Source organism: Camelus dromedarius, chromosome 16 (genome assembly GCF_036321535.1).
Source record: "Camelus dromedarius isolate mCamDro1 chromosome 16, mCamDro1.pat, whole genome shotgun sequence".
Lineage (NCBI taxonomy): Eukaryota > Metazoa > Chordata > Mammalia > Artiodactyla > Camelidae > Camelus > Camelus dromedarius.
Window position 1 is genome coordinate 55476202 of NC_087451.1, and position 224357 is coordinate 55700558.

The 224357-nt window shown below is 48.8% G+C and overlaps 10 protein-coding genes and 2 long non-coding RNA genes across 22 annotated transcripts; 7 read left to right on the plus strand and 5 right to left on the minus strand.

The window, feature by feature from the left end:
* Nucleotides 1-15251: 15251 nt before the first annotated feature.
* On the minus strand, nt 15252-16950 carry NEUROD2 (neuronal differentiation 2). The gene has a single exon (XM_031469753.2). It carries the CDS (start codon nt 16788-16790, stop codon nt 15642-15644), a length of 1149 nt encoding a protein of 382 aa, XP_031325613.1. The 5' UTR covers nt 16791-16950; the 3' UTR covers nt 15252-15641.
* An 18187-nt stretch (nt 16951-35137) lies between these two features.
* On the plus strand, nt 35138-44077 carry PPP1R1B (protein phosphatase 1 regulatory inhibitor subunit 1B). 2 transcript variants are annotated; one of them, XM_031468199.2, is made up of 7 exons: nt 35138-35688; nt 37273-37333; nt 37630-37649; nt 38079-38154; nt 41555-41758; nt 43068-43187; nt 43276-44077. In XM_031468199.2, exons 1-7 carry the CDS (start codon nt 35608-35610, stop codon nt 43323-43325), a joined length of 612 nt encoding a protein of 203 aa, XP_031324059.1. In that variant the 5' UTR covers nt 35138-35607; the 3' UTR covers nt 43326-44077. The 2 variants fall into 2 exon arrangements, with proteins under 2 accessions (XP_031324059.1, XP_010990130.1); XM_010991828.3 differs by having other exon boundaries at nt 35139-35688; nt 37627-37649.
* Nucleotides 44078-44527: 450 nt separating this feature from the next.
* Nucleotides 44528-65673, plus strand: STARD3 (StAR related lipid transfer domain containing 3). Of its 2 annotated transcripts, none has more exons than XM_010991823.3 (15): nt 44528-44675; nt 55581-55850; nt 58693-58770; nt 59149-59226; nt 59350-59403; nt 59803-59920; nt 60112-60210; nt 60440-60495; nt 60871-60963; nt 61641-61703; nt 61851-61946; nt 62323-62402; nt 62497-62601; nt 63718-63811; nt 64233-65673. In XM_010991823.3, the coding sequence occupies exons 2-15, from the start codon at nt 55629-55631 to the stop codon at nt 64335-64337; spliced, it is 1341 nt and encodes a 446-aa protein (XP_010990125.1). In that variant the 5' UTR covers nt 44528-44675; nt 55581-55628; the 3' UTR covers nt 64338-65673. The 2 variants fall into 2 exon arrangements, with proteins under 2 accessions (XP_010990125.1, XP_010990126.1); XM_010991824.3 differs by lacking the exon at nt 44528-44675 and adding an exon at nt 55256-55389.
* Nucleotides 57252-69147, minus strand: LOC135323266 (uncharacterized). 2 transcript variants are annotated; one of them, XR_010384666.1, is made up of 3 exons: nt 69084-69147; nt 66251-66373; nt 57252-57483 (listed from the first exon to the last, which is right to left on the minus strand). It is a non-coding gene; the product is annotated as an uncharacterized LOC135323266 (long non-coding RNA). The 2 variants fall into 2 exon arrangements; XR_010384667.1 differs by lacking the exon at nt 69084-69147 and adding an exon at nt 68298-68647.
* TCAP (titin-cap) lies at nt 66622-68102 on the plus strand. The gene is made up of 2 exons (XM_010991827.3): nt 66622-66991; nt 67245-68102. Exons 1-2 carry the CDS (start codon nt 66882-66884, stop codon nt 67633-67635), a joined length of 501 nt encoding a protein of 166 aa, XP_010990129.3. The 5' UTR covers nt 66622-66881; the 3' UTR covers nt 67636-68102.
* Nucleotides 69148-69233: 86 nt separating the features above from the next.
* On the plus strand, nt 69234-71516 carry PNMT (phenylethanolamine N-methyltransferase). Its single transcript, XM_010991822.3, has 4 exons — nt 69234-69296; nt 69771-70115; nt 70668-70875; nt 70988-71516. The coding sequence occupies exons 2-4, from the start codon at nt 69914-69916 to the stop codon at nt 71427-71429; spliced, it is 852 nt and encodes a 283-aa protein (XP_010990124.1). The 5' UTR covers nt 69234-69296; nt 69771-69913; the 3' UTR covers nt 71430-71516.
* Nucleotides 71517-72136: 620 nt separating this feature from the next.
* On the minus strand, nt 72137-85801 carry PGAP3 (post-GPI attachment to proteins phospholipase 3). Its single transcript, XM_010991821.3, has 8 exons — nt 85560-85801; nt 84214-84311; nt 83322-83474; nt 75713-75775; nt 75013-75074; nt 74493-74629; nt 74014-74218; nt 72137-73844 (listed from the first exon to the last, which is right to left on the minus strand). The coding sequence occupies exons 1-8, from the start codon at nt 85738-85740 to the stop codon at nt 73781-73783; spliced, it is 963 nt and encodes a 320-aa protein (XP_010990123.1). The 5' UTR covers nt 85741-85801; the 3' UTR covers nt 72137-73780.
* An 8230-nt stretch (nt 85802-94031) lies between these two features.
* ERBB2 (erb-b2 receptor tyrosine kinase 2) lies at nt 94032-117457 on the plus strand. The gene is made up of 27 exons (XM_031468198.2): nt 94032-94353; nt 100522-100673; nt 101576-101789; nt 102532-102666; nt 103225-103293; nt 103474-103589; nt 103715-103856; nt 104659-104778; nt 105063-105189; nt 107376-107449; nt 107535-107625; nt 107865-108064; nt 108430-108562; nt 108645-108735; nt 109457-109617; nt 111123-111170; nt 112469-112607; nt 112690-112812; nt 113082-113180; nt 113747-113932; nt 114067-114222; nt 114330-114405; nt 114729-114875; nt 115276-115373; nt 115576-115764; nt 116056-116308; nt 116449-117457. The coding sequence occupies exons 1-27, from the start codon at nt 94281-94283 to the stop codon at nt 116802-116804; spliced, it is 3768 nt and encodes a 1255-aa protein (XP_031324058.1). The 5' UTR covers nt 94032-94280; the 3' UTR covers nt 116805-117457.
* Nucleotides 117458-117971: 514 nt separating this feature from the next.
* On the minus strand, nt 117972-119367 carry MIEN1 (migration and invasion enhancer 1). The gene is made up of 4 exons (XM_010991820.3): nt 119237-119367; nt 119036-119133; nt 118513-118589; nt 117972-118425 (listed from the first exon to the last, which is right to left on the minus strand). Exons 1-4 carry the CDS (start codon nt 119323-119325, stop codon nt 118342-118344), a joined length of 348 nt encoding a protein of 115 aa, XP_010990122.2. The 5' UTR covers nt 119326-119367; the 3' UTR covers nt 117972-118341.
* A 4907-nt stretch (nt 119368-124274) lies between these two features.
* GRB7 (growth factor receptor bound protein 7) lies at nt 124275-132864 on the plus strand. Of its 4 annotated transcripts, none has more exons than XM_064496039.1 (15): nt 124275-124449; nt 128411-128614; nt 128717-128870; nt 129055-129211; nt 129339-129460; nt 129555-129632; nt 129966-130103; nt 130442-130552; nt 130758-130856; nt 131148-131228; nt 131336-131452; nt 131626-131686; nt 131819-131906; nt 132011-132104; nt 132333-132864. In XM_064496039.1, exons 2-15 carry the CDS (start codon nt 128463-128465, stop codon nt 132477-132479), a joined length of 1599 nt encoding a protein of 532 aa, XP_064352109.1. In that variant the 5' UTR covers nt 124275-124449; nt 128411-128462; the 3' UTR covers nt 132480-132864. The 4 variants fall into 4 exon arrangements, with proteins under 4 accessions (XP_064352109.1, XP_010990118.2, XP_064352111.1 ...); XM_010991816.3 differs by lacking the exon at nt 124275-124449 and adding an exon at nt 124625-124717; XM_064496040.1 differs by lacking the exon at nt 124275-124449 and adding an exon at nt 126105-126606.
* A 4508-nt stretch (nt 132865-137372) lies between these two features.
* LOC135323267 (uncharacterized) lies at nt 137373-155820 on the plus strand. Its single transcript, XR_010384668.1, has 3 exons — nt 137373-137413; nt 140764-140874; nt 155770-155820. It is a non-coding gene; the product is annotated as an uncharacterized LOC135323267 (long non-coding RNA).
* Nucleotides 141533-220971, minus strand: IKZF3 (IKAROS family zinc finger 3). Of its 5 annotated transcripts, XM_064496042.1 has the most exons (9): nt 220739-220957; nt 200143-200196; nt 198176-198359; nt 197951-198052; nt 169156-169416; nt 168066-168233; nt 165808-165924; nt 157651-157767; nt 141533-147952 (listed from the first exon to the last, which is right to left on the minus strand). In XM_064496042.1, exons 5-9 carry the CDS (start codon nt 169406-169408, stop codon nt 147249-147251), a joined length of 1359 nt encoding a protein of 452 aa, XP_064352112.1. In that variant the 5' UTR covers nt 169409-169416; nt 197951-198052; nt 198176-198359; nt 200143-200196; nt 220739-220957; the 3' UTR covers nt 141533-147248. The 5 variants fall into 5 exon arrangements, with proteins under 5 accessions (XP_064352112.1, XP_010990115.1, XP_031324053.1 ...); XM_010991813.3 differs by lacking the exon at nt 198176-198359 and having other exon boundaries at nt 220739-220971; XM_031468193.2 differs by lacking the exons at nt 165808-165924; nt 168066-168233; nt 169156-169416; nt 198176-198359 and having other exon boundaries at nt 220739-220953.
* Between the last annotated feature and the right edge of the window lie 3386 nt (nt 220972-224357).

Here is a 224357-nt window from a genome sequence, read left to right on the forward strand (position 1 = left end):
TGCGGGATATAAAAGAGCATTGCCAAGGATGACTCCAGAGTTTTGGACTTAGGAAACCAGAACCACAGTTGAGGAACTAGAGTCCTGGAAAAGGAGAAGGGCTAGCCAGAGGGCACCAGTCACCAAGAACAGCACCAGGACTCTGAAAGGAGGCCATATTTTTAAATTAGGTTCTGAGAGCCTGGCCTTTTAATTTGGATTGTAACTCTACCATATTGCAGAACCTCTTGCAGCATCAGTTTCCTCAGCCTGTCTTTAGGGAGCTGCAAAGACTGAGTGGGACAGACCTGACTCATTTAAAGTGCTAGGAGAGCATTTGTTCCTTTTCTTTCCCCTTCCTTCCTGACCTTCCACCTGATACACCTCTAAGCCAGCAGCCCAGGAGAGAATGAGGAGGTGGGATATTGCAGACCTCAGGCCCCAGAGGGAGTGCTGGGCTGGGGTCTGGGCGTTGCTCCCAGCTGTCTGAGCCCTGCAGTGGGGAGAGTAGTGGGAAAGCATACTCATCCTACTCATCCCCCATGAACCTGAACCATGGGCAGGGTGGGTCCTGTGCCTCCACCTTCTCTGGGGGCAGAAAGGCTGATGCTGGTACATTTGAGATTGGCAGAGGATAATCTCTGAGCCAGTTCTTCCCAAGCCAGTGGGAGATTCTAGGAAGCCTTTAATTACTGCCTCAGAGTGGATGCTAGGTTAATGTGATGATTCGATAGGTGTATTTTTCAATTACATTTAACAAAAAGATTTATAGTCAAGTAAAATATAATTAGGAGGCTGCCAGCAGACAGGCCTCCTGAGAGGAAGAAAGAGAGATGAAACAGACCCCTAAAGGGGCAGGTTGGAGCCCAGGCTACAGGACCTGCTTGCCCTTCCCACTCCCCCCCCCCACCCCATCTCAAAGATGTCAAAGCACTCATCAATTCAACCATTCAAACACAGTGGCTAACTACCTACTCCATGCTGCACCCAGAAGTTGCCAAGGGAACAGAACAAATACTACACTCCTGTCCTCAGAGAGCATACAGACCAATAGGAGAGGCAGACAAAACCCATATCAACGTTAAGTAGAGTGCTGCAAAGGAAATAACAGAATGCAGAACCAGAGAATAACCAGGGGGCCACTTTGGATAAGGGCATCAGAAAAGGTTTCCCCCGGCAGTGAAGGAACAAACTGAGATTTGAAGGGTGAAAAGGAGCCAGCCATGAAAAGAGAGGGAGTGAGGCAAGAGGATTGGTTGGACCAAGAAACAGCTCAACCCCTAGGGTAGGAAGGTGATCTTTCCAGTGTTTGCAGAGTGGAAAGGAATGCCAATGAGCCTGGAGAATGGAGACGGAGTGGAAGAGGCAGAAAATGACACTGGGGAGGGAAACAGAAACCAGACCAAGCTGGTAAGGAGTTTGGATTTTATCCTATATGCTAAGGAAGTCACTGCAGAGTTTTAAAACAGGGAATGAAAGGCCTGGCTTATACATTTAAAAGATTACCCCAGCTGCTGTGAGAGAATGGATTGCAGTGGGGTAAGTTGGGAGGCCAGAGGAGAGACTCAGATGAGAGATGATGTGACCTGGCTTAGGGGAGGGGCATTGAAAAAGGAGAGAAGAGTCTGGACTTGGGTACATCATTGGTTCTTGGTGAGAGTCTATATGGAGAGTAAGAGGTAGGGAGAACTTGAGGATGACTTACAGGTTTCTGGCTTGAGCAACTAACTGGGTGCTGCCATTTATTGATGGGGAAGCCAGGAGAAGAAACAAGTGGAAAAATATGTGGACAAAGACTTGGAATGGAGACCCTCTAGAGGCTTCCCTGGCCCTGAAGGACAGAGATCTGTGTGCCCCACCTCAGGGAATTCCCTCTTACCACCTGACTCTGTAGCTTCCCAGCTCACCTGTCAGCTTTTTTGCACATCTAACTTCATTCCTCCTTCTGCACTTGGGAGTGCATGCCTCTCAAGTTTGGAGAGAGAATACTATCATTCTCAACTCCTTTTTAACTGCCTAAATTCCTCAAATTCTACCACTAAATTCATACTATACTTGTATGCATTGAGCACTCACTATGGGTCAGACTCTGTGGTGGAAGCTTTATCTACATTATTTCATCCAATCTAGTTAACTATTCTGTCCATTGTATTAATATAACAATACTAATAGTGACCACTTAATGACAACTCTCTGGAGCTAAGCCCTTTACATAAATTGTCATATATAAATCTCACTGAGAAATAACCTTCCCAGGGTCACACAGCCAGTTAGTATTGAGATTGGAAAGAGAAATCTAGGATTGTCTCCAGTTATCTGGTTGTCTAACCCCTCACAAAGGCAAACTCTTGGGGGTTGGGGGATGAGGACTGCATGAGTGATGGAAGGGAGCCATTTGGATGTCTTTCCCCTTCCCCTCACTCATTCTGTCCCAAATGAAGCACAGAAGCAGCATTATCCTCCCAGACTTACCTGGGTGCAGAGGGCAGGCACCTGTGATGGTAACCCCAGGGCCTGCACTCTACAAGGGAAATATGCCCATTTGTTGGGAAAGGAAGAGTTGTAGGAGCTACAAGACCCTTTAAGTGGTGGCCTTGTATCACTGGAGGGAAGTGCCCACCCACATGATAAAGGGTCCTATTCTGTGATTCTTGCCTCGTCCGCTTTCTGAGAATGACTTAGGTGTTTGTGTATGTGTGTGTACATTTGTGAAGGAACTGGTATGGTGATTTGCACACTTGCACAAGCCAGGATAAGCCTGCTTCTCATGCATTTTCCTCAGAATATATGTGTGTGTGAGGTAGTTATCTGGTTGTCTGCACCCCTACAAAGGCAAATAACTTGCACATTTCTTCATACCTGTGCCTGTGGGTGGAGTTCATGCAGATGGAAAGGGCCTGGTCCCAGAGTTGAGTTCTAAGCTCAGTTTCTCACCTCTTCTTGTCTGCCTTCAGCTCTCTGCACCCCCCTTCCCCCATGCTGGGCAGAATGCCCTCAGCCTGTGCCGGCTGGCACACATGCCACATGGTGCCTGGCGCATATCTGGGCAAAGATGACGCCCCCAGGCCCGGCTGGGATACTAAGCCACCCGCTGCCTCCCCCACCTCCAGAACGGAGCGTCCCCATCCCATCCCCTTTCTCAGCCAGGGACACGGGGAGCAGGCGGGGACACAGCACAGACAGTAACAAACACACAGATGCACTCGGAGACGCCCACAGGCGTGTGCCCCAGAGAGGCACAGACACAGGCGTTCACAAAAGGCTTGGGTACACTGACATACTCATACACGCACATTCGGACACGCCCAAAGAAATTTGTGGGCAGTCACCACTTGCACAGATCCTGGCAGTAGACCTGCTAGTTTCCTGACCCTCGGGTTAGTAAGGCAAACCCACGGTGTGTCTCTGTCCGTGGTGCTGAAGTCAGGCAGACCTCCTTACAGAAGGACCAAACGGGAAGATATGGAGGGAGTCCTGGGATAGGTGGTGATCAAGAAAAGAAGGAATGGAGGATAGAGCAGATAAGGGAGGGAGAAATCCACAGATGAGAGACAGAGGAAGAGACAGGGACAGGGACAGATTAAAAGATACCAGGAGTATCAAAGAATGCCTGAACACTGGGACTAGGAGAGGGAAGTGATGACAAAAGGTGAACTCAGCCCCCATTCCTGCCCAAGTGCAGGATCAGGCTCAAGGATTTATCTATCTTTGCCTTTCAAAGCCAAGAATGGGAAGAGTTTGGTAAGGGTAAAATGGCAGGTGAAGGACCCTGGATGTGTGGTTTCTGTTGACCTCCAGTTGTCCTTTTCCAGGTGTATTTTTGACCTTACAGAGAACCTTAAAATAGTAGAGGAAGGAAACAAATGCCAGGTAAGCCCTATAATGACCCTGCAAATAACTCCCCACCTGATTTCTTATCCTAATTTGTGTTGGGCAAGTGGACAACAATGTTGATCTGGATTTGTTCTGGGGATTGCAAGGATTTAGTGACTGCTTAATGTTTATCCACAAGATTGGATTATGGGCTCCTATCTCCCTCTCTTGAGATAAAAGCTTCCCTCTGGTGGGATTGCCTAGGAGGGATGGATCTCCCACCAGCAGCCTCTTAGTTGTGAAATTTATGGAACATGAGTAATGCCCACTGCCCTGACTGGGAGGGGAGGGTTTCAAGGACCAAAAGGCTTATCAGATAACTAGGCAAGGTGGGAGAACGGGGGAGATGAGAGAGAAAAAAAGAAGAAAGGGAAAGAGAAAGAGAAAGAGTTGTGAAGATGGACAGAAGGATGAAAGAAGGAAGAGGAGAGAGCCTGGAGAAAAAGGAAGGAAGAGGGTGGAGATGCAGATGGCAGGAGTGAGAGAGGGCATGAATGACCCTGACAGATTCTGGTGTCCAGGGAAAGGGCAGGTGGAGCAAATTGCTTCCCTCAAGCTCCTTGGGGGCCCAGATTAGACTGGAAGTCCAGCCTGGTCCTGCAGCTGTTCACAATGGCATCCTTCACCCAGAGCTTCAGGCAGAAAGATCCCATGGGACAGGACTATGGATGTGAAGAGCAGCTGCCCCAGCAAAGAGGATTGGTGGAGTCAGATGCAATCAAATCTGTGTGTGTGTGTGTGTGTGTGTGTGTGGTTTCGTGGGTGGAATGGGAAGAGTGTGTGTCTCCTTGGTGGTGTTTCCACCTATGTGCATGTGGGCAGTGGCAGGAAGAGAAAGCCACATGTGTGGGTGTTCACTGGAGACTGATGGTGAGGAGCAGGCAGAGGAAGAAGAGAGGCAGAAGAAGAGTAAGCAGAAAAGAAGGGATATTGGATGTCCTAAAAATTTTTGCACCTCCTAATTATTCTCTTATTCTTATCAAAAGAGTAGAAGCCAAGCCTAAGATACAAGCTGGGCATATGCGCCCCAGTGTCCTTATCTGTAGTATAGTTGTAATGAGAGTACCAATCTCACAATGTGGTTGAGATGATTATCAGCTCATACATAATGGTTAAGTCAGTTACTGATACACAATAAGTTCCAAATATCTGTTAGTTTCCAGGTTGTTGTTATTGTTGTTTTATCTTGGTCTTGCACTAGGATCAGTTGAGAAATCTTTCCTGTTTAACTAGACTTTTTTTTTTGCTATAGTTTCAGGTCCAACCTTTGGGCACCATGGAGGACTATGATGTCCCAGCCTTTCAAGTTTACTCCTAAGGAGAAGGAGCTAGGAAGTTTTCTGGGATACAGAGGGGGAACCCCCTGGTCTAGGGAACAGGATGCCCATGAGGGGCTATTAAGGATGTTTTCCTGGATTCCTGAAAAAGCTGGACCCTGGACCTAAATCCGTGCCTCTCTGACCAGACTGCAGCCTCACACTCCACCCTGTTCAGTGCTGGTGCCCCAGGCTTGCTCAGGCCTGTATGATGTGGACACGTGGGTCATTTCTTCCTGACTGCTCTCCCAATCCCAATCCCTTCCCCTTTTTTCTTCTTACCCCTCTGTTTCTTTCTTGTCCCCTTCTTTCTTCTCAGAAATCTAGTTGGGGGAAAAGGAATTCCCTCACTACTTAGAGGGGTGGGATTTCCCCACCTTGTACAGGCCAAATGGATGGTCTCATTCTGGAGGTCAAGGAAGCATGTGGAAGCTGGCACAAGGAGGGGTTAGGGGTGGCAGGGCAGCCCCCATGTCCTCCCATTCCCCCCAGCTCCTGTCTCATCACTGTCACCATTCAATCATAGCAGATGGGCTGCAGCTGTGAGCGCCAGCCCGGCACACAGGCTGGTCCGTGCCACTTGGGAGAGAAGGAAGAGAAAGGGAGGAGGGGAAGGAGGAGGGATGAAGGGAGGAGGGAAAGAGGAAAGGGAAGAAGAGGAGGAAGAAAAGGAAGAGAGTGGAGGAGGGAGAGATGGCTTGAAGAGAAAGACTTTGTACCTTTTATGCCTCTCCCTTCCCAGCAGGAGAGCAGAGGCCAGGGCTGGGCTCACAAGCTGGGCAGTGCCAGGCGAGATGGGCATATGCCCTTGATTACTACCAGGACCGCAGGCCAAGCCTCCGCAGCCGCCACGGCCTCATAAATCAGTTTTTAAGTAGCAACCACATGGACATTTCCCAGCTGAGAGGCCTGGCCTCTGTCGGCCCAGCTAGGGCAGCCCTAGTGGAGGGGCAGGTGCCAGGCCAAGGCAAGGAAAAGAGAGACGTGGTCATCAAGGCCTGATGGGATATGGGGTTGGAGCTCGTTCAGGCAAAACCTGGGGACAGCAGCTCCCACCAATAAAGAGTAGGTAAGAAGATGATACGAGGCTGACAGTGGGTCCAGAGACCCCCGTTGGGGCTTCTAGACCCTCTCCGAGGTTCCCCTGGGAGAGCTGCTTACAATGAGGAGGATGGAACAGCCACAAGAACTTCGTCCCTCCAGGTCCCCCTCCCACTAAGAACAGAATCTGTGTGAATATGAGGGCAGTGCGTGGGTCTGTGCATTTGAGTATCTGAATGTGCTTACGGCTCTTGGTAGGTGAGAAGTTATGTCCCCAGTATCTAACCCAGGCCCACCACAGACCAAGAATCCATAAAACTACTTGACTGAATAAGTGATTGAATATGAAGAGGGCCAGTTATGTGTGTTTATAGGAATGGGTGCATTTATATCTGAGTGTTTATGATCTCTGAGTCTGTGTGTATATGTATGTGTATATGTGTGTAGGGGTGTCTGTGGGTGCTTTGGGGAGATCTATTCTTACAGATACCCCTCCACATCTTCCTTTTCAGGATCTCCACCCTCCCCTGGGCCCTGATTCCCCACTTCTAAGGAACCGCCAGTAGGACAGCAGCTTGCGAATTCCACAACCCCAGCCCGATTTCTTGCTTGGCGCCCCCTCTGCCTCCTCCGCAGGCCAGCGTTGGTAGTTGAGGGTAGGGACTTGGCTTAGAGGTGGGTGTTGGGAGTCTCGCCCCTGGAACCGCGGGCAGAGCTGGCGAGTTGGGGGCGCCCAGCCTTCTTGCGCCCGGTGTCTCCTCCCTGGGTGAACAGATGTCTCGGAATTTTAGATGTGCTCTCCGCCCCTCCTCGCAGTAACCAGCCCCCAACCCCCCAAGCTGGCACCGGCTGTGGCGTGGCGCCCTCCCCCTCCGCCACCTCCAGCAGCAGAACCGGCTGATGGATCAGGGAGCGAGCCGGAGACCTGGGTCAAGGGGCGGCGGAGGCCCGCGGGGTCTCGGCAGCGGGCTAGGCCGAGTCCCAGAGGCTCCTGGCGCGGAGGGAACGGGGTCAGCGCTGCTCCGGCCTCTTGCCTTCCCTTCTGCCGCATCTCTTTAGCTCTCTCTTCTGTCTCTGTCCGCGATCACCAGTCTCTGTGCCCTATCCTACAGCCCAGCCGCGTCTATGCAAACCCTCCACGCAGAACCTCTTACTTCGCGACAGAAACTCCTCCTGGCAACTTCGGCGGAATTCTTCCCTCCAGAGACCCCTTTCCCTGCATTCCGTGAGCCACCCCACCCCCAACTGGCCGCCTGCCTGCCCTCAGTAAAAACCCGGAGTTAATCCAGAGAACGTGGAGGGAGGGCAGGAAGGGAGCTGGACTCGAGATTAGGGAGGCCGAGGAGACCGGTCCGGCCGGGCTAAGAGACACCCAAATTTTCTAATCACTGCTAATTAATGAACAATCCAATTCCGTGGACCCACAACTCGAGGAAGGGGGCGGGACCCGCGGAGGGCAGGAGGGGTCCTTGGCAGGACTTGACAGCCCGGTGGTGCCAGGCGCCCTCCCCCACCCCACCCCCACCCGCCAGCATTCCGAGGTAACAGGCATTTGTTACCCAGCTCGTGCCAGAAGCGATTGGCAGGTTCGAGTAGGCACAGTCATTCCGCACACAGATGTCCCTGCGTTCACTCTTCTGATATGAATTCTGTCAGCTCCAAATCTGAGGGAGATGAGCAGACAGCCACACAGACAGTTACAGACAGACACAGACAGCACAATTGTCTAGAGGACACAGAACTCCACCGGTTTTTATTTTTCTTCCCTGAAAAAAAAAATAGATGAAAGAAAAATAAGAAAGGTTCCCACTAATTTGGGAGGACATATCTGAACCCCTGAAAGTGGCCCTCACTCCTTCCATCCTCCCATGATTGCCTGCCCAGACTTTTTCAGTCTCACCCCAGGACTCTACAACACTGTCCCGAACATTAAATCTTTGCAGCTAGAGTTGTTGCAACCAGAGCCTCCCTGACCCAGTATTCCTGAATCCCTGCAAGTTCTAGAATATCACCAAGGTGTAAGTTCCAGTCTTCTAGAATCTCTGAAATTCAAAATTCCAGAACTCCTGCTCCTGGGTAAATTGTGCCCAGTGCCCAGTCCTTGGATTGCCTTCATTAGAGAGGGGAAAGCGGGTGGTGCACTCTGGAGCCCTGGAATGGAGGGCCCCACGTGCCTTGGCAAACAGCCAAAACTGCAGCCTGCCCTTTGAACTAGTTATATGGAAAAGTCAGGCCCCCTGACTCCAGCCCCTTCCTGGTGCTCTTTCCCAGCTCCCATCCTGACCCTCCACACCTGACCTGGCTATCCCATCTCTGCCCGCCCCGCGGCTGTGGGAGCGAGCTGGCTGGTTACTGGGCATCTGTGAGCAGGATGGGCATGAAGAGCTGCTGGGGTTTGGTTCTCCCTGGGCAACCGGTGCTGGTGGCAGAAGAAGAGGCAGGCAAAGGGGGCAAAGAAACTCGATAATGTCGGAAGAGAGGGGCACAGAGGGGTTTGGGTTGTGGTTTGTTGGGTTGTGTTTTTTAATCTTTCTTTCTTTTTCCTTTTTTAAAGAAAAAGCCCCCATCCTGTGTCATCATTTTTATGGGATCTGCAATTCTGGCAAAAATCTGTCTTTAATTTAGCTGTCCATATAAAAATCCTCACTGTATAATAATGAACAGATGCCATGGAATTTAAGCTGGAGCTTCGGCTCCTCCCCGCTTTCCCCCCGCGCCTGGCACCGGGCACCGGGCACCGGCTGAGTGGCACAGACTGGCACCAACGCGCGAGCGAAGGGTGGGCAGGGGGCGACCTGGGCTCGGCGCCAGGGCGCTGGGGTGGTGAAGGGGTGTCCAGGCGCCGGGCTTGGCCAGCCGGGAGCTTTTTTTCGTGGCGGCACCAAGGGAGACGTGTCTAAGGAATTTTTCTGTCTTTTTCTACAAAATGATCAGTAGTTAAGGATTTTGTTTTGATTTTGTTTACGGGCTGTGTGGTTCTTCTCAGATTAAAAAAACCCCACCCTCCCCCCAAAATAAACCCGAATGTTTTCGATGTTTTAATTGAATTGTTTTTAACCCACCCCCGGCGCTGCGCCCCGGCCTCTGCCTCAGAGCCTAGCCGAGCGCTAGTTCGCTGCAAGCGGGATCCGTTCCGCGTTTGGCCGTCCCGCAGCCTCTGCGGTATCCTGGGCGCCGAGGCCCCCGGGGAGCTCCCAGGCAGCTCCCGCGGGGCAGGAGTACCCAGTTGCCCTCCAACAATGAGGCTGGTTGTAGCATCTGATTAGGGAGCGGGAGAGATGAAGACAAGAGAGAAAGCCCCACTTGCCCCACACCAATTCTCTCACTTTTCCCAAGGGGAAAGAAAGAACTTTGTGAGTCCGGTGTTCCCTGACGCCTCCGCCTACGGTCGTCGAGAAAGCAGGCATCGGCTCAGAACTGAGGGGTTGTTTCTGAGCCCCCCCTACCCCCACCTCTCGCCTTTAATGCAACTCTGGCGAGAACAGATGTCCCAAGCCGGGCGGACTGCCCAGACCCCGCCCAGCTGTGCCCTTGGCGAAGACTTGGCTGAGGGTAAGAACTGGCACGCGGGTCCCCGAAGGGGCTTGGGGGCTCCCTCAGCCCGGGTGGGAGCTGACCTCGCAGCCTTGGCCTCCTGGCTAGCGCAGCCTCGGGCGAGAAGTGGAAGCGCCCCGGAAAGACCCGTTCCTAATTCAATTAATTCCGAAAAGAGGAATGAGACACAGACAGAGGTGGAGAGAAGCCGAAAGAAAGGTTCGAATAACCGACCACCAGATACACACTCGACTTGGGAACCCTGCAGCCTTAGTCAAGTCCTGGAAGACCGCGCTGGGTTCCTGCGCTGGAGAGGGCAAGCGAGTTGGCAGCGCCAGAGCCATACCAGGGCTCATATCTGGGCAGGGTCTCTACCTAACTCCCTCGGCACAGCCAGCAACTGGGGGTTCCCTCACCTTTTCCTGCTCTGAGCACCCCAGCTTCCACTCCCCACACTAGGGGGCTGAGGCCCTCAGCCCCTGGCATCTCTCCCCAGAAATCCATTGCCCTTCTGCCTGGGAGCCTAGCCTTGATCTGGGCCTTCTCCTGCTGGCACTTTCAGGAGGGCGGCATGCTCCTATCCTAGTGCTTTAGGGTGGAGAAAATTCCAGAGAGCAAAACAGCCTTCCCGAGGTGTCTGTGCCCTTTCTTACCACTTCTTAACCAGGAAAACTGTCTAGAATTTTAGAAGATGCTGAACAGAAAGGCAGAAATTACTTCAGGATTTGGAAAAGGAGTAGAGTTTCAAGATTTCTCACAACCCAGGTCTTCACCTTCTCTCCAGGCCTGTGGCCAGTGCCTGAGCATCTAGCCCTAAAGAAAAGAAAAGTGACACTGTCTGAGGCTGTGAGCTGGGAAGCCTGTTGTGAAAGCCAAGACTTTTGCCACCTCTCACATCTTGCAAAAAGAAGCTTTCTCCTTTGAGCACGTAGGGGCAGTTCAGGTGTGGAATCCTGGGCTGACTTCTGGATTCACATTGAGGGCTCGGAAATGAAGGTGGAAGTCAAGGCTGATCAGGCCTGGCATGCACCATCTCTTTCTTTGCACCTTCCTTGAGAATTAAACTGTGGAATTTAGAAATATCTCTCAGTCTGAGTGTTCTCTTAAGTCAACAGATTCCTCCAAGGAGCAGGCAACTCGGGGTTAAAGATTCTAGGGAAGAGGAGGAAGAAAATGTCACTCAAGAGGGAATTAAATCTCTGACCTCTCCTCAAGATTCTTGTATCTACTGGTTTCTGGACTTTCCTATAAAAGGGGAAAAGATGTAAACATAAGCCAGCGGAGTTTACAGAATGTCAGGGTTTCCCTGTCGCTAACTCCAATGGGTCTCGGTTTCTCTGGATTGTACTCAGCGATTTTCTGGGCTGTCCCTCTGGGTGATGAAATCAGAGCTGGGGGTCCACTGGAGGTTCACTGGGGATCAGGGGCTAACTGTCCAGATCCTGGTTGGAATAGAGTTAAATGAGACAAGAGGAGTAGAAGTGCTTTTCCTCCCTTTCCCCCCTTATCTACAAATGACCTGGACTCAGAGACATCTCTATTTCCCAGTCATTTCCAAACTCTGGTCTTTGAAAGGCTAGGGGCAGGAAAATCATGGAGAGAATGCCCTCCTGACTGATCTCGGCTCCGCCTTTGGTTCTGCAGCCCAGGAGTTGAGCTGAAATGGCTGGTTCATGCTTGGAGATCCCACTGCTCAGGCTAGGGCAAGGAGGGCGTTCTCTCTGTGACTTCTCCCTCTGCCCTCTCCTTCCCACCGCTCTGGCCCCTTTTTGCCCCCTACAAACACACCTCCTTCTGTTCCTGGAGCTTCTCTGTGTGTGTACGCGCAAGCGGGAAAGCCAGCAAGAGAGAATAAACTGCAAGGGGGAGTTTGGGGCCGTGTGTCCACGCACATCTTCTTCTCCTGCTCATCTCACCATCTCGCCAGGGAAGTTGAGTGTTGGGTAGGAGGCTGATGGGAGGACAGAGCGCAGCCAGAGTGCAGAGAGTGTGGGGGAAGGGTCAGGAACTGGAAAAGGAAAGGCTTATGAGGATTCGAGATTCACCAGAAGCAGAGGCGCTGGGGATACCCGCCCCAAAAGGGGCCCGGGCACCCCGACCGCCCAAAGTGACCACAGACACCTTGGCCAAGAGTCACCAGCATCCTTGGAAATGGGCTAGAATCCACCTTCAAAAGCGTAATCAAGCAGGGTGGAGCAGCCTGAAGAGCAAAGCACAGGGGTCTGTGGTCTGGCCAGGGGAGCCACATGGAGGGGTCTTTTGCTTCCAGCCCCAAGCTACTTGGATGCTGCCCAGTCCAGGACTTCAGAACGGGTTCTGGGAAGCCAGCTGAGTGGGACAGAAGCCCAATTAACTTTGCTCTTAGGGCATGATAAGACTCAGGCCTCAGGATGTGTACCAAGTTCTTTTCCTCTCCAGTTTTCCCTGTCAGGCCGTACCCCATGCCATGAGCAGACCAGATTCCCTCAGATTTGGGTCTGAGGCGAGCATCTTACTCTATACTCCACGCAAGAATTGAGGGAGATTGAAGGTGGGTCAACTTCTTTCTCTCAAGAATAGGGGTGATTTAGAGGTCTATAAGATTCCCTTAGGCCATCGCCAGGAGCAAATCCTTGGAATGAAGGGTGCAGTTCTTAATCTCACACTAGGGAAGCGATCTTATGAGAATTCCAGAGAAGGCAATGAAATCTTGAAAGGACTCCAGTGAAATTCTCCAAAAACTGCGGAAGAATTCCGCCCAAAATTTCAACAGGCTGGGCGTTGGGAAGGGTCTCACACTGCGCGTCTCTCCCCAGGGCCAGGCAAGCTCAGCCTCTCTCTGGGGCTGGAAAGCACAAGGCTAGGCGAGAGTCAGCACCCGGGAGCGGACAGCTCCCGGCCCGGTCCCAGCTCCGCCCTCAGCCAGCCTGGGGTGGAGGAGGGAAAGCAATGTCTCTACTGGAGTAGTCATTTAGGCGAGCCGCTGAGCTCAAGGGCAGAGAGTATAATTCAATCCACCCCCCATTCGTATTTAGGGAGTCCTTCAACTACCTTTCCCTTTCCCCCTTCTGTCAGGGTGCTCTCATTTTGGGATCTTAGATCCAACTTTTCAAAATCTCAGCATGCCTGACCTTAAGCCCCAAACTCAACACTACAACCCCCATTTCAGCCCTAAAATGAGCAGAAGTGTTTTCGGGAAAAAAAAATAGTTTAAGTACGCAGCATCAGAAACAGCCCAGTCCTGGTACTTCTCAGTGTGTTCAGGCTTTGGGATGGGGAGGGGCTTTTTGGGACTTAGACGCCTCTCCAAATACTCCAGGGGTCTAGTGGGTACTGCTGTCTTGGGGGGAGGGGTTCTTTCAGGGAAGTCAGCTCAGAGCTCCCTCTGCCCCCGAGGGCTGGAGAAAGAACTGTGAGGTTACCTTGCCTGAGAGAGGATCCTCCGCTGTGCCCTTTCTCTGTCTGCCTATGTTGAGGGCTTCCCTCTTTCGGGAGCTGCACCAGGCAGGAAGGGGCTTGTCTTGATGTGGACCACAGGGCTTCTCGATGCCCTGTCAGGGGAAGCTCATGGCTAGGCTAAACTCCACTCTACCTGGTGGGCTCCTAGACTCAGTTCCCACCCCACAGAGCTCTGGAGTTTTCCTCCAACTTCATCAACACCCCTACAAATTTTAACATTCCTGAGGCTAAAACTGGCTGATTCCCCTGAAACACACATTTAAGACTGAAAAGACTTCTTCCGCTAATATTTCATCCTCATAACCTGATAGTTTTTTAAATTTAAAAACAGCCCTATCTGGCTCAAGTGATTGTCTCTTCACCTCTGCACGCTTGTTTTTTTGCAACAGTGGGCAGAGGGTCGTAAAATGACCGACTACTCCCAACTCAGTCATTTTTCAGTGATGAAAAGATATTTTGTTTTTAAAGGAGGTGCATGTGCGTGTTTGGGAACTGAAGGAGTGTAGGGAGATTAGTGCAATGCTTTGTGCTTGGGGTGTGTGTAAGTCTGTGTAAGGTCTGGGAGAGGCAGCGGGTGTAGCTGTTTCGGTGCCCAGTGGGTGAGTGTGAGGGGGTCTGCAGTGAGGGAATCCCACCCAGGAATGTCCAGGGGGTACCTCTACCTGGCCACTGTACAGTCACTGGACTCTGTTTCTTTATCACCTGGAGCCCCAGCTCAATCCCCGGAATGAAAGGAGGCCACCGTGAGAAACCGGGTTCGGCTTTGCATCTCATTTACATAAATATTTATTAATCGTCATTAAACTGAACAGAAACACGCAATGCACTTCGGGTGTCCGACGGGAGTTTCATCTTCGCTACAAGAGGAAGGTAAAATTGCGTGTGAGCGTGTGGGTGAGTGCGTGTGTGTGTCGCCTGTGGGTTTGCATTTTTGCATCGTGTGTTTGGATGCCTCATCTCCTGCCTCCGGTGGGGAGAGGTTCTCCTTTTGCCCCTTTTTGGGGAAACCTCCAGAAGGAGCCCTCAGCCCTCTCCCTGCCCAACTGCCAACCAGAGCCAAGAGTACGCCTCAGACAAAACCCCCTCTCCAGCCTCCAGCCACCAGCCACGGGATATCGCCGGCGCCTGGCGCCCACCGAGGCACAGTCGGGCAGGGGCGGGGCTTTCCCTAGGACTCGGTCTCCACCCTAGTCCCGGGAAGGGATAGGTGCCTGCGGGGAGCTGGGGCCGGCGGGCTCTTCTCCCTCTGCCCCCGGACGCCCGCGCCGGGCCTGCGTGTGCGTGCGGTGTGGTGTGCGTGTGTGTCTTTCATGCAAACCCTCCCTCCCCAAACCGACCCCCCCCAACAATTTGCCATTCCATACAAATTTGGAAACAGGTTTTTTAAAAACAGTATGACGCACAACGGGGACGGGGCGGGGGAGGGCAGTGGCACTGGGGCCCCAAATCTCCGAGTCTCTGATTGTAAGAACCTGGGGAGGGGAGGGGGCAGCGTCGGCCCCCACTTCACCAAAGTGCACAGATCCGCGCTTGGGCGGCGCGGCCCGCGGGCCGGGAGGGGCATCCCGGGGCCGGGCCGGGCCGCTAGGCTCAGTCAGAACCTCCTTGCATAGATATTTGTGTCTTTTTTTATTATTGGTAGTAGTATTTTTTGCCTTTTATTGCTTCTAAAAGTTCTTACTGCGTTTTCTCTCCGATCCGGACTCTGCGTTTGGCCTCCGTCGCCTCTTAGCCTTTTTTTTTTTTTTGTATGTTTGTTTGTTTGTTTGTTTAAAAAAGGGGAAAGGGAAAAATGGATTCTAGTTACAAATTGTCTTGGCCTCTCTCTTTCCTCTCAATCCACATTCCCTCCCGCCAAAATTAAAATCACAGAATGCTGAGACTAAGGGTGGGGATAAGGGCTTCCAGGTCCAGGCTCAGGCGCCCTGACTTCTGCCCTCTACAAGAAAGAGGGGGCACCCTGCTCCTTTCTGCCTCGGCAGCTCGGTGTTTAATAATAATAATAATAATAATAATAATAATAATAATAATAATAATAATAATAATAATAATAATAATAATAACGGGAAACAGTATCCCACAGCTCAGCTGCCCCCTTACCAACACCTTTGGGCCTGCAGGGGGAAAGGGGAGGAGGAAACCTAAGTGCAGGAATTGGGAATTAGGGCGGAGGGGTCTCCAGGGAGTTCCCGAAGAGGAGTCCCTGTTAAAGTACTCCCTGGGAAAGAGGAGGAGGGAACCTCTTGGGGAGAGAGAAGGCGAGTCCCCTGGGGAAAGCGAGGCCCCTGGGACGGGCCACCCACAGGTAAGAGGACCTCGCTGCCCAGAAGAGCAGCAGGACCGGCGGCCCGCTCCCCGCGCCCCGCGCCGGGGTAGGTGGGGATGCCCCTGCGCTCGGGGGTGCTGGGGACAGGGGTGAGGGCAAAGGCAAAAGAAAAAGAAAGGGGCGGGCTCAAGGTCTCAGTTATGGAAAAACGCATTGAGCTCCTCGTACATGGGGCCCCGGTCGTGGTGAAGGTGCATATCGTAAGACAAGAGATTCTCCGAGTGGACGCCCCCGCGCACAGCCGACGAGCCGAAGACCAGCCCATGGCCCGTGGGCCGCGAGCCGGGCAGCGCCGAGTAGTGCATAGAGTAATGGTAGCTCTTCTCGTGGTCGGGCGACGAGTCCTGCTTGAGCGAGAAGTTGCCATTGAGACAGAGCGGGGGGCTCAGCGGGCCCTCGTACTCGGAGCTGTTGTAGTCCGGGCTCGCGCCGCCGCCGCCCGCCGCCGCATACAGCGTCTCGTAGGCGGCGCAGTAGCCGTGGGTCCGCAGGGCGTGCGCTGCGCCGCCGCCCAGGCCGCCCGCCGCCTGGCACTGTGCGCCCGCCAGGCGCGAGCACGGGTACGGGTAGGGGTGCATGGCAAACGGGCCGCCCGAGCCGTGGAAGCGGCCCGTGCCGTCGGCGCCCTGCTCCGTGAGGAAGTTGCGCGAGTTGAGCTGCAGGCAGCCGGCCACCAGGTTGGTGGTGGGCTGCGACAGGCCCTTGCACAGCGTCTGCACGTAGGACACCAGGTCGGGCCGCTTGCCCGAGCGCAGGATCTCTGAGAGCGCCCAGATGTAGTTCTTGGCGAGGCGCAGCGTCTCGATCTTGGACAGCTTCTGTGTCTTGGAGTAGCAGGGCACCACCTTCCGCAGGTTGTCCAGCGCCGCGTTTAGGTCGTGCATGCGGTTGCGCTCCCGCGCGTTCGCCTTCTGCCGCCGCAGCTTGGAGCGCTCCAGGCGCGCCTTGGTCATCTTGCGTTTCTTGGGCCCGCGCTTCTTGGGCCGCTCGCCCTCTGCCTCGTCCAGCCCTTCCTCCTCCTCCTCTTCCTCCTCCTCCTCGCCCCCCAGCTCGCCTTCCTCCTTGACCTCGGCCAGCGCGGCCTCCGGCACCTCGTCTGCACGGAGAGGGACCGGCTTGGCGGCCCGGGCGGGCCCGGGAGCCCCCGGCCCTGGCGGAGGCGGAGGTGGAGGTGGCGCGTCGCCCTTGTCGCTCCTCGGCTCGTCGTCGTCGCCGTCGCCCCAGCTGGCGAACTTGGGCACGTCCGAGAGGAGACCGGGCTCGCTGAACAGGCGGGTCAGCATGGTGCCTGAGGGCGCCCGGCAGGCGGGAAGGGGAGAGAGAGAGCACAGAATGAGGGGCGCGCTGGGGTCATGCCGCCCTCCTCAACCCGCCTCCACCCCCGAGTCCAGTGCGGGTTCCTGCCCAGGGGGCCCCGGATGCCCACCTCCTCTGCCTGCCCCACCCTGAGCCGGCCCAACCCTGCCCCAGCCGCTCGCCCAGGATCTCGGCCCAGGCTCTCTCCCCAACGCTGGGGCCCGGCTCCACCCCTCGCCTGAACGAGGGGCCGCTCCCTACGCCGGGCCTTCTACAGGTCTGGGCAGGGACCGAGCAGGGGCTTTAGAGAACAGAGATCTCTTCGCCTGGGGAGGCGGTGCACTCGCCCTGAAAGCCTCTTCTCTCTCGGCGGTGGAGGAAGGCTGGGCGGCCGCCGGTGGGGACAGCTGCCCCACTCCGCGGCTCCGGCGGCCCGGGCCCCTCTGCCCGGCTCCCCCACCCTCCGGTGGCTCTCACCCCCACGCTCCCTAATCCAATTTGCAACTTGGCCGCCCGCCGCCCTCGGCTCGGCCCCCACCCCCGCAGCCCCAGTTCCAGAGGCGGGAGGATCGGGAGGATAGTCTCCTCCAGCCGGGCGTCCCCAGCTCCCCGAGCCGGCTCGGGGCGGCGAGGACTGAGAAACCCGGGCGTGGGGAGGAGACTGAGAGAAGCGAGCCCCGTCCGTCTCCCCTGCGGTCAGGGACCCCCTTCCCCCCTTTAAACTGCTTCCCTCCCACACGGCTCTTCAGATCTCGTTGTATTTCGGGATTGATGGAAAAAAATCCAAATTTGCTTGTTTGCTTCTTTTTTTTCAGTCGTGGGGAAAGGTCGAAGGTTCCTCCGGGACAACCATGGGGGGTTCCCATCTCAGCCTCTTCACGCCCCCCCCCCATGACCCTGCTTCCCCTCCTCCCCAAGCCCATCGCAGGCAGAGACGCCTCCCTCCGCAGCCCCCGGAGCTGCAGCCCCTCGGGGAGAGGAAACCCAGGACGCCTCCGATGCACACCCCATGAGGGGCATCGTCTGGGGAAGGGGGGATTTAGGGACCCTCCTATCGGCCGAAGAAGCCGCACCCTCCCCCCCAACCGGCGGGTCAGATCTAGCTCCCTTTCGGACAACTTACCTCGGAGAGGAGTCAAGGGGAGAGGGGAGGGGAGGGGGGGAGGGGGGCAAGAGAGAGAGGGGGGAGAAGAGGAATCTTCTCGCTTATTTCATTGTTCCCCCATCTTCAGGGAGCGGGGGCAGCGGCTCCTCAAGGCGGCAGGCGCCGGCGTCTTCAGAGCGCCATGCGAACCGCGGAGCGAGTGTGGCATCTCTACCAGGCGGGGTACCAGCCTCTATGCCAGGCCATATGGGCTTGGCACGTCACGGGCAGCAGCTATCACATGAGAGACGGTGATTGGCATGCGTCTGCATTGGGGGAGAGCCGGCTCCCCCGGGACCCGCCGCCATCTGTCACTCTCTACTCCAAAAAAAAAAAAAAAAATTAAATAAATAAAGGAAATAAATAAATATCTCTGCCGCCCTCCCCTCCCCGCCCAACGCAGGGAAAGCAGGGATTGAGAGGGAGGTGGGAGGAGTTGCCCCCCTTGGATATAGAGTCCCCCACATGGGAACAATGGGGTGGCAAGGCTGGAAACTGGGGGTTTGTGGTGTCCCCAGTTCTATGCTCCCTCCAGGGTCCTGCTCTGTCCATTTCCTCCCTTTCAGGCCCCCGAAGGTGGGTCAGGGACCAGACCCTCGGGTCTGGAGAAGGGAACCTCTATGCTTGCCCCAACCCCACCCCCACAAGGATCCCATCAGCCACAAAGGGACAGCTGAGGCCCCCTCCCAGGGTGGGCGTGGGGGCGTCCGTGGCCCAAGCCCCATAGGTAGATGTTGGCACCATGCCATCCCTCATCCCTGTCTGCCCCTCCTCCACCCACCCGCACGCACACACAACATATGTGGCTGAACGAAATTCAAACCAAGGGAAAGACAGAGAAAAGGAAAGACTTGCCTGGGTGTCTGTGCCTCTGCATGGGCGTGTGTGTGTGTCTGTGGGGACATGTGTGTCTATCTGTGGAGTCAGCGGATGGGAGAGATTTCCTTGGGTGTTTCAGGGTATACGTATATTGGGATGAGGATGGAAAGGCTCACCTTGGGGTGAGCCTGTGCACCCACCGTCTAGGGTGGGGGAGAGGGCTCAGTCAGGATTCCTAACCCAGAAAACTCTCCCTCCTCTCCCCACTTCCCTGTCCAACATACCCTCCCCTGCTAGACAAGTGACCATCCCACCAGTGGCTTTCTCTCCTGCCTCTGACTTGCTTATTTGAGGGAGGAGGGGACTGAGCTGGGAATTACCTCAAGTTCCAGAAGGAGACTCAAGCCTTCTCCTCCCCCTGCAAAAAATAGTGAAAATACTGAAGCCAACTCCAGCAGTCTTGAGAGTGACCAAGGGGAGGTGAGTCAGACAGGTGTCTTGATAAGGAAGGTAGGAAATTGCTATTTTGTCTTACAGCTCACCTTTCAATCCTCACACTGGGCCAGACACAGATGCAAATGGCCTGGGCTGAGGGAGGTAGCTTTAGATACACACACACACACACACACCTGTTCCTCACTCTGTGGTGCAGAAAATGGATACACACCCCTACTCAGATAGATTCATGTGTGTAAGCAGGTAATCACAACCAGGTGTAGAGAGACCGTTGCCCACACCGTGATTCAGGCGTTTGTCTGTTTCAGACCCACATTTCCTGTCCCTCCCCACCCTCCAGCTTCCATATGCTTGGACAACTTCAATTATACCTTAACCACACACACTCTGATGTCAACCATGTGCTCAGGGCTGTGGTGGTGCAAAGATGTGGGTTTCACCCTCAGTCTTGATAGATAGTTTTCTCCCTCTAGGAGCTTCCAGAAGGGGTTTTGAACTGGTAAGACACTGACCTGATGCTTGATGGGATGAATTAGGTTAGAGAGAGACACACATGATGGCTACGGAGGGCTTGGAGAAGAGGGGCTGGCACTGTGTGGGGCTGACCAGGAACCAAAAGGCACTTCAAATACTCCTTCTACAGAGGCCCATAAAGGGGAACTGACTTGTCCAGGAACACACAGTGGAAAGCAGAACTGGGTCTAGAATCCAGGGACTTAACCCCCAGCCCAGTGCTCCTTCTACAATCCCACAATCTGCCTCAGGGTCCCCAAGGATGAGAAGCCAATGGTAAGTTTTCCTCCGCTCATACATCCTGGTTCTGGGAAGGTAGACTCCCACCTCTGGAAGATGTCTGGGGCCCTCTGGGCATGGCAGAGAGGGTCTCTCTGGTGGGGCAAAGATTCAGGAATGCTGGCCAGGGCCCTGTCCATGTCTGGGCACAGCCCTAGAAGCTTCACTGTTCCTTTACGGAGTGTGGGGTGTTTTGAATCCTGACACATGGCCTTTCTAGAGCCCCCCGTCATATGGTATTCTGATTACACACACATGCTTTGGGCTCTAATTACTGGCCAACACTGCTTGCCAGCCTTTAAGAATGCTGAATACCTTGAACAAGTTACATAATAGCTCTCAGTCTTGATTTCCCCATCTGTAAAATGGGGACAATTATGCTATACCTCATAGAGCTGGTGTCAGTACTAAATGGCTAAGATATGAACAGAATTCAGCACAGGGTTAGTCATAGAGTTCGCCTGTAATGAATGTCACTCTCATTTTCATTAAAGCATTTTGTAAACTGTAAGATGCTTTGCAATATTAATTCCTGGTACATACCCCCCACCCCCAAGACACACACACATTCAGAAAGCTATGTCTATAAGGGAACTGAGTTTTTGTTGAATTAATGGGCTAATGAATGGGTGAGCAAGTAAATTAATGCTTCCTTGTGATTGAAACCTACCCCTCTGCCCTCTCCTTTGGACACTGAGGGGTGGGTTAAGCCTCACAGGCCTCTTCCAGCTCTGCTTTCTGCTCCAGACACGAGGCAGACCTCCGCAGCATAGCGGAGCCCTTTGGAGGTCCTTCCATCCCTTTCCTATCTCCTATCAGGAATGACCTCAGCCTGCTGAAGGAGGCCTGAGGGGCAGGGGGGCATCCCTAAGGGTATGAGGAACTTCATCCCTCTCAGTCTGTTTGCTGCCCCTGTCTCTTCTTCCTTCAGAAAAATGGAACAAGTTTTTCTCACTCGACACATTTCAACTTTATTTTAGAAGATACAATAAAAAAAAAAAAAAAACCAGGGGAAAATTGGAACAGAGGGAGGTGTGGGATGGGCCCGCCTTAGACATGGGCTTGAAAGAGGTATAACACACAAGTGTCCACATACACAAGAACAAGCATGAACATACAGGGACATCCCTGCTCCTCTCTGTGCACCCGGAGAGGCAGAGATGCAGTGATGGAGAGACAGAGCGAGCCAGAAACGAAAGGAAGGAGACGGAAGGAGAAGGACACCCAGAGATGCCATCTGTTCCTCCCCCTGGCATTGGGGGAAGGGAGTTGGTGAGGGGCCTGGTCCCCTCCGGGTCTCTGACAGGGAAGGGGAAGGGTGGGCACCTCAGCCAGGCCTGGAAGACTCCCATTCCTGCTGCCCACTCCCATCCAGGGAGCTGGGAGCCGAGGGTCTGAGGTTCCCATGGAGACATAGCCCCATCCCAGGGGAGGCCACAGTCTGGGCACCTAAAATGGCTGCCTCAGAGGGGTGGCAGCCATTTTGTGCAGGCATCGGTCCTGAGGGGGTCGGGGGTGAGGGGGGCTGAGAGTGTAGAGTAGAGGGTGGGGGGATAGGTCATTCCTGAGCAGTCAAGGGAACTGCTCAGAGGGTAGAAGAAGGCTCTATAAAACTGCTCTCATTACACCCCCTGCTCCACCAAAAAAAACCCAACCAAACAAACAAACCAAAAAAACCCCCATACACACATAAATCTGTAAACCTCCACCCCATTCTGACACCCAGAAGGACACCTAGCCGTTGCCTCCACCATCACCACCACCATGCCCCAAGTAAGATTGGTGGGGGCAAGTGTGCTGGAGAAGGAGGCTTGATTTCCCACCAAAGTGTCAAAGCAAGCGCGGGGAGCATGAACATACAGGGACATCCCTGCATTAGAACCCAGGTGTCCATTCCCTGGTCGCAGCCATCTAACTCCATCTCTGGGGGCCTCCCTGGCTGAGGCGGGCAGACAGGTGAAGAATGAGGGCAGGAACAGGGCAGGGCTCTTCTCACCCCCACCTCTGACTTGAGGGGAGGGACAGGAATCTGGGGATCCTCCGAGGGGCCCGTACTCCTGGCATAGGCCATGCTGTGGGGAAGGAGGGAGGGGAGGGGGCAGGCTGGCACTGCCCAGACGGCGACTCTTCCATCCGTTCAGATGCTCAAAGCTTCCTCCTGAAGCACGAGAGCACCTGCCATCCCTTCCCCAGCCCCCTGCCCACCTCAAGTCCAAAAGGACGTTGGGGGAGGGGGACCTGCCGCTTCCTCCTGGCTCTGGGATGGGTACCTGCCCCGCTGCCCCCTCCCCCCGCCCGCCGCAGTGTTCTGGGGAACCGGCGGGCACGCCAGATGGCGTGGCTGAGAATGCGGCGACGTTGCCGGGAGGTGAGGGCTGGCACGAGTGATATGCGGCTGCGTGCCTTGTGGTGCCACCGGGGAGGGGGAGGGGGAGGACCAGTGAGGTGTAGCCCCCCTCCCCTGGGCTGACCTCCTGTCCTGACCTCCAGCTCACTCCCAGGATTCTCTTCGACTTCCTCTGCCTGAGGCCTGGGCTCCGGCTCTGGGTCTAGGCCCCACCCAAAGACAGGTGGGCCAGGCTTGAGCTGAGAGTCCTGGGTCAGACCCCTGCTGCACCCCCCACCCACCCCGAACCTGGGACAAAGGGCGACGGAGGAGACCCACTAGTCCTCCAGCAAAGCCAGCCCTGTCATGATTGTTCCCTTGCTCCCAAAGTAGAGTGACCTTTGCCCCATAACCTTTGACTTCTGGCTTCTGAGTCCTGTTTTTCTGAAAAGAACTCCTTCCCTGATGGGCTCTGGACCCTGAGTCTCTTTTTCATCCAACTCATTTTCATTCCTCACCAAGAGGATTCCTGTTGGACACCTCTTCCTGGGAGCCTTCCCTGACCTCCCCAGGCAGGGCAGCTTTAATACTTATCACTTTCTGTTAGGAAGATCCATTTACCCATCTGGGTCCCTGACCTGACCATGGTGGATACTTACCTTATATCTCAGTAGTCTGGTGCGTCACATAGGCTGTACACAGTTGGTGCTCAATAAATGCTCCTTGCATTAATGCCTGGCTGGCTTAGAGTGTTCAGGATACTAGAGCCTTTCTGCCAAGACTCTCCTAAAGCAGTAAGGTCCAAGGTCTGGGGCTAAGCCCAGAACCCCCCAGACCAAAAGGCCCCTCCTCTTGCCTTTTGCACAAATTTCACTCTGAGGAGGGGGACTTGGGACAGGGTTGGGGTGTCACAGATTCCCCTCAAAGTGGCCTTCAGATAGAGGGCTTAGGGCATGGAGGCTGAGCCTGGGAGTGCTTGACCCCCATTCCCTGGGCACCAAGCTCTGATTCTGAGGCCCCAAGAGGCCCCGCAGTGCCTCCCCTTCAGGGTGGTTCCTGTCCAGCTCTAGACCCCCTTCTTGGGCCTCATACCTCTCAGCAGACTCGGGGGGTGCCGCTTCCTCTCCTTACCCCATACCTTCCCTGAGTGGGGTAAAGTCTGCTCCCTGAGGGGAGGGGAGATGAGGTCCAGGGACACAGATGAGTCCCACTTCCACTGCCATTTCTTCTTTGCTGATGCTACTCGCCAAGCCACCCTCCAATATCTCAGCCCTTCTGCCTTATGGACCTGGCCCAGGCCCTCCTCCTCTGGGAAGCACTGACTTCCCACAGGACCCTTGCTCCTCTGGCTTCCCGCCTAGGACCTAGGCTGTTCATCCTGCCCATTCTATCTGAGGGCAAATCTGAATGTGGTATTCCCCTTCTCTGGCACCCTCAGTGGCTCCTCATCACCTCTAGGATCAGGTCATGCTCCTCATGGACCTCGATCTGCCTGCTGCCCAGCTCTCCCTTCACACTTGTCCCTGCCTTGAACTCTGCCCCTCAGCCACTCTAAACTGCTTAAGCTTTCACAAGCCTCATGCTTATGAGTCTTTGCTCAGGCTGTCCCCTCTGCCTGGAGCACCCTCTCCATGTTCCTCAACTTTAAGTTGAAGCCTCACCTCCTCCAGGAAGTCTCTCTGGGTTAGATGTCCCTTTCCAGATGTTCCTAATGCCTCCTGCACACTTCTACCAAGATACAGACCATGATCTTTACCTCATGGGTCTCTCCCACCTGGAAGGCAGGAACTGGGCCCAGAAACTGGCACCCAGAACAGCCTCAGTAAGTGAAAATAAGTGGCACCAAAAGCCTGTCCTGCCACTGCCCAGAAACCAGAGGCTGCAGTCAAGGCAGGAAACCCACCTGCAGGAAGCTCCTCCTCCAAACCCTCCCTCTTTTCCCCTCAGCTTCCCCACAAATCCCAGCACTGCCAAGAAACATCAGCCTTCCCCTCTGTAAAATGGGCATGATAATTACAATAAGACACCTGCTAAGCACCAGATGAGCTAACAGGTGTGAAAGTGCTGTCTCAGCAACAGCCCCATCCAGGTAAGACTGATTTCACCCCAAGCCCCCGATCAACCTTAGTTTCTTTTTTTAAAAAAAATCTTTGTTACTGAATCTCTGTTTATCATCGCATGTTTGTTCCGTATTTCTTGTCAGTTTTCCAAGTGAGCAGTTGGGGTGTCCCGCCCCTGCCCCTCCACAGGTCCGCAGACGAAGGAAGTCTGATGAAGAGGGAGCTCGGGGTGGCCAAAAGGGCACCAGACGTAGCAGGGTCTCAACCTTTGTCAAATCACATAACCCTCTGCTTCCTCATCTGTAAAATGGGAATAGTGCCACCTGTCCACCTGCTCGTGTCTCTCAGGGCTGTTGGGAGGACCCAAAGAACAGCAGTTATGAAGTGCACTTGGGGTGGTTGAGTCCTGACTGACGGTGGATCATGGGCACCTGCTGGGGCAGTGCAGGACAGTGGGGAAAGCACAGGGTTGTGTCCCAGGCGCCCTTTCCTTCAGGTGGGCTGTTTTGAACTTGCCTGTGACTTGGGCATGTCCAGATTTCATCCCCTAGAAATCAGAACCAGGGATCTGGCCTGGGGACTTCTGGGAACCTGATACCAGACCATTCTCTGATGCCTCCCTTGAGCCTGACATGGGTGCGTGGGGCATCTAGGGCTGGCAGTGGGCACAAATGACCCACAGCTGCAATGGTGCTGGTGCTTAGAGGAGGACAGCCTCAAATAGCCACGTATGGGGGGTATACATGGTGGGCACAGCCAGGGCAGGAGGTCACAATTTAACCAGAGACCTCTTGGCTCAGCCCCTGGGATATTGGAGCCTAGGACAGTGTGAAAGAGACTTAGCCATAACCTCCCTGCTTTACCACCCTGAGGAGTCAGGGTGGGGGCACAGGAGGGGAGGGAACAGTCTAGAGGTAGGAGCCTCATGGCCCAATGCCCCACCTTACAGATCAGGAAACCACAGCACAGAGAGGCAAAGTAACCTGCCTGGTGTCACACAATAAGTGAGTGACAGCTGGGACTAGAAACTAGGACCTCAATTACTGCCTTGGGGTCCTGCTGTCCCTGGGGCCTCAGAGCTCTCTGTAATAATGTAATACATAATCCATGATAATGTAATAATACAGCGGTAGTGTTATCTGTGCCAGGCCCTGGCTTCACACACACTTACTTCATTCTCACCATGACCTCAGATGTGGGATTACTATTATCTCCACTTAAAGACGAGGATGCTAAGGCACAGAGAGGTTGAGATTAAGGTTGCCATGCTAAGGTCACACAGCTAGTAAGTAGCAGAGCTCAGATTTGAACCAAGCTCTCTCTGACTCAGAGTCTAAGCTCTTATTCATTATTATGACTTGTGTTCCTTTCTCTGAAGCCCCTGTGATCTCCACACTGTGAGACCAGCAGACTCTACAATAGAGAGGGAAAGAAGGATTCACTGGGAAGATCTGGTGCCAAGAATTTACCTATTGTCCAGGACCCCACATCACGGAAGCCAGTGCACCCACCTGGGTCTCTGCCCTACTCATGGGTAGGTGGGGGCTCCCTCTACAGGGAGGGCAAGGGGCAGTCACATTAAACATGGGGTTTCTCCACCCTGTATCCCTCTTCCCTCAGCTCTTTCTGGAGGTGACCTCCTCGCCCTTACAGGCTCAATAAGTTGCTCCCTTCACCAGGAAGTCCTCCCTGATGCCCAGTGAGAGAATGTTGCTCTTTCCTATGGCCCTTGACTCCACGTTGGGCACTTGGGGATGGACGGACCAGCTGGAATCCCAGCTTCACCACTTGATTACTAGCCGCCTGCCACGCCCTTCTGTTTTTCCGTCTGTAAAATGGGAATAAGGAGCGCTACCTCGCAGAATCTTTGTGAGGATTAGAAGCGAAGCAGTGTTCTATTAGGAAGCACCTGGCACCCAGCGGGCCCAGCCCACCCACTGGCTCCATCTCCTTGTCCTCCTCACCCTGGCTTTCTCCCGGTTCTCTCCTCACCACCCCGCCCCTTGCCTGGCAGAGGGCCTGGCGCGCCCCAGCCGCCCAAACCCCGCTCGCTGCCCGCCTTCCAGCCCGCCAGGCTCCCTCGGCACGTGCCCTGCGCCCCATGGGGCTGCTCCAGCTCCTGGGAGGCCTCGACGCGCGCCCTCTGGCCCGAAGCCCGGCTGGGGCCCCTGGTCGCCTCCTGGAAGCGGGGTCCATCGGGAGGCTGGGACGTGGGGTTGGCGGGAGCGGGGGCGGGAGCCTGGATGGACGGGCGGCGGCGGGAAGAGGGCGCTGCCCCTTTAAGGTGCCACCGCCGCGTGGCAGGGAAACAGCTTGTGCCAGCCCCATTCCGCCCGGCTCCGCTCGCAACAAGAAACACAATGCATAACAATCAGGCGCGCGCTTGGAGCCGTGCCACGCGGCGGGGGCGGGGCGGGGCCGCGGGTGGGGCGGGGGCGCCGGGGTCGCGACCCCCGACCGGCGTCCGGCGGCAGCAGGCGGACCCCGGCCAGGCGCTGCCCCGAGCGGCCGCTCTGCGCCCCATGAGGTGGCCTTGCGCCCCAGGGCCCCCGCCTCGCCCCGCTCGCCTCCCCCTCCCTCCCCGCCTTCGCGCTCCCTACAAAGTTCATTCCCACTAACTCTTTTCCAGGCCACTTCCCTCTCACATCTGACAATCCGGGGCCCCTCATTCTCCCAGTAATCACTCCACTGCACTAATTGCACATGCAAATATGCAAATGCGTATTAATTAATTACTATACTAATTAGTTCTGTGGTATTTGCGAGTAATAAATCATTGGATGGGAGCGAGGAAGCTGGAGACCTGGCCCATTTTCATTCTGCATAAAATTTTAATGGTCTCTCTGGCTGATCCGGGACGGCAGCGCGCGGAGAGGCTCTTAAAGGGCCAGTGGCGGTGGGAAGGGGCAGGGACGCAGAGCGCCCGGTGACCCCGGCCCCAGACGGGCTTGGAGGTGCAGCCCCAAGCCCTGCAGAGGCGGTCTCCAGCACTAGGTTGGTTTTTCCTCTCCCCTCCTGGGCTAAGTGTCCCACTGGGTGGCTTCTAAGGAGAGAATCCGGGCGCGGAGGAGGCGGCTGAGCTCGGTTTCTTTAAGAAAGGAAAGAGGGCAGGGAGCTGTGAAAGGCCAATGCCAAGGCCTTTGGGGCCCCAGGGAGCCAGAAATGAAGTCTCCATTTCCGGGATGGCTGAGTAAACTGAGGCACGGGACAGACCAGGCTTAGATCTCACTCCAGCCTGTCCCAAGGGGAAGGAAGCCACCAGCATACCCTGGATACCTCCTGTCATATCTCTGGTAGGGGCCACCAAGGCTAGGGTTACCTCCAGCTTTCCCTTTCCACATGATCAAACTGCTGCCCCGCCCCCGTGGGCACCAGCTGGCACCCTGGCAGAGCAGTCCTGGGCTGAGTGGACCCCTGGGACCCTGCTTTTTTTCTAGGAGGTAGTCAGAACCTGAGCACAGGGAAGGGGCTGGCTGCTTTGCAGGACCATTGATTGACCTCCTGATTGAGCCCAAGCTGGGTTCTAGAGGGATGTCAGAGGTGGGAAGAGTGAGGAAGGGGAGCCTGTGGAGCTGTCCTGAGCCGAGATCCCCAATACCAGCGTCTCCAGGCTGGTTCAGCTCACCCTCCAACCTTCTTCCATCAACAAGCCCCCAATGGGGCAAGGCCTAAATGGGGCCAGAGCTCTAGTGGGGTCAATAATAATAACAGTAACTTACAATACTGTTAATTCAGGGGAACATTTATTTAGCTGAGACCTGTTCTGAGCGCTATAGATGTCTCACAACCACCCAGGGACATAGGTGCTGTTACAGGCCCTTTTATGGATGGAGGAACACGGGCACTAGAAGGTTAAGCAACCTGCCTGAGGTCGCTCAGCTGCGAGGAGTGGAGTGGCATTTGAACCAAGACAGTCCAGCTCTCGCATCTGGGTGCTTATCACCACACTCTGCCACCTCTCTCTCCACCACGATGTCCTCAGCACCTGCTGAGAGCCAGGCCCTGTGCTCAGGATAAGAACTTCACAGGCAGTGTCTCATTCAACTCTCATGACAACCCTGGAGGCAGGTTCCAGGATTCTCCCCTATTCCAGAGCTGGGGAACCCAAGTCTCAGAGAGGTTGACCAAGTTGCTTCTGGCAAACAGGGAGGATGCAGCAAAGCCAGATTCACCCCCAGCCTGTGTGACAGCAGAGTCCAGCAGGTCTCTGGGGGTGGGGCAAAAAAAGGGTCATGACAGCTCCTGCTGACTAGAACAAGAAAAGAAATGGAAGGGATTTCAGTTAGACAGACTGTGGGGAGAACTTGCTTCTTGAGAAGTGGGGGCTCCAGGAGCTGGAGTAGGGTGGAATCTTCTTTCCTAAGAAGCAGGCTGGGGAAAGGCCACAGCTGCCTGAGTCAGGGGGAGGTGCTGGGTAGAGGAATGGGAGGGAACAGAAGGGCCCAGAATGAGACACCCCAGTCAGAACCACATCATTCAGAAATCCTGGTTGGGTTTTTTCTTTTTTTCTTTTTCATGGAGATACTGGGAATTGAACCCAGGACCTCATGTATGCTAAGCATGTGCTCTACCAATGAGATATTTCCCTCCCCCTATGGTTGGTTTTTCCTTAATTTTGTCCCTTGAACACCTACCTGACCCCTCCCCTGGAAATCTCCCAAGTATCCCCATCCCAAGATTTGCTACTTGTGGGGGGCTAGCAGATCCAGCCTCTGCTCTTTCCAGCAGGGGGATGAGAAGATAATATTGTCACTAACTGTAAGCACCTACTGTGTGCCTCAGCTTGTTTAATTTTTATAATTCTGTAATTATTATCCCTATTTTATAAATGGAGACATTGAGGAAGGAAAGAGAAGTTGAGGTACTTGCCCAAGGTCACACAGCTAGTAGTGGGGAGGGCAGGATTTGAACTCCTGACCTGATGTGCTTCACCACCCTGCTCCCCCTTTCCTGCTGAGCTCTTTGTGTCTACAGGGGCATGGCCAGATGAACCCTGTCGCCCAGCAGCCCAGCAGATTCAGGGAACACAGTAACAGCAGGCATTTCACCCTGGGTGCCTTTGGAACTTGCAGATGCAGAGAAAACATTCCTCATGTCTGCCATTCACAAGAACCCCCACCCCGTGTGGATTTTCATGGTGCCTTTTATAGGCTAGTGGAAGTTGGGCAAAGTGAATGTTCTGGAGGCCCAAATCCCTCCTCTCATTATCCTGGGGATGAGTGTGTGTGGGCATCGCCCCAGAGCTGGGATGCTATCCCAGCATTCCTTGCCCCCTCTCAGCCCCCGCCTTGAGAGAATAGCAGGGTCAGCGAGTGTGTTAGCATCTGTCGGGGGACCACCCTGATACAGGAATTGAGATTCCAATGCTCTCAGGGATGAGTCCAGGGTCTCCTTAACTCCCAGTTGCTCAGGGGAGCTTCTCTAGGGAATCTGGACACCTTAGCTCCCTGGAACTAAGAAAACCTTTGTCACTTGCCTTCTGAGCCTGGGAGTCCTGGGTTGGGGGTTGTAGGACATTAAGAGGGATGGGCTTTGGGCTGCAGCCCCCTAGGAGTGAAAAACCACCCTCACCTCTCCACTCCACTGAAGCCCAGGGAAGCTGGATTTCATCAGGGTTTCCCCAACACATGCCCAGTTCCTGGGAGAATGGGGGCAAGTTGGAAAGTTGGGGAAAGGAGGCAGGAGGGGCAGGCTGGCGGCACTGAGCTTCTCCATGCAGCCCTCGGGGCCGGGTGCCTGGGCGGGGGGGGGGGGGGGTGTGCAGAGCAGCTGCTGGCGATTTATTAAGCAGTCACGGAAAAATTGGTTTATAAATTAACAGCTGTTTTAACTTTAGGGCCTCTTCTTCAGGGAATGGAAGCAGCCGACTGGACCGGGATTGGAGTGTGTGTGAGGCTGGTGGAGGGGGTGGGAGGCGGCAGGCTCCGGCAGCTGGCGTTCTTCGGGGGCAGCCTCAGCTGGCACCTCGGGGGGCACCAGGCAGTGGCCAGAGCAGGGGGTCTCCAGGTGCCCGGGGCTGAGGCTGCCCCCGCTGTGGGCTGTCAGCTTGCTCACTCTTCTCAATATCCCACCTGGGGGCGCCAGAGGGCACATATATTGCTGTACTCATGTCTGCCACCAGAGGGCAGCCTCAACACATTGATTTCTGCTTTCCACCCAGATGGGTCCAAAAGGGCTGCGGGAGAGAGAAACCAGGTCCAATGCTGAGCAAGAGAGAAACCTGGACCAGTGCATGCGAGTGATCTTCTACTCCCCCACCTTGATTGGATTAAAGGTAGAAGTGGGGGTGGATATAGCTCAGTGGTAGAGCACATGCTTAGCATCCTGAGTTCAAGCTCCATATTAAAGGCTTTAAAAATAAATAAAAGCAGCAGTAAGAGTGAGAGCTCTGGAGTCAGACAGTCTGCCTTTGGACACAGGCTCTGGGCAAAATTTCCGAGCCTCATTTGTCCCATCTGTAAAATGGAATGATACCAATAAGGATTAAATGAGATAATACATATAAAATGCCTAACCCAGTGCCCAGCACAGAGCAAATGCTCCATATATGTCACACGTTGTCAGTTTCTGTGATTTCTTTGTTTATCTATTCATTCATTCTTCAATCCATCCCCTCTGCAGCATGTAGTGCCTACTGTATTCTGGGCACTATGTCAGGCAAGTGATGATGCAAAGACAGATGGTGGGCAGAATATGTCTCAAAATAGTGTGCTAAGAGTTATGACACACCCAGTGAGAGAGGCGGGGAGACTGACTTGGATGGGGCAAAAGAGAACATTTGAGGGTGATGAAATGTTCTATACCTGTCTTGATAGTGGTCACATGTTGTATAACATTTTCAAAAACTCATAGTAATGTATATTTTAAATGGGTACATTTTATTGCATATAAACTCTAACTCAATAAAGTTGATTTAAAAAAAAAAAAGCACCCAATGTGAATTTATTGAATGGGCGAAGGGACAAGTGACGGATGAATGAATGAAAGAATGAATGTCTCAGATGATTGCCCACCTGCTTTGGTGTCACCATTGTCCCTGCTAAGGGTGCCCTTGCCGTCTCCTCTCGATGTCCACGGGTTTTATGAGAGGCGGGCCTTGGAGTTCCCAACTGTACCCCCTTCTCGCCACCCCCCTTCTCTCTGCCATCAGCAAAAGCAGGGAAAGATGCCCCAGTGTTCCCAGCTAGCGCTCCCTGGTTTCTCTAAGGTTGCTTCGCGGGGCTTCAGGCGGCCTCCCTTCCAGATGCCACATGCCAACGCAGCCAGCTCGACTCAGCTCCGCGGTGCCAAGGTCAGGGATGTGATGCCCAGCTACAGACCCGCAGTGCCAGCAGCCGAGGAGCCCAAACCCCGGCCGACTCCGCCACCTGCGGGCCATTTTCGGAACTGCACCCTTAGTGCTCTACAGAAGCTGGAACCTTTGCTGAATACTGACCAGCAAGCAGCGTTGTACACGGCTGGGGAATTTTTTACTTTTATCTTTTTGAATCCTCACAGATACCACGTGAAGTGGGCTTTGAAACACAAGAAGTGAGGCATGGACAGGCTAAGAAATTTGTCTAAGGTCACACAGTTAGCTTCACATGTTGTATTCCTACCCAGGTCTGTCCAACTCCATGGTCTATGTTCTGTCCACCAGACTGTATCTTGCTTGGGGGAAGGGAGGGGATATTTGGGATTGTCCATTCTCCCTACCTCCCGGAAAGTCTTCACACTTCCAGACGAGGTGAATATAGTACCTCCTGTATGCTGGGCGCCGTGGCAGGCCGCAGGCAATTATGTGAGGAGAAATTGTCTGCTCAAAACAGTGTGCTCAGTCAGACCTAGTATACATTAATTGATGCCCTACAATAAACTTTTTTTGTCAGTCCAAGCAGAAAGACCCATAGTTCAATTGGAGTTAAGTCAAACAAGGTCTTGAATTTGTTCCTTGGACCCAACTGCCTGTGCTTCTAACTCAAGAATAATAACCGAGGAGTGGCATATTATTTTTACATCTCATTTGCATATGATTAATTCCAAGTCAAAGAGAATGGAGGTCACCTTGGCCCCTTGCTTTTCAGCCCCTCTGGGATGCGTCTGACCCTGGCGGCCTCCCCCAGCCCCTGCGGGGCTCCCCCATCCTCACCAGCCCCTCTCCACTCCTTGCCCTCGCCCACACCTCCCCTAGCTACCAGAAGACCCATTCCCTTCCTCCTCTGTCACCCACGCAGCCCCCGCCACCTGGCCGCCCACCTGAAAAACTTTTCCCCAAGTTCTTGAGAAGTCGCGTAGGATCCAGGAGAGAAAAATCAAAGTAATAAAACCTCATTTAATTCCTAACGGAGGGCAGAGCTGTGAGCTGCAATTATCTTAATGCTGAGCTATTTTTACTCTCTCTCCATCTCTGTCTCCTGCCTCTCTCCTTCATGAGGCTTTTTCTCTTTCTCCCTTTGTCTCTCCATCTCTCACATGTGTTTTCTCTTTCTTTTCGATTTTTCCTACCTCCCCCTCCTTTCTCTCTCTCACCTCCTGTCTCTGTCATCCTTCCTTCCCTTCCTCCTCCTTCCTGTCTGTCCCTTGTGTCTGTACCTGTCAGCCAGATTTCCACGTCCTTCTTGGCCACAGGGTTTAGCAGCCAGAGCTGTCGGTAACTGGACAAAGGCTGGGGAAAGAGGGCAAAGACCCTTCCAATCCCCCCAAAGACCCCATCTTCTACACCTACCCAAGAGGGGACAGTCTCCTTTCTCAACTGCCCCAGCCTAGGTCAAGGGAACTTTTGCAGATCCAGGGCCTCCCAGAACTCCAATTCTTTTGGCAGAACCTCCATAAACAAGCCCTCCTTGGTCAAATGAGCCTCAGCCACTATGGTCCCCAAGGCTTTCTCAACTCGGATGGACTCTGAGTTTCCTCTGGTAATGATGCCTTCCTGTCTGAGTCCTCTCAGCACTGATCCAGCTGTTCTCCGTCCCCTTCATCCCACCCAGGATCTTCCCACCCCCCAGCACTGGAGGCCACAGGCCCCTCAGCTTCACCTCGGCCCAGTGGCTACTCAGGTTACTCCTTGGGCCATGCCTTTCCTGTGCCCCTTCTGATTCCCTGAACCTCCTCATTCACCTTCCCAAAGCACCAAGCACCGCCACACTGATCCTTACCACCCCCTAAGGCAACCCATCTGAAGGAGGGGCCTGGGCAAAGCCAGGGGCCGCCAGAGAAGCCCACACCCCTAGGTCAGCAACCTGGCATCTGGCTGTTTCCCGACAAGCATAAAAGTCAACAAACACAGCGGGACTTGAGCCAGGCCTGGGGGTGGGGGGTGGTGCTGAGCGGCCAGGGCTGCCAATGCCCATGGGCAGAGCTCTGCCCTCCTGCCACCCTCTCCCCCTCCCCCAGAGTGGGTACTGACTCTGGGGCACTGCATGTGACCCTGACCCCATTTTCACAAGACTCCTCTGGCCTCCTGCTCCCTTCTCCCTCTGCCAAGGACCCAGCACAGTGGGACTGGGAGTGGAAAAGTTGCTGGGTGGGGGAGGGGGACTCCTGACTGTTCCAGGCCTGAGCGTGACCAGGAGAGAGGAGAGCCAACACAAACAGAGCCCCAGGAAAACACACACATATGTACACGTCTACACACACACCCTCTCAGCACTACAGAGAGCCATTCAGACCCTCAACCCCTGGCCCACAGAGGGAAACACTGTCTCCTGCAAAGGTACCCAGGGCCTGGACAGATAAACAGGGACACGCCAACCCTTGAGGCCATCACCTTCCCTTCCCCCCTCCAGAGACACACACAAACACCTCCGCAGAGAGAGAGACTCACACCTCAGAAAGGAGCACACACACCTCTCCCCCCAGCTCTGTTCCTGCACCCAACTCACACACGTGATGGCACGTGTACCAGAACATGCTGCCTCCCCACACCCCTGACTCTGTCCCCCTGGGTTGGCTCTGTCTCTCTCCCTCATGTTAGATCTGTGGAGAAAAGGCAGGAAACATGTGAATCCAGGGTACATCATGGCAGGGACACGTTCCCTGCCCCCACAGGAATTTTCCCAGGATCACAACCTCATCCCTCTCTACTGTACAGGCTAGAGCTGTAGATACAGTACTTCTCCCCCCTCCCCCACCCCGCAAGCTGGCACACGCCTGCCCATCACCTTGACAGCCTCTGACATCCTCCCCCACCCCACCCCCTCCTCCGCGCGCACAGAGTCTTCCCACACCCTGCCACTCACACCCGCATCCTTGACACTCTGACACACTTACTCACGTAGACTCACACACTCTCTCACTACACCGACCCCCACCCCAACACGCATTCCCTAGCTATAGGGCTACAGGCACCAGCACTCACACACACTCTGCTATGATGACTGACACGTGTCCTCCCACGCACAACCGGCTCTTTCACACTCACTCGCTTTCTAGGACACCCCCATTCACAGCGTGACACGCTGGTGGTATTCTCTCCACGACCTCACAGGCCTCCCTGTGAAACTCCATGTATCCAGGCCAGGAAAGGGTTAAAGTCAGAGTCCCCGCTGCCCCTCTCCCCTCGGCTTCCCCCCATTATCCTCCCTGCTGGACTCCATCAATAATGCAGCTTCAAGTTCTGGGGAGACGGCAGGGGGCCCCCAGCCCGCTCCCTCGGTCCTTTCTCACACTCCCCACCCTCCTCCCAGACCGGGAGAACACGCTTCTCGGTGCTCATTGGCCACTTTTTCCTGAGCCCTCCCACCAAGCAGCCGGGCGCCAGTCCCAGGCCGAGGGGACGGGCTGGGGACCCCAAGGCTGGGGCCGGAGGGTGACACCCGGAGAGAAGGAACGAGGCAGAGACAGACAGAGACACGCGGAGAGGGAGCGAGGGAGCTAGAGGAAGGGCGGAGAGACCGAGAGCCAGAGACACAGAGAGAGCGAGGGAGAGAGAGACCCAGCCCCGCGAGCCAGGGAGCCCGGGGTGCAGGCGCGAGGGGACCGAGGCTCCGGCGAGCCCCAGAGCCGGGACGCCCGGAGCCCCGAGGGCAGGCCAGCCGGCGGCCGCCCCCCGCCCCCGCCCCTCGCCGGCGCAGTATTTTTATCTGTGCGTGAACAGCCCTCCTCCTCCTCCTCCCAGCCTCACTCAGCCCGCTGTCGCCGCGGCGCCCCGAGCAGCGCGGGGAGCCGAGACGGGACCGCAGCCCCGGACCCCGCGGCGCGCGCCCCACCCCACTGACCACCCGCCAGCCATGGACCCCAAGGACCGCAAGAAGATCCAGTTCTCGGTGCCCGCGACCCCCGGCCAGCTCGACCCCCGCCAGGTGGAGATGGTAAGGGGGCCGCGCTCCACCTCCGGCCGCGCCCCACCCACCCAACACCCAAGCTCCTCTGTGCTCTGGGGTCGAAACTATCCTTGGGGACAGGGGCAAAGGAGTCCCCGGGCCCGCCTCGGAAGTGGCCAGGGCGCGCGAGGCAGCGCGTGAAGTTGGCTGGAGACTCGTGCAACTTTTTCCCGGGGCCTTCGTCCTGATCCTGGGGAGGGAAAACTGTCCTCTGGACCCTGCACAGTGCCCTTCTTTCCTAAGCCACCACGTGGACCACTGGTGTGGCTCAGATGTGAGAAACGTGGTCCACTGACCCATTACACCGAGCACGCCTCTGCCTGGCAGCCCCACACTCTAGCCCTCTCCCTAGTCCCACCCTGCGTGCCTGACCTGGGGTCGCCAGAACCTTGTTCTGACCTCTAGAACCTCCTGTCAGGCGCTGGACAGAGCCACAACGTGGGGTTGGAGGGTGACCAGTCATCACAGGAGCTAGAACTCCTCACACAGACAACTAAGTTCTCCGGACCGCTTTTCTGTGAGCTGGAGGCTTCCAAAGGCTGGGGGTGGGGGTGTTAGAGGGCTGTGATGGAGGGAAAGAAGAGAGTTCTGTACCCCATTCACTTGTTGCTGAGATGTGCTGGCACCGAACAGGACAGTGAGAGTGGGGCCAAGTCATTTTGGGGGGATAGGGTGTCATGGGGGGCGCACTAGTTCCCGGGCCCTAGCAGCTTTTGGTCTGGAGGGCAGCATTGGGAGCTTGGAGGAGGGAGGTGGCAGTTTCAGTTTAATTCACCTGGTTCTTTTTGTGCATTTCCCTGGAGCTCGGAGGGGACCTAATTAACTGACAGTTGGTCTGATTGCCAAGCTGGGGGAAGGAGGCTGGTTACTGGGAGTGCTCACTGCCCCCACCCCCATTTCAGCTTGGCTCAGGTACCAAGGAGGGCAACTTTTTGTTTTTTATGAAGACTGGGCGAAGAGTTCTGTAGCTTGAGAGAGGGGCCCAGACCCAGGCCCCCAGAGACCACCCTCAGGCCCCTGTGGGTCTGGGGCTCAGGCCCATACTTGAGCCTCATTGTGAGGTTGGAGGTGCCTGTGGTGCCATGCTCAGCCTCTCTCTGCAGCTGGATCCAGTTTCTTTAGAGTCCTTGAGCTGACCTTAGGTGGGCAGGGCCACGAGGGTGCCATGGCCCACAGGGCATCTTCTACAGCCAGCTTTAAGTCCTGAGGTCTGATGTCTTCAAAGGCCTTGATGGGGAAGATAGGAAGGAAGGTACATGTTCTGGAGTAGCCATGGAGTGGAATAGGCTTCGACTGGGAGCCAGTGATGAGTTTTTCTTGTCCTTTCTCTGCCTTGGTATGCTGTGTTGCTTTGAGGTCTTTGCTGAACCTCTCTGAGCCTTGGGTTTTCACCATGGTAAAATGAGGGGGTTGGGTGAGCTATGGAGTTCCTTTCAGCTCTGACAGTCTTTGATCCAAAAGTTCCCTGGGGACTCCAAAGCACTGTTTGTTCCCTGCTGGGGGTGGGCTGCAGGTGCTCATCCTGCCACCCGCCCCCCCCCCCATCTCCCATCTCTTTCTCCATCTCCTTAGATCCGGCGCAGAAGACCAACCCCTGCCATGCTGTTCCGGCTCTCAGAGCACTCCTCGCCAGGTGGGCCCCTTCCCTGCCCCTCAGTCCTGGCCCCACCCTAACTCTGATGCCTTCTTGAGGCCCCTGTCAAAGTCTCAGAGTAGGAGACCGAGCAGAAGATGGAGGTGGTGGTTGGGGGAAGGTCCAGGAACCCAGCTCTCCTGGGTTCATTTATTGACCAGGCACCTCCCAACACGAGGAAGAAAAGGGCACAGTGGCTGAACCTTTGGGGAAAGTAATTTGGATTCTTTCTCTCTTCTCTCTCTCCCTCTTATCTCTTCTTCCCGGCTTGGTGCATTGGTGGCCTCCCTCAGAAGAGGAGGCCTCCCCCCACCAGGTGAGTTTCCAGGGGCAGCTGGAAGGAGGCATGCCAGGGCCCTTTGTGGTGGGGGTGGATGGGATCACTTCCCAATTAACACAGGGTGCCACCCAGGAGGACATTAGCATATCAACCGGCACCTGGGTGAGAGTGCCTGGTGCCAGAGTGCCTCCAGCAGATCCTCCTCTGCCCTTGTCTTTCCTCTGCTCAGACTCAGGCTGGGCCTCCAGAACCCAAAGTCCTGCCCTGAGCCAGGCCACAGCTACAGAGACCCTCCCAAAGCCACCAGGTAGCCTCAGCAGGTGCAGCACCTGAGGGGCAGCTGTGCATGGACCCAACAGCAGAGGCTAGACCAGTGGGCCCAGGTTGCCATGGCGGGATGGAACAGAGGGAGGGTAAAGGGAAGAGGCCTCTGGGCGCCCATTTAACCTGGCACTTCCCCGGCAGAGAGCCTCAGGAGAAGGGCACCACCTCAAGTCGAAGAGACCCAACCCCTGTGCCTACACACCCCCTTCACTGAAAGGTACTCTCCCCCCACCCATCAGTCTGGCTGTTCCCTTGACCCCTGGAACTGGGCTGACATTGGGGGTGGGGGTGAAATGCCAAGCTTTTGTCAGTGGAGAGCGATTGTCTTGTGTATCCACCCCAATCCCTATTTAGAGACAAGTTCTTTCTTTTTTCTTGTAAAAATGATCCGAGAGGCTGAAAAGGGTGGCGCGTGGGTCTTAAAATCCGGTTGAGGGGTTGAAAGAAAAGAGGTAGCTGGCCCCACATAACAAGCAGGCATCAACTTAAAGAGATTCAGCTCTGAGCCTCCTTTGCAAGCGTGCGCCAGGCCACCTCCCGCTCCCCGTCCCCAAAGGGCACCTCCTTTGGGCAGCACCCCTTGCTCTCCTCTCCCATCCCTAGACATTTGCACAGGTCTGCACACTGATGCTGCTGTTCCTGCTTTTCTTCTCTAAAGGCAAGTCATTTCTATAGCACTCATTTATCGAACACCTAGTGTATATACCAGGCACCCCCTGGTGAGCACCGGACAAAATAAGAGTAAGATTTGGCCACTGCCCTCTCGGGGCCCTTCACCTCAAAGGGTTAGGGAGAGTTACAGAGGCGAGGACGTTTAAGCTTGGATTTGAAGAATGAATAGGAATTCACACCAGGCACGGAGGGGCATTCCCGGAAGAAGGAGGAAGATGTGCAAAGAGGAGCAGATGTGAAATCACCAGGGGTCTTCGGGGCCAGCCAGGAGACTTGGCTTCCAGCTGTGGAGCTGAGGGAGACACACCTGGAGGAGAAGCTGGGGCAGGTGGGAGTGTGGGGAGAGTCTCTTCCTAACTAAGCCTTAGGATGCTTTCCCATCCCCACTTCACCTCCCGCCCCCCCCCCCCCCAGGCTCTTCCTGACTGGCCAGCCCTCTCCTCCCACGGAGGGAGGGAGGGAGTCCAGAAGGGTGTGATGAGAGCTCCCTCAGGCATGGGTTTAATGAGTTCCCAGCAGCTGGCCAAGGTCTACAGGTGTACCTGCCAGCCTGCCCGCCATGGTTGGGATCAGAGAGGCCGGGAGGAGAGGAGAGAAGGGCAGGGGCCCTTTCTCTTCCCCTAGGACGGGAAGATGTAGGGATAGCAAGCAGGCAGTGGGTTCAGCATTTGGAAGGACTTCCTACCTGTAGGGATGTGGAGAAGGCCAGCCCCCGAAACAGTCATGAGGGAGGTGGCATCTTCTCAGGAGAGAATGTAAGAAATCTCTCTCCTCTACCCAGGGCTGGGTAGGGGGCAAATGGCTGTGACAGGGAAGGAGCCCCCCCTTGGCCTCTTGATTGTGCGTAAGGCCCAGAGGGCTGGGGTGAAGAAGACCGGGCCAGGGTGCTTCCCAGGTGTCCTGCAATGGCCATGACTGTGCCCCATCCACACTGCCCCTTTGGGCTGTGATTTAAAAGGGTCTAAGTAGGGAGAGGCCAGGCAGGGGAAAGGGGCCAGGAGAGGGGTTGGGAGACTGCTGTGGTGGGGACCTTTGAACTTAAAAAGGGAGACTTGGAGTGGGAGGTATAGCTCAAGTGGTAGGGCACATGCCTAGCGTGCACGAGGCCCTGGGTTCAATCCCCAGTACCTCCATTAAAAAAAATTAAATAGATAAACCTAATTACCTCCACCCACTGCCAAAAAAAACTAAAAAGAAAAGGGAGACTTGGGGGAGTTCAGGGTCCCAGAGATGGAGCCAGAGCAAGGAGGCAGCTGGGAGGGTAAGGAGAGGTGGGGTAGACCCCAGAGAGCCCCAGGAGGCTGGAGGCAGGAGAGGAGGCACGAGGCGCGGGAGGCTCACGGGGCGCCGGCACAGGGCTGCGCACACCTATTGTCGCTGTGGCTCACGATCTGAAGAACTGAACTTTCCTCCCCCGTCTGGCTGCTCCTCGAGCTGCCACCTCCTCTCCTCCCTTCCCCCTTCCTCCAACCCTCAGCAGACCCTTCTGTACCTGGAGGGCACTATTTTGCAGGCGTCAGTCCCTTTCTGGGTAAGGGAAAGTACTTGGTGGGGTTGGGGATTTGTAGGGGGAGAAGCCCAAGGCCCCCAAGGGACGGTGGACACTGACTCTTGACTTGAGGGGGGCTCTCCAAGGCTGAGCTCTCACACTTGGCTCAAGGTGAAGTTTTGCCGAGTCCCCAAGGAGAGGGCAGGGCGATTTATTGCGCTTTTATTGCCTGGATAGTCTGCCCAGAGCCAGCAAGAGGCACTGGGCGGGAAGCTCGGGGCAAGGCGGGGCAGTGGGTATGCACAATGCACCCTCTGTGCCCATCCCCGAGTTGGCAGGAGTGCAGTGCCCTGCTCCCTGCACCGGAGGTTTCCAGCCTGGATCTACCCCCTGGGCTTTCTGACGGAAGGGGCCGCCTGCGGACCAAGAAGTAGCTGCAGCAACCACAGCCCCTGGCTGTCAGCATCTGGCCTGTGGGCCTTGAATTTAGTGGCCTATATGCACTAAAATCCCACCAGCTCCTGGCCCCCTGCTGCCTCTGCCCCAGCTACTCCTCACGGGGTCCTCTTACCCCCTGCCATTCTCCCAGAGTCCCCCAGCCCTGGCCCCTTTCTCCTAAGCCCCCGTTCCTTTCCATCTTTTGGAAACTTCTCTCCAGCTGCCCACACTGTTCCCTTCCTAGGCCCTATCCCAGCAGGCCTTGGTGGTGTTGGGGGGGTGGGTGGTGTTTGCTGCTTTCTAGGTCACCGCAAAGGGAGCTGAAGCTTGGGGATGTGGGTCAAGATTGTGGGGGCCGCGTCTGAGCCACCACATCCCTAGGCATGGATGTCGCTGGCGGCAGACTCATGTCCTCAGTCTCAGACTTCTCCTACCTCCTAGGCAGAGGTGTGTGGAGGGGCATCTATGATGGGGCCAGGAAGTGGGGACCAAATCCAGCACGAGGTGGTGGGCAGGATCGGGGTGAGCAGTGAGCCCAAAGCATGCTGAGCACTTCCCTAGAAACGGAAAGGGACAAATCTCCCAGGGCCTAGCCCACAGGCCCTGTGCCTTCTCCCAGGGCTGTAGCTGGTGGGCACTGTCTCTAGTGCCGGGTCTTTGGAGAATCCAGCTCCCCAGCCAGAGAATGTTAAGCTGTTGCTGGGCCCGCCTGGTCTTGTCCAGCTTGGCACCCTGTGGTGTGGGGAGCTGCCTGTGCCAGCCTCTGGAGGACCAGCATCTTTGGACAGCTTAAAAGCCAAACAGGATCAAGAGACTACACCCCACTGCTTCTACTCTGGTCTGGCCCCCAGCAGACTGACCCGCCACCTTTAGTTTTTGAACTAGACCCCTGAGGGGGTTAGCTCTGCCCCAGGCCCACTGGAAGGAGGCCAGGGGGCTGGGCCACATGCTTCTCCCGCCCCACGGGCTGCTTCTTGGGCTTGGCTGACCCTTGCCTTCCCGGGTCCCCCCGTGCCAGCCGTGCAGCGCATTGCCGAGTCTCACCTGCAGTCCATCAGCAACCTGAACGAGAACCAGGCCTCAGAGGAGGAGGATGAGCTGGGGGAGCTGAGGGAACTGGGCTATCCAAGAGAGGAGGAGGAGGAGGAGGAGGAGGATGACGAAGAAGAGGAGGAGGAGGAGGACAGCCAGGCTGAAGTCCTGAAGGGCAGCAGGGGGTCTGGTAAGCTGAAGGGGCTGTGAAGCCTGGGTTCCCCCACCATGGGTTAGGTGGGGGTCCTCCTTGAGTGTCCTGGGGCACCCCCTCCCAGTTCACAGTTTCTCACATGTGTAAACGGCAGTCACACCACAAGGGCCTCCCCATCCTCTCACCCCACAGGATGCCTCGCACTCAGCCTTATCTGACACCTGGGCTGCTCCCATCCTTGCCTCAGTCCTTCTCCCAATCAGGTTTCCCCCAATAATTCCTCTCTTTCCTAAGAATTAAGGCAAGGCCACATGAGGTTTGAGGCTAGACCTAAGAAAGGACTTACCACCCATGGTGGTGAGGGGGTGCAAGGAGATGAGGAAGAGAGGACTAGGAGTGTCCAGTGCCCCCATCACCTGTATTTCTGAACACAGGGAGGCAGAGAGCTGGTTGGTAAGTCCTCTCCAGGAACATGTGGCTCTCTCTCGCCGGTTATTTCCTAGGCTGGAGGTGAGAGGGTGCCCTCTAGTGTCTAGATGGAAAATCTAGGATTCAAGAGCCAACCTTGTCCTCTGCGCCTCCAGCCCCAGCTGCCTGGAAAAAGAGGGGCCAGGGAGGGGCCTAACACCTACCCGAAAGGCCTCAGGGCTAGTGGCCCCAGATCCAAAAATCTCCACAGAGGGTCCCAAGGCCCAGAGAATTCCTAAGCAGGAGGATCTCAGCCCCTCCCATGGCTGTGTTTTTCCACACCTGGCCACAGTCCCTCCCAGTGTGCATTGAACTTTTTGGTCCCATTACTTATGGGGATGAAAATAGGCAACCACCCCTGCTTGAAGTGTCCATCCCTTGCATTCAAACAGAATGGCGTGGGCCTCCTCTCTGCACTGGCAGTGGGGGCATCAGCCACGGGGGCAAAAGCTCCAGCTGGAAGAGTTGAGTCAACTCCCCCTGAGACTCCCAGCACAAGTGAAGAGAAGGTGAAAGGAGACTGTTCCCTCAGGAAAAGCAGCAGGGCAGTGGATCATATGACGCAATGACCAAGGAGTAATATAGATCGCCACCACCCCGGCTGCCAGCACTGGGCTGCAGGGTGTTAACTATTATCTTATTTAAGGCAGTCAACACAATTTCCTTCTTACCATCCCTTTCAGAGAGGTAACAAGGGACTTATATAGGTCATATGGTTAGTCATTGGAAGAGCTGTCTTAGTCCAGTGCTCTCTCCACTACACCATGATGCCCTCAGAAAGCTTAACATCAACCATCTGACAGACTCAGCTCATGTTCCAGAATGGCCAGATGGATGCTCAGAGGCTGTGTTTTAATCCTTTCTCTCCTGTCCCCAGCTGGGCAGAAGACAACTTGTGGTCAAGGTCTGGAGGGTCCCTGGGAGCACCCACCCCCTCTGGATGAGCCCCAGAGAGATGGAAGCTCTGAGGACCAAGTGGAAGACTCAGCATTAAATGGTGAGGTTTGGGCGTGGGGGGGAGGGGAGGCAGGGCTGGGATCTTGGTGGACGTGGCCAGGCCCTAAGTCCCTCTGTTTGCCTTGCAGAGCCTGAGGAGGAGCCACAGCGCCCTGCCCACCCTGAGCCTGGCACATAGGCACCCAGCCTCGCATCTCTTGGAAGGAAGTGGAGGGGACATTGCTGTTCCCCAGAAACCCACTCTGTCTCCACCCTATTTTTTACCCTTCCCCTCACGCGCTAGGGCTGTGGCTACTGACTTCTAGAAGACTAAGGCTGGTCTGTGTTTGCTTGTTTGCCCACCTTTGGCTAATGCCCAGAGTCCCCGGGAACTTGCTACCTGATGCCTACCCCTGCCAGTCATTTCCCCATTCACCAAGTGGGGGATGGGATGTGAGAGAGCTTGCATTGGAAAGCCCAGTCAATGGGGACGAAGGTTCATTCTTCACAGTTCTACTCCCCAGACCCTCTCCCCTGGGCACAGGAAACCACAGGGCAGGACCCTAAGATCTGGGGAAAGGGTGTACTGAAAACCTGTAACTGCCCTTAGATCCTCCATCCCCTGGGGAATTCCAAGTCACCACCCTTCTCACTGGCTTCTACCAGGGTCCAGCATTCAGGCATCCTTTTCACAGCCTCAACATTTTGGAAGTCTTCCCCTGTTACCTGCTCCCCAGCCTGGGTGCCTGGAAGATGGACTGGCAGAGGCTGCTTTGTTGCGTTTTGTTTGTGCTTTCATGCCAGGAATGCCGCCTATTACTAAGTCTTTATGGGGGGTGCACGGTGGGGGAGCCAGGTTCTCCTTGTCCTCCAGCTGCTCAGCCCCCTTCCCCTCTTTCCTGACTCCAGGCCTGAACCATTCCCGTGCTGTAATAAATCTTTGTAAATAACTGTGCTGAGACTTCTCTTTCAGGGTAAAGGAGAGGGAGGAGGAGGTAACGGGATTCCCCAAGTGTCCAGTCTATGGATCTAGGAGTCTTAACTGCAGACAAGCTCCGAGCCTTCTTAGGAAGGACTGCACAAGTTCTAGATCCTGCTAGGGTTGGCTGAAAGGGGTGGGGAGGGGAAGGGAGGGAGAAGAGGAGTCCTTCAAGAGTAATTGAAGGGACGGTCCCCCAGTCCCACAGGCCTCGCCTCAGGAAGGCCCCCTTTTTTCCCCCACAGTGCCGGGCCTACGTGGCCCAGTGAGGATGATGCCTGGGCTTCTCTCCAACTCCCTCACCATTAGGGAGATACATTCCAAGCCTAGCTTCAGCTACAGCCCCAACTTCCGGTCATTGGGGGTGAGGCCCAAGGGCTTGGGGGCGGGGCCGAGGCGAAGGGGCGTGGCTGCAAGCCTACGCACGTCCCGGTTCGTTCTCAGGGGCGGACTCAGTGGCGGAAGTGGCGCCTCCGGAAGATCCCCTTCCGCTCGGAGGCGCTGCGGTGGCCGCGGACCAGACTGTTGCTGGGGCAAGGTGGAGCCAGGGCCGTAGCTGATATGGAGCAGGTGGGTCCGCGAGAGGTCACTGGGGCCGGGCGGTGGTACGAGAGCTACGTCTTGCCAGCGGATCCCGCCGCACCCGCCGGTGTCCGTTCTTGGTTCCGTCCGACCCTTCCCACACCCGCCGCGTCCCAGGTTCCGCCCCCTTCCTCTGCTCGGGTTTCTACCCAGCGCGGGACTCCGGGGTCTCCGACGCTGACCCTCCGCGGCCCCGCCCATTCGAGAGAGCCTGGAAGGACGTCTCGGGTCGTCTCCCAAAATGTTTCTCTTGGCTCTTAGGGGGGAAGCAAGGGGGTGGTATCTGGGTTTTAAAGGGCTGGAGTTGGGTCTGGGGAGGGGTCAGGGTTTGAGAATGAGGAGGGAAAATATCTACAAGTTCCTGTTGTTCTGCGTCTATCATCCGGTTTTCCTCAACTTCCTTTGGAAACGGCAGTGAATGACTTCCTAACTGACATCAAAAGGGCCCTTTAAGTGTCTTTCATGAGTTATTAGAGGTGCAGAAGACCAGTGACCTCCTTCCTAATTGATGTAATTGACACGTGCCCTCCTTCCCCTTTTTTGACTTCCTCCGCGTCAGCATCCTCTTATTTTCTCCTACTCCTGACTGTGCAAGTACCGTGTCACATACTCCTCTCCTGCCCAGCTCCTCACTCTGTACGCTGAATCTGGATGGTCTCATCTCTGTCATGGCTTTAGATTTACACCACCTAAACACCCGAAACGCGCCCAGATCTACATCTTTAGCGCAGCCCCTCCTACTACCGGTTGGACAGCTCCACTTCAGCTGGAGCTCTCCTCCATCTAAACTTAAAATGCTTTTCCCCTCTGCAGATTCAGTCTTTCTCTGCTACCCCACCCCAGTCAGAAACCTGACAGTTATCTTCTACTTCCTCTTCTTCCTCAATTCCCATATTTAAGAGGTGACCTAGTCCAACTAATTTCCTGAACATGCTTCATGCTGGTCCCGTGCTTCCATCTCTTCTGTTACCACCCTTGATGTGTTTCTCACCAGGATGACTGCAACGGCTTCCCAATCATGGCAACTTCCAATCATGGCTGTCTGCGACCCAGTCTCCAAACTGTAACTCTTGTGATCCTTTAGAAATATGTCTCATAGTTTCATAATGTCACTTTCTTGCTTAAACCCCTTTGATGGTTTCCCATCACCTATGGGAAAGGCTGAATCTTTAGCAAAATTTACAGAGCTCTTTATGATCTGACCTCTTCCCTACCAATCTCCTGTGTGTATTCTGAGGTCCTACAATATGGCCCAGCAGGATGCGGTTGCCCACACCTTGCTGTTTTGTGTCCCCCTGCCTTTGCACACACCAGCCCCACTGCTGGGAAAGCCCCTTCTCTCATCTGCTGGGCTACCTTCTACTTGTCCTTCAGTGCTCTGCTCAGGCAGCGTCCCATCTCTATATCACCTTTCCCCCACCTTCCCAAGGCTAAATATTATCCCATCTGAGTCCCTGCAGCATCCTGTCCATAATAGCATAGTGATTAAGAATACAGACTTTTGAATCAGACTTTCTGGGTTCTGATACTGTTTTGTGACTTTGATGAAGTCAGTGCCTCAGTTTCCTCATTGGTCAAGTGGAGATAGTAATGTGCTTACCTGACAGAGTTATTGTGAGGATTAAATAAAATAATGTATGTATAGGGCTTAAAACAGTGAGCACATCAGTGCTCCATAAGTAAATGTTAGCTATTACCTTTTATAGAAGAATACTATAGAACAGTGGTTATGACTTGTAATGTTACAAGCTGCTTGAGGACAGTTGATGCAGCTTACTTCTCATTCTGTCCCAGAGCCCCAAACCCTGGCTCTTTGCCAATAAATAAAATGCTGGGGCAGAGGGCATTGGGGACAGAATCTGGATTTGTTGAGTGAGGACTCAGAAAGGTGAAAGACCCAGAAACGATATCAGTCTGCTCAGGAAATGAATCTGGAAATGGATAAATGATACACGGCAAACATTAATTCTAGACCTCTGGGAACCCAAGGGAGAGAAAGGCCAAGGATGGCTTCCCAGAGGAGCTGACTGTTCGTGAGGGGCCTTAGAGTAAGAGAATGAGTTTACCAGAGGTGGGTAGAGATCGTGGTGGGCTGAGAGAATGTAGAGCTCTTGCAGGGAGGGGGCTGAAGTGGGCAGGAGGGCAGAGGCAGTCCCCTCTGCTCAGGTTGGTGATTTCTTTCCTCCTCTGGCCATGAGGAAGTGTCCCCTTGGATTAGGAGCCTGCAGGGCCCATGCCCTGGGGAGCCTAGAGGCCTGGTACCCGGTGTTTGGGGGCAAGCCCCTGGGGTAGGATCAGCACACATACCTGCGGGCTGGGCATGTGCTTTAAGCCAGAGTCTGGGCCTTTGTTCATGCCTGGAATGCCCATCTTCCTCGCAACCAGCTCAAAGATGTGAATTCTTCAAGGCCTGGGTCATAAGGCTTCCCCTCACTGTGGCTTTCCTGACCTCACCCACTCCAGCCTGGATCAGATGCTCCCTTCTCTGTGAGCCCACGATCCTTTGTTCTGTCCTCCCTGAAAGTGCTGATTACAGCGTGGCACTGCGCGCTGTTTATCTGTCAGCCTCCCCCACCCGACCCGGAACCCCTGAATATCCATCCCCTGGACCAGCACAGTGTCTGGCACACCATAGGCTCTCAGCTCACATGCTGCGTTAAAACTGAGCTCTCCTCATGCCTAAACTTGTTTAGGGGAGGGGGTGCAGTTGAGACCAAAAATCCTGTACATTTGTTCCATTGAATGGTAGAGAGTGTTGGCTCCATTTTACAAACGAGGACACTGAGGCTTGGGAGGTAAACTCAAGTGTACTCTGCAGGAACTGAAAGAATTGTCTCCTGACTCCGGGTCCACAGTTGTGTCCTAGAAACTTAGGATCCCAGCCCCCAAAGGGGCAGCTGCCATATCAGTGGAACAAGGAACAAGGAAGGCATCCCATTCGGCCAGTTGTGTGTCCCTCTGAACTTCTTCTGCCTGGGAAGAGGCTGTTCCTAGCTTTTGTCTGGTCAGGGCTGGTGGTGGGAGGAGTCTTGCTGAACCGCCCCACCCCTGAGGGCCCTTCCCTTGAGTAGGCTGATAGGACTGAGATCTCCCTGGAAGATGACTGGCCTTTCAAGACTGACCTTGAGAAGTGACCTCATTCACCCAGTTTTACCCAACAGCACTAAGAGTTGGATGGGCCCTGACTCATCAGCCCTTGCGTAGGCCAGGGGTCATAGAATCACATAGCTGGGGGTAGCTCCAACATTTAACAGGGCCTGGCATGTGGAGAGGGCAGGAGGGCTGAGCGGATCTCAGTTTGTTATGATTTTCCAGTAAGCTGTACTGTCAGAACCTCTTGGCTGGGGAGGGGAGTGTATACTATTGAATGTAGTTTCTGTTTTGACTTGACTCTGCTCTCTCCACTTCCCCAGAAGGAAGGGAGAAACAGCTCAGTTTGGGCTTTGAGATCTTATTTGTCACTGCTGCTGTGTCCTCTCTCTAAATTCCCACTTTTCCAGGGATGTCCCAAGCCCTCCGAGTGGGGCAGAGTAGGGGCCAGTAAGCCAGCTATGCCAAGGCTGATGGTGTGGGCCACTGAGCCCTGAATTACAGGAGAGCCTACTTTGTGCCATCCCAGATCAGCTCCCTGTGGCCAGAGCCCGTCCTTCTGCCCAGCAGTGCTGATGGGACCCTCCACTGGGGCAGAGTGCCAGGGCCCTGCCTTGAAGGCTGTACCATGGCCCCTAGTAGTAGCAAATGCTACTCTTAATTAAACACAGGCACGTTGCAAGCGTTATTTCTAATCCTTTCAATGGTTCTGTGAAGTGGACACTCTACTGCCCCCATTTTACAGATGAGGAGACTGAGGTTCAGAGAGACTCAGTGATTTAGTCAAGGGCACACAGCCTAATAAAGAATGGCCTTGAGCTTTTGATTCCAGGTCTGCTGACCAGCCCCCAGACCCACACCCTTTCCCTTGTTCCAGGTGGACACTACAAATCCACAGGCCAGTGAACCTACTGGATGTGGTCCATGCATGGCCACACACTGACTTGGGCCTCAAGGGCTCGAGGAGAGATGACTTTAAGAGTCAAGTATGGGAAGGGAAGTGCTGAGCCGGATCTGGGCTTGGGGAAGCCTGAGGGTGAGGGTGAGGGTGAGGTTTGCCCAGGACTTTTGAATTGATCTTTGAAGAGTCAGGGTTCCTCTCAATGAGAGGCAGTCATTCCAAAATGAGGAAACAGAGGGCCTGGAGACCCAGAAGGGGGACCAGCCAGCCATGGTGTGTCCTGGGAGCGGCCAGTGAGCTGGAGAGTATTGGGGGAGGGGTAGCAACCACATAGCAGGAGAGGAGTGTGGGGACCCTCACTCTCTGAGGGATTTAACTCACCCCTAGTCCTCCCCCAGTGAGTCGGGGCTCAGGGAAGAGGAGGGGAGCAGCCACCCTGCCTGCAGGTGCCCAGGAAACCAGTCCTTCTTGCCGACTGCGGGAGGAGCTGCCTGGGCTCTGGGCAGCGCAAGCCACCAATAGATGGTAGAGTCCAGCTCCAGGAAAGGCTGCCTGAACAGGTAGGGCCACTCCTTCAGGGCTGTGTGTGCGTGTACACCTGTGCACGTGATGCTGCAGGAAAGGGTGGAAATAGTCGTTCAACACATTTCCTGAATATTTACTGTGAACCTGGTACCATTCTGGGTACTGGGCATGCAGCAGTGAGCAGAGCATGGTGAGTCCCTATTCCAGTGGGAGAAGGCAGGCAGTAAACACAGACCAGTAAACATATAATATGTCTAGGGTGATAAGAGCTGTGAAGAAGAATTAAGTGGGGTAAGAGGATGGAGGGTGGGGCTAAATAGGGAATTCAGGGAAGGCCTTACCAAAGGGACCAGAGTGACTAGAATGGAGGGAGGAAACATTGCAGAAACATAGGGGAGGAACTCGGGACAGGACAGCAGGTTCAAAGGTCCTGGGGTGGGAGCATGCTGGATGTGTCCAGGGAACAGTGAGGGACCAGTGTGGCTGTAGCAGAGCTTTCCAGGTGAAGAGGAGGCTTGTAGGCCAGGGTGGGACTTTGGCCTTTACACTGGGTGAGCTGGAACCATTGGAGGTTTGGGGCATTGGGGAGATGTGGTCTGCTTTTTACCAGGATCCTTCTGGCTGCTGCACTGAGAATAGACTTGGGACAAGGACAAGGAAGAGTTCAGGAAGCAGGAGCCAGTGAGAGATGATGGCTCAGGCAGGGTGAGGGTAGTGGTGAGCAGCGGCAGATACTGGCTGGATTTCGAAGGATTTGTTGGTGGTTTGGATGTGGAGAGGAGGACACTGGGCTCTCCACAGGCCCTGGCTGGGTAGCTGTTAAGCTCTTTGAGGTCTTTTGACACTGCACGCCTCGGCCAGCACAGGCACTGGAGGCCCCTACATTTGGCTTTTCCAGGTCCCAGCCCAGCGCTGAGGGAAGCTCACGTGGCCCTGGGACCAGCTCTGCCCCATCCTGGCTGTGGGGGGTTGCGGGCGCTGTGGGCAGGCCTCTCCGAGCTTCAGTCTCCATCCCAGCCTCATCTCCACAGCTCCTGGTAGGGGGAGGACGTGTGCAGAGGGGCCAGTGTGGGCCACTGCCAGCCGGGATTTGTTTCTTCTGGCCTGTCTGGATGGTCTGCAGGCCTGTTTGGTCTGCTGTCCTCCCTCCCTGAGCCAGATTCCACCTAGGCTGGCCAGCAGCAGGACATGGGCCAAGACCAACCTCTTCCCTACCCAGAGCCTCTGCCTCCTGCCCGTCTGTGGATTCTCCATTAACCTGGGCATTAACAGGGGTGCCAGAACAACCCCAGCCCTGGCCTGAGGCCAGCTCACAGTTGGACAGAGCTCAAGACTGTGTTTCCTCCAAAGAAGAGGCAGGAATGTCATGTTAGCTGATCCTTACACAGAAGTCACTCTGTGCCAGGGACTGTTCCAGGCCATCATGTTTAATAAGTCACTTACTCCTTATAATACCTGTAGGAGGTAGGTGCTGTTGTTACCCCCATTTTACAGAGGAGAAAACCGAGGAACAGAGAGGTTCAGTGACTAGTAAGGTAGGAATCCAGGATTTGAACCTTCTCCTGGCTTGGCGTCCAGTTCTTTCTTGGCTTCACTGATTCCTGCTGATTTTTACTGAGTTAGGGACCCCTCAGGGAAGCCCCCATGGCCAGTGTGGGGCTCGAGCCAGCATTTCCCAAGGAATGTAGCATGGGGGGCGTGTTTAGAGCCTGTGTCCACTGTCTCCTTGGCCTCGGGAGAGGGTTTGGAGTTGCTGCACTGCTCAGAAGTGAGGATCATTTCTGGATATAGATGAGACTTGTTCCCTCCATCTCAGGGTCACAGAGCACAGCTTGTGGGATAAGCTCTAGCTGGAACTTGTACAGGTTGGCCCAGCCTTCCGTCAGAAGTTGGGCGGAGGAAGGGGTGAGAGGACCCCAGAGGTGGCGGTGGTTATTGAGCACTTCCTCTGTGGTGCCAGGCATTATGCGCTCCCCATGCTTCACTGTCTCCTCTGATGCCTAGACAGCCCAGGCTCCATACAGGTATCCCCAGTTTCCAGATGCAGCCTCAGAGGTTTGCCAAGCGAGTAAGGAGCATTGTTCACATTGCAAATTTGCCTTGGCCAGGAAACGCCAGCCTGGAGCTGCAGAGGGGTGGCTGGAGCTTCCAGCCTGAGCTGTGACTGCTGCCTGGGAAGCACCCTGTCTGTGCCCCTGCCACCTAAGAACTGTGGAAATTGGGCCCTGGGTGGAGGTGGGCGTGGCTGGGAGGGGAGATGGGAGCTTGGAACTGCAGGGGGCGCCGGGCACCAGAGGGAAGGGGTAGGATCAGAGATCAGTCCTGTCCTCCCCCGAAAGCCTGTGCACGGAGCTGGGACGGCACCCCACCTCCCGCCCCACCCCTACCCTGGGAACACATTTGTGCAGAGCTGGAGAAACGTGGCCCTTAGTGCACACAGATGGACTGGAGGCTTGGAGGGCTTGCGGATGAATTGTGGAGCTCAGCTTTGAACTCAGGCCTTTGGGGGTGATACTATTACACGCCACCGTAGGGTATAACCCACTGACACCGACATAAACGCCGGCCCTAGAAGGTAGTAATTATCGCTGCCTTTTTTATTGTGGTAAAATGCACATGGCATAACATTTACCTTCGGAGCCGTTTTTCAGTGGGCAGCCTATGGCGTTAAATATATTATTGTTCCCTTTATTTAATGCAACTGAAGAAACCGAGCTAGCATATCCTGGGGCAAGTAAGAGAAGGCCTGGGACGGGGTGAGGGGCCTCCACCTTTGTCCTGGGAGCTTTCCTTGGGCCCAGAGACCTGCTTTGCCTGCTCCTCTAGGATGAGAAAACTTCCAGTTTCCTCCCTCCTTCCCTCCCTCTCTCCCCAAGCCTCAGCAGCTCAGCTTCTACATGCACATCAAGTGTCAAGTCTGCAGCCAGCCCAGGCGGACTCCTTCCCGCTGCACGTGCTGTCCCACTCCTGACACCTCTGAAGGCGCTGGTGGGGGGCGGTGACAGCAGGCAGTGGGCTTGGCAAGCGGGGTTGCTTCTCCCGGGGGCTAGTTCCTGCCTCCCCTCGTCAGAAGGGCGGACGCGGCTGGTGGAGGCCAGGCGTGGCTGCTCTGTTGGCCGCCGCCACCTTCCATCCTCCAGGGCCAGGGGCCCGAGAACAGGTGCTCTGGGGACTGTCGAGGGCAGTTCCAGGCCGAGGCAATTTTCACCTCACAGACTGGCAGGTGGTCTGATGGGGCTCAAGAGCCTTTTGAAGTCATCTGAGCCAGCGATTTTCAGACCACGCCAAGGAGGTGCCTCAGGGGTGACCCTGGCAGGAGTTTGAGGAAAGACTGATTGGGGGGGCTCTCTGAGGTCACTTCCTGTGGCAGGACCCACAACAGTCCTGTTTTTATCTGTTATATATTGAGGTTCCAAGTAAAGTTTTTTGCTTGTTTAAGTTTTTCTTGCTTAAAAAGCCACAGACCTTTTTCCCAGATGGAGAAACGGAGATTCGGTAAGAAAGACTTGCCCAGAGTCACTTGGGATTAGTGGTTGCCCCAAAACTCGGGCTCAGGTCTCAAATTCTGACCGGTGCTCTTTCTACTTCACAAGCTCTTGCTTGTCCGGACTCTCTTGTAGGGGAGGGTGATACAGAACCCCTCTATTTCTGACTCTTGGCCGGTTGCCCCCACCTTCAGAGCCCTGGGGCTCAACTCCCACACCCCCCACCCCGGTATCTGCAGCTGTTCCTGGCTCCCCCCCAACACCTCTGCTCTCAGCCCCCATCTGTGTCTCTTGCTTCCACAGGAATGTCTGGATGTATGAGTGTCAGTGCTGTTGCCACTCTTGAGTGTGTCTCACACCCAAGCTGCTGCCACCCAAGTCCTGTCCCCAGAGGGGGAGGGAGAAAGCCAGGGGGAAAGACAGATAGACCCGGGAGCCGACTGGGAGTGGGGAAGCCACAGCGCCCCACAGTGAGATAAAGAAGAGGGAGAGAGAGAGAGGGTGAAGGCAGGTAGAAAAGAGAAGGCGAAAGAGAAACAGAGGAGACTGGATAAGTGGAGAGTCTGATCTGATGTGGGTGGAGAGAGAGGCTCACAGCTGGGAGAGGGATGGGAGTGAAAGACCCAGAGGGGGTGAAATAAAGACAGCATGGGAGAGGGGTACAGAGACACTTCCAAAGGAAGGTAGAGAGGTAGTCTGTGAGGGACACAGGAAAGAGGAGGAGAGAGGGAGGTAGGGCTGGCAGGAGACAAGAGGGCAATTAGAGACAAGGAAATGTCACCTGCCCTGGAGCTGTGGCCCTGTCACAGTGAGGGATGCATGGGGCGTGCAGTCTGGCACCAGATCCGGCTGATGGATATTGGGAGGTCCCATTGCCAGTGGCCTGTCACATCCCCTCTTCTGACTGCCTTCTTCCAGAGCTGGGCCCAGTTTGCCTTCAGTACCCTCCAGATGAACCTGTCACAGGGACCTCAAGAGTGTGGTAGTCGGGGGTGGCCTTGGGCTGGTGCCTCTGCTGAGAACAGTCAGCTCCTATCCATTGGGTTTGCCCAGAGGCAGAGGGATGGGCGAGCTGGCTTGCTCAGAAGCTCCTGCTGGCCACAGACTGGGGGCTTGTTTTGGACTTAGTAGATGGATGGGATCATGGAAAGTAGCAGACTTAGCAAAGGTATGGACAGGACGGCGAATTGGGAGGGGAGATTGTTCACATCTTGCCTTCCCAGGATCACGGATAGAGATCTAGGGGTCTCCTCCTGGCCCCTGGTGCTGGCGCGGGAGAGGGCTCAGGGAGACTCTTAATTGAGTCCCAGAAGCTCAGGACCCACCAGGCTGAGTCAGCTCCTTTCTGGCTCCAGACTAAACCTTTCCTTCCCCCGCCCAGGGGACACGGTGCTGCTGCCAGCAAATTGGTGGAACAGAGGCCTAATGAAACAGAGACCTTAGGCCTGGGGGCTGCATGGCAGGGAGGGAGTGCTCTGGGGGCCCCCTTTGCCTCTAGGGGTCATGAGGATTTCAGCCTCGTGGATGTATAAGCAGTTACGGGATGGGTAAGTCCACTCACCTCTCAGAGCCTTGGCTGTCTCATCTGAAGAATAGGTGTGGGCGTGAAAGGCACTGTGGGCAGTGTTCCGTGTACTCTGGAGCCCAGGGTGAGCCTTGGGTAGTGGCTGGTCTGTCCTCGTTCTCTCTTTAGGTTTTCCCCTGGTCCTTTCTGCTGCGTAGTTTGGAGCTGAGGGCCAAGAGACCCTCTGGGTCATCCATTTATTCAGCAATTATTCAGCACCCATTAGGCGCCTGCATTAACCAAGTCGGGGAAAGGCCTGCCTGGTGGAGTTTGCAGAACTATCAGTAAGATGGTTTCAGATGGTGAGAGTTCCCTGAAGAAGGTAAAGCCCTGTACTGTAACCGGGACTGGGGACAGGAGGGTGGGAGGCTCCGAGGAGAGGGCTTTGGAGCTGCCACCTGAAAGGACTGGGAAGAGCACTCCACACAGCGGGTAGACCTGGGTCTCAGGCCCCCAAGGCAGAACTGGGCTGCCATATGTAGGGACCTAAAAGGCCAGGGTGGCTGTCCAGTCAGTTGGGGCCTGGCCTTGTGAGAAGGGCCAGGCCCTGTGAGAGGAGCGCTAAGAGGAGCCGGGCAGAGCCACATCCTTCCGGGCCATGCGGAGGGTGCTGACCCTCAGCCCAGTGGGGAGCCTTTGAAAGGTTGTAAGCTGGAAAGGCAGGATCCGCTGTATGTTCAGAAGAGCTTTCCCTGGCTGTCAGTGTGAAAAAGTGGTTGTTGCAGGGTGACAGAGGCAGCCCGGAGATGCGTGCCTCAGGAGCAAGTCGGGCGGCTGGGGGAGAGATGGTGCTGGTTGGGGCTGAGGTGGGGGTGGCAGGGGCGTAGCTAGAGAGAAGGGACCAAGATGTCTCCCTCCATCCTGCCTTCCCCGTCCTAGCTTGGAGCTCTCAGAGACACTGCTCTAGGAAGTCCCTCCCAGTTGCCATGGATCAGGGGGTGGGAGGGTAGGGCTGGCTGCTGGGAGGGAATGTGGCTTTGTGCTGGAAAACAAAGAACAGAGCTTGGGGCCCGTCTTCTCCTGGGGGTGGGGGCAGGCCCAGAGGCTGTTGACAGGACCACAGGCTGAGCCACAGGGCAGGGCTTGGCAGGAGCAAACAGTGCCCCCAGGCATCGGGGATTCCAGAGCCCTCCTACGGTGAAACATGGGGCCACAGGGAAATTGGGCAGAGGGGGCCCTGGGCCATGGGGCTAGGACCGGGAGGGGGCATCTATGTTGGGAGTAAGTGACATCCCTGGGGGCTGTGTGTGAAGGGAAGAGGGAGGTTAAAGGGACCTCCAGGGCCCTGAGGTTTGTGACCTGACCCAGCCACCCTGCCTTCCCTGCAGCCCTGCCGCTGAGGCCCAGACCTCCCGCCCTGAGGAGGACCGGCCAGGATGAGCAAGCCGTCTGGGGAACTGGCCCACAACCTGGAGCACAGCCTGCCGGCCGTGGCCTCCCTAGGCTCGTCACTGTCACAGAGCCAGAGCCTCTCCTCGCACTTCCTCCTGCCACCGCCAGAGAAGCGCCGGGCCATCTCTGACGTCCGGCGTACCTTCTGTCTCTTTGTCACCTTCGACCTGCTCTTCATCTCCCTGCTCTGGATCATTGAGCTGAACGTGAGTAGGGCGGAGGCTGGGGGCGCAGGCCGTGTTGAGGGAGTTGCCTGGGCCTCAGTGACTCCATTTGCTGTATGGGGGTAGCCTGGGGAGGGGGTTGATTTCCAGGTAAAATGAAGATGAGAAAGTAAGGCAGCAGTTCTCATTTTCCAGAGAAAGAATATGGGGCTCAGAGGGGTTGAATCATTTATCTGAAGTCTCTCAGTAAGTATGTAAAGGAGTCAGGGTTTGAACCCAGACCCTCCCGCTCCAGAGGTCACACTCTGACCTCTGTGCCAATACTGCCCTCTCGTGGACACTCTTGAGAAAGGAGGAGAGGGCCCAGAGGGCCTTGGGTGAGCTATTGAATAACTTTTGTCTTCTTTCTGCCCTCTCTGTCTTCATTCATTCATTCATCAGCAAACGTTTTTTGAACCCCTGCTGTGTCCCAGGCACTGTGCTAAAAGCACAGGGTAGAATGGGGAGCAGCGAGTAAAAACTCCCAGTTCCTAGTGGCGCCAAGCTCTCCATCCCCATTTTGGGCACTCCTCCAGTTTGCCCTCTTGGGTTTGGTGAGATGCCACCTAGCAGTCTGGAGACAGAGCTGCCTGTCAGGGCAGGTCTTGTGCAGTGCTTGGCCAGCTGGCCATGGGGTCTCATCTCTGGGCGCTGACAGGGCACAGCAGGACCTGACACAGAGGCAGGAGCCATGGGAACAGGGCATCCCAGGCTTGGTCCGGTCCCGGCTTCTCCTCTATAGTAATTGAGTCCCACCTCAGCAAGGGACTCAGCCTGTCTGAGCTTTCCCATCGTTCCCCTTTATGCAAAGTGGGGCAGAGTTCTGGATGGCAGGTGCCCTTCCTCCAGGTCTCAAGCTCAGGTGTCAGGAAAACAATGACTCTGTTGCTGAAAATGAGTTTGGAGAAGGGGCCAGTTTAGGGTTGCAGAGGATAAGTTGGATTGTGGGCATGTCGAGCTGGAGGGGAGGGCAGGGCTCTGTGGGTGACTGTCCTTTGTGCACAGAGATGAACTGGCACCTTCAGTGAGTGGAGCCACAATCACGGAGGACCTTAGGGACCATTTAACTGATGAAAGAACTGAGGCCCAACAAGGTTTGGGGCCATTTGAAGAGCTTCCGAGGTCTTAGGCTTTCTTTCTTTTGAAGGTTCCATCCAGCATCAGAAAGCAGGCACTAAAATTCATCCCCATCCTTCATTCGATATATATTTTCTTGCCGGAAAAGAGCTGAAAATTTTTGATAATTTTACTTTTGAAATTCTCTGACTGTATTGGCTGTAATAGCTCAGCTGTCATCATGTAGACTTGCGAATTCTTGCAAACTGAGAAAAATCTAACCTCCAAATTGTTTTCAAACATGATGAAGTTTCAGAATGCCAGATAACAGTATTAGCAGAATTAGCATAATGTTTAACTTGGTAGATTAACTAAAATTTTATTAATTTCCAATTTTGTCACTTTATTTTTGTATTTAGGAGCATATATATTTTTAGTTTTCTAACAGACTGTGCGTTGCCCAGTGGATACAAGACCCTCGCAAGGTCTTGCAGCCAGAGCTTGGCAAAGGAGGGTCTGGCGCTGTCCTGAGTCCTGACACAATCGGTGCAAGCGGGTACCCAGGCAGAGAAAGAGTTCTCTGAAAAGAGAAAAAGATGGAGAACAGAGCTTTGTTAGGGGTGGGAGAGGCTGTGGAGCCCAAAAGGGCAGTCTGAGGAATAAGAGGAGGGCCAAGCTGGGGTGGGGTGGGGTGTCAGGCCAAGGGCAGGGGGGCGTTGGACTCCAGGGGACTCAGAGTGGTCCTAAGGTAGAAGCATGTGGTGATGTGTCAGAGGCTCGAGTGTCAGTGAGGAGATGTCCAGACTGCTGGCTCCTGCCCTGAGCATCAGAATCACCCGGGAGCTTTATAACGATTCCAGATGCTCAGCTCACCTTGAGATTCAGACCCAGTGGTCTGAACAGCTGTGTCTTTAACAAGTTCCCCCCACCGCCCCCTCCCCAATTTGGATCATCTGCCAGGGATTAGAAGCCCCAGTCTAGGAGGTTATGAAGGGTCTTCCCCTCAGGACTCCTGGGCTCCATTCCCCTTGTGTCCCTGATTCTCCGGGGGCTGGTGCCCCCACCTGCAGAGGCATAGGCCTGCCAGCCCACTCCTACTGAGGCATCAAGCTGCAGTCTAGTTCTCGGTGTCCATCCAGACCCTCACTCCCCAGCCAGGGACTCGGGGATCCCATTGAAAATATGTGGTTGGCTGGGGCAGAGGCAAGGACCAGTCTGCTCACTCTCCACTCCCTCGTCTCTAGCAGCGTGATGGATTTTGCCCATTAAGCACAAACCTAATCAATTGATTTGCCACCTGGGGCTCCGTCTGACTGCCCACTGCCCACCCCCGGCCCCATCACCCCAGATGGATGGTTGGCTGGGAAGATGGAGCACCGCAGTGGTGGGAGGGAGATAAAATTATGTGAGAGGCAAGCTCCCAGCCCCCTGTCTGCCAGCCCTACCTACCTGCATGGGGCGTCTTGCCTCCCCTGCACAGCCCCAAGGCCCTCCAGGCTTATCCCTTTCTGGGCACTGGGCATGAGTGTCAGAGTCTCTACTCAGCCCTGCCTGTCTGGGCTGCCTGGATCCTTAGAGGAACATTATGAGTGCTGGGGGTCTCAGGCCTCTGGCTGCCCACCCCCCTCTCCCCCACCATGCCTCCGGAGCCTCCTTGGGTGGTAGCTTAGCATTTACAGCCTCTCCTCCAGGTTCCACCCTGCCGCTGCCTCCTCCTCTCCAGCAGGATGAGGGGCAGACCCGGGGACTTGGTTCTGCTTGTAGAGCTATTCCTATCTCCCTCCTCCAGACCAACACAGGCATCCAGAAGAACCTGGAGCAGGAGATCATCCACTACAGCTTTAAAACTTCCTTCTTTGACATCTTTGTGAGTAGCCTTGGGGAGTCTGGGGGCAGAGAGGGCAGGGGGATGTGGCTCTTCAGCTGTCTTCTCTTCTTCCTGCAACACACATCCTACTCTGATCAGGGAGACTTGGCTTCCATCTCATTGTTTAAGCAGGTTCCTAAATGAGGCCCCAGCTTCAGAGAACCCGAAGTGGGAGGGGAGGACAAGACCCCTGTCCAATAAGGTCACTTCCAAGTCCTCCACAAAGAAAACACTGACTCGGCCATTCTCTCCTGGGGCATGCACACCATGCGGAGGGATCCTGGTGGGGCAGGACTGGAGGGGAGGCCAGCCTCCAGCAGAGGTAGGACGATTGGCTTGTCTGTGATGGCTCCCCCTCCCACTCCACCCCCTCGCCAGGTCCTGGCTTTCTTCCGCTTTTCCGGACTGCTCCTGGGCTATGCTGTGCTGCGGCTCCGGCACTGGTGGGTGATTGCGGTAAGATGCCACTTTCCTGGCAGTTCTCGGGCCCTGGCAGGGCTGGTGCAAGAGATGAGATGGAGGAGGACTCACTACCCAGCCTCTGTGTTTGCTCTCTCCTTTCTTCCCTCCCCTGGGCAGGTCACGACGCTGGTGTCCAGTGCATTCCTCATTGTCAAGGTCATCCTCTCTGAGGTCAGTGGCTCAGGGTCTGGCTGGTCTGGTGGGCATCTGGCCTGAGGGATGGGCTTCTGCCCAGGAGAGAGTACTTCTCTGATTTTGGGTGTCTGTCCCTATTGTCAGGGTCGGGGTGAGAGGGAATCCTGACCTTAGATATTTCTAAGGACTCATCTTCACTGGTGTTCCCCACTTGCCCACTGCAACCCCAAGAGCAGAAAGTTCCTCCTTCAGTCTAATCTCAGTTTATCCTGCTGCAGAATTCATTAATCTGTCCATCTCAGAGGCATGTGCCACAGAGGGTCCCTAAGCAGCTGGTACCAGGAGTTGGGTGTATGCCAGAGTTCGTAGCCCCAGGGTGGGACTTTGGGTTTGGGGTGACCCCCTGCCTTGGAGCTCAGCCCCCTTCCTCCACAGCTGCTCAGCAAAGGGGCATTTGGCTACTTGCTTCCCATCGTCTCCTTTGTCCTTGCCTGGTTGGAGACCTGGTTCCTTGACTTCAAAGTCCTACCCCAGGAAGCCGAGGAGGAGCGATGTGAGTGCTGGGGGGTGAGGGGATACAGTAAGGGTCAAGAGAGGAGAGTTTCAGGCATGAGAGCGAGTTCTGAGCTGTCTTGCCAACTCTGCCTCCAAGAGCCTTAGGGTGAACCTGGGCCGGGGACCCCGGCTGCTAAGGCACAACTGTGCTTGTTTGGGGACACTGGCTGCCTGTGTCTGCTCCCCCAGGGTATCTTGCTGCCCAGGCTGCAGTTGCCCGAGGACCCCTGCTCTTCTCTGGTGCTCTGTCCGAGGGCCAGTTCTATTCACCCCCAGAATCCTTTGCAGGTGAGGGCTGGTGGGTGGGGGAACTGCCTTCAAGGAGGGGCTTTATGAGGAGTCGGTTGGCTGGGTCTGTTCTTTCTATTCCTTCTATCAGCTCCCTGGGGAGAGCGAGCAGCCCTCTCCCACACACACTTTTATCCCCCCACATCACTGCTCTTGTATCCGCACCCCACTGCCTCCCCGCACTCTCTCCCCACCTCTTCCCATTGTCATCTGTGCTGGTTTTCTGCAGGGTCTGATAACGAATCAGATGAAGAAGTTGTTGGGAAGAAAAGCTTCTCTGCCCAGGTATTTGGCTGTCTGTCTCCACCCCGGGTGGGCATCCCAGAGAGGGGCCAGTGCTGGGCTCTGCCCAGGTGGTCAGGGGCTTCCCAGCAGAGGGTAGACGTTAGGCAGCCTGAAGGCCAGTCTGTCCATCTGAGTGTCTGCCCTGCTGTCGGTCAGGCCCACTGGTCTGCTTCCTGCCTGGGGCCCAGGTAGGGGTGGCGGGAGCAGCTACAGTCCCAGGAACCCTGTAGGGCCCAGCAGACCAGCCGAGACCCCACATCTGGCTGCGTCAGGCTTCCTTAAGAGATGTGTGGAGTGTCTAGAGCAAGACTGGGCCATGACCAGCTAGGGTGCAGATCCCAGGCTGAGCCTTTCCTGCCTCCCATCCCTGGCCAGGAGCGGGAGTACATCCACCAGGGGAAGGAGGCCATGGCAGTGGTGGACCAGATCTTGGCCCAGGAGGAGAACTGGAAGTTTGAGAAGAATAATGTAAGCGACCTCTTCCTGCCTGCCCTGCCCACATGTGCTGAGAGTTGTCTTGTGGGGAGTTTTCGCTCCCTTTTCTGAGGCCTGAGAAACAAGCCCAAGAACTGCGTGGGTTGGAACCATATTCCTGCCCCAGGAGAGGAGGCTGGATCCTGGGGTCGGCCACTTGGCTGGACTGGATTGGATGTTTCCACTGCCCCTCCTCCTGCTTCCACTCTCCGCCCCCCCCCCACCTCCCTGTTGCTCTGCTCCCTGGGTTCCAGCTTCAAAGGGGAAGCCAGGCTTCTGCCCTGTGTCCGGTGTTTTGTTTCATGATCAAAACAATATTATCTAAAAGGATGGCAGAGAGCTTGGAAAATAGAGGGAAGACATCCTCGTTGCTGTCTCTGGCCAGTCCCTCTGGCAGCCCTTGTCGGCCTGGAGACGCGGTCCTTCGTGGCTGCAGCCACAGCTGTGCTTTTGCCTTTTAACTTGATATCAAAAGCCTTTCTCTCCTCATTGCAGGACATTTGTCAGAACCACTGTTTTTCAATGGCTGCTCACATATCCCCAAACTACTGGAGTTTTCTCCCCTGAGCCATTAGAATCCTGTCCTACCTGTCACCCATTCCTGTCCCCCAGGCCCCCGCCCCGCTCTGCCCTCCACTCACCTCCCTGCCACCCTTGTGACCCTGACACAGGAATATGGGGACACTGTGTACACCATCGAGGTTCCCTTTCATGGCAAGACCTTCATCCTGAAGGTGAGTGAGGGAAGCGGTGTCCAGGAACCTCCTGCTCTGTCTGGGACTCTAGGCGGGGGCCGGGGGTGGGGCACCCTCCAGCAGGTTTCTCCCATCTGGAGGGAAGGGCTGGTGTGCCTGAGTACATCTGGCACCACCCTGCCCCAGACCTTCCTGCCCTGCCCCGCGGAGCTGGTGTACCAGGAGGTGATCCTGCAGCCCGAGAGGATGGTGCTGTGGAACAAGACGGTGACCGCCTGCCAGGTGAGCCGAGCCAGGGGGCCTGACCTGGCCACCCCTCAGGGCAGAGGCAGAGCAACGTGCTGGATCAGGGTACAGTCATAATCCAGCGTGATCACTTACCCCCAGGGGACCTGGTCACCTCATTGGACTGCTCGGTGCCTCAGCTTCCCCATCTGTGGAATGGGGATAGTGGTAATAGTGCCTCCTGGAGAGGGTCGGGAAACTGGAAAGAGGGAATGCTCAGAGCGCCTGGCCCAGTACCCATGAATGGGAACGGCTCTTAGTTCAGGGGACTGAGCAGAAAGCAGGCTGGCCTGGAGGTTTCCTGAGGAGCTGGGACCCTTCTCTGGGGTTTTCCTGGGGTGGCTGCACCTCACGTCCGCCCTGGCGCCCACAGATCCTGCAGCGAGTAGAAGACAACACCCTCATCTCCTACGATGTGTCTTCAGGGGCTGCAGGCGGTGTGGTCTCCCCCAGGTGAGTGCCCACCAAGTGCCCTCCTCCCTCGGGCAGGCCGGCTGTCCTTGGACCTTGGTCTTGGCACCCCCTGATCTAACCCTCCCTCCCCTAGGGACTTCGTGAACGTCCGACGCATCGAGCGGCGCAGAGACCGATACCTGTCATCGGGCATCGCCACCACCCACTGTGCCAAGCCCCCGACACATAAATACGTCAGGTGAGCCCCGCCTTGCCTGGGGTCCTCTGAGCTGGCCCCTCCCCTGGTGGCTGTGGGGACAGAGCAAGGTCAGTGTGTACAGCTGGGCATTTTGTCCTGCCAAGGCCACCTCCCTGTCCTCTGTCTCACTGGGCTTTGCCCCTCCAGCCCCTAATCCTGCTTATCTGCTGGAGTCTGCGGAATAGCAGCTAGAGCCTCCACCAGGCTGGAGGGCAGCTCTAGGGAAGACTGTGGATGGTGGTAAATAGGGACCAGCCCGGGGAAGGGGGCTGGGAGCCAGGACCTGAGCAGGAGGGTGTGCTTTCGGAGCTTCACCTTCTGGCCCTTTCACCCCCTTCTCCCTGTGCCGTGGCCTTGCCTTTTCCCAGAGTGCTCACTCAGAAGTCCCTCTCAGTGAGAAGAGGCGTCAGTTTTCCTGCTGGTTATTCCAGCAGTTTCCAGTTCCCCTGCTGTCTAATCCTACGCTGCCGGGGGCCTCCTCCCGGATACCCCACTCTTTCCCTTCGGTCCTGGGGTTCCACAGAGAGCAGTGTTCTTTGAGTGTGGGCCTAGGGGCTCTGGTCTCCCCATGAGCACAGACTTGCTGGGTGATGGACAAGTTCATTTCCTTTCTGAGTACCAACTTCCTTATCTACGGAGTCAGGGGCAAATTAAATGGAGATGGGATGTGAACCATACAGCGCAGGCCTTGATGCCTCCTGAGAAGGCGCCCCCTCCTGGAGCCCAGCAGCACTGCACTGCTCCCAGAGCTGGGCGAGAGTGATAAGCGCTCGCGCAGCCCACCCCTTCACAGCTAGAACAGACGTAGATTCCCTGGACAAAGTAGACGAGGGCTGGGAAGGTAGTAAGCTCCCTGCCACTGGGGGCTGTGTAAACATCAGCAGGCTGTTGTAGGAGGGTTTGAGCAGCACATGGCAGGTGGAGGTGGAGGCTGTATCCTGTGGCCTCTGGGACACCTGTCCTGGGCCTTGCCCAGTCAGGGGAGGGGTTGCTAGACCAGTAACTCCCTTATCTCTTACACCGTAGCCTAAGATGGGCCAAGAATGGGGTAGGGTGATGGGGGTCAAGGGTTCTGCCTGGTTCCAAGATCCCCTCCATTGGTGCCTCTTTCCTCAGGGGCGAGAATGGTCCTGGGGGCTTCATCGTGCTCAAGCCGGCCAATAATCCTCGAGTCTGCACCTTCATCTGGATCCTTAATACAGATCTCAAGGTGGGGGTGCTAGGCCTGCGAGGCAGGCTTGGTGGAGTGGAAGGGACTCTGCTGTGTGACCTTGGGCACTCCCTCCCCTACTCTGTTTCCTTTCTCACTCTAAAATTGGGGTCAGGGTCCAAATGGTCTTCTCACCCTGCTTGCTGGTGGGCCTGTGCCTCCCCTTTCTTACCTCTGACTCCCAGGCCCCAAGGAAGGACATCTGGCCGCCAGCCTAGCCCCTCCCAGGTCTGTTTGTGTGGCTCATGCCAAGATCCGGCACGGCATGTTCTCCCTGCCAGGGGTGGGGAGAGGGCGGCCAGGCTGCATTCCAGAGCTGCACCTGGGTTCTGGCCCAGAGCACCCCTTGCTGGTGCCGGTTGTCAAAGAGGAGCCCCTGTGGAGGGCAAGCCTCCCTGGAACTGTTTCTTGCCTCCCCCAGGGCCGCCTGCCTCGGTACCTCATCCACCAGAGCCTCGCAGCCACCATGTTTGAATTTGCCTTTCACCTGCGGCAGCGCATTGGCGAGCTAGGCGCCCGGGCGTAAGCACGCCCCATCACCACCCTGCAGGCCAGGGGCCTGTCGCTACAGCCTCCAGAGCCAGAGAGGGGGCCAGTTGGGCCTCCTGCTGCCCACAGAGGACCCGGCCTCAAACAGTGGGGAGGAAGAAGCTTCCTCCACAGCAGGCAGCACCTTGGCCCCAAGGTGCCGCCCTTGACCACACGTCACTGTGCCTGGCAGCCATGGCTGTGAGCACGTGGAGGGCTCAAGCATCTGGACTCTGCCACTGAGGCGAGTGGGGTCTGTCCTGCCAACATTTGCATGGTGTCCCTGCTTCCTGGAGGAGGAGATCCACTGTCCCCTACCTGGCCAGGGGCAGGGTCTGGAATGGAAGCCTCAGACTTTGTTGGGGAGGACCAGGGCCCTGGGTAGGACGGAGGTCTGGTCAGCCTTGTCACCAGCATGAAGGTGCAGGAGCCCCTTCATCTGCCTGCTCTCTCATCACAGTTTTTTAGGATTATTTAAAGGGTCTGGGACCTTTTTCCACTTGTACTTGCAGGAGTGCGGGTGGCAGGTTGGGGTGCTGGGTGCTGGCAGCAAACCTGCCTCTCCCAGGTTCTTTCCAGGTTGCCTCCCCACCAGGGCCTCCTTGGGGACCTTTGTAATTTGAGCCAATTACAAACATGAACTCCAAAAAAGACAAAGCAGCTCCTCCAGCCTGGCCTCTTGAGGGAAGTCAAGGGCAGCACCTTGGAGCTCGGGGAGGAGCCACTGCTGCAACCAACACATCACACACCCTCTCACCCTCCCAGAGCCGAGGAGGATGGAGTCACTGGGGACCCAGTTCCTGGAACCCCCCTTCTCACAACTTTCCTGAATGGTTCAGCTGGGCAGATGACTGGTCAGAGAAAAGTTCCCCGCCTCCCTGCCAGGTCTCCTGTGAGGGAAGGTCAGGTCAAGGTCTCCAGCCCAGGATGGGGAGGGGGAGTAGGGAGAGCCCCGGCAGTACCCACAGCAGGCCTTGGCTGCTCCTGGTGTCCCAAGGTCAGGGCGGGGACAGGGGTGTGGAGGGGATGGGGCAGGAGGTGGGGCCTGGACTTCTGGGTCACTGACTCTGGAATCCCAGCCCCTGAGCTCCACTCACCTGCCCTCCTGTCCCACCACACTGGGGCCACCAGGATACTTGCCCTCTCTGCTTGCCTGCAGGCCTCCAGAGGAGGTAACTTGCTTAGAGCCATGGGGTGGGGGTGGGGGTGCTGTGTTGTGGGGAGAGCCCCTCTCGGTCCTGGTTAGGCGTATGACCCTGGGCAAATCTACCTCTCTGAACCTCCATCTCCTACTTTGTAAAAGCTGTTGTAAGATTAAAAGGTATCAAGAATCAGGTGTAGTGCCTCAGTGATCCCAGGCATGCAGCTCTGCCCCAGGTGGGGCCCATGGGCCTCACCACTAGGTTCTCATCGCAGCTCCCAGCCCTGCCTCTCACCCTGGTGCCCTGTACTCTGTCCACTCAGTGTCGCCCTCATTCCCCATCCCCAAGGGCCCACCACCCTGTGTGCCAGCTTCTTGCAGCACAAGTTGCTGCTCCTGGTGCTGGGCTGCCCAGGAGCCTTCCTACTGGCCCACTCTCCGGGGGTGAGAGCCAGGCCCCTCCCACGTGGCACCTTGGAGCTGGCAGGACCCAGAGTTCTTCTGATAAGGCCATTGTGACCAGAAAGTGGGGGAAATGAGGCCCAGAGAGGGACAGAAGCTGATCCATAGTCACACTGCCTATTTGTGGCTGATATGGGGCTAGAGCCAGATCTGACTGCCACTCACTGGAGCCCCAGGATTCTCATCTCACCCCACTTGAGGTGTTGGTAGAGCTGGGGGCCACCTCCCACACCTGCTCCCTCGGCCCCGACTGGCCCGACTTGGGAGACTACTTCTTTGGCCACGGGCCATGCAAAAAGAAAACATACCTGGCAAAGGTTCGTGTCCAGAATCGCAGGTATAGAATTAGCTTCCAGTACCCCTGCTGGTGTAGTGGCAGTTGGGGACCAGGCCATCGGGTGCAGACGCCTGAGGACTTGGCAGCACTGTTCCTGCATTGAGGGGCACTGTCAGGGGATGTGCCCTCGAGCCCAGGCAGAGGAGAGCAGTAGGGATGGGAGTCAACGGCCTGGTACAGAGCCCAGAGGGGGCCTTGGTTTCTGCTGTTTCCTGCTCTGTTTACAGACAGACCGCTGTCCTCCCTGGGTGAGGAGGAGGGGGTGGGGCAGAGGGCAAGTGCCAAGGTGGCACGAGGCTGGGCATGTGCCTGGCTCCAGATAGTGTCTGAGGAGTGACAGACACCTGGAGGTGTCACTCTGAGGACCCCTGCTCCCACCAGACTATCTTGATCTCTTCAGGAGCTGACCTCTGACCTGGGGGCAGCCAGAGTCCAGGTACCCCAAGCCCCGCCCTGGGCCCAGAGTCCTCCATCAGTGAGTCTTGGCTCTGTTTATAGCATCTGACGCCAGAGGGGCTGAAAATAGCCCCTGGAGGAGGGGGAGGAGGGGGCTATTTAAAGGACCTGGGAGGATCAGAGTCCAGAGAGAGTGAGCAGTGATCATGGCCACTTCAGAGCTGAGCTGCCAGGTGTCCGAGGAGGACTGTGAGCACCGAGAGGCCTTCTGGGCTGAGTGGAAGGATCTGACACTGTCCACACGGCCTGAGGAGGGGTGAGTCCTGGCCTGCCAGCGTCCTTCCTCCTCTCCCCTAGAGCACCCTCCCTGAGCCTTACTAGGCCAGAGCACAAAGCCCAGGAGAAGCTGGGGGGAGGGAGCAAGGAGGGGGCCCACTGGGGAGAGTGAAGTCAAGTCGCCCTTCCTGCACCCCAGGTCCTGGCAGCCCCAGGAAGCCCCGTCACCCAGGCCCCGACCTGAGGGCAGCAGCTCCCAGGAGTTCAGAGTCCCCTTGCCCTCTCCTTCCCAGTTGCTCCCTGCATGAGGAGGATGCCCTGCGGCGTGAAACCTACCACCAGCAGGGGCAGTGCCAGGCGCTGGTGCAGCGTTCCCCCTGGCTTGTGATGCGGATGGGCATCCTCGGCCGCGGGCTGCAGGAGTACCAGCTGCCCTACCAGCGGGTGCTGCCGCTGCCCATCTTCACCCCCGCCAAGGTGGGTGCCAAGGAGGAGCGCGAGGAGACCCCCATCCAGCTGCAGGACCTGCTGGCACTGGAAACAGCCCTGGGTGGCCAGTGTATGGACCGCCAGGATGTGAACGAGATCACCAAGCAGCTGCCCCCCGTGGTGCCTGTCAGCAAGCCCGGTGCCCTTCGTCGCTCCCTGTCTCGCTCCATGTCCCAGGAAGCACAGAGAGGCTGAGAGGGACGGTGACTTGGGCCCCACTGTGCCTGCCCTGGGCTGGGCCCTTCCTGGCTAGGACCATGGAGGGGAGCTGCTGGCCATGGATGCTTTGTAGTTTGCCCAGAGTTGGGGGCTAGGGGAGGAGGGAGCCAGAGGCCAGGATGCCTGGGTCTCCTATGTTCCCAAAGGGAGGGGAGCAAAGGCGGTGGGCACTAAGGGTGGAGAGCTGGGGGCCAGCACAGCCGAGTACCCCTAGCCCCAGGAGGAAGGACAAAAGATGCTAGTGAAGGCAAGAGGTCCTTGAGAGGAGTGACCCCAGTCGAGGCTTCAGCTGCAAAGAAGGATGAGGGAAAATGTCAGGGGATCTGGAATGGTCCAGGAAGGAGGCTTGGAGAAGACTGGAGGGAGGGGGACGTGAAGAGGGCAGAGGCTGGGTGGAGCCCCCAACACCCTCTTGTTAGTGCTGCAATAAATGCTCAATCATGTGCCAGAGTTTTGTCTCTTTCCTTCTGGTTATGGGGCCCAGCCATTGGTGTCCCCCCAAGCTCACTTCTGGGAACAGGCCCTGCATCTGAGCTAAATATGGCAGAGCTAGTGGGTCACCCCATGCTTGGGGGTGGGGGGTGTTGCAGGGACAGAGCTGTAAACAGGGTGCTGTCTGTTCAGCCCCCCTTCCTTACCCGGACGCTGCTGTGCAGTCCTGGCTTCCATGTCCAGTCCTCTGGCACTGAGCAGTGCCCAGGAGGCCAGTTGGCATCCAGGGTTTGTTTAAATGACCTCATGGAGAATATGGAGGGGGCTGGCACCAGAACTGTCCTTAGCTGTGACTCAGAGTGTGGATAGGGTCAGTGACCCCAAAGCTGACCTCTCAGTTCTGAATCCAGACAGAATCAATCCTTGGCTGGAGTCAGGTGTTCCACCCTCCCTGCCCTGGGAGCCCAAGGAGGGTTGTTGGGAGTGGGGTGTGTGTATTGGGGGTCAGGTTCCTGCCTGTGACCCCTGCAGCTGTTGTGCTGACTCATATCCCAACCTGGCTGCCTAGCCCAACAAGAAGACACTCTCCCCTTGGGACAAGGTAGGGGGGTGAGGTGTGGCACAGAGGCCTGGGGCCCAACTTGGCAGGGGCTGGTAGCCTACCCAGGGCAGGGGGCTCTGGACTTAGCCAGTGGGGTCCCACTCCAGGAAGACCATGAAGATGGCCTCGCAGAATCCACTTCCCATTCGGGGAAATAGGAGGGGAGACCTTGGCATCTTGACAGCCTGGTACCTGGAACGCCAAGCAGTCTGCAGGCCTGCCCTGGCCCTACTCCCCCAGAGGGGGCTGGAGTGTGGGCTGGGATTTGAGAGGGGTCAGAGACTGCAGACCGGCAATATGCCTAATCCTTTGGCGCCCGAAGGCTCGGACTGCGCCCCCTGGTGTCCCCTGGCAGCCTGGAGAACGCGCCGCGCGCCCTCAACGTCCTCACCTGGGTCCTTCGCCCCCGACGTGGCGGGAACGTCCCGAACCTTCCGTCCTCTGCAGACCCCAGATACACAGCTCGGAGCCTGCAGGGCCCGAAGGAGAGGCCCGGTTTTCCGCCCGCTAAATGCATTAGCCCCGCTCGCCTCCCTATCGTTGCTGCCATCGGACGGGCGGGGCTGGAGCTCCGCTCTGGGGCCCCGGGGCGACCGTGGTTGAGGTCAGAACGGACTGTCCTTTCTGGAGTCGGGGCCGGGGAAAGGGGGGAGGGCGGGGGGAGAATGCTGGAGGACAGGGACGAAAGAGAGGCTGGGAGGCGGAGCAGAGAAGAGGATTTGGGGTGACCTTATTAAGGAATGGAGGAAGACAGGGTGTCCCGCATATGGGGAGCCTGGCGGGGGTGCTGGGCCCTTGGTGGGCCACGCTGGGAGCTGGGAACTGGGGAAAGGGCTAACTCGAATCGTCGCAAAAGAGAAGGGATGGGATGCCCGGCAAAGGGGGTGAATGGCTGCGGGAGCTGGAGAAGAGCGACGGGAGGAGCTGGGACTGGAGGACGCAGGGGTCTAAGCAGTCTAGGGGTAGGAAGCTGAGCGGCAGGGCAGGTGAGGCAAAGGGTGGAGTGCAGCCGGAGCAACCGTGGAGCAGGGGCGGGGACTGATGTTCCCTCTCTGTGTCTGCTGCTCCGACACTAAAGGAGATGGATGAGGTGAAGGAGATACAGCGCGCGTGGCCCCGGGCGGCTCATCACTCAGCAGCCGCCCCCGCAGCGGAGGGGTCGGGGCGGGAGTCCGGCCATAGATAAAGGCGAGCGGGGGACAGGGCGGCCGCAGCAGCAGGATGAGCGGGGCAGACCGGAGTCACGCTGCAGGAACGGCCCCCGACCAGGACCCCGGCCGGGCGGCGGTCGCCTCGGCCTACCAGCGCTTCGAGCCCCGCGCCTACCTCCGCAACAACTACGCGCCCCCTCGGGGCGACCTGAGCAGCCCGGACGGCGTCGGGCCTTGGAAGCTGCGCTGCTTGGCACAGACTTTCGCCACCGGTAAGCGTGGGGAAACTGAGGGCAAGAAGTCATGGGGAGCTAAAGGGGCCTGGCTCGAGAGAGAGCCAGATGGGGATAGGTAGTTAAGAGGTGAAAACAGAAGAGGAAGAGAAGCAATATCGATCACTGTGAGAGGCAGAGGAGTGTGGATGGAGATGGGCGGAGCACTCGAAATTGAGAGGTGAGATGGAGAATGCAGACTGCGGGGAAAGGGAAAGGGGAGAGAGGCACCTGCCAGGCACCTGTGATTTCTCACTTAATCCTCGCTGGTAGGTACAGTTTTATAGATGTGGAACCTGAGTCTCAGAGATATTAAGTTCTTTTCCCAAGGTAAGCCACTCAATGTTGGAGCCAGGACTCAGACCCTGGTTAGTCTAACTCCGGAGCTAATGCCTTTTTCCAGATAGAGACACACTTCCAGAGAGAAGGAATGGGAGCGGTGGGGAGAAGCAGGTAAGGGAGGCAGCAACAGAGGCTGGGGTCCACGGGCCTAGCACCTAGCAAGCCCAGCACCCCTGCCTTCCGATGCACCTATTCCTCTGCCCCATGCAGGTGAGGTGTCTGGGCGCACCCTCATTGACATTGGTTCAGGCCCCACCATATACCAGCTGCTCAGTGCCTGTGCCCACTTTGAGGACATCACCATGACAGATTTCTTGGAGGTGAATCGCCAAGAGCTGGGGCTCTGGCTGCGAGAAGAGCCGGGGGCCTTCAATTGGAGCGTGTACAGCCAGCATGTATGCCTCGTTGAGGGCAAGGGGTAAGGGCTAGGGGATGAGGGTGGGGCAGAAGGTCTCCCATGGAGGCAGCAGAGAACTGAGCATGGGCAGTCCAGAGCCCCAGTCCCAATCCTGCCTTCTGCTCCTCAACAGTGAATCCTACCAGGAGAAGGAGCGCCAGCTGCGAGCCAGGGTGAAGCGGATCCTGCCCATTGATGTGCACCAGCACCAGCCCCTGGGCACTGGGAGCCTGGCGCCCCTGCCTGCCGATGCCCTGGTCTCTGCTTTCTGCCTGGAGGCTGTGAGTCCAGACCTTGCCAGCTTCCAGAGGGCCCTGGACCACATCACCACACTGCTGAGGCCTGAGGGGCACCTCCTCCTCATCGGGGCCCTGGAGGAGTCGTGGTACCTGGCTGGCGAGGCCAGGCTAGCAGTGGTGCCGGTGTGTGAGGAGGATGTGAGGGAGGCCTTGATGCGTAGCGGCTATGAGGTGCGTGATCTACGCACCTACATCATGCCTGCCCACCTTCGGACGGGTGTAGATGATGTCAAGGGCATCTTCTTCGCCTGGGCCCAGAAGAAGGTGGGGCTGTGAGGCCCCAGTGCATCCAGTGCTGTCAGCCCTCACCCACCCAGATTCCCTATTATCCGAGGTGGCAACTAATAAAAAATTAAGTCCCTTGCTGGTTGGTGTAAGTGGAGTCTGTGGCTCTCCTGGGACACAGCAAGGGCCCAGAGCTCTCTCCTGTGTTGTGGGGGTAGGAGGGCATCAACCCTGGCCTTTTTTACCCCCAGAAGCTTCCATGAAGGCAGGCTCTATACCACTCATTCTTCCCAGACTAAGGAAGGCCAGGGTCAGAGGGAGCTCATTCAGCATCTGCCATGTACCAACAACTGCCAGGTCCATTAGATCGTCACACAGGCAGTAGGTCCTGCCATCTTGTTTGCAGAAGCTCAGGAAGGTTAAGAATGAATAAATAGTAGTGGAGCCTAGTGGAGCCCAAGAGCGGGGGAGAGGGGGATGGTTAGGAGACACAAGTGGAACTTTTTTTGGGGGGTGGGGTTACATCTAGGCACAAAGGCCCAGGGAAGTGAGAGAGGAGGACACCAGCTTCCCCCTCATCCTCCACCAAAGGCTGGACCTGAGCTCCATCCAACTCTGCTACTGCTCTGAACATGGTCCCTACCATCCCCATTCCCACCAGCCTGGGTAGAGACCTCATCTGCCTGCTGCCTCCAGCCAGCCCCATCTCCTTCCCTCCAGCCCACCCTGCTCACACAAATGGGCCAGACAAGGGTAGGTGAGGTTGAGAATTGATTTATTAAGAATTTCCATTGCTACCCTCCTACCTTAAAATAGTTCTTAGTATCAAAAGAGGTTAACACAAGCCAGCTAAGTCCCTGAGGTTGAAGTCCTAACACAGCACCCTTACCCCCAGGGAGGGGCAAGAGGGCAGGGAAAGAGCAAGAATCCAGACTCCCTGCTCCAATCACAGAGACTGCCTTTGGATGGAAAGTTTCTGGAGCTCCACATTCTATCCTTGTGAAGCAGGAATGTGCTATGGCTGCCGGCAACTGGCAGGGGTCACCTTTACCAAGGTGTGGGTACAGCATGGCCCCTGCCTGCCTCCAGGAAGATGGGAAACCCAACCAGGCCACAGGCCTTCTCCCCTCCTCCCTCAGATTGCCCCCCTCTCTCCCCCAGGGTCCGGCAGTGTCAAAGGGGCTTAGCAGGCAGGGCACTGGGGTAGGGGTGGCCACCATGTCTAGGCAAGGAGGATCCCCATTTTCCTTCCTCCCTCTGCCTCCCAAGGGGCTGATTCAGGAGGTTGTGCAGGAGCCCTGTGAGGTTTGTAAAGAAAGGAACACATATATACATGCAGCCTGGACACCCTCACTCCCAGCCGCATCTTGGGGACATCCTGGCTCTCAACTTGACCCAGGGCTTTGTGCAGAGTTGGTGCACAATAAATGGTTGTCGACAGTGATTTGATCCCCTCATCCTGCTCAACCTCCCCCCACTGTGTGGCACTCACACTCACCTGCACTCACACTCAAGTCTATGCATACTCCACTCATCCACACTAACCTGCCTACCCCTCAACACACACACTTTAAAACCACTCTCACACACACACCACTTTCCACACTGCACAAGGCCAATGCTCTCACACACTGCCTGCCCCCCAGCATCCCACACACCCCAGGCCCACGTCCACCATCCTGTCACCTACACACATGGTCTCCCTTACACACTCACATGCAGGCTTCCAACCACGACAGCAGCACAGGGGCCAGAGGGATCCTGGTCCTGGGCTCTCTGGGGTCCTAGCCCCAAAGGGAGAGCGTGGTGAGGCCTCCTAGGGGTCTGACAGGAGTAACAGTCTGGGTGAGACTGCTCCCCAATCCCAACAGCTTGGTCCCTCTAGATCCCATGGGGAGAATGAGACCTGCCTTGATACTTGGGCAGCCAAAGAGCAAGCATCTAGTGCCACCTAGTGGTGCCCTGGAGGAGGGCACAGAGTAACAGAAGGGGACCTCACTGAATCTCCAAAGGCCTTTGGTGCCTGGTCTCCCAGTGAGACAGAGAGTTCCGGGAACTGCCCAGGCAGTGAGGGGGAAGCTGACAGGGAGGAAAGGCACCTCTCCTCTCGGTGGAGCTAAGAACACAGTTCCACCCTAGTTCAGCTCCAGGGACCACAGGGGTTGCCCATTTTCTAGCCCCAGATGTGATGAGGCCACATCTGAACCAACGCCAGGATCTGTGAGGGCCATGATGCAGTGAGCAAGGGATGGGCAGGTTACATGATTCTGGGCCCACACCCTTCATGTCCAAGTTCAAAATGCTAAAAGGAAAAAATAAATCGTCTCAAGGAATGGGAGGAGAAGGGAAGCCAGCAGCGGAGGGACAGAATCCCCAGGTGGGCAGACCCACTTCCAGGGCCTTCAGTCCAGCTTGAACTTGGCCTCTGATTCCTTCAGCAGGTAGAGGCTGTCATCTTCCAGAAAGCTGTGGGCCGAGGGAGGAGCCCACTGAGGCACAGCTCTGAGAGCGTTCCCTGGGGGTGGGGTGGGGCGGGGCAGGCAAGCTGGCAGTGGGTGACCTGTGCACAGAGGTCTCTAAGAAGCAGGCAAGGAAGGGCACAGAGGAGGTGAGCACGGGGCCAAGGAGCACCCACCTGAAGAAGAGGACGTGAACGGGGATGGTGCTGAAGTGCCAGATGGCGTGGGCATCCAGGACCCAGAAGAGAGGCGGGAAGTCCAGCAGCTCGAGCAGGGACAGCCCCTGCAGCAGCAGGACCACCACCATGCACTTGCGTGCATGAGGCAGCTGCCGCTGGTTCCACAGGCACCAGGCCAGCCACCACACCGCGTTCACCAGGCCTGGGTGCGGGTAGGGGTGGGGAGAGGCTCACTCTCTGGACCACCTTCTCTCCTCCCAAAATCTCCCCTGGCCCCATGCTCTTTGACCCCAGGACCATCCTCAGGCTCTCCTCCCAACCTCCCCTCTCCCACCCCAAATTCTTTCCCTTTCCCTCACCCCAAGTGTCCCTCTAGAAGCTTCTTCTCTGGAAACAGCACCAACTCCCACCTCCACCCAAAACCAGCAGCTCTGCAGATGGTCCAACCCCACCCCAGAGCCCCCGTCCCGCCTCACCGATAGCCACATTGGCCGCCAGGTTGTAGCCATAGTCAAAGTGGATGAGGCTCAGGTAGGAGACGTGCGCGGTCAGCATGAGCAGCAGGAGGGCCCGGAAGGCACTGGCCACGGCGGGGCACTGCAGCCCCACAGTCCTGTCCACCACCCAGCGTTGCTCAGATGTAGGGTGGCCTGTGCCCACGGCAGCATTCCCGAAAGCATCCCCTCACCCCCAACAGCTGTACAAGGGAGGCACTGCCCCTCTCCCCCATCATAACAGGCCAGCCAGGCAGGCCTCCAATCCCCAGGGGGCCTGCGACCAAGTGCTACAGCTCCTTGGCAAGAGCCAGGGCCCCTAGTCCTGGCCGCAGGGTCCCTGTTCAGAACCATCTGGAGGTTGTGTGTGTATGTGTTGAGGGATCATGAAGAAAGCCCTGGGATAGCCCCCACCCCCACCCAGGGGAGAGCTGGGTGACCCCTTTCTGCCCCAAGGGCCTGGTTCCTGATTTTTGCCTCATAGCAGCCAAGGTGGGCTCACCTGACACAGCACAGATAGACTGAATGCAGGATGACAGTGGAGGCACAGAAGTAGTCCATTTTCTGAAGACAAGGAGAGCTGGATGAGGGGCCAGTGTGAGGGGAGTAGGAGGTGGATGAGGCTTCACAGAGGGCAGGGCCCAGGGAGGACCCACCAGGGATGGGGGCAGAGACACAGCTGGAGTCTAACACAGGAGTCCAAGGCCTGTGGCCGGTGGGGACATGTCTCATTTTTTTCTATCAGTTGCTGTTTCACACCTGAATTGAACACACTGAGCCTGGTATTCACATTATACAATTTTTTAAAAATGTGCTCAGCAGCAAGGCTTTCCGGGTATTAGTATATGGTGCCTGCCAGACTGCAGAACATTAAGAGCACACTGCAGAATTCAGGGTGCAGTCCGGAGTTCAGCAGCTGTAGGCTCAAGCCTGGACTGCACCTTTTGCTGGCTGCGTGATCCTGGGCAAGTGAATTCACCTGCCCAAGGCTCGGCTGCCCCATCAGTTAAGAAGAGCCAATAATCACACCTGCTTCACAAGGTCAAGGGAGGCTCAAGTGCACTAAGAGGTTTAAAATGCCCAGCACAGAGCGAGCACCCCGTGACCCGAGTCAGTACAAGAAGTAAGGGCCGGCTCTGCCCCATCTCTCTCGGCTCCTCTGCGACTGTCCACAGTAGGAGATGGAGTAGGGGGGCGCTCACCTCTGTGAGGTCGGTGTCCCTGGTGTGGAAGACTGTGGACCAGAACCAGGCATTGAGGGAGACCTGAGGAGGGAGGCGGCTGGTGAGCTCAGCGCCCCAAGGTGGGGAGGGTCCCCACACTCCCCCACACCCTCCCCACTGGCGGGCTCACATTCATTCCACTACCCAGCTGGGAAACATGCCTCCCCTGGGCCCTGGAGCCCACTGCCTGAGCAAATACTTGCCCCTCCACCCGCGCCCAGCTCGCTTCCCACTACCCTGAACCCCCAAGGCCATGGGGGCCTCGGCCTCTGCAAGTTCCACAGGTTCCGGCCTGGCCTGGGAGCCAGTTCCAGCAGAGCCAAGTTCCCTGGTTACTCAATGGCTAAGACAACAGCCCCCGGGGAGCCTCACCTCCTCCCCCAACTGGCAGGTGACGACAGCCCCAGCCCGGGCCAGGGGAGCCAGTGACCTCAGCCTCTGGGGGCGAGAATGAGGTGGGTGGGGTGGAGGGGCTTGAGCCAGCTTGGGGTGTGTCCGCAAGCAAGCGAGGGAGGGAGATCCAGCAGATCCCACTGGGGCCAAGTCTCTGAGGAGAAGCCTGGCCAACTGAGCCCAGCTTCCTCCTGGCTGGGCCGGCTCAACCTGCCAAGCCAGTGGCTGCCACTTCAAGCTCTGGGAGGAACAGAGGAGCAGGGCTGGAGGGGCTGTGGCGGGCAAGGGCCCAAGGGAATGTTTGAGGCCTTTTTTCTGGAAATTCACTGCAAGGAGAGAGTACAAATCATCTTGCAAATGAGCCCCAGCACTTTTTTCCCGTAGACTGCTATATCCATGGCAGAGGCCCGAGTTACTGAAAGAGGGGTGGGATGGGGTGGAGATACACACTCTGGGCTGGGTGGAAGGGCTGGGAAACCAGTGACAAAGTGTCAAAGGAAGAAAGAGCCAAGGTCTGGCCTGGAATGCCCTGGAGGTAGGGAGGGATGCACTAGGGTGGGACAGGCCCTAGTAGTAAGGGCCAGGAGCCGCTCACTCGGGTCCAGTATACCAGGAAAACTGGCCAGGCAGGGGACAGGGGGAGCAGTGTAAAAAGCTGCTCTCCTTCCGGTGTGTGGCAGGAAGGTCAGATGGTAGGATGAGTTCCCTAAAGCAGGCTCAAAGGGGCTGGTGAGGAAACGGGAAGAGTGGCGGGTTGAGGCCAGCAGGGCTCTACTGCAAAGCCAGACAGCCCTGGAAGTCTCTGGAGGCTCACGTAGCCTGGTGTCTGCCTGTCTGGCCTGTGTCCTGGCCTGAGTCTCGCTGCTTATGCTCCTCGTGACCTGGGCAAAAGCCCTGCCCTTCTGGGCCCGAGTTTCCCCCTGGGACAAATCAGGGGCTGGTAAAAATGATCTTTCCTGCCCTGATGTCAAGCAATTTGTCTAGGTCAGGCTGCTTCCTCCTTTGAGGAAGCCATCTCGTCCCATCCCTGGTGCTACCCCTTCCCCAGACAGTAATGGACATGTGGTTTGGAGGCTGGAAAACTGGACAGAACGGAGCAGAATCTGTGATGCTCAGGATCAGTGTGGGGAGAGAAGCAGGGGCTGGAGACAGGGCCCAGGTGATCACATGGGCCAGGTCTCCTGGGCAGGCCAGGAACAGGGACATCCTTGGAGAGGAGAGTGGCTCTGGAGCAAATGTGAAAGGCAGATGAGAGGAAGGCAGCAGGGCATGGCAGCCAGCCAGGCCTCCTTGTCACCCATGGCAGGCAAGGGGAGGTGACAAGAGGACTGAGCTAAGTGGTGGCTGGAGGCGGGGCATGCGGGGGGGGGGTGCACAGGGCCAGGGCTTAGCTCTGTGGGACAGGGGTGGGGGCTCTCGGTCCCTGTCCAACTGCCTCCCTGGGGTGCCTTCCACTTACACAGACCCACCTGAAGCCTGGACTCTGCACCCTTGAAAAGTTCCCTCTCCCCTGGGGACTGTCCCATTATGGGGGGGACTCCTCTTCTGACCCTTTCCTCAGACTTGGGAGATAGTGTCATTAAGAATGCAGGCCCTAGGGCCAGCCTGCCAGGGTTCAAACCCTGGCTCTGCATTTTCTGTGTGTCCTTGGGCAAGTTATTTAGCCTTGCTGTGCCTCAGTTTTCTCATCTGTAAAATGGGAATAATAATAGTGTTGATAAGGTTTTAGTGAGCAATACAAGTACAGTGTATAGCACAATGCCCAGGATGGGGTTAAACATTAGGCATTTCTTCTCCCCACCCTTTTGACCAGCATGAGACCCTTACACCACTTCACAGACCAGAAGCCAAGCCTGCCTCCCATTCTCCCTGCTGGCCAGGGACATATGCGCAGAGAAAGGGTGGTCTCCCACAGCTGCCCAGACCCATCCCACAGTTCCAGGCTGGCGGCAGGATGTCCGGAGCCTCAGTAATGAGATGGACTCTGGGTTCAAGTTCTGCCTCAGCCCCTAAATAGTCGTGTGATCTTGGGCAAGTAACAACTTCTCTGAGCCTCATCTACCTCACCTACAAAACGGGGTTAACAGCAGCACCCACTGCAGAAGAGAGTTGTGAGGACGATGGCTGTCAAATGCCAGGCACAGGAAGTGGTTAATGTGACTGCGGCCTGGCACACAGTAGGGGGCCCATAAAGGCCAGTTTCTTTCATCATGTCCAGGGACTGACCCCCACCACTTCCCTTCACCTGACCACCCCCTCTCTATTCCTCAAGGGTCACAATGTCGCAGGGCAAACCTTGGGGTCCCAGAGTCTCTTGATCCCAAAATGCAGAGCCTTGGCTGTAGGAAGAGCTCCCTCCTCCCTGCCCCTGAGCCACTCTCCCACCAGGATGCCCTGCAGAGATACGACTTCTCTTCACTCAGAGTTTGTAACCAAGACTCCAGCGAAGGGACAGAGGGACATGGATGTGGAAGGAAAGGAAAGCCCAAGTGTACAGTGGCTCCCGGACTCCACAGCCAAGCCTGAGTAGAATGGGGGGGCCAAGGGGTAAATGGCCAATCAGACGGGCCAAGAGGGTGATGGGCGCCAAGAACTTGGTGTAAACACTGAGGAAAGGGGGAGGCCAGAGGCAGGGTGCCAACGAGAGTGGAAATGGAAGGGGACAAGGAAGGCTGGGCGGAGGAAGGGCAGGAGGCTGTTTCAGTCTGTTGGAAAATAAGAAAACTGAGACAAAAATATCACAGCCGTGAAACTGGTTGGATGCCAAGTGAGCCAGATCTGTCAGGAATTCGACCCCAGTGCTAAGCCCCAGTGCTCGGGGCTGTCATTGACACCGCCGCGGTGGGGACAAATGGGTCTTTAAATAGCTCGGTGTCTCAGAGGTGGGGGAGGCAGAATGTTAAATATGATGCCTGCTGCCATCCTGGGCCCCCCCAGAGGCCACGGTGTCTCACCCCTGCCTCAGGCAAGGCAAGCCTGCCCTGGTTCACTCCTGAGAGAGAAGAGGGGAAGAAGTGGATGGAGATGGGAGGAGAGCTTTCTCCAGCAACAAAAAGGATTCCTTGACTTCTTGCCATTGCTTGTTCCACTGACTCTTGCCTAACCTTAGGGAAGTTCTTCTTGAAGTCTAGCCATCATTCTGCTGTAGCCTTAATCTATCTCTTCTCATAGTTTCCTCAGCAGAGGTAGGGTACAGTTAGTCCCCACCTCCATAAATCATCCTGTAGAGACAGTTGGGGCCTTCCTGGCACCCTCACCCTCACCCTGAAGACCTTTCCTTACTGGATAAAGAGGCAGAGAACTGGTTGGCCTCTGAGCTTTGGCAGAGAGCAGGGGCCCCCAGTTCCCTGAGGTCTGGTGGACAGAGTTTTGGTGGGCTCCTCCAAAGCCTGGCTGCCACCCAGCCCAAGTTCAGGTCTAAATATCAAGGCAGGGCTTGACTTCTTGTGCCAAAGCTTTATGAGCTCTGCTAATTCCTGGAGAAAAAGACTGAGACCCACCCCTCCTCCCCAAGACCTAACCTAGAGCAGATTAGGGGGGCATCTCACCTGACCCCAACAGAAATCAGGAGCCCCACTAACTCCAGAAAACCTAGCCCAGGACTAAGTCTGCTGCCACACCCTCCACAGCTCAGGATCCTTCCCGCTTGCAAACACACACAGGACAAAAGAGCAAGAGTAAAATCCAAACTGGATCATCAAAGGGAGTGTGGGCACTGAGACTCTGTCCCTCAAGGGCCTACTGGGGGCATGAGGGGTCCCATGTCCCAGGACACCACATCCTGTAGCAGGTACCCTAAGACACAGGCCCCATGATCTGTCCTCCCCGCACCTAGTATCTCCTGCTCTGTTCCTAAGGGTCCTTGGTCACCCTGGACTGCAAGGTACACCTGGAAGATGTGATCCTCACCAAGAAGGAAGCTGAGTGGCAGATGCCAGTGAGATGAAAGACCCAAGAATCAGGGAGATCAAGACGAGAGTTGGGAAGTGACCAGTGGGCGCTGGCACGTGTCACGAAGACAAAGGCTGGGAGCCTTCGAAGTCCCCTCAGACCAGCGCCTCTACCCAAGGAGGCTCTGAGTTTTGTTCAGAGGGTTCAGGCAGGGCTGTCCTGTGCTCTCTGACAGGGGCAGGGGTGAAGGGGTAGTGCAGGCAGGGGTCCAGCAAGCAGTGTCCCTGGAAGAATGCCAAGGGAAAGGGAACAGGTGTGCTCTCCTCAGTTTCCCTGCCCTTCCTGCCTTCTTGGCCAGGACCAAACGCCCTTCTCTGCGAAGTCTGAACAGGAAGTAACGGCTCCATCCCACTCATGCCCGTGACAGGGTGTGCTGATGCTAGGCCCAGCCCACAAAGAGTCCCTGCCCCTCAGCCTGGCACCCAGAGCCCTCTCTGGGCCATCTTACCTCCCCCTACTCCCCTTCACACAGCCATGCTGTGGCCAGGCCGACCTTCCCAAGGATGCCTGTCCATGTTCCCCACTGTCTAACTTCTGTCCCTTTGCTTGGGCTGTGCCCCCAGCCTGGAATGCTGGAATGCAACCTTGTCTCCCCCGACCTGTACACGTCTAAGCCTTACCAGGCCTGCACATCCCAGATGAAGCCTCTCCTCCACCCTGGGCTTCCCTGAAAATGTCTCCCCTCGCAGGATGTGGTCTCCCCACCTCAGCTTCCAAGGCTCTCTCCCTGAGTCCTCCTCGCCTCTGCCTCCATCCTGCCTCCCAGACTGGCTGGACCTACACCACCCATTTGGCTTAGCTCCTGGGCGCAGGGGCTCCAGCTTCCACAAGTGCTACCTGCTGTCTCTACCCACAGTAAATTCTCAGTCATCATCTATCGCGGTACATGGAGACAGCCCAGAAAGGGCCTAGGTGCTCAGGCCCCAGAGCCAGACAGCCCTGGAGGCCAACCTGTCTCCACTATCCACTACCTTATTAGCTGTTCACTGGGGGCAAGTTTTCCCGCTCTGAGCCTTCCGCAGAGCTCACAGTAGTATTATGAGGATTCAGTGAAAAAACATATGTACAGAACTTAAGACAATGCCCATCACGTGATCAGTGTTCCATAACTGATAAAAATTATTTTTTACTATTTGTTGAGTGTAAAGTATTAAGGAGGATCCACATTCCCCAGAGGCTTAACAGCTTCTTTCCTGCCCTTCTTCTGATCCCCACCTCTCAAGTCTGAGGTTTGGCAGGGACTTCTCTGCACCCCGACACTATCAGTTTCCCCAAGGTCCTCAGAGACCCCAGGGTTGCCAGATCTAGGCCTTGGGTCTTATTTGATTGAAGCAGAATTCAGGAGAATGGCCTACTCTCTCCTTCCTGTCCTTGTCCCAGGGCCCCCAACCACATGGTAGCCTTGTTTTCCACCCACCCTCTGGCCACTGCTTCTGGCTCATCCCCTTCTATTCAGCCACTGAGTTTGGGGGATCCTCAGGGCTCCATCCTAGACCTCTCCTCACCAAGTTCCCCCTTGGTGATCGCAGCCACACTCACAGCTTCTATCACTGTCTCATAAGCAGAAGCAGCACGGGGGGGGGGGGGGCATCCTTGACTCTCTCTTCTCATCTTAGGTTATCAGCACAGCCAAGATGGTAAGAGTGTAGACTCTGGAGCCAGATGTCTGGATTCAAACCCTGGCTCCTAGGGCAGGTTACTTAACCTCTCCAGTCCTTGGTTTCCTCATCTGTAAACTGAGGATAATAATACTACCTACCTCATAAGCTCATTGTGGGATTAACAAGGTTAATATTTATAAAAATGCTTAGAATGGTGCCTGGCAAGAGCTATGTACGTGTCTGTTAAAAAAAATACATTAAAAAAAGTTAATGTCACCTCCAAAGCATAGCTCAAATACATTCCTCTTTAATACCCCCTTCCCTAGACCAGTGCCTCCTCTCTAGTCTAGCTACTGTGCCCTATGTTAAAACTACCAACTAGCCCCTTCATCCACGCCTGCCCGTCCAATCTGTTCCCTACAAAGCAGCCAGAATGGCAAGTCTATTCATGAAGCCCATTCTCTCCAACCCTCCTTGCTTCCTGATGCTTTGAGAGTCGGGATCTAAAGTGTTCATGTGCCCCCCCAGGCTACCCACTGCCCACCTGCCCACCTACCTCACCCCCCCACCCCACTTCCAGGCTTCCTGCATGGTAGGCCTCCTGGTCTTTCAGGTCCTCATATAACCTGCACTCCTGCCAGTGAGCATTCTGAGTCTTCTGTGTACACAACTCCCAATTTCCCCGGATTCACCTAGTTAACAGTCGCTCATCATTCTGATTTGAGTTCACATACACCTTCCTCATGGAAGCCTTCCCAGGGCCGCCCTGTACTAGTCTAGACCCCATCACACAGCCTCCAGCACCTATCCATCCTCCACTGCACTGGTTCTTAGTTGAAGTTTTACATTCAATTGTGTGCTTATGTGATTAGTATCAGAGGCCAGGAATCCGTCTGTTTTGATATACTTTTGGATCTCTAGCACCCGACAGAGTGCCTGACGCATAGTAGGTGCCCAATACAGGAACGAACGGCTGCTTTGATGGCAGGAAGGTGAGTGAGTGGGCTTATGGTGGTAGCTCTGATCTAGAGACATCCATTGCAACCTTACTCTCACACCCTCCCCAAGGTTTCTGCAGTTCATAACTGTACCACATTCCATGCTTCTCACACAATTCCAGGCCCTGGATGCTGGCTCTTCTGACCAGTCACTCTGCAAAGCTCAGAGCCCTCTCTGGATACTCAGGTGGAACATATTTTGGCTTCTCCAGGGATGGTCTAAGACCAGGCTGAGCTCTAGACGGAGTGCTATGGCTGCCCCCAGGCCTCAGCTGGTGTTGATAGTGCTTCAAACCCTCCAGGGGGTTCCTTGGAAAGACCTGTAGTCCCAGCATGCTCCCTACCACCCATCTCCCTTCTGAGTTTGTAAATTGCCCGACTGGGTGTTTTAGTGGCTTCCTGCTTCAGGACAAGAACAGTATTTCTTTTCTCTCTTCCTCCCTCTCAAACAGCCTGACTTAGGACTTTGCTAGAAAGGGAAGGTCTGATTTGGCACCTTCCCTGTTTCTCCCCAGGCTTGACCACCCCATAGCTGCAACTTTAGCCCTGCAAAACAGAAGGGAAGCTAGGTGGGTGGGAATGGGGATCTAAGAGTTCCTCCTTCCTAGATGAGGGTGCAGAGCAGGAATCCTGCAGGTTACCTACCCAAGCGAAGGCCACGCAGGTGGGGTACATAGGGGAGGAGGCTGGCACGGAGGCACGGTAGCGACAGAGCATCACCAGGCTAGCCAGGCCATTGAGGAAAGACGCCACAGCAGAAGCTGGCTCTTGGAAGCACAGGAACCGGGAGAAGGGCCACTGAAAAAGGAGCACATGGAGGAGGCCTGAGGGGCAAGCACCCCTAGCTGATCCAACCCACCTCTTCTTGACCTGCTGCATCAACAGGTCCCCAGCTGGTTCCTCAGCTTTGGACCTCAGTCAAAGTCTCAGGTGTAGTCCCTCTTCAGGTCAATGAGCTCCCCTCAGTCCCTGGCAGAGGGTCATCCTTCTATCCTGGCCAGCACTCACAGCACTGGGAGGACCAGGTGCCCAGTGTAGATGGCTCAGCATGGCCTAATGGAAAGAGCACAGACCTGCCATCTAGAAGACACAAGTCCTAATCCTCCCTCTACCACTGAGCCTCAGCTTACTCTGTGACAAACTGGAAAGAATAATCCAATAATCATATTGGATCAAAAGGCATCAGCAAGCTGTGCCTCACTGGGCAATCTGAGGGGTTATTATTCTTTTAATCCAGACTCTTACTGAAGAAACAACAGAGAGTATGCTATGGGGGGCAGGAAATTTGTCCTTGTAGCAAGGTGGGCATCTCAACCACCCTAAGAAACCCAGTACCACTCCCTGAGGAGACCCCAAAGCCTCCCAGATCTTGTTACCCCAAATCCAAAAGCAGGATACAGTGGTCCCATCTGATTACATGACAACCAGCATATTTTGAGAAGAACAGGTACCTGCCCTAAACACACACTCATCACCCTACACCTCAGCCTGCTTGGACAGTGTGGTCCAAAAAACCTACCTTGACCCTCCAACTTACCTTGCCGTGGAACTGAGGCACTTCGTGACCTTCCTGGAGGTAGAGGCCAACAGTAACCCACATACACTCATACTTACAGTCGTCCCGACAGGTCCAGCCTGAAACAGATAAATATGGCCTGGTAAACTCCCCAGCATGGGGATGCATGGAGAGAGCTGGAATGGGGCCCAAGCTCCAACACAGGCCAAAAAGGCTTGCAGGTTGGAAGAGAACCAGAAGAAATCTGAAAATGCTGGCTTCCTGTTTGAGTGGATGAGAGATGGTGTGACATATTCAAAAGGGAAAGGTGTATGTGTGTGTGTGTGTGTGTACGTGTTTTGGGGAGCTGGGGCAGGCAGTGAGCAAACAGAGATGTTCCTTCCCTTCTCCTTTCACCCAAGATGGGGATTTTGGCATCTGGTGGACTCATCTGTGGACACCTGGATTTATGTTTGCCCTTCTTGAGCACAAGATTTGCGCTCACTGATCGTGAGAAACTCTTGCTGTCTTATCCTCCTCCTATGAAAATGAAGCCCAGGTTTTTCAGTGTGACTTTTGAGGCCCCATATTGCCTTTTAAACTTTATTTCCCACTATTCCTTTCCATGCACTCTGCTCCCTGAGTAAGCCAAACTGCTGGATATGCTCACATCTGTCCAGGGCCTCCACCCTCTGTTCCCTCTGTCTGGAATGTAAAGGGATAATAAAGGGAACACACTTATAGTCAAACAGGCCAGAACTCAAAACTCCACTTTACCACTTATTGTCTGTGTGACTTTGGGCAGGGCACTTAACCTCTCTGAGTCTTCCCATCTGTAAAATCAGGTTAAGAGAATCTACCCCAAAGTGTTGTTGTGAAAATTAATTGACTATTTTGACACCCATCACACAGTAAGTGCCCACTATGGCCACAGGTCTAAATTTAATGTATCATCCAGAAGCCCAGTGTTCGAAGATAGTTGCTGTCCCCACCTCTATAATATAGCCAGAAACGATTCCTTCCTCCCTTAATGCTTCTATTGCTTAAGCTAAGAGTCTCTTAGGCTCAAACCATCCCCTGCCTTCCACTTGAGAAGGCTAATGTCCCCATGGGGACTGTGAGTCTCTAAGGGCAGGACTCTGGTCTGATTTCAGTGTCATTCCAGGGCTTTGTACCCAGGAAGTAGTAAATGCCCATTTGACTGAATAAATAAAAAATAAATGAAGGCTCCTGGCTGACGAGCCTCTCATCACCCAGGGGCTCCACTCACTTGCCCTCATAATGGACCTGGAGGAAGAAACTAAGGTACAGATAGCAGAGGGGCATTGGGGAGAGCAATGGGCGGGGCCAAGGCCAGTGGGAGGGGCCTGCCGCGGGGTGGAGCTTACCTGCTAGACTCATGTAGATTGGCTGGTGGGAGCGGAAGTGCTTCAGTGCGTTCCCGGAGCAGTTCCGCTCGTCACACCCGAGCACGCAGTCGCGGTACACGGGCTCGCGGTCGCCCTGGGAGCCGCTTGCTAACGCGGCTGCACCAGCTAGCAGCACCAGCCGCGCTGTCCGCCCGGCCATCCCTTCACCCCGGTCCTCCGCCGGCGGAGGAGCGTAGGAGCCTTCACTTCCGGAGTAACCGGAAATGCCTTGTGCTCTTTCGTCTACTCCCCGCTGACGTCCTCCCGAGTTTAAATAAAAGTTCCCGGATTTCTGTGGGCGCCGGCCCCGCCCCTCGCCTTACTATTGTCTCCGCGTAACAGGCGACAGGGTTAGGGAGAGGGGGACGCCAGGTGGGTTAAGAAGCAAAATAAAGTGGTCTTTTATGAACAGCCGTCTTCTTTCTTCCTCGGGGTCTATTTGAGATAGGGCTCTTTTTCTGTCCCCAGCCCTGTCGGATTTCCACTTCCTAATGTATTTAGAACTGTCCCTTTCTCTCCATCTTCACTGGCACCATCCCCCTGGTTAAAGACATAATCATTTGTCGCCGAGGCAGCCGCAGTAGGCTATTAACACACCCTGCATCTACTTATACCACCTCCATTCCGCGCTCTATTTCCAAAAATTCTAATTTGACCATGTCATTTTCGTTCTTAAAATTCTTTACTGGCTCCTACTTGCCTCAGGATAAAATCATAACTCCACAAGCATGAGCTGGCCCCTGCCCATTGGTCTCCCTCACTCCTCTGCCTCAGACCCACCTCAAGGAGCTATGTCTCTCAAGCCCCCCGGCTTTGCCTCGTCTGTTTCACTCTTACTCTCACTCCTGCTGATTCTCCTAGTCTCAACTTAAACACTACTTCTGAGGGTGATACAACATACAGTAGTCTATTTTCCCAGGGAGGGTGGGGACGTCCGCTGTCTTGTTTACCATTCTATTACCAGCACTAGCACAGAATTACAGAATTTGGCTCACGGTAGGCGCTAGGAACAAGTTGGTTTTGGGGGGGTCTTTTCTTTTTGTTTGTTTAAGTGAATGAACAACGTAATTCCGCGTTAAGAATTTGGGTGCCAAACCAGAGCTGTCAGATCACCAGCGTAATTCAGACCACGCTGAGATAGCAGAGGTGTAGTATTTTAAGGAAAATTAAGAGGAAGACCGTTGGGAATAGGAGGATACCAGCTTTAGTATCACCCCTCCTCCCCACACTACCACCAGCGCGCGGGCTCGCGCACACACACACACACACCCATCTCATTGAAACATTGACACCTCGTAGCTAGATGCATAATTTGTGTGTGTGTGGGTTAATGACTGCCTTTCCTCTGCCCTAGTCTCTTCATTCCTGGTCAACTTTTCCTTTTTATCTCGAGAAGTGGAATGAGCTGGAAGTTAAATTGGATCCTATTCATTCACTTGTTCAGCAAACATTTCCTGAGCCCTTAGCCTTAGCACCAAGCTAGGCAAGGCACGGCTCCAGGGAGCACCATTCATATTGTATTTTCTGTGAATGGCGCTCAGGGGAGCCCCATTCACATTGTATTTTCTGTGAATGGTGACTTTTCTAATTAAATATAACATGAATAGTGTCCCCTGGAGTTGAGCACCCAGTTGATAATTGATTGGGAAGCTGAAATGAACAAAACAACAACTCAGCCCTCCAGGAGCTGACCGGAAACAATTGAGTGCTAATATGAACTTTGCACCTGATAGATCAGTCCTTTTATAATACATTATTTTATTTTGTCCTTACTATAATGCTGGGATTAATCTTTTTATGAGGATCCCCATTTAAAGAGGAAATTTATGATTAAAGAAGATGAAATACTGAAAAAGCAGGGCTTCTCCTTTTGAGAGAACTCTGAGGTAGAGATAGGGCTCTTTTAAAACTTTTAAGGTTCCAATTTTGGAAGCCTCATCCTATATTATATCAAACAACTAAAATGAGGCAGCACCCATATTAAGTAAAATCTATAACTGTATATAGCTGAATTGATTTGCTGTAAATAGTTGACATATTGTTACATTTTGTGCACATTTAATAAAATTTTTTTTGTTGTTTTGTTATATTTTGGAGCTAACATTGAAAATTTGTCCAGGTCTCAGACATTTCATAGGTCCTTGAAAACTCATGGCTACACACCTGATGGAGAACACAGTCCTAGATTAAAGGTAGAGAGGGCAGTGGAGACATATGTCATGTTGTCCTAGCAGGAGATGAGGTGTGGTTTCTCTGGGACATCTCTTGAGGGTTTTTCCTGCCAGAACAGCCCTACACAATTACCAGGCTTCTCTGAGTGCCCACTTTTCAGCCCAGAGATTTCCCCCCTTCTTCCCCACGGAGCCCCCTCAGCTTAATCTGCTTCCTAACTTGCATTTGGCTTCCTACGTGAGTCATAGCCTGCAAAGCCTTTGATTCATTCCTTCAATTCAGTCTTATTGAGCCCTACTGGGTGTCAGTCACTGCACTAGGGAAAAAAAGAGATGAATCAGAAATTGTTCCCAGTCCAGGGAAGAGAAAGACAAAGCAAATAGTACAGTGTGCTGAGGGCTCATGAGCAAATTGATCATATTCTTAGAACAAAAACTGAGGGATATTCTACAATGCAGTTTTCTTATTCATCAACTATTTTTTGCAGTTACCATATGCAGGTGTCGGGGGACAGAATGATGAATAAGGTACTGTCCTCAAGATCAGAGGAGGGAGACAGGAAATAAATGAGTATCAAACAAAGGACGAAAATAATTTTACTGTTAACGTAAGGTCACATTAGTATGACCACTATGTAGGATAAATTAGCACCATCAGACTGTAAAATATACATACCCTTTAATCCAGTAATTTGCATAGATCCTCTAACCAGGAATTTCTCTTCTAGGTATATTAGTATTAGTTTTGTGATTTTATTAGGTGTTTTGTTTTTGTTTTTGTTTTTGTTTTTTTTTGGTGGAGGAGGGGGACAGGTAATTAGATTTATCTATTTATTTAATTTATTTTTTAAATAGAGTTCCTGGAGATTGAACCCAGAAACTCATGTATGCTAAGCATGCACTCTACTACTGAGTGCATGCTTCTACCTTCCCCCCTCTCCTAAGTATACCTACACAATCTTGAGGTATACCTACACAAGTGCAAAAATGGGATGAGTACAAAGCTATTCATGGCAGCACTGGTGATTATTTTCAATAACAAAAAAAAAAAAGGAAACAACTAAACATCCAGCAATAGGGAATGAATTGCATGAATTGAGGGAGATCCTTATAATTACAATAGAATGCTGAACAGAAGTTAGTAAGAATAGGGCAGATTTATAATGTACTGATGTGGAAAAACCTGCATGGTATTTTTGGTAAGTATAAAAATCAAGATATAGAACAGTATACGTGTGTGTCTGTACGCTTCACCTCATGTGAGAAAAAATAAGAGCATATAATTATATTTGTTTTTTTTTTTTTAGAAAATATATCCAAAAGATATATAAGAAAGTAGAAATAGTTGTTGCCTCTAGGGAGAAGTGGAACTGTGTGACAGGAAAGCAAGGAACAATTTTTATTCTTGTACTTTTAGAACTTTTTGCTGTCTGTATATGCCATCAGTTAAAAACAAAGGGAAAATGCAGAAAGGACAATTTCATGTAGTCACAAGGGTTGAGTTATATCTAGGGAGGGAGGGCAGGGGAATGGGGAGGGAGCGGGAGGCTACTTTGGACTGGATGGTTAGAGGTCTTTTGGAGAAAGTGACATTTGGGCTGAAACCCGCATGACTAGAAGGAACCAGCCCTGCTAACACCTGGGGGCAGATTGTTCTAAGCTGAGGGAACAGTCAGCGCAAAGGCCCTAAGGCAGGGACAAGCTTGACATCTTTGAAGACAGAAAAGAAGCCTGTATGGCTGGAAGGCTGTGAGATTGAAGTGAAGGCCAGAGACCAGGTTCTATCTGGTCTCAGGTCATGGTGAAGTGTTTAGGCAACGGGAAGCGACTGGCAGGTGTTTCAGCACAGGAGGGAATGAAATGATTTGATTTATGTTTAAAAAACTGGTTATTGTGGGGGGAAAATGTGGGGTTGAAAGGGGGCAAGAGCAGCAGAGGGAAGATGAAAGGCTAGTGCTTTGGCCTAGAAAAGAACTGACAGAGGCTTACATTAGCTGGTGCTAGAGGTGGGGAAAGCTGAGATGTATTGGAAGAGGAATTGCTGGATCTTAAAGATGATTGGATGGAAAGAGAGGCATCAGCAATGTTGGTCCAGTGAATGAAATCATCTGAAACTGGAATTGTCCCTCCAGATCAGGACTTCATGATTGCCACAGTTTTATGCTTCTGGAAGCTTCCTAGTCTCTTCTTCTCCAACCAAAAGCCATAGGCAAGAGTTTTCTAGTCATCTGTATCTACAGCAGCAAGTGAGGTGAGCTTGGGGTCCTGAACGTTTGAATGGACAGGAAGACCCAGTGCTTGTGAAACAAAGAATCTGCTAAAGAGATGACTCAGCGGGGCTTTCAAGGGACAAGTGTAGGGGTTGAAGGGTTGCCACCCCCACACCAAATCCTAAAATACCGTGACCAGGAACCATTCGGTCCAAATCTCTTATATCTCAGATGGCAAAGTGAAGCCTTATTCAAGGCCACACAGCCCAGATACTGCCCAAGGGAAGACCCCCTACATGGTAAGCAATCAGTACAAACACAGGGACAGCACAGGACATGGGATCACAGACAGCTGTGTGTGCACAGGCCAAGATGGAAGTCACAGGTACTTCATGCACATGATTAAAGCCAGGTGAGGCCAAGAGCACAAGAGTGTTTTTTGTCTTGGCAAAGTAGCGTAGGGAGGGGGGAAGGCAAACTCCCCAGGCTTTGGGCCTGCAATCCTGAGATGGGGGTGAGGGACTGAGGGAGGCCAGCAGTGTGCCCAGGGTCTGCTGTGTCAGTTTGGGCTCTGCTCCTTTGCTACCCTGGGGACCCAACAGCGGCTAACCCTGGGCCCAGAGAGTGGCCTCCCAGGGGTTAGGTTGCAAGCATTCTGAAAAGGCCACCTTAACAAAGGACAGTTTTTCTTATCAGAAGCTTCAAGATTATTACTCTCCTGTGGCCCCAGAGAGGCCTTGTGCCTACTCTCAGGGGAATCCTTCCAACTAATTCACACAGGCACTTTCCCAGCAAACCATGCCCTTGTGGGGTAAGCCCCAGTTTGTGGCCTGAACCTCGAACTGTGGACTGTCTCCTCCCTTTTTCTGTTTGTTTTCAGTCCTCTGACCCCAGACTGGCTGGCGAGGTAGGCAGAGAGGAGGAGACTCTGGTGCCAACACACACACAGAGCCTCCTGTCCGTCCCCCCCCCCCCCCCCCCGTCTCAGGGGCTGGTCAATGATTGACTGGCATTTCACAGGCCGCTGGTTCCAGACCCCTGTTGACCCTTTGAGGTCAACCTCCCTAAGCCAGAGCCCCTTCCTACCTCTTCAGTGCCAGTGGTCGCCTCCACTGCTCGCAGACCCAGTACCTGCCACCTAAAGATATCTGCAGGCAGATTTCATGCACCGCCCTCTGCCCTTTGGTTCGCTGCCCTCTGTCCTGCAGACACCCCCTCCTCTGCAGCTGTCTCTCTCTCCCCAGGCCCCTCACTGGACTCTTCTGGCAAACTCTCAGGTCAGCCCAGTCCCCTGGCCCCCTCCCTTCTCCCCCTGAGGCTCCCCTCTGCCTTTGTCCCTCAGACATCCCCTTTCCTTGGCTGTCCTGCCAGGCCATGCTGGAGGGGCAGTTGAAGGGAGAAGCGAAACGGCAGCGGCAGTGCTTACCCTGCCCCCCTTCCTCTCCTCTTGTCAAACACCAGACAAGGTTTTTTCCCCTTCCTTCCTGGCTCTGAATGGGCTCATTCTTTTTGGGAAACTCAGCCCCTCTGGAGCCTCCTCCCGGGGCGTGAGTTCTGACCCCCGCTCCTCCCCCATTCCCACTCCAGCCACCCCTCCTGCTGGCTCCGCTCTCTCTCAGCAGCCCACTAGGGCTCAGCATTGTTTCCTCCTGGGATCTGGGATACGGAGAGGGTGGGCTTGTCTGGTGGGGCAGAAGTAGGGGGTAGGGTGGGGAGGCAAGATCTTTATGGAGGAAGGGACCAGTATTCACTCAGATTTCTTGGAGGACCCCACCTCTGACTCCTCTACAGGAGCACTCAGGGAAGTGGGTTCATATACATTTGATTCGGGGTTCTGGAGCAGAAATGGATAAAACTGAAGCCTCCTGTCTCAGTTTCTGTTACCTTGGGATCTCTTCTGCAAAAAAGTGAAAGATAATATCCCCTCCTCTGGCACCTGAGGGCTCAGTGAGATGAGGGTGGCTCTAGGACAGAGAGTGGCACAGAGTAGGGGGTCCAGTAAAGGATGGCACCACAGCAACTTTCATGGCAGGATGAACCCTCCTAACACAATGGCAGGGAGCGTGGGGCCTGGGGGAGAAGGGACATCTCTAACCCTGACTCTAACACCCTGATGGTCTCTTGAAACTGCAATCTTGGGCGCCCAGTGCAAGCCCTCCAGTATGTGACCAGCAAGTGACTCTTGGAGCTGGAGCAGCATCTCCTCTCCTGGAAGGGCTGAGAGGCTGCGGGTCTGAGAAGCACTTTGACTAGGTCCTGGGCTGGGTGACAGGGTGAGGGTGAGAGGCTGGTTTTGCTGGCTATTCAGCTTTTCCCTCATTGGCCCTGAGAATGTCTTGAGCAAACTGGTTAATGTGTTTGTGAGCTTCACCCTGGAGAAAATAGGGATATTGATGTTCATCCCGAAGGGCTCTGTGCCCCATACACAGCAGAATTTCTTGACTATTTGTGACCATAATCCAAAGAATAAATCCATTGTACCTCATCATCCAGGGCACATATGCTGTTACCTACCTTACCTGTACTACATATGATACAGTGAATCTTTTCTATTCCATTCTATATCTTAAAAACAAAACAAAACAAAACTTGTCTTGATCATTAAAATTGGCTTCACAACCAAGCTTCTAGTGAATCCTGACCTGCAGTTTGAACATCGCTGGTTAGAGCTGGAGGGGGACTTCCCATGGTGTTAAGGAGATGTAAGCTTCAGGCCCCTCATTTGCAAGTATGTGTCTAATTTTGTATTCATACATTTGTTTTCCTTTTCTTAACGAGTTACCCCAAATTTCGTAAGCTTCAGACCCCACAAAACCTGGATCTGCCCAAGTATAACTAAACCTGTGACCGTTTATTGAGCAATTACCATGTGCTAAGTACTATTACTTACTATGAGCTTCAAGAGTATTATCTCCTTTAACCCCTAGCACGGTATGCCAGATGCTGTTTACAAGTGAGCAAACTAAGATCTAGAGTGGCTCGGTCACTTGCCCAAGCTCACACAGCTAACATGTGATGGAGTTGAGATTTGAACTGAGGTCATTCTGATCCCAGGGTGCCCTGTTCTCAAGTCCCCTCCTGTGAAAGTGCCGGCCTAGACCCAAGCTAGGAATAAGGAAGCAGTTTAAGAAATGCTAATGTCCTTCCTTCTCCAGTCCCCAGTAGGTGCCTCTGATCCCCTCTTGACCAGCACAGGCATCCTCTAGGCTGAGCATTCCAAACAGAGTTGCCGGATTTAGCAAATAAAAATAAAAATGCCCAGTTAAATTTGAATTTCAGATAAACAACAAATAACTTAAGTATATTTTGTGCAATTATTTCGTTAACATTTCCAACAAAAACACACCTTCTTTCCAACCCCCCTCCCCACCGCCAGCCGGGCCTTAGGAACAGGGTCAGGGGCTCCAGGTGGAATGCAAAGTGGGGAGGTGGAATTGAGCAGGCTAATAAAAGACAAGGGACAGAGAAGGATCCTTGGAGGAATTGGGTGCTGAGTGTCTGGTAAAGAAACAAGGATGTTCTTTGAAGGATTGAGATGAAGGTTTCTCCAACTTGACTCTCTCCCCAGACTTGTGGACCCCCTTAAAACCATGCTTTTCAGACTGGAAAAGATACCTAAAAGATTCAAGAAGGTATGCTAGGGAGTCCTTGAAGCCGCAGGTTAAACACAACACATTCCCTTTCTTGACTAGCAATTTTACTTGAGGATGTGGTAGGAAAACCATTATTTGATATTAAAACAAATAGGCATGTGATGGAGTAAGATGCAAACGGCAAGGAATGTTCAAGATAAAACCTGCGACTTAAAAGAAAGTTAAGGATGTTGTAAGCTAGTTTGCTCCAGATTCCCGAGGGAGGGGGCGCGATCAGCCTCCTCTGTTTTGTCGGGTTCTCCATGGAAACGGCTGAGAACTGCTGCGGGCAACCCCGGCGTCCGGGGCGCTGGGAACAACGCACCCCAGGCCTGCGCGGAGAGAGGGAGAAAGTGAAGCTGGGAGTTGCCACTCCCAGGGACTTGCTGGAATGCGGTTGGAGGGGGTGGGGGGGGCGAGCTGTGAGCGCGCTTGCTCCCAATCACGGGAGGAGGAGGAGGAGGCTGGAGGAGGAGGGCTGCCTTGAGGAAGTACACGAATGAAGTTGTGGAGCTGAGATTCCCCTCCATCGTGCCCACAGAGCCGAGAAGAGCCCGCGAGGCAGCCGGCCGCCCCTCCGCGGGGTGCCCTTTCCGGTGCAAGCGCCCGGCCCCCTCCCCTCGCCCGCCCGGCGCCCTGCCCGCCTGGTCCAGCCGGAGCCATGGGGCCGGAGCCGCAGTGAGCACCATGGAGCTGGCGGCCTGGTGCCGCTGGGGGCTCCTCCTCGCCCTCCTGCCCTCCGGAGCCGCGGGCACTCAAGGTGGGTCTGGGCTGGGGAGGGCAGGGAGCGGCGACGGGACCCTGCCGCCTGGGACCCTCGCCGAAATCCCCGGGCAGGCGGAGGCACCAACCGAGATTCCCGACCCGAAGTTTCGGGCAGTCCAGGAGCTCAGAGCCGCCGGCCCTCGGCACGGAAGGACTAGAGAAGGTGGGGCAGGGGGGCGATTACACCCGGAGCCGCTCTAGATGTCCCATTCAAGGGACCGGCGTTTGCAGACTCCGCGACGGCTCCGGAACTTGTCAAAAAGTTCTCTGAAATTGTTCAGAAAGTTTCCCTCAAAGGGTGAATTGCACGGTGTGTGGGTGTGTGTGTGTTCGTTCTCCCCTTTCTTGAGCCCCTCAAGGTCCTCTCTCAAAGCCTTTCCAGTTGGCAGCCTCCGCCTCCAGACTGGACTGGGCTGGATTCCTGGGGGTCCCTTCTGCCCGGCCCCCTCCCCGCCCCCTTTCGGTCGAGTTAGTTACTCCAGCTTCAGCAGCGTCGGGGTGTGGAGGGGGGAGGTGGGGAAAGCAACCTGTCCAGCCGGAGCCGGGGAGCAGAGGCTGGGCGGTCGGACTTCAGAGTTGCCTCACGCTGGAGTCTGGGATGGGGGAAGGGGGAGACGTTTGTTTTGAACAAGTTTCTTTAGGGGCCGACTTCGGGGACTGTGCGCTTTGTGACATTTGGAGGGCATGGGCCTCGGAGGGGTGGTGGTGGGTTTCCTGGTCTGGGGACATAAAGTGGGAGAGCTCTGAGGGAGGGATTCCTGGGCAGGTGGAGGGAGGAGGGAGAATAAGGAATAGGACCAGATGCGGGTAGGTCCTGCCTTTTCCTGCGTTCTGGGTGTGGGGAAGGGTGCTGGGGGCGGTGGCAGTGTGTGTCTTGCCCCATCTGTCCATAACGAATAAAGCTCACTTTCGCTGGAGATACACTCTGGCCAGGTGCTGTGCATGTTTTGCCTGTGTTCCCTCCTTTAAGCTTCAGAACAATCCTCTAAGAGAAGTTCTGCTAACTAGTGTTCCCCTTTTCCAGAAATATGAAGACCTGGGCTTAAAGAGGTTAAGTAGCAGCAAGTGTGATAAATCCCAGATTGGACCTCAGGCAGTGGGAACCCCAACCACACCTTTGAAATAACGATATCCATCTACTTCGAACACTGGAGAACCCTGCTCCCTGCATCACCCAGTTGTGGGCAAGACCGAATGAGAATGGGTTCTGTAGTGGGTGGTCTCCATGGGTCAGAGAGTCCAGAGAAGGAGGGGGTGTCAGTCTGTCCGTGTGTTGCACGAGGGTCCCTCTGTCAGAGCTTTGCTGTATTATCTGAGTGGCGTCTATGTGAGGGTGTTCTTGAGTTGTGTGGTCTGTGTGTTTGTGTGTCTGAGCTTTGTGTGGCCAAACAGCCATCTCCCTGCTGAACTCTGCCCTCTCAAGGAACTCCCTTAAGATCTGCTGTAAACAGCAGGAGGTGGCCCCATGCCTTCTCTCTGAGAAAGGAGCCTCCCCTTCCCTTCCCTGTTTCCCAAGCGGGCGTCTTCACCCTTGACCTTCTGCTGAGAAGAGAGAGGCCCAGCTGGGCTGTCAGCCTGAGCTGCTGCCCTCCTCACCTGAGCCTGGGAGTTGAGCAGGTGGAGAGTGGCCAGCTTGCTGCAGTGCTGGGATCTGAGGGGTCGGTTCTCCCGCCCCCATGACTGATGACTGGGGGCCCCTCGTGTATCCCTCACCCCTGGGCCAGCACCTCCGGGTACAGAGAGAAATGTTGGGTGTGTTGTGCAGGGGATTGGCTAAAATGGCAGGGCCCCACCCAGCTGCCTCTAACACTCCCTGTATATGTCCGCGCTGAGGGCTGGGGCAGGAATGTGGGGGAAAAGGAGATGGAGAAAGCTCAGAGGGTTGGGATTTCCTTTTCTTAGAGGTCAAGGTTTTGTAAAGTGCAGCAAACACATCTTTGCAGAGCTCAGTTTAATTCCCAAATAATTCTCCCAACAACCTCCTTTTTTTTTTTTTTTTGCTATACTTAGGAAAAGTAACCTCATTTTAATGTTCATAACAAAAATAATTGAAAAGAGGATCAACTGCAAAAAGAGAAAATATATTGTATTACAAAGTCAAATACAAAGCACTCTTCATTTTCTCTTGGTTTGGAATTACCCAGGCTCCGACTGTATGAACTTCTCTTGCTTTAACTTTTTAAAAAAAGTACCACGTACTTTCTGTATGCTATGTTCTTACCCATTACAGTTTCATTTCATCTCTGCAACAATCCTATAGGTGCACAAATGAGAAAACTGAAGTTCAAAGAAATGGAGTGTTTTATCCAAGGCTTCACAGTGACCCAATAATGTCCAGGGCATTTTTTGGTTCCAATGAGGAGACGTTAAGAATTGGTCAGTCTTATCCATTTGACAGGAATGCGTTAAGCAGAGCCTCAGGGACAGTCAGGTGGCTAGACTTGGGTAGAGGTGCTATTCTGTTATTCAAGTGAGTGACCTCCCTTATCTAGGCTTTAGAAAATGAGAGTGAGCTGGCTCCCTCTCCAGGTTCCCTCTTGGCTTTGGAGCCCTCTCCTTCCTTGTCCAGGCCATGTCTGCCTTCCTCTTGAGCCCTCTAGTGTGGCAGGGGACTGAGGGCAGGAGCGGGGCAGAGGCCAGGGGAACCTACAGGGCTGTGGGTGAGGGAGACAGTTGGAGTAGTGTGGGGCTGGGGCTGGGGGACTGGGGAAGGACCAGGATACTTGTGTCTGTCCCTGGGTGCTGGGATGATCTAGAAAGTGATCACCCTCCCTTCCTTGTGAGAAGCCCTTCTGGGGTGACACTCTCATCTCCTGCCAGGCCTCCTCTCCTCCCCTGCCCTGGAAAGAAAGCCTAGGGAGGGCAAGGGGTGTGTGCTCTGTTAAGGACTAGGAGCATTATTATAGCCAATGTTTGTGTTGCCCCAGCTCTGTTTACAAAGCCTTGTCACGTTTACAGACTGTTTCTGGATTCATTATCTCATTTAACTCTCATTTAATTTCTCTGCAGAGAATAAGAGTTGTTATTGTGTTATTATCCCCTCCTTACAGCCAAGTTCAGGTTGGTAAATATTCTAGGAGTGTCTACTAAGTCACAGGCACTCTTGGGCATAGAGGTGAATCTGATTTGGCCTTTACTCTTGAGGTCCAGGGATTTAGTCAAGGTCACAGTAAGCGACCCATTTAGGGTTCTGGACTAATGATCTGAGCCCGGTTCCCAGTCTGAAATATGGGGTGTGTGTGGTGAGTGAGTCCTGGTGTCACTAGAATGGGCTCTGGCCCTGTGGGTCTGGGGGAGATGAGCTTTGGGGAGCAGGTAGTGTTCATGGAAATCAAAGGAAGTGTTGGCTTTCATGCTGGTGGGCAAGAGAAGCCGCTGGGGCTGAAGTTCAAAAAAATGGGGGAAGCTGCTGGGAAAGAGAGAATCTACCTGAGAGCACCCCGGAGCTGGGACCAAGCCCTGCCCACTGATGTCCAGCCAGAGGGACATGGGGACCGAGACCAGCCTCTGAGCAGAGGACTGGATGCTGTGACTTCAACTGGTCCCTTTTGGTTTGGAGACTCTTGATTGGACTTCATTTATTTTTAATCCATTCATTCATCCTGAAAACATGTATGAGGGGCTCTCTGTGTGCCCTGCCTGGACTCTGGGCTGGTTCTGCCTCATATCGACTTTGCCCCGGAGATCTGGAGGTTTGGGCTCCTGAGAGGCAGGTGTTCTGGAGACAGCTCTTCTGTGTGGAATAGGATCTCCTTCCCTCCAAGAAAATCAACTGGGACAGAGTGGATATGGGGACCACGGTGAGGACTGGGGAGGGGAGATGAGTGAGGAGATGGAGGATGGGAGGGAGGTCTGGAGGGCCCTGGTGAAGGGGAGGGAGGTGGAGGTAGGGGAGGTGTCCAGACTCTTTCTTGGCTTCATGTCAGGTTGGGGGTTATTAGCATGAAAGCCTCCAGCTCCCTGGAGTAAGTTCTCAGAGCCCCAACTTTTATCATCTGTTGCAAACACTTAGTCTTAATCAGATTCGAATCAGACTCAAAACAGCCACAAACTTACTCTTGGGGCGGGGCTACTACTCTTTCTGCTCCTCCCGCCCAGCCCAACTCAGCCACTCTGCCCGCCCCCCCCCCCCCAGCCTGTAATGTAATCAGTGGCATCAACAGACCTGGTGTGTATTTACCTTTGCACAGGGTGTGGGGTGGGGTGTGTGTGCAGTCAGGCCTAGTGGAAGGAATGTGGGAGCTAATGTTGGGCAGACTCAAGTTCAAATCCTGCCTCTCTTGCTCACAAGCTTTCTGATCTTGGGAGAATAACCCCTGTCAGCCTCAGTTTCCTTTTTTTGCAAAATTGGGGTTAGAGTCCCAGCCTCTGGAGTACTAGGCTCCACCCAGAGGTCCTGCCTGGCACACAGTAGGCGCTCAGTTGATGTGGTTGCCCCCAGTGTTGCCGTTGTTGTTTTCCCATTGCCTGGCTACCGCAGCTGGTGTCCCTTAGAGGCGGCAGAGGGCTGCGGGGGGTGGAGACCGGCTCCAGCCCCAGCTCTGCTGGTCTCCGTCCCGGGCCTGGGCCAGGGCCTTGGGGTCTGGGCCTGGAGACAGCTGTGCCTACAAAGCAGCTGAAGCAGCCGAGGCCGGGGGAGGTCCTGGCAGCGGGCGTTATTTTGGGCCTGGCCTGCCACCCCCAGCTCTTGTTTCTCTTGGGAATCTGGGGAGGGGGGAGGGCTTGAGTTCTATTTCTGGGCCCTCCCCTTCCTCCATTTTTGCTTCCTTTCCTATCTGGCCAGGGGGTAGGAACAGAGACCACTCTGGGAGTTCCTGGGAGGCTGCCAGCTCATGGCCATTGGCTCAGGCCAGAACCCTGGTGGCTTGTCCCACCAGCCTTTCCCCCGGCTTCTGGAGGCAGGGGGTCTCACTTATTACCCCCTAGGATCTGATGTTAGGCTCCAAGTTGCTGGGAGACAAGGACCCCTAGTCTCAGACCTCGAAGTCAGCCACTGTGCTGTCCCCCTGAACCTGCACGTAGTCTAGGAGGTAGAGTGGGGACCAGCAGGAGTCCCGGGCAGCTCAGGCACCTGTGGACCTCGTCTCTGGGGGTGCCCTCCTCCCACCTCCCCCGGCACACCCTCCTAGGCAAGACGCACCAGGTGATTCATCTTCTCACCGGAGCAGAAAAACGGGTTCAACTGGGCACTTTAATCTCCCCCCTGCTGGCAGGCATGTTGCCAGCTGCTGCCCAGAGTGCCCCCTTACCAAGGGTAGTTTGCCCCCCTTACAGTATCTCTGGGCTTCGTGGTCTCAGAGACACCCGGCCAGGGTAGCGGTGGGCCAGGGGGCAGTTCATCTTGATGCCCCTTGGCTGATGGCTGGCACTGGGCAGGTACACAGGACTGACATAGTGCCCTTGTGGCAGGAGTTTCTGCCAGCTGGTTCTGGAGTCTTGCCCTGAGGAGGTGGCAAGGATGAGGTACCAGCGTAGGAGTAGGCACCGCTCTGGCCCAGCACCTGCAGCCCGGGTCCGGATGCCCAGAGTTGTGGTCTAATGCTTCTTTTCTCTGCCTGGGGGAATTCCAGAGTCCCTGCAGTGACCAGGCCCCTGGGGGTCCCCATGCCCCAGCTATGACTCCAGCTGACCCTCTCCCCACTTTCTGGGTGGCATTGAGGGGGTAGGTATCCCTTGCCAGGAAGTAGGCATGTGGGTGGCATTGGAATGGGGTAGGGAGAATGCCCTGAGTTTGTTTGCCTGGGAGACGGGCAGGGGGTATCCAGAGGATTCATGATTCATCCTCGCCTCTCTTGGGGGATTTTTACCCGTTGGCCCTGAGTCGTGCCTTTGGGACAAAGGAAAGCTTTCTTTGCCAGTCAGCACCCTGGATCGGGCAGGCAAGCTCCCTAGGACTGGCACAGTGGAGGCCCCCTCAGGATAAGCAGGCTGGGCCAGGTCAGGGGAGGCTCTCCCCAATTTCCTTCCTCTTTCCAAACCTGCAGATTTTTTTTTTTGCTGTTACACATTCTGCAGGTACAAGGGACATGGGAGGAGGGGTCCTTGCATTGTGCTTTCTTGCTGTCTGAGATGGCGTGACTCTGGGGGAGTGAGTGGCAGAAGTGGCCAGGTTGGAGAAGCTCACTGGGCAGTGCCCTCTGACCCATCTTCTCTCTCTGGACAGTGTGCACCGGCACGGACATGAAGCTGCGGCTCCCAGCCAGTCCCGAGACCCACCTGGACATGCTCCGCTACCTCTACCAGGGCTGTCAGGTGGTACAGGGTAACCTGGAGCTCACCTACCTGCCCGCTAACGCCAGCCTCTCCTTCCTGCAGGTGAGGCCCATAGTCAACCCAGCCAGGCCCTGCTTCCTGCTGGACTGAGCCCTCTGCTTGCAGATGGGTAGTAGAAGAGGGCTCTCCTCCCTGTACTTCCTCTTTTGCTGTGGCTCCTCAGCTGGGAAGTCCTTTCTTATGCCTAACCCCTATCCGTTCTACTGCAAGACCAGTTGACTCCCTCTCCATAATGTGGGTGGCCATGGACATCCCTGGGTGGAATGCATCTGTTTCTCTCCTCAGTTTTTTGCTCTCTTGCCAGCATGATCACCTGCCCTTGTCCAACTGCCCCAGCCTGTTCCTCTGCTTCCTGGAGTAATACAAGGACTGGTGAATTCTAGGTTCAGTTCTGCCACTGACAAGCCATGCGAATGTGGTCCAGGCATCACTGGAACTCACTTTCCCTATCTGCATATTGGGAACAATAGGCATGCTTGGACTCCCCCCTGGGGAGCTCATTTTGAAGGTCAAATAGATCAAATGGGAAATGTATGTGAAAGGTTCAGGAGCAGGAGGGAGAATGGAAAGCAGCCTCTGGGTTGTGTCCATGGCGCCCTGGAGTGGGGCCACATGTGCAGTGCTTAATCTGCGAAATCACAGACATCATCTCCTCCAGAACTTTCCTTTTCCAGATGAAGAATCTGAGGTGCAGAGATGGTGGGGCACTTGCTCAATTTACAGAGTGCTCGCCTGACCATTTTCTTTCTTGATCCAACTAGGATCTAGTCCGGGGAGGTGGGGGTCTCCATTTTATGCCTGAGGGATCAGGACTGCTCAGTGGATGGGGGCCTTGCCCAAGATCCTCAAGCACAGGGTAACCTTGAGGCGGCCTTGGCGGGGGTGATAGTGGTGTTACAGGGTCCAGGCCTGCCTCAGCCCTCCCCTACCCTGTCCCCTCCCAGGATATCCAGGAGGTGCAGGGCTACGTCCTCATCGCTCACAACCAGGTGAGTCGGGTCCCACTGCAGAGGCTGCGAATCGTGCGAGGCACCCAGCTCTTTGAGGACAACTACGCCCTGGCTGTGCTGGACAATGCAGACCTTCTGGAAAGTGCCACCCCTGCTGTAGGGGCCACCCCAGGAGGGCTACAGGAACTGCAGCTGCGAAGCCTCACAGGTGGTCATCATTATCACTGAAACTTTCTGCTGCTTATTGAGAGCTGACCAGGGCTGCTGCTGGCCATGGGGAGTCTTTGTGTGAATCAAAAGTGGGGTCCCTTTTCTGGATGGGTGCAGTTGGAGCTAGGGAAGTCACCCTTGTGAAGACTCAAAAAAGATTTCTTTTCTCAGGAAGTGACAGCTTGTGCCAGCCCACATAGTTTGATAATTAGGCCGGGTTCTTGCCCACTTCATGGTTGAGTACACATGTACAGTGAACAACCTGTGCCACTGTACACAGCAGCCCTGGAGCTGACAGTGTCCCAAACTCTGTGTGCTAGGTACTTTGCATGCGTGATCCCATTTCAGTTGTGCTGTAATCTTGCAAGGGAAGCATCAATATTATTCTCATTTTACAGATGAGAAAAACGGAGGTTTACAGAGGATGTGACTTGCTTAAGGTTACGCAGTTAGTATTGGCGAGGCCGGGTTTCACATTCATTTAGCCGCTAAGCAATGTGCACAGAGTAGAGGTGGGAGGAGAGGAGAGAGTGACAGGGACAACACACTCCTTCCTGGATCTCTACTTGTGCACGTGTGTTGAAGGTGGTATTGGCGGGGCTAAAAGATGCTGAAGGCGTCTTCTCTGCTCTCAGAGGAACGTAGGGCTTGGTTAAGAGGGCTGCTTCCCTTGTAGAAGGCGGGCGGGCCCCAAGATGAAAGTTAGGGAAAGAAGCCCCTGATTGTTGCTCGTCCCACAGAGATCCTGAAGGGAGGGGTCCTGATCCAGCGAAACCCCCAGCTTTGCTACCAGGACACGATTTTGTGGAAGGACATCTTCCACAAGAACAACCAGCCGGCCCTCATGCTGATAGACACCAACCGCTCGCGGGACTGTAAGCCACGCCCCCCGCCCCCCCTCCCCCGGCAGCTGCCTCTTTCTCATGCAGCCCACCCACTCCAAGTCCTGGCTTGCTCCCCGCCCCACTCTGCCGCCCTCCGCCGCCGTTTCCTCTTTCTCTGTGTCTCTCCATCTTTGTGGTTTTCTGTCCTATCTCATTCTAGATTGTGCCTCTGTTTTTGATTTTTTTTAATTTTATCTTCTTGGTGGTGGTGGTGGTGGGGAGGTAATTAGGTTTACTTCTTTATTTTTAGAGGAGGTACTGGGGATTGAATCCAGGACTTCATGCATGCTAAGCATGCGCTCTACCACTTGGGCTATACCATCCTCCTATTTGTTTATTTTAAGGCAGGTACTGGAGATCGAACCCAGGACCTTGTGCATGCTAGGCACGCACTCTACCACTGAGCTATATACCCTCTCCAGCACCACCCTCGCCGTGCCTCTGATTTTTGGAGTCCTCTTTTCCCGTCCGAGTCTCTCCCTCTTCCTCGCTGTGCATTCTGTCTCCTGGCCTTTGTTGCTCTCACTGTCTTTCTGTTTCTTTCCCCAGGCCCACCCTGTTCTCCAGCTTGTAAAGCTTCCCACTGCTGGGGAGAAAGTTCCGAGGACTGTCAGAGCTGTGAGTCATGGGGGGGCCAGGGGCTGGGTGGAATAAAGATGACATGGGAAGGGGGTGCCAGACTTCGGCATCTTCCCAGGGACAGGTGATCTCCCCAGAAGGTGATGCTGGTGAGAGTCTGGGGCCTGGGTTCCCGCCCAGCCCTCATCCCACCCCCTCATCCCACCCTTTTCCTGACAGTGACAGGAACCGTCTGTGCCAGTGGCTGTGCCCGCTGTAAGGGTCCGCAGCCCACTGACTGCTGCCATGAGCAGTGTGCTGCCGGCTGCACGGGCCCCAAGCACTCTGACTGCCTGGTACGTGCCCCCTGAGCCCCAGCCCTCGGGGTGCAAAGGGTGGGGCATCCCACCTGGTGCTATCCTGTGGACCCTGGCACATCAGGGCAAAACAGCCCAGTGCCCACCAGCTGCCTGTCCCCTAGGCCTGCCTCCACTTCAACCACAGCGGCATCTGTGAGCTGCATTGCCCGGCTCTGGTCACCTACAACACGGACACCTTCGAGTCCATGCCCAACCCCGAGGGCCGTTATACCTTTGGTGCCAGCTGTGTGACCGCCTGTCCTTGTGAGTGCCAGGGAGAAACGTAGTTTGAGCAGTTTTGCTGGGGAGCTTGGTTTATGTCAATGGGAACATGCTGTGAGTACTGTCTGCCCCTGGCCTTGGAGAGCTGGTGATGACAGTTCGTGATGCGCTGACTTGTTCCTTCAACAGCTGTGGCGCACGTGGCAAAAGAGTGGCAGCTAAGAGCCAGGCTCAGGAGCCAGATTGCCTGGGTTTGAGACCCAGCTCTGCTACTTACTAGTCATGTGACCTACTTTCTGTGTCTTGGTGTCCTCATCTGTTAAATGGAAGCTAAAATAATCCCATCATCATAAGGTGCTTATAAAGTTTGAATGAATTAATATTTGTAAAGCTCTTACAGCTGTGCTCAGAAGATATTAAGCACCCCTAAATGTTCATTTTTATTCTATGGTGTAGATAGATCAGAGTTTTATTTACCAGCTCCCTTCTTTACTGATGGGCATTTAGAGACTGGCCTCAGACCTGGGGACCTCTTTTCTCCTCTCACTGGAGACAGGAGTGGGCTCTTGGGTCCTGGTCGTACCCTCCCCACGATGGGTGAGAGTACAGAGTGTAGAGCCAGGCCATTTGGGCTCAGATCCTGGCTCCTCCACTTACTAGCACAATGACTGAGTAATTTAAAGAAAACTCTGCTCTAGGCTGTTGTGAGGAGGAGGTGGGTATCCAGGGCTCAGGTATGTTGTAAGGGCACCCCAGTACTGGTCAATATCATACTTATTGTGCTAGCTGGGCATAGTGACACAGCTCAAGGTGGGGCATGAACACATGATCCTGATCTCCTCAGACAACTACCTGTCTACGGACGTGGGATCCTGCACTCTGGTTTGTCCCCTGAACAACCAAGAGGTGACAGCCGAGGATGGAACCCAGCGATGTGAGAAGTGCAGCAAGCCCTGTGCCCGAGGTACCCACTGGCCACCCCTTGAGCCAGGCTGCAGTTCCTGTTGCCCTACCTAGCCCACTGTCCCACCCTTCCTCAGACCCTCCCGGGACCCAGTCTTTTTCTCCCACTGACTCTACCCTGGCCCTCCCTCCCTAGACCAGTCCCACAAGTTCCCCTGTGTCTCCTGCCAATGTGGGGAGGGAGGATGTGGCTCCAGGATGGGACTGTGGACAGGACCCAGGAGTTCGAATTCCTGGTGCTCCTTGTGGAGGCTGAGATGGGCCCCCTCCCCCCCCTCCCCACAGTGTGCTATGGTCTGGGCATGGAACACCTGCGGGAGGTGAGGGCAGTCACCAGTGCCAATATCCAGGAGTTTACCGGCTGCAAGAAGATCTTTGGGAGCCTGGCATTTCTGCCAGAGAGCTTTGAAGGGTAAGGATACTGGTAGTTAAGGGTGGGCACACAGCCTGAGGCAGCATCAGGGCAGTCACTGAACTCTGAGCACCCCGAAGTGGGGATGGCGGGAGACAGAGGTGGAAAGGTGGGAGGCCAGGAGTGCAAAGGAAGCAAGTGGAAGACCAGAGGAAGCAGAGACTTTTGGGGGGGATTCTCATAAATACCATGTTATCCATGAACATGCACTTGTATGGGGGTCAAGCTATCCGGATAAAGTAAAATTCTTAGTGAGTTCATAGTAGTTTTATTCATAATTTCCCCAAATTGGAAATCATGCAAATGTATGTCAAGAGATAAATAATATATAAAAAAAGATAAACAAGTTCCTACTGTATAGCACAAGGAACTATATTCAATACCTTGTGATAACCTATAATGGAAAAGAATCTGAAAAAGAATATATATATGTATGACTGAATCACTTTGCTATATACCAGAAACTAACACAACATTGTAGATCAACTCTGCTGTAATTAAGAAAAGTTTCCATCAGAGAGATTTAAAAAAAGCTGAATGAATAAATACAGTTGACCCGTGGACATCACAGATTTGAACTGTGCAGGTCCAATTAAATGCAGAGTTTTTTCAATAAGTATGTACTGCAGTATTGGACAATTTGGGATTGGTTGAATCCGGAACCGTGGATACAGAGGGCTGACTGTGAATTTATACTTGGATTTTCGGCTGTGTGGTGGGGTCGGCACCCTTAACCCAGGTGTTGTTCAAGGGTCAACTGTAAAAGGTGGTGTGTCCATACAATGAAATTCTCAGCAATAAAAGGAACAGACTACTGATATACAGAAAAACACGAATGTGTCTCAGAAACATTCTGTTGAGTGAAATAAGCCAAACAAGAGAGAGTCCACACTGTAAGATTCCCTTTGCTGTAGAACAGGCAAAACCACTCTGTGGTGAGAGAAATCAGAACAGTGTTTGCGCCAGCCTGGAAAAGGACACAATGAAAATGATAGAAATGATGGAAAGTGATAGAAATGTTCTGTATATCAGTTGGGGTGGTGGATGTGTGAGTGAATGCATTTGACAAAACTCATCAAACTGTACACCAAAAATCTGTGCAATTTGTTGTATGTGAATTATACTTCAATAAAATGTATTTAAAAAAGGAGGGGGTGGGGGAGTGTAGCTTAGCAGTAGAGTTTGTGCTTGGCATGCATGAGGTCCTGGGTTCAATCCCCCATGCCTCTGAGAAGGGAAAAAATAATAATAATAAAATAAATATTTTAAAAGGAGAAAATTCCCTTCAACACTTCCTCCAACTCTACTCCCCTTTCCAGAGGAGACCACTGGAAAGTTTGTGTGTGTCCTAGACCATTAATCCATACGTAGATACACACGCACAGAGAAACATAGTTTTAGTTATTTGATGGGGAGGGGTTGATTTAAAATGGGAGCATGTTGTGAGTACCGTCTGCCTTGGCTTTGGAGAGCTGGTCATGACAGTTCATTCATGTCCACTGCTTTGTTCTTTCAACAGCTATAGAGCAGGTGGTAGTGAAGAGTAGCAGCTAAGAGCCTAGGTTGCCTCGGCTCAAGACCCAGCTTTACCACTTGCTAGTCATGTGGCCTTCTTGCTGTGCCTCAGTTTCCTCGTTGGTTAAATGGGGGCAAAAATAGTCCCACTCTCTTAAGGTGGTTATAAAGTTTGAATGAGTTAATATTTGTAAAGCTTTTACAGCTGTGCCCAGCAGATGCTACGTGCTCTTAAATGTTAGTTTTTGTCTACTGTCTGGATAGGTCAGGGTTATATTTAACAGCTCTCCTGTTTACTGATGGGTATTTAGGTCTTTAATTTTTCAAAATTTAAATTTTAAATTTTAAAATTTAAATATTTAAAAAATTTTTAGGTTTTTTAAATTTTGGCTCTAACAGTTCTGCCTTCTACATGCCTTTGGGAACAGGGACCAGTGTCTCTCTAGGCCACATTCCTAGAAGTAGGGTTTCTAGATCAAAGGATATAAATACTGTTTTGACAGATCCTGCCAAACTAGGGCCTGGGCTTTGAAGCTCAGGATGGGAGCAGCCGGGCTTGATGGGCAAAGGGTTTAAGTGGAAGGGAGGTTGGGGAGGGTGGCAGGGCCAGCTCGGGAGTCATGCCACCCACTTCTTGTCCCTATTGACTCCTCTCCTAATCCTCCTTCTAGGGACCCAGCCTCCAACACTGGCCCCCTCCAGCCTGAGCAGCTCAGAGTGTTTGAGTCTCTGGAGGAGATCACAGGTGGGCTCTGCCTCTGAATCCTGCTCTGATGGGGCTGAGGGTCCTCGTCCTGTCCCCACACCCCTAGCCTCATCTGTGCCTGCAGGTTACCTGTACATCTCAGCATGGCCAGACAGCCTGCCTGACCTCAGTGTCTTCCAGAACCTGCGAGTAATCCGGGGACGAATTCTGCATGAGTGAGCACCGGGGGAGGGGGGCCTGATGGGGGAGGAGCTGTCCCAGGAGGCCTGGGAAAAGCTTTGGGTGTGGGGGTTTGGAGGGGGAAGCTTCCTGTTCCCCAGGGACTCCAGCAGCAACTTTTCCATGGGAGTTTATAGTGTGTGCGGGGGACAGGAGGAAGGCGAGGGCAGCCTTCGTTGACTGGGGAGGGTCAGCAGTGCACCGCCCCTGCATTTGAGCACTCCTCCTCCCACAGGGGTGCCTACTCGCTGACCCTGCAAGGGCTGGGCATCAGCTGGCTGGGGCTGCGCTCACTGCGGGAACTGGGCAGTGGGCTGGCCCTCATCCACCGCAACGCCCACCTCTGCTTCGTACACACGGTGCCCTGGGACCAGCTCTTCCGGAACCCCCACCAGGCCCTGCTCCACAGTGCTAACCGGCCAGAGGATGAGTGCGGTAAGACAGGGAGCCCAGCACCGCACGCTCCCTGTCTGCCCGCACACGGGATGCCCATGGGCCCCTGGCAGCAGCAGTCTGGGACTTCCTCATGCATGTGTCTGCCTTTCCCTGGTGCACCATTCTTGACACAGTTCTGGCTGGCCCGACCTCTTGGCATGGCTTCTAGCTGGGTCCTGCCTTGGCATCCCTCCCTTCCCTTTCCTCTCTGTTCCTGGACCGCCAGAATGCTCCTCTCCCAGCTTTGCTCAGCACCTATCCCCACCTTTCCAGCCCAGAGTGATTCCCACAGATGCTTTCCCTGGCTCACTTGGACCTGGAGCCTCCCTTAAGAGTCCCCTCTGACCCCTTCCTCCTCACTGCAGTGGGCAAGGGCCTGACCTGCCACTCGCTGTGTGCCCATGGGCATTGCTGGGGTCCGGGACCCACCCAGTGTGTCAACTGCAGCCAGTTCCTTCGGGGTCAGGAGTGCGTGGAGGAATGCCGAGTACTGCAGGGGTACGTGGGGCGGAGGAGGGGGCGGCTGGAGCAAGGCACAGGGGCTCCTTCCAGACCCCTTCACCAGCCGTCTTCCCCTCAGGGTCCCCCGGGAGTACGTGAAGGACAGGCACTGTCTGCCGTGCCACCCCGAGTGTCAGCCCCAGAACGGCTCGGTGACCTGCTCTGGCTCGGTGAGGTGCTGGTGGGCCCAGAGCTGAGTGAAGGGAAATAGGGTGGGGCTGGGGGTGCTGCTAGGGGGACCTGACCAAGTCTGGTAAAATATATCCCCGAGGAGGGCTCCAAGCTCAGAGTTGAACAGTAGGAGGGTGGAAGGAGGCTGGGGTGCTGGGGAATCGTGGACCCTGAGGCCCTCCAGACCATGAGAAGGGCCCAGGGAAGCCTGCGCTCTTGGCTGTGGCTATGCCTGGGTGGTTAGACCTGGGGGCTCAGGCATCAGATCACCTGGATTCAACTCCAACCTTGGCCCCACTTCCAACCTTGGTTTGCTCATTCGTAAAATGAATAATATACTAGTACCTACCACACTGGGATGCAGTAAGAATTAACTTAAAATAGGGTTTGGCACAGTGCCTAAGCACAGGAAAAACATTTTTAAAAATAGTTACTATTATTACTTGCTGTTATACCTTAGGTAATAACCCGTCCCCCACCCTCACCCTCCCCTACCCTCCCTTACCCTCCCCCCTCCCCCGTCACCAGGCCAGGGATCAGGCTTTGGGGAGCTGGGCGCGGAACAGGGGCAGCAGACTCAGCGGGTCTGGGGCTGTCCCAGGAGCAAGGTGACAAATGCTACTGGGCGGCTGGGAAGCACAAAGGGGACCCAAGGGCCTGATCCTGCTGCCCTGGGGGGGTCGGTGCCAGCCCCCCACAAGCCCTTCCTCCCCTCCTCAGGAGGCTGACCAGTGTGTGGCTTGCACCCACTACAAGGATCCTCCATTCTGCGTGGCTCGCTGCCCCAGTGGTGTGAAGCCTGACCTCTCGTTCATGCCCATCTGGAAGTTCCCAGATGAGGAGGGCACGTGCCAGCCGTGCCCCATCAACTGCACCCACTCGTGAGTCTGAGGGGCTTTTCCACAGAAAGAAGGGCTTCATTCCAGGAGCCTCTCTGGGGCTTCTATTGTAAAAGTGGGACAACTCTGCTTTTACTTAACCTGAGACCCTTACTTTTTTATATCTTTTTTTTTTTTCTGATCACAAAAGTGACACATGTTAAAATTTTTTAAATTAAACTGTGAAAGATAAATGAATAGTGTTAGCAATTCTATCCCACTGTTAATAATTTGCAATATTTTTCCTCCAGCTTTTTTATTGGTGCACATGCTAATGTATATATATTATTATTATAACAAATACAATCTGTTTATGTATTATTATTCTCCAGTTCTCATCTGTGCACATTCTAGTATGTATTTCTTTTTTTACCAAAATGGGATCATAGACCACACATATTGTTTGCAAATTGCTTTTCCTCACTCAACATTGCAATTTTTCTTGCAGTGTTTTTCTACCCATTTTTTTCACTTAGTTATCTTTAATTACACGTGGAACACATGCATACATTCTTGTGACACACATTTTCAGCAGTATCAAAGTATAAACATCATAAAGCAGATGTGCCCTTTCATCCACTTCCCCACCCACCCAGGCCCTCCCTTCCCTGCAGAGAACCACCAGCTCACTCCGGTGTGTGCATCCTTCCAGACTTTTCTCTACACATTTACATCAGTGTATTTTACATTTATGTTAGGTTGAGTCCTATAACATTGCTGTTTTTGCAAGTCAAAAATGACCGAGAAATGACAATTTCATCAAGCTCATCTATTTTTGAACAATTTCGTCTAACTCATATATAATCAGTTTTGGGTTTTGTGTGTGTGTGTATCTTTTAATGTAAATGGGATTGTCCTCTACATTTTGTTCTACACTTTGATCCCCTGCTCTCCCCCCACCCGTTAAGTATCTTGGCAGTCCTTTCTTGTGAGTACACATGGATCTCACCTCTTTTTTTTTTTAAACTACTCAGTCTACAACATGGATGTAGTATTACTCAACCACGTCCCTGTTTGAGGGATATTGATTGAGCTTGTTTCCTTTATTTTTTTAGATTTATTTATTGCAGTCTGTTGCACTTGAGCTCCATGTATAAGTAAGCATCTTGTACATGTCCCGTAGTGTGTAGGTACTGGCATTTTTAGAGTCTGTCCTGAGAGATGGAACTGCTGGGTCACAGTATTGCCGAACTGTCCTCTGCAGAGGTTGTGCCCAATTACTACCCTGGCATCCTTTACAGAGGGAATGGCCAAACTTTTTGGATTTGATGCTCCTTTGGGTGCCCCCCACTTCCTACTCACCACAGGGAGATGTGGGGGAGCAGGGGATGCAGGTTTGCAGACTGGAGAAGGACTCCCCTGTGGGGTGAGAGACCTTGAGCCCAGTTTCTGCCTTTGTCAAATAGGGATAATAAACCCAGCCACACCCACCTCCGGGAATACTGTGTGGCTGGAGTGAGTGCAGGAGGTGGTTCCCAGCCTTGTTGACGAAACTCTCTCCCCTGCAGCTGTGTGGACCTGGATGACAAGGGCTGCCCCGCTGAGCAGAGAGCCAGGTCAGCCTGGTCCCCAGGACTCATCCCACATTGCCCTGGGTGGTCACCACTGCAGAGAGGGGGTCTCCTGACATGATACATGTCCCTCCCCAGCCCATTCTTCCCGTACTGATCCTCTTTTCAATTAGCTTCAACCAGTGGGTGGAGGACCTGCTCGGGATGCTTGGGGGGCAGGGAACAGGAAAAGATGGCGAAGACACCCAGCACCTCCCCAGCTACCCCCTCGAGTAGCCATGTGTCTCGTCAGGAACACAGGCAGTGTTAATCCAAGGCACATTGAAAAGAGAGCTCGCAGCTGTGGCACTAAGGATGGGATGATGAATTCTTAACTGGGGGCAGGGGGAGGCTTCAAGGAGGAGGTGGCATGTGAGCCAGGTCTTGAAAGAGGGTCACTTGTATTAGGAGGAAAGCAACTGGGCAGCATGGCGAGAGAGGGGTCAGGAAAGTCTAGGATGTGTTTGATGAAGGTTCTGCTGTGGTGGGCTGCTGAGTAAGCAGAGAGGGAGTAAGGGGTAAAGTCTGAGTCAGGTCAGGGCACAGGATCTCCTCACCATTAGGCCACAGGCCCTATGACGTCCATCACTGCCATCATTGGACTTGATTTCTGGGCAGCAGGGTGTTTTGGGAAGGACTTTGGGGAGAAAAAGAGATTGGAGTAGGTCCTCGGTAAGCATTTGTCCATGAAACAAACACTCACTAGAGGTCTGTGATGTGCTAGCCCTTGGTTAAGCAAGGGAGGGGGACAAGGAAGACAAGGACGTAGGGCTAGCACCAAGGAGCTCCATCTATCCCAGGAAGAGTTGAGTCTTGAAAGATCTCATGCAGAAATAGTGGTCCAGGCAGAAGAAATAGGCTGGGAAGTGCATACATCATGACCTATAGTGAAAAGTTTGGCTAGGCTATCAGAATCACTGGGTGCAGGTGCCTGGGCCCCACCCTGTACCACAATCAGAATCTCTGAGGGTGGGGCTCCAGACTTTTGCATATTAACAAGCTCCCTAGTGATTTTTGTGAGGAAGTTTGAAAATCAAGGGCTAGAGCCATGGGCAAGAGCGGAGACAACTTGGAGATGTGGGTGGAGACTGTTTTGAATACAGCAAGGAGTTTGGACTTTATTCTGGAGGTAGCAAGTAGCCAACGGATGTCTTAGAGTAGGTAAAACAGGATGGGAGCCTGTGGGTCATCCTTCCAACTTCCCTTTCCAAATACCAGTGACCTTCATGCCCCTCCATGGGACCCCCTTCGTCCCTCCTGCCCCAGACTGGTCCCCAATCCCTGACCCTGGCTCATGCCCCTAGCCCTGTGACGTCCATCATTGCCGCTGTGGTGGGCATTCTGCTGGCCGTAGTCATGGGGCTGGTCTTCGGCATCCTAATTAAGCGAAGGCGGCAGAAGATCCGGAAGTACACGATGCGGAGGCTGCTGCAGGAAACCGAGGTGAGGCGGTCTGAGGGCTTTTCTGTCGCCCTGGGGTCTGCGGCGCAGTCGGCGCCACTGACGCACCACCCCCTCACCCCAGCTGGTGGAGCCCCTGACCCCAAGCGGAGCGATGCCCAATCAAGCTCAGATGCGGATCTTGAAAGAGACGGAGCTGAGGAAGGTGAAGGTGCTTGGATCCGGAGCTTTCGGCACAGTCTACAAGGTCAGGGGTGGGGCCAAAGTCCCGGGGTGGGCGGTCCCGGAGGATGCATCAAGGTGTGGCCGAGGGTTTTGCTGGGGAAGACAGCAGCTACAGAGGCTGGAATAAGGGGAACTGGAGTGGCGAGTGGGCTGAAATAGAGCGGTTGTTGCTAAATAATGGGGTTGGCCTAAGGATGGGGAGGGGTATTGGGAGCACAAGCAACGACCCCCTGGACGACTGCAAGTTGGATCTGGCCGGCCCTCTGCCTACTCACATCTTCCTCTCTGCAGGGCATCTGGATCCCTGATGGGGAAAATGTGAAAATCCCAGTGGCCATCAAAGTGTTGAGGGAAAACACATCCCCCAAAGCCAACAAAGAAATCTTGGATGTAAGCTCTTCCACCCTATCCAGCTGGGAGTACAGGGGGCACCTCCTGGCTACAGGTCTGGGCTCTTGTCTCTGGGGGTTTTGGGAGACACTTTGGGTTTTTGTTTGTTTTTGTATTTTGGTGGGGGGAGTAGTTAGGTTTACTTATTTATTTATTTATTAGAGGAGGTACTGGGGATTGAACCCAGGACCTTGTGTATGGTAGGCATGTGCTCTACCACTTGAGCTACACCCTCCCCTGGAGATACTTTGTGATTTCCCAAACCTCTACTCTTTTTGTTTGTTTATTTTGGAGGTGGAGGTAATTGGGTTTATTTATTTATTTTTAAAGGAGATACTGGGGATTGAACTCAGGATCTCGTGCAAGCTAAGCACACACTACCACTGAGCTATACCCTCCCCCACCAAACCTCTACTCTTAACTTCCCTGGGCCATGGTTCTGGTTTGTGATGAATGGGTTGGATCGGGTGAGGGTCCCCAGGCATGCCTCAGTCCTTGTGAGGGGTATATGATGGTTGGAGGTTAGTGGTTTCCCATACCCTCTCGGTGTGTACCCTTGCTCCCAGGAAGCATATGTGATGGCTGGAGTAGGCTCCCCATATGTGTCCCGCCTCCTGGGCATTTGCCTGACATCCACGGTGCAGCTGGTGACACAGCTCATGCCCTACGGCTGCCTCCTGGACCACGTCCGAGAACACCGCGGGCGCCTGGGCTCCCAGGACCTGTTGAACTGGTGTGTGCAGATTGCCAAGGTATGCACTTGAGTGACCTGCACTCTGCAAGTGCCCTTGGGAGCAAGCCTCTGTCTCCATTTAGGGCTAGGATGGGGAGGTTTCCTGGGAGAGTTTTGGCAGAGCGAGGTCCACGCAGATGCCTCTGATCCCAGGGGATGAGCTACTTGGAGGATGTGCGGCTTGTGCACAGGGACCTGGCTGCCCGCAATGTGCTGGTCAAGAGTCCCAACCACGTCAAGATTACAGACTTTGGGCTGGCTCGGCTACTGGACATTGATGAGACGGAGTACCACGCAGATGGGGGCAAGGTTAGAGGAGGGGGCAGAGTGAAGCAGGGTGGAGTGGGGTCTGGCTTCTGGGAGAACTCAGAATGCCCATCTCCCTGGTTTGAGGACTTCTTTCTCTGCTCTCCCAGGTGCCCATCAAGTGGATGGCATTGGAGTCCATTCTCCGCCGGCGGTTCACCCACCAGAGTGATGTGTGGAGCTATGGTGTGTGACAGGGTGGGTTGGGAGGGTGGACAAGGAGCCATGGCCCTGGGGGGATGTGGGTGGAAGGATGAGAGCTGGGATGGGGTGAGTTAATGAAGACGCTGTATCATGAATGTGGGAGGGAAGGAAGGGGCTGCCAGTGCTTCAATCTGCCTAGGTCTATATGCTTCCCAGGGATGGGGGAAGACTGGTATCCTGCCCCTTGGCACTGCATCTCTCCCGTCCTTCCCTCATGGTGCCAGGCTCTTGGGCAAAGCCTCTGGGGCTCAGTACACTAAAGCTCCCTCTGGCCCCCCTGCCTCTTAACCCCATCTCTGCCTCAGGTGTGACTGTGTGGGAGCTGATGACTTTTGGGGCCAAACCTTATGATGGAATCCCAGCCCGGGAGATCCCTGACCTGCTGGAGAAGGGGGAACGGCTGCCCCAGCCCCCCATCTGCACCATTGATGTCTACATGATCATGGTCAAATGTGCGTGGCTAAGCCATGTGGGCTGCTTGGAGGAGGAGTGGGAGGGTCAAGGCACCTACAAAGGGCATGGGAGGGGGCCAAGAGCAGGATGTACTTGGACCCCAGGGCTCTGATATGGTTAACGGAGCCTCAAAAGCATCTCACTTCCCTTTTACAGTACCAGTCCAGAGGCGCTATCAAGGACCAGCTAGAAAGAGACTTATGTGCAAAATAAAAAGGGGAAACTAGTAGAGATTCTCAAAGGTTCTGGCTCAGGACCTGGTCTGGTACCTCTCCTCTACCACCTAAGGGCTTTGGACTCTAGTAACTGGGGTGGTCTAGACCGGGGTAGGGGTGGAGGGGTGAGGGTGCACACAGGCTGGAGCCAGAACTGAGATGCTGAGCTCCCTCCCGCCCCCAGGTTGGATGATTGACTCTGAATGTCGGCCGAGGTTCCGGGAATTGGTGGCCGAATTCTCCCGCATGGCCAGGGACCCCCAGCGTTTTGTGGTCATCCAGGTACTGGGCCTTTCCACCCCATCCCTGCCAGTGCTAAGAGCACTTTCCCGCGGAGGGAGGAAAGGGAGACGATTCCTGGATCCCAGGCCTCAGAGCCCGGCCGTTGCTGGACTTGGCACACCTCTTGCCCTCCTTGAGCCTCCCTTAGGAGGCTGCACGCTGGGCTGGAGAGAGGCTGCCATACTGTCTCCCTCCTCCCCAGAATGAGGACTTGGGCCCTGCCAGCCCTTTGGACAGCACCTTCTACCGCTCACTGCTGGAGGATGACGACATGGGGGATCTGGTGGATGCTGAGGAGTACCTAGTACCCCAGCAGGGCTTCTTCTGCCCAGACCCTGCCCTGGGCGCTGGGGGCACAGCCCACCGCAGGCACCGCAGCACATCCACCAGGGTCAGTGCCCCCGTCACACTGTGGTGGGTGTGTTTTGTTACCTCCCCCAACCCCAGTGGACTAGGGTCCCTCTCTCTGATGTCCCCCCAACCATCACCTCTCATGGAGGAGACCCCATTATATCTAAAAAGGATTCCTACAGCTTCCCAAGTGTGACCCTATTCTCTCCACGGTGACTATGTCATACCCCAGAGGTGACTTCTGTTTATCTCCTGTGACCCTGTCAGTTCCCATGGGGTCTCCATCCCAGATCATGAGTGATTCCCATTATGACCTTCTCTCTGTCCTCAGAGTGGCGGTGGTGAGCTGATGCTGGGGCTGGAGCCCTCTGAGGAGGAGCCCCCCAAGTCTCCACTGGCACCTTCAGAAGGGGCTGGCTCTGATGTATTTGACGGCGACTTGGGAATGGGGGCAGCCAAGGGGCTACAGACCCTCCCCCAGCATGACTCCAGCCCTCTACAGCGGTACAGTGAGGACCCCACAGGACCCCTGCCTCCTGAGACCGATGGCTACGTTGCCCCTCTGACCTGCAGCCCCCAACCCGGTATGGAGTCCAGGCCCGAGATGAGAGGCTGGGAGGTGGGAGTTGGAGGTACTCGGTCCAGGGTCCACTGTGGGGGCAGCGGTAATAGTCAGGACACGTGGTTTCCTTCCCCAACAAGCTTCCTTTTCTTGTCCTTTCAGAATACGTGAACCAGCCAGAGGTTCGACCACAGCCACCCTCACCCCTAGAGGGTCCTCTGCCTCCTTCTCGACCTGCTGGTGCCACTCTGGAAAGGCCCAAGACTCTTTCCCCAGGGAAGAATGGCGTTGTCAAAGACGTTTTTGCCTTTGGGGCTGCTGTGGAGAACCCTGAGTACTTGGCACCCCAAGGCAGGGCTGCCCCTCAGTCTCGCCCTTCTCCAGCCTTCAGCCCAGCCTTTGACAACCTCTATTACTGGGACCAGGACCCATCAGAGCGGGGCGCTCCACCCAGCACCTTTGAAGGGACCCCTACAGCAGAGAACCCCGAGTACCTGGGTCTGGACGCTCCAGTATGAGCCAAAAGGCCAGGTCTGCTGAGGCTCTGCTGAACCCTCAGGGTGTGTGGAAGGCCTGACTTCTGGCCCGTGTCGGGGACAAGGCAGGGAGAGGGCCCTTGGACCACATCCAGGGGAGCCTGCCATGCCAGGAGTCTTCCTTCCTACTCCAATTCCTGGGTGGCTGAGAGTGGTTCAGCCTGGTTGGAAGAGGGGGCAGCACTGGGAGTCTTGATTAACTTTGGAGCCCTGCCTGCCCCAGCAAACTCTAGGGCCCACTGGATGCCACAGCCACAGTCTCCTTCTCTGAGGGAGCAGCTCAGCCTGATTGTCGTCTTCCAGATCCTTGGCACTGAAGGACTTAGGGGAGCTGGGCCCAGGAGGGGACGAGGCCCCACGGTGGGTGTCTAGGAGCCAGAGCAACCCATTTGGAGACTGTCCTGAGACTGCTGCCCCTGGGAAGAAGGGAGCAGCAGCAGCGCCCAGATCCAGCCCTTGTACAGAGTGCTTTTTTGGTTTTGTTTTTACTTATGTTTTTTTGTTTGTTTTTTTAAGATGAAATAAGGACTCGGTGGAGAGTGGGTACTGTGGAAGGGGGGGATCCCTGGGGTTGAGGGAGGCATGTCCCTTCTCCGTACCCACTTTCTCCATTTGCAAATATATTTTAGAAAACAGCTGGGTACCAGCCTATATCTGGGGGTGGCTCTAAGCCGTCCCATTACCGCTTACCTCCTAACTTACATTTAATTAATTCATCTTTCCTGGAGGGATTGGCTAAGAATCTTCAGGAAGCTTGAATAAGGAGCCTGCTTCCAGTTTCCTGGCTTTTGGGTTGGGGGGAAACTCAAGAGTTGGGATTCTGATCTGAGAGCCCTCTGATGACCAGATCATTCTTCCTTAGGAAAAATGAACTTCTAAGGCCACCCATGAAAAGGGGGGTAATTTCTTCCCTGTGGGTAGAGGGAGTTGGGGAATGATAGAGGAAAGACGAGGCAGCACCTACTGTGTGACTCATTTTCCTTGCCTTGGCTATGAGAGAAGAGATCATTGAATTAGGGGCAGCTATCCAGAAAAAGCCCACCCAGCCAGCACAGTCACAGTGGTATAAAGGCTAGGCTGGCCTCTGTACCCCTCTCCCCTCGCCCCACAGTGCCAGACTGGACAAAAAACACACAAGAGCAGGCACAGTGTTTGTAGTGCCACTTTATTGCCAATAGCTGACATTGCCTGGGGCCAGTGGAAAATAAATTAGAATTATGGTAACATCTGACAGGTATGGCTAAGCTGGAGAGGGGAGCAGACTTTTGTGGGCACTGATCCTGGGAAAGGGGTATAAGGTGGCTGTGGAAATGTCCATGGAGAGGGTCTCTCTTCCACCCCCAAGACCACAGAAGCATCTATTCCTTCCTAGTACCCAAAGGGGTGAAGTGGAGGCCAGGGCCTCTTAGCTACCAGGAGCTAAGTGAGGTGAAACAGGCAGTGGGGAGCCCTCAGCAGGACCAAAGAGGCACCAAGGCTTGGATCCCATAAGAGAGCAGAAACCCAGAATCACGTGTAGTCACAGGATGACGCAGGGAGGGCGGCTATTGGTGATCTTTTCTAGGGGTTCTCCGTTACTGGCTCTTCGGATGGCCTCAATGAGCTGAAGGGCAGAGACGGGGAAAGGGGTGATGCATTCGTTGTAGGGACAGAGTGAACCAGGGGTCTTCCCAGCATTGCAAGTACTCACATCTTTCTCATAAGGAAAGCCTCCATTCTCCAGCTTAGAGAACACCAGCTGTCCATTGATCTCGATCTCAAAGGCCCCTGGTATTAAATAAACCGATGAGTGAACTGTGTACTGAGAACAGGCAAAAGTTAGGGGAGGCCCTTCAAAGAGGGGCCCTCCCCACTCCTTAGTCCTAACAGTTAGCCTCCCTGTCCCTCACGGGCCCCAACAGAGACTCCAAGCCATTTCCCAACCCTGGGTCAAGCCAAAGGAACCTAAGGAAGGCGTCACCTGTGTGTCCTTCCTTTGAACAGCCTCATAACTCAAAAAGGCTCCCTCCCCTCCAACCCTACACTTCAGTCTCACCTGTTTTTCCCGACAGGCTTCATCTGTGAACCCCCTTAACTATGGAAGGGGACTCAAGTTGGCTGGACATTTTACTGCATGCCAGACTGCTGGACACTATATAAAGCAGCCAATGCCAGAGTTAGAAAGTGGTAGAGTTGGGATTTATAACACTGACTCAGGTGTTCTGCGGCCTCACCTGTGCCCCCCAGGCGCGACTCGATCTCAATGCCAGGATACTGCTCCTTCACGGCACTGGCCAGCTCCAGGTAGGTCGCCTCGAAGCCACAGGGTTCACTAGGGAGAAGATACCTGGAGTCCGCCTGGGTTTCCGCGAAGGTGCCTCCGGTAGACCCACCCTCGTCCAGCCCGGATCCCCCCACTGGCCGGAGCCGCTCACCAGTACTCAACAACGATGCGGACCCCACTGCCCGGTTCGATCTCCCCAGGAGGGGGCGCTAAGGACGTCGGTCCGGTCTCCCCACTCATTGCTGTCGGCTCCCCACAGCCGCTGCTTCCGGGTGTGACGTGTCACGCCGCGGGCACGTGACGGGGCGGGGCAGCGCGTTACGTCCGGGCGTTCCTGCAGAGGGCGGCTGCTGCTGCGTTTTTACCGTACCTCCAGCTGGAGGGCTCGGGTTGGGCGGATGGGTCCAGAGCACTATCCCTGGCCTGGGATATCTCAGAGCGCCGGACTCGCTCCGCACCCGGTGTTGGCTGGAGTTCACGGTCATATTTAATCTAGTGAAATGTCTTAGACTGCAAAGCGCTTTTCCAGTTTACAGAAGGGAGAGAGAGTGAGGCAAGCAGACCCAGGGCCTGGGGTTGGCTGATGGTATGGAATAGTTGCCATTTCTCACTAACATGCTGATGGCATTTTATTTTATTTATGTTTTATTTCTTTAATGGAGGCAGTGGGGATTGAACCTAGGACCTCATGCATGCTAAGCGTGGGCTCTACCACTGAGCTATACCCACCTGTCTGATGACGTTTTAAACCACTCCATAGCTATACATGCAGGTGCTTCTGACCCTTAAACTCTAAAATGTAGACACAGAGCTGCCATTCCTCTGCATTAAGGAATCTTAGTCTTTGAGACTCCTCTTCCTCAAGCTCTGTGCTGCCATCAGGTGCACCCAGTTGCTGCACCTCATCCTAGCCTCGCTACAGAACCGGCTTCTTTATTCCCATTTTGCAACTCTGGAAATGGAGGCTGTCTCCCTGCCTTTTCTCTCTCTAGAGTCCCACCATAGTATCCTAATAGGTTACCCACTCTAGCATCCCTTTAAACCATTCTGTTTTAAACAAGTCAGTGATTTATAGAGTTGTGCAACCATCACTACAATCCAGTTACAGAACATTTCCATCAACTTAAAAAAGTCCCACCCGTGTCTTTGCAGTCACTCCAGCTCCCAGCTCCAGCCCTAAGCAACCACTGATCTGCTCTCTGTCTATAAATTTGCCTTTGCTGGATATTTCGCATATATGGAATGATATATGATGTGGTCTTTTGCTTCTGGCTCCTTTCACTCCGTTTAAAGTTTTTGAGATTCATCCTTGCTGTCGCGTGTACCAGTAGTTTGTTCCTTTTTGTTGTTGAGAAATATCCCATTGTATGGATGCATTGTTTTGCTTATCTATTCAATACTAGTTGATGAACATTTGAGTTTCTCATTTGGGGCTTTTTAAATAATGCTGCTATGAATGTTCATGTAAGTGTCTTTGTATGTACGTGTGTTTTCATTTCTCTTGGATAGATTCCTACGAGTGGCATTGCTAGGTCGTATGGTAAGTTTACGCTTAACTTTTTGAGAAACTGCCAAAGTGTTTTTCAAAGTGACTGTACCATTTTGCACTCCTACCAACAATACATGATGGTTTGTTTCCCCATTTCCTTGTCAAAACCTGCTATGTGTCTTTTTCATTATAACCACCCTGATGGGTGTGAGGTGGTATATAATTGTGGCTTTAATTTGCATTTCTCTAACGACTAATGATGTTGAACACCTTTTCATGTGCTTATGAGCCATTCATATATCTTATTTGGAAAAACATCTATTCAAATCTTTTGCTCATTTTTAATTGGATTATTTGTCTCTTCAGTATTGATTTGTAAGAGTTCTTTATATACAGTTGGCCCTTAAACAACACAGGTTTGAACTCCACAGGTCCACTTACATGTGAATTTTTAAAAATAAATATATAATACAGTACTACATGATCCAAGGTTGGTTGAATCTGACGACGTGAAACCATGGATATAGGGGGGAGGGGCTGAATGTAAAGTTATACTGGGGGTTTTCAACCACTTGGGGGTTGGCACCCCTAACTCCTGCATTGTCAAGGGTCAATTGTGTTCTGGATACAAATTCCCTAATTAGATATATATTTGCAAATATTTTCCTCCAGTCTTTCACAAGTTTGTTTTGTTTTGAGTGGGGGTGGGGTAGGTAATTAGGTTTATTTATTTATTTATACTTTTTACTTGATTATTATGATTATTTTTAACGGAGGTACTGGGGATTGAGCCCAGGACCTTGTGCATGCTAAGTATGCATTCTACCGCTGAGCTACACCCTTCCCCCAAAAAGTTTTTTTTTTTTTTAATTTTCTTAATGATGTCATCTGAAGCACAAAATTTTTTAATTTTGGTGAAGTATAATTCACCAGTTTTTTCTTTTGTCATTTGTGCTTTTGTTGTTATATCTGAAATCTCTGCCTAACCCAAGGTTATGAAAGATTTTCTCCCGAAGTTTCTTCCAGAAGTTTTATAGTTTTAGCTCTTACATTTAGGTCTCTGATCTATTTTGAGTTAATTGTACATTGTGGGAGGTAAGGATCTAAATTCATCTTTTGGCATGTGGATATTAAGTTGTCCCAGAACCATTTATCAAAAAGACTGTCATTTCCCCTGTTGAATTGTGTTGGCACCCATGTCAAAAATCAATTGACCAGAAATGTAAGGGTTTATACTTGGATTCTTAATTCTGTTCCACTGATCTATAAATCTATTCATTTTTTTATTTGAAAAAATTTTAGGGTCTTTTTCATGTCTCCATTTTCAAATTTAATCATTTCTTTATTTTAGATAAGACTTCTTTCATCACAATCGCTGACACCCTTTACTGTTGGTTGAGGCTAACGTGTTCTCCATGAGTTCCAAGCTTGAGTATTTTTTTTTTTCTTAAAAAATTTTTTTTTCACTTTTCTCTAGAGGATTTTATTTTTTTCCGTATGAGGTTTTTATTCTTTTTTGTTGTTGTTGTTGTTGTTTCTTTTTTAAGAAACTCAGATACAATTTATACACAGTAATACACATTCTCTTGAGTGTATCTTTTACAATTTTTTTCTTTATATTTTCTGGGTGACTTTTTTTTTTAAGTTTTTTTTTTGGAGGGTGGGGAATTAGGTTTATCTATCTACCTACCTATTTATTTATTTATTGGAGGCAGTACTGGGGATTGAACCCAGGTCCTTGTGCTTGCTAAGCATGCGCTGTACCACTTAAGCTATACCCTTCCCCGAGTATATCTTTCTGTGAGTCCTGACACACACCGTTGTACAGACACCACCATGACCAGGATACACAACAACTTCATTGCCTCCTCACAAGCTCCTCTGCTGTCAGCCTCTCTCCCACCTCTCCAACCCCAGATCTGCTTTCTGTCCTTATAATTCTGCCCCCTCCAGAAAGTCATATAAATGGAATCCTATAGCCCTCAGCCCTCTGGCTTCCCTCTCCAACCTATCCTTCAACATCCAGAGTGATCTTTCCAAAATATAAATCTGTCTGCTCCTCTGTGCCTTTACTTAAGCCTAGATGGACCCCGCAGGGTCTGGCCTCTGCCCCTAGTTTCTGCTGGTCTGGACAGACAGGATGGATGGCTTTTAAACCCGGTTTACAGAAAACCACCTGAGGGCTTGTCAATACCACACATTCCTGGGTCTTGGCCCCAGAGACCAAGATTCAGTACTTGAAGGGCCCAGGGATCTGTTTTTCAGACAAGCCTGGGGAAATCTGGAGGCCTGCTCATAAGCCACACTTTTAGAAACGCAACTGGCAACTGAGTACAAAGCCTTTCCCCACACCTTCCACACCTGCTCAGCGGCACCTGTGTGGCCTCCTTTCCTTCCTTCTCCACCCCAACTCTGCCTCTGCATGCTCTGTCCCCTTTTGCCAAGGGCTTTGGCCCTTGTTCCATCGTCATGAAATGTGTCCCCTCCCATTCCCACCCACCAATCCCAATCTCTTCCCTTCCACAGACAATGTCCCCTCTGCTCAATTGTCATTTCCATGGAGAAGTCTCCCCTAACTCCCTGGGTAAGTCATTCTCCCAGCATAGTTGTTACCTGTCATTTCTCATTATTTGTGTGATTCTTTGATTAACATCAGCCTTCCTGATTGGGCAGCATGAAGATAAGGGTGGAGTCTGTTTTGTGGGTCCCTGTATCCCCAATGTCAAGCATGGGGTTGGGATATAGTAGGTACTTAACAAACATTAGTTGAGTGAATGAAGGAATGATTGAGTGAATTGTCGACCATGTTTTGTACAAGCTGTTCTGTGGCCCAGGTGACCTTGCCCCCTCTCCCACTTCTCTGCTTAGTCCACTCATACTGGTTTTTCCAAGGAAAACCCAGTTTGGAGAAAGTTGATCCTGAAGCCACTCCTCCATGGTCCCCCAGGGCAGACCTCTTATCACCCCTATGAATTGTTTGTTTACTCAACTGTCACCCACTTGGACTGGGAGGTGGCTGCTGCCTTTGATCTCAGCCTTCCAGGCCCTCTCTCCACTCTTGTGTTTGCCTAGTGCTGAAGGAGAGTGCTAAGGGGAGTCCCCTGGCACCTGGCCAGAGCTTTCCCCAAATCTCTTCTCGCACCATGAGACCTTGCCTAACCCCTTCTATTTCAGAAGGAGAAGCTGAGACCCTGGACTTTGCTTAGAAGGGAGGATATATGCTGGTATCCTCTGGGGGGCCAGGGTGCATCCTGGGTGGCCAACCCATGGCTGGAGGTCACGGGGCAGGCCATGTTGCTGGCCACCCCTCTGGCTGGCTTCCCTCTTTCGAAGAGTGTCCTTTGCCCCGGTTGGTAGGACCCAGAGCCGCAGACAGGCCCCCTAAATTGGCCAATGAACAGACCAGGTTTAGGGAGGGCAATGGGGAAGAGTGGACGGGGCTGTTTCCAGGCCCAGGCCCCTGACCTTCCAGTCCCCAGCACCTCCCTCCCAGGTTGTGAGGACTCTAGATCTTTGCTCTTGAGGTTGTTCAGTTCGACTGTCTTTCCCCTGGCACCTACTGCCAGGCTAAGAAGGACAAAAACAATCCTAGGCAGCGCAGTGTCAGGGAGTCCCCGCCCCTCCTCCTGTGCTTCCTCCTCCCAGGCCCCTCCCCCAGGCCCCGCCCCCACCTGCCCAAGATAATTTGTTTCCTTGGGCCAGGAACCTGGACAACAGGGCTCAGCCTCCCCCTACTTCTACGACCAAAGTCGGGAGACCCTCCCACCTGTAGAGAAGAGGGAGAGGATTTGAAGTCAAGTCCACGAATCTGAGGTCCCTAGACAGAACCAGACTTTGGACCCTGTGTCCTACTACTTCTGCTGGGGCTCCTCCAGGTAAGGGGACTGAGATCGGTCCCAGGCGACAACCTGCTCCCACCCCCAGCCGCACCAGGGCCCCAGGCTGCGCCCGTCTCAGGGCCAGGAGCTGGCTGGCTGGCTGCCCAGGTAGGCGGACGGGCAGCTGCCTGGCTCCCCCTCCCCTTCCCCCTTCAGTGATGTCAGGCCAAGGGCGGGGACAGAAGGGGGACAGGTAGTTAAGGGCTTGGCGTCTTCCTCCCTAAACCGGTGGCCCCAGCCAGGTGTACCAACGCCTAGGGTCCAGGTAAGGACCAAAGCAGGCACTTTATCTTGGGGGTGGGTACCGGCAGATCTGTCAATATGGAATGATTCGGCCTCACTTTTTCTTCTCCTCCAGTCTCCCATCCCATCCCTTCTTCACCATCTGCCCTCAGTCTCCCTAATTCTCATTTCCTGTCCTCACAATTCCTTCTGTCCCTCTCTGCACCCACCCCAGCCCCCACCCTGCCCCAACACACACAGACACACACACACACACACAAACACACCAGCCCAAGCAAGATCTCAGATTCTCTTCTGGAGACGCAGCTTTCCCGCTGAAACTAGCCCCTCCCCACATTCCCAGAAAGAGAGCTGGGAGGGGAGTCCTAACATCGAGGGGGCTGCCCCAAGTCTCTTCCTTGCTCAGTCTGACTGGACCCCAGCATGAGTTTCCCGAAGTCTCTTAAAGACAGACGGCTCCGCGAGGGCAGTGAGGTACCCCCAAATTTGGAGGGCAGTAGGAGAGGGATTCTCGAGATTGCTAGAGCTCCGTCTCCTACTCAGGAATCCAGGGTCCTGCCCTCGGATGGGAAGGTGGGGATGAGGCAGGCCCCGGGGTCCCTCCTGGCTTCAGAAAGAAGTGGTCTTGGTAGGTTGGAGGGCTTGACGGTGAAGGGTCTGCAGCGCAGTGGGGCCTGGGGAGTGTGTGTGCTGGAGGGCAGAGTGCTTTGTCTGTCTGAATAGGCAGGGGAAAGACCAGGTCTGGGTCTCCTTGGCACGTTGAGGATGGAGAATGCACCTGCCCGCCATTGTCAGGCCTTCCTACCCCACTGCCCCTCAGTGCCCCGCCTTGGTCTGCCGATCATGGACTCTGCTCTCCCCTCTTCCCCCAATATCCTGCTGGGGGGGGGGGGGCCTGTGAAGGCAAGCAGCCTGTAATAATTAACTCCACAGACACTCTAGCATTCTTCCGAAATTAAACTTTAAAAGAGCTGCCCCCCTTACTCCCATTGGGCGTTTTTACCCTAGTGAGGGTGTGGGCGGGGCCTCAGGGTCCTGGGCCCTCCCCCCAACTCAGGGTCACCTAGGGGTTTCCCGCCTCCTCACCTGGGCCCTCACCCCAAGAGCTCCCCCCAGGTAAAGCCTTCCCCACTACAGTCAATCCCGATGGGGGCGGGGCGTGGGATCCTGGGCCAGGCGGGGGCCTTCCCGCCACCTCCAGGCCTCTGCTCTTCCAGCCCCTCCCCCGCCCCTGGGAGGCACCGAAGGTGGCCTTGTTTTCTACGCTGGGCCCTGCCTCCCGCCCAGGCTGGCCAGGTGGGGCCCGATTCAGGAAGTAAACAAGGAGGCAGGAGGCCGGGAGGGCGGGAAGGAGGGGTGGGGCAGGAGCCGCCCGGGCCGGAGAGGCTACTGGGGAAGACGCAGCTAGGAGTCAGACTGATTTGAGGGGTCGCTTTCTTCAATATAACCTTCCCAGGGCCCCAGTTTGAAAGATTCAGGTCTCCTGGGGTGGAAGTGGGGGAGCTGCCCAGGCCCTACAGCTAGGACCGAGTAGGACCCTCATTTCTTTTGTCCTGACTGCCCCACTCCTGGCTTGCCCTTAGAAGGGTCTGGAGAACCAAGTGAAGGGATGTGAAGTCTAAACCTCTCTTGAGTCAGCCCTCCCACCCACAGAGGCCAGACTCCAATCCGATTTAAATCTCCCCTTCCTCTTCCAAACCTCTGATTCCTCCTCTCTCTGGGATGGGGGAGGACCCAGACCACCCCACTATTGGCTTCCAGATTCCTGGAGGGGGTAGCCCCTGCAACCCCTCCCCTAATTCTCCCTGGAATGAAGTCACGGGGCGGTTTGCCAGGGGTTAGACAGCGGCTGGGAGTGGGGCCTTGTGTTTGGGTGTTGATGCGCTGGTGACTGACTATTGATGTTCGATGGTAGGTGTGTCTTCCCCTTCCTGGCGGGACCCTGAGCCCCCTCCCTGGTTCTGCCACCTGGCCTTTCTCTGTCTGATCTATGTCTTGACTTTCCACTCCTGCTCCTGAGTACACCTCTGGCCAGGACACCCAGGAGGGTGACTTAGGAGGACCGTCATCCCCCCGGGGTGATGTGGATGAATCCCTTGGACCAGCTGAGCCCTGGGTGTTAAGGCTGGAAGGAAAGTCTAGAGGGCCCCAGACAGGAGAGGGAACACTGCATGTTTCTTGGGTTATTTTGCATGAGCAAGTGAGGGGCATCCCTGAAAGGTCAGCTCCACTCCAGATGGGCTTCTGAATCCAGGCCGGGCCTTTCTTCTCTCCTTCCTGGGTGAGGGGCCTCCTGGGCTGGGTGGTGACTACCAGACTGGGCCCCATTGCAGGTCCCACCTGGACTGCTGGAGTGGGAGGTAGGCCAAGGGGGCGGGGAGGAGGAGATGATGTCAGAGGAGCCTCCAGCCCACATCCTCCTCGCCCATCCTGGTCCCAGCCCTCCCCTATTCCTCCCAGGCCTAGGTTGGGGGCAGGAGTAGAGGTGGGGTGGGTAGAAGCAGGGTTGTTTGTGTTTCTCCTAAGCCAGGAAGTTGTGCTGATGAGTCAAGGTTGAATGGAGAGCCCCAGGCAGTGCTGTCCCGCCCCACCCTGACTCACCTGTCCCCCAAATCTCCTAAAGCCCTCACTTAAGGGTCGGGGACCTGCCTCATCCTGGGGTGAGGGGGTCAATCCCAGGTGCCTGAGGCAACTGAACTGCACTGGCCCAGTGTCTGGAGAGCCAGCAGGAGGCTGAACAGAGTTCTCCTAGGGCCTCCCAGATTTCAGCTCAGCAAAAAGGGTCTTGGTTTCTGTGGAGGAGGGGTACGCAGGGCCTCTGTCTTTGCCCCATCTCTTTTATCCTTACTCGTCCTGGATGCCTGTGTACCACCTATGTGTGATAAGACATGGGCCAGCCCTGGCCTTGCCTGGGATGTCCGCGTGTCTTCAGACCAGTGGGTGGATAAGACAGGTGCACAGTCATTGGCACAGGGGCCCCAGCCCAGTGCCGAGAGGGAGCCCTTCAGACTGACTGTGGAAAATCCAGGAAGGCTTCTTAGAGGAAGTAGCTCTGGCATGGAGGCCTCAAGAAAGCTGGGCGGATGAAGGGCCTGGGGGAGGCACACAAGTTTTAGGGGCTGCCAGGGAAAAGGCCCCCAGGCTAGCCCTCTCCCTCCCACCGCAGCTGAGCCTGCCTCCTGCCCTCCTGTTTCCTGTCCTTCCCCACCTCCTTCTCCCCTTCTGGGCGTCACTCAGCACTTGGGCAGGCGTTGCCACAACAGGCGCTGGCAACCAGGTCTGGCAATGAAACGCTGGAAAAACCCGGGGCAGAGCCCAGGAGTGAGTCCCCCAAGCTCGGAAATGGAGGGGTGACACTAAGTCCCAAGCCCCAGACCTGCTGGGGGTTGTGGAGTCTGTTGCTGCTGCCTGGCTTGGGACCCTCATAGCCCTTCTCCTCGGCAACTTGAGGCTCAGGAAGAGGCTAAGGCTAAGATTGGATCTGGAGTCCACACACCGGGTCCCACTCCCTGGCTCACCTCTGATGGGATGAGAATGCTTCTTTCTCAGGGGCTCAGGGCCCCCTTTTGTAAAAAGCGCTCATGCTACCCTTCCCCAGAGGCCCCAGGGAACTCCAGGTAGAGGGGGAGCAATGAGGTGCTGTGTAAACTCTGAGGGGCATCTTGATAGCAAGATGAAGTCAGGAGGTCCTGGTCTTCTTGGCCCCTCTCCCCAGGACAAGGGCACAGGAGCAGCTGTGTGCCCCACCGTCTTCTCCCTCAGATGTCATGGAGCTGGGTCTGTCTCCACCTCATCTCAGCAGCTCCCCGGAAGACCTGTACCTGGCCCCTGGGACCCCTCCTGGGACTCCCCCGCCTCCCGATGTCCCCCTGTCTGGGGAGGTGAAAAGGTCCCAGCCTCTGCCCATTCCGACCGGCAGGTAAAATGGGGTGATGGCTGAGGAAGGCTGCGGGGATCTGTCAGCACTGGGTGACACACAGAGTCTTTTAGTCAACTCCTCCCCTCTCCCCTTCACCCCCAGGAAACTTCTTCGTGAGGAGGAGCTGCGGTCAACCTCCCTACCCTCCATCCCCAACCCCTTTCCTGAGCTCTGCAGTCCTCCTTCACAGACCCCCATTCTTGGGGGGCCCTCCTGTGCAAGGGGGCTGCTCCCTAGAGACACCAGCTGTCCTCACGTGAGTTGTCCTGGGAAAGGGAAGGCAGGGAGCATGAGGTGCTATGGGATGGGGTGGACACTGTGCCACTTTGGAGGAGGTGGGGGGTTTGGACCTCAGGGGTCCCTGAGGGTAGAGCACGTGGGGAAGGGGAAAGAACCACCCTTTGCCCTTCCTCGAGTCATCTGCCGCTCCTGGGGTGCAGGTCATAAAGGTGTACAGCGAAGATGGGGCATGCCGGTCAGTGGAGGTGGCGGCGGGAGCCACAGCTCGCTACGTGTGTGACATGCTGGTGCAGCGATCTCACTCCCTGAGTGATGAGAACTGGGGGCTGGTGGAGTGCCACCCCCATCTAGCACTGGGTGAGCTGGGGTGCAGGGGCGCTGCCTGGACCAGGAGGCAATGCTTCACACCTTGGGCTAGGCAGGTGGCTCATCCCGGAGGCCTGGCTGGTCTCCATTGACCCCTGTTTCTTGCCCTTGATCCCAGAGCGGGGCTTGGAGGACCATGAGTCGGTGGTGGAGGTGCAGGCTGCCTGGCCCATTGGAGGAGACAGCCGCTTCGTCTTCCGGAAAAACTTCGCCAAGTACGAGCTATTCAAGAGCACCCCGGTGAGTATGTGCTATTGGGGGGAGCTGGGCGCTGGGACACCTGATCCCCTTCCTGGATCCTCAGCCCCTGACTCCTGACTCCTTTTCCCTTCAGCACTCCCTGTTCCCAGAAAAGATGGTCTCCAGCTGTCTGGATACACACACGGGCATATCCCACGAGGACCTCATCCAGGTGAGGGGACATCCCATTTCATGGTATATCAGTGGTTCCCCAGGATTGCTCATTGCTTCTTGGCCCTTAAGCCTGTGCCTTTCATCTGTGGGCTGGAACACCCAGCACAGCTCTAAGTGACTATGGACAAGTCACTTTTCCTGCCTGAGCATCAGTTTCTTCGTCTGTTAAATGGAGACAATAAATGCATGTGGAGCCCCTCCTGCCGTAAAGGCAGGCCCTGGGAAGGCCTGTGTGTGTGTGTGTGTGTGTGTGTGTGTGTCTGTGTGTCTGTGTGTCTGTGTATTTCAGGGGCACCTGCAGGCCTCTCACCCTGTTCCCCTCTGGCCTCAGAACTTCCTGAATGCAGGCAGCTTCCCAGAGATCCAGGGCTTCCTGCAGCTGCGGGGATCAGGACGCAAGCTTTGGAAACGTTTCTTCTGCTTCCTCCGCCGATCTGGCCTGTATTACTCCACAAAGGGCACCTCCAAGGTGAGGTCTTGAGGGTGACGGCCCCAGCCCCTCAGATACCCCACCCCTGGTCCTTCTAGGAGCTGCCCCTTCCCTGTTACAACTCTTGGTCCTTTCACGCCCTAGGCCCTGAGCCCCTCAGCTGCTCCTCTTTCCCTCCCAACTTACCAGCCCCCAGAGGTAGCAGTGGGAGAGGCAGGTGAACTGAGTTCAAGTCCTGGCTCTACTTGTATTTGCTATGTGACCTGGGGTACTTCTCTGCCCTCTCTGGGACTGAACTCTCCTCAGCTGGCTTAGTGGGGTGGTCATAAGGGGGCAGGGTCTGTCTGTACTAAGTCCTGCTCACTCATGCTGTGCAGGACCCGCGGCACCTGCAGTATGTAGCAGATGTGAACGAATCCAACGTGTATGTGGTGACTCAGGGCCGCAAGCTCTATGGGATGCCCACGGACTTCGGCTTCTGCATCAAGGTGAAGACCCTGGCCTGGCCTGGCCTGGCCTGGGAGAGAGCGGGAGCCACTCAGTCCCCAGGATCCTTCCTGGGGCTTCTGAGCTCCCTCTGGGACCCCCAGACTCCTCTTCCTGCACCCTGCCCAGCCCCACGGAGGCGGGAGATGGGAGACAATATCTGGTCTTAAGGCAGATATGGGACCAGCCAGTTTCCTCTCCTCACAGCCAAATAAGCTTCGAAATGGCCACAAGGGGCTTCGCGTCTTCTGCAGTGAGGATGAGCAGAGCCGCACCTGCTGGTTGGCTGCCTTCCGCCTCTTCAAGGTGAGGTCCTGGCACTGACATGGGAGAGCGGGCCGCGCCCTTGGGATGCCTGGCATGAGGGAGGAGTTGTAGCTCTGCCCTCAGGAAGTCTCCAGAATGAGGGGGCATCACAGCCTTGCTCTCTCGGAATCCTGGGTCCAAGGCTGGAGTCACAGCTTTGGCTTCAGGAAGTCCCTTATCTAGGGGCAGAGATGTAGCCTTGCTCTTGGGGTGTTCTGGTCGGGAATGGGGGTGGGGGTGTCACAGCCCAGCCCCCAGTACCTGTTTGACCTCCAGCTCTCTTTCTCTCAGTACGGGGTGCAGCTGTATAAGAATTATCAGCAGGCACAGTGCCGCCACCTGCGCCCACCCTGCGTGGGCTCCCCGCCCTTGGTGAGTGTGCACAGGGGTGTTAGCTGGGGGCAGGCACCCAGGCCCCGAGCCAGGGATACTTGGGTCCTGTTCTGACCCCTCCCCTCCCCATCCTATCCCGCCTGCAGAGGAGCGTCTCAGACAACACCCTGGTGGCCATGGACTTCTCTGGCCATGCCGGGCGTGTCATCGAGAACCCCCGGGAGGCTCTGAGCGCAGCCCTGGAGGAGGCCCAGGCCTGGAGGGTGAGGGGTCTGCGTTCATCTGCATGTTTGTCCTGTGGGGTTTCCATGGCATGGGAAGAAGAAAGACAGGGGTGAGGGGAGTCCCCTGGCTGCAGAAAGAGGGTCAGTATTCTTGAGGGACTGGTATTACCCCAGCCACGCCCTGACCTCTCGTGTCCCCCACTGCTCTGCAGAAGAAGACGAACCACCGTCTCAGCCTGCCCACCCCAAGCTCAGGCACGAGCCTCAGTGCAGGTGGGTGAGAGTCCTGCACTGGGTCCCCAGGGGTGGGGGCTGCCGTGGCTTCCCTGAGCACTCCTGGCAGGGGTGGTTAGTATGAGGGTCGCCAGCCCCGTGTGACCGCCCATCTGCCTCCCCTCACCCCAGCCATCCACCGCACCCAACCCTGGTTTCATGGACGCATTTCCCGAGAGGAGAGCCAGCGGCTCATCAGGCAGCAGGGCCTGGTAGACGGGTAAGGGGCAGGGCTGGGCAGGGCAACAGAGCCAGGGATAAGAGAGACCTGGGTCAAGGTGGCAGCTGTGTGTCCTTAAGTGATGTGGCCCTGTCTCCTGGCAGCCTCTTCCTGGTCCGAGAGAGTCAGCGGAACCCACAAGGCTTTGTCCTCTCTTTGTGCCACATGCAGAAAGTCAAACATTACCTCATCCTGCCGGTGAGTAGTCCCAGGTTCCTGCCATGGAGACCCAGGGCTCCCAGCAACCCATCCTCATGAGGCCCCCTCAAGAAGCATCCCCTCGCCCCTGGCCCCTGGTGTGTCTGGGGTCTCCCGCTCTTTCCTTTCTCCCGCACAAGCAATGGGGACCTCAGCCCTGGCCCTGGAAGGAGCCCCTCGCGCCTCGTGCCCCTCCCTGACCTTCCACCCGCTATGGCCACATCCCAGAGCGAGGAGGAGGGTCGCCTTTACTTCAGCATGGACGAGGGCCAGACCCGCTTCACCGACCTGCTGCAGCTCGTGGAGTTCCACCAGCTGAACCGCGGCATCCTGCCGTGCCTGCTGCGCCACTGCTGCACCCGCGTGGCCCTCTGACCAGCACACAGCGGCCCGCGCCTCAGCCCCCTCCAGGCGGCCCGCCGCCCCCTCGGCTCGCAGTCTGGACTCCGACGGCGCTGAAGGTGGGGACACGATCATCGTGAAGGACCGGGGGCTCCCCCACTCCGGTTTTCTCCCCTGCTCCTTTGCCTGCCTCAGGCAGAAAGTGCTCCCCGCCCAGGCCACCCTTAACTTCTGAAGGGAAGGCCCTTGGGTGGCCCCCTCCCCTTCACGGAGCTCCTGGGCACTGCTCTGGGGCGGGGCATTATGGGAGAAATGGGGGCAGCCCAGGTGGTCTTTACGCCCCACACTTCGTACAGACTGCAAGGCCAGTTGACCTTCTCTGTTTTATACTAGTGACAATAAAGATTATTTTTTGGTACACTTGTGAGTTCTGTCTGGCAAGACCTGGCTGGCTGGGGTAGAAACGGGGAGGCCTCAAGAATGTGTCAGAGTGATTGAGGGTACACACCAGTCAGCCTGGATGTTTCTTGAGGTGCCGTAGGTCATCTGAGAGTCTCCAGTGCCCAGCATGGAACTGGGTGTCCAAGAATTGCTTGTTGAATGAGTGAATGGACAAGGGATTGTCATCCAGGTGAGATTTTCTGTCAGGACTTCAAGTTATGGGGATCCCTCTAACAGGGCCTGGGAGTTGGAGATGGGTCAGACAGCATCCGTAGCCTCAGCAAGTCCTGGGCTGCCTGGTGGGATAATGAGACAAACACAGTTATGTGTCCTCCAGCACCAGCAAGTCACACAATGGCTTTGTTACCTTACCTCCCGCAGGTCCCTGTGCAGCACCCCTGCCTCAACCCCTCTCCCTCCTCCCCAACCCCAGATCTGCCTTCTGTCCTTACCGTTATTTCTACCCCCTCCAGAAAGCCATTGTGGAATCCCACAGCATTCAGCCCTCTGAGCCTGGCTTTTCTTCCCAGTCTGGCCTTCAACATCCAGAGGGATCTTTCCAAAATATCAATCTGCCTGCTCTCCCAGGCCTTCACTTAAGTGCAGATAGACCCTGCTGGTTCTGGCCTCTGCCCACCGCCCATACCAGTCTGTTTTTATCTAGGAGTTTTATGGTTTTAGCTCTTAGATGATGGGGGAGCTTTATAAGAAAGGTATTGGATTAGCAACTCCTGAACCTGCTGCTCAGCCTTCAAATCACAAAGAGATAGGCTCTCCCTCCAGACACATGAATCCCACGAGGCATTGTTTTTGTCATGAATTGAAACCCCCTGGACTCAAGTATTTGTTTGTTGGAAATATCAGGAACAGAGGAACATGGGATACAATACACATGGGGATACAATTACCAAAATCCAGAGTGGGAAACTATAGAACAGATAACCCAGTTTCTTCAACAACAACAAAAATTCCAAGAAAAAAGAGGGCGATTCTCTCGATTTCAAGACATTTAGACATGTATCAGCCAGATATAACACGTTGACCTATTTGATTTAAATCCAAACTAATGAACTATAAAAAAAATTCATGAGTTAGGCATAGAACACAAACTTGTGGTTGCCAGGGGGAGAGGGGGATGGGAAGGGACAAACTGGGAGTTCAAAATTGGTAGATTCTGACAGATATATATAGAATAGATAAACAAGATTATATTGTATAGCACAGAGAAATATATACAAGATCTTGTGGTAGCTCACGGTGAAAAAGAATGTGACAATGAATATATGTATGTTCATGTACAACTGAAAAATTGTGCTCTACGCTGGAAATTGACATGACATTGTAAACTGACTATAACTCAATAAAATAGAATTTAAAAAAAATTCATGAGCAATGAGGGAAATCTGAACTCTGATGAGATATTCAATAATATGACGGAATTAAGGTCAATTTAAATTTTAAGGGGTGATAGTAGTGTGGTTATGGCTTTTTAAAAAAGTCTTTACTTTTTAGGGGAGGCTATAGTTCAGTGGTAGAGTGTGTGTGTAGCATGCACAAGGTCCTGGGTTCAATCCTCAGGACCTTTGTTAATAAATTAAAAAAAAAAAAAAAACCTTAACCTAATTAACTCCCCCTCATAAAAAGTTTAAAAAATTAAATAAAAATTTAAAAAATTATCTCCCCTCCCCCCAAACCCCCCCCAAACAAATTTAAAAAGTCTTTACTTTTAAGAGATTCATTCTGAAGTATTTATGGGTAAAATGATGTCTCAGCTTTGCTTTTAAAATAACCCCCCCCCAAAAAAATAAAATAAAATAACCCAGAGGTGAGGGGGAGTGTGAGTATAGTCATGGGTTGACCGTGACTTGATGTTTGAAGCTGGGTAATGGGTTCATGAGGATTGATTACATTACTCTCCAATTTTGTATAAGCTTGAAAATTCTATAATAAAAATTTAAAAAATGTAATGGAGACTGTCTCCCCAAATCTTTGAGATTGGTTGGACATGAGGTGGTGGGATCTGGTTTTGTGGGCAAGGAAATGGGTGAGTCAGTGGGGAGACTGGCCCCAATCAGTGGGAGAGCCAGGATTTCAACCCAGGTCTGTGCTGTTTGGCGACCCCTGCCTGGCTGACTTCCAGGCAGAATTCCTAAGTGGCCTGTAGGGGGTCGTCCCCTGGAGAGCCCACCCCTTCTCTGCAGCCCTGGTCTCTGGCTGGGGGTAAAGTGGGGAGGTAGTGGCCCTGAGGTGACCTTGAGAAGGACCAGCCACCATAGCCAGCCCTTGGGCCAGGTTTGGTAGCCCTGGCAGCCACTCGGGTCCGAGGCACCCCCAGCCTTGGCTAATCCCAGGCTGGAGAGCCAGGTCTGTCAGACAGAGGTGGGCAGAAAGGCCTCCTCCATCCTCAGCCTGAAACTTACTGGGAATTTTCCCTGAAGGATTTACTGCAGCCCAGGCGTGAGAGAGGTGCAGATTTTGTTTCTTTTTAGCAGGACCTGGGGAGGCAGGGACAGGGTAGCCGGCTGCCTGCTACCTGCCACCACCTGCCACAGTTCTCAGAACCATCCCATCAATGGCTGTTCCTTGGGCCCAAGCTGGCTGGTGCTGGCTGTGTGGCTGGCCACGGATGCCCAGGGCCACTTCCGAAGCATGGATCCTGGGGGTCCAGGCTGGGTTGAGAGTACAGGGGTCAGAATGAGTCACCTCTTAAGCATATCCAGGGATTTAGGCTGCCCAAACACACACCCACACACCCACACACCCACACACACTCAAACCCAGGATACAGTGTCCCCTCACTGCCTGAGGTACCGGGCAGGGGACCAAGCTTTTCTGTCAGTTAGCTAACTGGAGTATGTGAGACAGATACCATTCCCATTTTATAAGTGGCAAATTGAGGTTCAAAGAGTTCCCCACTGAGGTCTGACATGGAGTTAGGAACACAGGTCAGACTCAGCCCATCTTCCAGGTGGTGAAAACAGCCCTTTCCCGCTCTGTCCTGTCCTTTGTTCTCTGTCCTCACCCTTCTCAGTGCTGGACACTATGAGGGACCTGGGGGCCTTTAGAGGTAGCAGCTGGCTCAGCCCTGAGCAGAGTAGCAGAGTACTGGAAATCGGCAGCTAGACTTCCTCAGCTTTGAGGATGCAACGTGACCCACAGAGGCCAGACAGCAGAAGGGACTGCCAAGGATAGCTACTGCTGGCTAGTGGGGGCTTGTGGTTATGAGGAAATCTGGACTGGTGGGAGGGAGGCAGGGGCATTGTGGAGGAGGTAGAGGCTGGTGTCTCAGATAATGTCTTTTCAATATTAAGTTCTTGGGTTTGATTACAAAAAAATAATGTGCATATTAAAGAACATTTCAGAAATCAGAAAAAGAAAGACTTTGGGGGAAAAAAGGGAAATTCCTCATAATCTCCCCTTGCTGAGGAGAACCCAGGCATCAAGAGAGGATGATACAGGGCCCACATGCAGGGGCCAGGCCCTCAGTGGCCTGCAGCACACCAGGGACACCAGTTCCTGGGGCTAGGGTGGCCCTGTGAGTCTGGTGCTGGGGTACAGAGCTGTTCTTGGCAGCACCATGGGCCTGTATGAGGGTATGGCCACAGGGTTGGCCTCCCTGCCTGCTCAGGTATGGAGGGCAGGGAGGGCTGGTGCCAACTTTCTGGACTCTGGGAACGGGTGGGTATGATTCTAGGGGAGCCCACCTCTCCTAGGATGCCCTGGGAGGGGCATCAAGACAGAAAAAGCTCTGGCCAGTTCATGCTCTCGCTGCTCCCTAGACATCCTGGTCAATGAAATCTATGCAGCCTCCAAGTTCACTGGTGGAAGGCTTCCTGGTGCAGGCCTGAGGTTTCAACATCGGGTCAGTGACCCTGCCTGGCTCCTTCCTCTTGCTCCCGTTCCAGGCAAACGGAGGAGGGAGGGAGGGAAGGAGAGAGGCTGGGGAGCACAAGGGCACTCAGAAGGGTTCTTTCTTCTGAACTGTCTACATGAGCAGTTTTCTAATGGTTTCCTGGAGTCCAAGGGTTCCAGCAGGGGTTGGGTGACAGGTTGAGGGTGGGGGTTGGGGAGAACTACTACCTTCATATCTGAGAGTTCAGTTTCATGGTATATTTGGAAAAAAGGCTTCTACTACTGAACCACTGATTTAGTCCAGCAGGCAGAAAAGGGGGCCCGGAGATGTCAGGGGATGGTCCACCTTGCACAGTGGCAGGGTCTGTGGCAGGGTCTGTGGCAGAGTCTGTTTTCCTGTCCTGTTGGTTCCTGGGGGCTGAGGCTGGTCCCCAGGCTCCCCTCCCCCATGATCTCCATACCGGAAGGGGTGTTGGGAAGTTGGGGTACCATTTGGGCTGAGAAGGGTTGTGCTGTACCAGGCTAGGGAAGCCTGAAATTCAATTCCACATGGTTAAGCTATGATGGCCTCTAGCGTCCTGTTGCAGGGCTGCAGCTGCCCCCAGGAAGGGGCAGATTTTTCTTTGCTTTGCTGGAGGATTGTTTAGCCAGACCTCACGGTACCTGTTTTCATGGTAAGCAGTTTGTTTTTACTTGGATTGGGTTTCTCTTGTGGTAGTTTTGGGGAGACTGAGGGAGAGTGTTAGGCCAATGCCACACTCTTTTAGGGTCACCACATGGATCCCTCTAGGGTCTCTGTAATGGAGCTGGGCCCTGTGACCTTGGAGTTAGAGGGGAAGCTGTACATAGGGACAGAATGGGCCTCGTGCACCCCAAAGACCCACAGCCAATGGACACGTTCCTCTGCATCTACCTGCCCCACCTTCATCCCGAGTTAGATCCACTACAAGGTAGAAGGTGGTATTACTAGCAGGCACTACCCCCAATTTTCCGAAACATTCCAGGGTTATCTCCTTTCTTCCAGCCTTGGCCTACCCACAGCCCTCTTACACCCATCAATCTGATACAGGTTCCCACATTTTGGACTCCTTCCCCCAAACTGAGTGTGTGTGTATGTGTATGAGAATAGCCACCTCCGTCTCTGTGGCGGAAAGGCCCACCCGCTTCGCCAGGGGGCGCGCTTGCGGGGCTTGACTTTCTCCGCATCCGGCGCCGCCGAGGATGCGCTGCGATCCCCAGCCCGCGGGAGAAGGCTCGCAGGGCCCCACAGCAGTGAGCCCATCCGTCGTGGGGCAAAGGGGTTTGCTCCCCATTGCGAGTCGGTGGGCTGGGTGGAGGCCTGTAGAGAACAGGCAGGTGTAAGGAGGTCTGAACGCCGCATCCAGGCACCTCAGGGGATCCAAGGGCGAAGGCCAGGCAGGGCCTCGTGGGCGCGGTGGGCTCGGGTCTTCCCGCCCCCTGGAACTCGCGCGCCCGTCTCCCATGGCCGGGGCCCGCTCAGCCGCGCGGCTGCAGTGACACCCAGTGGCCGTGGCGTGAAGTGCGGGTGCCTCTCTGCTCCCGTTGTTAAGGTCTGCGCCTCTCGAGGTTCCCACTCGTGGTTACGAGCGGGCACCCCCAGGAGAGAAGGCCCCGCTTTGCAGACTGCCCCGCAGGGCACTTCCCCTTCCCCTCCTCCAGTTTCCTCCCCTGCAGTCGCCCGAGAGCTGGGAGATCCTGCAAGGCTGCAGTGCCCGGAAGGGCGGGGCGGGGCGCAGCGGCGGCGCTGGGCTGTGACCCTGAGCAGTTTCACTTCTGGATCCTGCTCAGGGTGTGATGGGAGTGTACCTGGGCTGGGGGAGGAGGGGGGACACACGGGAGTGCCAAGGTCCAGCGCTCGGGACCCCAGTGAGGGATGGGTTTTCACTCCTAGGGTGTCACGCGACCCACGCCTTCCTCCATTTTCCACCCCTTCCTCCCCGCCCCAAGGGTTCCACTCCGCTGTCCCCCGAGCTGTCGCTCCTCCCCAGCAGCCGCCGCCTCCGCGGGGGCTGTCGACCCCCGGAGAGGCCCCGAGCGGCGTGGGCGGCAGGAGGAGCGAGCTGTGAAGCCGCAGGCAGGGGGTTAGGCTGCGGGCTGCTCAGACGCCGAGCTGTTTCTCAGAAGTGCAGCTGCCCCTCCCCTCACACCCCCCTCAACTCCCACCTCGCACCGCACCGCACCCCTTCCCCCCTCCGCCTGGCCTTCGCTTTCCTCTCCCAGGCGCCCCAACCTGGGAATCTGGTCACTGGGTCCACCAAGAGTTAAGAGGAAGTCCTGAGAGCCGACAGGGGCCCGGGGTTCAGACTCAACCTCACTGCCCATATTCAGAGTTTCCCACTATTCCACTGTCACCTCCCTGTCCCCACCCCCACCTTGTGGGTCAGGATGGGAATTTCATAGAACAGCTTTCTATGACCACTTGGGAAAATCATAGGCCGCCATCACCATGGCTCCAGCGCCTCTCCTTCCTCCCAGTGCCCGAGTTTGATGGGGAAAGAAGGAAGGGGGAATAGGACCTTCTTCCTCTCCTGTTCTTGTCTCGGGATTATGGGAAGAGCCTGGCTGGAGCCAGGCTGAGTCTCTGTTGGAAAGTACTTCAGAGATCCCTGACTCCAGGGGTAAATCAAGGCCCAGCGAGGGAAAGCAAAGTACCCAGGGTCACCAGCAGGGCTAGGATAGGAACCCAGGAGTCCAAATGCTCAGTTGGAGCCTGCATTAGGCCGTCATTTGCTTTACTGAGACTTCGAGCTCTGCTGGATCCACTGACTCTGCCTGCTTTCCCCCAACACACATACACACACACACCCCTAGGAATCTAGGGGAGGGCAGTGAGGGTTTGTGAATGAGAGGGAGGTGGAGGTGCTGAGACTGTGATTCCGGCGGGGGGGCATAGCATGGGAATTGAGGCAATGGAAGGACCAGCCTGGGGGTGAGGTGGCTTCTGCCCCCCTAGTTCCCATCCACCAGCCGCCCCAGGGCTGTGGTTTATTTGACTAGGCAGCTCTTCTGGGCCAGGGGGCCTGGAGGTGGGGTTGAGGGGGGAGGCGAGGTGATGGGAAAAGACTGCTCTGGGGCTTCCTGCCCCCTCAGTCCTGGGGAAGGGGGGCAATTTACATCACCCGCAGGCCCTCTAACCTCCATTCTTTCCACTGCAGGCTCTTTCCTTGGTTCTGTTCATGTTATTCTGGGGGAAGTTCTGTTATTTGGGGGGAAGGGAGGCAGCTGCCTACTTCACAGGTCAAGACAGAGTTAAAAACAAAACCGCAGCAAATTCAACACCCCGTGTCCTTCAGGGACTTTCCATGACACCTTCCTTCCCCCCTCTCCCCTGAGCCAGGGAGTACCTCCCCAGAGGGCCTCCCCACCCCAGGTGCAGTGGCTTTTGGCTTTTATGCAAACAACTGTCTGACCGGGAATGCTCTGCAGCTTGACCTGGTGTCAGGTCTTGACTGCAAGAGCTCCTCCACCATCACTCAGTTCCTGGCCTTCCCAGAATTCTCACCTCCACTCTTCCCAGACTCTGGATCCTAGGGAGTGGGAGGGAGGGAAGGGAGCTAGGTCCTTGTCCCCCTGTCTGCCCTCGGGTGGCAGTTGCCTGCAGGTGGGTGAATGGTCTGGTTGTGTTGAGTGATGGGGGAGGGGGAGGGTGCAGGTGTGGGGTGGTCCCCCCTCCACCTGCCAGGCCCACCACCTTCTAAAGCATCAACTTAGTTCCCAAGAATTAGTAAAGGATCCTCAGGCTGGAAGGAGGTCCATTTAGCCCCGGCCCCTGTGCCAGCGCCAGCCAGCTGTAGAGCATCCTCCTGGACAAAGGGGGAGTCTCCTTGCCTCTCTCTTTTCTCCCTGAGCTGTTTCTGCTTTAGGAAGGAAGTGAGGATGGGGAAGGCCACATACCATCCTCTCCAAGGCTGAAAATCAGCCACCGAGGGGCCGTTTTTGGAATGTATTTCATGTTCCAATACAAAGGCAGGCTGCAATGACATTCCTCTCCCCCTACCCTTAGTGTTGAGACTGGAAAGCCGGCTGGAGAGCCTCAGGACAGTCTGGTGGTGCTGAAGCGAGGGAGATGGTGCTGAACACAGAGCCTGCGAAAGCCGCCACCAGCCTGGCCCAGGTCAGCCAATCCTAAAACTTCAGAAATGGCTTCCTCTTGCCTGTACCCCGGAGGAGGGGAAGGTGTTCTGGGTGAGGCTGAGGGGAGGCTCTCAGAAGCTTTTCTGACCTTTTCTGAGAGAGAACAGAGGATATCTAGCCAGGAAGAGAGCCGCATTATCCCTGGGCCATCCTCCTAGGACTCTCTCCAGTCCTAGACCTTAGAGTTGGGCCTCCGAGTACCTGCAGACTATGTTTCAGTGTGGCTGAGTTCAACTGCAAGTTGAGTTTCCCAGGGGAGATGTTTCTGAGACCCCAGAGATGGAAAAATCAGGACTTGCCTATCTTTTAGGAAGAATCCTTGCTGGGAGGGCAGGTGGGGTGGTATTTGGGGAGGCACCGTATCCCCAGGACCCCTTGGGTCCCATTAGTGAACTAATCAGTGCACCTGGGACCCCACCATGGGGACAGGGGGGCCAGCAGCAGGATGCCAGTAGCGGGCTCAGCCAGGCATCAGGTTTTATTTTTGATGTTTTATTTTGATGATAATTCCATTTAGCTGGGCATTGGAACTTTACAAAATAGAGGGGCTGAATTAAGAAAAATGTTCCTGGGGGCAGAACTAAACCCTTCCATTTTCTGACAGCGGTAACAACAAAATGAGAGGCAGGCACAATGACTAATTTTAAACACACCAGTACTTTTTTTTTTTATTTTTCAGGATAAAAATCAAACATTGATAGAAAACTTGAAAACTATCAGCAGGGTGGTCTTTGACGCAGGGATGTACTCGTTAGGGTTCTGGCAAGGTTAGCATTGCTACGTTTCAGAAGCTGATTCTTTACATAGTCTTTACAGAGGAGGAGGGCACCTTACAGGGTTCCAAGCGGCTAGACTCCAGGTAAAACGTGAGAGGAGTCAAGAGGGAAGGTCATTGCTGAGCAGAGAGGGCATTTCTGAGAAACCCAGATGAGAGTGCTGTGGGCACAGCCTGTGTCAAAACCACTCAGCAAGGTCTCCCTCCCTCACTCCTGGTGGGAAGGCTGCCCTGAGCCCCAAACCACCGTCCCTTCCCCACCCCTCCCCCGCCTCATCATTCTGCAGACAAGGGTCATCCACAGACCACACGTGTGGTGGCTTTGGCAAGCAGAAATTAAAAATAAGCTATGGTTTTTCCAGTAGCCAAAATGATCCCTCACCAAAGCTCACAGACTGAGAACTTGAGCATGCAAAACCACAGTCTGGGTGAAGGGATGTCTGCTTTTCAAATGACCTGCTAATTCTTTGCAACCCACAGTCATTTGGTTTCTGTGAACCCACAGGAGCAGGCCCACCGAAAAGGGCCTTGTCTGCTAACGTGGAGAAGTCCTTGAATAAATGAGTCATTGGCAATGGGATCAGTCACTTTCAAGGCTGCCCCATTTTCCTGACATGTTAAAATGTTTGTTCTCAGTCTTTAGGAGAGGAAGAAGCAAAGCTGAACCTACGTTCACACTATGAAGGAGGCCCCGCAGATGGGTGGTGTGAACTTGGGAGAAGGTGGGTGGCATCGTGGGACTGCTCCCCGGGCTTTCTAGACTGAGGTGGATGGAGAGATGGACAGCGAGGGCAGTTTGAAGAAACTCTAAGTTGCTTGGAGAATTAATAGTCGAGGACTCCTAAGATGCTGAGGGAGGAAAGCTAATCTACTTCCCTGGCTGCAAAGCCATGAAGTATCTGTAGCATGTGGGTAACACATACATTGGTTCTAAGGTTCAGCACAGTCTTTACTCTTAGGCATTAAAACAACATGAAGGAAACTGTGTGTTAGAGGTCAGTTGCCTCCACTGGCAAGGGAATTACTATTATGGTCCTAGTCTGGTCTTTGAATATTTTCCATGTCTTTAAATCCAGATACAGGACATATAGTGAAAATTTTGCAACCATCCAACATAATCCGCCCCACCCTACCCCACACAAACAAAGTAACATTACCCACTAGACAAAATTACATAAAACCTCACAACATCCTTGAGAGGTAGATATTGTTATGTCCTTACATTTTTTTTAATCAAAATATTAACATTCCAGTTTCAAATAACTACTCAATATCAGTGGATAAGATAGTCCACTATTGTAATATTCAGAGGAAACTTGCATCCAGCTTCTTCAAAGTGCAACGACCTGTTTCTCATGCTGATGACACAGTGTGGCACAGGCTGTACACAGCTTGGGGAAACAGACGTACAGTCTTGTGCTGTGAGCTCACACAAGATGAAAGCATACATCTCTCTTCTAGGCTCTTCCAAGTCCACAGTCTCCAACCCTGAGTTCACTGATCATTCTCAAAATTGTTCAGTCTGTTAGGTTTAGAGAACAGAGTCCTCTCCCAGGGATGGCCAAGTGTAGCATGTGGTTTCAGGTCAAAATTGTCCTCTTTACAGGCACTGAAACCCCAAATCATTCTGCTTTTCTGACCTCTGCCTATAGAGATTCTCTGAACTATACTTTCTGTCTGAGAACAAAAATAGCTCCTCATTCTTTAAAAGATAAGAGAGATCACTGTTATCTCTTATCTTCTTCTGCACAGTCTGATTCTATTTTCTAGGACAAAATTTTCATCACTCCACTTTCTTTTCTCTTCTTGAGTTCCCAACTCCTAATTCTGAGTCTTTTTTGGAAGAGCTTGGACTCATGACGACTGAAAACTTGAGTATCCCGGAGTTTCCAGATCTCCACTAGAGACCAACATTCCTGGTCTCAGGAGGGTACATTTTAAAGTTAGGACTTTACACATTAAACATTCAGCATTTCCATTACAGTCTTACTGTGTGGCCTGGGATATATATCAGAAGTACTGCTTTTGTTCTCTGAAAACATTCTAAACCTCACATTTAGCAGGGGGTAAAAAGAAAAAACAAAACAAACCAAACAAACAAACAAACAAACAAAACAGGGGAGGAGAATAAGAATGGTGATACAGAGGCTACCTGGAAAAAGCTACATGGATGTGAGATTTGTTAATAACATAATGTTTCGACTGAGCATGACTTTGTGTTTTTAAACCTTTCTCTTTGCAAAAGAAATCAGGGGTCATGTTACACCTAGGCCTGGCAAAATGTTAAGCCCTGCATTTAAAAGGTGAGACATTTTGTCACTGACAAAATCAGAAGCTGGGTCAGGAACAGCCCAGAATGGGTAACGGGGCATGAGATTAGCTAGCTTATCTGTATCCAGGCTAATATCTTTTTGGGAGAATGACTTAAAGGATCTGTAGACTGGTGGACTTATTAATATCTTTTTTCCCCCTGGTGGTGGTGGTAGAGGGTAATGGGGAGACACTTCTATTTAGTTCTCTGCCAGGAGGAAACATCTAGGCGACACCTCGGAGAGCGATAAGGAACATCAGGGGAGCCAGGTCTCATCCTTTTCCACCCTCACCCCGAGTCTGCCATCCTGGATGTAAGGAAACTTTTAATGGGTTTGATCGTTCCTCAGATTTCAGCCTCTTGGGTGTGTGGTGGGAGGCCTGGCAAGTAAGAGGGTTGGTGGGAAATGGAGAGAGAAGACCTACCAGGCTTATGCTCCTCAGGACTCTGGTGAAGAAAGGAGATGTGCTATCTGAAGCTGCCCCAGGACCTCGCCGTCCAGCAGGGTCAGATGTGACTCTTACCCCACCCTTCTCTCTGGGCCTCTTGCTAAGATTCTCCTTCACCTTCTTTCCCACCCTCAGCAAAGGAAAGGCATTAAGTAGGATCAGGAGTGCCTGCAGGAGTATGTGTTTACCTGTATGGTGGTAACCACGACAAACCAGCTGGTTCAATTTTAAGACTTAAGAATGTCGAGTTTCCAGAAACAGGTTTTCTCTGGACTTGGTGTGTCCCAGTCTAGGCTCAGAACGCTACAAGGAAAGTGCAGCCTGTGTGAATGGTCGACCCCACTCAGAAAACTGACCTCAAGAATGGAAATCATTCGGAAAATCCATGAGTCACAGGGAAGATGAAGGTCATGTCTACACAGAGTCCCCAGGTTCGTGGGATAGGCCTCAGTTTCGCTATCTTAAGGTGCAGAAGTTGGTCTCTTCATTAAAGACTTTCCCACTAATCCGGTGGAAGTGCTCGCTTCCCCTAGCTTTCTCTCCTACTAATCCTTGCTTCCAAATTCTCTTTTGTCCCCTGAAGAGTCAACAGGATGTGTGCTATTTCAAGAATATAATGAGCAGCTCCTCTTTCACAATGGGTATAAGCAACCTGGTGTAGCCGTAGTCCAGGATTACGGAAATACAGTGATGTACTGGAGACTACACACCGAAATACGTCTAGTCTTTTCGCTGAAATCTCAAACATGTTGGGACCGTTGCCATGGAATTTCACAAAGTCTTTTTTTCCTGAGACAGACGCCACGCTACAAAGAAGGCTAAGCCATTTGTGCAGTCTGAGGTGGAACGTTTTAATTACTGGCAGCACATAAACAAGTTGAGTTCGAGCCTAATGCATAAGCCCTTTCGAAATATCAAGGCAGATACATGCAACGCTAATCTACCAGGAATTCGGAATTCTTGGCTCTGGTAGAAATGTGCACACAGCTGACTCTTCATTTGTAAATAGGTTCCATGAAGTTGTCCCTGGAAGCAGAATTTATTTTCCCTAACATGACTTCTTTAAAAGGAAAGAAGAAGAAGAAGAAGAAAGGGCTTTGGCAAGCAGCTGCAGGTGCCCGTTTGTGTGTACACTTTGGGGCAAGATCAAAATACCTTCCTGTTTTTTGTTCCTCCGCACCATCCTCCTCACACTCACAACTCAGTGGTTAAAGGAAAAACTTAACAATACTACCCTTTTCACACCAAAGCAATGCGAAACACATATTCATATACATCCTCTTCTGCTTAATATCCTTACATTAAGAGGTTTAAAAAAAAATAATTGTGGTTACTGCAGAATCATGTAAATTTAAAGCTGGAAAGGACCTTAGAGAACATCTCAATCCAAGTCTTAATTCTATGGTTGAGAAAACTTAATTTTAAGAGTTAAGTCATCTGCCCCAATTTATTTGGCTAATTAGTGGCAAATATGGAATTGGCGAACAGATTTCATGACTCCTATTCCAGTGCTAATTTTACAATTATCATAACCCTTTTCCTTGATAGCATGTCTCCCATAATTAATGATGAAGATGGCTGACGCATCTGCAGAACCAAGGTCAGACTTTCAGGAATCTTTATGGAACACAACAGCTCCACTCAAAATGGGGGGAGGGTGGGACCCCAATCTGCCTGACCAAGGAGAACCTGGCAGCAGGGGTGCTCCCCTCCTCACCCCATCCTGAGGCTCAGCTCTGATCATGGCATCTGTCCCTGATTCCTTTCCTGTGGGGAAGGGAAAATGAAGTCATACTTTTTGGATTCTTTGTTTTTTTGTTTTTTGGGGGGTTTTTTTGTCAAAAAAATTGTTGGCAAGTTTGCTTTGGGTTTGTGCAGCAATACTCCATGAAGGAGATGAAATGCTTTCAGGTGGTGGTTCCTGCCTCTCTTCCATCCTAGGTGCTGCTGCTAAATCTTCTCCCCCACCCCCACCCCCACCCCCCAGAACCACGCCTGCCAATCTTGATCATCAGAAATGGATGCCATCACCCCTAGTGGACAACCTCCTGGGGTTCCAGTGATGGTCTGTATGTAAACCATTGGTTCTTCTGATACGGAGTTTCTCCTCTCCATGAATGCTTTGACTCAGAGCAGGTTTTAATTGGAGATGAGAGGATAAAGAGTAGAAGTCTTATGTCAGATGATTTTTTTTTTTTTTTTTGCTTGTATGCTAAGTGGATCTGATGCTTGGAGACTGGGGGTTGGTTACTGGTAACCTATTTTATGGCTTTTCTTTTCCTTACTGTTAGACTGTCATTTGAGGTGGGGAAATTATATCCTAACCCTTCAGCCTTGTGAAGTGCAGAAGGGCAAGTCTTCCCAGCAAGGCCTGCTGGCCAGCTCTTCTCTGTGGACCACAGCATGTGACAAAAAGGCTTTTCCACATATGGCTGATGTAGCTCAGAAGAAATGTCTCATGCAGCACAACCAGGGGACTCTTCCAGTTGGCAGCAAACTCCAAAGGAGGCCTGTTCTATTGCTGCAAAAGATAATGACCAAATACTTCATTGGCTTTTAAACATCATAAAATTCCAGTGCCTGATGGGAGAACGAAGGTTTCACAAAAGTAGCAACGTGTTATATCTGCAAACAACTTCTGAATGGGGACAGCCGTTCTCTGTTGCCCCTGTGAATGAGACCCTTTGGATGCTAAAAAATGGTATGGAAAGGGGTTTGGAACTGAGTTTGTTTTGAGAGTGATTTGTTAGGTTGGGGTATTATCAGTTTTTAAAAATGCTGTTGACTGCTCAGGCGTGCGTCACCTGTGGGCCTGGTGTTCACTTCAGCATGGCTCTGTGTTCTCCTCTGGCTATGTGGGACGAGAACTCATAGCGGTCGTGGCTTCGATATCCACACATGTTACACTCGAAAGGGTCACGAAAGCCGTGGCAACCCATGTGAATCGTGAACATCACGTAATCCAGGAAGAGGACTCGACAGTGGTCACACCGGTACACATCCATCACGTCCCCTTCTTTGTTGATCACTTTGATGGAGTCTCTTGGGCAGATGGGTGGGGGCTTGAGGAGTTCATAAGAGCGGGGGACCTCCTTCAGAAGTGGCATCCCATTGCGGACCCGGGGAGGGACCATGTGATTTTGCTGGTAGATGTGATTCTGGCGTTCCTCGTGGTTGCTGTCAGTGTCCGTGGAGTCATGGCCACTGTTGTTAGGGGAGAGGCCTCTTTCAGAAGGCAGGCTCTTCTCTGGCAGGTGGACGTTCTTCTTTTCCAGGTCCTGGGGGGCACCATTTGGCATCTCGGCTCGGGTAAGAGCTATGGGATACATGCTACTGATAACTGGGACCATCTCCGAGGTGGGAGCAGGCGGTGTCTGGACTAAGGGACGCAGGGCTTCGGCACCGAGATAGCTGATGGCGTTGTTGATGGCCTGGTCCATCATTCGGGTCTGCATCATCTCATTCTCTTTCTCGTACATATAGCTGGGGTTGTAGCTGACGTCAAAGCAGTGGCGCTTCTCACCTAGAACAAGGGAGACAAAGAGTGACGAAGGAACGGCACAAAGGCAGACAGTTTGTACGATTATTTTCCAGGGTCCATGAAAAGACAGGAAGGACAAGTGGCCTGCTAAGGAAGACCCAGCCCAGGCCGAACCCAGGTTCCGTTACGGTGCTAACGGCTCAGGGGGCAGTGCTTGACGGCACACGTCTGGATGGTCACAATAACTTAAGCCAGCAGACAAAAGGGAGAGTGAGAGATGTCATTAAAGTGAGGCTACCACAGGAGCTGTTCCCACTGCTCATGTCAGAAGGGAACTCTGGAGAGAAAGGAAACGAGAGGACACCAGGAGGGGGCTTGGAGCAGGCAGGGGAGCTACCAGCGTGCAGGAGCATGGGGACCTCCGCACCTCTGCTGTTCTGAACTCTTAAGACAATCATTTCCCAAACTCTTAGCCTGCTGGTTACTTTCTGCTTGTAATACTAGGGAGCCGGGGGCCAGAAGTGCTGCAAAACCTGGGGATGCTCAGCCACTGGCCTCGGCAGCTTTTCAAATAGCTGCAGAGGCAGAAAAAATAGGGGACTCCAACTTACCACTCCAACTTACCACTCCCCCCAAACACATCAGTCACCATCCTGACTGAAATTTAAATAAAAGGGTTTCACGTGTAGAGGGTTTTTAGAAAGGCTTTCTCGATGAAAGAGCACGATGATCTTTGTCCTCTTCACAAAGGGTGTTATTCTTCTTTTGCTTGAAAAGATGTATCATTGATGCATAGGTGATCATTAGGGCTTATCTCACATTTAACTGAAAAATTTATTTGTGGTCACCCTCTCCTAGTTCTCATGTCAAACTGCTGAGAAATTTTGAAAACAGAGTTTAGCCACCTTCAGGGCGTGTGGGTGTTGTGTGTTAGAAAACAGAGGCTCTCTGGCCACAGGGCAGGCAGGAGCGGGGTCTGCAGCGAGGGCAGGTGTGCGCAATGGGGAGTGGCTGGAAGGGGCAAGAGAAAGCGGGGAAGACGTGGCAGGGGGTGGAAGTGAGGCTACGGTTACTCCTGATGCTTTTCCACTCCGTAGATGCTGAATTCTGAGAGATCTGCTGAACCAAATCCTCTCCTCTCTAACATTTCCTAGGCATGTTGTGATTCCCAGACTTGTCACTGCCATACAGTAAAGAGTCCAGGGATGAAAAAACACAAGAAAACAGGAAGGACTGGAAGAGCCAAGTTTCTGTTCTTGAGGCCTCTCCAATCCAAAGGGGAGAGAAATAAGACCTGGATACATGGAATTGGAGAAAAGTAAATGTTAAAAGTTGTGAAAGGGCTGTCTTGCTCTATGGAAGCTTTTGATTTTATTCTGAATGCCATGTTTGAGGTATTTAAGCTGGTGGGTAACATGTCTTCTGTAAAAGAATTATAAGGCAAGGACAGGGCGGTTTGGTACCAAATGTATAGTTAAATGTTAAGTGAATGCAAAAAAAAAAAAAAAAATTCAGGAGTACTTGGGGAAGGGCAAGCGTTCGTGGAAAATGAGAAGAGTCTTGATGAGCTGGTAGGGTGTAGATTTTCAGAGAGGCAGGAGAGACACCCTAATTGAGGGATGAGCGTGAATGAAGCCCGGAGAGCGGGACAAGCCAGGACGAGAGCAGGGAGGAGTAGGCGAGTCTGGCTCCAGCTGTATCAGGACGTGTGGGATAAAGCAGTTCTCAAACTTCACTTACCCTTCACGTTCTGCAGTACTCACACCCCACGGTGATGTGGTAGCCGAGAGCGTGAGCTCTAGAGTCAGACGGTGTGGATTTCACGCTGTCTCATTACTAGTTGTGTGACCCTGGGCAACTTACTTAGCCTGGCTCCGTGTGGTCATGTCAAATGGGGGTAATTATTGTATCTACGTCAACTGAGCGCTGAGAACAGTGCCCGGCACCTAGAAAGCACTTTGGTAAATGTTCGGGTTTTTTATTTTGTTTGAATCAGCTCGCATTTTCTTTTTTTCTTTCTTAATTTTTTTCTTTTATTACTTTTTGTTTGTGTGGTTTTTTTTTTTTTTTTTTTGAGTGGGCAGGAGATCATTAGGTTTATTTATTTAATGGAGGTAATGGGAGATTGAACCCAGGACCTCATGCATGCTGAGCACACTCTCTACTGCTGAGCTATACCCTACCCCCTCACATTTTCTTTCTTTTTTGCTAAAAGAAACTTGTTTTTTAAGGAAACTTTATATCACTAACATAAATGGAAAACCAGAATCACTTGCCACAAACAGAAGGTAACTATGAAAAAAAAAGACAACGAAACACGGCAATTTATTGCACTTTGATCACATACTGTTAAGTACCTGGAAACAAAGATCCCCTCTCTCTTTGCTAAAAACAGATTCCCAAGTGTGCGACTTATGTTGAAGACAATTATCATCTAATTAAGTCTAAATCTTTCTCCTTGGTATAATCAGGGAGATTGTAAGAGAACTAAAAAGAAAATAACTTTCTTGCCGTGTAGATCAGGGTTTTCAAATGCCCTGCGAACCTCCTGGCACTTGGCATCCAACATTTTGGGAGGTATTGAAGAAAGATAACACGTGGTAGGACCAAGGACGGGCCTTCTGAATGACCAACCGCAGGGTTTAGATTTGGACAAATGGCAAATCACGACAGGCCGTTGAGCAAGAGAGGCCGGTGGTCAAAATGTTATTTTCAGGATATTAATGTAACAGCAATGTATAAGATGGATCAGAACAGTGAGAAAGTGGAGCCAGAAAGACCAGCTAAAAGATCTAATCTAATCAGACGAAACTGTCTGCGTCCCCACTACCTTAAGGCCAAACTGATGGTTTCCAGACAGACACCTGGGAGAAAAAAATACCCAAAGAAAATCATTGTGCCTTGGCAACTCAGTAAAAATGGTTCTTCTTTTCAGCTTCCAGCTTGAGTAGATCTTGGATCAGAGCTCTTTGGAAGAATGAGACTGAGAACATGAAAGCCAGCTAAAGTCACAAATACTCAGCCCCCTGAAAGCAACACTGAAGTGATGAACTTTGGCTTCCTGGCCTTTTCAAGTTTACTGATGATCTTCCAGTGTGGCTAGCTCTACTGGGGTCCCCAGATACTGGGGGGCCCTGGGAATCTTTTTATCTTTTCACCTAACAGAGAGGCTCCAGAAAGTTTCCGGGGTGGGGCAGGCACATCACAAACCCTGCTTTTATCCTTTCTCCCAAGAGTGTGCTTTACTTAACTAGGCCTCCAATTTCATTGTCTGTACCACCTGCAGCACATGTCAGAAAACAGCTGAGTGCTGAAGTTGTAAGGGGCAAAACAGGGAGAGGAAAATAAACCCCTGGATGAGTGGAAATATGTGACTGAGTTCTGTGGTTAACGCAGACCATTGTTCATTGTTAGGAAGCTGGGAGAGCCTCAGATCTTCACGTGCGCACAAGTGCACTCATCAGATCCCCTCATCTCTGAGTTACGGTAACTTGAGTAGTGCAGATGATTATCAGTCACCTGTAGACACGATGACTCAATGTGTATGAAACTCAGGAGGGGTAAGCTACAGTAATTGAAAAGCCAACAGCTCACGTTTCTTTAGTAACACACTCATAAAAAAGGTTAGTCAAACCACAAGAGTGTAACTGCTCCCAAACCTGCACGGAGACTCTGGTCCAGTTTCGAGTCAAAATCGTACCACACCTTTGAATGATTAATGATCGCAGCTCCGGGCTGAATTAGAGGTTTTCTTCCAATGCAGATACACATGGCAACAGCAAGTCTTAAGTTTAGAAACCACGGCTGCCTGGTTGGGCTGTTCCCTACCTGGGATTCCTTTTAAAGGTGTCAATCCCTACTCTCTAGGCTTTGGTGACTCTAAACTGAGCAACTGCCTGCCCTGAATTGTTACAATGTGGGAAGGGCATACATGGTTGTTGGTTTCTAAGTGCCAACTTGAAAGCACAGAATCACAGCCTAGAGCTAAAACAGAATTTACCTGAGTGCGTGGATTCAGACCTCTGCCTTCAGGGTCGACGGACAAGATCCACCACCCTGATCTGTTTACTCCTGTACTTCACAGCACCCAGCACTGTGCCTTACACATAACACTAAGAAGAAGAGCCACTATATATTGAGTCCCTACTATATACCCAGTGCTGTCTTAGGTACATTGCGTATTGTCTCATTTTATCCGAGATGAATTCTCATCTCTTCGTCACATGAAGAACCTAAAGTACAAACGGGTTGATTCGCTTGCCAAGATTGCTCAGTTGGTCAACAGAGAACCAGGATGTGATCCAAGGGTCTACATACTCAGTATGTGTTTGAGCATTAACTGCTGCCTCCTGGCTGCTACCTTGCCCACAGCTGCACAATCCCACCGCCAGCTGTGACTTCAGATTCTCTGCCGGGATGGCTCCCATAAGCAATAGAAAAGCAACTATGCTTCGTTCCATATGGACCAGCACCATGCAGTCAAGAAATAGGATGCGCAGAGTTGTTGTGATGTCCATAAAGTGCTTAACAGAGTACCTGGCATGTGTAAGCACTCAGTAAGTGGGTGGTAGATCTATTATTATTATTTGCCTCACACCATGTTAGGTGCTTTGAAGAATACAAACATAACTGCAGTCCAATAGGAGATGCAGCATTTACAAAATTTCATTACAAATCAGTATCCTTAATACTACGTGGTGGAACAAAGTATAGAGTAGCCAAGGGAGTGGAGAGAGAAAAATACAGAGCACGTCTCAAATATGCCACGTAACATGGGACAAATATTAATCTATTGTTTCCTCTAAAGTCTCCTTGTGATCTAAGGCGGTGCAAGTGATGGTGGTGGACAGTTACATATCTATATCACAAAAAGCACACTGTTAAACTCGCCTTGAGTGCAGAGGGAGACCAGGGAAGAGAGAGAACTCGGGCGAGTTTGGGAATGCAGACCACGGGCAGGTTTAAGGGCAGATGGGAGGGAGGGCATTCCAGACAGTGAGCACGGAAAGAATCATTACATAGCAGTGGGAGTAGTTCATCGCCGCTGAATTAAAAGATTAGTTGGCTGAAATGATACATTTAAAAAAGATAACTTAGAGACAGATTGTGAAAGGCTCAGAACGCCTGGGAGGTTTGGGTTTTATTCCAATGAGGAGCCATTGAAAGGTTTTTTTGAAGATGGGGGGAAATGATTTGAACATTAGAAAAAGAACACAGTGCCGAAGTTATGGTCATCATGAGGGGGTAATGTGACTTATCTGGGTTTTATTTAAGTTTCTTCAGGTCACTTAAATGTGTCTGCGGCTACCTCCGTACAGTGTCCCATGTATACCATCGCTTACTCTTACTCCAAGCACATATATCTCCCCAACCCCTGCAAAAAAAAGGGGCAGGTAAGTAGGGCAAATGGAATATCTGATGATGACAATGGCTCTGATCTCAATCTAAATGAGACTAAAGTGGCTAACACCTCTTCCAGGAGGAGGAAAGAGGAGGGTAGGAAGCCACAGAACGAGAAGCAGAAAGGAGAGAATAGAGCTGTGGGGGTGGCGGTGAGGAAAACTGAGCTGGAGCCCACATTCTGTGGCTGCAGAAGCCTTTGTCCTCTGTGAGATACCATGAAGTGCTATTTGATAGTCAGCTGTCCTGATGTAGTCACCACAGTTCTTTTCTCAAGAAAACACACCCTGAAGAGAGAATGACTGCCCTCCTCAAGGATTTTTCTTCCACCAGCTTCCAATGACCAGCTCCTCCCTATCCAAAGTCTCCTGGGGAGCACACAGGACAAGCACTGCTCTGGGTGACCTCCTGGGGCAGGACAGCCTTGCACTGTAGCACTTTTGAGGACCCGGGTCTGGTCCTGCTGTCACTAGCTGCACCCCTCCGTCCTTCCCAGCCCCCTTAAAAGAACTTCACTGGGTGGTTCCTAATATCCCTTCAAGTTCTAAAATGCTATGACTTTGGATGCTTATAGGATTAGGGATTTGAGCCCTTTGGGAAGGGGTGGGAGAAGATACTTTTTGCTTTTAGAAATAGGTATTAAAACTGCTTCCTGTCGCTCTGTTAACCAAAGCAGACAATTTCTCATTAGTTAGTTCACAGGGAGAAACGACAGTGTTTGCTGAAGTGTCAAAACCTCACTAACGTGTTTACCCAGGGTGAGTGAGATCTTTTTTCATGTTCTTTGCAACATGAAAACTTCCTTTAATAAAGTAATACATGAAATAAAGTAATACATGAAATAAAAAAAAAATAGGGAGATGCTATGGTAACCACTTCGGTCTGAATAACACATCTGTTTCTGGAGAAAGAATGAAAATCAGAAGAAGAAATATGCAGAAATGTAGTCATTTTCCTCCTCCCTCCAGGAGAGAAATCTGGCCTCTATTTTGAGCCAAGTATTTGAAGATGGCCTAGTTAGAAGTACAGTCAAGCAACTGGCAACAGGAGAATAAGATTCAGAGAAAGGACAACTCCTAAAGGGGTTAGGTGCTAAAAGTAAGGTCTTCTTGTCCTTTGGAAAGAACAACTAAGAATTATTTTGATGATGTAAAGTTGCTGATTTCTAAAGGATATGTGTCAATTTATTTCCCATTTGACAGAAAGCAATACAAAATCTCTCAGGGAATAGGGAATTGGGATTTTTCTCCTACTTGGGCAGTTTAATTTTACTCTGACTATGTTTTTGTGTTTCTATGCATTCAGACTTAATCCAATCCCTCCCTCTTCCTCAGTTCATCTCTAATAGATGAAATACGCCGTCTACTGGGAATTTCCTCTACCCTGCTAGGAAAGTAGCAGGCTGACCTGACGGTATCATTTCCCCTTTCCCTTCACAGTTCAAGAGATCAGGGAAGCCAAGGTTGGTCTGAGTCCTGTGCAACTGTTAGTAAGGATTAAAGAGAGTGACTCAGTCTTCCTCCACACTTTACCCATTGCCATTTCCCTAGCAGCTGAATCTTTTCAGAAAATGGCACCTTGGAGAGGAAACAGAGGCAAGAGAAGAGACGGAGGGAAAACCTTAGCCCCATATGTTTGATATCACTTCATCTCACGTGTCATCTGCACACTGTCATAGTGTTCCTTTTCTCCCCATTGGTAGTATTATTTTCTATCAAAAAGGCTGATTCCATTAAATGATTCAAGAGGTTTCTTGTACTTTAAAAAAAAAAAAGGCTCAGGGTATAAGCTCATGCTAGGAGATTAGAACAGTGCTTAGGAACCAGAATATCACGTATATGGCAGGAGCTCCAGAACCATTTGCCTGATAAATACATGGATGAAGGAGCGAATGAATAAGTGGTAATGCCCCAAGTAAAATATATCAATGTTGAACTAATGCAGCTGTTTTATAGATTCTCAGATTTGATGACATATTCCTAAAAAAAAAAAAAAACCCTAAAACATATGATATGGTTTATATTATAAAAATACCATATCTGTACAACCTTGAGAAAAAAGTTATCTGAAGTTATTCATATGGGCTTATACACCAAAAGTGATGCTCATAATTGCTGCTTGTCTAATTCCTCTCACAGACTTGTGGAATAATGGAGCTGGGAGGGACTTTCTCGATCACTTCATCACCTGTTTGGTCTCCTCATTTCACAGATGAGTAAACAGAGGCCCAGAAAGGTTATGTGATTTGCCTAAATACACACGGTTAAGAAATGACTGGAGTCAGAACCTGGGTCTTTTGGCCTCTAATCCAGTGCTCTTCCTACTGTACTTTACCACAATTAAAAAAAAAAATATATATATATATATATTCCCCCAGCTTCAGGGTCCTGCAGTCCTGATGTTGCTGCCTCAGCTCAAATCAGTAACGAACTCTGCTGGGTTTCCTGATTCCATCACAGAGAGAACGTGACGGTTCAGAAGATGAGAGAAAGCAGCACCTACAAGCTCGGCATCTAGTCTAGAAATGGAGGCGTGAAAATCCTCTGGTCGCAATGGTAACAAACAAACGGAACGGATCCCTGATGCAATAAGCAAAATGGCATGGACTTGGACGTATGAGACTGTGTTTCTAAATCCATGAAAATACCAAAGCAACTTTTATTATATTAAGTAAGTCTTCAGCTCCATGACAGGTTTAGGGCAACTACGTGAACTAGGTATCTTCTCTCATATTTTAGTTTTCTTAGACCAACATGTGTTGACCGTAACTGGATTGAAATTAAGTCACCTTACTTTTTTTTTCTTGTCCATTTCTCCCCATGTTCCTCCCCACATCAGCTGCAGCTATTTCTAGAGTCAAAATGTCCCCCAAATTAAATTACATTCATGGTAGAGAATAGCAATCCAAGCTTCCTTTTGTACTCCAGCCAGAACCTCTTCATATAAGAAAAGCTCAAAAGATACATGAGCAATATTTTAAAACAATTTCTTGGAATCACAACTGGTCCACTGTGCCTAAACTCCAGATGGAAGTCACTACATACCCCCTGACATTTCTCACCAAGGAGAGGGAGGACCGTAAGGAGGAAGGGGGGTCTCTCTAAACTGAAATGCACCAACTTTAGTCTGACACAATTTATTCTTTTTTTTTAATTGAAGTATAGTCAGTTACAATGTGTCAATTTCTGGTGCACAGCACAATGTTCCAGTCTGACACAATTTATTTTTAAAGTGACTAAAAGGATACAAAAACTTCTCAGCGATTCAAAATAAAATAAGTAAGCATAAATACCAAGCTAGGTAGTTTTGAAATGCATGAGTTCTTTCAGTATATCTCTGTAACTCACATAAAATTAAAAAATTAACTAGACCAGAATTTTAAAATCACCTAGACCAGAAAAAAATTTAACCATATTTAAAAACCAGGCAGACACTTAATATCTGTAAAAGGACACAAAAGGACTGAAATAAGAAAACAACAGCAGCAGCAAGTAGCTTTGGAAAAACAGATTGACAGGTTTCTAAAATACTGGTGTTGAGGGAGGTCTATTTTCGTGTGATAACTATTTTTGTTCAATATCACCGACTTTCAGTTTATAGTAAAACCAATACGTTCAATTCAGCTGCCTACTTCACAAAATCAAATCTATTTTAAATATCATAGTCACATTTATGTAAACATCTGGCAGAGTTCAGCAAAATATTTCTGCCATTTGGCAGTCCGAACACTTTAATGGACATAATTATTTCTTAGCCATCTCTTTCTTGCTGTATTTTTTGACAATGTGAAAACCAATGGCATAAAAATTAACTCCAGTGAGACAAAAGATTAAATCAAACCTTGTTATTGAAATCTGTTTTCCTAACCAATTTCTTTTAAAACCAATTCTCAATCAAATTTAAGAAAATAGAGTAAAACGTTTTAGAGCATGAAAAAAGGTTGAGCATGATAAAGGAACCAACTTGTAAAATATAATTACAAAAGATTACAAAAATGCTATCTCGAACATCTTACTGGTGTAAATTGCATAAATTCTCTCACGCAACATATGTCATTCAGAATAAGAGGAAGGAACAGCATTTTTAACACCAACCCCATTTAGGAAATTGGATACCAAATACTTCCATCTGCAGTAGTTAAGATTCTTTAGTTAAAATACTTTATTCTATTTGCTCTAGTTATCAAAATGAATCCTGAAGAATAGAAGTGTACTGTGGAAAATCAATTACCTTTTTTTAAAACAGAGATTAAACTAGGAAGGGTCTGTGTAGTAAGCATCCTATGTTATCTCATTCAAACTATCTGCTAACAACAGCAGGAAAAAGGGTTGTATTCTTACCAATGAATTTCTGAGGCATCGAGCTTTTTCGTTTTGCCACATTGCTTGCTAATCTGTCCAGAACGAGAGCTCTTTCACTTCCCATCTCTGCTTTGATGTGTCTTGCCTCCGCACTTGCTGGTTTGGAAAAAAAAAAAAAAAAAAAAAAAAAAAAAAGAAGAGGGAAAAGAACACGTTGGTAAATGGGGAGAAAAAGAAATAAACTGGAAGGAAACATATCAGAAGTCTGATGCACATTCTGTTGTTACCTGTTATTACTGCTCAGAGCCTTGCCTGGGGTACCTGCTGTGGTCAGTGAAGCCAGCACCAGGGCACATTCAAATCTTGCAGCCTTATGCTGACATGGGAAAGCCCGACCCATCCCCAACCAGTACCTTCATTAGCAAGAGGAAGTATTAAATAAACAGCCTGGACGTGGTTGGTTGCAAAAAGATAGATAGATGGAGATCTTCTAACCCCCGATCAGCTTTCTTTCTGATTCTGAGTAACTGCGTGTGACACCTGCAGACTGATATAATTCTTCTTAACAACTTTGAAAAAAAAAAAAGTATGGTGCCCCAGATTTACTGCTCTGTTTATGTTAATAGCACTTTTGAAAATAGATACACTTACCCAGACAGCAAGAAATCTACTCAGTGATTTGTGTATTGAAATTCTGAGTGGTTTTTTTCTTTTTCTTTTTTTTTTTTTTCCAGCATGCTCCTTTCAGTTCCTATCTCTTCAGTTCTATTCCTCTGGGCTCTGCATTATCTGTTTCATATGCTCTTCACATTTCAAAACTGTCTCAGTTAAAATTTCCCTGAGCAACACTTCTGTCTTGAAATTAAAGAGCAATTTGTATCATGCATCTTTATTATATTTCTAATGAAAAATGTGAATAAAAACTGCCTAAGAATATGGTCTAATTGTCAGTCCACAAACAGACCTTTAAGTGGTGCAGGGCTGTGGTTCTCAGACCTGCCTGAACATTAGGAACCACCTGCAGAGCCTACAGCCACCTATGCCCAGGCCCCTCTTCAGATCAATTAAATCAGGATCTCTGGTGGAGGGGCCTGGGCAGTAGTATTTTTAAAGCTCTCCAGATGATTCTAAGATGCAGCCAGAATTGAGAACCACTAGAAGAATATACAAATAGTGCCAACATTGAATCAACTAAACAGTAAATTGGAATAAATACAGTACAATTTAGTACAGCAGGCAGTCCCCAATAATAATTTATGTCTGAAGTTCAAAGAGATACCAGCTTTTCTAAATACAAGGCTTTAAATTTTAACACGTGATACTAGCCCAAGCTAGGGATCAGTCAACTTTTTCCTATAAAGGGCCAAATAGTAAGTATTTTAAACCTTAGTAAGTATTTTGAACTTTGTGAGACACATGTAGTCTCTTTTCCATATTCTTTGGTTTTTCCCTTGACCCACTACCTTTAAAAATGTCAAACCCCCTGTGTACATAGAGGCCATGACAGCATTTGGCCTTAGGGTCCTAGTTTTGCTTACCCCTGCCCTAAGCAAACATGTTGTGATGCTACAAACATTTCCCTCTGTTTTATCATAAACATTTCAAGAGGTCCAGACTAAAATGTTGCATCTGTACATTCCTAATGTCTCTAAGGAAGAAGAAACTGAAATCAGTTTAAGGGACTAGAGTGAAAAAGTAAGTTGGTGATTGCAGAATGGAATTTTTTCCCCCCAAATATATACCCAGATTTAGGAATTGTCAGTGCTCATTCTGTAGTTGAAGAGTTTGCTGTGTGAAGAGATTCTAACATACAGAAATAATGTCACAAGTTCTATGGTCTCTCAGACATGCAGAACCACAAATGGACACGCCCAGAGAGAAGAAAACTGACCACCTCTGCAGTCAATGAAAGAGAGAGGAAGACCTCAAAGGCAAGACTGTCAAGTATGACCAGGGTGAGAGAACCAAAGTCAAATCAAGAAAAGAGAATTCAAAGTATTAAATATTTTTCAATTTATTATTGGCATGTTTTTGGTTCTGTTTTTTTTTTTTAACTCCTTGCCAGTCATTACACAATAAATTATAAAGCTCAGGGTTTTGAAAATTCAAGAATAAAATGAAATCCGGCTCCAAAAATAAGGAAGAGGATGGTGATAATGACCATATGACTGAGACCTTGTGAGTTTATCAAAAATAACTCTATGCTCTGAAGAAATAAATCTCAACCTCCAGTTTAAGCTATAACAATACTATGTGTGCAAATGAAGACAATAATGGTCTGAATAAGGGGCCCCGGGCAGCTTTTGGGCTGGTGATAAAGCGCTGGAACTTCAGCTGACTGAGCGTTGTAAGTAACAGGTACTTTAGTGACAGGACACTGCTATTGAGTGAAGTGGGTCAAATTCTGTCCAGCACAGGGATAGGTTTAAATGACCAAACAGGAAACTATTATACATATTATTTCCTTTCACACAAACCACCACCAGATGTGGCACTACCCAGAGCCCCAAGAGCAGAGAGATGAAAGACAAAGGCCTGGGATTTGAAATAAGTTCCTGAGGCTGTTATAAAGAGGCTTTTTCTTAGAAGCATCAGGGAGGTAGCTTAGTTTGTGCTTTGACTAGGAACATTCATTCTGCTTCCAGCAACTCTGAGAGGATTAAATCCAGATAAAGGTTCCCCCCCGCCCCCCGCCCCACATCCACTATGTATTCATTATCAAAAAGATTTATAACGAAATAAGAATGAAAAACAGTCCTTTGGGAAGTTTTAACTCTATCCCCATCCACTTTACCACTACTCTTATTTAGTCTTTTCAGTCACCCCTCTAACGGCCCCATCATTACCCAGAGATCTGTCTGCCCTGCCAGTTTAGTTTTCCCGTTTGGCTCTCAGCAGCCACTGTCTACATTTAACCAAAGTCATTATCAGTTACCACAAGCATCTTTCTGAGGACACATACTCAGTGTACTCTATATCTGGGAGGATGCTAAAGCGGGGATACACTGACCTAAATAACGTAATTAGGGCATGCCGCTAAATGGCAACCTTCCGAGATAGTATCATCTTTTATCCCTGGTTAACTCACCAAGCTTGTCTTGACAGTCATTTCTAGGTAAATCTTACTCTGTAAACCAGTGACCAAATGACTGACATTTAAAAAGATAAAATTCTGGAGTGTCATGGATAGACAGATAATTTGAGGCATGGGTGGAGACTTTCCCATTTCCACAACTCTGGTTAGATTGAAGCGAATCCTCTGAAACCACCGATCTAGAGGGCTTCCAACACCCTCCCGCTGGGTCATTTGCACAAAATATCAACTCCAAGATTCCAGTCTTCATTGTATGTGCGAACACACTCCAGAGATTAAGTTAATCTCTACTAAATTAACCGTGTTTTCTAACTGGCAAGTTAGGCAAAGGCTAAAATTTCAGTTGGATATGGTGCACTCTCACTTTCTTCCCCGAACTGCCTTGCAGTTGTTGGACAGCTGCTGTACTAAAGGAGCGGCCTCTGAAACACAAAGAAATGCTCTGGAGTTAAGACAATCAATCTCTTTGGGATTACAAGGAGTTTAGGCAGTACACTGAAAAGGGAGGGGGAAAAAAAGGACTATTAGCTTCGGTCCTATGCTTCAACTTTAAGATCCAACTGTCTATTTATATAAACAGTCTAGACTTGTTATCTTGGCACATCACGTCTCAGAATGTTAGTGGAGGGAAACCAGTTTAGCAAGATAGTAAGGGAACAAGATAATGGGTTTAAATGACGAAATAGGAAATCCGTTCCTGGGTGGTGTTTGGCAGTTTAATGTTGTAAGGGGTGGGTGTGGGGATATGGAATAATGGCAAGAAACAATTTGCACACTTGGTTCATGAGTGAGCACAGGAGGAGTGGGACTATAATTCTAGATCAATTCCCCATCATGTCACTTGCTTACTGGAAAAAAAGCAGATATACCAATTTTCATTTTAAAAATGACTTTAAAGACATGTGGAAAAAATAAATAATAACATTCATAAGAAGTCATAATTACAGAATAGGTGACTGTCTCTAATCTCTGCACAAGTGTTAGTCGTTCCTCTGGTTTTCAGTTAACTGCACGATGCCATTTCTATCTGAAAATGACTGCAGATTTAATTATTAATTTGTTGTGCTTTTGTTTTTGCTCAGAATCCTTCATTAGATCTTGAAGTGTTAAATGGAGCTCAAATAAGAGGCATTGCTTCCTGTCTTCTGTGGTGTGGTCAGCCAGTAACTAATGGAGAGTGGAACAAAGTGTGTAGTAAGAATTGTCTAACAAGAGATTGCTATCAAAGAGTGAGGCAGGTTCTAACAAAAAAGTTACATAAAACTGTTGCCTTTTGAGCAAGTAAAATGAATACTATTTGTGAGTTAGTATTGTTTTGTTTTGTTTTTTAAGAATAATCTATTGGGAAAATAGATGCTTTAAACACTTTAAGCTTTTTCTTTGGACTGTTATTTGGTAAAAATATGTTTATCCTGAAATTCTCATGCTTATATTATCTCAACCGCAACAATGAGAATGAAGATTAAAGGTTTTGACTCCTAGATTCATAAATAAATTATTCAGTATTGGTATTTCTAGAACTCACTGTCATACCAAAATATGTCCCGTTCCAAGTATTCATAATTTGTGTGAAATGTGGCTAAGTGAATCTCTATACCAGCTGTTTGTCCTTTTCTGGAATAAGGATCAAGCTAATAAGAAAATGAAATCTGTGGTCTTCTTTTCATATTATATATGACATTAAGACAGCAGACTTGGAGTATCTTGATAATGTCTGGTGCAGAAACATGGACTGAAGGAACACAATCACATGTGTCTCTATGAGACCTTCGTATTATATTAACAGATCAAGTGCCCAGCCCCGTGCTGGGATGTGAGTCCTTCAAGGGTAGGGGCTTAACTGTCACTCATCTTTACCAACAGCTCTGACACAGAGCCTGGCACATGAGAATCCAGGAAATGCTCTTTGAACAAAAGAAAATGATTAGCAAGGCCAGAAGTCCTGTTGCCCAACACGGCATGCTTTTGCAGACTGGTCTCCAGTCTAAGGCCTTTTCATCTGTTCTGCTTCCTGATGAGGGGAGGTATGTCCCAAGGCTTGGCTCTCACATTAGGCTGCACTTCAGTTTACAAGAATCATTTGATGAAAAGCGCCATGTCCACAGTGGCACATCATCACTTTGAAAGCTAGGGATGAAGGGATGAGAGGGACCAGTGGTGACGCCAGACTGGTCAGGCTCAGAAGGGAGCACTCTGTCCAGGTTGGGACCCCCAATTTTAAGAACGAAACAGAAATTGAAACCATGTAGGGAGTGGTGGCAATTATTAAAGGACTGACTTGTGTAAAACATTCTTTATATTTTCGATTTCAGGAAAAATCATGACAACTATTTGAAATATAAAAGATAGATTAGTATGCTGACTGACTTGCAGTATTTATTATGTTTGACTAAGCTATGACTTTATACATTTTGTAACCTGAAACTACCATAACAACATATTTGCTTTTAAAAAAAAATCAAAACTTGCTGACTTAGTTAACCCATTATTTTTTTGCTGATACTTAAAGTGCATTGCATGCGTCCATCAAACCAACCCATGAAATGCAAATTGACTCAACCTCTGTATTTCAGTATTTCCTGAATCACCTTATACCACTGAAGACAGCAAAAACATTTCTTTTGATACTTTTCTAGTTTGGAATTCCTAAAAAAGGTTATGGAGATGAGAAGTAAGGTAATAATCTTACTTCAAAGTCAGTAATATTGAACTTACTGTTCATAGAGGATAGTTTATTGATTTTCCCCCAACTTCAAAGGACAATCAATCCTATTAGTACATGTGTTACTATATATTTCCTTTGCTAACTAGAAAATATATAACTTTTGAAAAAATACAGCTAATTGAGCCACATTTTCCAAAAGTGGAAAAAACCCAAATGTCCACTAACTGATGAATGGATAAATAAAATGCAGTAAATCCATATAATAGAATATTATTTGGCCATAAAAAGGAATGAAGTGCTGCCTCGTGGATGACCCCTGAAAACATTACGCCAAGTGAAAGAAGTCAGACATAAAAGGTTACACATTTTATGATTCTATTCCCATGAAACGTTCAGAATAGGCAAATCCCCAGAGAAAGAAAGCAGATTAATGGTTGCTGGAGGCTGGAGAGGGGAATGGGAGTGATTGCTAAGGGGTACAGGGCTTCTTTTGGGGTGACAAAAATGTTATGAAATTAGACAGTGGTGATGGTTGTATGATTTTGTGAATGTGTTAAAAACTACTGAATTGTACACTTTGAAAGGATAAATTTAATGGTATGTGAATGAGATCCCACTATGTCTTTTAAAATAAAAAATTCCTAATCATGAAAACAATGAAATTTCTAGTGATTTTTAAGTAAGTCATGGAGGAGTCTCACTATCCTCACTTCTAAGATGATGAGGTAGGATTAGATGCTCTTTTTAATCCTTCCAGCTTCAAATAATAATGATTCTATTTGGAATAGTACAGATTTTCATATTGTGGGGAATTTCTCACAGTAAGAGCTTCGTCTATTTTCTGAAATGTGGAACTGCATGTAAAGATGGCCAAGGACTGCCTGATCAACTTTAAGCATGTTGCTTAAGATGTCAAAACCCAAGTTTTTTATGTCTTTTTTTTTTTTTTTTTTGGAAAGAAAGTAAACATTTCTCTTTAGAAATAAGGAGGAACTCCAACTCCTTGATAACACTAAAGATGCCATCAGGATAAAAAGCAGAAGCAGTGCAAACCAACGGAATTCAGTTGGCCAGCTCCTAACACCATAAAATAGGCTTTATCTAAAACAAAAGTTTCCTCTCACTCAACATGGGTACAGTTAAACTACTCACGATTTCCACTCCATTTTTCCTGAGTTTCACATTATTTCTGTCATATTATCATTATCTTTCTGTCTTAGAATGTTCCAACTGCAGCTACTGCTGTCAAACACCAAATCCCACGAGGACTTAACACCTACTCTAGATAAGCAACTGGTTCAAGTAACCAAATACAAATATCAGACAACCCAAGCTGCAGAACCAGGCTGACAAGCAACCATGCGGGTCAAAGGACAATTGCAGAGAGGTGGCACAAAAAAAGGTTTCAGTTTGTTTCAACTCAAGAATGAAAAGAAAGAAAACCACGATTGTATGGAAAGACATCCAGTGTTTCAGTTGCCATTAGGCATGCAATTCAAAGCACTGAATAAAATATGAAATTCCCAAAGCCAAATATAGGCGCCACAACGAATCATATAAGTAGACAAGTATATGATTTGCCATAGACATATATGAAACAAAGAAAATTCTTGTGGATTTTAATGGACTCTGCCCTAGCCACCCTTCTGGGTGCCTCTCCCCTCAATCTTTGCCATTTCAGTTAATGGCAATTGCAGTCTTCATCACATCCCATATCAATCTGTGAAGAAATCCTGTTGGTTCTATCTTTAAACTATATGATATAGAATTAGAAGGTTTTGCACTACCGCTACCACTACCAAGACACAATTTTCTCTTGCTTGAATTATGGCAACGGCCTCCTAACTGGACTCCCCAATTTCTGATCTTGTCCCAAATACAATCTATTCTCCATAGCAAGTAGAGGGACTTTTTTTTCTTTAAATGAGAAGTCCAATCATGTCACCTCTCTGTTCAAAGTCCTCTGAAGATTTTCAGTTTCACTCAGAGTAAAAGCCAACGTCTTTACAATGGTCTACAAGGCCTGATAAGATCTGGTTTCCTATTTCCTCTCTGGCCTGTGTCCCATTACTCACTCTGCTGCTCCAGCCACAAAGGACTATCTACACTTCTTCAAACTCAAGCCCCAGGGCCTTTGCACTTCCTATTTCCTAGTTATGGGCAGGGGCTCTCTCCTCATGCCTTTAAGTCTGTTAAAATCTCAGCTTGTTGACGTTTTCCCTAACTCACCTTCAGCCCCCAGTAACCTGCTTCATTTTTCTCAAGAGCAATCATTACCTTCTAATACACTGTATTAGTTACTAATTCACTTTGTTTCTAGTCTGTCTTTCCCTATTAAAATACAACTCCACAGGAGCAGGATATTTGCTTTTTATTTGCTACCTAGGACAGCAGATGCTTGCTAAATGTGTGCAGAACGGGTGTTGCGTGAACTCACCGGTCTCCCCCAGGTCAGTGCTCTGAAGAAATGTACGGCAGCGCTCCTTGTGCTCCTCAAGGGAACTTCTCTGCTTGTAACTCCTTCCGCAAAACTCACATTTATAGGGTTTCTCAACTATAAGGAGAGCACAAGGGGCACACAGTGACCCTCCGGGGTTATAGAACAAATGGTGTGTTGGGGCCCTGCGAACACTGTCCACTAGAGAGAAGCTGAGAGAAGCCCGAGGATTTGGATACCTGTGCATCTACATTACTTTTAAATTTAGTTAACTGAAATAAGGTACAGTCTACAATTATTTATATTAGAGGATTCTTTGAAAGGATAGGGTCCTTTCATAAATGAAAGGATTTGGATTTGATGACTATTATTGAGCACAATGTTTTGGCTCCAGATCCAATTTTGCTTCTTCAGGAAAAAAGTAAAAAGGGGACTTTTTTATTTTTCAAGGAGGTTACTGTGGTTTAAGAATGAAATAGGAAGAGATCCCTTCTGCTGTAAGTAAAGAATGCTACAGTTCATGGGAGTTAGCCATTCAGCCTATTTGTTAGTTTTTTTCTTTTTGGGGGGTGGGTAATTAGGTTTATTTATTTATGTTTAGAAGAGGTACTGGGGATTGAACCCAGGACCTCCTGCATGCTAAGCATGTGCTCTACCACTTGACCTATACCCTTCCCTCCTCAGCCTTCTTAGAGCATTGTCATATTTCGATTAATGTGGCTTGTCCTTGCCCACATTGGGCTATAGCAAATTCTGGGCTAAATCAATAACAACTGAGCTAACCAAGTGAGGATATTTTTGAATAACAGAAATAGAAGGAATTGCAAAAATGACTTCATCACAATTTCTAAGATAAAGCAAAGGCTTCCTCAAAAGTTCATCCATACAATTCAGGCCACCTTTATCCTCCTATCTCCTCCAAATGTGTCATTGTTTTTAAATGTGTGAGTAATAACTTCAACTCTGTGTATAGGGCTGGCCTTTCTGATCTGCTGATGAAATGTACCCTATGAATTTTTCAGAGTTTTAGGGACTGAGATTTTTTATTTTCTCATCCTCTTGCTCTGTTTAAACAGCGTCTTTGGGACTTAAAGCACTAAAAGGTCCTTATGGAATCCCAAATTAAAATAAATGCAGGTTTGCTAGGGCTAAAACTGTTAAGTTTCTGCATAAATTGGGGTCTTCTAGAATCCATCTTTAAAATGACTACTTTTTGTTGGATCTTAACTTGGAAAAAGCAGCTGAAGAGAACTGTTTTAATTTTTTGGACTAAACTCAGTCTTAATTCACTACTCTTTGAACAATGAGCTGTAACAGAAACCCTTCTTTTGCCATTTAGGATTTCTCATGGTGGGTTTCGTGGGGGCTGACTTGTTTAACCCCTAGTCTCTAAATTGTGACCACCTGCAGATTTAGGGCTGGGTTTTAGTCAAAGCGGTATGTGGATCGACATAAAAACAACCTTTTTTTTTTCTTCATTTAAAATTCTGTCAGATAACATCAAGAACATGAAGTCCCAAATTTGAAAATAAACTCAGTTTTATTTTTCTAGGAGGGAAATTCTAAATGTTGAAAAAAAAATGATCTTCCGTGGTTAAAATAAGGAGTGAAAACATCAAGACAGAACACAGCTTTTTGTGAATTCTTACTGCTGCTCATCTTTTAGAGATTAAAAAGAAATAGGCTGATCAAACACAAACTTGGCTTTAAGAAATTTAGTTCAAATACACCTAAAATGAATACAATGTTATACTGTCAATTATATTTCAATTTAAAAAAAAGAAATTTAGCCCAGAATGGCCAAAACTAACCCCCAACAATAATTTATACCCAGTTTATGGTTTTACATAACTTACAAACTGTACATCCTCTGCTTTATCCAGACTTTTGATTGAAAAGTAGTGTGTGTATTTTTAGGAAAACAATCTTTTAATAAAGTTACCATAAAAAATACTGATGGCTCTCATTTTTTTGCAAAAATTAAAAAGGCGTTTTTATAGGGCAGGCTTTTCCTGTCTGACTGTGTTGTTCTCTAGGGGAGCCAAGATGTTAGGTTGATGATCATCCCCATTGAGCCAGACGGAGAGCAATTAATGCCTTAATGGAAGTGTAATTAGCCCTAGAGGTCTCTGCTGTTGTAACCCTTCAGAACAGGAATGACAGATTAAAACCTCCATACTTAACTCTTTCTAGTTTCCGCCATGGGCACTGAGGAACACACATTTACTAGATATGGAATGCTCATTGCTCTCACTTACCAGAATGTGTCCTAAGATGACCTGTGAGTGCATCTCTTCTCTGGCATGCGTAGTTGCAGAGGTGACACTTAAAAGGTTTTTCCCCTGTGTGCAGTTTAATGTGGCGGAGGAGGTTACCTTTCTGAGTAAAAGATGCCCCACACTGATTACACTGGAATGGGCGTTCACCTTTAAAAAGGACAAAAAGGAGATTTCTGATCACCCAGCTAGTGGCGAAGCATATGCACAGATTAGATGCCTATGGCAAAAGCTCATTTTTTCAGATAGTTTCTGTTCTTATTGGGATCAGATGGGAGCTGCATTTCAAGGCAAGCATAAGACTTACTTATGGAATCTTCCCTCTAGAAGGGAAAAAGCACTCACCTAGCAAGGCTACTTAAGGTATCACCTTGTCTTGGATCAAAGCAAAACAAACAAACAAACAAAAAAAAACCCCCAAAAACAAGAGTAGCTTTAGAAGAGCTTTCTAGATTTGTTTTTACATTACTTAGCATTCCTCTTGAATATAATCTCAATCTGTAAAAAGAGTCACAGACCCAAGTTCTCATAAGGTATAGAGGGCCAGAAATGCCTTTTAAAGTCTTTAGATCCGATGTTAGATGGAGTCTATTTGGCTCAGTGGGACTGTTGTGTTTGTATGCATTTCTGTAGACTGCTTTTTTGTTGTCCGAAAATAAATTTTTTGAACTGTCAATAAAAACTACATCCTTTCATCTGCCAAATTTGAACCCAAGACAATAAGGAGATCTGCTTTTTTAAAAGTTATGCAAAAATATATGGAAGATGCTTAAGAAGTGTATCACACAATTCAACTCCTACTTATTAACTGAAGAAAAATATTTGGCTGACCTAGAACACCGTGCTCTCTACAGTCTTCCTTTATTCACAGCATTTGCAATATGTTTGCCACATGCATGGTGAAGGAGGGCTACAAATCACTGGGTAATGGAAATGCAGAGAAGGAGAGATGCAACAGAATTAAAGCAAAAAGCAAGAATAATCAAAAGTAAGCCCTAAATTCCACCACTTCACTTCTCATGTGGCTGCATTAGGACAGTTTACGGAAGAATGGATAAAGGAGACTATTTACCAGTATGGCTCCGCTTATGAACCATTAAGACATTGAAGCTAATGCAGGACAATCCACACACATCGCAGTTCATCTTGCCACTGGTTGGCCTGCTACTATCATATGAGACAACATGTCTCTCCAACTTAATGTTTTCATATTCATCATATTCTCTTGAATAGCTGTAAGGAATTTCAGGCTCTTCTGCATTTCCCATGGGCTCTGGCTTTAAAACATTCTCCTCCCTTTCACTGTATTCATCTTTCACTTTCATTGAATCATCTGCAGGGAGGAAAATGCAAGAAATGAACAATGATTGTATTTGGAGCTATCAAAGCAGCTCAGAGAGCAGAGACCCACAGCTGATAATTAAATACCAAGTGAAGCTAACATAATATTGTACATCTACCAGGCAAGAAAACACCATTAGGAAGATCACTCATTATCTGAATTCAGAGCCACAGTCTGGGGAGAACACACACACACACACACACACACACACAGATGACAGCATTTTAGTCCATCCAGAAAATTCGAGATAACAGATTTTAGCTATGACTGCTCAAAGCAACTATGAAAAACACATTTTGAGCAATTCTTCTCCAGTGCTGGGGGAGAAGAAAGGTTCTCAGATCTACTACCTTTCTCGGTGGCTGCAGTTAAAAGGCAAGCTGATGTGATCTTTGGTTTCAAGAAGATAATACTGTTTTAATCCTTCAAATGCATCCAACTGAAGCCACTAAGATTGAGAGTTGAATAGTTAATATGTTTTTTTTTCCTTCTGATTTTTAGCCTTGCATTGCCTCTCCCCTCTTCCATGTATATGAACTGCTAAAATGAGTTTTATCTCTCTATCTCTCTTGGAACTGATAAAGAGACAACACTGAACATAGAGGAAGCCGGCAGTGCTAGTGAAATACTGTTGAGAAAGATAAAAGGAGAAGTCATCCTCTAACATAACCTTCTCAGGAGTCCCTTTCATTGACACAGGTAAATGGACCACCTACAGCCCAGTTAGGGAGGGCTAGAGTTGTAGGACCGGATAGGAGAGGAGGGGCTGGCCCAAGTGTGTTGGCTGATCAGGCACTGTCTTAAAAAGAGTTGCAACACTCTTTGAAGCCGAAGAACGTAAGAAATAAAGAAGGAAAATTTATGTACTGACACTAAGACAACCCAAATATTTGCCTGACGTAATAATAATAAACATTTAAAAGAGATTTTTCATATACAAAACATGCTGCATAAATGTTTACAACTTGAAAAATTCATTCTTAGAAACTGGAAACTGTAATGCTCCGTGAGGAACCACAAATCAATTTCAAGGCTGGAAGGGAATTTAGAGATCATCTAATCCAACCTTCTTGTTTTTCAGATAAGGAAACCCGGGAATGGAGATGTTTTCGGTGAGTTGTCCAAGGGTTACACAGTCAGTTAATAGCAAATATGTGATTAGAACACTGAACTTGGATTTGCCCTCACCTTTGGACATGCAAAGCCTACATGGCTCCTTACTGACATATTCCACACTCCTTCATCAGTGGTGTAGACGTTAAAAACCAAAACACGCTGAAGCAAAGATATTTTAAAAAAACGACATCCCTTCCAAACAACACCAGTAAATGCAGCTCCTGTTGCCACATAGGAGGAAGTACGACTGCAGCTGTGCCTGGCTTGCTACCTTCAACTCAAGTTTCAATTTTCACTTCTATCAGGGTTACCTTTCATCTATATTAACTGTGTTTGCTTAATAGAGCAAGACAGGGTCTAACCACCAACAGAGGAGCCACTGCTGCAACGCTGTTCCAGTGCTTCTTACCACGGTTCATGGTTCACAACCTTTCACTCTTTGATTAGAAGAGACGCAGGGCTGTAGGAGATATCCAGCATGTGTCAAATTTGCCCATCCTATGCGTCTAGGTTCTATATGAATTGATAGCCATTTCCTACATGGAAAGAGTTGCATTCCCTTCTTTCTCTGGACACATTTTGCCTGCTGTCAGATGGAATTTGCTTAAGCGGTTTTTTTTTTTTTTTTTAATTTTTTTTTAAAGAGAAGGATGCACCTGAGGCTGGTACCCTCCTCCCTTCCTTCATCACTCCAGCTGTGGGTGATATCCCACCAAAGCTTGAGTGCTCTTCAGTTTGCATGTAGGCGTTTAAAAGAACCTCAACGGAAAACTTCAGCTACTGAAAACCAAAAACAGCACATAGAAAGGGCCAGCAGAAAAGGATCCTTTTCATTTTGGCTATAAAATGTTAATATGAACAGACTCAGGCCATTCTGCGGTCAGTGACAAATGAAAACTAGTAAGATCAATATTTCAAGTCTTCCTGAAAATGCAAGACGTAAGAGGGTTGCTCCTTCCCTCAGGATTTTGGCTTCATGGGCTTGATCTAGAACTCAATATGACACTGACCTGGCTCAAAAGAAATTCTTGGCTTTTTCCCTTTAGGACTTAGCTGTAGAATAAGGAAGACATCGAGACCCAGGGCCCTAAGGGAACACGTAAGAGTCACATGGACAGGGCATCAAGGAAGTCCCTTGGACTTTGGACCAAAAGAGCTCCGGCTATAGTTATTGTTTTGCCCTTGGAGTCTCACTAGTTTTAGATAAAAGACCCGGATGGCATCTCTGCATGGTTACTGGGGACCAGCAATTTCTTAATGGTTTACCATGTGAAGCTAAACAGAGTTGAATGTTAGAATAGATTCGTATCTAAGATATGAAAGGGATTCCTGAGAGATTATTGGGCTTAGCACCCAGCCTCCAAATATAGTCCACCAAAACTACCAGGAGAGACACTAGTCTGTCCAACGAAGAGATTCATTCCATCCCTTGGGAGGAAGATTTCCTGGAGCAGAGGAAAGGGGCGGGGCATTCTACTTAGTATCCTTGAAAATAATAATAAACATGTCTAAAGTCAAACTTGTCATCTTTGAACCCAAACTTGCTTCTAATGTATTACTTCTTTCTAGTTACATATGACATCTTCCTTCTTCCAGCCTCCAAGTCTTGAAACTGGAATCCTTTTCTTCCAATCTCTACATCACATCAGTCTCCAAGACCAATAGAGTCTATGTCTGCAGGCTCTCCAATGACAACTCCTCTTTTCTATTCCCTTTGCAATTTCCTTTAGCCTCTCAGCCCCTCATAACTAAACTCATCCTCTCTCAACATTTCTTTCTGATAGATATAATACAAAAGTAATCTATGCTTACTGTCTCTACGGTCTCAAAACTGATGTCAAATTCCCTGTGATCTGGCTTCTGCCTCCAATTCTAATGCTGATTCACTGCTCCTCTGAAGATCATCGATAATCTCCTGATTCCTAAATCCAGCGGCCTTTTGTGTTCATTCTCCCCAACTTCTCTGTAGCCCTCAACACTGCTGACCACCGCTTGTTGTTCCACTATATTCCTACTTCTTCGGTGAAACTGTGCCTTGTTTCCTCACCCTTCTAATTGCTTCTTTTTCTAGCTCCTTTTCCTCCCTCTGCCTCCTAAATACTGTCCTCAACCCTCTTTTTTCTTCCCTCTGCACCACCTCCCCTATGGCAATTTCATCCTCTCTTAAGGCTTCAGCTAGCAATTTATATGATTAATCCCCAGATACAGATCTCCAGGTATAATCTTCCCCTTTTCTTCAGTTCTCTGATCCCAAAGGCCTCCTAGGTATCATCACAGTTATGCAGGCTAGAATCTTGAGCATCATCTTTCCTTCCTCTTGCTTGTGCCCCACATTTAATCACCCATTGTACCATCTCTCCAATCTTCTTCTCCTCCCCACTGTTTTGCACGCCCATCACCCTAAATCTCAGACCCTGATTGCCCTCCTCACTCCTGCAGTAGCCTCCAGATTGCTCTCCCAGCCCCCTCTGCCTCTCCTTTCCAGTTCATTCTATACGCTTCCACCAGATGGTTCTTCCTAAACTAGAGCCCTGGTCATTTCGTGACTCTGTCCAAATTCGTCAATTCTATCTGCTGCCAACAAAATAAAGCCCAAACTCAGAAAGAAAGAGTTTTAAAGGCCTTTCAATATCTGACTCCCAACCTATCTTTGTAATGCTGATGCTGAATACTCAGATGTCTCTAACCTAACTAAGCAACTTCTAAGTATCACCTTCCTTTTATTATTTCCACTGCTTAAAAAGTCTTTCCCCAACATTGCTACAGATCAAAATCCTACACATCTTTTAAGGCCAAACTAATACGCCATTTTCCCCTACTATGCCCTCCCTGATCTCTGTAGCTATAAAATAATTCGTTCCTTCCTTTTCTGAGTTATTTGTAAACTTACCTCATCTCCCATATGGACATGTAAGCTGAGATCAGAAGCTACACAGGTCTGGTTTTTTGTTTTTGTTTTTATAGACTCAGTAATCCCTATGACATTGCTTGACCTGTATCTGTAAGACCATAGGTTGTGGGGGTTTTAAATAGAAAATTTTGGGGTCCCATCATAGGTCTACTAATCTGGGTGTGGCGACTGGAAACATGCATTAAAAAACACACTCTCTAGGTAAATCTTATGCACGGTGGAGTTTGAGAACCACTATTTGAGAGTCTGACACAGTGCTCTGCATAATGTACATATACAGTAAACAGTTGATACATGAATATACCCCTCCGTTAGCCTCCTAACTGGTCCATGGTGTAAGCAGCCTCTATTTTAGATTATATCTTATTGCCAGATTAATCATCTGGTAGCACTAAAACCTTTGTTCAGAAACTTACAATGATTTCATTTTGTTTACAGAGTGAAGTTCAAATTTGTTAGTGAGACATTCAAGGGCCTGTCCAGAACCTGCCCCAAGCTGATCTAATCATCTCATTTATCACTAGTCTCCTTGAATCATCCTTCTCCCTAGACTAGAACCTTGCTACTCAAAGTGAGGTCCTTGGATCTGCAGTTCCAGCATCCCCAGAGAGCTTGTTAGGAATACAGACTCCCAGGTCTCACCCCAGACCTACTGGATCAGGTTTTCCATTTTAACACATCCTCAAGGATTCTTACACACATTAACGTTTGAGAAACACAGCAGCAATCTTACCAGCTGCGGTTTTCCAAGCCTCTTCTCTAACCTTCCCTTTACCTAAAATGCTCTTCCCTACGTCAACATCCTATTCAAACTTCCAGATGCTGTTTAAATGCCATTTCTTCCATGAAGTCTTTCTTGATAAAAAAAAAAAAATTCTCCTGCTTCTGTGTTTGTAAAACACTACAGGTAAAACCAATAATATTGTTCCACAGATTTACACTACACATTCAGAGATGTTTCTCGTCATTTTCCACTGATTTGCAGTTGTCAGTGGCTGGCAACACCCGAACAGTTAACAAAGGCAGAAAATTTAAAGACTGGCAAGAAATATTTGAATATACTTAAGGAGTGGCCCCACAGTATCCTGAAGTGTTTTGTAAAGTGAGCAGACCTTTTGTAATGTGAACAACCTCCCGTTTTATTTAGTTTTGTAAATTCCAGCCTCTTATTATATGTATCAAGTTTCTTAGACACGTGACTTAAATTGCCACTTAAAAGACTGTCAGGAATCTTCCCAGGCACTAGCAATATTTTATTTCTCAAGCCAGGTGGTGGGTCCATGGATGCTTGTTTTGTTTTTATGCTTTAAACTATGCATGTAATTATATTTGCCTCTTTGTATGTATGATATATTTTATAATCAAAAAATGTTAAAGGCTTCCTGAGTAAATTTTTTTATAATTGAGCTTGTGGAAAAAAGAACATACCAAACCACAAACTGCTGATAAAGGTAATTGCTAAACATTCCCAGAGGGGGGAAAAGATGTCTAAATTGAATCTAACCCATAGAAAATTAGATTAAGCTGAACTTCTTTCTAAAGGAGCTACTCTGGGGTACAATTGCTCCATCTTTGTCTATGTTCTGGAGGCCTCTTAGGAAGATGACACACACACACACACACACCCCAGAGAGAATTTTGTAGGCTGAAGAGAACAAAGGCTTGGCTCACTGGGGCTGATGCACATGGTTTCATTTCCTGGGGTGATGGTTATCACATGAAAGGCTTGCACTCCAGAGTAGACATTTTTGGTTTCACCTGAGACACTGCAAAAACAATGGGTCTTGGAAAGGATCCAACATCTAAATCCTTCAGGGGCAATAGCAGTCTCAGCCAACTGTGCCTCAGTTTGTTTTTACAGGCACATAAAATGCTCAGTTGGGGAGAAGAACCTATCAAAGATGGGAAACAGAGCAGGCAACTTGGGTGTCTTCGATGGCATGTTGTTAGTATGAGTTTTCCAGTGTAAAAAAACAGGTTCTGAATTTCCACTCTGAACTATGAGATCTCAGGATCCAACTCAAAGAAGGACAAAGTTTGGAGTAATAGCCTCAAGTTTGCCAGAGATATTGTGAGAAGGGACAAAACGAGATAGGGGCTGTTAGACAGGGAAGTACACAAAAGGGTGATGTTGTTTAAGTGTTTTACAAGGATTGGGGGTCATAACCATGAAATCCTCAGCACATGCAAAAGTCAACTGGATAACAAAGAAGCTTAATCATCTTAATGTGGCATTTTAATGATGCCACTGATTTGCTATGCCAATTCAGAGATAATGAGGCCCTAATGCTACAGATGTTCAGCCAGGCTAAAAGAAAGGGAGAGTGGGCTTTTCTAGCGTGCCATTTTCTAACTATCCAATTAAACAAATTGTGAAAGCATCTAAATAGTTTACCAGGTTTTGACAGCTGTTAATAGGATTTAGAAGCTTGAAGCACTAAAGAGCAAAATGGGAGATATATGGATTGTAGGTATTTAGCCTACAGAGTTTGCTGTTATCACTCAGTATAGTACAAACAGATTAACTAGAACAGTTCTCCTTATAAAATTAATGTCTCCACTCCTTTCCCACAATGGCTTCTTTGTATTATGAACAAGAACACTGAAATTACGGGTCATTTTCATTTCCTAATTTACATTTTTATGTATAAAATGAGGAGGAGAAGAACTAATGTTATTTTGAAAACTAAAGGATAAGAAGTTTTTGTTTTTGCTAACCAGTAAAATCATAAAGCATCAATGAAAATAAAACTTTTGGTCATTGATTTATAGTGTCCATTATGTTTTCATTTTTCTCTTCTTTTAGATTCTAAAGTGACAGACATCTAGCAATGTTTAAAACACCTATTTTAAAATTAGGAAAAAACTGAAAAAGGTGAATCAGACTAATAAGAGATAAAACATCATTATCTCAATAGCAACAAAAAAAGAGGTAGCAGTTTGGATAATAAAATAAAACACATTCTTATCAGACTTTTAAATTGTCCTTAAAGAAGCTAAACTGGTAATTAGTAAATCATGTCACTTCAAATTCAAGAGCATTAGTGTGAAAACAGGAAGAAAGTCTCAGTTGCAAAGGAACCATCCTCAGTTTTACTAATGACATTAATCTTTGCCTTATTATCTGACTATCAAATAGCTCGTTCATTGCCATAATAGTAAAAATAATTTTGCTTAATAATTTCAGTGCTATTATTTGCTTCCCTTTTAGAATGAGAGAAGACTTATTACTTTTAACAACAGGAGTATACTGCACATCAGCAGTGGGTAAGGGTCCAGCTGCTCAGTTGGGCCAAGCTCTTCAGCTATCGTGAGGCCAGGTGAAGTCTTTTATCTTGAGTTGTTGTGAGGATTGAAAAACATGATGCACAGAAGTGCCTTCTTAACTATAAAAAAGTACACAATTGTATTTTTTCATTTCTATCCCTGATAACTACGCACTTTTTCTATTGATTATTTAGCCTATGTACTATTTTATATTTATATTTCTGAGAAGTAACTGCTATCCATTGAAAAATTATGACTGAAAATACATTTTAAAAAGTTAAGGTTGGATGGATCTAGAGATTATTATACGAAGTGAAATGAATCAGACAGAGAAAGACAAATATCACATGATATCACTTACATGTGGAATCTAAAAAGATGATACAAATGAACTTATTCACAAAACAGAAACAGGCTCACAGACATAAAAACAAACTTAAGGTTACCAAAGGGGAAGTGGTAGGAGAGGGATAAATGAGGAGTTTGGGATTAATAGACACACACTATTATATATAAAATAGATAAACAACAAGGTCCTACAATATAGCACAGGGAACTATATTCAATATCTTGTAATAACCTATAGTGGAAAGGAATCTGAAAAAGAATATATATACATACACACACACATACACACACATATATAACTGAATCACCTTGTTGCAAACCTGAAACACAATATTGTAAATCAACTATACTTCAATTTAAAAAAAAGAGGCTAAGGTTTTAGATGTTGCCTAATCACACTAGAGGTAGACTAAAGTATGTACCTGGTAGACATTTCATTTATAAATCCAGAAGAAAAAACTTCCTTTTCATTAATAGTTCCCTTTCTTTTCATTCATAATTTCAAATTGGATAGATTATTCACTCTATCTTTCTTTTGACAGAACTCAATTAAAAAATTTAAAGCATATTAAAATATAATTCTTAAAAAAATTTATTGTTACCCAAATACAGTTAAATTAGTTAAAAACATTCTGACTGTCACAACAGGATCATGGGTAAGGGAAGGACTGAAAATGTCTTCTATATCCAGAGCATAAGTAGTTCTTGGTATACATAGCATGTGTTGTGTTACATGACAATTAACACGTTTATTTCCCATCTAGACTAGAAGTATCTTCAAGGCAGAGGCCAAGTTTTCAAAATATTTGTGTCCATAGTACCTCTCAGAGGGCTCACTTACCACAGGTATCGAATGAATAAATGATGAATGAATGAACTCCTTAGGCAGCCTGAACCAATTCAATGATGGTAAGAAGGCCCGCCAAAGACTAAACGAGTCAGCGTGCTGGAGCACTCCCTAACTCGTTTGCAACAGACTGAAGCTGAGCTGCCACATGCAGAGTTTCTCCTCACGGTGCTTCAGCACAAGCCCCAGGGGCCACAGTGGTCACCAGTTCTCCAGGTGACTTCTTTGCCTGGTGTGGTCTGGCTTCTGCCCCTCCTACTCTGTTACTTTGGAACAAAATGCTACCGACAAGTCTTTCTTTCATTCAGAATTCCCTTGTATACAATTAATCACTCTCTCTCTGAACAGAATTCAATTAAAAAATGTAAAACATATTAAAACATAATTCTTAGAAACATTCAAAAAATTGTTTCTGCTTCTGGAGCCTCTTCCCTGAACTCTATTCACTCCTGGTTCTATTCCTACCTCATTTATTTTCCATGTTTACTCCTCTTTCTCTGCCTCCTAGGTGTGAATAGTCTCAAGGGGCTTGTTTCTTGAACTTTTTGTTTTTTTCACTTTACTTACTCTCCTGACACAACTTTTTGTTGCTGATGACCCCCAAATCTGCATTTCCAGCCAACTTCTCCCTGCTGAGCCCAACAGATACTTCCAGTCACCTCAGGGTTCTTATGCTTGTCTGACATTCAACAAGTTGCAACCTAGCTGGTTGTTTCTCTCTTCTAGACTGCCTTTCCAAAGCTGCTCCTCCTACCGTAGTCCCAGTTTCCCCTTCTGCATAGTGGCTCCTTGAGTCAATGTCTGTATATTATCCCGCTAGCATCCTTAACATTTAGCATGCTGTTTGGTACACAGTTCAGTGAATGCTTACCAAATGAATAGGAGGAAGGAGAGAAAGAAGACAAGAAGCAAGGAAAGAGTAACCAACTATTTGTTCTTTGCTTCTAGTACAAAATTAAGGTTAAAGATGTTTCCCCCCAAATCGTGCAGATTGTAATCTTGCCTAAAAGTAGCCTTATTAGGCCATAGCCGAGGAAAACAATAAAATGTATTTTTAACTTAAGACACACCAACCAGACCCAAAGGGTATAAAGGATTCTTGAAAGAGAAAGAAATAAGCATAAGGATTAAGAATTAGAAGATTCTTGCTCTTTTTAAGCATTAAATTAATAAAAACAAAATATATACAAAATAATATAAAATTTACCATCTGCTACATGTTATGTGGACTTTTCTTCCTCCATTTCCCTCTGGAATTAGAGCACTAAGAAACAATAGAAGGAACTCAGCGCCGACTTATCCTAGGTGAACGTACAACATTAAAAGCACATGAGAGAATAAGCTATCTTGTCGCCGGAACATGCTCATCCCTGGGGGTAAAGAATAACTGCTTAACAGCTGCCCAGTGACATACTTCCAAGCTGCAAGCAAAGATGCATCCTCGCTCCACCAGAAGCTGCAGAGGGAATACTGCCTGGCAGAATACAACTAGGATGGAATCCAGCCAACAAACTGGAGTGCATGCCCTTTTCTAGTTCCAAAGGCAACTCCTAATGATCACAAATAGAGGTTTCTAGTCACAGTATTAAAACAGCACCAGAATGGGTACTGAGAATTATAAGGAAGGGACAATATCGTATTTCACTCTTATTTTGCCCACTGAAGATAGACCTGAATGTCTTTTAAAAAAAAAAGTTCTTATGAAAGAGCATGAACTTTGGAGTAAGACAGAATCTAGGTTCACGCTGTACTAACTAGCTGGGTGTTCTAAGCAAGTCACTTGACTTCTGTGAATTTTCTTATTTGTATAATGATGATAATATCTACACCTAATAGGGTTGTTACCATAATTAAATTAGACAAAATAATGTATATAAAGGCCTAGCATAGCAGCTGACACATAATATCTTCACGATCTTGGAATCAATTTCTTAGATTTGATACCAAAACATGATTCGTAAGTGAAAATATCTTGCAATTCAGTAGTAAGACAAGTAACCCAATTACAAAATGTGAAAAAGATTTGAATTGACATTTCAAAGAAATCATACGAATGAACAATGAGCAAATGAAAAGATGCTAACGTCATTAGTTATTAGACAGGTGTAAATTAAAACCACGATGAGATATGTCTTCACACCCACCAGAATGGCTATCATCAGACAGACAGAGAATACAAGCTTTGGTGAGTGTGTGGAGAAAACAGAGCCCTAACACATTGCTGGTGGGAATGAAAAGTGGTGCAGCCATTTGGAAAAAATCTGGCAGAATCGTAGGCAGCTCTCTGAAATGGTTCCCAATAATCCCTGACTCCTAGTTTTCAGATCCTTGTGTAATCTCCCTTTGCATGTGGGTTGGGACTAGGTGATTTGCTTCCAATTAACAGAACATGGCAAAAGTGATGGGAAATCACATCTGTCATTATATTATAAAAAACTGTGACTTCCATTTTGTTCTCATTCTCTCTCTCTCCCTCTCTCTCTGGTACTTCTCAGCTGCTTCTCTGATAAAGTAGGCTAGACAGCCCACATGGCAAGGAACTGAAGGCAGTTTCTAGCCAACCTGTAGTGAGGAAATGAGGCCCTCAGTCCAAAAAACCTTCAAGGAACTAAATCCTGGCAAGCAAATGAGTGAATTGGGAAGCTGACCCTTCCCTACACGAGCCTTCAGGTGACATTGCAATCTGGTGACCTTGATTATAGCCTATGAGAGATTCTGAAGCAGAGGACCCAGATAAGTTGTGCCTGTATTCCTGAGATAATAAATCTGTATTGTTTTAAGTTGCTAAGGGTTGGGATAATTTGTTATACTGTAATCAATAATTAATATAGACTGTTTCTTATAAAATTAAACATACATTTATCATACAACCCAGCAATTTCAGTCTTAGGTAACTATCCCAAAGGAATGAAAGCATACTTCTACACAAAGACTTACACACAAATGCTCATAGCAGGATTATTCATAAAAGCCAAAAGATTGAGACAATCAGAATGTCCATCAATTGGTGAATGGATAAACAAAATGTACTTTATCAATATAATAGAATACTATTCAGAAATAAAGAGAAACAAAGTACTGATACATTCAACAACATAGATAAACTTAAAAAAAAACATTATGCTAAGTGAAAGAAGCCGGAAGCAAAAGACCACATAGTGTATTATTCCTTTTATATGAGATGTGTAGAAATGGTAAGTCTATAGAGACAAAAATCAAATTAGTGGTTGCCTGGGGCTGGGAGTAAGAATGGGGATTGACTACAAACAGGTACTAGGAATTTTCTTAGGGTGATAGAAACGTTCTAAAACATAGTGTCAGGTGCTCAACCCTGTAAATTTACTAAATATCATTGAAATGGACACTTAATGGTATGTAAATTATAACCACACTGAAACTCCTTTTTAAAAAAAGAACAGTATAAGGATTTAAAAAAAAAAAACCAACAACAACTGATAGCCAGCTACAATGATACTGACTCTGTCTCAAGAGGGGAGAGTTTAGCTAATCATTCACCAACTATGACAAAAAGCATCATAGCAAGTGTAGCTTTTGAGCTATGGTTAACCTCATATGACAAATCCTCATATGTATCTTTAACTCCTTTTGCTCCTATGCAATTCATTTCATGCCAACTCATTTTCAAAGAAATTAATAAATGTTGTGTTAAAAAAAACCACAAGTTGTATCTGCTACTTAGCAGTAGGAAAGAGGCTAAAACAACAGTTGGCCTCATAGGACATCTCCTATAATAGGGACTTAATTATTTTATTACCCACTTCAGGAAATACCTAAGTAACTACTGGTTTGCGCTCTCTTTCTGAATTGTACTAAAATCCATACAGATCCAGATTTTTTAACTGTAGTAGTTCTTTGCCACATTTTGTATTTTTCTACCTTTTTATGTCTCACTTGCTATTCTATTAATCATCTAGTGTGCTTTACTAGCCTATGGCTACTAATTAACTAGTGAGCGCTGCCCCTGATCTGCAAGTTAGTGGTGGTGCGAAGCACTTGGGGAAGCTCTCTGAGGGTTCACTCAGGAAATGTGAGAGTTTAGTTCTCCCACAAGAGAAGAAGAAAATAAAGAATCATCTTTTTATATAGTCTAAAACAGAGAACTGGTGCAACTTGAAGGCCAAGAACTGGAAAATCAAGTTGATGGTGAGTAAGAAACAGTTCATATAAAAATGCCAGAAGTAGTCCTGGGTTCCAAGCAATGAAGAGAGGTAATAAAGGTATATTAAGTTGTGTCCAAGTTCTGGTGGTTGACAAGCATGGCCAGAAGCCTAGACTGACTTAAGAGAGGCTGAAAAAGAGCCTTGCCTATCTTCTCTAAGGCTGCTCTGAACTTCCTTGAGGAGTAACAAAGGGTAACAAAGGCATGGCTGGGACTTCTTCTTCTGCAGACGCAGGTGCAGAAAACGCTGGTTCTAACAAATCTCGTCAACGTTTTTAATGCCACCAGACTGACTAATATAGTGAAATATCTACCGCGATCCCATTTTTACTTATTCAGTTGACATAACCAACAAATCTATTAAGGGTAAGGTCACAAATTATTTTTAATTATTAAACTATGGATTTCCATATGTTACTGTTTAGACAGCATCACTCATGCAGAATATGCTTCTCAAGACTGTCATTTCTGCAACCTCAAATCTTGATCCAACAGCAGTCAGTTAAAAAGCAGATTTCAACCAGGCAGCTGAACGAGAGAACATCTGGACCTACCAGTCAGAATGAAAAAGGTCACATGTTAAATCCAGATAATCTTGTTTATTGGTGTTTGAAGGTTATACACCAAGGGCTGGATTACCAGGGTCCTCCTTTAGGCCTGGCTCTGACAGCTTCATTCACCTGCTCCGTGTGTGACACTTTAAAATCTAAAGCTTTAAAACTATGGCATTGTCAGTCACTTCCAAATGTAATTTTCCTAATTTTAAGTCTGAATACTACATCAGCCTATTACTAGACTGCTGAGTATTAAATGCTGGAAGAAACCACGTAACAGAATTGTCAGGGGCAGATGATGTCTATTCTTTTAAAAGTAGTTTTCCAAATTGCTGTCCAGCATTTTTCTATGGATGAAGCATTTCCAACATTCTCTATCAAAATTAAGAAAAAGGAAAGGCCTTTGAACCAGCAAGGAATAAAATTAAAAGGTTGCCCCAGGATAGGTTTCAGGTCGATGATGAAGAAAGGGGGATTGTGCCTATCTCGTGATTTTTCATAATTAGTATATATTATTTTATATACCACAGAACGGAACCAAAAGTGTCTGTGTTGGAAGCATACGACCATAACATATGAAACTGTTACAAAAAAGCAAACTCAAGAAGCCCTAAGACCTGATACATTTTGATTAGGGCTTTTGCATCTTTTCTGGGTTGTGGACCTACCTCTCTGAGAACTTTACTCTGTGCCTAGAAAAATGTACTCGTACCGATAAACACAAAATTTCACATAGTTTTGAGAGGTTTCCCAAACCTTGAGGTATCAACTTGAGAATCTTTGTATTAGGCCTTTAAATAGGCTCAGGCTCCTTTATGATACACTTTATATACTTTACATACAGTGGTTGGCTTTCAAATTTCTTGCTCAAGTACTCTCAAAAGAATTTTGAAAAATTATGTTTCACCCTTTTGAATGGGTACAAATGGAATTCAAATATTAGTGATTTGATTTCCTCCCTCATAAATTTAAAAATACATGAATAAGCTCTGAAAAAAATCAGAAACTTTCTCCTTGAACTTCTCTCCATTTCCCTTTTCCCATAGATTTTTTTTTTTTTTTTTTTTTGGTAGGGGGAGGAAATTAGGTTTGTTTATTCATTTATTTAATGGCGGTACTGGGGACTGAACCCAGGGCCTGTTGCATGCTAGGCATGTGCTCTACCACTGAGCTATGCCCTCCCCCTTCCCTTTCCCTGTAGAATTTTATCCTTACATACTATTCTTCTATGCTTGAGTCTTCTGTTGTTCATTGTATCATACGTCTCAACAACAATAACTATGTATAAATAAATATATTTTGATTACCATGAAGTACTATGTGTTAAAAAAATTCTTCAGGATTGAGTTATCATTATAATTATTAGCATACGACTGATGAAAACAATGTAGGTATGTTATAGATCTTGATCAATAATTATTAAATATAAAAAGTAAAATTTGGTCAGAATGCGTCTCTAAATGAGATGGATGGAGAGGGCAGGCATTTATGAAAAGCTTGATTAGAGAAATGATCTAAGTGACTCTTTGTTTGGCATCCTGGAAATATTTACCCTTTAATGCAAAGAAGTAAGATTTGGGATGCATGAGAGATGTGCAGAAAAGTCTCAATGACAGCGGCTTTCGAGGGGAGATCAGTTTTAGAAAAGAGGACATGCTGAAGGTAAAGATCTGGCGACTGATTCTCTTAAAATTACCCACTTCTGTGTAATCCTTGGAAAGTCTCCCCATATCCCAGTTTGAAGAACACCGCTAAAAAAAGGCTCCAATGCCCAAAGGTGCCCACATGCTCTTCTTCACTTTATTTAATCAACAACAGTTATTCAGTGTGCACTGGGAGCACTGCAGGGGATGAATGGATGAATGGATGGTCAGATGGAAAGGCAGAAAGAAAAACAGAAAAATCCTGAGCATTTACAATAGACGCCAAATTTTGGCACAGAAGAAGAATAAGACTAAATAAGACTGTCCTTAAAAAAAAAAAAAAGATTGTCCTTGCCATATCATCCACTCTCTGGGAGACAGTGAAGTCCGGTAAGGCCCTGCCACCATGTAAGATGCATCAATTTGATTATAAGAGGATGTGTGAATTGCCTCCAGCTGTCGGTTCTTCTGCCCTTCTCTGACCAGAGCAAGCTAAAACTCACATGTTATGGGATTAGGTAGGAAGTAACTGCCTTACGATTATGCGAGACTTAAAGTTTCATGTAAGGTCAGTTGTGTCTAGTCTAAACCTCACTGTTGTTGCTTTGTGCTTTTTGTAACAGTATCTACCAAGAAATTCCTATATTTCATCAACTTTGTCATAATGTGACCCCCATACTTTAAAGATAAAATTTCTGGATCCTGCCCAGTATGCTGTGGCGACATCTCACAGACTCTTCTCATCTCTAACACTATTCTCCTCTGTGCAAAAAAAAAAAAGCCCCTCTGACGAATTATGAAAAACGATGACCTAGTGAGCCAGAACAGGATTTCATTCGGTCCTCAGTCCAATGCTGTGCTGGGAAATGCGTAAGAACCCACTCACAGCGGTGGGGGGAGGGCTTATTCATAGCATTTGCTGATGTCAGTGGTATAAATACCATGGCCCACGGCCCGCTTCAAACTATCAACGAAAAGTCAGCCAGCTCACTGAAAATTGAATAAGCCATTCTGAGCTGACTCTGGCACACCGCTGGGACGCCTCCCTTACCCCTCAGCAGGATGCATTCATGTGGTTACCAAACTGTACCAGGGTACACAATGGCCCGGGTCACCATGCCTGGAGCCAAACTTAGTCTGAGCAGCTGAACTCACTTGGCAAGAGCAGGTGCAGTGAGAGTCGGCAGGCACAAACAGGCGTTTCACACGTACTGCTGACCAACTGGACTGGAATCCACATTTTATTCCACACTCATCCTGGTTCCACTCCAAGGAGGCTCTAGTACTACTGCTCTGCAGTTAAGGAAAAGCCAAAGGACGGGGAGAGAGTCTCGGCGGACCCAGGAAGGGCAGTGGGCAGACCTACTTTTCTGTCATCTGTTACAACTGTCCGTTCCTTTTCTGCAGATGCCAAATATCTTCCTAGTTCAATCTGCTACACAGCTTGGTTAAAAGAAAAAAAAAAAAAAAAGAGCGAATCTAGGGGTATTTTTTGTCAAAAAGAGTTAAGGAGAGGTGTCTGGGTTTTATCACCAGCAGAACTTATCCGTTTGACACAGTATGAGCCGTGAAGCCTCTCTGCCCATTGTGAGCACTTACAGAAATCCCCTGTGAGTGAGCTTCTGCAGCAAAGCACTGCTGATTTTGTAAGATAACCCCTGCATCCCATGAGCGACAGGTCTTGATCTGGGCTTGAGAGATGTAATATTTTGATAAAAAACGGCACTTCCTTTTGAAACACGTACTTGCGTGTGCTGAGCAGTACCGCTGGAACCTCAGTGAGCGCCTAGGAGAGGCTGACTCGGTCTCTCCCAGCTCCCTCCAGCCATAGACCCCTCCTTCACACATCTAAATGTAGCAGTAATTAGCATCCATAAACCACAAGTGTGGCTTGGTTTTTTTTTCTCCCCCTTTCAGAAGCATCAGAATAGTTTGTATTTCTCATGAGTGCAAAAAAAAAAAGCTGTACACCTCAAAAGATATTGAGACCCTGACATGGAAAACTACTGAGGATAGGAGCTCTATCTCCTAAGGGAGGAAGAATTATTTTTTCAGCAAACTTTCTAATTAAAGTTCTTTGGCCTAAGCATCACACAAGGTATCACAACAGAGAAAATTGAAGGCCTTTCAAAAAATTATCAAATCCAACTTTCCTCATGGAATCAAGCACGATCCTAACTCTTACACAAAGGAATAAATTAAATAAATGCACTGATTGATCACCTCTGCACAACTAATTAAAAAGAAATCCATCTCACAATGAGTACCAGGTATATCTGATATTTGGTTGCAAAGATTTTAGAGATGAAGGGTGGAGTGCACTGAGTGTATCCCCTAAGTTCATGTCTGTCAGGAACGTCAGAAGGTGGCTTTACTTGGAAACCAGGTCTTTGTAGATGTAATTAGTTAAGAGGAGGTCACACTTGATGAAGGTGGGCTTTTAACCCAATTACTAGTGTCCTTATAAGTGGAGAAGACATACAGAGACACACAGAGGGAGGAAGGCCATGTGATGATGGAGGCAGAGATTAGAGTTATGCTGAGGAACAAGCCAAGGAATACCCAGGATCGCTGGGAGCCACCAGAACCTAGAAAGAGACAAGGAAGGATTCTTTTCTAGAGCCTTTCAGAGGGAGCATGGTGGTGCTTGATTTGGGATTTCCAGCCTCCAAAGCTGTGAGAGAATTAATTTCTGTTGCTTAAAGCACCCAGTTTGTGGTAATCTGTTATAGAAGCCCTAAAAAACTAATGCAAAGGGCAAACGTGCAACTTAAGCAGGATAAATGGCTCATGTTGTTGGATGCTGAGCTATACTGTGCACTTTTAGCCCAGTAGCAGCTCCAGAACAAACCGCCAGTGTAAGTAGAAAGAGATGGTGGTTATTAGGAGAATGCTGAAAAACAGAGGCCAGTAGCATGTTAAATGAGGGAGCTGGCAGCCAAAAAAAAATTTTTTTCTTTTTATATTTTTCTTTTGGAGAGGGGTGGAAGTAATTTGGTTTATTTATTTATTTATTTTTAATGGAAGTACTGGGGATTGAGCCCAAGGACCTCATGCATGCTAAGCATGCGCTCTACCACATGAGCTATATCCTCCCCCACTGATAGCCAAATTTATATTCCCTAATTATTCAAAGAGGAAAAGTAATGCCATCAACATATGTGTGGAGAATCACAACCTCAAAACATACATACGAATGACAGAAACTTTCCTTCCCTCTTCTAAGTGGGAAATGGCCGAGATGGGGATCCAATTTTAGAAGAAGAAGGACTGAAACAAACAGCTGTGAGGTTCCACCTCAGTCACTCTGCCTTGAGCTGCATTTCTTTTTCACAGGGCCCTGCTGAGATGACATTCCACCACTGCGTATATCATCACTACCTAGTTATATTCCTGGGCACACTGCCATTAAGACACATCTTACCTCTAGCCCTGATGTCCAGAGGCTTTATGTTTTAGTGGTTGGTGTGAACACAGGCCAGATACAAGCAATCGGGATGTTCTCTCTCATGATATGTTATGAATCTCGCTTTAACTTCTGCTTTTAACATTATAGTATCTCAATGACATTTTAGATCCACAAGGAAAGTCCCAAGATCCTTTGTGTTCAGTGAAGTGCTTATGATACTCCCAGCACTCATTCAATGCTAAACAAAACTAAAGACCCGGGGAACCCTGGGTTATTTCCTACTGCTCAAGATCAGTCTGACAACAGTTGGAGGTGGTCGCTACTAAGAAGAGAAATAATAACTGTTGACAGGAATCAGTGACCAAGAAGAACTCCCAACCTCTTCAAAAATCCCGGTGGATTATATCACTTCCTAAGTAGGTATTTTTAGAAAGATGTAAATGTGGGCTATCAGGGTTCTTTTTTTCAAAAAGTTTATAATGTAATGGGGTAAAAGTTTGTCATGTACCAACAATTCCAGATAGAGTATATTTAGGCTTAAATAAGTACTAATTAAACACATTCCAAAATCTCAGTTCTAAGACCACATTTGGGGGAGCTGGGACCGTGCAAAAAGGCCTCACAAAGGAAATAAACCAGTGGGTGTAAATATCTCCAGTGCATTAGTCTATCAGATTTAAATTTTCAGGAAGAAAGGAGGAACCAAGTAAGTGGTAACACAACAGTGAACCCACATATGGTTTTATCTGTAACAAATTAACTTACATAAATTGTAGTACAGAGCTATACCCACTCTATATCTGTATGATAAACAGAGCTGTTAGTGATGTACATTTTTCCAATTTTAAAAATAATAGTGTCAGTCTCCCCATTGATGTCCTTTTGATATGTTTACATGAACCTTATTCTTTTCAAGGACCAAAAGCTTTCTTAAGTCATCACATAAATAAATACACTAGGCCAGGAGTCAGCAAACTATGGCTTGCAGGCCACATCTGACCCACTGCCTGTTTTTATCAATAAAGTTACTGAATGCCATGCACATTCATTTCTGTATCTGCTACAGCTGATTTACACCACAACAGCAGAGTTGAGAATCTGCAACAAGGATGGTATTGCCCACAAAGCTTAAGATATTTACTACCTGGCCCTTTCCAGAAAAAAACTGCCAGCTCCTGCACTAGGTTTCTAGAATATACATTTTTTAAAAAATCAAATATCTACGGTAAGGGAATCAAGTAGATTTAAGTTAAACCTTTACACTTTTTAAAAGTTTTTTTTCCAAATATTTTGTTTCTCAAACAACAATTCTAGTTGGGTAAAGACTTTCCCCTCTACAAATTTAGTCTGTCTTTCCACAAGAGAAAAATAAAATGAGTGTTTCTAATTTTTCTATAACATTTCTAAGAGTTGGAAAATTAGAAAGATGCACATGACATTTTAAAATAAGCATGATTATTTTATATTCAGAATTTAAAACATTCCAAGTCTGGTCTTAGTTTCTAAAACTTTTTAGAGGACAATTGAAAGATGCTTCCACTAAACTTAAATAGACTAGGATCCTCTAAAGCAGGCTTTAAAGTTATTTATAATAATTATTACATTATAGCTAAATTTCCCTAATTTCCTTTAAAAGTATAATCCTAACTCTAGTCTTAATGCTTCTCTATGCTGAATATGGCAGAGGTGCCTTAATATATATTAAGATACATTATTAGATATCTTTTACCAGGCAACGCTACTTTCCAATTCTATTATTTTATAATTTAGCATAAATTTGTATATAATGATCATAAAATAATTTGTATATAATGATCATATTATATCTTTTTAAAAAGCAGGGGCCAAACCTTTCCAAAGGTATATGACCCAGATTAGATGCCAGCTTTACATTACACTGCAGTATAGTAATCAGTTTGGTGCTTAATCATGAAATGATGGATTAATCTTTCAATGCTAAAGTTAGCCTATTCATTTCTAAGTCAGGCTTAGTGGAAAGAACTGTTTCTTGTCTTTCCCAAATTATTTAGAATGATTGGCTATATCTCCTAGTCTCTACCACGAACTCCATGACACTCCCAGACCCCTAACAACTAAGGAAGCCCACAGATACACCATTAATCTATGGACAGGGAGTTGGAGGTAAGGTGATAGAAACGGCATAGATGTCATAGCAGCTGAAGGTGACCCTTGGAAGCACTTCTGAAGCAGGGTCCAAACACAGAGGCCAGGAACCTATTGTGTGGGTTCCTAGGGATGTGCTGCACCACATGGCTTTTTACAACATTTGTTTTCAATTCTTATTGTTGAATGGAACTATTTGGTTTCTTGTCTCTATTTGAGTATTTAATCTGTTTTTCCCCCCGACTACCCAAAAACATAAAACTCTTAGGCTACTTCGGAACCCAGAGCAAATTCTAACATAAATTATAAATTCCCAGACCAAAAGTTGTAAAGGGATCATTATTTTAAACCTAAACTTCATGGTGTTACCTACCAGAATGTAGAAACCTAACTCAGAAATGTGCAAGCCAAAGGCACAGTTATCATCTGCCTCATTCTGAGTGTGTCTCCAGGGATGTCACCTTCAAAAAGTTGCATGAAGCTGGTAGAACACCATATGCCTTTCCTCAGCACAAATGACCACATCCTGTGCCAGGCAGCATTTTTCAGTCTCTGTGGTTAAGAACTGGTACAAAGTAATGTATAGCTAGGCAGAGCTGGAATGTTAGTTGAAGCTGTGATTTGAATCTCAGAAGTTTTAGACATAGAACTCCATTTCTTGGTCCCTTAAGAATCTAAGACAAAAGGAGAAGATCCTGGGAAATGATTTTTGTCTTTTTCTTTTCTTCCTTTAAGGAAAAAATGTTGGGGGGTATGTGAAATTTTTTTTAACTTAACAAATATTTATTGCACATCTACTATGGGCCAAGTACTATTCTAGGTCAGCAAATACCTAGAGTGAAAAAGAAAGCTCAAGATTCTGGGTCATGAAGGGTGGAGTGAGAGACACAATAAGCAAATAAACAAAACTCTAAAATTATCCGTTGCAAGTGGCAGGCAGAGAATCAAAATAGGCTACTGTGTCAAAATAGAGACTGGGTTGTCAAGGAAAATCTCTCAGAAGAAATGACAGTAAGATGAGAGCTGAGTGATATTCAGAAAGCAATAGTGATAAGATTTGTCAATATAAATATTGGCATAAATTTCTGTAATGTTAATATAAATATAGTGCTTGAAATTCACCAAAAAATAAAAAAATAAAAAAGCCTGGAAGTATGCCGTAGTGCTATACAGACTACATTTGGGTGGTAGGACCGAAGTGGGCTTTTCTTTTTTCTTTCTACTTCTATGAACTTTCCAAACTGTGGTAAAATACAAAAATATATTTAGTCTTTGTCCCCAATTCCTTACACAGTTCCTAAAACCCTTGAAATTTCCTGAGTGGCAGGTGTGTCTTTTGCTAATCAAAACAAGCCCTTTTCTATCACACCTGAGTTTATGCTACTGAGGTGACTTAGTGTGAGGCCCCTACACGGCCTCAGGTCACCAGAAAGACCAAGTGATTAGAGGGTTGGAACTTTCAGCCCCACCCACCAACCCACCAACAGGAAGGGGAAGAAGGACTGGATACTAAGCTCTATAAAAACTCTTGAACCGTTAAGATTCAGAGAGCTTCTGGTGAGGACATCAAGGTGCTAGGAGGGTGGTGCCCCCACAGAGGGCATGGAAACTCCACACCCTCCCAGCTCATACCTTGCCCTACACACCTCTTCCCTTTGGCTTTTCCTCAGTTGAATCCTTTACAATAAACCAGTAACAGTAAGTAATGTGCTTTCTTAAGTTCTGTGTCATTCTAGCAAATTATCTAACCTGAGGGGTGGTTGTGGGAAATCTTGAATTTGTAGTCAAGTTGGACAAAAGTGCAGGTAATCTGGGGACCTGGTACTTCCAACTGGTGTTTGAAGTGAGGGCTGTCTTGTGGGACTGAGCCCTTAACCTGTGGGTTGGTTCTGCACTAACTCTAGAAGTTAGTATCAGAGTTGTATTGATGGTGAATTGGTGTCTGGAGAATCAGTTGTTGGTGTTGGAAATCAAAGAATAGGTGTCAGGAGTGGGATTTGCTAGAACAGTCCTGGCTCATGGAAACATGTCGTTTGGAAGAAAAAACAGAGAATGAAGAATTTCTGATCCTTGTCCACATGGTCACCTATGTTATGGAGCAGCAGTTGCACTGTGATCAGTTACTAAAGTTAAAATTACCAAGGGTATTCAGAGATGGATCCAACTCTTGGGAAGTTGACTTACTGGATATGTAAGGAAATGCAAACTAATAAGAAAAAAGTGAAATGTACAATTCTTTGGTTGCTGTTATCTGCAATAGCTAAAATGAAATGAAAAGAGAGTTCTGGGTCAGGCCTTAACGATGGACTAAGCTCAGATTTCAGTTGCTCTGTGCTTCAGACACCAGGCTCAGAGCTTCCCAAAGGGAAAAATTACGTGGGAACAGCAGAGTACCTCTAAGACTTCTGGTCATCAAGAAGGTAGTTCATGCAGGGGGAGGGCAAGACCAAGAAACTACCGAAGCCAGGGGGATGGTGTGAAGGAGTTGTCTCATTTGGTAACTCAGTATCGTCAGCTTCCTGAAGAACCTTCACTAAAATGGATAGTGAGAGTGATGAATTTAGGGGCATGGTCTTTAGTTTTGAATGCTACAGAGTGGAAGGGCATGATTGGGTTGATACAGGACCCACAGCTCACTAGGAAATGATCGCAGCTGGTTATACATGATACAGACATACAGCAGGTTTTTCCTGAGGGAATAGCCAGCCTGATGGTCTGGATAAAAACCACCGTAAGTCTGTCTACGCTGAGAAGGAGGACTGTCCAACTCCCTCTATAAATGCCAAGCAGAACAACCCAGATGAAGCAGCTGACATGTTTCATATATAAGCCATATGGGATTGGCTTTATGAAAACCAAGATATTCACTCACTGAATAGGTCTATTACCCAGGTCATGGTAAATGCTGCGGATTAAGGGGATGTTCTAAGCATGTACATGTTGGAGAGTATGGTAAAGTTGGTGTAGCCACAGGAGGAGTTGAGAACAAGGCATGGAAGGAAGAGTTTATTACACCCACAGAGCCCACAGAGGGGGTCACCACATACCACTCAGGGTCACAGGGGGAAGCACCAGTGTCAGTCAGGATGCAGAAAAGAAGAAGGGAAATCCCAGGCTAGAGTCTTTAGTGGAATTTCTGAGAAAAGGCAAAGTAGGCAGGATAAATAGTTTAGCATTGGAGGGTCTGAATAACTTCAGCAGGCTTCAGGACACAGGAGTGGTCTCTAGTTGTCTGGTACTTGCCCTGGGTTGTTTTCCAGCAGGGGAAATATTAGCTAGTGCATGAGATTTAGATAGGGAGATGGTTGGGGGGCAGGGGGTACAAACTCTAAATTGATTGGTTTCTATATGAAAAACGTGTTCCTGGCCATGCCCTTTGCTATCCCTAAGAACTGGCCATCCCTGGGAAGGGTGTCTTTCTTTGAGTCTGTAAGACTCCCAAACATCAAAGTACCAAAAATACAGAAAATAAGAAAATACAGTTAATATAATTGGCCCTGTGAAGAATAGAAGCCAAAGAGACAGAGAGAAGCTAAGAAAACACAAAACAGCAGAACTTTTTTGCGTGGGGATCCCAGTCAACATCACTGCTGCAAAATCAAGCAACAGTCAGAGAAGCCTTATTGAATCTTCTATCTCAGCTTCCCTTCTTGGGTCTTTTAGATGCTAATAAAAACATTAGGTTAATTAACAAGAAAATGAGGAGAGGGAGAAGGGAGAGTCAAGGGAACCATTTCAGCAAGGTGGAAAATTGTAAATGGTTACTAAGAAATAAGATGAATAAAGGAAACATTGATAGGATCAAAATAAAGAAGAAAAACAAAGGGGAGAGTCAAAGGACTCACCTCAGCAGGGTGAAAATATTTAGATAGTTATTAAATGGAATAAATAAAATGGACATTGATGGAGTTGAAACAAAGGTGTTAGTAATACAGCACTATGGAAGGTTGGGTGGACCAAAGGGACCCACTGTTTGTTCCCTTACATTAAAAGGCCCCAAATAAGTCCACTCTATTCACTCCAGTGTAGAGGAAAATAAAAATCCAGAGGGCAAAGACTGCAATGAGAAATCTGACCAGAAACTGTCCAGGGCAGTAGTCAGACAGATTAATCTTTGTCATGACAAAAGAACCAGGGTCCCTTGACTCAACCTCTCACTAAAGTCCCAAAGCCCTTTGTACATGAAAGGGTAAAATGGTCAGGGAGTGGAGGAGAAAAGTTTCTGGAACTCCCTGACATGGGTGCCTCATGCCCTGTGGTACCCAAACTTGTTAGTGAAGCCCTAAAAGGGGCTTCAATTAGATTGACAGAATATCGAAATGCAAGGTTGATAGGATTAAGGTGGAGGTTTGGATGAAAATTGGGATGTTTTAAACAGGCTATATAAAGAAGTTGTGTCTCCTTTACCAGAATGTTCTATGAGAATGGACAGTATGTCTGACTAGGGAACATCTCTCTTACCTAATATTGTAAAACCAAAACCTGTTGATGATGTCCTAATGCAGGTTACAGTCAGGAATACAAAGGCTGATGGATTAAGGTGAAAGTCTGGAGGAAAACTGGCATGGCTGAAGTGGACTTATCTCCTTTACCTGAATGTGTCATGGGGATGGACGTTTTATCTGACTAGGGAACTGGTTCTGTAAAACAAGAGGCATGTAAATCTATCCTTCTAGCAATATTAATTGGACATGCTATAAGGGAATGGCTAAGATTGCCCAAGTCCACACAGCAGAGAAGAGAAGCTGGAGTGCTGGTGCGGACAAATTCCGTGTGATAGCTCTACATGGAGCATAGATTGGGGCTCATGGCAAAAGCCTGCAAGCGCTTCCCAAGGACAATTATTGGGATGATGGAATAGAGAATTTCTATTTGAGAGGCAATTAGCAGGCTAACATCAGACATTAACTGAAACTGCCCTTATGATTGCAGGACAAAAAATAACCTTAATATCTGAAATATCCATGATGTCTTAGGTGATGTCATAAAAATGCTCTAATGGGGAGACCAGTGCCCAGACGAGTTCCATAATCAAATAGAAATGGTTTATACAAGATTATGCTACACAGGGAATGCAAAAAGGAGATGCTCACAAGTAAAGAGCCCCCTTTTTCCCAGTACTGACTTTGGAACTGTGCGAGGAGCTGCTGGATTCTATCATTACTTGGACAGTGCCCTATAAACAGCTCTCGACTGACCAACAAAGAGCTGCTTGGTTCATGGATGGCAGTTCCATGGCGAATGGCCAATATCTGGTTTGGAAGACTACCACTCCAATTGAAGAAGTAAAAACAAATGGTTTGGTGGGATGAATTACAAGCTGTTTTCCCAGCAGTGATGGAAGAATTGGACAATAATAAAAGCCTCTATGTTTTGGTTTTTATCTGACTCATGAGTGATGGCAAATAGCCTGCCAATATTGACAGGCAGAGGGCAATGGAAATCTGATCTATTAAAGGGATGCCCATATGGGGCAGAGTCCTATAGAAATCACTATGGGAATTTGAGGAGTACATTAAAGTAGGACAGGTTGATGCCCATCAGAAGAACCCCCTTCCAGGTTTGCACAGTGACCAATAACAAGTGCATATTACAGTGTATTAACTTGAAGAGGGCACCTGGGTCCATGAAACAGATAGACATTTGGGGACCAAAGCAGCACAGAGGGCTGAATCTGGACATATGGCTTTTGCACCTTCTGTGGCTCAAAATGCCAACAAGAACTGTTCTAGAAGAAATAGAGGCTGTAGATGGCAATGGGGGAGATTCCTCAGGGGAAGACCTCACACATAGCTGGCAAGTGGATTACCCTGAACGAATGCCAGTAGCCTAGTGGGGCTACACATGGCTTTGCACAGAATAGACACTGACTCTGGACTGGGCTTTGCTTACCTGGTGGTAGATGCAAATGACCAGTGTGCTATAAAAGAACTGAAACAGAAGATATTGCACCAGTCTGGATCACCAAATCACATTTTTTCAGACCAAGGGACATACTTTACAACTCATGATGTCAAACAATGAGTGAGCAGAGAGAGATTCTCCTGAGAATAACAGTTTCACAGAGAACTGGACTAGGCAGTGGAAACATGGGTTGTTTAGAACAGGGGGAGATGTAGACAGGAAGGGCTGGTTTACATGTCTTCATGAGTGTGTGTTCACACTCAACATAAGAGGGGCTATGGCAGTGCTGTCCTCACTAGACAGATCCCTCTGTCCCTCTGGTGGATCTGGGGAAGAGGGGGTGGGGACAGGCTGCTAGTATGACTGTGCAATTTTCCCATGGGAGGAAGATAATGACATGGTTCTTCCCAAGGGGAGAAAAGACTAGTATGATAACTGTACTTTTTTTTCCTTCCCCACATATCTCAACTTTCTCTTTCCTATCTGATGCCCTGTGGTCACAGGACTGGGGCATAACTACAAGAGCCATAAATAGAGATGATTCCTAAGCAAGAAACTGTAACTATAGATTTAAACCCTTATGTCAGAATTCCTAAAGGCCTGAAAGGGTGGGCTGTGCCTTCACTCCATTTGGCAAAACCGAGGTTAACACTGAATGCAGCTATTGCTTGGCGGTAAAAATAGCCCACTCGTTCTGTACCTAAGTAACTCTATGTATCGGAATAGAAGTGAACTGAAGGGGAAGTAATTACTAGACTAGTATTATTGCCTGAAATCTAGACCAGCACAGTGGCTGAATCTAAAGCTCCTCTCAGAGGTGGAAAAATTTAGGTATAAATAAATGGAGAGAAGGAGGAATAGTAGTTAAGGGTAAAGGAATGAATCAATGGGTTATGTAATAGAGGAAATCCAATTTATATTACAATCTCAAGAGGGGCTCAGAGAAAGGGAATAAGGGATGCTAGAGAAGTTGAAACCATGTATTGCTTAGACCACGGCTTTCTCTGGAAGCTGACAAGATCAAATGGAAGCCTGCAAATCTGACTGGTCTCACCCTGGGAGACATTTTCATGTGTCTGATGATATGAAGTGATGATAGACTGGACTAATTATTACAGACTGAATGTGACTCTAGTAATGTGCCAGTATCTTTTGACTTTTATGATCCTTTTGCTGTAAGAGATTCATGGTCAAAGACAAAATATATATTTGGTCTTTGTCTCAGGTTCCTGGCACAGAGTTCCTAAAACCCTTGGAATTTCCTGAGTGGTAAGAGTGTCTTTTGCTCTTCATAACATGCCCCTTTCAATCACACCTGAGTTTATGCTACTGAGGTGACTTAGTGTGGAACCCCTAGACAGCCTCAGGAAGGGCTGGTCACCAGAAAGACCAAGTGATTAGAGGGCTGGAACTTTCAGCCTCATCCACCAACCTCCAGGAAGGGGAGGGAGGACTGGATATTAAACTCTATTAAAGCTCTTGAACTGTAAGATTCAGAGAGCTTCTGCGAGGACATCAAGGTGCTGGGAGGGTGGTGCCCCCACAGAGGGCATGGAAACTCCACACCCTCCCAGCCCATACCTTGCTCCACACATCTCTTCCATTTGGCTTTTCCTGAGTTGTGTCATTTACAACAAGCCAGTAATAGTAAGTAACGTACTTTCTTAAGTTCTGTGAGTCATTCTAGCAAATTATCTAACCTGAGGGGTGGTTGTGGGCAATCCTGAATTTGCAGTCAAGTTAAACAGAAGTGCAGGTAATCTGGGGACCTGGTACTTCCAACTGTTGTCTGAAGGGAGGGCAGTCTTGTGAGACTGAACCCTTAACCTGTGGGTTCTGCACCAATTCTAGAAGCTAGCGTAAGAATTGAATTGAATTGTTGGATGCCCAGTTGGTGTCTGGAGAATTGGAGAACTGGTGGAAAACATCCCAGACAAACCTTTCCTAACGAACAAGAATTTTCATGATGGAAAAGAGTAAAATAAACACATTATTGAAATATGAAGTTAGTATAACTTGCACACTGAATAGGCACCTTAAATTCTCAAAATTTGCTATTATCCTGTAGCAAATGATTAAATGCAAATATCTGTTAAGTGAACAATACTGAATTTCTCCCAACTCAACCCACAAATGCAAGTTTCCTTGCATATTTCCTGATTTCTTCTCCAAATTGAGCCTCAACCGTATCTCTAGTTTCTGGTTTGTACACTATGGCTCACCTCCTATGTCTTCATCTTCATTGGCTGGGCCTTCTGCACCATCCACATTTTCTGTTTCATGAGGTTTGGTTAAATCGTAGTCATTCAAAAGCACTGAACCTTCTAGGAGATAAAAAGAATTTTAATGATACAGTCAATTTTAAAGGATTTTTATAAACATGTATTAAGACTCCCATTTCAGCTTCACCCAATCCCTTAGTGATGGATGATATCCCTTTTACATACCCCAAGTAGGCTCTATGTGAAACCTCTTGAGGTTTAGAAATATGCCCAGGGTTCATGTGCTTTTCCATTAGACATAATTTTCTTGAATATTTCTTTCGCCTGAGTTAAAATGCACTTAAGTTTCTTCTGCATAGAAATTCTCTCTCCTTCGGTATACCTCACAATATTCAGTAGGATGCCATTGCTAGTTATAAGCAAGAAATATTAATATAATATATAATTATACCTATTAATATAATTATAATATACAGCATAATTAATATAAATATTATTAATATTAATGTATAGTGATAACAAATAAAGTCTGAAACAAAGTTTCAAATAAAGTCTGAAAATACTGGCATAATTCAATTTGGGAAAGATGCTTTCCTGAGAGAAAGCCTGTAAGCTTCTGTATACCAAACTCTATTTTCCCTTTCTGTTCACATTATGAATGTAATTCTGTGGAAAACATATTGGCCCCTAAGTTCCTTTACTTCTTCAAACATTTACTAAATGTTGACAGGGCTACAGATAGGAATGTCATAATTCCGTAAGTCTTCAAAGAGCTTATACTTCGCAGATGTCAATAAGACAAGCCCACAACTATAATGTGAGACTTAGACAAGAGGTAATACAAGTCTGTAATGTAGACTTGGACAAGAGATTAAGGGAAATACAAAGCATATGCAAGTAAAAGGCAGTAGACATAACAAAAGCATGGTTAAGTAAAACAGCAAACTTATTAAAAATGGAGTTTAGCAAAAATATAATTTTTATAATAAATATTGATAATATTAGAAGGAAGGAAGAAGGAACAATGTAGCTGGAATTATTTCATATCTAAACATGAGAGCTTAACAAAAAGATGATAACAAAAGAAATGAACAGAAAAGATACCCACTTCCTACCAAACTCCTCTCCAACATTCAATAAAATATTTACTGAGAACCTATTATATGCAACAAATAGTCAAAGACACGGAATCCTGTGGCGCTAAGGAGGGGCTGAAGTAGGAGAGGTGACTAGAAACTCTAGTGGATCCTTTTAGCTGCAGGCAGGACTGAACACACGAAGCAGGACTTTTACTGGAATGTAGGAGTGAAATGGAAATAGATCTCATAAAATCCATGATTAAGAGGTCCTGAAAATGTGGTCATCATGGACTCAGGTTTTGATTTATCGGTAAAGTTTCTAATTTCTGCATATTATAACATGTACTCTAAGACACAAGGACTCTAAAATACTGCTCTAAATAATAGTTTACTTTTCTCAGGCCTGAAATGATGGGCATACAGTGCGCACCTGAACAACCAGTATGAGGTACAGTTTCAACTAAAACATAGGGTTACAGTAACACAACAAGGCATTTAAGTGGTAAATTAGCTTTGATTCAAATGAGTTAATCAATGGAGAAAACACAGAAGTTATTCTTAGGAAATAGATTATTTTAAATGTTTATAGTTTATTCTGGAGCAGGGGGTCAGCAAACGGTGACCCGAGGCCCAAATGCAGACATGGCCGGTTTTCGTATGGTCCCAGGTTTTTACATTTTTAAAGGGTTGTAAAAAATAGACAGAGAAATATGTAACAGAGACCATATACAGCCTGCAAAGCCTAAAATATTTACTATCTGGCCCTTTACCAAAAAAAGCTTGCTGACCACCATTCTTGAGTGAAAAGCACAGGTTGTTCAAATATAAGTTACTGTATTGTTCAACAAAAACTGTTTATTGAAACCAATCAGTTGAAAAAATTTTAGAAGAGAAAGAAAACAGCGATTAACATTAGGTGGTATGATTTGGCTCCGTGATGCTAAGGAACTCATGTGATCTAAATAGATGGGTTATCTTTGTATCAAGAAGAGACAATCATATTTGTTTTCCCCAACACATTTCCCAACACATTTTTACTGCAATCACAATATTCCTCCTTCTTCGGTCTATTCACTAAAGGTATATTTTTAGAGAGGAAAGACCTGACATTACCTGTGGGCACAGACTGCTCCTGAGTGCTTTTCAGTTCCACATTTGGTTTTATATCTGAAAAGAAAAGGATTATAAATATTAGCTACTTAGAGTAAATTTTTTTCAGATTTGAGCATTCTCAATTAAATAAAGACATCGTTTTGGAAGACTTAGCAACTGATTTCCTCTTCGGAGCTGGACTATTTTTTTCCCTATATCCTCCCTAAAAGGTGCCTCAAGGAGAATAAAAGGAATCATCTAGACAGCAATTATATTTTAAAGTGATTAAGATGAAAAAATTAGTACTTTATATTTACCCACATACGTAAACTTTCTGGTACTTTTTATTTTTTCATGAAGATCTGAATTCCTACCTGGTGTTGTCTTTGTTTAGTAAAGAGCTTTCTTTAGTATTTCTAGTTGGGCAACTGTGTAAGTGACAACTTTGCTTAGTTTTCATTTTTCTGGAAATATCTTTATTTTTGCCATCAATTTTGAAGGATATTTTTACTTGACATAGAATGATGGGTTGACAGTTTTCTTCCAGCCCTTTAAAGACAGCATTCCACTATCTTCCAGCTTCTATTGTTTCTGATGAGAACATTTGTACTGATGTTTTCCCATATGTATTTTTTTTTCTCTAAATGCTGTCAAGATTTTCTCTCTACCTTTGGTTTTCAGCAGTTTGACTATGATATGCCTAGGTGTGATTTTATCTGAATTTATCTCACTTGGGTCTACAGAACTTATCTATAAAATTATATTTTTCATCAAACCTGAGAAATTTTCAGCCACTGTTTTTTGGAATACTTTTTCTCTTCCATTTTCTTGCTCCTTTTTCTTCTAGGTCTTCAACTCCGTGTATGTTAGACTTTTTCGTATTTTCTCACAGTTTCCTGAGGCTCTCTCTGTTCTTTTTCCTTCCAATGTTTTCTTCTGGTGTTCAGATTGAATACTTTCATTGATAAATCCTCAAGTTCACTTACTCTTTCTTCTGTCATCTTAATTTGTTGTCAAGCCTGTCCAATGAGTTTTTATTTCAGATAATGTAATTTTTAGTTCTAGAATTTTCATTTTGTTTTTTTATAGTTTCTTTGTTGAAATTTCCTATTTGTTAATTATTATAAGCATATTTTCCTTTGCATCTTTGAGTATAATCATTATACCTATTTAAGATTCTTGTCTTCCAATTCCAAAATCTATGTCAACTTGGGATCAGCACCTTTGATTTCCTTTTCTCTTGGGTATGAGTCACATTTTCTTGCTTCTTCATATGACCAAATAATTTTGGGTTGTACCCTGGACATTACAAAAATATGTTACAGAATTTCTGGAGCTGTTATGTTCCTTTCAAGAGTATAGAAGTTTTTCTTTGTTTATTTTGCTTTTTAAAGTGTATAGTTAACATAAACTCAAATTCTGTGTCACTTGTGGTGGGTAGCAGCTAGGGTAACCAAATGCCCCACTATATCTGGGATTGAGGGTTTCCCCAGACTACAGAACTTTTACAGTCTCAGGGAAACTGGGACAAGTTGGTTGTTCTTGCAGAAGCGTAAATCTCTGCTCAGTCACTTTAGCCTCAGATGGATTGCTCAGGATGTGACCCATATATGTGTAGTTCAAGGATTAGCTAAAGATTTAGTCCAGCCAGAGAATTTACACACATTCTAGGATTTCTCCCTTTACTTCCCAGTACTATGATTGCCATGATTTTTTAAACCAGTAAAACTGTGTTTTGGTCACCCTGAGGCTAAAACTGAGGCCTTCCCTTGGGCAAAAAAACCATAAAAAAGGTTGGCTTTTGTTTGTTTTCCAATCCGTGCAAGTAACAGCCTTTCTATATTTTGTCCAGAATCTGTATTTTGTTATCTGTTGGAAGTTTGGTTCAATAGGACATGTTCCTCCATTACTCGAAATTGAAACTCTCCTTTGTTCTTTACTAGTGATTATATACCCAAAACTGTTCAGGATAGAACTACTTTCAAATATTCTATACTACACTTCAGTCATATTCCAATTTTTGTTTTGAAAAATACAGTCACTATATGTACAGTCTATACTAATTTAAAAATTTAACATGTCACCCAATAGATGTTAGCAGCAAAGCATAAAGGCAGAGAAAATACACATATTTTTTAAGTAAGCAAAGGGGTAGCCTGGTACGTGGTGTCAAAACCCAAGATGGGGGAAAGGAACGTCCATGCCAGGAATGGGAACAGGCCGGGGCAGGCTGCTGGAGACCAACCAGCATGAAGAGTGTGCCTGCGTGGGGTGGGCATTCTGAATGAGATCAGGAGGGATTCTACATGAAGGTAGCCAATATGGGAAGTCAGAACCTGAGCAGGATAAGAAGGGCACCCATGCAGGAGAATTACATGACTTGGAGCATTAGCATCTGAGAGGGATGAAGAGGGTATCCAAGTAAGGGATGAGGAGTCAGAGCCTGAGCACAGTGAAGGGGACATCTATGCCTGGGGGTGGTCTGGTGTGCGGTTTCAGAGACTAAACAGGGTGAGCAAGGCACCCACACAGAGACAGTGGGGGCTGGCACCATGGAGCCCAAATGGAATGAGGAGAACCTCTGTGAATGGGAGCGCAAAGTGCCAGAATTCGAGTGGGGTGGAGGGCATCTACATATTAGGGGCATCCTTGCACTGAGATGTCAGACCCCAACAGCTGAAAAGAGTGTCCACACTGATCAGTGGCTGTGGTACAGGGTGTCAGAACCCAAGTGAGGCAAGGAGAGCAACTTCTCTGAAGAGAGGATGGCAGTGGCAATGGATGATTGGTTATATAAAGGAGGACTGATCAAATACGAAAACTGTAATAAGGATAATGAGACCCAGGTTTTTCTCTGTCAGAGAAGCGAGTTAAAAATATAGAAACCTGTGGTACCATATTGGAAACAGAAGTATTGGCAGGAACACATAGCTTCTACCATATATAGATACAAAATATAGGCATAAACATGTGTGTATATATAAGGTATACACACATATACTCTCTAGCCCTGTCCACTGAGAGCGCCTAGGAGGAGGGACACCACCCCAGCTTCTAGCATACACAGATAATCTTCCAAATTTCATTCTCAACTTAAATGACCTAGACTCCTTGGGGAAATGGCTGACTCCAGGGCTGGGGCAGGGAAAGTGCAGGTGAGTCTGGAACATTTTGTTGTTCCAGAAAGCAAGGAAGTGCTCGCAGAACTAAGAGAATATAGAAATCATTTTGAAGGGGTTTGCACTGGCCAAATCTGAGACAAAAGAGCATCAAAATCATAACGATAGTATTGAAAAAGAATAGAAATTCATGAGTCCGTATTGACATTAATAAGTAAGTGAATAAATTGAAAGTGTAGTAGCAAATGGAGTATTTATAGAGTTTCAAAGTGCTTCTCCTCAAAATAACTTCTTATTTCAAGGATGAAAAGAGAAACTATATAGTGGAGAGCCTGGTAGACACTACTAAAACTGAGCAAAGTGATCATCGTCAGTAACAGGACAAATGAAAAGTATGTGCTCCCGATTATGAAAAGAACACAGTATCACTTCTGTGATATTCTTGTCAAGTAAGCAAAACATGAGGAAATAAACTCTGAGGGATAATTTATAAAATAACTGGCTTATCCTCAAGCATCAAGGTCATGACAGACTGAGGAACTATTTAAGACTGAAGGAGATTGAAGAGGTGTGACAGCTAAATGCAGTGTGTGATTCTGAGCTGAATCTTCCTGAAGTCAAGGACATTATAGAAACAACTGGAGAAATCTGAATGGGGCCTGAAGATTAAATGGTAGTAATGGACCAGTGTTAATTTCCTGATTTGGATGGTTGTTTTGTGGTTATGTAGGAGAACGTAGAACATACACACTAAAGTATTCAAGGGTGAGAGGATTTCACGTCAGCAACATACTCTCAAAATTTCCGGAAAAAAAACAGGTTTTTTGTACTGTATTGCAACTTTTCTGTAAGTTTGATAGTTTTTTTCTTTTCTTTCTTTCTTTCTTTTCTTTCTTTTTTTTTTTTTTAGTTTAAAAAAGCTAACTGTGAAACTTTTAACTGCACACTAAAGGGATTCTTAACAGGAAAAAAAGAAAGAAAACGATCTCAAAAGTTTCACATGAGCAATCTTCATGTGAAAACATCTTTTAGTTACTACACAGTAAGATGGCTTTTGATTTGGTGACCTAAAGGAAAAAGGTCCTGATCCCCTGAACCTTTTAAACCTCTGACAATGACATTTAAATAGCTCTCAGTATTTTTTTCAAGCAGCCTTTGTGTGCTGTGAATAACACCAGAAGTAACTGAGTACAGTTTCCAAGAGAAAAAGGAGATTCTGACTACATGAGTATTTAGAACTTAAAGGAGACATTAACACCATCTGTAATCAGGCTACATGGATGTTTCTTCTTAGGTACTAAAAAATACTTAAAACACAAGGACAAAATAAACTGGAATGCATTTTTTCCCCTAAACTCAAGGGTCTTTATAAAAACATGAAGTCCAGGAGTAGATAGATGGTAAAGGAATTCCCATCTAAAGACCAGAAACCTGTTAAATATTTCTAAGTGCAGCAAAAACTTTTCAGTTTTTAATGGACCGTTTTGTAATTCCTTCATACTTTAGTCCAAAAAAGCTTTGAAAAAGTTTCCATTTGATGGTGTCTACTGGGGTCTTTTTAACCAGTTGGCAGCTATTGTCCAAAAAGAATGCTCCAGAAAGTTAAGAAGGAAGGGTCCTTATATTGCTTTTGATAGAAATATGCTTGTTTTTAAATATTTGATGCCAACGAAGGAAGAATTCCAAAGTGGGTTTTTTTGTTGTTGAAATACAAATCTCATCAATTTTCTACAACTCTCCTGTTGTTTGAGTAGGAGAAGTACGCTTCTGCCCCAGGGCCTTTGCTTTTGCCCTTCCTTCTGACTGGAATCCTCTTCCTCTAAATAGTCACCTGACCCACTTACTTTCTTCATTCAGGTGTGTGCTCAAAAGTCACCTTATCAAACAAGCTCTACTTAACTACTCTAATGTGAAATGTCATCCTCCATTGTCACTTCCTTTTCTCTTACTTTGCTTTACTTTTCTTCCTAAGATTTCTTCATTGTCACCACTTGACATATATTTGTTCATTTTTTAGATATGTCTCCTGCACCGGAATGTAAACTCCATGAGTAAAAGGATGTTGAATGTTATTTTTTATTACTACTTTGCTATATCTTCAGCTTCCAAATTAGTGTCCACTTGTGATGATCACTCAATAAATGAACACGTGGACTTTTACATCTCTATCTTTGATACTTATGGACATTCTAGATCAAGGTTCTGCAAACTACAGCTTATCACCTGTTTTTGTACAGCCTGTGACCTAAGAGGGATTTTTACACTTTTAAATGGTTGAAAAAAATCAGAATAATACTGTTTCATGCAACTTGAAAATTACAAGGATTCGAACTGCAGCATTCATAAATAAAGTTTTATTGGAACACAGCCAAACTCATTCATTTATGCGTTGTCTCTGGATGCTTTTGTCCTACAACAGCAGAGTTGAGAACCGTCAAAAAACCCCACAGAGACCGTACGACTTGCAAAGCCTAAAATATTCACTATCTGGTCCTTTACAGAAAAAGTTTGTCAAGATCTGCTCTAAATCTATTCTTAATACTATCTCTAATACTGTACTGTACAGTAGCCACTAGCCACATATGCCAAGTTAAGTTTAAATTTAAGTTAATTAAAATTTAAAAATTTAGTTTCTCAGTCACCCAACCACATTTCAAGTACTCAATAGAACATGTGGCTAGTAGCTTTTATATTGGACAGCACAGATAAAGAACATTTCCAGCACAGAAAATTCTACTGAATAAGTCTGCTCTAGATTTCAGAATATCTTGCTGCTGCCTTGGATACCACTCACTGCAAAGCTATTTCTTTGAAAACAAACATTCAAACTCTGAATCAGGAAAAAAGAAGTAAATCAAACCATTTTATGGTTTGATAAATTAATATGATTTTAATGAATCAATACTTAATTCATAAAAATTAAATTTCAACCAAAATTCTAAAGATATTATACTAGGAAACATCTTAACAATTACAATCTTCTATCAACATTTCTAAAACTTTTGCAATTGGAATTTCAAGGAAAAGTTGCAATTTCCATTAATGCAGTAATCAAAGAGATAAAAGATTTAGACAGTACCTTTCATACAAAGCATTTTACAAATTTAACCGATTAAAAAATTAATGTGACTTTTCAGAGGGTTAAAAAAAAAAAACACATGATGCCAAACATTCAGATGTAACATTTTAGAAGGTACCTATACATATGCATACAAATACATACCTAGCATATACATTAGGATTTTTTTATATCATTAGATAAACCCATTTTTCTTTCTCATCTAAAAGTCAAAATTATAATTTAGAAGAAAACTCTGATCAACACTTTCATATCATTTGCCCTCCTGCTCTTCCCACAACTAACCAATTTCCTGATATGTTTTAGGCTTAAATGAATCGTTAAGTGTTTTCCATTGACATCTTTTCTCTTAAATAACACATCTTGTAAAAGCATAACTATTCTGTTACTGATATAGCACACATATATACTGGACTGTAAAAGTTAAAGGTTATTTCTTTTGTAGCCTTCCAAGCACTCTGTAAATTCAAAGCTTTACTGGCAATCTCAAATAGTTTTCTACCAGTATTGAAAACAAGCCTCATCACATTGCTTACTGAGACATGACAATTTCAAATTTGTTTTTATTGCTTCAGATTCTCTTTTCTTTGACAAAGATGCTGTTTAAAATTTTTTCACTAGTTAGAATTTTTGTTAAAGGGTTTTTTTCCCTCAGAGAGTCTAGCATTTTATGTGGTGCAAAATGAAAAGGGGTAGATTACAAATAAAATATAAACTTGGAAATGGCAGGAGTCTGGTTAATTGAAATTTTATCAAAATTCACATGTGAATAATAGGTTATCTATGAACAAAATCAAATATTTACATTAGTAACAATATCTGCAATCATATTTTTAACTCGAATGGCTATAAACTTGCCTTTATTTTGATACTATTAAGTAATTATCATTCAATTAAGAATACCAGCTAGTAAAGTTCTACTCTTAGTTTTGAGATCAGATTCCAACTTGCTGGTCTGTTTTTCCAGTAGGAGATAAAGAAGTTAAAGGAGAGCAAAATGTCAGTCTCAGAAAGAATCCTGCCCCGAGTCTGCCAGCTGCCAGAAAGCTGTCTCTGAATGTCAACGTTCCTCTTTATCTTTATAACAGTAAACTGATTCCTCTATCCCCTTACCTTTTTTTTTAATCTAAAAAGTCCACTTTTACTTTTTAACTAAAAACTATGGAAATGGAGTCACTGACTACAAAGATGTATTCATAATTGTAACATTAACACTCAGGACCATAAATGTGGCACAGAAGTGTTAGCTACTCTTTCTGAAAGGTCCTTCATGAGTTCTCTTTATTGCTCCCACATACAATCATTCCTGGAATCTTACCATCACAAGAACAGTTCTGGGTAAAAAAAATGATCCCTGTAACCGATGAAATTAGAATATTAGAATGGGAGAGGATATCTTAACTATCTTATCTCTGCTTTCTCTGCTATCTGATACTTGAATTTCCTTCAGTATCTCCCTATTTGGGTTGTAAGCCTCTGCTTAGACACTTCCAAGAATCAGAAGTTATGTCTTTCCATTTCAGAAAAACTGTAATGCTTTAAAAGTTCCTCCTTAAATGTAGTGGAACTCAAATTTCCTAAACTGTCCGTTTCAGGTCCTAGTTCAGCTTTCTGGGAACATCCAGAATAAGTTATTATACAAATGCTACCAGTCAGTTCCCTAACCGTAGTGAGAGCTTTCTTTTGGACCTGGTTTTGTTTGTCTGTGGTCCTCCAAAAATGTGGCATCAAGCACTTAGCTCAGGAGGTTAAATGAGATTTCATATTATCTCATAGCATTTCGGGAAGATAAACAGGTGCAATGGCATTTATTATTCTCCCCATTTTACAGACAAAATTTAAGACACAAAGAATGACAAAAAAATATAAAGTCATATAATTGTCTAAAGGTACAATGTCAGTGACACCTTATGAAGAGAAGCAGGATTCGTTTCTTGAGATTCACCTTTGTTTCAAAGAATTGAAATAATGTTTTAAAATGCTTTCTTGTATAGATTATAGATCTTAGAAGAAGGTCAGAACTAGAAGAAATTTTAAACTCAATTAATTTCAAACACCTCAAGTGACTATGATTGAGAGAAAAGGAAGATATTAAAAAGGGAGCATGACTTAAAAATCAGAGCAATCTCTCCAACCATGAAATATCTCCTTCCCTTCTTTCCTGGATTAATGTAAAGGTAAGAAATATCGAGGTTAATTGTCTGAGAACATCAGATCAAATACAGCCCACACTACCATTTTAATACCTCTTACCTTACCCTTTTTTACAAAATATTCCATTTTTTCTCTAGATTAAATGTCTAGTGAAGAAATTATAGATTATAGGGCACAGGTCTAAAACAACAAATTCAATATCTAGTGTTATTTTCCTTGAAAGATCAGTTACTCTAAAGTTGTAGAAAAATAAATATATTTGTATTTTACCATGGATATCACATGCCAGCAAACGAACATGCAGAGAGAAAAGGAAGAATGGGTATTTCATGTCAATTGATACTTTTAAAAACTGTGCTAATGTGATTGAATCCAACATATTCCAAGTAAGATTTTGATTCTGTAACTGTAAAATGGCTAGTTTCTATTATAAAATAGGTGGAATCAAAAACAGAATAATTAATCTGGAGTAGGTAATAGATCTAAATGTGAAAGTTAAAACAATCAAATTTCTAGAGGAAAACAAAAGAGAATATTTTCATGGCCTTGGATAGGCAAAGATTTTTTAAGCAGGACATAACGTGCACTTAATCCCAAAAGAAAAAAAGTGATAAATTAGTCTTTGATAAAATTAAGAATTCTATTTATCAAATAGATTAAGAAAATAAATAAGCATGTTACAGACTTGGAGAAAATATTTGCAATACACATTTGACAAAGTACATGTTTCCAAAACTTTAAGTGCCTACGAAATCAATAAGAAAAGTGCAAACAACACAACTTAAAAAAAATGTACAGAAGACTTACAGCACTTCAGGAAAGAGGATATCTAAACAGCCAATGAACATACGAAAATGTACTCAACATCATTACTCATCAGGAAAATGCAAATTAAAACCACAATGAAAGGCCACTACACCCCCACCAGAATGGCTAAAATTAAAAAGACTGACAATAGCAAGTGTTGACAAAATGTGGAACAACTGGAGCTCTCAGACACTATGGAAGGGTAAACTGGTCCAACCATTTTGGAAACTGTTTGGCAGTATGTATCGAAGCTAAATATACACCCACCCTATGACCCAGAAATGCTAGTCCTAGGTATATATCCAAGAAATGAATGTATTTGTTCACCAAAAGACATGTATAAGAATGTTCATCATATAAGGGGGAGGGTATAGCTCAATTGGTAGAGTGCATGCTTAGCATGCACGTGGTCCTGGGTTCAATCCCCAGTACCTCTATTGAGTAAGTAAATAAATAAATAAACCTAATTACCTTTTCCCTCAAAAAAAAAAAAAAAGAAAGAAAGAAAAAAAGAATGTTCAACATATAGATAAATACTGGAAACAATCAAATGTTCATCAACAGTACAAATGTGGTATGCTCATACTGCTCAACAATAAAAGAGAATGAACTACTAATAAATGGAACAATATGGATGGATCTCAAAAGTATATTAAGCAAAAGAAGCCAGACACCATAAAGTACATACAGTATGATTTATATGGAATTCAAGAAGAGGAAAACTGATCTATGATGGCAGAAGTCTGAATAGCATTTTACTTGGGGTGAAGGGAGGTATTATAAATGGGCACAAGGGAATCTTCTGGTGGAATACAAATATTTCATATCTTAACCTGGAAGGTGTATATATAGGTAAAAATCAACCAACCTATATACATGAGAAATATATACTTCATTATATAAGTTATTCCTTAATTTTAAAAAAATCTATTGAACACAAACATTTTCAAATATCTAAAATGCCAAACCTGGGGGAGGTAGGTATAGTGCAGGGATAGAGTGCATACTTAGCATGCACTAGGTCCTGGGTTCTAACCCCAGTACCTCCATTAAAAAATAATAAAATAAAATGCCAAACCTTAGAAATGGAATTTTAGAAGGATCTTCCCACTTTTGAAAAAAGTTTGAATTTCAAGGGTTACTCAGGATTCTTCTATAGAGTCTTTATGGATTACATCTATACCAACCATCCATTGAATGGGCACCATATAAAAATTCTCATGGCGAGGAAATTTATTTACATGTTATGTGCCAACTAAATATGAATATATTTTTGGTGATATCTTAAAATAAAAATTAAAAAGTAACTTCTGAGTAACAAAAATAGCTGATCAAATTTTCCTGAGAATTGAGATTTCAAGATCTGTTTCTATTTTGATCTTTGATTTTTTTTTCCCCAATAAATTTAGGCTACAGATAGTTTGTGTCATTCATCTTTGGAAAACAAAAACAAACAAACAAACAAAATCTTTTGATCCACATTTCTCTCCAGCACTTATTTCTCCCTTTCACCTCCTAGCTAAACTTCTAGGGAAAATGGTCTGTATAAATGTTTTGACTTCCTCTATTCCTGTTTCTGCTTTAACCATTTCAATTTGGTTTCCATCCCCACCACTGCACAAAAACCACTTTTGTTAAGGTCACTGGCAAGTTTTATGTTGCCAAAAATCAACCCACACTTTTTGTCCTCACCTTACTTGACTTTCCAGCAACATTCAACATAGCTGACCACCCACTCCTTCATAAAACATTCTCCTCTCTTGAATTCTGTTACACCACACTCTGTTGGTTTTTCTCCAGTCTTGCCACAGCTGCTTCTCTTTTGCTGGCTCCTCCTCCTCTACCTGACCACTTAAATGAGATGCTTCTCAAGGCTCAATCCTGAGCTCCCTTCTCACAATACATTGTCTCTTTAGGTGACCCCAGTCATTCCCATGGTGCTAAGTATCATCTATGTACTGAGGACCACCAAACTTGCCAGACCTTTTATTTAGAGGAGAGATTCACCAACCCTGTCCCCAACCATTATTCTCCATTTTAGCACATTTTATTTCCTTCATAACACTTAGCATAATTTTAATTTTTTTAAAGAATATTTATTTGTTTGGGAACATACCTTCCTCATCTGACTGTAAATTCCGTGAGGGCAAAAGCACTGTTGTCTTGTTCACCATCTTATTGCCAATATTTTGCATACATGGGACAGAACAGACATTCAATATTTTTTTAATGAAGAATGAATGAATATTTCTGACTTTTGAATTATACTGTGTTATAAATGTTGTTACAAAGTAAGTCAAAATTAAATGTTGTAAAACTTTCACTGCTCAGCTATGTTTTAAAACCAGCATTTAAGCAATAAAAAATATATTTTAAATACATATATAAAGATAATCCACCACTAATCCAACATGTGTTATGAGAGTGATAATGAATTTTACCAATACTTCTAAAACTGTAGGCAATGTTTATCAGAATTTAGTGCACACAAGAATTCCCTAGGAACCTTGTTAAAATGCAGATTCTGATTCAGCAAGTCTGGCCTGAAAGTTTGCATTTATAACACATCCCGGATGTTGCCAATACTGCTGGTCCATAGACCATACTTAGCAAAGGTCTAAAGGATCCTTGTAAATGATTTATGAACTAAACCGAACATCTGCTGGGCCCTAACTTTGTGTCTAGCAGGATGCTAGGTGATTCTCGTACACCTTATCTTATTCAGACTACAGCTGGTCTCTTGTAGTTCTGTAAACTTAGAGTGGTTCTCAACCTTACCAAGACCAAATGCCCCTCCTTTTAGAAAAAACACTTTATAATAAATACTTCTTTTACCATCATAAATTAAGTATAACCTATCCACACATATAAGCTTTTTAAAAAATAAAGCCCTAACTGTAACATAAAGGTGAAATAAATTGATAATAAAATGATTAGTATTTCAATATGTAAATGTACAGGATCACTCACAAAGAGTCAAAGTAGCAATTATTCTAGAAGATATAATAAAAAGATAGATGTGTTTGTAGAATCACCACGAAAGCAAGAGATAAAAAATGCAGGATATACGCTGCATCAATAATGGTAAAAGTATCTCGGCTCTGAACTAAACAAAGAATCATCTCCTAATTTATGTAGCAGTTGCTTTCTTAGATAATTTAGATTGTATTAAAACAATGCAAAAAATACTTCATGTTTATACATAAAATGGAGTTAGGTTCTATAAATCATTAGATAGACATAAAATGTTATCAAGTTTCAGAAAAGGGAATGATTCCAACCTAGGACGAGGGACAGCTTCCTCAAAGACATGGCATTTGGGATGGACAATAATGGCACAACTGTGGTGATATTAATAGTGTTGAGAAGTTGGTTTGGGTTGGAGAGACAATGAGTTCACTCTTGGACCTGAGTTTGAAGAGAATTAGAAACATGAGAGTTAAGGAAAAGCAATGTACGCTCAAGGAACACTAAGCAGTGTGAAATAACCACATTAGAAGACATGATACCACTGGCAAGGTATAGTGAAGCCACATTGTGGATTATTTTAAATGCCCAACTAAGAAATACTTAAAATGGTTTTTGAGTAGGGGGATAACTTGATACTTTCAGAAGAACACTCTGGCAGCAATCCTCAAAATGGATTCGAAGAGGAAAGTCTAGATACAGGGTTACCAGTAGAAAAAACATGGAACGGTCTGAATCAGTAGTTTTCAAAATGTGTCCTGTGGCACTCCAGAGTTCCGAAAGGCTGCCACAGGGGCTGATCTGTGGCAGAGGAAGGAAAGGGTCAACAGCTAGGCAGGCCTAGGCAGTGGTCTCTTGCCCTCTCCCCTCTCCCGCCTGGAACATCTGTCCTACATAAGATTTTGGTACAAAAGGGTATTCTGATGATTACAAAAAAACAATTTTGTCTTGTTTTTATGTCTCATCCCAATTCTTGCTCAACTGTGAGGCTGACTAGAACACTTCTAGGGGCCATCATACAATTATCAAGTATCACTGTATAGAAATAGCAGCTATAAGATATATAAGCACTATATTAATTCTTAACATCAGATTGTTTAATCATTACTTGTGCTATTATATATGTACCTCCATCCCCAAATTTGACTACCTATAATCAGGTCTGGGGTAAATAGGACCACTTTAGGTCATTGATGTTTGCAACAAATAACTATGGAGTCCTTTGAGAATTTCCAAATTTCTCTTACTAAGATGTGCATGGATGCTGTTGGCTTGGTTAACTTCAAAGCTATATACTTGTTTGTGTATTCTGGTCTCCCAGTCCTACTGATTCAAATCTGAGCTAGGACTTTTATATACATTATCCTATCTAAAACGTTACAAAAGCTGTAACATTTACAAATTACTGTGCATTATTGTATTCCTTCAGGATCACTCACAAAGAGTCAAACTAGCAAGTTACATTCATCAATGCCAAGGATCCATTTTATACTAAATTATTGTTTATCAAAGAAGTTCACAGTTTTATTTTCAGAATGCATGAAAAATGTTACAATGGTGTCTCATCCTAATTTTTGCATCTACTCACAAAAATATTCCTATTAACTCTGGAGAATTTAGTTTTCATGATGGCAAGCAGAAGTGTGTTGGTTAGGATGGACCATAAACTCTTTTGTCCTGCTGAAATGATTCGCAAACCAAGAGAGTTCGAGAACTCCTGGTTTATGCCAGTTCTGAGTAAGTTCTCTCCCCTGACTCCCTTGAATCCACTGGCATACGACTGCTTTAGACAAATATTTCCTGTAAGCCAATGGGCTGTCTATGTCTCAGAGTCTGAATGGTAGAGCAAAATATCCAGAGTAGCAAAATGAAGTTAGGAAGCTCTGTCCTACAAAGGAAGTTGTATAACCAAAGGGACCAGGGGTTTAATTTCTGACAGTCATAGTTTCCTTAGAACTTGCTGAATCTTAAGCAATACTGGCATCCAAAGACTACTTAGTAGGAAAGCATCTGTTTCTATACCAGTAGCTTTTAAACTTTTTCTTAAAGAAGCACTTAATTTTTTTCAAATGAAATCTTACACTGATTACCATACAAAAAAAGATAAAGTGATATCTTCGTAATATACAATTATAATAAGTTCAAATAGATACTAACTACTAAAAAAAACCCAAACAATGATAATAATAAGGTTGTTTTAATAAACAAAAACTAAAAATCTAGTTATGGATGAAAGTTGCAACTTTATGTCAGCTTCAACTTGTAAATTATTCCATATATTTTGTCTTATTTGCCAATATGAAAACCAATGAAGATGCACACATATAAAAACTATTACCACTTCCAAGGGTTTTGCCTTATTATTTTAGAATAGTTTTTAGTTAAACTGTTCCCTGAAACTTGAAAGAGCGTGTTAAATAATCTTTGTTTTAAAATATCTAATAGTTGCCCATATTCTTTAATTCTGAACATAAAATCAGGCAAGAGATACTCCAGCCTTGCACTCAGTATTCTTTAAATGTATAATATATAATATATTATATATAATCATGATGTACCACACGACATGTTCTTGTCATTAAGGAGCTGATTACTACACAGTGACAAAAGCATGTCTCAAGCACCTTAGCCTAAGCCTTTATAGGCACTTAATTAAATACAGGGAATAGGAGAGTTAGTGGTATTCTCATTTAAATAATTTTACATAAGCAAATATGCACAAGAAAAAAATATCAGTGCAGAACCACAACTTTACTCATTTCACATTTATAAATTTTTGATATTTTCAAAGAGTTGGTTAAGAAGTTTTATTTTGAGGTCAGAAAATAAATTTATGTATGGACAATCCTCAATGCACTAAAATTTGGTAAATAATATGCATAAAAGTCAAATGAAATTTAAATCAAGACTCTGACATACATTTGTGGTACTGTCTATATGGTACACAAGCATAGAATCAGTATTATTAATTAATGAGTATTAGCAAGTGATTATTTAACTGCAGAGATAAAGGCAGATGATAGCAAAATTGATTAGTTGTTAAATATAACAAAAATTAGTTTTTCAGACTGGAGCTATTATATTTTACATCAGCTCTGATGTAACTCCACATCTATAAAAATATTTATAGGTTAGTGAGCATGATCTTGTTTTCATATCCAAAGAGCCTACATGACTACTATTATAGGAAATTGTTCTGATGTGCCAAATATTGTGATATCTTTAAAGTCTCTCAAATAGATGACAATTTGCAAATAAACTGATCATGCTGTGATAGAGAACTCTAAGTAAAATATTTTATTCTCAACTTTAAGAATCAAAACATTTGTTGTGAAGAAATAGTTTATTGTGGGAACTGTAGTGCTTCACCGAAACAAAGAAGGTAGCAAAAAATTTAAATTCAAAAGTCAGATTTCACTATATTATTTTGTCCAGAGTAGAGCCAATATTGGATTAGAAAAAGGTAACAGTATTCATCCTATTGGATTTAACCAACATTCCAAAGTCTTCTACCAAACCTTAACAGCACCTCTGACAAACCAACCAGCAAAATTAACTAGTTTCCATGACACTGTTTTCCTTACTCTCTTAACCATAAAAGCTGAGCACATAAATAGTCAAATGACCAAACATACAGGCAACTCATTCATTAATTTATTCAATAAATATGACTGCAGTCCTATTATGTGATAGAGACCAGGCTGGGTACTAGTTATCATTGGTGATAAAAAGATCACAATACTTTGGAACCTGACAGTCTAGATGGGGCTACAGGTGTATTAATGATCAAAATAAGCAAGAAACCTAGTTAAATAATATTTAGATAATTAAGAGTTAAAACTAAAAATAATAACTAGAAATTGACATAACATTGTAAACTGACTATACCTCAATTAAAAAAATTTTTTAATAAAAAATAGTTTTGCATTGTTTCATCAGTGATGCTATTGAAATGTTTTCCATTTCTCTAATTTTAAAAAAGTTCCATTTATAAACCCACAAATAACTTGATGTGCTAAAAATTTTATCTCTAAGAACACTCATTAATAAATAAAATTTGTGATGCATTGCCAATTCCATTGATATAAAAAGTCAGGAGGTAAGGTGATTTTGAATTTTTGACATTGAGTAAAAAAGTACTGTTTCATAAAAGCATTTTATTCTGTTTCCTATCCATTATTAAACATCTAGTTTTTCATCTCTCCTAGATGGGACACATATCCAATATAATATGGTAACATCCAAATTATTTTGATTTACTCTATACCGCTTTGGACTCTAAGAACTTTAATTATGGATGCAGAAAGCAGATTTCAATTAAGGCTGAAAAGTTATCTCACTGAGAATCACTGGGGATTAAAGTATTCTGATAGATTATATAGTAATGATAATTAATAGAGTTATATATAGATCACTTTCCAAATAATCTACATATAATAGAAATATAATTACAGTTTCATTATTTCATCTTTTGGAAAAAGTGATTCAAAAAGCCTCAGGGTCATTCTTACGACTTCTAATTATTAAGAATGTACTAGTTAATGGGAGAATTGTATTTTTAGAAGAGTTGATAGTAGAGTGTACTCTCTGTCCTTGTGATGTTTAGAGTCTCTTTTCACAATAATTAATGACTCTTTAGCACACACAAAAAAGTATTTATTGAGCACTTACTACAGGCAGGTTTCTGTGTTACTCACTCAGTTCTTCTCACACATGGTCTAGAACTACAGCTTGAGTTAGGAGCCAATTAATATTGGGTGTCTGATAAAAGATCTACCAATAATCTTTTAGTCCCAAGTAAGTGTAAATATATGCATTTATACATTAATGACAAGTTTATAACAATGTATTTAAAAAGTATCACTGGAAAATGTATGCTAATTTTATGACACCATCTATAGTTCTTACTGATTGAGAAAGCAAATTTTTGCTCATATTCAATTTGTATTTTGTGATCCTGAAATCTGGTGATATAAAGTTAAATGATATGATTTGACATTAAGTGATATTCGAGCCAAAAAACCAACAACATTTTTGTTTTCTTTTTCTGTTATACCTTGTAAGTACTTTAAAATTTTTCTGAGTTCTAATGAAAAATTGCTAGCACCAATCCCTTACTCACACAAAATTAATTAAATAAAAGGCATCATAATAAAGATAATGAGTATTACCTTTCAGCACCATTTTAAAAATTGAATGCAGCAAACTCTGAGGGTCTTTTATGAACTAGGCACTGTTTTTAGCACTGAGCATGCAAAAATAAGACATGGAGTCTGTCCTCAGAAGCTTAAAGGCCGTGAGGGAATAAACACTTATATCAATAAATAATTTGAATACAGTTGGCAGAAGTATGAACAGTAAGGAAAGACACTTAGCCTAGCTGGAGGCAGGCAAGGGACTGGGTAGGAGGACCACCGGAAGGCACCAGGGAAAGTCATGAGAAAGAGGTCCTTTGTCATAGTGCCTGAGAAGAGTCTTGAAAGATGATTAGGCATAACTAGGTAAAAATGGGGTGAAAATTTTTAGCGGAGACACGGAAGTATGAAATACCATATTAGATTATAGGACGCACAAACAGGAATTTTCTGAAATAATATTCTACCAAGACCCCATGGCCTTTCTGTGGCTTTTGTTCCTTTGAATTTTACCATTTCAACTTTAACATGTTCATAATGGAGGGCTAGTAAACTCCACCACCTGGAGGCTATGTCTCTATTAATCTCAACCATCCAGCACATAGAAACGGATGTAGAAATGAGAAACGGCTACCACAAAAGCATGCGGTGAGAAGCAGAAACTGACATCAAGAAGGAGACAAAAATTACACAATAACCTGGGAATATTTTGTGTAGGGACGTTCAGCTCTGCACAGTTCAAAACCCCTATGAGAATATACTATAGGACAACACATTACCTGATGGTCAGAATAGTCACCTGGGTCACCGAGATAAAGTTATCTCTTGTGTACCTTGTTTATAAAGCAGGGGCTACGTGATAATTACACTCAGAAAGATCTATATCTGTTATTGTTTATATTAAAAGTTTTATATTGAGAAATACGCCAATACCTGTGAAATTCATATTTGTGAACCACTTCATTCCTGAACCATACCAGGCAGAAGGGGTGTTATTACAGCACAAATAACAAAATTTAGTAATAAAAGGATCTCTGGATAGAAAATATTTAGGATCACAAATTGTGAGAAATTTTTAAAATAATAGCTTTGATTTATCCTATGATTCATTTTTATATAACAAACTTTCTGTTTCAATATTTTATTTCATCTGACACTTTTACACATAGAAACTCTCAAAAAATGGTAATGAGTGAAAAAAATGAATGAATTTTTTAAAGACAATTTTATATGTTAAAGAAATGACTGACTACTGTAGCATATTAATTTGATCTTCCAATTAGGCATAAAATACTCCTTGAAGTACTCTACTTTCTTATATTGCCAAGAAATGAAAGATATACACTATAGGTCAAATTCTAGATTGAGACCAAAATATCAAGTAATATAAAAGTACTTTGTTTTAAATATCAAACATATGAGCCAGATTAGTCAATCTCGGGTGGCTACAATGAACCAGATCTTTTACTACATCAAACACTCTGGCCTTCAAGGACCTGACGTTAGAATGGCTGAATCCACATCATTAACATTTTTGTTAATTTTATTTTTTGATATAAGTTTTGAAGTTTTTGCATTAAGCATACCATATAACATCTATCTCTATGGATCTATGACTATAATCTACTCATCTAAACTCACAACTTATCATTGATCCATATTCTATATTCTCTTTCTATTTATAGTCTATACATTCCAAATCAAATTCTACATAAGTTTTCACTCCTTTTTTATTCAGACATATCTAAAAGTCTTTGTTAGGGTTTTAATAGCCTAAATTATGCTATTCAGTTAATAATTGAATTCAGAAGTATTAACATTTACAGAGAAATATTCCAATCTCCACTGTCTTATACTATTCTATATGTTATTCTTGAGAAGTGAAACAGTTAAGACTAGGAAAAATAGCATGGGGGTACTGATTAACAAAAACAAATTCAGCAATTCATCTCAGCAATTATTACACTCATTATGTAACAATCAAAGAATTAGAGTTTTTAAAATTATTTTTTTCATACTGTACAGCAACCTAATTTTTTCCCCTGTTTTTGGCCAATGAAACCATCACTTGTTAAAAATTACACATTATAAACTACTTTTCAAATACTCAAAGTGCAAATTTTTTAGAGTTATTTTTAAACCCTGACAATTTTTTCTAATTGAAAGCCTAAAGAGTTTTTCATAAAAGAAAATACTTGAAGCATTATTCAATAATGGTCATTTTAAATTTTCTACATCCATACTAACTACATACTGTTCATTGACTTATCATCACTTGGCATTTTACTTAGAGAAAAAAATGTTTATGAGGGCCAAATCAATTTTAAAAATTGTAAATACACCCAAGTACAAAGTAAGGACTTAGGACCACAGTCCTGCACTCAACTATGTTATGAAATAAAATTTATCTTGTGTCCCAAAGTATTCAATCAAATTTAGTAACTTCATATACTCTAGACCTAAAGCCGCCAAAAGTCAAGGTTCATTGGCAATAAGAGAGCCTTCTAGTATGACGAAGAAAATATCCAGTATATTCATAATATTTATCAAGGTAACATTTTAATTAGGTGTCAGGATTTCATTTATTAATAGAATGAATACATTTCTCACAAATTCTGATTTTCTGTCACCACCTCCCCCAACCTGAGATGCATCTGCCATTTTCAAGGTTTTAGAAACACTTGTTGAAAAGACTATAGAAAAGTTTACAATAGTAGTATGAAATTTTAGTTATCCCAAGAAAGTACACACTGAAAACTTTTTGAAAAGCGAGGATAGTTTTACGACTTTCAAAATTAATTTAAATGAAATTCAGCGTGAGCCTGATTTTTGCTTTGAGTAAATAAGTTATCATTAGAAGATCGCGTCCCAAGGGAACCACAAGTGCCAACGCCTTACAATTTAGCTTCCCATATAACAGCATTTACCCTTAGAAGAAAAAAACAGTCACCTTTCATTCTAAACAAATCACTCAAACTAGCCTAATTCCAAGGGACACCGAGGCCGCGGACGAAAAAAACCATCCAAAAGGATTACTTATTCCAACTCAGATTTGCTGCCATTTCAGGGACACCCCATAAGTACTCTTCCTCTGCAGACTTAGACTTGACCCTTGACAACCCCTAAGAAATAAAACTGAGGAGAAGTTATCACTTTCCAAAGTTGGGTGGGGGGTGGGGAGCAAATGAGAGATGTACAAGAACCGACACACTTTGCCCTCTGAAATGCCTCATATTTACTTTTGACAAAAGAAATAAATAGAAGTAAAACCGAGATTCAGAAGGAACTCTCTCTGTTGCGTGCACCGGATGAACATTTCAAAGACCCCTTAGAAAAGAAGCGGGCTGGAGGCTCACCTTCCATCTCGCCGCCGGGCTGGGCTGGGCTAGGCTGGGCTGGAGCTGCCGCTCTGACTACCCAGCCGCTCCACGTGCTCCTGCCGTCGCCGGGACGCAGCGCGCAGCTGGCGGGAGATTCCCAGCGCGGGGAGTCCCCGGGATCCGGCCGCGAGTCGGCGCAGATTGAAAGGGGCAGGAGCCGGCGACCGGCGAGTGCGCTGGGTTACAGCGGCGCTGGCTGGCGGCGGCTTTAAAGGACGCTCGCTGCCGAGCGCCCGAGGTACCGCACTTCCAGCCCCCGTTTGAATGTCAAAGCCGAAAACCTCGATAGGATGGAAACGGCGCGACAGTAAACTGTCTAAAAGTTTTTCTTTAAAGGATAATGGATGGGGTAGTGATATCACATGCCGGGAGGTGGGATCTGGATTGCTTTCTTGCAAGTTTAAGTTCAAAGATGTTTGCCTTAAATTGAACAAAATCTGGAATTTGGGGTCTAAATTTGGGGATGACAGCCATGAATACAATCACTGAGAACGCACTTCAGTCGCTGTATTATGTTTTTCTTCCTCAGTTTTTCATTTCACATAATAAAAGTTCTTGGTCCAAGTTTTCAGAATGTTCTGATGGTTCAAAAGCATTTTGGCACTTTTATCGGCTCAACTTTTTCATTTTTGGAAGCAGTCCTCTCACTTTTGTTTTCCCTTCTGGGAACTGCTTGGTTCATTTGCCACCACTCACAAAACGCTACACACTGTTATTTATGCGTGTTTATTTTCTACTATCCTGCCTTCTTCCAAATAGGATCTGAGATAGCTTACAAAAATACACGTATAATGTTACACATGTGCTAAAGCAAAGGGGGACACAATAAGATAGTAAAATTAACCCAAAGATGTTTGTGCACAAAGACGTACTAGTTAACATCTTGTCCCAACATCCTTCCCAATTTATAGAGGTCAAGTACACATTTGACTATAGAGAGAGGAAAGGGGACATGACCACATAATGTTTCAAAAGCAGAACTTTTCTTCACACTAAGGGACATTGTTCAGGTGAGTCCTTATAAGTTACCCAGCGTGCTGAATTGGATAAATGTGAATGATTTGCAAAGAGACCACTTTCACCCTTGTAAGAAACTTACATTGTTAGTATATACAAATATATTTGAGACTTAAGGTAGGTTTATACATCAGTAGACTATATCAGTATAAACCCACACTTACCAGTTAAAGTATGACTGTTGTAATTTTATGAATTTTAGTTTATTTTAAACATTCAGTCTATTTTATGCCTTGGCATAGGGGATTTTATATACACACACACACACACACACACATACATACATATATATACACAAACACAGTTTTTTAATGAGTTAATAACTTGTATTAGCTTTGTTTTGAGATCATGGCACAGTGATAGCAACTCTGTAGCTTGTATGGGTTGGAGTCCTACAGGATAATATCAATTTCAGAGAAATACTCTAAACACTAGGTTTAATTTTAGTATTGAAAGGGGAAATTTGTTGTTTGTTAGTTTCTAAAGGCAAAAATAGCACATCAAAAGTAGCAGAAGAGGAACTGTAAAATTTCACAGGGATGGTATAAGGATGAATAGTTACTTGGTTACTGAAGAGTTGTAGAAATGTTTGTCTTCCATTACAACATTCTTTATACTTGACAGTGGAATGTGTTACTACTCTGTAAATAATTAGCTCAGAATTGAGTATTTCAGACTCAAGAGAGTTATACTTAAGGGGATAGATTACAAAATAAATAGGTAAAATAATTTATGCAGCTACTCCACCCTCAAGGAGGTGGAGCATAAATCCCCATTCTGTAAGTGTGGGGTTCACATAGTGACTTCCTTCCAAAGAGTACAGTATGAAAAAGGGGGTGGCAAGAGTAACTTTATATCAGAGAAACCAGACAAACACTACCTGAGCCAGGTGATCAAGGTAACATCAACAGTGATATAAGGCATGTTGAAAGTATGTACCTTTGATATGATGTGGTTAGAATGGCACTTTACTTCTGTAGTCTTCTCCCACAAACCCATAACCCCAGTCTAACAATGAAAAAAATGAAGAGAAATTCCAATAGAGAGGCATTTTGCATAGTATCTGACCCGTTAAGGTCAGGTCAGTGTCATCAAAACCAAGAAATATCTGAGAAACTGTCACAACCAAAAGGAGACATGATGACTAAATGTAATGGGGGATCCTGACTGGGATCTTGGAGCAGAAAAAGCACATTAGGTAAAAACTAAGGAAATCTGAATAAAGCATGGACTTTATTTAGTAGTAAGGTATCAACATTTGTTCATTAATTGTAAGAAATGTACCATAACTTAATGTTAAGATGTTAGTATTTTGAAAGAGTGGATGGATACTTTGAACAAACTACTACTACTCACTTGGTAAAGTTTCTTCTCAAAGGATTCAAAGTTGATCACACAGGATTTACAAGGATCAATGACTTATAACTGGGAAGCTAATAAGACACTTCTAAAAAATGTTTTACTTATTTATTATTGTATTATTTATTTTATTTGGGGGGGGTGACTAAGTTTATTTATTTTTAGAGGAGGTACTGAGGATTGAATCCAGGACCTCATGCATGCTAAGCATGCACTCTACAACTTGAGCTATACCTTCCCTAATAAGATACTTTTAAAATAATGTACTTTGACTAAAGTTGGAATGATAAATTCCCAGGGATTCAAAGATAATGCCTAAATTTGTCTCCATTATTCTCACTTTAAGAAGGAGACAGTTAAGACTAAATCATGAATCTAGACACGGTAACTGACATGGGTGGATCTGACTCAAAGAATCACATTTCATGGCTTATGCTAGGTAGGTAAAATTAACAGTGACTAAAAACGAAATCACTGACAAAGGTTGCTCCCGGACTATCTGAAATAGTCCAAGTACTGACTCGGCTCAAAGGAAAGAAAACTGAAAACTCTTGATCTCACCCCCAAATAATCATTCTGCACCCTGTCTGAACCTTGGGCTCTTTACCCACCAGCCTACTCAAAACCACCACTGAGGGTGTCCCGCTGCTAAGAAACAGACAACACACAGGGCTTTCCAGGCCACTAAACTAGTAGCCAAGAAGGAACCATGAAAGACACTGGCATGGTCTCTTTGGGAGCTCACTGATCCTGACTTACCATCCCACCCACCGGAAAAGCAGATTTGGGGATCTTGCCATTCAATAGGGTCCGTTTCTTAAAAACAGGTTTACTTCACATCCCTAGATAAATTTGCATGTGGGGTCTCTCAACGTCGTCTGATAACTGAAGTTGAAAATGAAGATGAAATGTTCCTCTAGAGTGGGAAGGCCTGGAGACGCCTTGTTGGCACCCTAGTGGTTCTTCGGGCTCTTTGCTTTGTGGGTAGAAGAATACAGATCGGTAAAAACTGGGTGTAAGGATTTGAAAAAGATTGTGCACAGTTTCAGAGTTCATGAGAAGAAAGGCATAGGAAATTCCCACCAGGGGCTCTCTGTTTCCGGTGAAGTGGAAATTCTCACAAGCTTCTCCCTCCTGAGGTCCTAATGGAATTGCATCCCCTACCTGCCCTATCCTATTGGGAGGACGGTATTCCTCTCGCCGATCTCTTCAGCCCCTA

Excerpts from the sequence above, each read along its gene's own strand:
- STARD3 (XM_010991823.3), top strand. The coding sequence starts at position 55,629 with ATGAGCAAGCCGTCTGGGGAACTGGCCCACAACCTGGAGCACAGCCTG. Across the intron at positions 60,496-60,870 it reads AGAAAAGCTTCTCTGCCCAG|GAGCGGGAGTACATCCACCA; the intron begins GTATTTGGCTGT and ends ATCCCTGGCCAG. Across the intron at positions 60,964-61,640 it reads GGAAGTTTGAGAAGAATAAT|GAATATGGGGACACTGTGTA; the intron begins GTAAGCGACCTC and ends ACCCTGACACAG.
- MIEN1 (XM_010991820.3), bottom strand. The coding sequence starts at position 119,325 with ATGAGTGGGGAGACCGGACCGACGTCCTTAGCGCCCCCTCCTGGGGAG. Across the intron at positions 119,134-119,236 it reads CGCATCGTTGTTGAGTACTG|TGAACCCTGTGGCTTCGAGG; the intron begins GTGAGCGGCTCC and ends TCTTCTCCCTAG. Across the intron at positions 118,426-118,512 it reads GCTTTCCTTATGAGAAAGAT|CTCATTGAGGCCATCCGAAG; the intron begins GTGAGTACTTGC and ends TCTGCCCTTCAG.
- ERBB2 (XM_031468198.2), top strand. The coding sequence starts at position 94,281 with ATGGAGCTGGCGGCCTGGTGCCGCTGGGGGCTCCTCCTCGCCCTCCTG. Across the intron at positions 113,933-114,066 it reads GGTGTGTGCAGATTGCCAAG|GGGATGAGCTACTTGGAGGA; the intron begins GTATGCACTTGA and ends CTCTGATCCCAG. Across the intron at positions 115,374-115,575 it reads AGCGTTTTGTGGTCATCCAG|AATGAGGACTTGGGCCCTGC; the intron begins GTACTGGGCCTT and ends CCTCCTCCCCAG.
- NEUROD2 (XM_031469753.2), bottom strand. The coding sequence starts at position 16,790 with ATGCTGACCCGCCTGTTCAGCGAGCCCGGTCTCCTCTCGGACGTGCCC.
- PGAP3 (XM_010991821.3), bottom strand. The coding sequence starts at position 85,740 with ATGGCCGGGCGGACAGCGCGGCTGGTGCTGCTAGCTGGTGCAGCCGCG. Across the intron at positions 83,475-84,213 it reads TGCCTCAGTTCCACGGCAAG|TGGCCCTTCTCCCGGTTCCT; the intron begins GTAAGTTGGAGG and ends CTCCTTTTTCAG. Across the intron at positions 75,075-75,712 it reads GGGACACCGACCTCACAGAG|AAAATGGACTACTTCTGTGC; the intron begins GTGAGCGCCCCC and ends CCTTGTCTTCAG.
- GRB7 (XM_064496039.1), top strand. The coding sequence starts at position 128,463 with ATGGAGCTGGGTCTGTCTCCACCTCATCTCAGCAGCTCCCCGGAAGAC. Across the intron at positions 130,857-131,147 it reads CTGCCTTCCGCCTCTTCAAG|TACGGGGTGCAGCTGTATAA; the intron begins GTGAGGTCCTGG and ends TCTTTCTCTCAG. Across the intron at positions 131,687-131,818 it reads AGGCACGAGCCTCAGTGCAG|CCATCCACCGCACCCAACCC; the intron begins GTGGGTGAGAGT and ends CCCTCACCCCAG.
- IKZF3 (XM_010991813.3), bottom strand. Across the intron at positions 198,053-200,142 it reads GGAGCAGTCTGTGCCCACAG|AAGGTTCAGTGCTTTTGAAT; the intron begins GTAATGTCAGGT and ends TTTATCTCCTAG. Across the intron at positions 165,925-168,065 it reads TCATCTTAGGACACATTCTG|TTGAGAAACCCTATAAATGT; the intron begins GTAAGTGAGAGC and ends CTCTCCTTATAG.
- PPP1R1B (XM_010991828.3), top strand. The coding sequence starts at position 35,608 with ATGGACCCCAAGGACCGCAAGAAGATCCAGTTCTCGGTGCCCGCGACC. Across the intron at positions 35,689-37,272 it reads ACCCCCGCCAGGTGGAGATG|ATCCGGCGCAGAAGACCAAC; the intron begins GTAAGGGGGCCG and ends CCATCTCCTTAG. Across the intron at positions 41,759-43,067 it reads GAAGGGCAGCAGGGGGTCTG|CTGGGCAGAAGACAACTTGT; the intron begins GTAAGCTGAAGG and ends TCCTGTCCCCAG.
- PNMT (XM_010991822.3), top strand. The coding sequence starts at position 69,914 with ATGAGCGGGGCAGACCGGAGTCACGCTGCAGGAACGGCCCCCGACCAG. Across the intron at positions 70,116-70,667 it reads GGCACAGACTTTCGCCACCG|GTGAGGTGTCTGGGCGCACC; the intron begins GTAAGCGTGGGG and ends TGCCCCATGCAG. Across the intron at positions 70,876-70,987 it reads TGCCTCGTTGAGGGCAAGGG|TGAATCCTACCAGGAGAAGG; the intron begins GTAAGGGCTAGG and ends GCTCCTCAACAG.
- TCAP (XM_010991827.3), top strand. The coding sequence starts at position 66,882 with ATGGCCACTTCAGAGCTGAGCTGCCAGGTGTCCGAGGAGGACTGTGAG. Across the intron at positions 66,992-67,244 it reads TCCACACGGCCTGAGGAGGG|TTGCTCCCTGCATGAGGAGG; the intron begins GTGAGTCCTGGC and ends TCTCCTTCCCAG.